Source organism: Balaenoptera borealis, assembly GCF_965194805.1.
Source record: "Balaenoptera borealis genome assembly, chromosome: 2".
NCBI lineage: Eukaryota > Metazoa > Chordata > Mammalia > Artiodactyla > Balaenopteridae > Balaenoptera > Balaenoptera borealis.
Window position 1 is genome coordinate 171,524,955 of NC_138867.1, and position 282,797 is coordinate 171,807,751.

General features: G+C 50.1%; 10 protein-coding genes and 3 pseudogenes across 37 annotated transcripts; 8 read left to right on the top strand and 5 right to left on the bottom strand.

Annotated features, from left to right (window-relative positions):
• Positions 1-1,063: 1,063 nt before the first annotated feature.
• Positions 1,064-5,964, top strand: LOC309624619 (olfactory receptor 7C1-like). The gene has a single exon (XM_082382909.1). It carries the CDS (start codon positions 4,222-4,224, stop codon positions 5,224-5,226), a length of 1,005 nt encoding a protein of 334 aa, XP_082239035.1. The 5' UTR covers positions 1,064-4,221; the 3' UTR covers positions 5,227-5,964.
• Positions 5,965-13,094: 7,130 nt separating this feature from the next.
• LOC309623516 (olfactory receptor 2G6-like) lies at positions 13,095-22,983 on the top strand (annotated as a pseudogene). The gene is made up of 2 exons: positions 13,095-13,102; positions 14,976-22,983. The product of its transcript is annotated as an olfactory receptor 2G6-like (transcript).
• Positions 22,984-38,463: 15,480 nt separating this feature from the next.
• On the top strand, positions 38,464-54,637 carry ATP13A1 (ATPase 13A1). Its single transcript, XM_082382874.1, has 26 exons — positions 38,464-38,871; positions 41,148-41,237; positions 41,333-41,523; positions 42,987-43,059; positions 43,249-43,404; positions 43,507-43,576; positions 43,655-43,761; positions 44,281-44,410; positions 44,535-44,590; positions 45,166-45,292; positions 45,372-45,509; positions 45,589-45,709; positions 46,060-46,217; positions 46,531-46,706; positions 46,781-46,891; positions 48,322-48,447; positions 49,306-49,414; positions 50,964-51,163; positions 51,244-51,340; positions 52,047-52,207; positions 52,279-52,393; positions 52,481-52,677; positions 53,526-53,668; positions 53,873-53,984; positions 54,070-54,213; positions 54,299-54,637. The coding sequence occupies exons 1-26, from the start codon at positions 38,479-38,481 to the stop codon at positions 54,407-54,409; spliced, it is 3,612 nt and encodes a 1,203-aa protein (XP_082239000.1). The 5' UTR covers positions 38,464-38,478; the 3' UTR covers positions 54,410-54,637.
• Positions 54,638-56,025: 1,388 nt separating this feature from the next.
• On the top strand, positions 56,026-65,638 carry GMIP (GEM interacting protein). 9 transcript variants are annotated; one of them, XM_082382869.1, is made up of 22 exons: positions 56,223-56,330; positions 56,624-56,750; positions 57,319-57,403; positions 57,865-57,940; positions 58,052-58,109; positions 58,410-58,535; positions 58,627-58,691; positions 58,778-58,906; positions 59,353-59,433; positions 59,517-59,687; positions 59,777-59,914; positions 60,273-60,460; positions 60,688-60,794; positions 60,869-60,958; positions 61,277-61,354; positions 61,423-61,577; positions 61,806-61,994; positions 62,103-62,240; positions 62,344-62,540; positions 62,871-63,258; positions 64,632-64,698; positions 64,832-65,638. In XM_082382869.1, exons 2-22 carry the CDS (start codon positions 56,741-56,743, stop codon positions 65,203-65,205), a joined length of 2,910 nt encoding a protein of 969 aa, XP_082238995.1. In that variant the 5' UTR covers positions 56,223-56,330; positions 56,624-56,740; the 3' UTR covers positions 65,206-65,638. The 9 variants fall into 9 exon arrangements, with proteins under 9 accessions (XP_082238991.1, XP_082238992.1, XP_082238993.1 ...); XM_082382865.1 differs by lacking the exon at positions 56,624-56,750 and having other exon boundaries at positions 56,026-56,330; positions 57,228-57,401; XM_082382866.1 differs by lacking the exon at positions 56,624-56,750 and having other exon boundaries at positions 56,026-56,330; positions 57,228-57,401; positions 58,799-58,906.
• Positions 65,639-66,415: 777 nt separating this feature from the next.
• Positions 66,416-71,623, top strand: LPAR2 (lysophosphatidic acid receptor 2). Of its 3 annotated transcripts, XM_082381057.1 has the most exons (4): positions 66,416-66,446; positions 66,559-66,652; positions 67,451-68,192; positions 68,889-71,623. In XM_082381057.1, exons 3-4 carry the CDS (start codon positions 67,451-67,453, stop codon positions 69,200-69,202), a joined length of 1,056 nt encoding a protein of 351 aa, XP_082237183.1. In that variant the 5' UTR covers positions 66,416-66,446; positions 66,559-66,652; the 3' UTR covers positions 69,203-71,623. The 3 variants fall into 3 exon arrangements, with proteins under 3 accessions (XP_082237183.1, XP_082237184.1, XP_082237185.1); XM_082381058.1 differs by lacking the exon at positions 66,416-66,446 and having other exon boundaries at positions 66,549-66,652; XM_082381059.1 differs by lacking the exons at positions 66,416-66,446; positions 66,559-66,652 and having other exon boundaries at positions 67,170-68,192.
• A 98-nt stretch (positions 71,624-71,721) lies between these two features.
• PBX4 (PBX homeobox 4) lies at positions 71,722-129,137 on the top strand. Its single transcript, XM_082381060.1, has 8 exons — positions 71,722-72,815; positions 102,439-102,512; positions 121,731-121,975; positions 122,251-122,441; positions 122,702-122,837; positions 125,713-125,794; positions 126,240-126,346; positions 128,833-129,137. The coding sequence occupies exons 1-8, from the start codon at positions 72,685-72,687 to the stop codon at positions 129,016-129,018; spliced, it is 1,152 nt and encodes a 383-aa protein (XP_082237186.1). The 5' UTR covers positions 71,722-72,684; the 3' UTR covers positions 129,019-129,137.
• Positions 80,908-82,506, bottom strand: LOC309623825 (signal transducer CD24 pseudogene; annotated as a pseudogene). Its single transcript has one exon. The product of its transcript is annotated as a signal transducer CD24 pseudogene (transcript).
• Positions 88,048-92,314, top strand: LOC309623822 (ubiquitin-like modifier-activating enzyme 5 pseudogene; annotated as a pseudogene). Its single transcript has one exon. The product of its transcript is annotated as a ubiquitin-like modifier-activating enzyme 5 pseudogene (transcript).
• Positions 129,138-144,060: 14,923 nt separating the features above from the next.
• CILP2 (cartilage intermediate layer protein 2) lies at positions 144,061-152,465 on the bottom strand. Its single transcript, XM_082381917.1, is given in 9 exon segments — positions 144,061-146,794; positions 147,043-147,200; positions 147,428-147,536; positions 147,904-148,101; positions 148,104-148,181; positions 149,258-149,413; positions 149,937-150,209; positions 151,089-151,187; positions 152,185-152,465. Coding segments are annotated over 9 exon segments (3,471 nt in total). The 5' UTR covers positions 152,249-152,465; the 3' UTR covers positions 144,061-144,458.
• A 409-nt stretch (positions 152,466-152,874) lies between these two features.
• Positions 152,875-161,700, bottom strand: YJEFN3 (YjeF N-terminal domain containing 3). The gene is made up of 6 exons (XM_082381909.1): positions 161,278-161,700; positions 157,145-157,253; positions 155,154-155,264; positions 154,804-154,917; positions 154,574-154,724; positions 152,875-153,138 (listed from the first exon to the last, which is right to left on the bottom strand). The coding sequence occupies exons 1-6, from the start codon at positions 161,391-161,393 to the stop codon at positions 152,933-152,935; spliced, it is 807 nt and encodes a 268-aa protein (XP_082238035.1). The 5' UTR covers positions 161,394-161,700; the 3' UTR covers positions 152,875-152,932.
• Positions 161,701-161,924: 224 nt separating this feature from the next.
• Positions 161,925-170,472, bottom strand: NDUFA13 (NADH:ubiquinone oxidoreductase subunit A13). 4 transcript variants are annotated; one of them, XM_082381914.1, is made up of 5 exons: positions 170,337-170,472; positions 164,234-164,312; positions 162,700-162,819; positions 162,335-162,404; positions 161,925-162,117 (listed from the first exon to the last, which is right to left on the bottom strand). In XM_082381914.1, the coding sequence occupies exons 2-5, from the start codon at positions 164,302-164,304 to the stop codon at positions 161,998-162,000; spliced, it is 381 nt and encodes a 126-aa protein (XP_082238040.1). In that variant the 5' UTR covers positions 164,305-164,312; positions 170,337-170,472; the 3' UTR covers positions 161,925-161,997. The 4 variants fall into 4 exon arrangements, with proteins under 4 accessions (XP_082238040.1, XP_082238039.1, XP_082238037.1 ...); XM_082381913.1 differs by having other exon boundaries at positions 170,333-170,471; XM_082381911.1 differs by lacking the exon at positions 170,337-170,472 and adding an exon at positions 170,107-170,256.
• A 184-nt stretch (positions 170,473-170,656) lies between these two features.
• Positions 170,657-172,334, top strand: TSSK6 (testis specific serine kinase 6). Its single transcript, XM_082381910.1, has one exon. The coding sequence runs from the start codon at positions 171,057-171,059 to the stop codon at positions 171,876-171,878; it is 822 nt and encodes a 273-aa protein (XP_082238036.1). The 5' UTR covers positions 170,657-171,056; the 3' UTR covers positions 171,879-172,334.
• Positions 172,335-177,407: 5,073 nt separating this feature from the next.
• GATAD2A (GATA zinc finger domain containing 2A) lies at positions 177,408-276,360 on the bottom strand. Of its 12 annotated transcripts, none has more exons than XM_082381904.1 (13): positions 276,034-276,360; positions 237,852-237,940; positions 213,960-214,228; positions 190,872-191,004; positions 190,638-190,769; positions 188,706-188,795; positions 187,545-187,676; positions 187,227-187,394; positions 184,888-185,167; positions 182,086-182,384; positions 181,230-181,412; positions 180,839-181,034; positions 177,408-178,381 (listed from the first exon to the last, which is right to left on the bottom strand). In XM_082381904.1, the coding sequence occupies exons 2-13, from the start codon at positions 237,864-237,866 to the stop codon at positions 178,251-178,253; spliced, it is 2,028 nt and encodes a 675-aa protein (XP_082238030.1). In that variant the 5' UTR covers positions 237,867-237,940; positions 276,034-276,360; the 3' UTR covers positions 177,408-178,250. The 12 variants fall into 12 exon arrangements, with proteins under 12 accessions (XP_082238030.1, XP_082238029.1, XP_082238034.1 ...); XM_082381903.1 differs by lacking the exon at positions 276,034-276,360 and adding an exon at positions 262,770-263,089; XM_082381908.1 differs by lacking the exon at positions 276,034-276,360 and adding an exon at positions 214,808-214,895.
• Between the last annotated feature and the right edge of the window lie 6,437 nt (positions 276,361-282,797).

The following is a 282,797-nucleotide window of genomic DNA, read 5'->3' on the forward strand; positions in this document are numbered from 1 at the left end:
CTGACTGCCATATTTCTCATGAGAAATCAACTGTTAATCTTACTAAGATTCCCTCTTATGTTATGAGTCACTTCTCTTTTGCTGCTTTCAAGATCCTCTCTTTGTCTTTAAGGTTTTTGACAGTTTGATTACAATGTGTCTCAGTATAGATCTCTTTGAGTTTATCCTGCTTGGAGTTTGTTGAGCTTCCTGAACATGTAGATTCATATCTTTTATCAAATGGGGAATTTTTAAATTTTTCAGTCATTATTTTTTCAAATATTTGTTCTACCCCTTTCCCTCCCCTATCATTTGGGGACTCCAATTATACATATGTTGCTATATTTGATGGATTTCATAGGTTTCTTAGGTTCTGTTCATTTTTCTCATTCTTTTTCCTTCTTGCTCCTCAGAATACATAATCTCCATTGACTTACCTTCAGGTACTAATACTTTCTTCCACTTGACCATATATGTTAATGAAGACTAGTAGTGAATTTCTCATTTCAGTTACAGCACTTTTAAACTTTAGAATTTCTATTAGGTTGCTTTCATAATTTTTATCTGTTTATATATGTTCTCTATTTGGTGAGACAGCCAGGTTTCCTTTAACTCTTTGTGCATGGCTTCCTTTAGTTCTGTAAGCATATTTAAGAAAGTTGATATTAAGTCTTTCTCTGGTAAGTACAAGGTCTGGGCCACCTCAAATTCAGGTTCTACTATTTTATTTTTCCTGTGAATGAACCATACATTCTTGTTTCTCTGCATGCATTATATTTTTTTCTTGTTATTCTTGAAAACTAAATATTTTGAATTTTAAATTGTCATAATTCTGGAAATCAGATTTTCCCCTCCTCATTGGGGTATGTTGTTACTGCTTATTGTGGATAGTATTTGTTTGTTTGCTTAATGACTTCTATAAACTAATTTTTTAAGATTGTATTTTTTGTCATGTGTGATCACTGAAGTCTCTGTTCTTTTATCTTATTGGTCAGCTAGTGGTAGAGAGATTTCCTTAAACTCTGGAATCAAAGACTAAAATTTCCCAATCTTTACTGTTTGGCTGTGTGTGTGTGTGTGTGTGTGTGTGTGTGTGTGTGTGGACATTCTTTTAATACTCAGCTGGGCATTTTATATCTCTTTGCTTTTGTCTTCACTTGTTGCTTGCCCAGAACCTTGAATATCAGTCAGAGGTGAGAGATCAGGGCTTTTTGATGTTTTCTGAGCAGGCTTTCTACCTTGGATATGTGCCAGGCCTTTTAAATTCCAAATAACACGTGAACACTTTTATAGTTATATATCCAAACCATCTCACTCCCCAGCATTTTCTCCCAGGCATTTCAGTGTACCTATCATTTGCCTCAACTCATATGTTTTGCCCCAGACACCAGCAGATAGTTCATCTGTCTTTAATTATGCTTGACAATTGCACTCCACATAGCTTCTTTCCCACCTTGAGAGAAGTTTCAAGTTAGGCAAAGTAAAGGTAAAGACTTTTTTTAGTCCTTCAAGGAGCCATAAGACAGGTCAAAACAAAAAACACATTTTTGCTGCTCCAGCAGTAGGAGTCCACACAGGGACTGTGGGTTGCCTTATTCGACACTGCCACTGTGCCAGGAAGGGGATGTTAGGGAAATAATAAGTTAAATTACCGAAACGCTTTCTAACCTGATTTCAGTCACATTTTTCTTGATTAAGGGTTCACTTCTTTTTATAAACCATCAGTTATTTTTCATATTCATGATAAAGTTGATACTGACAGTTTCCCCAGGATTTTCAGTGTTTTTGTGGAGTGTTGGGGCATTGGAGTTTCCTACTCCACTATTTTCTCTGACATCAGTCCCTAACTAGCTTGTAAGCCTTTTTTAAAGTATGCATGTACAGATATGCTCATGTACAAAAACTCTGAATCCTAACCTTAAAAAAGTTTCCTAATATACCATTAGCCTAACATGCAGTACTTATATTAATGTTTTAAACTGTACTTTCAGAAATCCTACTGAAAGATAAGCAAAAAGCCATAATGTGTGACAGGATTTCCAATGACACAGAACAGAGTGTCACCAAATAAAAATGTAAAATGATGTAATATATGATTATATAAGCAATGCAAATTGTGAATATTATAGATATTTGCACTGAAAATTAAACGTTGGGTATATAAACAATGTTTGGAATAGATAATACCAATGTATGAACTTATTAACTCCACATACATGGCATTAAAAAAACATAATTATTGACTTTCTATTTTTGCCTACATGTTAAATAATGAGGTTTGAGGGAATGTGTAGAGGAAAATAAAAGTGAGGCCATAAAAGCTAAAGGACTATATAGATCAATGGAACAGGATAGAAGGTCCAAAGATAAACCCATGCACATATGGTCTCCTTATCTTTGATAAAGGAGGCAAGAATATACAATGGAGAAAAGGCAGCCTCTTCAATAAGTGGTGCTGAGAAAACTGGATAGCTACATACGAAAGAATGAAATTAGAACACTTCCTAACACCATACACAAAAATAAACTCAAAATGGATTAAAGACCTAAATGTGAGGTCAGTCACTATAAAACTCTTAGAGGAAAACATAGGAAGAACACTCTATGATGTAAATTACAGCAAGATCCTTTTTGACCCACCTCCTAGAGAAATGGAAATAAAAAACAAAATAAACAAATGGGACCCAATGAAACTTAAAAGCTTTTGCACAGCAAAAGAAACCATAAACAAGATGAAAAGACAACCCTCAGAATAGGAGAAAATATTTGCAAATGAAACAACTGAAAAGAATTAATCTCCAAAATATACAAGAAGCTCATGCAGCTCAATATCAAAAAAAACAAACAACCCAATCCAAAAATGGGCAGAAGACCTAAACAGACATTTCTCCAAAGAAGATATACAGATTGCCAACAAAGACATGAAAGGATGCTCAACATCACTCATCATTAGAGAAATGCAAATCAAAACTACCATGAGGTATCACCTCACACCAGTCAGAATGGCCATGATCAAAAATCTACAAACAATAATAGCTGGAGAGGGTGTGGAGAAAGGGAACCCTCTTGCACTGTTGGTGAGTATGTAAATTGATACAGCCACTATGGAGAACAGTATGGAGGTTCCTTAAAAAACTATAAATAGAACTACCATATGACCCAGCAATCCCACTACTGGGCATATACCCTGAGAAAACCATAATTCAAAAAGAGTCATGTACCACAATGTTCATTGCAGCACTATTTACAATAGCCAGGACATGGAAGCAACCTAAGTGTCCATCAAGAGATGAATGGATAAAGAAGATGTGGCACATATATACAATGGAATATTACTCAGCCATAAAAAGAAACGAAATTGAGTTATTTGTAGTGTGATGGGTGGACCTAGAGTCTGTCATATACAGTGAAGTAAGTCAGAAAGAGAAAAACAAATACTGTATGCTAACACATATATATGGGATCTTAAAAAAAAAATGGTTCTGAAGAACCTAGGAGCAGGAGAGGAATAATGACGCAGATGCAGAGAATGGACTTGAGGACACAGGGAGGGGGAAGGGTAAGCTGGGACGAAGTGAGAGAGTACCATTGACATATATACACTACCAAATGTAAAATACATAGCTAGTGGGAAGCAGCTGCATAGCACAGGGAGATCAGCTCGGTGCTTTGCGACCACCTAGAGGGGTGGGATAGGGAGGGTGGGAGGGAGATGCAAGAGGGAGGGGATATGGGGATATATGTATACATATAGCTGATTCACTTTGTTATATAGCAGAACCTAACACAACATTGTAAAGCAGTTATACTCCAATAATGTTAAAAAAATAAAATAAGAAATAAAAGCTAAAGGACTAGAAGGCATAGATGCTCTAGACCAACACTAATTTTGACAATTAATCAAACATTAATGAACATGTGAAACTCCAGGTGATCTTGTTAAAATGTAGATTCTGATTCAGCAGGTCTGAGTGGGGCCTTGGATTCTGCATTCAAAGAAGCTCTTGAGTAATGTGACCTGCTGGTCTACATGCCACACTTTCAGTAGACAGGTTATAAAGCATATGACAACTTTGAAATTAAGACTACATTTCCAGATAGTAGTGACAGCAAAGAAAAGGATGGAAGCATTTCAAACTCCCCAACTAAAGGCAGTTAGAAAAAGGCAGTACTTTATTATTTCTTTCACCTGAATTTAAAGGTAACCACATTTCTGTGCTGCTTTTATTATGAGATAATTGAATGTTGCTTTTTTTGCTATATCCTGGCAGTTATTTCATCTACATGGAATCAGGAAATCAAACACATGCTTTGGAATTTCTCCTCTTGGGATTTTCAGCAAAGTCGGAGATTCAGTTCATTCTCTTTGGACTGTTCCTGTCCATGTACCTGGTGACATTCACTGGGAATCTGCTCATCATCCTGGCCATCGTCTCAGACTCTCACCTCCACACCCCCATGTACTTCTTTCTCTCCAACCTGTCCTTTGCTGACATCTGTTTCACCTCCACCACCATCCCAAAGATGCTGCTGAACCTCCAGACACAGAGCAAAGTCATAACATATAAAGCCTGCCTCAGCCAGATATTTTTTTTCATTGTGTTTGGGTGCCTGGACAATTTATTCCTGACCGTGATGGCCTATGATCGCTTTGTGGCCATCTGTCACCCCCTGCACTACACAGTCATCATGAATTCCCAGGTGTGTGGACTGCTGGCTCTGGGCTCCTGGTGCCTCAGTGTCATGGGTTCCTTAATTGAAACCTTGACCATTTTGAGGCTCTCCTTCTGCACAAATCTGGAAATCCCACACTTTTTTTGTGATCTTCCTGAAGTCCTGAAACTCACCTGTTCTGACACTCTCATCAATAACATAGTGGTGTATTTTGCAACTGGCCTTCTGGCCGTGATTCCTTTCAGTGGAATACTTTTCTCTTACTATCAAATTGTTTCCTCCATACTGAGGATTTCCTCAGCTGGGGGCAAGTTCAAAGCTTTTTCCACCTGTGGGGCTCACCTCTTAGTGGTTTTCTTGTTCTACGGCACAGGCCTTGGGGTCTACCTTAGTTCTGCAGGCACTTCATCCTCTAGGACAAGTCTGGTGGCCTCAGTGATGTACACCATGGTCACCCCCATGTTAAACCCTTTCATCTACAGTCTGAGGAACAGGGACATGAAGGGGGCTCTGGGGAGACTCCTCAGCAGGGCAACATCCCTCAGTGACAGGACTGTTGCAGGACTCCCATAAGTAGCAAGGATCAAACCTTGCAGGCATTTTTCATGGATCTTGGATGTATCCAAACATCAGTTTATTCTCTTCTAGTCCTGGAATCATTATATCTTACTGTATCTTGATTTTGACCACATTTAAAGACAGTGTACTATATTTCTAGGGTTGCCATGACAAAGTACCACAAACCAGGTGGCTTAAATAACCACCTTTATTGTCTTACAGTTCTAGAGACTAGAATTCTGAAATCAAGGAGTCAGCAGGGTCCATTCCTCCTAAGGGCTCTGATGAAAAATCTGTTCCATATCTAGCTTCTTTTGGTTTGCTGGTCATCTTTGGAATTCCTTAGCAAGTAAATCGCCACTTCAATCTCTGCATTTATCTTCATATGGTGTTCTCCCTGTGTGTGTGTGAGCGAGTGTGTGTGTGTTTGTGTTTGTATAGGTATGAGCGGCTATGTCCAAATTTCCCCTTTTTTTGAGAATGCCAGTCATATTAATTACAGACCTAATCTACTCCTCTATAGACCTTGTCTTAATTTGACTAATTATATCCACGACAATCCTATTTCCAAATAAGGGTAAATTCTGAGGTTCTAGATGTTAGGACATCAGAGTATGAATTTCTGGAGGACATAACTCATCTCATAAAGCACAGTTTTATCATGTTTAGCTTCAAATGTAAAGTATGGCCAACACACCAAATCCTGCCCTTTTTCTGGTTTTCTAAATAAAGTTTTATTGGAATAAAGCCACACCCATTTGTGTACATATTTTATATAGCTACTTTCATGCTACAACAGCATATTTGAGTAGTTGTCTGAAAAGCCTAATGTTTACTACCTGGCCCTTCACTGTAAAATTTGCTGGCCTCTGAATTAAACTATTGCTTTCACTTCAGTTTGGTAGCTAGACTTTTAAGCATCTCAGGACACCAACCAAATCCCCACAAACCATCATTATTGTTATTAATGTATGTGGTTAGAAGGGTTTTTATGAGATGCTAAATCAAACAAAATGTGATCCTTTTCCTAATAATCTAAGTAGTAATATCATAATGCCAAGAACTTTGTCTTCTCTTAATCTTCATATCTCCTCTGCCTAGGGAAAAAAAATCTTACATAGAAAGAAAGTACATTCAGTTCTTCTTGAGTGAGTAGGTCTAAACAAGTCTATGCAAATACTGACTAAAAACATGGAATTAGTAAAGCTAGTAAAGCTCTTAGGTATTGTGTGGTTAAACTTTACATTGATTATTAGTAATGCCATTATGTGAAAGCCTTGTTGCAAGATTATGAACTTGCCATCCTGCACATGTTAAGGCAAAGGCAATGTTATCAGCCCCAAGTGGACCTGTGTATGATGGGAAGGACTGGAACAATGGTCAACTTTTTATGCAACCTATTCAATTAGTGAAAATGATCCTTCTCTCCCTACCTGAAAAGGAAGAGTTATGGTAGAATCTAGTCTATTGTTGGAAAGTTCTCAACATTAAAGACCTTCCATTATTCTAAGTCTACAATATCCATGGTTGGTTTAGTTTTCTTGAAGGCACAGATAATGGCCTGTAATATTCTTTTTTTTTTTTTTCTGTATTGTCTTTGGTTTTGGTATCAGGGTTATGGCAGCCTCATAGAATGAACATGGGAGTGTTCCGTGCTCTTCAATTTTTTGGAGTTGTTTGTGAAGGATAGGTATTAGTTCTTTATGTGTTTGGTAGAATTCCCTTGGGAAGCTGTCCAGTCCTGGACTTTTGTTTGCTAGGAGTTTTTTGTTTGTTTGTTTTCTTTTGTTTTTTATTACAAATTCAATTTCACTTCTAGTGATTGATCTGTCCAAATTCTCTTATTTTTTCTTGACTCAGTCTTGACAGTTTGTATGGTTCTAGAAATTTGTCTATTTCTTCTAGGTTTTCTAATTTGTTGGCATGTAACTGTTCATAGTATTCTCTTATGACTTTTTTATTTCTGTGTTATTTGTTATTATTTCTCCTCTTTCATTTCTTATTTTGTTGATTGGGTGCACTTTCTTTTATTCTATGTGAGCCTGGATAAAGGTTTATCAGTGTTGTTTACCCTTTCAAAAAACCAATTACTGGTTTCATTAATCTTTTCTTTTTTATCTCTATTTTATTTATTTCCTCTCTGATCTTCATTATTTCCTTCCTTCTGATGACTTTGGGCTCTGTTCTTATTTCTGATTCTTTTTGGCAGTGGGTTGGATTGTTTATTTGAGGTTTTTCTGTTGTTGTTTTGTTTTTGTTTTTGTTTGTTTTGTTTTTGTTTGTTTTTGGTTTCTTGAGGAAGACCTGTATCATTATAAGCTTCCCTTTTAGAATTACTTTTGCTGCATCCCATAGATTTTGGAGTGTTGTGTTTCCATTTTTATTTTTCCATACTGTTTTGATTACTGTAACTTTGTAGTATAGTCTGAAATCAGGGAGCCTGATTCCTCCAGCTCCGTTTTTCTTTCTCAAGATTGTTTTGGCTTTTCAGGGTCTTTTGTGTTTCCATTACAAATTGTAAACCTTTTTGTTCTAATTCTGTGAAAAATGCCATTGATAATTTGATAGAGATTGCATTGAATCTGAGATTGCTTTGGATGGTATAGTCATTTTCACAATGTTGATTCTTCCAATCCAAGAACATGGTATATTTCTCCATCCGTTTATGTCATCTTTGATTTCTTTCATCAGTGTTTTATAATTTTCTGCATACAGGTCTTTTGCCTCCTTAGGTAGGTTTATTCCTAGGTATTTTATTCTTTTTGTTGCAATGGTAAATGAGATTGTTTCTTTAATCTCTCTTTTTGATCTTTCATTGTTAGCGTATAGGAGTGCAAGAGATTTCTGTGCATTAATTTTGTATACTGCAACTTTACCAAATTCACTGATGAGTTCTAGTAGTTTTCTGGTAGCATCTTTAGGATTTTCTATGTATAGTATCATGTCTTCTGCAAACAGTGACAGTTTTACTTCTTCTTTTCCAATGTGGATTCCTTTTATTTCTTTTTCTCCTTTTATTGCTGTGGCTAGGACTCCCAAAACTTTGTCAAATAAAAGGGGTGAGAATAGGCATCCTTGTATTGTTCCTGATCTTAGAGGAAATGATATTAGCTTTTCACCATTGAGTATGATGTTAGTTGTGGGTTTGTCATACATGGCCTTTGTAATGTTGAGGTATGTTCCCTCTATGCCCTGTTTCTGGAGAGTTTTTATCATAAATGGATGTTGAATTTACAAAAGCTTTTTCTGCATCTATTGAGATGATCATATGTTTTTTATTCTTCACTTTGTTAATGTGGTGTATCAAATTGCTTGATATATGACTATCAAAAAATCTTTGCATCCCTGAGATAAATTCCACTTGATCATGGTGTATGATCCTTTTAAAGTATTGTTGGTTTTGGTTTTGCTAGTATTTTTTTGAAGATTTTTGTACCTATTTTCATCAGTGATATTGGCCTGTGATTTTTGTGTGTTTGGTTTCTTTGTCTGGTTTCGTATTAGAGTGATGGTGGCCTCATTGAATGAGTTTGAAAGTGTTCCTTCCTCTGCAATTTTTTGGAATAGTTTTAGAAAGAGGTGCTTTCCATCCCCTCACTTTCAGTCTGTATGTGTCCCTAGATCTGAAGTGGGTCTCTTGTAGACAGCATATATATGGGTCTTGTTTTTGTATCCATTCAGCCAATCTATGCCTTTCGGTTGGAGTATTTAATCCATTTACCTTTAAGGTAATTATCGATATGTATGTCCTTATTGCCATTTTGTTAAATGTTTTGGATTTGTTTTTGTAGGTCTTTTTTCTTCCTTCCCTCTTTTATTCTCTTCTCTTGTGATTTGATGACTATCATTAGTGTTGTGTTTGGATTCTATTTTCTTTCTTGTTTGTATATCTATTATAGATTTTGAGGTTTTGATATAGTAGTCTATATATATACACATATATATAGTGCTGTATATATGTATGTAGTATGTATATATATGTGTATATATACATACATATATATGTTTTAAGTTGTTGACCTCAATTTCAAATGCATTTCAAATATCCTGCATTTGTACTCTCCTCCTCTCATGATTACTGGTTTAGATTTCATATTTGTGTGTGGATGACTTCCTACCTTTATTCTATGTTTGCCTTTACTGGAGAGATTTCCCATTTCATAATTTTCTTGTTTCTAGTTATGGCCTTTTCCTTTCCTCTTAGAGAAGTTCCTTTAGCATTTGTTGTAAAACTGATTTGGTGTTGCTGAATTCTTTAGCTTTTGCTTGTCTCTAAAACTTTTGATTTCTCTGTCAAATCTGAATGAGAGCCTTGCTGGGTAGAGTATTCTTGGTTGTAGGTTCTTCCCTTTCATCACTTTAAATATATCATGCCACTCCTTTCTGTCCTGCAGAGCTTCTGCTGAAAAATCAGTTGATAATTTTATGGGAATGCTCTTGTATGTCACTTGTTGCTTTTCCCTTGTTGCTTTTAATATTTTCACTTTTTGTCAATTTGATTGCTATGTGTCTCAGCATGTTCCTCCCTGGGTTAATCCTGTATGGGACTCTCTGTGCTTCCTGAACTTGGGTGACTGTTTCCTTTCCTATGTTAGGGAAGTTTTCAGCTATTATCTCTTCAAGTATTTTCTCAGACCCTATCTGTCTCTCTTCTTCTTCTGGGACCACTATAATGTGAATGTTGGTGTTTGACGTTGTCCCAGAAGTCTCTTAAACTGTCCTCATTTCTTTGCATTCTTTTTTCTTTATTCTGTTCCATGGCAGTGATTTCCACCACTCTGTCTTCCAGCTCACTTATCTGTCCTTCTGCCTCATTAATTCTGCTATCGATTCCTTCTAGTGTATTTTTCGTTTCAGTTCTTATATTCTTCATCTCTGATTGTTCTTTATGTTTTCTAACTCTTTATTAAAAACTTCTTGTAACTTGTCACTCTGTGCATCCATTCTTTTCCCAAGTTCTTGGATCATCTTTACGATCATTACTCTGACACTTTCTCAGGTAGATTGCTTATCTACATGTCACTTCGTTTTTCTTCAGAGTTTTATCTTGTTCCTTTGTCTGGAACATATTCCTCTGCTCTCTCATTTTGTCTAAATTTCTACTTGTATGTTTATGTATGTGGAAGGTTAGTTATGTTTCTCAACCTTGGAGAAGTGGTCCTCTGTAGGGGACGTCCTATATATCCAGCAGTACACTACCTTCTCATCGCCCAAGGGCCAGGGACCAACTGGTCCCAAGGTTGGTTCTGAACTGTTTGTGGACTCAGTTCCACAGGCTGCAGGACTGTAGTTTTCTTGTTTCTGGTATCTGTCCCCTGATGAGTGAGTCTGGTCTAGAGGCTTGTGCAGGCTTCCTGGTGGAAGTGGCTGGTGCCTGTCCACTGATAGTTGGAGCTGGTTCTTGGCCATCTGGTGGACAGGGCCATGTCAAGCAGCATGTCTAGAGGTGGCTGTGGGCTTAGGAAGTCTTTAGGCAGCCTGTCTGCTGATGGGTGGGGTTGTGTTCACACCCTTTTTTTGTTTGGCCTAAGGTGTCCCAGCATTGGAGCCTACAGACTGTTGGAGGGGCCAGGTCTTGGTGCCAAATACCAAAGATGTCTGCCTCCAGCCAGAATTCACATAGATGAATGCTCCCTGCTATGTCTACCACCAGCTTTTATGATGCCAGAGAGAGCCACAGCTGGCCCCCATCTCCCCAGGAGACCCTCCAATACCAAGTAGGTCTGCTCCAGGCTCCTATGAAGTCACTGCTTTTGCCCTGGGTCCTTGTGCATGTAAGACCTTGTGTGTGCCCTCCACGAGTGGAGTCCTGTGGAGCTTCAGCCATCAAGACCCACTGGCCTTCAAAAGCTAAATGCTCTGGGTGCTCCTCCTCCCATTGCCAGACACTCAGGCCGGGAGCCTGACATGGAGCTCAGAACCCTCACTCCTGCAATATAATTATTCTCCAGTTTGTTGGTTGCACACCTGTGGGGTTTGGGATTTGATTATATTGCAAATGTGCCCCTCCTACCATCTCATTGTGGTTTCTTCTTTGTCTTTGGATGTAGAATATCTTTTTTGGTAGGTTCTGGTCTTTTTTATTGATGGTTGTTCCACCATTAGTTGTGATTTTGGTGTTCTCGTGAGAGGAGGTGAGCTCAAGTTTCCTCTACTCCACCATCTTGTCTTGACCACCATGTAAATCTTCAATCTTCCATCCCAAGTGTTTCCATCTTCTTTTTCTTGTCCTGTCAGGAATACCTAGCCTCTTATTAGTTCTATAAACATATAGAATATTTGCAACATGTTGATAATTAAACCAGAGTTGGGATGTACATGCCAAAACTGCCCAGTTGTTTGTGTGGTCACTTCTAAAGAACTGTTCTGCTTCATCCTCGATCTGACTAGCAGCCAAGCTGCCAAAGGGCAAGAGCAATGACCCTGCCAGGACACTCAACCCCTGGCTGAGAAAATAGGTGTCGACCATATTTTTCTTGTTGATGTTTTAATCACTTTAACCCTGCTAGTCTTCTCACCTCCATCACCAATGAAGTCAACTTCTCATGGCTCACCAAAGATTCTTATTTAAAAGGCAATAATGGCAAATATTGTTCTCCCTACGCTACAGCAACTTCCATTGATATTGTTGAGGTAGCACCTTTACCTATGACTACTTTTCCCAAAGAGGCTGAATTATGTACTCTGATATGATTTTGTACTTCAGCCAAGGACAAAACTGCCAATGCCTATATTGATAGTACATAAGCTTTTGGAGTGGCTCATGACTTTGGAAAGTTTTAGAAGCAACGTGGCTCCTTACTTCCAGGGAAAATAAAATTTTAAATGGCCCCTATGTTCAGGAATTACTGGATGCAGCACTTCAAACTGACACTTCAGCTATTATTAATATTTCAGGTCATCCTAAACTTGACTCTCTGAAAGCTAGGGACATCACCTTGCTGACATTTCCACAAGGAATGCTGCCCTTTAAGGACCCAACAGCAGCCAAAACTCTCATGGTCCAAAGGGATATTTCTCTAAATTATAACTCAGAAAATCTCGCTAGAGAAGGCCAGCAATGATCCTCAGAAAAGGAAAAGCAAGATGGAAATTCAACAACTGTTGGTTTGATAAAAGAGAAAACTAGGTTTGGACCTAACACTCTAAAATTCTCATTCCTCACCCGTGTGCCTGCATTAAACCATAGGTTTATTGACAAGATAACAATGTTCATGAATCAATATTTGTGGGGAATTATTTAAAATCCTGCAAAAATGCCTAACTCAGTTGATCCACTTGTCCAAAGCTCAACCCAGGGAAGCTTGTTCATACTGTTTCCTGATTTTTTAAACAGATTAATTAACCATTTGCGGTCTGGCACATGAATTTCATACAACTTCCCCAGTCTTGTGCATATAAATATGTTTTAGTCATGGCCTGTTCAACACCGAACTGAAGACTTCCCTTGCAGACAGGTTACTCCCTCTTTTGTGGCTTAAAACCTTTAGGAAAAGATTGTCCCCACCTGGGAAACTCTTCTCTAACTGCATAAAGGTCAAAGAATCCTTTTTAGTGGTCAAGTACTTCAACACATCTGTGCTGTTTGGTCAGTTTTACAAAACTGTCACTGCACTTACCACCCTCATTCCTCTGGTTTACTTGAAGGCATGAAGTCCCAATTGGAAAAAATTGTAGAGGCCCTCCAAATAACCTGGCCAAAGGCATTGCTATAAATTCTTCTAAACATCACATCCACCCTCTTGGAACTCATAAATGCTCATTGTTTGAGATAGCCACAGGATACCCAACGCACTTGACTCTTGCCTCTTTTGACCCACAACTGATAAATGGAGAGGTACTACAATATTGTGAAGTCCTAATTTCTTCTACTAAAAGTAAGCATGTTTTGGTAAAGCGATCTTTTCACAGTGCACTCATGGAAGACAAAGATCTTAAGCCTCACACTTGCAACCTGGATATTTGGGGATTTTAGAAATGAAACCTCCAGAACAGGGGTGCCCAACTCCCGGGCCACAGACCAGTACCGGTCTGCAACCTGTTAGGAACCAGGCAAAAGAGCAGGGGGTGAGCGGCGGGTGGGTGAGCAAGCGAAGATTCATCTGACGTTCCCCATCACTCGCATTACCGCCTGAACCATCCCCCTGCCCCCGATCCGTCCGCGGAAAAATTGTCTTCCACGAAACAGTCCCTGGTGCCAAAAAAGTTGGGGACAGCTGCTCCAGAAGGACTATCTTCAAACTCACTTGTAAGGCCTCTATCAGGTACTGATAACCAACCTTTGTGTCACCAAATTTCAGGAAATAGACTCTTGTATTCACAAACACACCTAAAGAAAGCACAAAACTTTGACTCAAACTGACAGCCATCTGTTGACCTGAAAGTAAAGATTTCCCAGAACTGAAGCAGCTGACATCTGATGAGATAGCTTTCCCAAGATATATAGACCATGTCTGTTGGAAGTTCCTCTTTGATGATGACACAATGCTAAAGATGATCACCAATCTCTGTAATCTTAACTTAGGGACTTCACGTAATAAGTACTTCAGGTTCTCCTTCGTACAACTCCCTGTGATTCAGATGTGAACGTCAATAGGTTTCAAATCTGTGCAATTTCCATTTGATGTAGGACAGTACATCCAGGAATGTCCTTCTTTGCATTGAGGGATTAAAAGTCACTGGAACCAGAAAACCTGACTCTCAATCAGTGATGCTTTCAGAGAACAATCTTGATCAAAAGGGAGAAATTGTCAAAAAATAATAAAAGGAAATCTCACTTAAGATAGTCTGGATGTCAGACAGGGAAGTTTTCACACCTTATAACAATAACAGAGCCCAAAACGAAAAAGACTTCCTCTTCCTTCCTTCAAGAGCTCAGCCAATAAGAAACTGTCACAACTTACCCAATGAAAAGCTACTGTACTCTTAATTTTTCCAATGGACTCTGTTTACTAGAGCTATCTCAACTTCATTTGCCCCTATTTGAAACAGTTCTCCTCTCCATTTTTTGTTGGGGACATGCACATGTCTCGCCATGGTTGCAAATCTGGAAATGCAGTTTTTTCTTGATCTTGAATAACCCCATGTTTGCTAAAGAAACAACTAGTCATCTATTTGTTTTATGTCAACAGAATATAAAGCAAACTAGTATTTGTGAGGGAAACAAGAAAAAATTACCTTATTGGTGTCATGAAACCAATTGAAACTATATACAAAAATTTTATCATTGTGGCTGTGTCAGTTTGGTCCAACACTCACTGCTTATTTTAATATCACAGTCACTATTGTATCATCATATTCCATGCCAGGGGGAATTAATTTATCACATCAACTACCATATCTCAGTTTTCGTTTCATTTTTATTATCACTTGATTTTTTTCTCTCATTGTTCCTACACTAATCAAGAGTGTACCAATTAAGAGTGGATATCTAAGTGAAATAGAAACTGTAGGCTTCCTAGATAAATATTTAATTAATGGGATCAAGTGAAGCACCTAAAAGACCTTAATGTGCTTTTAGGCTACTTCCATCTAGTTTTTGCATTCTTTGTGGCTTTGGATTTACATTTAAATCATTTACATTATTTTATACATCAGGAAATTTGAGTTCTCATTGTTTGGAATTGTTAGAAAAACCTATGAATTAGTAGGGACTATTATGTAAAAATTGACTAATTTTTGTCCATCTGTTTTGGCAATATAGAGAAAATACTTGATTCTATTTCAGTTGCTATGAAATAAGCAGATGGTGAAAATAATGTCAGCTCAGGAGAAGACATTATCTTAGTTGACTTCTCAGAGTATCCCCAGGTTGAGTTCATCCTTTCTTTGTTTCTGGGTTCTACGTGATGACACTCACAGGCAATGCAGCCATCATCTTAACTTCCCTCCTGGATAGCAGGCGCCACACCCCAATGTACTTCTTCTTCCCAAACCTCTCAATTTTGGACATGTGTTTTACTAACTGCATTGTTCCTCAGATAATGGTAAGCTTATAGAGAAGTTAAGTTAAGAATATCAGCTACATAATCTGCATTGTTCAGTATTCTGTGGCTTTGGCTTTTGGCTCCATGGAGTGTGTGCTTTTTACTGTATTGGTTGTTGACCATTATGTTGTCATCTGCTGGTCCCTCCACTCTGCTACAATCATGCACCAACAGATCTGTCACCTTCTTGTAGCCATGTCCTTGTTTACAGGGCTTGCCAACTCTCCTTCAGGCTTCACTGTCCATTGTTTGGCCTCTATGTGACCACTGCTGTATGGATTATTTTCTTTTTGATGTCCTGGTCATTATCAAGCTCCTGTGGACACTGATCCAACTGAATTGAAGATGTTATGTTAATCACTCACTGATCACTCATTGAATATCCTTACTATTCTAGCCTGCATCATCATTACTTCCTATGCCTGAACAACCATATATGTGGTGGGCATGCCCTCTGCTGGCAAATAAATTATGGAACTTGTGCATCCCACCTGAGGGGCATCTTGCTGTTCCCTAGAACCATCATGTTCATGTATTTTCAGCCTAAAAGAGAGGAGAAAGGAGAAAAATAATACTTGCAGTAATAACAGCTGAAAATGTTCTAATTTGGTAAAAGATATGAATCTCCATATCTAAAGGGTCAATGGACTCTAATTAGGATAAACTAGGAAATCAAAGCCAGGACATATTATCATCAAACAGTCAAAATACAAAGACAAAAGCAGAATCTGAAGCAGCAAGTGAAAAACTAATTGTCACATATAATTGTTCATCAATAAGATTAGCAGCTTATTTCTCATTAGCAATGACAAAGGACAGGATGCACTGAAAAGCCTGATTTGAATGCCATATTTAAAGTACTAAGAGAAAAAAATATTTCAAACCGGGCTCTACATATAGTAAAACTATCTTTAAATATGAATGATAAAGATGTTCCAAAGATAAGCAAAAGTTGAGGGAGATAATCATTAGCAGATCTCACTGACAAGAAAAGCTAAAGGGAACCCTGCAAGCTGAAAAAAATGTCACTTGAGAACTACTCAGTGTCATATGAAGAATAAATGCTCGTAAAGGAAACTATGTAGATAAATATAAAAGCCAGTATGATTGTATTTAGGTTCATAGGTTCTCTTTTTTTCCTATATTATTTAAAAGTCAAATGAGTAAAACTTTAACATAAATCTATGTTAATAGACACAAGTATATAAAGGTAGAGTTGTGACAGTAAGAATATAAAAGATATATGTTTAATACATAGGTTTTTTTAAACATCTTTATTGGAGTATAATTGCTTTACAATGTTGTGTTAGTTTAGGCTGTATAACAAAGTGAATCAGCTATACGTATACATATATCCCCATATCCCCTTCCTCTTGCCTCTCCCTCCCACTCTCCTTTTCCCACCCCTCTAGGCGGTCACAAAGCACCGAGCTGATCTCCCTGTGCTATGCAGCTGCTTCCCACTAGCTAGCTATTTTACATTTGGCAGTATTACATAGTTTCTTATACTATAGAAACTATGTTGATACTAATTCAAACTAGATTATTCTAAGTTTAAGGTGTTAGTTTTGACCCTCAGGGTAGCCATTAAGAAAATAACTAAAATAAGTGAGAAGAGAATTAAATGGTACACTACCAAAATAAAAACAATTAATTTCCAATTAAAAGGCAGAGAGAGACAATAATTTTTTTAAAAAATGTAATTTAACTACATAGCATCTACAAGAAACACACTTTAGATCCAAGACACAAGTAGGATAAAAATGAGAGGATGGAAATAGATTCTATATAAATAGTAAACAAAAGAATGCTGAGGTGGCAATCCTAATCTCAGACAACGTAGAAACTCAGGTTAATTTCTTAAATAAGACAAACTAGGAGATTGTATATTGACAAAAGGACAAATCCATCAACAATAGTTTGTGGTATTTGGTAGCTTATTCAGGGGAACAGTTAAAATACCCACTGTACAGGGCTTCCCTGGTGGCACAGTGGCTAAGAATCCACCTGCCAATGCAGGGGACACGAGTTCGAGCCCTGGTCCGGGAAGATCCCACATGCCGCGGAGCAACTAAGCCCACGCGCCACAACTACTGAGCCTGCGCTCTAGAACCCATGAGCCACAACTACTAAAGCCCACGCACCTGGAGCCCGTGCTCCGTGACAAGAGAAGCCACCACAATGAGAAGCTCGCCCACCGCAATGAAGAGTAGCCCCCGCTCGCCACAACTATATAAAGCCCGAGTGCAGCAATCAAGACCCAACGCAGCCAAAAATAATATAATTAATTAATCAATTAATTATTTTTTAAAAATACCACTGTACAGAGTGTACAAAGAGTGGCTTGTGCAGGATCCAAATCATTTGGTGATTTGGCAGACATCTGTACCAAAAAGGGTAGTGCTAGAGTCGTTTACAATCTCCCAGAGAGGTTTGAAGTTGCCACTTGTGGAATCTACAGAGTTTGTTACAATATTTTCCTAGTATGTCACCAAGGGAAGTTCCAAGGTCATGTTTGTTTTCAACGCAAAGAGAATATTTTTCATTAATTGTCTTTATCTGGTCAAGGGCCGGTCCTTGAACTTCTACACAGGCGGTCTGGGCCCCAAATAACTCACCAGAAGAAAATAATGCAGTGATTATTTTTCAGTCTTGAATACCATAGCTTGTCATTCATCCATATTTTCTACTTTAGTCCACCAGGTGTTCAATCAGCAGGAATGAAGACCAGTTCTGGTTCTTTTGCTCTATCTAGATTTGATATAACCAACAGTCAGATTGATTAGTTAACCTGACCAGTGTTTAGTAAACAGGCATAAGGGAGGGTTTGGTTTGTGCTCAGCATGCTGAAAAAGTAAGGGTTAATAAGAGCAACACACAGTTTGAAAAAGAGTCTATAGTGGAGACCTAGAGAGTGAAGTAGGACAGTGAGAGACAAGTACTCTCCAGGCAGTTTTCTAATACATGATTGATAAATATGGGCAATGTGTTCATTATTCAGAAAATGCTTGTTTGTTTGTTTGTTTTTTAATATGTACACCATATTAGTCTACTAATGGAAAAGTTAATTTTTCTTCCAGATAACATATACAGTCACTTCATATATCAATAGTAGCAATGCAAATTCATTTGCCTGTGTGGCCCAGACATTTATTGGGACATCTATTAAAGGTCCATCCAATTCAGAAGAATTTAAATCAGGCTGACTTTCCAGTAAGGAAAGTAGGAGGTGTTGTAACAGGGAAGAACAACTCTGACTCCATATTAGATCTGTTCCTCTTTACTTTAAACTTTGTGCCTTGTTGCCTGTGCTTAGTCATGCTGGCTCTGCACTTTTTGAATGTTGCCTATAGCCTTAAGTATACAGGATAGTCTATTCTCAGGGCTCTAACCCTTAAGAGTCCATTCATACAGAGATAAAAAGTTGCAGAACAGAGAATAGCATTTGTCTTGTTGGGGGGTTACAGGAACATCGTGACCTGACTTACATGGACAGCTGCAAGAACAAAAGAGTTCAACACCAAGAAGTTTGCCACAACCACATTAGGCATAGCAGAACAACCCTGCCATCATTGCCAGCCTCCTGAAACTCTGACTCAGGCCATAAAGGCCAGATTCAATTCCATTCCAGGGACACCCACAGCTCTGGAGGAGCCACATAAAGGCAAAAGCCAGTAAACTCCCAATAGCCATCTTGAGCAGGAATAGTCCTATTCCAGGTCCTTGTGTCAGGGCAAGAGCTCTGCCACTTACCTGGCCTCATCCCAATTCCCCTCATAATCTTGGCCTGGGAAGGCTGAAGTGGCTGACTTGGGATAGTACCTCTTCTGAAGGGAGAACTAGAAAAAATTTCAACATGTACATGTAGCAACCATGCCCCATGTGGTCTCATGGCAGTGTTAGGGTACTCTTCTTGGGCCTCTAGCCATCTCCACAAAGGTGAACTTAGAAGAAATTTTAGGAAGCACATCCAGCAACTGAGTCCCATGAGGAGCCACAGCAGGGCCAAGCATTTGGAGAATTCACATTTCCTGATTTTAAAACTTATTACAAAGCTATAGTAATCAAAACAATGTGGTACTGGAATTTAAAAAGACATGTAGACCAACGGAATAGAATAGAGAGCTCAGAGATAAACTCTCACATATATGGTCAAGTGATTTTTAACAAGGGTGCCAAGGCCATTCAATAGTGAAAAGGACAGTCTTTTCAACAAATGGTGCTAGAAAATCTAGATCTTCACATGCAAAAGAATGAAGTTGAACCCTTACCTAACACCAAATATAAAAATTAACTCAAAATGGATCAAAGAACTAAACAGGAGACCTAAAATTATTAAGCTCTTAGAAGAAAACATAGTTGAAAATGTTCATGACATTATATTTAGCAATGATTTCTTGGATATGACACTAAAACATAAGCAACAAAAATTAAAATAGGTAAATTGGACTACATCAAAATTTTAAACTTTTGTGCATCAAAGAATATAATCAATGGAGTGAAAATGCAACCCACAGAAAGAGAGAAATATTTGCAAATCATATATTTGATGAGTTTAATATCCAGAATATATAAAGAACTCCTATAGCTCAACAACAAAAAAACCAAATAACTTGATTTAAATATTGACAAAAGACTTGAATAGACATTTCTCCAAAGATGATGTTACAAATGACCAACAACCATATAAAAAGAAGCTCAACATTACTAATCATTATGGAAATACAAATCAAAACCACAATGAGATATCACTGCACACCCACTAGGATGGCTGCTATCAAAAAAAAAAAAACAACAGAAAATAACAAGTGTTCGTGAGGAAACAGAGATATTGGAACGTTCCCGCACTGCTGGTAGGAAGGTAAAATAGTGCAGCCACTATGAAAAACAGTCTGGCAGTTTCTCAGAAAAATAAAAATATAATTACCATGTGAGCCAGCAATTTCCCTTTGTGTATATGGCCAAAAGAATTAAATACAAGATTTCAAAGAGATATCTGTACATCCACGTTCATAGCAGCATTGCTCAAAATAGCCAAAAAGGAGAAGCAACCCAAGCGATTGATGAATGAATTAACAAATGTGGTATAGCCATACAATGGAATATTATTCAGCCTTAAAAATTAATGAAATTCTGACACATGCTAAAACATGGGTGAAACTTAAAGACATTATATGTTATAGCAGGAAAAATAAGGCACAGACCAACATCAGAGAGACCTGAGACATCCAGTAGTAACCCACAGGGTCCTTTCTCAGTCTCACAGAACATATTTCATCTTCAGATCATGAATCACCAAAATTGTGTGAGATATCTTGGTCTCAGTGGAGCCACAGCCTCATCTGAGGAAGAGTTTGTAATGCCTTTCTGAGCACACCACCAAAGGCAGGTTGCATAACCGGTCTCAACAGTAGAAATCAAAGAACATAACTGAAACCAACTGCAAACCATCAATCTGTACGTTTTCTAAAACCAATACTGGTAAACTGCTAAGGCTGCACCCTCATGTTTTGCAGACCCTAGCACAGATCTATATCAATCACTAGCTAGCCACATTTCATTCCGTTTTTGCCAAGAGTCAGAACCAAGACACTGGTGTTTCAAAGATAAACCAGGGTTGAAACAGAGTACTTGAGATTAGACCTGTACTTACATGGGCCAAGCCTCTGACCATTAGTCAAGCATTCTGAATTACAAATCACTGTTATTATCCTTCCTTCTGAATCATTCAACATTTATAGAACAAAAGAAGTAGAAAGATATTACTAATTATTTGTATCTTGCAATGAAGGATAGATATTGCTTGAAAGAAACATTTCAGTTTACCAAATATTGCAACACAGACTTATTCATAACCAAGTACAAACATGACAACTCTTTTACCTCCTTCCATTATTAAATATGAACTTTATGAAAAGTATCGATAGACTGATGTAATGAAACAGTTAACTGATTATTAACAAAATCTGTTCTTTCTCTAGCCAATCAGCTTTCCTCAGAAGAACAGCCTGCGGGGGTTTTAATTCATACTCCCAATAAATTTGATCACTGATATCAGTTTAATAGTAAAATCAAATTTACCTTATTAATTATACCAGTATTACACCAAAATGTGGTTCACTATAAGTAAAGAGTCTTACAAAATAAATCAGTTAAATTACAGTAGTATTTTTTTCAGCCTTCTCAGCAAAATCAGTCTTTGTACATATGTTGTCATGGATCAGGGTATAAGTCACAGGTCAAGTCTCAGTTAATTATGGATTCCAGAGCTCTCATAGGCAGAACAATTGCCCTGTTTCATACACTTAACACTACTGAACTGTTTTTAAATTATTAGGATTATAAATTTTATGTTATGTGTATTTTAAAATAAATAAATAAATTTTTAAAAAACATTTTCAATTCCCCCTCCAGAGGAAGGGCACTGACTTGGGATGGGGAGAATGCCCTGAGAAGGTGCCCAGGGCCTGGCAGCATCCCACATGGGGCCCAGTTGTTGAAAAAGCACCCCCCCACCAAATCTTTCTGTCTCTCTCCAGAGGAGGCAACTATCCAGAGCCATCCAGGGAGCATCCTGTGCCAACATGGGACCCCACATGAGCACCATTCATCACGTTCACCTCACAGAAATGCCTTTCAATCCCCCTTTCATGGTGAGGACCAGCCAGTCACAGAAGTCTGGGGAGAAGGCCTTGGGCCTGACCAAAGTCCCAGGCAGATCTTAATTGTTAGATATGCCTCCCAAAAGATTTTCAAATCACTCTTGAAAGGTGGACTGTACAAAAGGATAAAGGCCAGGGACTTCCCTGGTGACGCAGTGGGTAAGAATCCGCCTGCCAATGCAGGGGACACAGGTTCGAGCCCTGGTCCGGGAAGATTCCACATGCTGCAGAGCAACGAAGCCCATGCACCACAACTACTGAGCCTGCGCTCTAGAGCCCACGTGCCACAACTACTGAAGCCTGCACGCCTAGAGCCCGTGCTCCGCAACAAGAGAAGCCACCGCAATGAGAAACCCGTGCACCGCAACAAAGAGTAGCCACCGCTCACCACGACTAGAGAAAGCCCACGCGCAGCAACGAAGACCCAACGCAGCCAAAAATAAATAAAATTAAATCTTAAAAAAAAAAAGGATAAAGGCCAGACCATACATGACAAGGGATCTCTGACTTACAAACTCTGCAGCAATTGGTCCAGAGAGTCAAGACTTGATTGATGACTGCAGCTTCCCTAATATTTGCCCCCCAAAAGCCAAATATGCCCCCCAACAAATCGCATAGGACACCTGCTTCTCATCAGCCACCCCTGGCTTCCTCAAACCAACAGCCTCCGATGGGCACACCTGAGTCTTCCCTTCTCCACAATAAAATTCTCCCTCTCCACTGCCTGCCTTTGAGTCTGCCAAATGCAGCTGACCCCCTGGCTCTAGCAAGCTCTGAATAAGCAGCCTCTGTTGTTCTCATTTGGGTGGTCTTTGATTACTTCCATACCCTCTAGAATGGGCACATCAGCACAGGCCAGGAGCCCAGGAATGTGCCCAGAGCCGAACCTTGGTTCCCCATGGGCCCTGGTCATTGGGAACACCTCCTGAAAAGTCTTCTACGTCTCTCTCCTGAGACCTGGACCAGCCCAAACCAGACACTGAGGCCCAAGGAGTGTCCCGTGGGGGCCCAGTCACCAGATAAACCTCTCAAAATATTTTGTCTCCTTCCACAGTGGGGATCAGCTCAAACCAGTGAGGGAAATCCAGGAGGGTGCCTCTGGCTCCAGCCGCAGCCCCACACAGGTCCTAGTGGTAGGAGGCAACCCCAAAAAATCTTCCTAAATCCCATTCTGAAGGAGGGACCTGGCCCTGCCCAGTCAGGAGGCAGGAAAGTGTCCTGAGCTTGGCCACCTATTGCTTGGGCACTGGGCATCAGAGGAACCTCCCAGAAACATTCAAAGTCTCCCTCCAGTGAAGGGACCTGGCTCAGGCCAGCTTGGGAGGTCCAGAGGGGGCATTCCTGGCCCAGCTATAGTCTCGTATAGGGCCCATCATTGGAAGTTCTCCCACAGAATATCCCTAAACCCCGTTCCTGTGGCAGGAACCAGCCTGGTTTGGACAGGGCAGCCAGGGAGGTTGTTTCCAGCACTGTTTCAGGCCTGCATTGTGCCCAATTTTAGGAGGTACTCCCCAACATCTTTCAAAGTTCCACTCTGGTTGCAGGGAACAGGCTAGGGCAGTCACGGAGGGGACCCAAGTCCCAAGCAGTCCTGGGTGGGCCCAGTTTGGGGGATGAGGTGGGGGAAGAGAGTGTAGGGGAAGTCAGGCAATTCCTGGCATCAAAGCATGAAATGTGCTGTATCCATCAAGCTAGGCCAAACCCCCCATGCTTCATGCAGGCCTGGGGAGTTGTCTTATGCAGCAGCTGCAGGAATGTCATGGACAACAAAAAATATGACACACGCCTGGTCCCTCTCCTGGCCTCCCTTGGAAATTTTGGGTGCAAATATTCACGCCAAGCAGCATCAGGACTCTAAGCCGGCGAGCATCTTAGCTCAGCCCAACAGGACCATTCACTGTCTAGACTGATACAGTGATCTCGCAGTGCTCTCCTCAGCCCCTCTCACAGTGGGACATGCTCTCGAGGTCCTGCTGCCACCTGTCAAGGTGGGGATCTCCTCTCACACACCACATAGCGGGGATTGGTGGGACCCTGAGAGCAAGAAAGACCCTCGGTGAGGGCGCCTGATGGATGGCCTGGAGCTCCCGGGGCTGTGAAGGGCAGTGCAGGTGACAACAGGATGATTCTCCTGCCCCAGGGAGGGCTGAGCACAAGAGACACAAAGGGTCAGGGATGACTAACTCACTGAAGCCACATCAGAGAGAGCAGAAGCAGGGATAGGGTGGTGGGAGGGGGTGCATGCGGCCCTCAGGCATAGCAGGAAGAGCAGCCCCAATGTCCACGTACTCTGGGGCATCCTAGGCCCTGCCCAGGAGAGCACAGAGTCACTGCATCCATTGGAGGCACCAAGCAGAGAGCATCCATCAGAGGCATCTATTATAGGGCACTGATTGTCTTGAAAGCCCCAAGGAGGGACATAACTGCCATCAACCCCCAGGAATGGGGGTGGTCAACGTATGACCTGGAGCCCATGGGGAATTTACTGCAGCCAAGCCTGGTGTGGCCTCTCAGGGCTATTGGAGAGAGACTTGAAAATGTTTTCAGGGGCACCTCCAGCAAGTGGGCGCCACAACATTCCTGTGGTGGTGGGGAAGGTGGGTAGCCTTAAAAATTCTAAAAAGCTGGGATGACCTCAGTAGTAGTGTTTGTTGCCTTGAAACGCAAAGCCCTGGGTGTTGGTGTGCACCCCATGAACAAGGAGCACTTCTTGCCATCTAGCATCTCTTTAATGGTGGCTGCTGAACCAGTTGAAGGGGGCCATGCAGCCCTGTAATTAGAGACCATATGATGCTGTCCAGGTCATATCAACTTCAAGAGAAACACACAATATGAGACCTGTGACTTAAGTCACAAGACTTGTGACTTAAGTCACAATTCAGGACTTAAATTACTGAGTAATTTCTATAGGACTGAGACTGATGACTATAACCCAGGAGACAGCCACTCAATAGCTCTGAGTAAACTGCTCCAAAGAGGTAGGGAAGGAGCCAGTATATATATATATACTGGATGGATGGCTACCATCACAAAGTACCACAAACTGGGACTTCCCTGGTGGCACAGTGGTTAAGACTCCATGTTCCCAATGCAGGGGGCCCAGGTTCGATCCCTGGTCAGGGAACTAGATCCCACATGCGTGCCACAACTAAGGAGCCCTCGCACCGCAACTAAAGGAGCCCACCTGCCACACTAAGGAGCCCATGTGCCGCAAGTAAGGAGCCGGCAAGCCGCAACTAGGGAGCTCTTGAGCCACCACTACAGGAGCCCACCTGCTGCAACTAAGGAGCCCATGTGCCACAACTAAGAGCTGGTGAGTGGCAACTAAGCAGCCGGCGAGCCGCAACTAAGGAGCCCACCTGCCACAACTAAGACTCAACACAACCAAATAAATATTTTTTTAATAAATAAATAAGGAGCCAAGCATATTTAAAAAAAAAAAACAGGGACTTCCTTCGTGGTGCAGTGGTTAAGAATCTGCCTGCCAATGCAGGGGACACAGGTTCGAGCCCTGGTCTGGGAAGATCCCACATGCCACGGAGCAACTAAGCCCGTGCGCCACAACTACTGAGCCTGCACTCTAGAGCCCGCGAGCCACAACTACTGAGCCCACATGCCACAGCTACTGAAGCCCGTGTGCCTAGAGCCCATGCCCCGCAACAAGAGAAGCCACCATAATGAGAAGCCCACTCACCACAACGAAGAGTCGCCCCTGCTCGCTGCAACTAGAGAAAGCCCGCGTGCAGCAACGAAGACCCAACGCAGCCAAAAATAAATAAATAAATAAATAAATTTATAAAAAGAAAAAAAAATTACCACAAACTGTGTGGCTTAAAAGAACAGAACTTTATTCTTTCACAGTTCTGGAGGCCAGAAGTCTGAAACCAAGCTGTCAACAGGGCTGTGCTCCCTACACAGACTCCGAGGGAAAATCCTTTCTTGTTTCTTCCAGCTTCTGGCATTCCTTGGCTTGTGGCTGCATCACTCTGCCTCCATCTTTACATGGCCTCATCCTCTTCTCTTCTCTGTGTATCTCTAATACTTGTCATTGGATTTAGGGCCTACCCTAAATCCAAGATGATCTCATCTCAAGATCCTTGTGTTAATTACATCTGCAAAGACCCTTTTTCCAAATAAGGTCACACTCACAGGTTCCAGGGATTAGGACTTGGACATATCTCCTAGTGGAAGTACGGGGAGAGCACCATTCAGCCCATTACAGGGTGCTTGGCAAAGTAATATATCCATTAAACCATGCCAGTTTACCTGATCAGCAAGCACATGCGTGAGGCAGAAGGGGAAAGGGGAGTTTGAATGCTGTCAATGGTTAGAAGAAAAAAATTACACCCTTTATTCCAGTAGAATTTGTAGAAACTAGTTCACAGTCACATTCTGAGGAGTAACGCCTTATTTCAAGTTAAGCACATGAAGATCAAGGCCTTTTTTGTGGAAATGTGCTAAGTTAAACAGTGCTCTCCAAACAAAGTTCTCCTTTCAGGTTAGAGCAAATCACAGTGCAGCTAAGCAACAATGAAACAAGCTCAGAGTCACATAGTGCAAAAAAAAAAAATACTGTGTTATTTCAGTTTAGAATAAATGAAGAAGAATCAATGCATTATTTGAGAAAATGTGCTGTATTAGACTTCTCTAGAGAAAGAAAACCAATAAGATGCATGCATGTAAAGATAGATCCATACCTATCTACATAGATGATAGAGAGATAGATAGACAGATAGATAGATAGACAGATAGATAGATACATACATACATACATACATACATACATACAGAGAGAGAGAGATTGACTGACGTTGAGGTATTGGTTCACATGATTGTGGAGGTTGACAGGTACAAAATCTGCAGGGCAGTCTGGCAGGCAGAAGACTCAGGGAAGAGTTGATGTTGTAGCTTGAGTCCAAAGGCAGTCTGGAGACAGAATTCCTTCTTCCCTGGGGGAGGTCAGTCTTTTTTCTCTTAAGTCCTTCAACTGATTGGATGCAGCCCACTCACATTATGGAGGATAGTCTACTTTACTTGAAGTCTACTGATCTAAATGTTAATTACATCTAAAAAATATCTTCACAGCAACGTCTAAACTAGTGTTTGACCAAATATCTAGGTACCGTAGCCTAGCCAGGTTGACCCATGAAATTATGCATCACACATGCTCTGAGTTATAAAGAGCTCACAAAACTAAAATATTATTTTGACTTAGAGACTTAGAACAAATGAAGATGAACCAATGTATTGTTTGTGAAAAGGAAGAGTCACACAATCATGCAAAACTAACATCAAATTAGAACAAATGAAAATGACCGTAATTGTAATTGTGAAAATGAACATGCAGCCACACTCAGAGGGTCGTGGAGAAGTCGCCTGGGCACAGCTGCAGTCCTACATGGACGCTGATAGTCAAAGGAGCCACCAAAAAATATTTCTAAGTCCCCCTCCAGTAGCAGCCACCAGCACAGGCCAGCCTGTGATAACCTGGGAAGGTGCCCTGGGCTTAGTGGCAGTCGAGGTGGGGCCCAATTGTTGGATAGGCTTCCCCAAAATTTTTCTAAGTCTCCCACTGGAGGCTAGGACTGGCCCAGGCTATGCAAGAAAGCCTGAGAAGGGAATCCTAGGCCTGGCCATAGTCTGGCATGGGGCCTGAATATGTGGAGAATCTCCCAGAAAGTTTTTTAAAGAGGGAAACTGGTGAAGGGCATTCTGGGTTCATCCCCAGCCCTGTGTCACACAAAAATTTTTCTAGGTCACCCTCCCAACCAGGGAGGCTCTAGGAGGGTATCCTGGGTCTGCCCACAGCTGAAACTAAGGACAATTATCATTCATAATAGCCAAAAGATGAAAACAGCCCAACTGTCCATCAACTAATGAATGGAAAAACTAAATGCAGTCCATCCATACAATGGAATATTATTCAGCCATAAAAAGGAATGAAGTACTGATTCATGCTACAATGTAAGTGAGCCTTGAAATCATTACACTAAGCAGTGATGGTTGCACACATCTATGAATGTACTAAAACCATCGATTCATCACTTTAAGTGGGGAATTTTATAGTATGTGAAATATGTCTTAATAAAGCTGTCATTTGAAAACAAGTTGGGTTTTCCAGTTTCTGCATGTAAGTTTGGAAGTCACGACTCTGTCCTAACAAATAAAAAGATAAACAGACTGAAACATCCATAACTCTTCTGGGATCTGGAAGGACAAACCACTACCCCCAAGACTGGGGAGACAAACAGGTGAATACAGGGAGTCACAGCTTATCAGAGCGGAGACTCATCAGCAGAAACTGCTGCCGGAACCAGTGCCAAAATAGGAAAACCTGAACTGTAACTGATGAGTTGCTGGAGGCTCAGTGTGGACAAGTGTGACAATTTAAAACTCCAAGGAGGGGCTTCCCTGGGGCTTCCCTGGTGGCGCAGTGGTTGAGAATCTGCCTGCTAATGCAGGGGACACAGGTTCGAGCCCTGGTCTGGGAAGATCCCACATGCCACGGAGCAACTGGGCCCGTGAGCCACAACTACTGAGCCTGCACGTCTGGAGCCTGTGCCTGTGCTCTGCAACAAGAGAGGCCACGATCGTGAGAGGCCCGCGCACCGCGATGAGGAGTGGCCCCCGCTCGCCGCAACTAGAGAAAGCCCTCGCACAGAAACGAAGACCCAACACAGCCAAAAATAAATAAATAAATAAATAAATAAAAACTCCAAGGAGACCCAGTCATAGCGGAGCCGCCACAATTTTTTGAGATTCACTTCCAGAAGCTTGACAGAAAATATCAGAAAAATCTCCTTGTGCTTCTGGCAGCGAGAAGGGAAAAGGGACCATCTGATAAATGACAGAGCACTCTGTTATTCTTCACAAAGCCTGCCATCAGGGGAAACTAGTTGACCAGAGCCTAACCTGCCGGGTTATTAGCAGTCCAGCTGACCTGGGGAAAGGGAAATACCCAGCTCCAGTCAGCTCTAGCCATTGTCTCCCGCCTAAGGGAGTTCACAGTCTAGGGGCTCAGGCTCACTAAAACACTGAGACCTACTCTCAGCTCTATGAATTACTTCCCCATCCCCCCACACCTCACCACCACATGACTGAAGCCCTATTTACCGTAGTCCCTTTTACCCAGTACATTATGTCTGGCTAAGAAAAAATTACAAGAGGGAATTCCCTGGTGGTCCAGTCGTTAAGACTCTGTGCTTCCACTGCAGGGGGTGCGGGTTTGATCTCTGGTCCGGGAACAAAGATCCCTCAGGCCTCACGGGCGCAGCCAAAAAGAAAATAAAAGAAAAGAAAAAATTACAAGATATACTAAAAAGCAAAAAACACAATTGGAAGAGAGAGAGCAAGTATCAGAACCAGACATGACAGGGATGTGGGAACTGTCAGACCAGGAATTTAAAACAGCTATGATAAATGCAGTAAGGGCTTTGATAGATAAAATAGTGTGGACAAAGAATGTCGCCTGCCATTTCAGTAAACAAAGGATGTTGAGGCCATCGAGGCTTCAGTCTCTGCAGCCATCTCCAACGGTGGGATTCAGGATGGAGAAAAACAGGATACTGGCCATAGATAGTTAAGGTGGCCATAGATAGTTAATTATTCAAAGGAATAATTTCAATAATCCCAGACTCTTGTATCTTCCCATATACAAAAGCACTAAATTCATTAACTTGAAATGTCTGCTTTTCTTTAATTAACAGTAATCTTTTTTAAATTAATAGACTTTATTTTTTTAGAGAGGTGTTAGATTTACAGAAACAAGAGTAATCTTTTGATGTTCCAACTACATGGGATTTTTTTTGCAAAAACTCCTACATATCCTGGCTCCTCCTTACCTCTTCAGAACAGTCCCTCAGAGCTTTCTGAAAGGTTGTCTCCTGGGCTTAAGTCCTTAGTATGTCTGCTGAATGAAACATAATTCTCAACTTTTAGGTTTTGCATTTTTTTTCAGTCGACAACAACATGCAAGATGGCCAATGCAAGCAGAGAGATGGAAATACTAAGATAGAACCAAAGATAAGTGCTAGAGATTGTTCACCTAAATAAAGAGGTAAACTGAGGCAAGTTCCAAAACATGAGTTTATTCAGGAATAGTTAGAGGAATTGCAATTCAGGACAAGCAAACTGTAGCAAGCTACAGGCAAGTCCATTCAGGGTTTGGGGCAGGTTGTATTTATGGGCAGGGAATGTAAAGAGAGGACAGTTCAGTTAGTCAGTTAAAATAAAAAACAGAGACCACCAGCCTTAGGAAGATTTCCTAAGCAGACAAAATCGATCCAGTCACACAAACAAAGCTCAATTCAGCCCACTTTGTGAGATCAACCTTGACATCTCCTGGGTCATCTCCCATTCACGCCTCTGACAAAACTTTCCAAAGTCAATATGAGACAACCTCTGATCAATCCTACATCATCTGAGAAAATTTCAATGCTATCATTTTCTGTAAATCAGGAATTTTACTGGAAATCAGTCTCTTAGTCCTTAAGTTTTGTCTTCCTGAGGGCATGTGTGTGAGATTCTCCACTTTATATCCTCTGGTTCTATTTTAGATTGGAATTCTTTCACAAGATCAATAACAATGTAACAGGGCTTCCCTGGTGGCACAGTGGTTAAGAATCCGCCTGCCAGTGCAGGGGACAGGGGTTCGAGCCCTGGTCCGGGATGATCCCACATGCCGCAGAGCAACTAAGCCCGTGTGCCACAGCTACTGATCCTGCGCTCTAGAGCCCACAAGCCACAGCTACTGAGCCCGTGCACCACAACTACTGAGCCTGTGCTCTAGAGCCCGTGCTCCACAACGAAGAGTAGCCCCTGCTCGCCGCAACTAGAGAAAGCCAGCGCGCAGCAATGAAGACCCAACGCAGCCAAAAATAAATAAAAAGAAAAAAAGCAGAAAAGGAGAATTTTCTCTCATACAAGGTAACTTATCCACTGCCTAGGCTATCAGCAGATTTCTCAGTAGAAACCTTGCAGGCCAGGATAAAACGGGATGATACGTTCAAAGCACTGAAAGAAAAACACTGCCACCAAGAATATTTTGCCCAGAAAAGTTGTCCTTCAAAAATGAAAGCTAAATAAGACTTCCCCAAACAAAGAAAAGCTGAAGGAGTTCAGAGCACTAGACCTTTCTAACCAAAAGTTCTGAAATGAGTTCTTCAAGCTGAAACAAAAGGATGCTAATTAGTAATATAAAAACATATGAAGGGCTTCCCTGGTGGCGCAGTGGTTGAGAATCTGCCTGCCAATGCAGGGGACACGGGTTCGAGCCCTGGTCTGGGAAGATCCCACATGCCGCGGAGCAACTAGGCCCGTGAGCCACAACTACTGAGCCTGCGTGTTTGGAGCTTGTGCTCCGCAACAAGAGAGGCCGCGATAGTGAGAGGCCCGTGCACCACGATGAAGAGTGGCCCCCGCTTGCCGCAACTAGAGAAAGCCCTTGCACAGAAACGAAGACCCAACACAGCCAAAAATAAATAATTAAATAATTTTTAAAAAAATAAAGGAATTCCTTTTAAAAAATATGAAAATGTAAAATACACTAGTAAAGGTAAGTATATAGTCATATTCAAATACTCTAAAACTGTAATGTGATGGTGTGTCAACCACTTAACCCTAATACGAAGGTTAAAGAAAAAAAGTACTAAGGGGCTTCCCTGGTGGCACAGTGGTTGAGAATCTGCCTGCCAATGCAGGGGACACGGGTTCGAGCCCTGGTCCGGGAGGATCCCACGTGCCGCGGAGCAACTGGGCCCGTGAGCCACAACTACTGAGCCTGCGCGTCTGGGGCCTGTGCTCCGCAACACGAGGGGCCGCGATGGTGAGAGGCCCACGCACCGCGATGAGGAGTGGCCCCCGCTTGCCGCAACTGGAGAAAGCCCTCACACAGAAACGAAGACCCAACACAGCCAAAAATATAAATTAATTAATTAATTAATTTTTTAAAAAAGTACTAAGAAATAGCTAGCTACTGCTACAATAAGTTATTAATGGATACACAATATAAAGAGATGTAAATTGTAACACCAAAAACATAAAATGGAGGAGAGTAAAGGGTAGATTTTTTGTTTGTGATCAAAGTTAAGTTGTTGTCAGCTTAAAATAGACTGTTACGTAAGATGTTTCAAGGAAGCCACAGGGTAAACATAAAACAAAACCTATAGTAGATACACACAAGATAAAGAGAAGGGAATCAAAGCACACTACTACAGAAAATCATCAATTCACAAAGGAAAACAGCAATAGAGGGGAAAAAACTACAAATAGCCAGAAACAATTATTAAGACAGCATTAGTCTATGGTCTGCCATAACTTGCATTTCCTGAATTGCAATTCCAATGGCTATTCCCAAATAAACTTGCTTTTGCTTATTAAAAAAAAAAATGGCATTAGTAAGGCCATATTGATGGCATCACCTATCAATAATTACTTTAAATACAAATGGATTAAATTCTCCAATCAAAAGACATAGAGTGGTAGTATGAATTAAAAAAAAAAAGATTCAAACTATATGCTTCCTACAAGAAACTCACTTTAGCTTTCAGAACACACATAGGCCCAAAGTGAAGGGATGAGACAACATATTCCATGCAAATGAAGACCAAAAGTGAGTAGGGGTAGCTACACTTATATCAGACAAAATAGCCTTTAAGTCAAATAATGTAACAAGAGACAAAGAAGGACATTATATAATGATAAAGGGGTCAATTTATCAAGAGGATATAACACCTGTAAATATATATGCACCCAACATTGGAGCACCTAAATATTAAATATCAAGTAAATACTAAATGTTTAATAAATATTAAAACAAATACTAACAGATCTGAAGGAAAAAATAGACAACAATTCAATAACAGTAGGGGACTTCAATACCCCCACTTTCACAATGGACAGATCATCCAGACAGAAAATCAATAAGGAAATACTGGACTTTGTGATATTGTGTTTTATAATAAGAAATGTAAATTTGGCCTTTGTCTTATTTCTGGCACAGAGCTCCTAAAATCCTTGGAATTTTCTAAGTTGTAAGAGCCATAAAGGTGTGTTAATATTCATTGAAAAACCCATTCAACCACACCTGAGTCTGTTAATGAGGTGACTTCTCCACCACACCTAAGGATGAGGGATGGTTGCCAGGGGAACCAACCATGTTATTGGAGGGTTGGAACTTTCAGTCCCATCCTCCTTGACCTCCAGGGAAGGGAGAGGAGCTGGAAGTTGAATTGATCACCAACAGCCAATGATTTAATGAATCATTCCTATGTAATGAAGCCTCCAATCAAAACCCAAAAGGACGGGTTTGGAGAGCTTCCAGGTTGGTGAACATTTGGAAGTGCTGAGAGAGTGGCAAACTGGGAGAGGGCACGGAAGCTCCAAGCCCTTTCCCCATAACTTATCTATGCATCTCTTCCCTCTGGCTGTTCCTTAGTTATATCCTTTTATAATAAGCTGGCAATCTACTAATTTAAATGTTTCTCTGAGTTCTGTGAGTCGCCCTAGAAAATTAACTGAACCTGAGGAGGGGAATCATAGGAACCTCTGATCTATAGCTGACCAATCAGAAGCACAGGTAACAAACTAGACTTCTGATTGGCATTTGAAGTGGGAGATGGGCAGCCTTATAAGACCAAGCCCTTATCCTGTGGGATCTGATGCTATCTCCAGGTAGATAGTGTCAGAACTGAGTTGAATTGTAGTACACACAGCTGGTGTCAGAAACACTTGGTGGTGGGGAAAAAACCTGCACATCAAAATTGGTTGCATAATCATGACTTGAATTATGCTATCAGCTAGGTACACCTGAGGCACTCACCCTGGCCCATATTACTCTTAGGGAGCCACACACACATTTCTCCAGCCAATGTTGTGGCTGGAGCAGCCCTTGGTTCTTATTATGACTGCAGGAAAAAACCATCAGGGAATTTGAGGAACAACATTTATTATTCACAGGTCCTGGAGCACAGCATACCCAGGGACTACACAGTGAGTTCAGAGGTAGAAAGAAAGAAAGAGAGAGAGAGAGAGAGAACAGACCTAGGACTCTGTCTTTATTAGGATCCAAGATTGGTGTATCTAGAGTTTTGTAGGCTCACGTTATTGGTTAACATAAAGCTTAAGAGGGACATTCCTTCTAAAAAAAAAAAATGGTTCTGAAGAACCTGGGGGCAGGCCGGAATAAAGATGCAGACATAGAGAATGGACTTGAGGACACGGGAGAGGGGGGGAATGGTAAGCTGGGACAAAGTGAGGGAGTGGCATGGACATATATGCACTACCAAACGTAAAATAGATAGCTAGTGGGAAGCAGCCACATAGCACAGGGAGATCAGCTCGGTGCTTTGTGTCCACCTAGAGGAGTGGGATAGGGAGGGTGGGAGGGAGACATAAGAGGGAGGAGATATGGGGATATATGTATATGTATAGCTAATTCACTTTGTTATACAGCAGAAACTAACACACCATTGTAAAGCAATTATACTCCAATAAAGACGTTAAAAAAAAAAAAAAAGAGGGACTTTCCTGGCTGTCCAGTGGTTAAGACTCTGCACTTCCACAGCAAGGGGCACAGATTCGATCCCTGGTTGGGTGAACTAAAATCCCGCATGCCGCACAGTGCAGCCAATAAATAAATAAAGCTTAAGAGCAGGAATTAGGGCATAGGAAGGGAGAAGCAGGATCACTCAAATGGTCAGTTATCCAGGTTACCCAGGGCTTTATGAAAGAGGGACCTTCATGGGTAGGGGGTGGCCTAATTCCTTATCTGACTATTTTGCTAGTAGTTGTGTCATACAGCTGCCAAGATGTTTATTCAAGATGGATGTTTTTTGAAATGGATGCCTTGACAATCAAAAGCTTAATGTCAGGCACTAATATAGCTATAAGTGCCTACATTTTTTAAAAATCTTAGATAAATGACCTAACTTTTCACCTCAAGGAATTAGAAAAAGAAGAACAAACTAAGTGCAAAGTCAGCAGAAGGAAGGAAATAACAAAGATCAGAGGAGAAATAAATGAAATAGAGATTAGAAAAACAACAGAAAAGAAAATGAGGACTTCCCTGGTGGTGCAGTGGTTAAGAATCTGCCTGCCAATGCAGGGGACACGGGTTCGAGCCCTGGTCGGGGAAGATCCCACATGCCGCGGAGCAACTAAGCCCGTGCGCCACAACTACTGAGCCTGTGCTCTAGAGCCCATGAGCCACAACTATTGAGCCTGTGAGCCACAACTACTGAGCCCGCATGCCACAACTACTGAAGCCTGTGCACCTAGAGCCCGTGTTCCGCAACAAGAGAAGCCACCGCAATGAGAAGTCTGTGCACCGCAACGAAGAGTCGCCTCCGCTTGCTGCAACTAGAGAAAGCCCGTGAGCAGCAACGAAGATCCAATGCAGCCAAAAATTAATTAATTAATTAATTTAAAAAAATAACTAGCATCTTAAAAAGAAAAATGAGCTGAGGATCTGAATAGACATTTTTGCAAAGTCATATAAATGGCCAACAGGTACATGAAAAGGTGTTCAACATTACTAATTATCAGGGAAATGCAAATCAAAACCATAATGAGTTATCACCTCACCCCTAGAATGGCTATTACCACAAAGACAAGAGCTATCAAAGGCTGGTGAGGATGTGAAGAAAACTGTGCACTACTGGTGGGAATGTAAACTGGTGCAGCCACTATGGAACACAGCATGGAGTTTCCTCAAAGAATTAAAAATAGAGCTACCATATGATCCAGCAATCATACTTCTGGCTATATATCCAAAGCAAAAGAAATCACTATCTCTAAGGAAATGAAATCAGTATCTCAAAGAGATATCTGCACTCCCATGTGCATTGCAGCATTATTCACAATAGGCAAGACATGGAAGCAACCAAAGTGTTCATTGACCAATATATGGATAAAGAAAATGTGAGATATATACATATTATAAATATATCTGTATATATTTATAAAACATATATATTACAAATACATATATCAGTTAAATGTGATATATACATACACATTATTCAGCCATAAAAAAAGAAGGAAATCCTGCCATTTGAGAAAACATGGATGGACCTTGAGGGTATTATAGTAACTGAAAGAGTCAGACAGAGAAAGACAAATACTGCATGATCCCATGATTTATATGTGGAACCTAAAAACATGGAACTCATAGAGAGTAGAATGGTGGTTGCCAGGACTGAGGGGTGGGGGAAATGGAGAGATGTTGGCCAAAGGGTACAAACTTCCAGATACAAGATGAATATGTCCTGGGGATGTAACATACAGCATGGTGACTATAGTTAACAATCCTGTACTGTATACTTGAAAGTTGCTAAGAGAGTAGATCTTAAATGTTCTCACCACATACACACACACACACAGGTAACTATGTGAGGTGATGGAGGTGTTAACTAACTTATTGTGGTAATCATTTTGCAATATATATGTGTATCAAATCATGTTGTACACCTTAACCTTACACAATGTTGTACGTCTATTATGTCTCAATAAAGCTGGAACACTTGAAAGAAAGGAAGAAAAAAAGAAACGTATGTCACCATGTTGCCATTTTAAAAACCTGTACGTGGACGTGTACAGCAACTTTATTCATAAGTGGCAAAACTTGGAAGCAACCAAGATGTCCTTGAGTAGGGGAATGGATAAACTGTGGTACCTCTGGATAATGGAATATTATTCAGTGCTAAGAAGAAATGAGCTATCAAGCCATGAAAAGACACTGAGGAACCTTAAATGCAGCACTAAGTGAAGAAGCCAGCCTGAAAAGGCTACATATTGCATGATTCCAACTATATGATATTCTGGAAAAGAAAACACTATGGAGATAGTTGTGACAAAAACTCATACAGCAAAACAATGACTCATTTTTTGAAATAAGACTGCTTTGGAATTCAAAATGTCACCAGGAAGGGGCAAATTAAATGGGACATTCTGTTTCTTTCCTAAACATGTAACTATTTGGAATCCAACTGTGATTTCACAACTTTATGCTTTAAAACCATTCTCCCTGAGCAAGGGAGCTTTAACTTACGATGATAAGTTAACACTGGAATGTGCTTCGGGAATGTTCAAAAATGATGAACATCTTGGGCACCGATAGCAGCATATAAGTTTATAGATGCAAAGACCTGATTGACAAATAGTTGGTCTACAAAACAAACCTGTTTTGGAGAGCCAGATACGAATTCCTACAAGTCAAAAAGCTTGTTGTTGCTAGTTAGTAAAACCCATGCTGAAAGGCTTTAGGTGGGAGGATATTTAGCTTTATGTCTTCACATTGGAATGACACCAATAATCAGAGTAGGGAGTCCCCTGGCAGTCCAGTGGTTAGGACTCTATGCCTGAGTTCAATTCCTGGTCCGGGAACTAAGATCCCTCAAGCCACAGGATGCGGCCAATAAATAAATAAATATTTTTTTAAAAAAGAGAATCAGAGTAATTGTGGGCCCGCTAAGAGCAGGGAATCAACTCAAAGTGATGTCATCTTTGTGTTAGTTTTATCACCACATAAAAGAGAAAGATGTTCTAGAGGTTGCAGTCCATTCAAAGAAGTATTTTTGGAAAAGAAAACTGAAAGTAAAAATATCCTACTGTGTAAAATGGGACAGAAAGAAATGTCACGTTATTTTTATTAAATATAGAATATTATCTAAGTCCTATTGCATTTATGTTCTCCTCTTGCAGTCTTACATGTATATACCTCAAGAATCTTAAGAATATGCAACAATATAACCTACAAATTTAATGTCCAGTAAAGAGTTTAAAAAGTAGTTCAAATATTGCTGTATCAGAGGCCAGAAACATTATAAATATATCATACACATTTTTCTCAAACATCTTGTTGGATGTGTTTTCTATTAGTAGTACTACTAAGTACTGAAATACTAATTGCCACTGTTAATTAGTCCTATTGTGGTTTTTGTTGAAACAATAGCATTTATGTAACAGGAAAGTAAATAATAAACAATAAGTAAATGAACACCAATTTTTCATATTCTAATGTTAAAGTAGTAACTTTGTGGGTGTGTAATTATTATCTATTACATGATGCCTCCTGTCAGGTGTGGCTGTGTCCTGTCTAGACTCTCGAAGCCCACCAGCCCCGAGCCCTACCCAGGCCCGGAGGTAGGGAAACCTCACCCCACCTCCACCCAACCCGCACGCGCACAAGACCCGCCCGCATGATAAATCCCGCCCCCTGAACACTGGTGCTTCTTTGGCCCCACCTCCGCAGTGTCCAGGCTCCGCCCCTCATGGCCCAGACAGTGCAGTCTCCGAGGAGGACTGGCCTCTTCCGATGTAGGTTGTCATGGTGGCGCCCAACCCGCCTTGCCTCGCCTTTTCCGGTCTCAGTCCTGCGTGGCAAAGCAGGCAGGCTGCCTTAGCCCTTTCAAGCCCTCTCTGTCATGGCGGCGCCCTGCCTCTCCTTCCGGCCACAGCCTATCATGGCGGTGCCCTGAGTAGCCACTTCCGGACCCAGACCCCTACATTGCCCTGGCTTTTCTCACTCCTGGCTGCCATGGCGGCGCCCAGAGTTTACCGGAAGTACTACATCGGAAGTGAGCCGTGGCCTCTGCCCTGAAGCGAGAGCGGCGCTGGGAAAGATGGCGGCGGCGGCGGTGGGCAATGCGGTGCCTTGCGGGGCTCGGCCTTGCGGGGCCCAGCCCGCCGGGCAGCCCAAGCCCAGGCCGCTGCCGCGCACTCTCCTTGCCGCCGGGCCGGCGCTCATAGAGAGCGGCGACGAGCTGGTCGCGGCCGTGTGGCCATACCGGCGGCTGCCGCTGCTGCGGCGCCTCACGGTGCTGCCGTTCGTGGGGCTGCTCTACCCAGCCTGGTTGGGTGCCGCGGCTGCCGGCTGCTGGGGCTGGGGCAGCAGCTGGACGCAGATCCCCGAGGCCGCGCTGCTTGTACTCGCCACCATCTGCCTCGCGCACGCGCTCACCGTCCTCTCGGGACATTGGTCCGTGCACGCGCACTGCGCGCTCACCTGCACCCCGGTAAGTGTGCGCACCCGAGACCGACCCTGGGCATGGTCCGGCCTCACCGCGGATCCCAGCTATTGAGATTGTGTCCGTCCCCAACCCAGCCGGGGGGCCTCCGCATCTGCTGGAGCCGGGTCCCTAGAGGCGCCCTCCACCCTTTTGCGCTAGCTAAATTCTGGCCCCGCTTCTGACTTGGCTGTGTAACCCTGGCGCAGGTTACTTCCCTTCTCTGGAATTCCTCTCTGGTGTGGTCATTTAGATTCGATAAGGTAATACCTGTAAAAAGCTTAGCGCAGGGCCCGGGATATGTCACCATTTACTAGCTCCCATACTAGCGAGTAGTCGGTTGTTTCTCCTGGAAACGGTCTTACCTTTGTTGTCTGTCTCCTACCTTGTTGTTCGTAGTGTGAGGTTAGACCTGTGGGATGGGTTTCCCTGTCTGTGGAGCTTGGTTTGAGAACTGAGCATCAGTCCTGCTGGCCAGGGCTCAGAGCCCCCCACCGCCACCCCATGACGACCAAAATGAGCTTGAAATGCAGTTAACTGCAGCGTTTAAGAGGAGCAGTGGGTGTTCGTGAGCAAGTGACTTAACTGCTTGGAGTCTCTTTATGTCTGTCTGCAGGGGTGATGGTAATGAGGACTGCCGTCAGAATACAACAGCGAGGTAGTGCATGTGACCCTTAGTCGTGAGATCTGGATGAGTGAGAGCTGCCCTGGGTTAGCAGTTGATATCAGTGACTGTGCCACTGCCCTCTGAGCCTGCCTCGGATGACACCAGCAGGTTTTGGAGCCATGGGCACTGAGGTCAGCCTCCCCTCTGATCCCACCACCCACCACAGGTTTGCTAAAAGAAGAGAAAAAGGGAACAGCACCCAGGGCTGCAGAAAGAAAAAGAGAAACCACACCACCACCACCCTCCCTCACCCCTCTTTGACCCTAAATGTGGACTGAATTCTTTTTCTCTTTTGAGAAAGTGAAATCTCTCTTATCCCAGGGGAGAGACTCAAACTTCTCAAACTTCTGGGATTGGTGGCTTCAAGTCAGTACAATGAAGGACCCCAGTGAAAGACAAAAGAATGGAGGGAAGTTGGGGGGTAACACCCCCAAACTTCCAGCTGCCTATTGGCCTGCAGCTAAAAAGTGTGACTATTAACTTTCTCTCCAGGGATGGAGAAGAAAGAAGAACTAAACAGCTGTGGGGTTAGGACAGACAGATCTGGGTTTGCATCAGAGATCTCAGACAGGGGTGCTTCTGCTCTCTGGGTTTCAGCTTCCCCTTGTGTAAAGTGAGAACTGTAACACCTACCTCAGGGTGCCATTGTAAGAGGAAACAGAGGAACTCTGCGAAGCACCTGGCGTGTGGCTGGCCGCATGTCGTGCTTTGCACTTTTCTACCATAGCGTTTCCTGCGGTCATAGTTCTGTCTCTTGTTGTTATTTTTGCCTGCTTTGGGGCCTGTGAACTTCTGGAGAGGCAGGGCCTTGTTTCTCAGAGTCACCGCCATGTCCCCCAACCCACCGCCCCCCCCCCCCAAAAAAAAACACATGGCAACACGGGTTCTGGTGGAGCAGAGGTGGGATGGATTCAGGGAGTGCCAACGCAGTTCCATTCAGCGCCTCCGTGTCTTAGGTGCTGGAGAAATAACAGAGAACAAAACAGACGAAACACACTGTTTTCATGGTGTTAGTGGGGGAGATGGAACTCAGCAGTCAATGGTAAAGAGAGAAAACCAGGATGAGGATTTTGTGAGGGATCTTTAGATGGAGCATCCAGGGGCAGCGTCCTGAGAAGGTGACATCTGAGCGCAGGCCTGAAGCCAGCGGTGTGACCATGCGTTCCAGGCAGAGAAAACAGCATGTGCCCTTAGCTGAGGCAAGGATGAGCCTCATCATCCCTTGTCACTCGAGGACACAGCGAGAATAGTAATGGGCACGGCGGGCAGAGGGGGAGCAGCGGGCCAGGTGGGCCGTAACAGGGCTTGGCTCGCGTGCACTGAGAGTGTACCTCATGCCGGGCAGCATTCTTCCTGCCTGAGTTCACCTTCGTCAGCAGAGCTCTGTGCGCTGGGCGCTGTTCATGACCCTGGCTTTATGATATGGGCAGGACCAGAGGCCCAGTGCAGTGCTGTCCCTTGTCCCAGTGACAGACTGGGGAGTGGCCAGTCAGCACCCAGAGCCCAGTGGCATGTTCCAGAGCATGTCCACAGAGCTGCGGCCCCCGTGACCTCCCCAGTGGAAGCCGTGGAGCTGGGGCTTGAGAAGGGCTCAGCGGCAGCACTTTGCCTGTCACAGGAGTTCGACCGCAGCAAAGCAACCTTCGTGAAGGTGGTGCCGACTCCCAACAACGGCTCCACTGAGCTCGTAGCCCTGCACCGTGATGAGGTAGGGACCATCTGCTCCAGCACGGGCTTGGATGGGATCCCCAGGCCCTGACATTCCCAGATCAGGGGCCTCTGCCACAGACACACCTCCCACAGGGCGAAGACGGCCAGGATGTGCTGTCCTTCGAATTCCAGAAGATCAAGTATTCCTACGATGCTCTGGAGAAGAAGCGTTTCCTCCCCGTGGCCTTTCCTGTGGGAAACCCGTTCTCATTCTACCAGAGCAACAGAGGGTTCCAGGAGGACTCGGAGATCCGTGCAGCCGAGAAGAAGTTTGGGAGCAACAAGTGAGTCCCAGCGTCCCCGTGCATCGCCCCTGCTGAGACAGGACTGGGCCTCTGCCTGTGGTCACCAGCCCGGGTCCCTATCCCAGCTAGTGGCTCCTTCCCCATTTGTATATGCCCTGTGGTTTGGAGGAATCCACCTTTTCAACAAAACATCCCAGGTGGACGTGGCAGGCGTCCTCTGAGAAACGTTTTCTAGTCTAGTCTCCCTCAAACTTGCCTGCTGATAGGAACCCCCTGGAGGGCCCACAGCTTGGAGCCTGGCCCAGGGCTGTTCATCCTTGTCTTGTGTTGGTAACTTGTGTTCTCTTCTTTATTTTGAATATTTTCTGTAAATGTAAATTCTTGTCATTCTTCTCATACATATCCCAGTACTTTATGAGTGGTGATAAAAAAAGATGGTGGTGAGCAGGATAGCTCTTGTTTGTACCAGGTAGAATGCAGATGCTCTGTCAGCACTTTCTCCTTCAACTTTCACCAAAACCACCAGTGTTGACAGGAGCTGGGAGGGGTCAGAGCTGGGCTTCAGAGCCCCCATCCTGGCCACGGTGATAATTGTCCTTGACTCAAAAACGCTCAGAATCTCTAGGAAATTATTTCTTGACCTAGTTGCTTTTCCAAAAATTACAAATACGTTACTGCAACCAGCGATCTAGTAGGAAGGTTTATAGGAAACATTTACCGATCCTCCCCTCCCCAACCCAGGTCAGCCATGGTGGCAGCCTGGGATGTCCACTTTCACACCATCCTCACTTATGCAAAGGTACCCTACACAGTCCAGGGTGGGGCTCAGTTTTTATTGCAATGCAGCCACTGTGCAGTTTCTTTTTCTCAAATCCCATGTCCTGGATATCACTCCAGATCTGCAGGGCAAAACAAGGATGGCCATAGTGGACCTGGCTAGTCCCATGGCCAGACAGGGCCACCACACAGAGTGCTGTAGAGCCCACCTTTCGGCCCTGCTTCTCAAATTCCAGGGCTTTGATTTAGGGAGTCTTTGGAACATCCCAGCTCAGGCTCCCCCTCTCCATAGTGGGGTGGAGCTCAGGCACTGTATTTCAGGCCCCAGGGGACTCCACAGCACCTAGCTGCCGGGCCTCCTATGTGCAGCTTCAGGGCTCCCGTCCCACGGTCAGCCATTCCTCTCCCCTTGCCTTGTCACCCACCCAGATGATAGGTTCTCGTCTTGCACCAGCCCCGCTCAGGGGGGCGGCTGCCTGAGGAGCCCAGTGCTGATTCAGAAGCTTCACCTGGGTTCTGCAGAGCAGAGGGCTGGGGGCAGTCCACGCACCTGCTTCAGTGCCACACGGTCGAGGAGAGCCGTAGTTGAGCATCCCAATGTCTGGAAGCTCACCAGGGCCCCTAGTTGCCCAGGGAGGCCTTCCGTGCCCGGAAGTGGAGGTGTCAGGGGCGGGGCCCCTGGGACTTCCCACCGGGAACAGGGCGTGGCATCTGGTCTCTTTCAGGGCCGAGATGGTGGTGCCTGACTTCTCAGAGCTGTTCAAGGAGAGAGCCACGGCGCCCTTCTTTGTGTTCCAGGTAAAGCAGCAGCTCTGGTCCTTCTCCCCACACTGTTCCTTGGGGCTTTCACGGTCCACCTCCAAACATGAAAACCTCTCCCTGTCCTCGTGGTCAGAGCCTGTGGGCGGAACGGCCCTCGTGTGCCATCCAGTCCTCCGGAGGCATTCTCCCTGCGTTCCCAGGAACAGACAGGCCCGTGTCCCATAGGTGTTCTGCGTGGGACTCTGGTGTCTGGATGAGTACTGGTACTACAGCGTCTTCACACTCTCCATGCTGGTGGCCTTCGAGGCCTCCCTGGTGCAGCAGCAGATGCGGAACATGTCAGAGATCCGGAAGATGGGCAACAAGCCCCACATGATCCAGGTATGGCCAGTAGCGTGACGGGTGGGTAGGAGGGTCCCTGTGGTCTTGGGGTGGGCGAGGCGTGGGTGCATCCCCAGAGCTGACTGAAGCCCCCCCTCCCAGGTCTACCGGAGCCGAAAGTGGAGGCCCGTTGCCAGCAATGAGATTGTTCCCGGGGACATCGTCTCAATCGGTGAGGCCCAGTCCTGCTCCTTCCCGGTGGGAGCCCAGGCCTCAGGCTCTGTCCAACCCTCCTGCCCCTGCCCTGCAGGCCGCTCCCCACAGGAGAACCTGGTGCCATGCGACGTGCTGCTGTTGCGGGGCCGCTGCATCGTGGACGAGGCCATGCTCACTGGGGAGTCGGTGCCCCAGATGAAGGTGCTGGGTCAGGAGTGGAGGGAGGGGGGTCCTCAGTCTACCCAGGCGCGTCACTGTCCCACCCATTGAGGAGGAAACGGGCCAGGGAAGGGCTGGTGGCTGGGCCAGGAGACTGGAGGAGGCATAGCATCTGGATGGAGATCCTGGGTTTCCTGGCAGGTCAGTGCCCTGGACTAAGGGGAGCCAGGTGGTGATGAGGAGAGGGAAGGAGATGAGAGGCCAGGAGCATCGGTGGGGTGCCAGGCCCCCTGGGATCTCAGGCTGAGGTGGGCTGAGAGAAGCCGGGAAGCTGTGAATCCGGGGTGAGGCCGGGTACAGGGTCACAGGGAGTCTATGCTGCACATGAAGGTGGAAAGAAGACAGCGTGGAGCCCCCGCCCCTGTGAGGTGCACCGGCTTGGCTGGGGAGCCCTGTGAGGGTCAGGCAGGCTCTTCCCAGCCCCAGGGTCCGGCTCTCCAGCCTGGGGATGGAGAAGGAGGCCAAGGTGGGACTAGCCATTGACTTTACTGTCGTCCCCAGGAACCCATCGAAGACCTCAGCCCCAACCGGGTACTGGACCTCCAGGCCGACTCCCGGCTCCACGTCATCTTCGGGGGCACCAAGGTGGTGCAGCACATCCCTCCCCAGAAAGCCACCACAGGCCTGAAGCGTAGGTGCCTCAGGGGTGTCTGTGGGTGTCCTAGCCCTGCCACCCCCAAACCCTCAAAGTCTGCTTGGCTCTGAGAGAGTCGGGATGAGCAGACATGAATGACGCTGGTTCTTTGTCTCCCCAGCGGTGGACAGTGGGTGTGTGGCCTACGTCCTGAGGACCGGATTCAACACATCCCAGGTGTGGCACCTTGCCCAGTTCTGAGGAGGGTGGTCCCTGGGGCGTATGGTGGACAGCTGAGATGGCAACTCTTTCAGACCCCAGAACATCCACCCCATAGGCTCACTCTGATACCAGGTACTGGGCTGGGGGCCAGAGTGCTAAGACAAGCCCCAGACTAGGCCTGCTTTCCCCGGCTGAGGTTCTGCCTCACAGGCAGTAGACTGATTTTGGTCCCGCACACTTGGGGATCACAGTTGGGCCATAAACTCTTCACTAAAGTGGCATGAGGATTCCTTGGTAGAGACGATGGTCAGATCTCCTTCCAGAAAATTCATCCCTCCACCCCAATCTCAGCCACTTCCTTCCCTGACCCCTAGTCTTCAGTCACTGGTCTCCGTAACTCTGTAGCTGTTGGCTGAGTTGCAGCCGCCCACATAGCTGTGCAGTTCCTGGAACAGCTGTGTTGTCAGCTGTGGCGCTCAGTCAGCCCAGGCAGGCACTCCCCAGCAGCAGAGAGAACCTGGGCCTGGTGCTTTTAGGCAGGAAAGGCCGCCACCCTCCCAGGAAAGATCTCTGTCCCTCCATCCCTCTAGGGCAAGCTGCTGCGCACGATCCTCTTTGGGGTCAAGAGGGTGACAGCGAACAACCTGGAGACCTTCATCTTCATCCTCTTCCTCCTGGTCTTTGCCATTGCGGCAGCCGCCTACGTATGGATCGAAGGTAAGCACCGTGACCACTCCCCACCATCTGCTGGACCCCGTGCCCATGGCCCCCAGGCTGGCAGGCCCTGTCTTCGCAGGTACCAAGGACCCCAGCCGGAACCGCTACAAGCTGTTTCTGGAATGCACGCTGATCCTCACTTCTGTCGTGCCCCCCGAGCTGCCCATTGAGCTGTCTCTGGCCGTCAACACTTCTCTCATTGCTCTGGCCAAGCTCTGTGAGTCTCTGGGGCAGGGACAGGGTGCCGAGTGGGCTGGGGCCCGGCAGCACCCCTGACACTGGCTCCCACCACCCAGACATGTACTGCACGGAGCCCTTCCGGATCCCCTTCGCCGGCAAGGTGGAGGTGTGCTGCTTTGACAAGACAGGGACCTTGACCAGCGACAGCCTGGTGGTGCGCGGTGTGGCCGGGCTCCGGTGAGCGTGGGGAGTCTGGATCGCAAGGCGCCCAGCCGGGAGCGTTCTGGGAGCTCAAGGGACAGACAGCTGCCCAGCCCAAGCCTTCGAAGTGAGGGTCTGTCACAGGCCCTACCACAGAGGTCCATTCTAGGGAGCCCCCAAGCATTCTTCAGTGTGAGTGACAGTGGCAGGGGGCTCAGCTTGGGCTCCAAGCAGCCACGTGACCTGTGGGGGCATTCATGAGATGCGTGCAGGTGTCGCAGGGACCAAGACAATACCCTGCAGCCCCCACTGTGACCGGCAATTCCCAGGGGGTCCCTCTACCCAGTCACCTCCACCCTGTAACCAGCTATTCTTCCTCCTTGCAGAGATGGGAAGGAGGTGACCCCTGTGTCCAACATCCCCATAGAAACACACCGGGCTCTGGCCTCATGCCATTCCCTCATGCAGCTGGATGATGGCACCCTTGTGGGTGACCCGCTTGAGAAAGCCATGCTGACGGCCGTTGACTGGACGCTGACCAAAGGTGAGGGGCTGGAGCCTCGGCCACACCGCCAGCTCTTACGTCCCCGGGCAGGCGGGGTGTACCTCTCAGGCACCTGTGTGTTCAACTCAGGCAGGTGGGTGGGCACAGGCTCACCTCTGACCTGGGGCAGGGTCCTCCATACCCAGATCTCCCAGCTCGGACCCCTCCCAGAGCCAGGAGTTCCTGCAGGCCCCGGGTCTGGAGGTGGGGGGAGGAAGGGGATGGAGGGAGGAAGGGCACGGAGGGGGCAGGTGGGGGCTTGGCTGCCTCTTTGGAGCGAAGGCCCTCAGGACTCGTACTTATTTGTTTCCAGATGAGAAAGTATTCCCCCGAAGTATTAAAACTCAGGGGCTGAAAATTCACCAGCGCTTTCATTTTGCCAGTGCCCTAAAGCGAATGTCCGTGCTCGCCTCCTATGAGAAGCTTGGCTCCACCGATCTCTGCTACATCGCGGCCGTGAAGGGGGCCCCTGAAACCCTGCACTCCATGGTGAGCCAGCCCCGGCCCAGGGTGGGGAGGGGGGTGCGGGGCGGTTGGTGACATCCCCCCTGCGTTCCCTGCAGTTTGCCCAGTGCCCACCTGACTACCACCACATCCACACGGAGATTTCCCGGGAAGGAGCCCGTGTCCTGGCGCTGGGGTATAAGGAGCTGGGGCACCTCACTCACCAGCAGGTAAGGGCCCAAGCCCCGCTCCTACCGGCCCCTTGTCCGCATCACCTTCTGTCCCCTGTGGCACCACCATGAACGGGCACGATTTCATCTTCCTCCTCCCTGGCCTCTACCTTTGGAGGCCCCAGGTGACACTCAGTCCTCAGTTTCTTCTCGTCCCCTGCATGCCCCATTCCCCACGGACCCCATCCCACCCCAGAACCCATGGCTGCTCCCTAGAGAGCACACCCAGGTCTCACCTCCTATCCTCACATCCACGGGTTCTCTCACACCCCTTTGGGGAACGCCCTGGGGCACCTTAGATTCCCTATCTCCAGCCCAGCTCCACCCCTGCCTTGCCCAACTGCATGATCCAGGCTGGTCACTGCATGATCTTGGGGTATCCCCAGCCCTCAGTCACACCCCACGTCCCATTGGCTGTAGGCTCTCCTCCCACCTCCAGTACCAACGCTGCTCCTTTACCTGCTTCCACCTTGGCCCTCATCCAAGTGGCTTTCGTCTGCTTGCACCCAGTGGCCATGAGACCCTTCCAGAAGGCACAGCAGGTCACACCTCTGTTCAGAGCCTCGTTCAAGGCCCGTTCCTGAGCCTCGTCACAGACCCTTCAGAGCCCCCCGGGTCTGTGCCACCCCACGACCCTCTCTGCCCCATTCCCCTGGCTTCACCTCTCTCGTGGTAATCAGTGCTCTGATTTCTGTGACTTTTTTTTTTTTTTTAAACTTTTGGGTTTATTTATTTATTTATTTATTTATGGCTGTGTTGGGTCTTCGCCTCTGCGCTAGGACTTTCTCCAGTTGCGGCAAGTGGGGGCCACTCTTCATCGCGGTGCGCGGGCCTCTCACTATCACGGCCTCTCTTGTTGCGGAGCACAGGCTCCAGACGTGCAGGCTCAGCAATTGTGGCTCACGGGCCCAGTTGCTCCGCGGCACATGGGATCCTCCCAGACCAGGGCTCGAACCCGTGTCCCCTGCATTGGCAGGCAGATTCTCAACCACTGCGCCACCAGGGAAGCCCCCTCTGTGACTTTCTTTATTACATGTCTCCTCCAGTAGAAGGCAAGTTCCATGAGGGCAGAGATTTTTTAGTTTCTGGTATGAGATAGGAAATGTGAGCTCTTGCTCAGTGGTTATCAAAGGAGAGTCCCAACTTTCCTGTTCTAGAAGATGAAATACGGGGGTTTTGTGTCATGCTGTTGTCCATGGTAGCGGGCAGTGGCACCGTTGGGGGGCCAGGGCCACCCAGCCACTGCTGAGCCCCTCTGCCACGAGGGCGCCTCTCACTCTCCCCACACCTCTCACCTTCTGACCCTCCAGTGTCCCTCCTGTAAGGATGGGGCCTTCTCTGACCTCCAACCCCCCCGACCCAAGTCAGAGCTTGGGAAATGGGGGAGGGGGAGAGACAGGTCATGAGGGCACTGCTGTCTCCATCCACAGGCCCGGGAGCTCAAGCGAGAGGCCCTGGAGTGCAACCTCAAGTTCGTCGGCTTCATTGTGGTCTCCTGCCCACTCAAGGCTGACTCCAAGGCCGTGATCCGCGAGATCCAGAACGCCTCCCATCGGGTACAGCCACTGGACCCCTCCCCACCAGGCCCCATGGGTGGGCAGTCTTGGCTACTCCTTACAGACAGGGGGATGTGACAGTAGAGGACAGTTCCATCCTCAGTGGGGCACTCAGCGGTGGGTATCTGGGTCTTGGAAGCAAAGGTTCCATGGCTTTTGGTTGAGCTCCACCATGGCTTGGACGCTCATGCTATCCCTCATGCCTGAGGATGCCCTGGGACTCAATCTGTGCCCACCCTTCTCACATCACTTTCTCAGGCCCCCAGCATCACTGGGAGATGAGGGCTATTCCCCCAACTCCGCCCCATCTTAGGAAAAAGCTGAGGCTGGGTTGGAGAATGTGGAGACAACACCCAGACAGGCTGTGTGTGTCCCAGTGGCTTTTCTCTGTCAGTCTTGGTGGTTTGTGTATTCTAGTTCAGGACTCAGTTTAGGGTGTGGGAGGCGAGCCTGGCAGTGTCAGAGGGTAGTGACATGATTAGCCCTCACCCGGCCTCAGCAGTCAAGGCCCATCTTGCCATCACCAGTCTCTAAGCCAGAAGGCTAGAGCTTGTGTCATACCACCCCCAATCTCCTGCCTGGAGCATCAACCAAGCCAAGAGGGTCCACACGAAGGGCTGGCTCTTAGTTTGTGTTGCAAATAAAGGCTATGGGTGTTCTCAGAAAGACGCACATACACATATCATTCGCAGAAAACTCTACCAGGTGAGGCAGGTTGAGGCTCCTGGAAGCCCAGTCCCCATTAGGGGGCCAAGCGCTTCCTCTTTGGCTGTCCTCAGAAGGGACTTGGCCCCCAGGTCTCCAGGCTGGAGTTCTGACCCACTGAGCCCTGCTCCACTGCCTCCGCCCTCTCCCCAGGTGGTCATGATCACAGGTGACAACCCGCTCACTGCCTGCCATGTGGCTCAGGAGCTGCACTTCATTGAAAAGGCTCACACGCTGATCCTGCAGCCTCCCACGGAGAGAGGTGAGGCCCCACGTGGTCGTGGGCTGGGGGGACCTTGAGTCCAAGAACAGCTCCCGCCTGGTGGCTCACCTCTGTGCCAGGCCTGAGTGAGCACGCCCAGCGTCATCCAGTACCCGTGACACAAGGCCTGCGGATCACAGCCCTGCCCCGTGCGCACGCTTGGGCTGTCTGCCCGGGGAGCTGCACACCCCACCTGCGCGGCAGCATGCAGGCGGTCACCGGCTCTGGGGCCAGCGGCACCTTACAATGTTAAGGCGGTTGGTTGTGGTCACACCAGCCCACGTTTCATAGCCTCCCACCCGCCTTGGGCCTGGCTGGCTGCCTGTGCATGGCGAGTGCTCCCCTCTTGAGCACCGGGACTGCTGGGGCTCGTGTTTGGTGTGGCCAGAACCCGGGGCAGAGGGCTTGGTTTGCATTCGTCAGACTCTTTGCCCCACACGGGAGGGCTCGCCGTTCCCACCCCACATAGGAGGAAGCCAACCAGGTCAGCTGTTGGGGCCCCTGCTCTATAGACAAGGAGACAGAGAAGTGAATCCATCCACCTGGATCGTTGGGAAACACGGTGACTAAGGATTTGAACTCAGATGTCCTGATTCCAGAACTCATGGTCTCTGGCCTCACCTGAGTAACCAAACTGGTTGCAAGTGGTGCCTCAGAATCAGAAAAATGGAGGGACGAATCCAGCCCCAGCACCTCTGGCTGGTGGGGTGGAGTCTGTCAGAGGCCGCAGGACAGCACCCGGTGCAGGGCCTGGCTTGGGAGCAACATGCACCAGTGATGTCACCGGGCTGCAGGCCAGAGGAGGGTGCCGGTATGGCCCGGCCGAGAGGGCTTCCGGAACCTCCCAGCCCTTCTCTCCGTCTGCGCTGTTGATCCCAGGTCTCTGTCCCAGTCCCAGGCACTGGCTCTTCCAGAGCCTGGGGATCGTAGGCAGGTGGCCCAGAGGTGGCTGCCAAGACTGTTGGTGAGCGAGTGAAGCTGCTCTAACAGAACAGCCGCAACAGGAGCCAGGTGGAGATTATTTTCCTTTCAGGCTCTGACAGCTCAGGGCCAGCTGTCCAGTGCTGAGAAGGCTGGTGGGCTGCCCTCAGCTGTCCTCGGTGCTCAGCATCCGCACCTAGACCAACCAGCTAGAAAGGGGAAGTGGGTAGCAAGCAGTGTCTGGCCTGAGGAAGTGATTCAGGGCGCCCTGGCCCTAGGAGAGCAGAGTTTCAGGCAGGCCCCCAGGGTTGGGGGTTCATTAGGTGAGGGGTTGGGGGGAGGGGGTGGCGCGTCTGAGGTCAGGCTGCCTGGGTTTGAATCTGGCCCATCACAGGATCTCAGGCCAGTGGCTTAGGCCCTGGGTTTTCAGATCCTTTGTATCGGAGGTTTCTGTGCATGGTCTCTGTGGGGTGCCTAGGGTCTGGGGTACAGGTTGGTATGGACCTGGGGTGGGGGCCAAGAAGGTGCTCCAGAGAGGAGAGACTAGGACTGCACACGTGGGGTCCAAGTGAGAGGGTCCACCTGAGCAGCTGAGCCCCATCCCTGACCCTGGGCACTGGCCCTGCAGGTCGGCCGTGTGAGTGGCATTCCATCGACGGCAGCATCACGCTGCCCCTGGCCCAGGGCTCCCCGAAGGCACTGGCCCTGGATCACGCACTGTGCCTCACGGGCGATGGCCTGGCCCACCTGCAGGCCGAGGACCCCCAGCTGCTGCTTCGCCTCATCCCACACGTGCAAGTGTTCGCCCGAGTGGCCCCCAAACAGAAGGTGGGTACGGGGTGGCGGAGGGCAGGCGGGGCCCTGGGAATGGCATGCAACCCTCACTCAGCCCGTCTTTCCCCAAACAGGAGTTTGTCATCACCAGCCTGAAGGAGCTGGGCTACGTGACCCTCATGTGTGGGGATGGCACCAACGACGTGGGTGCCCTGAAGCACGCTGATGTGGGTGAGTCCCTGGGTTTGGGGGCTGTTCTGCCAACACCGGCTTACCATCAGGGGCGCGCCACTGAGCAAGTTCTGTGAGGAAGCAGTAGTGAAGGGGCGGGGCAGGGACTGGTGGCATTGGGGATCTGAATGGCTCCAAGGCCAGGAAGAGATACAAGTGTCTGAGGAAAAGTGTGGCGGGCATCACCAAGAAGCTCTGGTGAGGGTCTAGGGTGGCTCCATGGGGCAGACACGACTTGGTTTTCTCAGGCCCCCCGGGCACTGTATGGGCTGCAAGGGCCAAGGCCAGAGGCCAGGGAGAGTTTATAGCCTCGGATCTGTGTCAACAGAATATAGATGTCAAGTTGATGTTTGAAGACCAATTTAACCTAGTTTCTTTCAGTGCTTTTCAGATATTCATTTGGTTTATCAACTACGATATTTATGACACATCATTTACCTCATTATGATTCTTGGCAATAAACTTCTTTGGAAATCAGTTAGTTTTGACCTACATAGCATTATATACTTTATTTGGGTATTGTATTTTTGTTGTCCTTAAGTAGTTTGTAGAAAGTAAGATAGATGCTCTCTGAGGCGCTCCTTGGGGTGAGTGATCAGGTAAAACGGGGAGGTTTGGCCCCGGGATTAGCTGCGCTGAGCAGACACTCCTTGCTCTGTGCCGGGGTGGCAGGCTCCCTCTGGCTTCTGACACACGCTCCCACCAGGTGTGGCCCTCCTGGCCAATGCCCCTGAACGGGTCATCGAGCGGCGGCGACGGCCCCGGGACAGCCCCGTCCTGAGCAACAGTGGAGTTAGGGCCACCTCCAGGGCAGCCAAGCAGAGGTCAGGGCTCCCACCCTCTGAGGAGCAGCTGGCCTCCCAGCGGGTGAGTCTCAGAAGGGGGGGCACCAGCACCCCCTTGTGGTCAGGTCTCACCCCTTGCTACCTGCCTCATAGGACCGCCTGAGTCAGGTGCTTCGGGACCTCGAGGACGAGAGCATGCCCATCGTGAAGCTGGGGGACGCCAGCATCGCTGCGCCCTTCACCTCCAAACTCTCCTCCATCCAGTGCAGTGAGTCCTGCTGCCGCGATCCTCCCCTACCCCATCCCTAGGCCCATCCTGCCTGGCACCCATGCCCACACCTGCCTTCCCCCGCAGTTTGCCACGTGATCAAGCAGGGCCGCTGCACGCTGGTGACCACGCTGCAGATGTTCAAGATCTTGGCGCTCAATGCCCTCATCCTGGCCTACAGCCAGAGTGTCCTATACTTGGAGGGTGTCAAGTTCAGTGACTTCCAGGCCACGCTGCAGGGGCTGCTCCTGGCTGGCTGTTTCCTCTTCATCTCCCGCTCCAAGGTGGGCCAGGACCCTGAGCAAAGCAGGGGCTCCCGCCCCAGCCCAAGAGTGCCGTCTGCTTCTCTAAGCCATGGTTCTTGCCCCAGAGGTGCCGGGAAGCTTCTCGGATTGATGACTGGCGACGCTTGGGCCAGCCAGGGCAGGCTCTTAAAGGCGCCACCACATGTCTGTTTTATCCTCACAGCAGCCCTTGGGATGGGAACCCTCATCCCCAAGTTACAGATGGGGATCAGGGGGCAGGGCGGGTGCCCACTGAGGCTCTTCAGAGTGCCGCCGCTCAGGCCCAGCACTGTCCACAGGCTGGGGTCTCAGGTGGGCCACACAATTGAGACAGATGGGAAAACGATCATCAAGACCACTCAGTATGCAGTGCTGAGAAAAACACCAAGTAGGTCACACAGGCTGTGGGGAATGGCCTCAGGGTCGGTCAGGGAGGTCTGTGTAATGCTGACATTCAGGCCAACGCATAAAGAACAAGAGAACCAGCGAAGAACTAGGCACAAAGGCCGCAGATGGTCATGGGCTGATGCAAGGAGGCCCTGCTGGCCAGAGGGGGTGGGAGGTGGTCTGGGTTGATCATACATGCCCCATGAGCAACAGGGAGGGCTTTAAGTTTATTCTAGAGCGGGGGTGGGGTGGATCTTAAGACCCCTATGGCTGGGCATTGAGTGAGGTGGGGGTGGCATCTGGACTGAGGGGATGGGGGGCAGACAGGGCTCTGGGGACTAGTGCTGACCTGTAACCCCCAGAATTTGGTGACCACACTCTGCACAAGGCCTGCCAGGAAGCAGGGTAGGTGGGTGACCCCAGGGCGAGCCTGGGCCCTGACCCCCACTCTGCCCCTGCAGCCCCTCAAGACCCTCTCCCGAGAGCGGCCCCTGCCCAACATCTTCAACTTATACACCATCCTCACTGTCATGCTGCAGTTCTGCGTGCACTTCATGAGTCTCGTCTACCTGTACGGCGAGGCCCAGGCCCGGAGCCCTGAGAAGTGAGTGCACTCCCAGCCTGGGGGTGGACAGGCTGCTCCCAGAGGAGGCGGCGTCCCTGCGGTTGGGGGGTGGCAGGAGAAACATGCAGACGTTGGCCTGGGGTGACCGGGGCCAGGCCAGCAGAGTCCACCAGGCGGAGTCCTGGTTCCGCGGGGGGGCAGCAGGAATCATGAAGGGGCCCTGACCCCCATGTGTCCCTGAAGGCAGGAGCAATTTGTGGATCTGTACAAAGAATTTGAGCCAAGCCTAGTCAACAGCACAGTGTACATCATGGCCATGGCCATGCAGATGGCCACCTTCGCCATTAACTACAAGGTGAGGCCCAGCCCCTGCCCGAGCACACCCTGCCCACCCTCTGGGCTGCCACGACACACAGCTGTCCATCTGCCTGTCCCCACAGGGCCCACCCTTCATGGAGAGCCTGCCTGAGAACAGGCCTCTGGTGTGGAGCCTGGCCGTGTCACTCCTGGCCATCGTGGGCCTGCTGCTTGGCTCCTCACCTGAGTTCAACAGCCAGTTTGGACTCGTGGACATCCCTGTGGAGGTGAGGGGCCCTGTAGACATGGTCCCAGGACTTGGCCTGGACCTGTCTGCAGGCACCTGACTCACCAGCACTCCCTGTCCCACAGTTCAAGCTGGTCATCGCCCAGGTCCTGCTCCTGGACTTCTGCTTGGCACTCCTGGTCGACCGCGTCCTGCAGTTCTTCCTGGGGACCCCAAAGCTGAAAGTGCCTTCCTGAGATGGCGGTGCTGGCACCTACTGCCCACTCTGCTGCCGCTGGGCAGGAGCCCCGCGAGGGCCCCAGGAGGGAACACTGCCCCCACGGTGAGGCTGACCTGGCCTTGCCCACCAAGACTGAGCTGGGACACCCCCACCCCACCCCCTACGGCTGTCTGAGGCCTGGCTGGCGGAACCAGCTCTGGGCCAGCGTCTTTGGTAAATAAAGCAGCATCAGTGATTTGAAGAAGCCTTGCCTCCATCTCTGCGCCACAGAAGGGGTCGCTGGGGGCTGGGTGGTCCCCAAGGAAGGTCCTGGCACCCTCCTCATGGGCTGTGTAAGGTTCTAACCTCCCTCTGCAACACATTCAGCACTTGGACAGGCCAAGCTCAGAACCCAGAGAGCTCTGCGTATTTCCTAGTTTTGCAAGCACCCCCATGTTTCTGTGGTCTCGCAGCTTCACGTTTTGACACCTCAGGCACTGAAGGGAGTTTTAAGATCGATGCCATTTTTCCCTTTTCAATAATATGCAAAATAACAGCATGCCTTCCTCTCATAGTGTCAGATATGAGGAAGTTCAATCCAAATCACTACGAACACTGACTCGGGTCACACTCGGGATTCTGCACCACACAGGTCATAGCCAGGGTCTGACGTGCAGCCTGGCTCTCATACTGTTACTGTCCTTCCTTTCAAAAGGTGCTCGCTCACTATAGCTCAGGAACTGTGGAATAGGTAGCATGAGAGCTAAGAGCCACAGTCAGAGATTTCTTGCCTTCTCAACAGCCAAAAACTAGAAAAAACTATTTCCAGTCAGAAATTACAGAGTGTGGGGTGTGGGTGCATTTTTATAACTTTGGCAAGTTGCATGTGACGACCTCAGGCCAGGGAACCCAGGCCGTGGCTTCTGGACAACTTCCCCCTCCCCACCGATGCTCGGTGAGGAGCTCTCTACCCTTTCCTGCCCTTGCCCCTTGGTCATCCTCAGCAGCCCAACCCTGACTGGCTTCCCATCAGGAGGAGTGTGGCCCACAGCCCAAGGAAGGCCCTGGGAGCCAAAGTGGGAAAGGGGCTGGGACCAGCTGTGAGCATCAGGTGGGCCCTGAACACTGGCCAAGGTTTCTGGAGGGGTGGGGGTGCCAGACCCCATCCAGCAGAGGGGCTGCTAGGGTCACATGGAATCCTTGAGGCAATTTGAGGCAACCAGAAGGGGAGCACTCTGGACTTGGGGTTTGCTGGGGATGATTCTTGCAGGGGCTCAGGGCGAGGGTCTCTGTGCCCTCCGTGCCTGAGAGAGGTGCTAAGGGCGCTCTGGCTCTGCTTTAACTGGGTCTTCAAGAGCCTGATCCAGCACTGAGCATTACTGGGTGTCCCCCAATTTTATCTCCAGCCCCAGCGTGTTAGGGGACTTCAGTTTCAAGTGGAATCAGGCAGGACATCATACCTCCAACCAGGGGGCTCCCATTGCCCCAGCCAGGTTGGGATGAGTTCAGAGGTCCAAGAGACCCCTGGGCAGGGGCGTCATTGGGTCGTAGAACGTGAAAGGTTTGGGACAGGCTCCTCAGGCCAGGCAGACTCTGTGGACTCACTGCAAGGGGAGTGTGCTGGGGTTTGGGGACCCCGCAAAGATGGGGAGGGGAACCCTGGCCGGGATGGAGTCATTTCGGCAGGTCACTCAGGAGGTCCTGGCCCAGCCGCATACCCAGCCGCTCAGGCAGGGGGAGTGGTCCGCGCTTCCCTCCCTGCCTAGAAGGTGTGGCCGACCAGCAGAGGCGTGGTTTGGGGCGGGGCCTCCGCGAGGCGGGGCGACGCGGAACCCGGGCAGCGGCGGCCGCGGCAGGAAATCGGGGCTGGGCCCCGCCGGCGCCGGCGCGCGATTCCATCCCAATCCCCGTCCCAGCCGAGCGATCCTAGGGCCGGACCATGGACTCAACAGAGCCGGGTAGGCGGTCCGGGATACGGGATCAGAGAGGGGCCTCCCCCGACAGTATCCTACTTCCTAAATCAATGAGGAGCCCCGCCTATCCCTCTCCGTCCAGAGAGCCGGGAGAGGAGTTTCTGAATGGGAAGGACACGGGGATGCTCCACTGTGGGAACCCCCAAGCTGAGGGGGGCCCGGGACACCAGTCCCTGATCCCCCCTCCCCCTTTGCATTCTTCACCCCGGATGCCTGGGGGAGGGGGCCCAGGAAGGGGAAGTGGCCGCTTCTGCTTCTGATATTTGTGATGGGGGCAGGGTGTCACGACCGCTGATGGAGAGGGCAACGCGGCAGGATCCCCACCCGGCTACTCCATTGCCCGGGGAGGGGAACATGCTGATCTGGGCGCCCTAGAAGTGGTGCCTGCGACAGAAATGTGGCAAGGTCCGACTTCGTTTCCGCCTGTCTTTGTGTCTCTGCTTTGCATATTGATTGTCATTTGGTCTTTATGCCTCTTGTGGTTTCAGGCTGCCTGTGTGTGTTTCTGTGGCAGGCCATGTGCCGTTCTGTCCCACGTGTATTTCCATCTGTCTGGGCTGAGGTCCATGTGGTTCCATTGTCAAGCCGGCTCTGTCCCGGGAGACAGTGTGGTTGTATCTAGGACGTCTGTTTTGTCGCTTTGCTTCTGGGCCCATGCATGTGTGGGTGTCTCTGCTCCTCTAAGCAGCTGTCTCTGTGTTGGGTTGTGCCTGAGTCCATCTGCCTGTCCCAAGTCGGGCCCCACCCAAGCCCACACTCCCTCCATCCCAGCTCAGACACCCACACCATCCTATACTCCCCATGGGAACAGAACTCTCTCTCTCTTCCCTTTCCCTCCCTCTCTCTCTTTCTCTCTCTCTCTCTCTCTCCCCCACCCCCCACCCCCCGGCCCCGACCCTCCAAACAACCTGCCAAAGTGCGGTGGGTGGAGGGAGGCTTCCGCTGGCCCATGTGTGATACTCCCCTCCCCAAGGGCTACCCTCAGCTCCTGAGAGCAGGAAGAGGTACAGTGATATCTTCCGGAGCCTGGACAACCTCGAGATCTCACTCGGGAACGTGTGAGTCTGTGCCTGAGTAACCCCAAATTCCACCAGGATCCCCCAAATCCCTAACCATTTAGGTGCCTGAAACCCCATTAGGAACCTGCAACTTCTGGATCCTCAAAACACCTGAATATACCAAAATTCAACCCTCCAAATCCACCTGAAATCGCCAAAGTGATACTAGGGCCCCCACGTATCGTTCTTGTGACCCTTGTGACCCCTTAAAACATTTGAGAGCTTTATAATCCCACTCTGAACCCCAAAGTTACCTGGGATCCTTCAAATTCTATCTCAAGTCCCATAAAAAAAAGCTCACCTACTTTCCCCCCTAAAGCCCCATCTCTCAGGACTCCCAGATACAATAGATGTCACAGAGGTGATATCTAGGACCATCCCCAAACTGCCTTGGGGCCCCCAGCACCCCTAGGTGGGACAGACTGGGTGGAGGGTGGCATCCTGACACCCTTACCTCCCAGGACCCTTGAGATGCTGGCTGGAGACCCTGTGCTTTCAGGAGACCCAGAACCTGACAAGACCCCCACAGCCACTTTGGTGAGGGATGGGACCAAGGGGACAGGGAGGAGGGGACCTCAGACGAGGGGGTCTGAGGAAGGTGGAGCCCCTGCCCTGCTTGTTCCTGAATGCTGTCTCCCTCCCCCTCAGACGAGTGAAACCAACCGTTGGAGTGGTCCCTCCCCAGAGGATCCTGCACCCCTTACAGGTAGGGGGGCTTTGAGGCCAGGGGAGTGGGGGGGGGGGGCAGAAAGGAGTCCTTCCATCATCAACTGCCTGTTCCATGCACCAGGGACACGGCAGTGCACACAACAGATCTGAACCCCTGTACTCAGGGAGCCCCCAGTCTGAGTGGAGAATCAGTGTAAAACAACCTGGACAAATGAAAACAAGGGGGTGTTTGCGGAAGCCATAGGGTGTAGAACAGGGTCCACTGGTCTGGTTTGAGGGCTCAGGGAAGGCTTCCACGGGAGGGTTCAGAGGTCAGAGGTCCAACCGTCTGCCCCAGGGGAGGAACTGGACTTGCGGCTCATTCGGACCAAGGGGGGTGTGGATGCAGCCCTGGAGTATGCTAAGACCTGGAGCCGCTACGCCAAGGAGCTGCTGGCCTGGACTGAGAAGAGAGCCAGCCATGGTGAGGACCCCTCCTACCGGGTCCCAGGCCCTGCCCAGACCCTGCAGCGCTCACACCCTGCCTGACTCAGACCCCTGCTGTCTGCCCCCAGAGCTGGAGTTTGCCAAAAACATCATGAAGATTGCTGAGGCTGGCAAGGTGTCCATCCACCAGCAGGTAGCCATGAGCACACCCCCCCCAGAGCCCAATCCCTCCAGAATCCCAGCCAGATACCCCTAGATCCTTAGCATCCTCCACACCAGACGGCCTCTCCCCACCCTCAGAGCCACATGCCACTGCAGTACATCTACACCCTGTTTCTGGAGCACGATCTCAGCCTGGGAGCCCTGGCCATGGAGACAGTGGCCCAGCAGAAAAGAGACTACTACCAGGTGAGGGGGCCCTTCATGCGTTATTCCATCCACAGCCACCTGGAGGAAGGCACCGTTACCATCAGCACCATTTGCTGATGAGGAAGCTGAGACCCAGGGATGCTGAGGAACTTGCCCAAGGTTACCCAGCAGAGATTCGAACCAGGCTTCCTGTGCTATTGCAAAACCGTGCTTTTGTTCTTCTGCGGGCCACGGGGCGAGGTGCCAAGTGTGCCCAGGAACAGAGCCTTGGCCTCTTTGCGTCCAGGCACAAAGGATGGAGGTGACCACTGAGACTCTTTCTGGAGACACCGGGCTGGGGGAGGGCAGAGGTCTTCTGGGTGAGAAGACCCAGGAGAGAGGGTGCAGACCCAGAAAAGGGTCCAGAGGGTGAAAGACATGTGACCCCAGTGAATGGAATGATCGAGTAGCCCTGAGGCAGCATCCGCATTCTCCATCCTTCCCAGCCCCTGGCTGCCAAACGGACTGAGATTGAGAAGTGGCGGAAGGAGTTTAAAGAGCAGTGGATGAAAGAACAGAAGCGGATGGTAAGGTCTAGGGTGGGGGGCTGGGGAAGCGGGCTGGGGGAGGAGATGAAGAAGCAGTGACCGCGTTCCTCCTCCGCCCACAGAACGAGGCGGTGCAGGCACTGCGGCGGGCCCAGCTCCAGTATGTGCAGCGCAGCGAGGACCTCCGGGTGCGCTCCCAGGCGTCCCCCGAAGACCCGGCCCCCCAGGCCCAGCCGGGACCCAACAAGCAGCAGGAGCGGCGGCGGCGCTCGCGAGAGGAGGCCCAGGCCAAGGTGGGGACTCGGCCCCGTGCCCCCCTGTGCTTCGGCGCCCCCGGTCCCATGATCTGTCCCACACACGCTCCCTGCGTTGGTCCCTCCAGGCGCAGGAGGCCGAGGCGCTGTACCAGGCCTGCGTCCGCGAGGCCAATGTGCGGCAGCAGGACCTGGAGGCCGCCAAGCAGCGGATCGTATCACACGTGCGCAAACTGGTGCTGCAGGGGGACGAAGTGCTGAGGCGGGTGAGACCCTAACCCGACGGCTGCCCACCACACTCATTCGCCCCGGCTGGGCGCCCCCTGCCCCTAAACCGCCTCCAGGGCACCAGGACCCGCTCCTTCTCGCTGGACAGCCAGTTCCCGCCCCCAGACCCTGACTGCACTTCCCCCTCGGCCCCCTCCCAGGGGGTCCTACCCCCAAGATGACCCACCCTGGTTCTAACCACACCCCCAACCCCAGCTGCACGCTCCTGTCCCTAAGCCGCCTCCCACTGCCCGGCCCCGCCCCCAAGCCTGGACCGAGCTGGTATCTCTCAGGGTCAGGCCACGCCCCAGGCTCCCAGTCCCAGCCCCTCTCTCACCCGAGGCCTCCGCCCCACAGGTGACCCTGGGATTGTTCGGGCTGCGAGGGGCTCAGGCAGAACGCGGCCCCCGCGCCTTCGCCGCCCTGGCCGAGTGCTGCGCGCCCTTTGAGCCGGGCCAGCGATACCAGGAGTTCGTGAGGGCGCTGCGGCCCGACGCCCCGCCGCCCCCGCCACCAGCCTTCTCTTTCCAGGAGTTCACGCACAGGTGGGTCCCCAGGAGCGGGGTCAGGTAGGAGCCAAGCAGGTGGGTGGGGTTGTCCCAGTCGTGGGAGACTTGGGAATTTGGGGTTACTGCACTGGGGGCCACGATGCTCATGGCCATAAGGGCTTGCAGACCCAAGTACTTGGAGTTGGGGCCTAAACGGGATGCCAGGGTGATGTCATTCCAGGCCAGTTTCCTGGTTATCAGAGCCCTCAAACCTCTCCTTTCAGTTCCCCTCTGGACACAAGAAAGAAGCTCTCTGGAGCCCCACCTCCACCGCTGGATGAGAGTGCAGCTGAGCCAGGCCCTTGGGAGGACACTGGCACAGGCTGGCAGGGTGAGTGCTGTGAAGGGCAGGCAGGAGTGGTGCTGGGGCAGGAGGCCCTACCTAACTGACCTGTCCCCTCCTAGGAACTCTGGGCCCCACTCTGGCCAGTGATGTGGACAGCATGGGTGGTGGCAGCGAGTCTCGGTCCCAGGACTCTCCCACTTCCAGCCCAGGTGGGACCATCCTTCAGCCCCTGGCCAGGCTCTGACCCTCATTCTCAAACCCATTCTTTGACCTCTGACCTACCCTGCAACCCTGACCTATTTTCTCAACCTCTGACCCTTTCTCTTGATCCAACTTCTGAACCACCCCCCAGGTTCTTCAACCCCTAACTCCTGACCTGTCTGACCCACCCCCTCCTGACCTCTGACCCTTTCCCCAAGGGCATCTGTGGGTGGTTTTGGAAGGCCGAAAACCAGGAATGTTTCCTTAGCCTTGGAGCCTCCCCATGACCTCTGTGACCCCCAACCTCTGTAACCCTCTGACTCCAGGCTCTGGCACGAGGCGGCTGGTGAAGGTCTCATCCACAGGCACCGAATCTTCAGATGACTTTGAGGAGCGAGACCCTGGTGAGGCTGGAAGCAGGTAGGGGTGGGGTGGGGGTGGACTAGGCACTCCTGACCCTGTCTCCCTGCAGACCTGGGAGATGGGCTGGAGAACGGGCCAGGCACCCCGTTCAAGAAGTGGACACTGTCCAATGCGGCCCAGACCCACCGGCTGCGGCGGCTGCGGGGCCCAGCCAAGTGCCGAGAGTGCGAGGCTTTCATGGTCAGCGGAACCGAGTGCGAGGAGGTGTGGCCTGGGCCGATGACCTAATGACCTCTGCTGAACCCCAGTGACCTCTCTGACCCCAGGCATCTCTCTGACCTGAGATTCCCTAAGACCTTCCCACCCCTGGGACCTGCCCTGATCTGATGATCTCCTATGAGCCCCCTGCCCCTGCTCCCTGAGGATCCCTATGACCTTCTTTTCCCCCACTGACCCCCGATGACCTCCCTGACCCTGTGACCTTTCCCTCAGTGCTTTCTGACCTGCCACAAGCGCTGCCTCGAGACTCTACTGATCCTTTGCGGACATAAGCGGCTCCCAGCCCGGACCCCCCTCTTTGGGGTCAACTTCCTGCAATTGCCCAGGGACTTCCCGGAGGAGGTGCCCCTTGTGATCACCAGATGCACCACCGAGATAGAACAGCGCGCCCTGAGTGTGCAGGTGCCGCCTTGACCCTTGACCCTTGACCATCCCTAAGAGTGAGTGACCCAGCCCTCTCAATGGCCAGATTGCAAGCCAGCTGTCCAACTTCCCACCCCTGCCCTTCAGGGCATTTATAGGGTCAGCGGGTCCCGGGTCCGCGTGGAACGGCTGTGCCAGGCTTTTGAGAACGGCCGAGCATTGGTTGACCTGTCAGGGAACTCGCCTCACGATGTCTCGAGTGTTCTCAAGCGATTCCTCCAGGAGGTGGGTGCTCAGCAGCTCAGGAGTCAGAGGCCGGGTGGGCTCAGACTGAGGACCCTCTGCAGCCCACCCACACCCATGTCCCCCCCTGCCATTCCACCCCCAGCTCACTGACCCCGTGGTCCCCTTCCACCTCTACGACGCCTTCATCTCTCTGGCTAAGACCCTGCATGCAGACCCTGGGCACGACCCTGGGACCCCCAGCCCCAGCCCTGAGGTTATCCGCTCGCTGAAGACCCTCTTGGTGCAGCTGCCTGACTCTAACTACAACACCCTGCGGCACCTGGTGGCCCATCTATTCAGGTGTGCACTGTCCTTGACCTTGACATGTGACTTCTGACCTGAGGCACGGATCCAGGACTCCTTCCTTGGACATGTGACCACTGACCCCTGACACTGACCTCTGACCTTTGAATGTGTTTTCTGAGCTCTGAAACTTAATACATGACTCCTGACTTTGGATGCTGACCCCTGACCCCCATCACCAGGCATGTGGCTCCTGGTCGTACACAATGACTGGGACCACTTACCCATGACTTGGGCAAGTCGCCACTAGCCTGGCTTGCAGATCCTACCCGATGACCAATAACCATACCCTCTGTGCCCTGACCCTTCTCCTCACACTGTCCCCAGGGTGGCTGCACAGTATGAGGAGAACAAGATGTCTGCCAACAACCTGGGCATTGTGTTTGGGCCGACACTGTTGCGGCTGCCGGACGGTCCAGGGGTAGCCAGCGCCGGCCCTGTCACCTGCCTGCTAGACTCCGTGCACCAGGCCCAGCTCATCGAGTTCCTCATTGTACACTATGAGCAGATCTTCGGGATTGATGACCTCCTCCTGGCCACTGAGCCCCTGCCCCGAGACCCCAGCCCACCCCCTACGACCCTCCCAACCAGCCCCCAGCCACCACACTCACAACCTGCCCTGGACGCCCTGCCCATATTCCTAGCCTCGGACCCCAACCCAGACACCATGCCCCTTAGTGCCCTGGAGAAGCATCCCGAGACCACGCCCACAGAGGTAGGAACCTGCTGGGCCCACAGACATGGGGAGAGCCTTCTCTCCATTTAATCCTCTCACTCTCTCTCCTGTCTTCCTTCCTTCCTTTCCCTTGAAAATTTTCTATTTCATTCCCTTTCTCCTTTCCTTATTTACCCTGCACTCATTCTGAAAGGAAAGGTAAGGAATGGAGTGGTGGGAAATAATGGAGTAACAACAGGGTAGAGCCTTGCAGAGATATTAATATGAGTACCATTCATTCCTTCAACAGAATATTTATTGAACACCTACTATGTGCCAAGCGTTGTTCTAGGCATTTTTCTAGCCATCAGTTAGCAAAATATTCAAAGATTCCATCCTCTTGGTTGCCTACCTTCTAGTGGGAAAGAAACCAACAATAAACAAGAAATATGAGACAAAGTCAGTTATACAGGATGTTACAAGGTGATGAATACTATAGAAAAAAGAAAGGGTAGGGTGAAGTAGGGGACATCAAGGGCACCAAGGTGAGAGGTGGTGGGCAGTTTGTAGCAGTAAACAGGATGCTGTGAGTGGGTCTCATGGAGAAGATGGGTTTGAGCAAAGACTGGAAGGATGTGAGGGGGGAGTAAGCCAGGTGGAGATCAGGGGAAGGGTGTTCCAGGCAAAGGGAACAGCCAGTACAAAGGCCCTGAGGTGGGACCATGCCTGGTGTGTTCAGGGCACAGCCCCATGCTGTAATGAATGAGTGAGGGGAAGGTGGAAGGAAGTGAGGCCAAAGAGGGGTGTGCAAACCTCCATTGACTGCACGCCTACAATGTAGGGGTGCTTGCATAGTAATTGCCCTAAGAGGTAAATACTGTTAATGAAAACCATTTACAGATGAGACTCTTAGGGGAGGCTTCCTGACCCTCAGATCCTGATACACTCACCATTCCCGAGAGCTAGGATCTCCCCTGCAGCACCCCAGAGCTGGGAAAGCTGCTGCTGGTGAGGTGTGGGACTCTGAGAACTGGAATACCTCAGAAAGTGCTCGGGACACAGAGAAAGAATTCCAACTGCTATTAGCATTTAGCTAAAGGATGAACTAAAAGATATTCAGGTAAGCTAAAAAGCAGGCCTGAAATTGCAGAAAGTAGAGCAGGATGAAGACCGGTAGTTCACGCATTCCTAATGCAGAGAAGGCTGTCACTTTCCGGGCTGGTCCTCTGTTGAACAAAGGCATTGCTGCCCTCACAGAGCCCACAGTTGAGATTAATGACACTGCTCTTCACAGGAGGACAAGCAGTACACTCTCAAGGGCATCATCTCTCCCCAGATACCAAAACTGCAAGGGAACTTTTGCATGTCTACGAGTCTCTCGAAGAACTGGCATTTTATTGCTGGAGGTCGCATTCTTGGGTTTCTTCTTGCAGATTCCAACTCTCCAGAGGGACCAGGAAGAGGAAGTAACCAAAGACACCAAAAATGAGGGAGAGGAAGGTGAGTGCGTTGTGGGGTAGCCCAGGGGTTCTGGGGTTGCCCCTGCCTTGGGGTAGCTTGGCTGAGTGATGACAATGGGGGGGTGTATCCAGAGGACTTAAAGGTGCTCAGCATTGACCACCCTATCCCACAGTGTCCAGCCAAGGCCCTGAGGACTCACCCCTGGGGACACAGTCCCGTGGCCACTTCAGCCGCCAGCCAGTGAAGTATCCCCGGGGGGGTGTACGGCCTGTCACCCACCAGCTGTCCTGCTTGGCCCTGGTGGCTTCCAAATTGTGCGAGGAGACCCCTGTCACATCAGTGCCCCAAGGGAGCTTGCGGAGGCCAAGACCCGGCCCTGCCGCCACCTCCCGTGAGGGCAGCCCTCTGCGCCGCACCCCACTGCCCAAGCATTTTGAGATCACGCAGGAGACGGCCCGGCTACTCTCCAAGCTGCACAACGAGTCTGTGCCCAAGGCCACCTGCTGCCCAGGCACCCAGCCTGAGGAAGCTGAGGACCATTTCTGACTATCCCAGCACTCTGACCAAGAAGCCCAGGACTGAGAAGATGGGCCCAACATCCCAGGAGTTCAATGTTGGGGCGTCTGGAGAGTTCCTATGGGGAAAGACTACATGGCCTAGGGGAGAACTAAAACCCCTTCAGCAGCAATGTACCAGGATCCCCCCCACCACTAGACACAGGTCAATGTCAAGCGACAGGGCCACTCAGGTTCAGAGGTCACTCAGGGTCAATACAGATCATGGGATCCTTGAGGTCCACCCTAGTCTCTGACCGGTGGGATAGGGGTGCTTTTTGCTACTTTGGTTGTTGCCACTCCCCCATCTCTGTCTGCCTCCTTAGCTGATCCCAAGTGACCAGATATATTGGAGGGTGTGGGCAACCCAGACTCAACATCCTGCCTGGGGTCTGGTGGCCTCTGAATAAACTGTGTCCTTTATACCCTTGAGTGTCTTTCTTTGCCAGGGAAGGGTGACAGGGGAGAGGTCGGTGAGGCAGCATCCTTTCGCCCCATTTTACCGACCAGGGAAACCAAAGCCCCCTTTCTTTCATCTCAGAACACCCCTGAGCACCTACATGCAGTAGAGGCTGGGTCTGGGCACCTGGCTGAGTCACACCGGGCCGGCCCTCCCGGAGCTCAGCGTGCGATCCGGTCCTGCACAATCAAACAAACATAACTAAGTGCAGATAACCGAGACAATGGGGCTGTGTGCTCTGGGCCGTGGGAGTCCAGGGCCGCCACAGGCGTGGGCCGGGCAGGGAACAGCGCTGCCGGGGGCGGGATTTCGAGAAACCTGAGTGCGGCCGGAGAGTCAGCTGGGGCCAGAGAGGTTGGCGGGGCAAGGGAGACCGGGGCGCGCGGTAGCTCTAGGCCTGCATAGCCGAGGAGGGGCTGGGGTCGCGGCGGTGGGAGCCGGGTCGGATCAGGGCGTGGCTTAGAACTCGGCGACGGATTGGACACGAGGGAGCGGGCGGGGTGGGGCCGGGGCAGGGGCGCAGACCCTGAGACCACCCGGAGGTGGGCCCGGGCGGCGCCAGGTCACGGCGGGAAATCTCGGGCAGCAAGTGACTCAGCCCCGCGAAGGCCCAAAACTGCGGCCGCGTGAGGTGTGCGGGGACTCGGGGTGGGGGTCCCGCGCCGGAAGTGGAGAGGGGCGACCGAGGAGACGCGAGGCGGAGAGGAAATAGGGGAGCTGCAGTTCCGGGCGACCCTGTCCCCGCCGCGGCAGCAGAAGAGAGGTTCCTCCAGGTGGTGGGGACCGGGCGGGGCGGGGCTCCCCCAGGTGGTGGGGGCGGGGCGCTGCGGCGGGGGCGGGGCGGCGGGACCCCGCCTCCAGCCCTCTCTTGGCCGCTCCCGCCAGGCGCACCCAGACGCTCTTCTGCTCCAGCCTTCGTCGCCCGGTCATGGGTCTTGGGCGCGAGGCCACCCTGTCTGCGGCGTGACGGGCGGCTCAGGTGAGACCCGCGAGGACGGGGGAGGGTGGGCGCGGGGCCTGGGGAGAGCGCGGCACGTGCTGCGGGGCCCGGGCGCCGCCCCCTCCTCTCCTACCTCTTCCTCTTCCTCCCCCAACCTGGGGGCCCCCAGAGGCCCGGCCTGCTGCCGCCTTCCTGACCGCCCCTTTTGTCCCACTAGGAACGGCCCGATGCCCCGCCTGCTTCGGGAGCGCTCGCGCCCAAAGCCCGCCGCCCAACTTACGGGGCTGCCTCATTGCCCCCAATCTAATTGCCCGAGTCACTTCCATGTCCCAACACCGACCTCCTGCAAGGTCCTAGCAGTGGCCCCACCCTGCGCACACACGCCCCCTTGGCTCCGCTCCCTGCACTGACCCCAACACCAAACTGACCCTCCCTTGCCTGCTTTCACAGCCCACACCCCTTTGTCCTGCCCTAACCGACCCACACACACACACACACACACACACACACAGATTGGTCACAGGTTGGCGCCGCGTGGGCAAATGAGTTTTGTTTTGATTCTTTAGGTTAAAAATAAAACCACCCAGTCGTTTGATTTGGGAGATACCTTTCTAAGAGTCTTATTAGTAATTAAGCAACAACTGCCCCACCCCACCCCCGAATTCACGGAGCGTGCTTTTCCAGGTCACCCTGGTCCCTACCACCACCACTTTGACCTCACGCATCTGAGTTTGAGACCCTTGCCCTTCCTGTCCTAACCCTCCCTCTGGCTGCTGCTTCCTCCTGTGTCCTTCCAACAAGGACCTTCTGTACTGACCTTTCCCTCTGTGCCCCCAGATGGTCACCATGGGCCAGTGCTACTACAATGAGACCATCGGCTTCTTCTACAATAACAGCGGCAAGGAGCTCAGCTCCCACTGGCGGCCCAAAGATGTGGTTGTGGTGGCCCTGGGGCTGACTGTCAGCGTGCTGGTGCTGCTGACCAACCTGCTGGTCATCGCGGCCATCGCCTCCAACCGTCGCTTCCACCAGCCCATTTACTACCTGCTTGGCAACCTGGCCGCAGCTGACCTCTTTGCCGGTGTAGCCTACCTCTTCCTCATGTTCCACACAGGCCCGCGCACAGCCCGGCTCTCACTTCAGGGCTGGTTCTTGCGGCAGGGCCTGTTGGACACGAGCCTGACGGCGTCCGTGGCCACACTTCTGGCCATCGCCGTGGAGCGGCACCGCAGTGTGATGGCCGTGCAGCTGCACAGCCGCCTGCCCCGAGGCCGGGTCATCATGCTCATCGTGGGCGTGTGGGTGGCCGCGCTGGGCCTGGGGCTGCTGCCTGCCCACTCCTGGCACTGCCTCTGTGCCCTGGACCGCTGCTCGCGCATGGCCCCCCTGCTCAGCCGCTCCTACCTGGCCGTCTGGGCCCTGTCCAGCCTGCTCGTCTTCCTGCTCATGGTGGCTGTCTACACTCGCATCTTCTTCTATGTGAGGCGGCGGGTGCAGCGCATGGCAGAGCATGTCAGCTGCCACCCCCACTACCGTGAAACCACGCTCAGCCTGGTCAAGACTGTTGTCATCATCCTGGGTGAGTGGCACCCTGCTTCCCAACTCCTGCAAGACTGATAGAGCATGATGGGAGGGGATGATTTGGGTGGGGAATGTTCTCCAAGGAGGTGCTACCTGAGCAGAGGCAAGGCAGGAGTTCCAAGCAGAGGGAACAGAAGGTGACAGCCCCAAACAGGACCAGCCCAGTGTCTCCAAAGAGGGGAGAAGGCACACGTGACTGGTCCGCAGGAAGAGAAGGTCAGCACCGCCTCAAAAGGCACAGACAGGAGTCATATTTTGTTCTGAGTTCCATGGGAAGCCCTTAAGAGTTCTTAGCCAGGAGTAATGAGGTCTGGCGGTTGAATGTAGAATGGTCTGAGCAGGGGAGGTGCACACACCACCCCCAAGAAACAAAGAGCAACTCTTCCTAATCGTTCCTTTTCCCCCACTGAGTAATCGGTCGGTCCCACAGTGACCTTTCCCCCAAAGAACAAATCTCCATGTAGAAATGTCCAGGGTCCTGTCCACTGTGTACCAGTTAGGAAAGGCTTCCCTCTGGCAGACAGTCAGAGAAAGGTTTCCCCTCTTAGCAGTGCTGCCCCATCATGCTGCAAAGGCAGCAAGACAGGCAGCTCTTCCCTACAAACTGCACAGCTGTCGCCCAAGCTCTGGAGACTACTCCAGTTCTGAGCCATTGCAACAGCTGGCCCTGCTCACATCAGGCTCCATCCCGCAGGGGCGTTTGTGGTCTGCTGGACACCGGGCCAGGTCGTGCTGCTCCTGGATGGTCTGGGCTGCAAGTCCTGCAACGTCCTGGCTGTGGAGAAATATTTCCTACTCTTAGCCGAGGCCAACTCGCTGGTCAACGCCGTGGTGTACTCATGCCGAGATGCTGAGATGCGCCGCACCTTCCGCCACCTCCTCTGCTGTCTGTGCCTTCGCCGGTCCACCCACGAGTCTGTTCGCTACACACCCTCCACCCAGACAGGCACTAGCACTCGCATCATGCTTCCTGAGAATGGCCATTCCCTGGTGGACTCCACCCTTTAGCTAACCTTGGACTTCAGCAGGGTACAGCAAATGCCAGAGCTCTGCCCCTGGCCACTTGTGGGTGCACCTGGCTCTACCCAATCTGCGGGCCAGACTTAAAGGCAGACCCTCAGTCTGGCTTGGCATGAAACCACTGCCAGCCCTACCCAGGCAGACAACTGTGCCTATCTCAGGGCCTATGGGTTGGGGTCATCTAAGCGCCTGGGAGAGAGTTGAATGGGGTGCAGGAATCTGGCTCTTCAGTCATCTCAGGTTGCGGGGCTTTTTAGCGGACACTTTTCTGTTTTTACTGCACGTGCCTGGCAAGCCCTGTGGACTGCTTCCTTGCCCATGGTGGCATGAGTAGTAAAGGTGGGAGAGATGAGGGCCCCCTCAGGCCACGCTGCCCAGTGCGACAGGGTAACAAGGATGGACCCTGGGTGCCCCATCTGCCTGAGGCTGATTGTTAAGGGGCACAGACTGAGGAGTGCTGAGCATGAGCTGGGAAAGGTTTATGGCCTCTTGCAGCCTCCAGTGGTCTTGCCTATCCCCATAAGAATTAAGGGGGTCTACAAGGAGGGTGTAATATAAGGAGTAAACCTTTCCGCTCTGAGGTCTCCAAAGCCTTTTCTGTTGTAAGCTTAATCTGTCTGTCCCTGTGTCCCAGAGTTGTCTACCTCAGCTCAGGCTGAGCTGGGATCCTGCAACATGGCATCTCCTGGGCCCTGTTCCCATTCCCCTTTGGTCTCTGCATGGCTATTGCTCCATCTCTCTTGTTGTTCCCTTTTGCTTCTGTCTCCTCCACCTCTTTCCCTGCCTTCATCTTGCCACCTGCCTCTCTGTCTCCATCCTCTGGAGCCCAGAGTAGTCTCTGGCCTGTGTGAGGCTTCTCTCACCTGCCTGCCCCTTTGTCTGAGTCCAGATTGTTAATAGTCAGGTGTGTCCATCCCACTGCCCACTCCATCACCTACATACACACCTGTGGGCTTGGGGTAGTGGGGTCCATGGACCAGAATGCAGGATTTTAGAGGTGCCATTTCTCAAGCTTCTCTGATGTGCCTGGCACACTGATAAGCATTTTAGGTGTATTATTTAATCACCACCTGCATCTTGTGGCATAGGTATTATATATATTTTCATGTGAGGACAGTGGCTCAGAGAGATTGAAATTTGGCCCATGGTTACATAGTTTCCAAAGGGCACAGAGATACATCGAGGGACTAGAGAGGCCCCTGAGGAAAGGACTTCGGATTTCCACAAAGTCCGGAGTTGGTCACAAGCTCAGCCTGGCTTTCCCCACTTCACCCTATGGTCTCAGATGTGCCAGACCCATGATGAGTCCCCTCTCAGATACACAGAGGCACTCTGCTAGACACGGAGTAAACCAGGATCTGGATTCTCTCTGCTTACATACCTAGCCAGAATTTGAACCCAGGCCTCCCATCAGAGGCTGAATTCTTAAACTACTAAAGCATGCATTGCCAAAGAACCAAAAACGTGTAGATCTTTCTACATTAAATGGGGCTGAGTTTCCCTTTGGGAAAACTCTCCCTGCCCTACAACAGCTCTGTGAGGAGGCAAGAACAAACTGGGGTGCTAAGTACTTCTCCAGGGTTCAAGGTAGGCAATGTGGCTCCTTGAGCCTGGGGCCTGAATCTCGGAAGTGATGACCTAGGCCAGCACCTTCAGCCACGTGGGTGGGTACATAGTCCTTGTCTCCAGGGGGCTCTAGGCCTTTTGGACAAAAGTATCACTTTGGGTGCCAAGGCAGCCAACCATTCCTATGGGGTGGGAACCCCTGATGGTCTCCAAAGGTAGCTCTGTTTAACCTGCTCTGAGCTGGCTGTTCTTGCATCAGCATCTTCCAGGTTCTAACCCACTCTTCTGGTCTCCTTTGGTATCTTGTCCCATCAGTTTTTCCCTCTCTGTAGGTCTCTCCTCTCCACCAGGTGACTTAAGATTTTTGTCTCAGATGGTCCCTGAAGCTCTCAACCTCTCCCCCCACCACTGTTCTCTGAAGGATGCCAAAGTTTCCCACTACTTTTCAGATCTCCTGTGTGGTGCTGCACTAGTGGCTGACCTTTTGTACAGGGTACCAGCTCTCCATGGTCCCCACATGTTCTAGTACTTCCTGTTACTGGGGCCAAGTGTCAGGTTTCCTTCATCAAGGAGCTTTCCAGGTTGTTCTTACACTAGCCTACATCATTCATTTCCATTCCCTTTGGAGTGCCCGAATCTAATCAGACCAGTCGGTGTTTGCATTTCCTCTCCAGCAGCAATGGGAAGAAGATGGGCCCTGTCCTGAAGGGTTCCCAGGAGGTTGAGGTCCCTTTATGAGCCTGGTCTGGAGTCTGTCCCCAGTGCAAACAGGCTCTAGGAGGTCCCATGACTTTGGAGAAGTGATTTATGTCCAAGAATAAATCCTTTTCTCTCTCACAAGAATCCTCTGATGGCAGGACTCCTAACAGCTAGAAACAAAGGCCTGTGAAGACTCGCTCTGATTTGGGGGTGCATCACAGGGTAGGTCCTCAGAAAGCATCCTTCACGTGCTAGCGGAATGCTGTAGAGCAAAAGAATGAATAAAGCAAGGTCACTCTTAAGCTGGACCTTGAAAGGTGAATAGAAGTGATTTCTGCAACTGAGAAAATCTCTCAGTTTTGACCTTCCAACCACCATCACCACACATACCCTTACCCCCTATGGAATATTAGAGGTGGGGGGAGGGGGAACCGGGAGGCCGGGAGCCCAAGTGACCCACCTGCTGGCACTGAGGCTGAGGGGAGCAGGCGTCTGGGGCTTCGGGCTTCTGGAGATGAATGGGGGTAGGGGTGTTGAGGGGTTCTGAGAGGCTAGGGAGGGTCTGAGAAGCAAGGGGTGGCTTGGAGGAAGAATGCAGTGCTCTGAGAAGTTAAGACTCTGAGATGTGTAGGTCCCTGAGGAGTGGGAGGCTCTGAGACATGGGAGCCTGTGAGGAAGAGTGGGGTCTCGGGGGGGATTGGCTCTGAGAAGTGAGGTCCCTGAGGAGTGGGGACTCTGAGGAGATGTGCGGGCTCTCTTAGAAGGGGGCGTTCTAAGGACGTGTGCGGTGTAAAGTGTCTCTGAGCAGGAATGGTTGAGGGAGGTGGAGATGTGGGAGGTGGGGTCTCTGAAGCAGAGCAAAGCCGGCCTTGCCCTCTCCGGCTGGAGGAGGGTGGGGGTAGAAAGCGCCGTTGCCTCAGCAACCCCCAACAGAGTCCTAGGCAGATAGGAGGGGCTGTTAGGGGCGTGCCCGTGGGCGAGGCACGGCGGCCCGCGCGGCGGCGGTTGGCTGACGGAGATAGTAGGGCGTGTCCCTGGGCGGGGCGCGGTCGCCTGGCTGGCGGCGGTTGGCCGTAGGCGGAGGGGGGCGGGGCCCGGGGGCGCGCGTGGTACGCCCACAGACGGCGGCAGTTGGCTACGACGTCCGCGTGAGCTCTCCAGGCTCGGCTGCTCCTTGGTTGAGCGCCTGCCAGGCCTCGCCGCTCATGGACGCCCCGCGCCGCCGCCCCCCTGCCCCGCGCCGCTCACCGCCCCGGCCCCCACCGGGCTCCGACACGGACGACGTCCTGCAGATCATGGCCATCACCGACCAGAGCCTAGACGAGGTGCAGGCCAGGTGCTGGCGCGGGCTCGGCGGGGGCCACCCAAAGTCGCTTCAGTGAAGGGGGCGGGCCGAGGGGCCAGGGCCGGGGCGGCTGGGGGCGTGAGGGGCGAGGAGGGTGCAGGGTGAGAGATGGGGTGGTGAGTCTGGGCGGAGAGGGAGAGGGCAGATGGGGGGGCGGGAGGTTTGAGGAGGACTGAAGGGGGGTTCTGAGGCCTAAGGGATGTTTGGAGTTAAAATGGAACGGATTGAAAGGGGGCTTATGGCGCTAAGCTGTGGGTGCTGGGTTTTAGGAGCTCATCTTGGGGTGAGAGGGATGGGTTTAAGGGGAGTTTGTGGATGGAGAGGTTTATGGTGAAAGGTGGTTTCAGGGTTTATGGATGTAAGGGGAAAGAGGAGTGTTGGGTGTAAGGGCTGAGAGATGGGTGCACACGGGATTTGTGAAGGATGGACAACTAAATGGATCAGTGGTATTTATGAGGATGGGAAGTTCTGGGGGCAGGTAATGGAGAATGAGTTGTGGGAAATGGGACTCGGGAATGAAGAGATGGTGTGATTTGATTCGGGAAGCATCCAGAAAAAAGGTTAGTGGGGGAGCTGGATGGGGACGGAGGACCCCCTTTTTTATTAATTTGGTGAATATTTATTAGGCACTATGTGCGGGGCACGGAGCTGGGTGCTGACATAGTCACTGATCTCAAGCGCATGGTTTGAGGGAGAGAAAGTAAGTAGCAAAACTAAGTATAAGTTGTGCTAAAAGCTGTAAGTAAAGAGTTGGCAAGCTGTGGGAAGCCAGGAGAGGGCACAGCACCTTCAGAGTCCCGAAGGTGGGAAAGGGCAGGAAGAATGCAGAGCCAGGGACTGAAAGTCCCCAGTACAGCAGAGAGAGTCTGGAACCAGGATCACATGCGGCCAAGTCTCAGGAAAGAGTTTGGATTTTATTTCAGTTGCAGTGGGAAAATCACAGTGGTTTTAAGACCACCTGTCCCACTTAACCTCCACCCACCACTTGTCAGTGAGCCAGGATTGGTAAAATGTGCTTCACAAGGCAGCCCATTGTGTTTGGGGCCTGCTTGAATTATTAGAAGGTAGCAAAGCACAGAATGACGTCCTTTTGGAGGATGAGGTCTTGTTGAATGGGACTTGTTTGGGGGTAAGGGATGGTCCCTGTGGATGGGACCAGGGTGTAGTGGTGTGGACTGTGCAGTGCCTAGAACCTTCTAGTGAGGAGGGGTTACAAAGCCAGGTGAACAGCAGCCCCAGGAAAGGAGGAGGCAAGTAAAAGGTGGACATGGCAGGCATTTATTCTTCAAACTTTCTTGCCTTTGCTTCTTGTGGAATGTCGACTCTTTCCACAGTTTCACGGCCTCTATCTGGAAAGTTAAGAGTGTCACACACACACAACCCCACTGTACACCACTGGAGCATTGTGCTAGGTGCTACAGAAACCAAGATGGCTAAGATGTTCTCTGCCTTTTCAGAGCTCATTCAGAAGGAAGGTGTGTGGGAGACTAACTCATAAACAGTCATCATAATAGCGGTGTGCTGAGTAGAGGTAATTCCTGGCACAAAAGAAGCTGGGACAGGAGAGGGTGCCCTTCTGTGATGCCTTCTTCGCTAAGCCAGTCTGAGAGCAAGGGCATTGTTGTACTTTCCTTTGTATTCCCAGGGCTGTGCACAATGCCTGGTACCTAGCGTTCAGTGAAATTTTGTGGCACTTAGATTCTGGAAGGATTGGTAGGAGCTAGGGAAGGGGAAAAATGGGCTCTTCACACCCAGGAACCACAGAAGCAGTGCTTTGGGTGCTTGTGGAGCTACCTGTGTTCCTTCTGTTCTAGGCCAGGAGCTGCTTAAGGAGCGAACTCTGCTCAGATGTGGCCTTCCTCAGGCATGTGTCACCCTGCACTGCCCCGAGGCTGCTACTTTTTTCTTGTAACAATCTCTTGAGATTCTAGACTCCCCTAGGTAGGCTTAGAATGGAATGCAGTCAGTCACCTCTTCTTGCTGTTCTCAAAGAGAGTCGTTTTTCTTTTAAGGCTAAGAAACTGAACAGGGGGTCATTACACTTGCCTTACAACATAGCTGTTAGGTAGCTGATTCCTGGTTTCTTCCTGAGGTAGAAAGATCCCTGGAGCTTTTATTTTGAGACTTTGGAAGCTTCACATCTGCCCCACTCCTTGTGTAGCCTTTAGATAAATTCAAGGCCCTAAAAGTCACCCAAGTCCAGACACCAGCCTTCAGTCCTCAAGTGGGCGGGCCACTTACTCCACCCTGCAGAAAACACAGCTTGGGTGGGTCTTTTCCTCACAGTAAACCTTGCTGCCTGGTAGATTATCAGCTTGGGCAGGGAAGCAGATTGTGTCTTTCCTGATCAGCCAACTGGGTGAGGCTTTTGGCTTCACTGGCCTTTGGCTTCACTTCAACTGGTGAGGTCTTTCTGACCCTGCCCCCTCTCTGAAACAGGAGAGAACGGTTTCATCTCTGTGCGCTGCCGACCCCTTAAGAGCCCCTGGAGTCAATTTAGCTCAACCGGCTAGCAAGAAAGAATTTTTCTTCTCAGATTTGAGGCCTTCTCAACCTGCTTTGTCACCATGTGTTTAAAGAAGGGAAGCACACCTACTCTCCTTAAACCTGGATTCTTTCTACGTTATTAGGAAGGCAGCTCCACATGCTTGTGTGTAATTCATTTTGTTATTATAGCTGAATAGTCTTCAAATAGTGAACTGTGTATTGTTTTTCCTTCTGGCTACACAGATAGTAGAGGGACACTGGGGAGTTTGGAATGCATTGTCTTGGTTGAAATTCAGCCCACGTCAGCTGGAAGTTTCCTGTGTGATAGATAACCAGTCTTCTTGAATGATCTTCTGACCTTCTTTGGTGACACCCTGAGCTTTTCCTAGAGAGGGACAGTTTTGTGTTTTCTGATTTGGATCTTTCACTGATCACGTTCTCATTCATTTCTTATATGGGACCGGGAAGGCAGGAAATTTTCTCTCGTTTGCCAAGGATTTTCTGAGTATGTCACTCTATCATGTGTAGCCTTAGTTTTTATAATAATAAATTTTACAACATGTTGAAGTTTACATAGATTTGTTTCCTTTGCTTCTTTTGAATACCTTTATGAAGGGTTTGTAAGGTTATCAGACTAGGGTTGAGGGCTTGTCTGTCAGGACTCTCAGGTTCCAAAGTTCTTCTCCCCTCCCAGAGTTGTTAACCAGTGTTTGAATCATTGGCCCCTTTGAAAATCTGGTGCAATCTCTGGGTCCCCTCCTAACCATGCCCCCTGACAGTGTGCTTGTGTACCACACCTTTGAGAATCTTCAGGCTTCAGGTGTCCTGGGGCCTGGAAGCTGCCCCTCGTCAGTGGTGGACTCACTTTTTTTGTCTAGTAGTGAGATTCCTAACAAGTCAGTGTGAAAACTCTGGAGCTGGGAAGGCTGAGGGGTGAGTTTTGGAAACCTGATTTTAAAAGAAAGCAGAATGGTCAACAGTGTCATCCTGGAGACCTGAGGTGCAGACCTGATGTTCTGGAAGAGGCAGCTGAAGAGGACTGGCCCTTCAAGTCATTCTGCATGTTGGAATGACAGGTGGGTTGTGCTGCCAGATTGGCAGATTTGGCTGTTGTGGTCAGTTCTTGACCTTTTGCTTGCAAGGGCATGAAGATGCTCTAGAGAGCTACACTGTCCAATGTGGTAGCCACTTGCCATGTGTCTCTGTAAATTAAAATGAATTAAAATAAACATTCAGGGGACTTCCCTGGTGGCGCAGTGGTTAAGAATCCGCCTGCCAATGCAGAGGACATGGGTTTGATCCCTGGTCCAGGAAGATCCCACATGCTGCAGAGCAACTAAGACTGTACGACACAACTACTGAGCCTGCGTTCTAGAGCCCACGAGCCACAACTACTGAAGCCCACATGCCCTAGAGCCTGCACGCCGCAATAACTGAGCCCACGCACCTCTACTGAAGCCCGTGCTCTCTAGGCCCATGTGCCTCAACTACTAAGCCCGTGTGCTGCAACTACTGAAGCCCGCACGCCTAGAGCCCGTGCTCCGCAGCTAAAGAAGTCACAGCAGTGAGAAGCCTGCTCACCACAACAAAGAGCAGCCCCTGTTCACCACAACTAGAGAAAGCCTGCGTGCAGCAACAAAGACCCAACGCAGCCAAAAATAAATAAATTAATTTAATTAAACATTCAGGGACTTCCCTATTGGTCCAGTGGGTAAGACTCTGCACTCCCAATGCAGGGGGCCCGGGTTCAATCCCTGGTCGGGGAACTAGATCCTGCATGCATGGCGCAACTAAGAAGTCCGCTTTCCGCAACTAAAGATCCTGCGTGCCGCAACGAAGATCCCGCATGCCGCAGCTAAGACGGGTCAAACTAAGACACAGCCTAAATAAATAAATAAATAAATAAATGTTTTTAAAAAATAAAATTAAATCAAACATTTCGTTCCTCAGTGACACTAGCTACCTCTCAAGTGCTCAGTAGCCATGTGTGGCTAGTGACTACCATATTAATGCAGATAGAGAACACTTCCATCATTGCAGAAAATTCTGGACAGCAGCGTTCTAGAGCAATGCTTCTCTTAGCTGGACCTGCAGCAGATCTCTGCAGAAGTCTTACTGCACAGGTTCTGATGTGGCAGGTCTCTGTGGGGCCCAGGAGTCCACATTTCTAACCGCTTCCCAAGGGTGCCAGAGGTCGGACTCTCAAGAGTGGAGATGACGCCTCATAGATTAACTGTGTGGTTTCCTTTACTCAGAACTACCTGTTAGATCTGTGGGAAAGAACTACAAGACAGAGCTGCCAAGTAAACTATGAAAAACCTAACAAACTTTTTATCTTAGGTATTGGCATATCCCAATGATCTGTACTGTTCTAGGGTGTGATGGCTTAGGAGTGAATATGATTTGAACCTAATACATTTTTAGAGGGTGTCAAATTCAGAACCAGGCAGATCCATCGCCTGACCCTAAACACGGTCCTAAAGTAAATTGCTTGAGGAAATTGGATCCCAAGGATTACAGGTGGGGAATTTTGAAGTGTGTCCATATTTCATTGGAGATCAAAGAAGCCTAACTAAAAGAATTGTGGGCTGACTCACACGATAACTTCTTTTTGAAAGGGCTATTTTATCTTGAAGATTATGAGTTTGGAGGAACTAAGGTGATTGGCAGTGGAAAGAATCAGAACATGTGAAATTCCTTAAAAATTTATTGACTTAAATAACTTTGTGTTACACATAATTAAAAAAAAACCCTTTAAAGAAAACAAAACAAAACAAAAAAGAGTGGAGATGATAGTGTGTCATTTATTTCAATTTTCATGAATCATTTTACCTAGTAGATGGTTAATCTGACAAATGGAAATTATTTTTGAGCCTAAGTTGTGTTTGTGGGCATAAGGGATTTTAAATTAATCACAAGGGTCACATATTAGCATTGTTTTGCCTACTTAATATAGAAAGAAAATTAGAAATGAACAAATAAAAATCAGAAAATAGTTGATTTTTTTTTTCTCGAGATGAAACATTTGATCTGGGGCCACAGGACCTTGTTGTTTCCGAATCTGTTTACATTTTCAGTCTAAGGAAATCAAGTTTTAGAAGTCCCAGGGTTGTTTCTATATTTCCTTTACATGGTCTATAAAACCATAGCTCAACTTCGCATTAGTTTGTAGAACTTGAGTGTAGTAGAAAATGACCATTGGGAAATGGTAATAAGGTTTTTAGGGCAAAAAAACTTTACATATAACGAATAAAAATATGATGGAGAATGGTCACTATTATACATGTGTTAAGAGTAAGCTATATGGCATATGCGGTGGTGAACCTGAAACTAAAAAGAGTATATTTAGAGGTTGGCCTTTGGGCAACATAATAGATACTGTAATTAGGGCCTCCATAGCTTTCCTTAGGAAGAAAAGATTTCTCTGAACTTTTTTTAAATTTGATTTTTACATGTATGACTTGTTAGGTATTTTCTACTAGTCAAAATTTGCCTGACTTTCTTCATTCCTCCAGTAGTTCTGCAGCCTTTTCCTGGAATATGGATTAAATTCCGAATATTAAAAGGAGATGATGACATAAGTTTGACTATCCTTAAAACTTACTCAAATGGCAAGGCATGTACTGTCAAGTGAATGGTGTGCCCCTCGTCTTGGTACCTCTGGGATACTAAATATGGAAACACAGACCTCTAGAAGTACGTACATTAATGCATGTCAGAGAGCATTGAGCTTTCAGCACGCCCATCAGAGAATGCAAGGGGTCAGAAGAGGAATTTATGGTTTGGAATTTCCTAAAGCCAGATAGCATTAGCATGAGAGGATCTATTAGTCCAAAGCCGGGAAGTAAAATTTCAGAGCTGAAATTTTCTTTTTCATCACCCTTAAGGAGGTTCTGTAGATACCAGTCAACTTGGTGCCTGGCAGTCTGTGTTCTTAGACTGCTTGCAGGCTTTAGCTCTGCTCCTGGGTTAACATGCTTAGCTTGGCTTTGTCTAGTGCCAAAGGAAAGTCTTGCTGTCCTTGGTGTGCTTTTCCTAAGAGTTGGATTTTGTTGGATTTTTTATTATTTTATTTTATTTTATTTTATTTTTTGCTGTATTGGGTCTTCATTGCTGCATGCGGGCTTTCTCTAGTTGCATTGAGCGGGGACTACTCTTCGTTGTGGTGCGTGGGCTTCTCATTGCAGTGGCTTCTCTCGCAGAGCACAGGCTTTAGGCACGTGGGCTTCAGTAGTTGTGGCACACGGGCTCAGTAGTTGTGGTTCACGGGCTTAGTTGCTCCGCAGCATGTGGGATCTTCCCAGAACAGGGATAGAACCCATCTCCCCTGCATTGGCAGGCGGATTCTTAACCACTGTGCCACCAGGGAAGTCCCGATTTTGTTGGTTTTAAAACAATTTCCTGAAGCTATCTAGGATCACAGCAAAATCCCTTTTGAAGTGGTTTTATCAATATGTAAAGCAATATGCAGAATGTTTCAGAAAAGTTTCATAAATGAGCAGGTATCACTCAGTCATTTAAGTGACAGTTACCGAGTGCCTCTGTCAGAATACAGTGGTTGATGACAATGACAACCATGATTTTTTTCTCTCATTTAAGCCTCCCAGTAACCCTAGGAAGTGGGTGGTTTCGCTGAGTTTCTAGATGAGGAGTTGGACCTGAGTAAGAACTTGCCTGAGGTTAGACAACTAGGGGGTGGTTGGATGGAGACTTGGCCTTGTTCTCTTGAACTCTGGTGCTGACCTGCTGCCCTCCCTGCTCTTGCCAGAGCTCCCACGGGCTCACTAGGACATGACATCACTTCCGGCTCAGAGGAGCTCGGAGGTGATCCAGTGCCGTGGCAGATTGGAAAGTTGGACTAAGGCTTCAGAAGATGTTTTTTAAAGTTCGTTCTCACTAATTTAATCTCATTTGCTCAGTAAACCTTCCTTTTGTGCCAGGTCTGGGGATGCAGCAGTGAGTCCCAAAAACTCACAGTTCAGGAGAGGCAGACGCTGGAGAGTGCAGTGCAGGGGCAACCGGAAAGAGGGTGATGAGGTATCAATCAGCCAGGGCAAGGGAGACTACCTGTCAGCAAGATGAGAGCTTGTGGAATGTGTACCATGGGACACTAGAATCCAGCTGAAGTCAGGCTTGGGGGGACAGAAGCACCCCCCCTAGGAGATGACTGTGACCTGGATGAGAGGCTTTGCCTAGGCCGAGAAGGCACGGCATTCCAGGCTGGGGCAAGCACGTGTGCAGGGAAGGCACGGAACAGGAAAGCATGCAGTGTGGTTCTATCAGGCATGAGTGGAGGGCACGGCCTTCAAGGGGGGACTCAGTGGGGTGACTGCCTGCTTTAGCTGCTATACAATCGAGCATGGCCTTGAACTCCTTGCCAAGCAAGGAGTGAGCATGGTGTTTTTTGTTTTGTTTTGTTTTGTTTTTTATTTACAGTTTGTGTTTAATGCAAATCAATTCCATAACAAGAGAAGTTACTATGAATCAAAGCATAAATACACAAACACAATATACAATCCAAAATAGATGTACAGCATTCAGGTATGAAACAAAAGAGAATGTTCATTCACACAGACAGTAGCTTGAGATCTGTTGGATATGGTTGTTCCAGTGTAGATTTCTAAAGATGGAAAAAAAATGACTTTGGTCATCAAGACTACTGTGGCCATATTAGATTTCGGAACATCTAAGCATCAGTGTGTGACCATGCGAACAAAAGACTTTAGGGAGTGTCTATTTTTAAAAAGGTTTCTGTGCATCAAGGCAGTTGTGAAAAGATCTACTTTCCAAAATCAAGCCCACTTTAGGCTTAGGACCAGGTTCTAACTATCTAAAAATATTGAATGATAACATAAAGTGTTCCAAATGTGGCTATTCCGATTCAGTTTAAAAAGAAGTATTTACAGAAAAGAGTATAAAAGTTTTTCTGAATTTAATGTAAGCAAGCTTCCAGTCTTCCCTTGCCAAATGTTTAGCTCCTTCACATATTTGCCTTTTTAGTTTCAAGATTTGTCAATCTTACCTTCAAAACATCATTTTTTAAATTGTAAAAAGTATTCGACATATGCAGAAATAAAAAGCATTTTGAAATTAGTTGAGATAAATGTAATTCTACTCTTTGTTATCTGTTTAGCTAAATGAATCTACTGCTCTTTTTGAATAAGAATAGTTGATAAGTATATAAGCAAAATGTACTCATTATGCTTGGATTTGGGGTAGATTCCAATCCATCATTGCCCTGATACATATCAATGACTATATAAAAATTCAAATGCAATGTCAAACCCAAACCCCAAGGGAAAGAGTTCAGTTCCCAAGAGAACAGCAATAGCTTAACATAAAATTTTCTCTAGAGTACATCAGCGTTAAATTAGTACTGCTGAAACAACACACTGAGGATTTACAGTAACACCTGGAAGTTCCTTCTAATGTACATATAAATAGAATCACAGAAGCTTTGTTTTACCTCATTGTTTTATGGCCTTATAAATTTAATGAACAAATGAAAACTGAATCTCTGTTCCACATCCCATTCTTTATCTCTAGGTAAGATAAAATCTATTCTCACTTTCAAGGTAGAGTTTTATGTGTCCATACTTCTTAAGCCACATTTAAGGAAATCACCTCTTAACTAATTTTGTATGTTGTCTCTCTTCATCTTGTACAGGAAACTCCAGCAGATTTAATATTGGCATTCATCATCTAGTCAAACCCTTCACATGCTCTTCAAACCAATCAAATTTGGGATCCTCAACAGTTTCTGTCAATAAAATAAGGTGTGGAACTAGCAGATTCATTCAATGAAGACCTGTTTTTTTTTCCCTTGTCACACTGGATGTCTGGATGCCATCTGAATTGGGTTTAGAGGATGGGGAAGTATAGATGTTTCTTGGCCTGAGTCTCTTAACAGTAGAGATGTAGAAGGGAGACCGAGATCACCAAGAGACTGGCTGTTGACTGCAGAGCACCGTCACTTGCCTTGGTGGTGGCATTCGCTGGATTGGGGGCAGCTGAGGTATGCTGGGAGGAATTACTTGAAGGTGTTACAACAGTTGTTTGATTTGAATAAATCTGCCTAGGTAAGAGCAGTGCCAGAAGCAGCAGCCCCAGTCCGAGCCTGGCCACCATCGCTCTGCCCATGTCTGCTCCGTCGGTGCGCAGCGCGTCTCACTGGATGCTGGGTGCGTGAAGGATCGCTGGCTCCGGGCGGGCGCAGGCAAGGTGAGCATGGTGTTTATTCTGTTCCTTGTTTAAGTACTTCTCAAAGTACTCCAGCCTTTCTAAAGTATTGGTCCTGGATCAGAAGAAAGTTCAATAGTCATTAGCTCCTCTCTACCATCCATTCTTCAGAAATGTCTTGAGACACTCATTTCTCTTTCAGATTGAGCCCTCCAGTGGTTTAAAGGCCCCTGCTCTTATTTCTCATTAAAGCAGCTTTCTCCTTTATTCATCACTTCCTCCTGCCCAAATCTAGTGTCTTTTTTGGTGTTGGTTTTTTGTGGGTTTTTTGTTTGTTTGTTTGTTTGTTTTTTGCCTCACCGTGTGGCTTGCGTGATCTTAGTTCCCCTACCAGGGATTGAACCCAGGCCCAGGTGGTGAAAGAGACAAGTCCTAACCACTGAACCGCCGGGGAATTCCCCAAATCTAGTGTCTTGGCCATCATCCTTTTTGATTGTCTCTCTTGTCATGTAGCACTATTAAACCCCTTAATATTTTCCCTTCATTCCTAGAGTGGATGAGTGCCCCCTGTGGGCTCGGCCCTAGAACCGAGACCAAGAAGAGGGGCCCCCAGCCGAGCCCTGTGCGCCTCTGGCTTCTGCTCCCTTCTTTGACTGTGGAACCTAGCAGTTCTCACCCTAGTTTTTGATTCTCCACTTGCCCCACTGAAGTCTAGAGACGTCAGAGCTCTGCCTTCAAACTCTTCGTTTCTACTCTGCTAGTGTCACATCTCTAGCCTCTACCTTTCCTTCAGTTCAGTTCAACAGATCTTTGCTCAGTTAGTGTGCCAAGTATGGTGCTGGCCTGGAATTTCTGAAATGAGTAAGTTGAGGCCCTCATCATGCCCGGGCCAGGCGTGGTAAATGCTTTAAACGGAAGAAAGGAGGGAGTAAGAAATCCAGGCTAGGACAGGCCAACCCATTAGAGTCTTGGACTAGACAGAGGAGTAGGACTTCCCCAAGTCCGGAGGAGGGAGAAGGTCAGCAGGACTCTGGTGAAGAGCCTCGAATGCCTTGCTAAGGGGTTTGAGTTTTTTGGAGCAGGCAGTGAGAAGCCATTTCACCTTTTGCCCAGGAGAGAGATTTTCATCTCTCTGTGGTTTTGAGTAAGAAATTTAACAGTAGTGTTGATTGTGACCAATCCATGGGCAAATTAGGAAATAAGGACATCGTAATGAGCTTTTCACAGGCTTAAATTTATTCCATTTAAAGGTTGCACTTTCATTCAAATCCTGCAGAGTTTTTCTTGTGTTGTATTAAATAATTTTCCTTGTTTCCTGGTGCCAAAACTACCTCCTGATCCAAGGCTTCATTTTGCTAAAATAACTGTAATAATTTCTATCGTTGAACTTGGGTATCAGTACGTATTCTCAACCCCCATTTACTTAGCTGTTTTTGTTTCATTGTTTGTAGGTTTGCTTTTAGAATGACTCTACAGATGACTGATGGTACCCACGACAGTTTGATTCTTCCCAGTTTTACTTTTACAAAGAAGCTTATTTTAAAATGCCAGGGCATCTGCCTCCTGGGCTGCATTCCTTTCTGGAGTTTGGCATCCTCTGTGAATTTCTAGGTTTTCCATCAAGATTTTATTTCCTCAGGGTAGGAAACATGTCTTCTAATTTTTGTTCTTTACCTAGGTCTGTCTCCAGGCGGTGCATAATATTGTTGACTGGATTTGTCAGCTAAAACAGTCCTTCTAGAAACGAGAATAATTAAGGGGATTTGATTTCATCTTTTGTTGAGGTATTAGAATCATTGTCGCTCTCAGGGAAGCTTTGTCAAGAAGTATCTTATTCTAAAGGATAAGATCTCTGAATATATCTCTAAATCAAATTCCTCAGTAATTTAAAATGATACCTTGCTCAGGAAATAAGTCAGACAGAAAAAGACAAATAGTGTATGTTTTCACTAATACGTGAAATCTAAAAAATGAAACAAGCAAACAAACAGAACAGAAATCTCTCACAGATACAGAGAACAAACTAGTGGTTGCCAGGGGGGAGAGGGCTGGGGGAGAGGCTAAATAGGTGAAGGGGGTTAAAAGGTACAAACTACTAGGTATAAAATAAGTAAGTTACAAGGATGTAATGTACAGCACAGGGAATATAGTCAATATTTTATAATAACTTTGTTTGGAGTATAAGCTATACAAATATTGAATTACTATGGTGTACACCTGAAACTAATGTAACATTGTAAGTCAACTATACTTGAGTAAAAAATAAGTAAATAAATAAATACCTCCAAAATAAATAAATATAATAAAATAATACCTTGTTCAGCAAAGCAGATTTTTCCATAATTTGGAAAAGTAAATTACAGCTAAAATTAGAAGCTATAAGTACACTGTTGGCAGAAGCCAGGATGTGACTTACGTTCTATTCATTCCCACATTCCTTTCTCCTTATACAGTGACCGGTATATACTAGTGCCTCAATAAATGTTTGTCCTATAAATATTGAATAAGTGGGGTTGGAGGATGATAAAGCTGTATGCTTTCATTTTCTGGCATGATTCTGTGTGACTCTCAATAGTTTTGTTACAGATTGGTTTTGTTTAGCATTGGTTTCAAAAGGATATTCGCAGATTTGTTTTTTAATTTAGATTATCCTCGGAAGTTTCTTTTATTTATTTAAAAGATTTGTGATTTCTCATTCATTGGAATTTTGCTTCTTCATAAACATTAACATTTTGTTTTGTTTTAATGCAGATACTTGGTTGCATAGAACACGTCACGTACTTGCTAAAGGTGCGAGCACAGACCTTCTTTTTCCCCCCACAGTCCCCATTCACTGCCTTACAATCTGTTCAGTTATCTCAGCTATCTGTTGCTATGTAACAAATTACCACAAACCTAACAGCTTAAAACAGTTAAAACTGATCTCAGTTTCCACAGGCAGGAATCTGGGCACAGCTGAGCTGGGTCCTCTGCTCGGGGGTCTCACAAGACTTTGGTCAAGGTGTTGGCTGATCTGTGTTCCTATCTGAAGCTCAGGGTCATCTTCCAGTCTCACAGGGTTGTTGGCAAAACTGTTGCTTGCAGTTGCAGGACTGAAGTTCTTGTTTTCTTGCTGGCTGTCAGCTGGGGGTCTGCTCTCAGCTCCAAGAGGCTGCCTGCAGTTCCCCATTACTGGCCCTCTCACAACATGGCAGCTGGCTTCAAGGCCAACAGGTGACGTTCCCCAGTCCACTAAGGTGGAGTCGTAATGTAACATAACCACGGGCGAGACTATATACCATCACTTTTGACACTTTGCAAGTCACAGATTCTGCCCAAACTCAAGGAGAGAGGATTATACTCAGTGGGGGTCACCTTAGGATGTGTCTGTCACAGAAATTAGTTCATCCCCTTTGATGAATGATGTGGTCTGTCGTACTTTATGTAATCACTGATGGTTTGCTGTCAGCTGCTTGATCACCTCTAGGCCAAGAACATGCTCAAAGGTTAGACATTTGTTTACTTTTCATAATAAACCACAAAAACATTCTGTGAAGTTACTTTGTATTCATTCAAAGGTGCTTTATACTGTATCTAAAGTAAGATGTTTTATAAGCAGGAAACTGACCTGGGAATAATCATTCCTAGAATCCCCTTTAAGAAGCAGAGCAGCCGGCTTCATTCTCTTTCCTTGTATTCTTTTTTTAATCTGTTTATTGATTATTTATTTTTGGTTGCATTGGGTCTTTGTTGCTGTGCGCGGGCTTTCTCTAGTTGCAGGGAGCGGGGGATACTCTTCGTTGCGGTGTGCGGGCTTCTCGTTGCAGTGGCTTCTCTTGTTGTGGAGCACGGGCTCTAGGTGTGCGGGCTTCAGTAGTTGTGGCATGCAGGCTCAGTAGTTGTGGCTCACGGACTCTAGAGCGCAGGCTCAGTAGTTGTGGCACACGGACTTATTTGCTCTGCGGCATGTGGGATCTTCCCGGACCAGGGCTTGAATCCATGTCCCCTGCATTGGCAGGCAGGTCCTTAACCACTGAGCCACCAGGGAAGCCCCTCTTTCCTTGTATTTTTAGAATTATATTTACAGAGGATAACAAGCTCTAACCGGAGGCCATTTTCATTAATGATAATAACTGCTTTTATGGAAGGAAAACATTTTGGCATAATATCCTGTGTGATCAATTACTGTGTACTGTATAAGAAAGACTAACGTTTGGGTTCAGCTTTACAGAGCACCAAATCTCATCCCCCATTAACATTTTCATATTTGGGATTCAGAAACGTGTATCTGAGTTCTGCACCCCAACCCTAGCCTTTTGAAAGGCATCCCACAGGGGCGCATGATGAGTTTGGAAGGCATTTGGAAATGAGGACATTCTCCCATAGATTAACAGTATAGTGAGTTGTGGCAGATGTTTAACCTTTCTCATGGTGTTAATCATATTTTACTTCCATCATGAAGTTACTGATTTTCAGGTATATTTTCTGTCCTTGATAGCATCTTTTAATAATGAATGCTTGGATGACAGGACTTAAAATAATAATAACAGTAAATGTTAAAATAACGGCATAGTACTCATCAAAGTTGTTCATCAACGGTGAACACACCGTTGAGATTGCAGTTATCCTCAGTCTCTCTCTTGCATTATCAAATCCCCTCCCTAGACTGGCTCTTGGACATATAGACATGTGCTAGTGTCTCGTATCTTTAAAAACGCACAAAGAAATGAAAACCTCCCTTGACTCTCCCTGTGTTGATTTGTACCTGGGATTTGTTTTAATCAGGTAAGAAGAAAGACAGAGACAACTTTGAAAGAAGAGTTTATCACTTGAAATTCCTGAGAGGAGGAGGCAGGCCCACATGGGGAAGCACCACACTGGGAAGTCCTTTGGGAGGCAGAAGAAGTAAGGGGACAGAATGGCCTGGAGCCTTTATTGTGATTTCCATGGGAAGGAAAGGGCGAGGCAGGGTAGACAGTTTGAGCAAGTTTAGGATTGGATAGTTTCAATAATTTCAGCAGGCTCTGGGCAATAGAGTTGGTCTCTTTTTATCTGGTACCTGGCCCTGGGGTGATTTAGGGCTGGGGGCATCTTTTTTTTTTTTCTTTTGGGCTGGGCTGGGTCTTAGTTGCGGCCCACAGGATCTTCTTCATTGTGGCATGTGAGATCTAGTTCCCTGACCAGGGATCGAACCCAGCCCCCCTGCATTGGGAGCATGGAGTCTTAACCATTGGACTACCAGGGAAGTCCCAGGGCTGGGGGCATCTTTTTTTTTTTTTTTTAATAAATTTATTTATCTATCTATTTATTTATTTATTTATTTTTGGCTGAGTTGGGTCTTTGTTGCTGCACACGGGCTTTCTCTAGTTGCGGCAAGCGGGGGCTACTCTTTGTTGTGGTGCACAGGATCTAGGCATGCAGGCTCAGTAGTTGTGGCGCACGGGCTTAGTTGCTCCATGGCATGTGGGCTCTTCCTGGACCAGGGCTCGAACCCGTGTCCTATGCATTGGCAGGTGGATTCTTAACCACTGTACCACCAGGGAAGCGGGGGGAGCATCTTGACTGGTGCTGAGAATTAGATAAAAGAGGTATTGGGAGTGTGGCCTTTGGATTTGAGTTTGCATATGAAAGGCACGCTCTCAGGCAAGTTGTTTGCTATATCTGGATTTAGTTAGCTCTGGGAAGGGCAGTCTCTCCCTGCCCCAGGATGTCAAAGCATCATAAAAGATAGAACATTTTAAACATGATTAATACACACTCTTTCTTTTAGCACTTGCTACATTTCTTTACTTTCTTTTGGGATCAAGTGTCAAAGAGTTTGTGTTTGCTACTTCCACTTCCTCTCCCTCCTCCACCCACCTTCTCCCAGCCTTCTCACTCTGCTGAGTCACCAGTGACCTCCATGTTGCTAAATCCAAGGTCTCTTCTCCCACTTCACCTCTCAGAAGCATTTCTCACAGATTACTCTTCTCTCTTTGAAACTCTTCTTGGTTCCTCCCCACTGGCAGGTTGGGTCCCAGTCTCTTCTGTAGGATTTTTCATCTGCTTGACCTCTACAAGTACAGATGCCTAAACCTGAGGCCTGGGCCGCTCTCTATCTACATTCTCCTATAGTGATTCCCTCAAGTCTTGTGGCTTAAAGTGCCATCTCTATGCCCAGGACTCCATCTTTATATTGTTTATCTCCAGCCTTGAGTCCACGTCCGTGTGCCAGCTGCCTACCTGATACCTCCTCTTGGGTAGCTCATAGGGATCTCAGGTGAAACCTGATCAAAGCACAACCCTCCTTTCCAGACCCTCCTCCCCCAAACCTGCTGCCCTCCAGTCTCCCCTGTTGAAGTTGATGATATTTCCATCCATCCAGTTGCTCAGACCTAAAGCTAGTAGTTATCCTTGCACCGCCTCTTTCCCTAAAACCCTACACCAGTTTATCAGGAGTTCCTGTTGATTCTGTTCCCCAAACCAAAGATCTATCTACTTTTTATGTCTACTACCATAACTCTAAACTAAGCCAACAGCATTTCTGGACTATTCCAGCTGTAACAGCCTCCAGATTGGTATCCTTGGTTCCATATTTGCCTTCCAGCCCAGTCTCCAGAGAGCAGCCACAGTGATCTTTTTAAAATGCAGTTTGGACTGAGAGGTCCGCGGGAGCGGCGGAGACGCCGCCTGATGGCATTGAAACAAATGGGAATTGTAAGCGACTATGAGAAAATCCGTACCTTTGCTGTAGCAGTAGTAGGTGTTGGTGGAGTTGGCAGTGTGACTGCTGAAATGCTGACAAGACGTGGCATTGGTAAATTGCTACTCTTTGACTATGACAAGATGAAACTGGCCAATATGAATAGACTTTTCTTCCAACCTCATCAAGCAGGATTAAGTAAAGTTCAAGCAGCAGAACATACTTTGAGGAACATTAATCCTGATGTTCTTTTCGAAGTACACAACTACAATATAACCACAGTAGAAAACTTTGAACGTTTCATGAATAGAATAAGTAATGGTGGATTAGAAGAAGGAAAACCTGTTGACCTAGTTCTTAGCTGCGTGGACAATTTTGAAGCTCGAGTGACAATAAATACAGCTTGTAATGAGCTTGGACAAACATGGATGGAGTCTGGGGTTAGTGAAAATGCAGTTTCAGGGCATATACAGCTCATAATTCCTGGAGAACCTGCTTGTTTTGCGTGTGCGCCACCGCTTGTAGTTGCTGCACATATTGATGAGAAGACTCTGAAACGAGAAGGTGTTTGTGCAGCCAGTCTTCCTACCGCTATGGGAGTGGTTGCTGGGATCTTGGTACAAAATGTGTTAAAGTTTCTGTTAAATTTTGGTACTGTTAGTTTTTACCTTGGATACAATGCAATGCAGGATTTTTTCTCTACTATGTCCATGAAGCCAAATCCTCAGTGTGATGACAGAAATTGTAGGAAGCAACAGGAAGAATATAAGAAAAAGGTAGCAGCACTGCCCACACAGGAGGTTGTTCAAGAAGAGGAAGAGATAATACATGACGACAATGAGTGGGGTATTGATTTGGCATCTGAGGTTTCAGAAGAGGAACTGAAAAATTCTTCAGGTCCAATTCGTGACTTACCTGAAGGAATTACAGTGGCATATACAGTTCCCCAAAAGCAAGAAGATTCTGTACCTGAAGTAACAGTGGAAGATTCTGGTGAAAGCTTGGAAGACCTCATGGCCAAGATGAAGAACATGTAAATAATGGACTGGCCTGTATTTTATTTCCTGTGTCTAAACCTGTTCCCTAGCGATTAAAAAAAAAATCATTTAAAACTGAGAAAACAGGGCAACATCAGTTGATGTATAATCTTCACTGAATTGTTATACTGTTTAAAAATACTGTGACTATTGCTTGTTGCTCCCCGCCCTTCAACTAAATCAGAAACTCTCCTAAAACTCATGTTTCATTCTAGTAAGAAAACTTCAAAGGATTATTGCAGGCAGTTATAAATCTTATTTAAAACTTAGCCATTGAACTGTTTTGGCCTTTTGGGAGGGGTGGGAAGAAAGGACCAATTTGATTTGCGTGAGGCCATGGACAACAGAATAGTGTGTGGTCAAATATAGGGAAAGGACAAGAGGTACAACCTATTGATTAGAGCCAGCAGACATCTATTCATTGTGTTTGGAATTGCTCTCTACAGGAAAACTGCCCACTACTACTAACTTGAGCAACAATGAATTTCAAATAGTAAACCTATAAAGTAAAAACATCCTTTCAAATGTTTCCTGATGAAACACATGCTGAAATACAGTCATTGGAAAAGTTTGTAAACCTCTGAATTATATATTCAAAACAAGACAGAGGCAAATAAGAGGAAGCTTTTCTTCATGGATAGACAGATAAAGATATTTTCAGGATGTACAAATTATATTTCTGCACTGACTAAGAAAAAGCATATCATCTGTGGAACATATATCTGAGTCAGTGTGCTTTATTGAGGAGCAAAAGATAAATTTAGGCTAAGATAATCTAAATTATACCCATCATATGGGCTACCTTCTAATACTTTATTTTATTTAAATTTGATTCCGTGGGTAATTAGATATTGGCAAAGGTTTGTCCTGGATAACAGACAATAAAAGAGGTCTAAATTGCCTCTGCAACGACTGACATGTATTTCTTCACAGGGAAGAGTATCATTTTCCCTGATTGTGACCACTAAATCATAATTTGATACACTGGTTTTCTCTGGATTTTGCATATAAATAATGAAGGCTTAGAGAGCCTTGTTTGAAATAAATTCCTGATGGTTAGGAAACTAATAAAGACACATGCATGTGTAACCATTATCTGTAGGCTGGTACTATGCTAGTCTCCTATTTTGATGACTTTTTTGCTCTGAAAAGATATAAATGTCTACATTCGATCTCTAGGAGGAAAATGTCATTAAAAAATTAAAAGTGCATTTCCCACTTGTAAAGTAAAATTCTAAAAATAATTTCAGAAAGCCCCAAATATCAAATATGTTTAATATATTAGCTTTGAGATTTTAGCATACTGCGATTCTTATGTTTAGAGTGATGTCAGGAAAGTATGGGGATAGTTTTTCTAGCCTTGAAACATATTTACGTTGCCTTAGTAGGTCATTTGTTGTTGTTTAAAATTTTAGTGTAGTCATCTGTAAAATAACTTTTCTAGTTCCTAGAGATTCTTTGAATTTCAAAAAAGAAATGCAGTCTTTCTAAATCCCATTCCTTTGGTATACTAATTTGCTACCTCTGGTACACTAATTTGGTAAGGCTTTACTTATAAGTTTATATAGTTTGATAAATAGCTAGAACCTACTATCCTTTTTTTAAAAAATTTTTATTGGAGTATAGTTGATTTACAATATGTGTTAGTTTCAGGTGTACACAAATTGAAACAGTTATACATATACATATTAGAACCTGCTATCTTCTAAAGACCTATTTTCTGTTCTTAATTTGGCACTGTACCCTGCTGGTGTTATATACTGTACCAAATCTTATCTAATTTTTTTGTCTTATATCTTCCATTAAAGTTATTATTTTAGCAGAAAAAAAATAAAATAAAATGCAGTTTGCTTAAGGATAGACAAATAGATCAATGGAATAGAATTGAAAGTGCAGAAATAAACCGACACATCTATGGTCAAGTAACTTTTGACAAGGGTGTCAAAACCATTCAATGGGGAAAGAAAAGTCTCTTCCACAAATGGTGCTGGTAAAACTGGATCTCCACATGCAAAAGAATGAAGTTGGACCCTTAGCTTACACCTTGTACAAAAATTAACTCAAATGGATGAAACATCTAAGTGTAAGAGCTAATCCTATAAAAAAAACTATTAGTTGAAAATATAGGCATATTAGTTGAAAATATAGGCATAAACATTTGTAACCCTGAATTACTCCATGGCTTCTTAGATATGACCCCTAAAGCACAAGCAACAAAAGAAAAAAATAGATAAATTTGATTTCATCAAAATGAAAAACTTTTGTGCTTCAAAGGACACTATAAAGAAGGTCAAAAGACAACTCACAGAATGGGAGAAAAGATTCGCAAATCATATATCTGATTAGTGTCTAGTATCCAGAATATGTAAGGAACTCTTTCTTACAACTTAACAATAAAAAAACAAATAGCCCAATTTAAAAATGAACAAAGGATTTGAACAGGCGTTTTTCTAAAGAAGAATGGCTTGCTGTACACTTGAAAGAAACACAACATTGTAAATCAACTATACTCCAATAAATATTAAAAAAAAAAAGACAAAAATACCCCAGAAAAAAAAATAAAAATAAAGAATAGCTGATAAACACATGAAAAGATGTGCAACATCATTAGCCATTAAACAAATGCAAATCAAAACCACAGTGAGATACCACCTCACACCCACAGGGGTGGCTATAATAAAAAAAGACAGTAGCAAGTGTTGACAAGGATGTGGAGAAATTGGACATGTCATAAGTTGCTGATGGAAATGTAAAATGGTGCAGCCACTTTGCAAAAGTTTGACATTTCCTTAAAAAGTTAAGCATAGAGTTAACATATGACCCAGCCTTTCTCCCTAGGCATATGCTCACACAAAAACTTGTACATGCATGTTCATAGCAGGATCATTCATAATAGCCAAAAGGTGGAAATAACCCAAATGTCCATCAACTGATGAATAGATAAAATATATTCAAACAGTGGAGTATTAGTTGACCATAAAAAGGAATGAAGCAATGACACACCACATCTTGGATGAACCATGAAAGCATGCTGTGTGAAAGAAGCCAGTCACAAAAGACCACATACTGTATGATTTCCATTTATATGAAATGTCCACACAAATCTGTAGAGGCAGGTTAGTGGTTGCTGAGTGGGAGGAGGGGGAAATGTGGAATGACTACTAATGAGAACAGGGTTTCTTCTTGGGGTGATGAAAATGTCCTGGAATTAGGTGGTGATAGCTGGCACGTCATGAGTTTACTAAAAGTGACTGAATTGTATGTATACTTAAGTGTGAACTTCATGGTGTGTGAATTACATCTCAAAGAAATCAGCGCTAATAAAAATGCAATACATGTCGCGTGAAAACCGCTCTGTAAAATCCTCCATTGCTTCCTGTATTAGTTTTCTATTACTATTGCCAACTGTGACAAATGACCGCAGACTTAGTGGCTTAAAAAATACAAATTTGTAATCTTCCATTTCTGTAGGTTCCAAGTCCAACATTGGGCTCTCATTGGGCTAAAATCAAGGCGTTAGCAGGGCATTCCTTCTGGAGGCTCTGAAGGAGAGTCCACTCCCTTGCCTTTTCCAGCCTGTCGAGGCCGCCTGCATTCCTTGGCTCGCAGTGCCTCCATCTTCAAAGCCCACAATGTAGTGTCTCTGACCCTATGTCGTTGCATCTCTTTCACTGACCACAGCTGGGAGAGTTTGTCCACTTTTAAGGACACATGATTAAATGTAAATCAACTATACTTCAATTTTTTTTTTTAAAGACACATGATTAGATTGGGCCCATCTGTATAATCCAAGTTAATCTTCCCACCTAAAAGTCCTTAACATTAATCATCTGCAGAGTTCTTTTTCCCTTGTAAGTGGTTCTGAGGATTAACATGTGGACATCTTTGGGGACCATTCCTCTGCCGACCACAGTTTCCATCACAGGTGAGCAAAAGCCAGAGTCATTCCCCTGACTACAAGGCTCTTCCAGTCAGCCCCACTTGCCTCTCCAACTTAACCGCATGGCTCTCTCCCTCACCCCTTATTCTACAGCATCCTGGTCTCTTAAAAAGCCCAGAGTGGGGGGCTTCCCTGGTGGCGCAGTGGTTGAGAATCTGCCTGCCAATGCAGGGGACACGGGTTCGAGCCCTGGTCTGGGAAGATCCCACATGCCGCAGAGCAACTGGGCCCGTGCGCCACAGCTACTGAGCCTGCGCATCTGGAGCCTGTGCTCCGCAACAAGAGAGGCCACGATAGTGAGAGGCCCGCGTGCCATGATGAAGAGTGGCCCCCGCTTGCCGCAACTAGAGGAAGCCCTCGCACAGAAACGAAGACACAACACAGACAAAATAAATAAATTAATAAATAATAATTAAAGGTGCTAATAATTTAAAAAAAAAAAAAAAAGCCCAGAATGGGGACTTCCTGGTGGTCCAGTAGTTACAACTCTGCACTTCCACTGCAGGGGGTGAGGGTTCAATCCCTGGTCAGGGAACTAAGATCCCACATGCTATGTGGCACGGCAAAAATAAATAAATAAATAAATAATAACCAAGGGTGTTCTCACCCAGGGCCTTTGCACTGGCTGCTTCCTCTGCCTAAATATTTACTCTCTTCAGATCTCTTCCTGCCTGACTTCTCCGTGTCATTCCGATCTCAGCTTTGATGTCACCTTAGAGACATGCAAACGCTAATAAGCCTTCTAGTTACCACTCTAGTTTAAGTCACCACAAGGCACCTGCCACTGCCAATGGTGTATATGTGTGTGTTTGCATGTGTGAGTATGGTGTCGTGTGGTGTCTCACTTTCTCCTTCCTGCTGTGTGGGTAGGGACCTCATCTGTGTCTCTGTGACACTAGAATGGTGTGTGGCACTTAGAAGCTGCTCAGTAACCACCTGCTAAGTTAATGGGGCTTTTTCTTCTTTTTTAAAAATATTTTTCTTTCTTTTTTTTTTTTTCACACACACACACTGTATTTTATTTTTACAAGAGATAAATAGACTGACACCAAGCGTTGTACATGGATGACCACAACAAAAGCAACAATGATTGCAATTACCAAACATGAAACACACTCATACTATGTCATAATATTGACATTCAGTCCAGTAATCCTCCACTGTAACAGCTCCTTTATTTTGCAGTGAAAATTGATTTGTATATTCTTTGCCTCTGAGTCCTTGTGGGATTTTTTTTTTTTTAATTCAGACAGAAAGTCACAAAAATTATACTTATCCTCATCAGTTCACTCAGTCCCATGTAATTCATTTTTTTTTCATCTTGATCTTTTGTTAGCACTTTTATGAGTTCATCAGTTTTTCATTAGAGTTCTGAAAATGCTTATTCATTCAGTTCAGCAGTACAGTCAGTTACCAGAAATCTGTACTTGTCAGAGTCTTTTCCATGAATTTCTTGAAGATGAAACCCTTTTATAGGAACATATTTGCAAAATCATCAGAGTACACCCAGAACTGTCTGTAAATGACAAAAGACTTAAAAATGACCACGGTTAAAGATTTGATGAAAGTTCATAATAATGCAGTTGACAAGAAAATTAGTTATTTCTGAGATACACATTTTAAAGTAATAACTAGGATTATTACTTATAACATTATACCAGAACATATAAGATTTTTAGAAATTTCATGTAATGTCTGAAACATTTATATTAACATATTTCCACACAAATAACCCAATGAAAGTTTAGTATTAGTTGTTTGTTTGTTTTTTTATACTGCAGGTTCTTATTAGGCATCAATTTTATACACATCAGTGTATACATGTCAATCCCAATCGCCCAATTCAGCACAACACCATACCCACCCCATCGCAGTTTTCCCCCCTTGGTGTCCATATGTCCGTTCTCTACATCTGTGTCTCAACCTCTGCCCTGCAAACTGGCTCATCTGTACCATTTTTCTAGGTTCCACATACATGCGTTAATATACGATATTTGTTTTTCTCTTTCTGACTTACTTCACTCTGTATGACAGTCTCTAGATCCATCCACGTCTCAACAAATGACTCAATTTCGTTCCTTTTTATGGCTGAGTAATATTCCATTGTATATATGTACCACATCTTCTTTATCCATTCGTCTGTTGATGGGCATTTAGGTTGCTTCCATGACCTGGCTATTGTAAATAGTGCTGCAATGAACATTCGGGTGCATGTGTCTTTTTGAATTACGGTTTTCTCTGGGTATATGCCCAGTAGTGGGATTGCTGGGTCATATGGTAATTCTATTTTTAGTTTTTTAAGGAACCTCCATATTGTTCTCCATAGTGGCTGTATCAATTTACATTCCCACCAACAGTGCAAGAGGGTTCCCTTTTCTCCACACCCTCTCCAGCATTTGTTGTTTGTAGATTTTCTGATGATGCCCATTCTAACTGGTGTGAGGTGATACCTCATTGTAGTTTTGATTTGCATTTCTCTAATGATTAGTGATGTTGAGCATCTTTTCATGTGCTTCGTGGCCGTCTGTATGTCTTCTTTGGAGAAATGTCTATTTAGGTCTTCTGCCCATTTTTGGATTGGGGTGTTTGTTTCTTTAATATTGAGCTGAATGAGCTGTTTATATATTTTGGAGATTAATCCTTTGTCCGTTGATTCATTTGCAAATATTTTCTCCCATTCTGAGGGTTGTCTTTTCGTCTTGTTTATGGTTTCCTTTGCTGTGCAAAAGCTTTGAAGATTCATTAGGTCCCATTTGTTTATTTTTGTTTTTATTTCCATTACTCTAGGAGGTGGATCAAAAAAGATCTTGCTGTGATTTATGTCAAAGAGTGTTCTTCCTATGTTTTCCTCTAAGAGTTTTATAGTGTCCAGTCTTACATTTAGGTCTCGAATTCATTTTGAGTTTATTTTTGTGTATGGTGTTAGGGAGTATTCTAATTTCATTCTTTTACATGTAGCTGTCCAGTTTTCCCAGCACCACTTATTGAAGAGACTGTCTTTTCTCCATTGTCTATCCTTGCCTCCTTTGTCATAGATTAGTTGAGCATAGGTGCGTGGGTTTATCTCTGGGCTTTCTATCTTGTTCCATTGATCTATGTTTCTGTTTTTGTGCCACTACCATATTGTCTTGATTACTGTAGCTTTGTAGTATAGTCTGAAGTCAGGGAGTCTGATTCCTCCAGCTCCGTTTTTTTCCCTCAAGACTGCTTTGGCTATTCGGGGTCTTTTGTGGCTCCATACAAATTTTAAGATGATTTGTTCTAGTTCCGTAAAAAATGCCATTGGTAATTTGATAGGGATTGCATTGAATCTGTAGATTGCTTTGGGTAGTATAGTCATTTTTCACAATGTTGATTCTTCCAATCCAAGAACATGGTATATCTCTCCATCTGTTGGTATCATCTTTAATTTCTTTCATCAGTGTCTTATAGTTTTCTGCATACAGGTCTTTTGTCTCGCTAGGTAGGTTTATTCCTAGGTATTTTATTCTTTTTGTTGCAATGGTAAATGGGAGTGTTTCCATAATTTCTCTTTCAGATTTTTCATCATTAGTGTATAGGAATGCAAGAGATTTCTGTGCATTCATTTTGTATCCTGCAACTTTACCATATTCATTAATTAGCTCTAGCAGTTTTCTGGTGGCAGTTTTAGGATTCTCTATGTATAATATCATGTCATCTGCAAACAGTGACAGTTTTACTTCTTCTTTTCCAATTTGTATTCCTTTTATTTCTTTTTCTTCTCTGATTGCCATGGCTAAGACTTCCAGAACTATGTTGAATAATAGTGGTGAGAGTGGACATCCTTGTCTCGTTCCTGATCTTAGAGGAAATGCTTTCAGTTTTTCACCATTGAGAATGATGTTTGCTGTGGGTTTGTCATATATGGCCTTTATTATGTTGAGGTAGGTTCCCTCTATGCCCACTTTCTGGAGAGTTTTTATCATAAATGGGTGTTGAATTTTGTCAAAAGCTTTTTCTGCATCTATTGAGATGATCATATGGTTTTTCTTCTTCAGTTTGTTAATATGGTGTATCACATTGATTGATTTGCATATATTGAAGAATCCTTGCATCCCTGGGATAAATCCCACTTGATCGTGATGTATGATCCTTTTAATGTGTTGTTGGATTCTGTTTGCTAGTATTTTGATGAGGATTTTTGCATCTATATTCATCAGTGATATCGGTCTGTAATTTTCTTTCTTTGTAGTGTCTTTGTCTGGTTTTGGTATCAGGGTGATGGTGGCCTCATAGAATGAGTTTGGGAGTGTTCCTTCCTCTGCAATTTTTGGAAGAGTTTGAGGAGGATAGGTGTTAGCTCTTTTCTAAATGTTTGATAGAATTCACCTGTGAAGCCATCTGGTCCTGGACTTTTGTTTGTTGGAAGATTTTTAATCACAGTTTCAATTTCATTGCTTGTGATTGGTCTGTTCATATTTTCTGTTTCTTCCTGGTTCAGTCTTGGAAGGTTATACCTTTCTAAGAATTTGTCCATTTCTTCCAGGTTGTCCATTTTATTGGCATAAAGTTGCTTGTAGTAGTCTCTTAGGATGCTTTGTATTTCTGCAGTGTCTGTTGTAACTTCTCCTTTTTCATTTCTGATTTTATTGATTTGAGTCCTCTCCCTCTTTTTCTTGATGAGTCTGGCTAATGGCTTATCAATTTTGTTTATCTTCTCAAAGAACCAACTTTTAGTTTTATTGATCTTTGCTATTGTTTTCTTTGTTTCTATTTCATTTATTTCTGCTCTGATCTTTATGATTTCTTTCCTTCTGCTAACTTTGGGTTTTGTTTGTTCTTCTTTCTCTAGTTTCTTTAGGTGTAAGGTTAGATTGTTTACTTGAGATTTTTCTTGTTTCTTTAAGTAGGCTTGTATAGCTATAAACTTCCCTCTTAGAACTGCTTTTGCTGCATCCCATAGGTTTTGGGTTGTCGTGTTTTCATTGTCATTTGTCTCTAGGTATTTTTTTATTTCTTCTTTGATTTCTTCAGTGATCTCTTGGTTATTTAGTAACGTACTGTTTAGCCTCCATGTGTTTGTCTTTTTTACGTTTTTTTCCCTGTAATTCATTTCTAATCTCATAGCATTGTGGTCAGAAAAGATGCTTGATATGATTTCAATTTTCTTAAATTTACTGAGGCTTGATTTGTGACCAAAGATGTGATCTATCCTGCAGAATGTTCTGTGCGCACTTGAGAAGAACGTGTAATCTGCTGTTTTTGGATGGAATGTCCTATAAATATCAATTAAATCTATCTGGTCTATTGTGTCATTTAAAGCTTCTGTTTCCTTATTTATTTTCATTTTGGATGATCTGTCCATTGGTGTAAGTGAGGTGTTCAAGTCCCCCACTATTATTGTGTTACTGTCAATTTCCTCTTTTATGGCTGTTAGCAGTTGCCTTATGTATTGAGGTGCTCCTATGTTGGGTGCATATATATTTATAATTGTTATATCTTCTTCTTGGATTGATCCCTTGATCATTATGTAGTGTCCTTCTTTGTCTCTTGTAACATTCTTTACTTTAAAGTCTATTTTATCTGATATGAGTATAGCTACTCCAGCTTTCTTTTGATTTCCATGTGCATGGAATATCTTTTTCCATCCCCTCACTGTCAGTCTGTGTGTGTCTCTAGGTCTGAAGTGGGTCTCTTGTAGACAGCATATATATGGGTCTTGTCTTTGTATCCATTCAGCAAGCCTGTGTCTTTTGGTTGGAGCATTTAATCCATTCACGTTTAAGGTAATTATTGATATGTATGTTCCTATGACCATTTTCTTAATTGTTTTGGGTTTGTTTTTGTAGGTCCTTTTCTTCTCTTGTGTTTCCCACTTAGAGAAGTTCCTTTAGCATTTGTTGTAGAGCTGGTTTGGTGGTGCTGAATTCTCTTAGCTTTTGCTTGTCTGTAAAGCTTTTGATTTCTCCATCCAATCTAAATGAGATCCTTGCCGGGTAGAGTAATCTTGGTTGTAGGTTCTTCCCTTTCATCACTTTAAGTATACCATGCCACTCCCTTCTGGCTTGCAGAGTTTCTGCTGAGAAATCAGCTGTTAACCTTATGGGAGTTCCCTTGTATGTTATTTGTCGTTTTTCCCTTGCTGCTTTCAGTAATTTTTCTTTGTCTTTAATTTTTGCCACTTTGATTACTATGTGTCTCGGCATGTTTCTCCTTGGGTTTATCCTGTATGGGACTCTCTGCGCTTCCTGGACTTGGGTGGCTATTTCCTTTCCCATGTTAGGGAAGTTTTCGATTATAATCTCTTCAAATATTTTCTCTGGCCCTTTCTCTCTCTCTTCTCCTTCTGGGACCCCTATAATGCGAATGTTGTTGCGTTTAATATTGTCCCAGAGGTCTCTTAGGCTGTCTTCATTTCTTTTCATTCTTTTTTCTTTAGTCTGTTCCGCAGCAGTGAATTCCACCATTCTGTCTTCCAGGTCACTTATCCATTCTTCTGCCTCAGTTATTCTGCTATTGATTCCTTCTAGTGTAGTTTTCATTTCAGTTATTGTATTGGTCATCTCTGTTTGTTTGTTCTTTAATTCTTCTAGGTCTTCGTTAATCATTTCTTGCATCTTCTCAATCTTTGCCTCCATTCTTATTCCGAGGTCCTGGATCATCTTCACTATCATTATTCTGAATTCTTTTTCTGGAAGGTTGCCTATCTCCACTTCATTTAGTTGTTTTTCTGGGGTTTTTTCTTGTTCCTTCATCTGATATATAGCCCTCTGCCTTTTCATCTTGTCTATCTTTCTGTAACTGTGGGTTTTGGTCCACAGGCTGCAGGATTGTAGTTTTTCTTGCTTCTGCTGTCTGCCCTCTGGTGGTTGAGGCTATCTAAGAGGCTTGATGGGAGGCTCTGGTGGTGGGTAGAGCTGACTGTTGCTGTGGCGGACAGAGCTCCGTAACACTTTAATCCACTTGACTGTTGATGGGTGGGGCTGGGTTCCCTCCCTGTTGGTTGTTTTGCCTGAGGCAACTCAACACTGGAGCCTACCTGGGCTCTTTGATGGGGTTAATGGCAGACTCTGGGAGGGCTCATGCCAAGGAGCACTTCCCAGAACCTCCGCTGCCAGTGTCCTTGTCCCCACAGTGAAACAGAGCCACCTCCCGCCTCTGCAGGAGACCCCCCCAACACCAGCAGGTAGGTCTGGTTCAGTCTCCCCCAGGGTCACTGCTCCTTCCCCTGGGTCCCGATGCGCACACTACTTTGTGTGCGCCCTCCAAGAGTGGGGTCTGTGATTCCCCCAGTACTGTCAAAGTCCTGCAATCAATTCCCACTAGGCTTCAAAGTCTGATTCTCTAGGAATTCCTCCTCCCGTTGCCGGACCCCCAGGTTGGGAAGCCTGACGTGGGGCTCAGAAGCTTCACTCCAGTGGGTGGACTTCTGTGGTATAAGTGTTCGCCAGTCTGTGAGTCACCCACCCAGCAGTTATGGGATTTGATTTTTCTCTGATTGCGCCCCTCCTACCATCTCACTGTGGCTTCTCCTCTGTCCTTGGACGTGGGGTATCCTCCTTGGTGAGTTCCAGTGTCTTCCTGTCGATGATTGTCCAGCAGCCAGTTGTGATTCTGGTGCTCTCACAAGAGGGAGTGAGAGCACGTCCTTCTACTCCGCCATCTTGGTTAATCTCCCGGAACCCTTCTAAAAATATTTTTTGTAATTATTTATGGCCACGTTGGGTCTTCGTTGCTGCACGTGGGCTTTCCCTAGTTGCGGCGAGTGGGGGCTACTCTTCATTGCAGTGCGTGGGCTTCTCATTGCAGTGGCTTCTCTTGTTGTGGAGCACGGGCTCTAGGCGCGCGGGCTTTAGTAGTTGTGGCACGCGGGCTCAGTAGTTGTGGCTCACGGGCTTAGTTGCTCCACGGCATGTGGGATCTTCCGGGACCAGGGCTCGAACCCATGTCCCCTGCATTGGCAGGCAGATTCTTAACCACTGCGCCACCAGGGAAGTCCTTGCTAAGTTAATGTTGCAGAACACTGGGATAGGATGGCTGGGGTTTCCGCTTATGCATTATGCACTAGAGCAATAGTGTGAACACTGCTTTCAAATTATTGGACCTTGAGGTTTCATAGTTCTTGATGAGTTATTTGCATTATTTAAATTTGCAGTGTTTAAAGGGAAATGTTTTGAATATTACTCTGTTTGAATTTGGTACAAATTGAATTCAGTTGAAATGCTATGGTTCTGTCCTTTCATAAGAGGGTTTTTCAACAGACCTGGCAGACTCAGTATAGAGGATCATTACTCTCATGCACAGAATGACTCTTCTCTTTCTCACCTGCTCCTCTGTCACCTCTTTCAGAAAGCATGCTCTGAATTGTCATCAGATGAAGCCTGCTCTCTTCAGTGTGCTCTGTGAGATCAAGGAAAAAACAGGTAGGCCGTTGAGAAGACACTTCTTCTGTGGCACCAGGACCACAACAACCTCGCACCTCTGGTCCTGGCTCAGCCCTAATGTGCATCGTGGGCCATCTTGCTCATCACATCCCTCTCTGGCAGCGATGGTTCAGTTGGTTCATTTGTGCTTTGTCAGAGCCCTGCTTTCTGGTGTATCACACTCATTTATTTTGCAGTTTGTAACTAGAGAAATACTGTTGCCAGTGAGTAACAAGCAGCTGCATTCTAGGTGCAAGACTTCAGAGGCACTGTGGCATTCAGTTGTTTTACAAAAGGATCTGAGATGACAGAATTAGGAAAGTAGAATCATAATTTTGTTTTGTTTGTTTTAAGCATCCAAAGTAATCCCCATGGAAGCTTCTGCCACTGCAAGTTCTTTTGTTAAAAGAAAAAAAAAAAAAGGAAAATCGTTTCATATTGAATTAATTTAGACTTGCAGAAAAGTTGAAAAACTAGTACAGAGAGGACTTCCCTGGTGGCGCAGTGGATAAGAATCCACCTGCCAATGCAGGGGACATGGGTTCGATCCCTGGTCTGGGAAGATCCCACATGCCGCGGAGCAACTAAGCCCATGTGCCACAACTACTGAGCTTGTGCTCTAGAGCCCACGAGCCACAACTACTGAAGCCCACGAGCCACAACTACTGAAGCCCTCACACCTAGAGCCCATGCTCCACAACAAGAGAAGCCACCGCAATGAGAAGCCCATGCACCATAATGAAGAGTAGCCCCCGCTCGCCACAACTAGAGAAAGCCCATGCGCAGCAACAAAGACCCAACACAGCCAAAAATTAATTAATTAATTAATTAATTTTCAAAAAAGAGGGAAGAAAAATTAGTACAGAGAGTATACCCTTCTCCCAGCTTTTTCTAATGGCAACACCTTCAGAACCATAGTGCAGTGATTAAACCAGGAAATTGATGTTGGTACAATGCTCTGTAACTGAGCAACAGGTCCTATTTGAATTTCCCCAGATTGTGTCCTAAATGCCCTTTTTCTGGTCCAGGATCCCACACTGCATTTAGTCATCGTGTCTCCTTAGTCACCACCAACCTGTGAAGTTTCCTCCATTGTTCCTCATCGTCCATGGCTTTCATACTTTTGCTGAGACCTGCTCAGTTATTTTATAGAGTCCCTCAGTGTGGTTCGTCTGTTGTTTCTTCATAATTAGACTGAGGTTGTGCACCTGTGGCAGGAATTGCACAGAAGCAACGTTGTCCTTCTCAGTGCATCGTGTCGGAGGTATGTGCTGTCAATAAGTCCTATCACTGATAGGACCGCTGACCTTGATCACTTGGTCAAGGTTAATAGCAATTTGAAGATGGTTTACAAGAGAAGCCACAAATATGGTGAAGACATCATTTAAACCAAAATCATCATTTAAACCAAATCAGAGAAAGATTGTCACTTGATTTCTTAGAATGAGTTGGTGTCTCTTTTTTTTTTTGGCTGCATTGGGTGTTTGTTGCTGTGCACGGGCTTTCTCTAGTTGCGGTGAGCGGGGGTACTCTTCATTACGGTGTGCGGGCTTCTCATTGCGGTGGCTTCTCTTGTTGTGGAGCACGGGCTCTAGGCGCGAGGGCTTCAGTAGTTGTGGCACGTGGGCTCAGTAGTTGTGGCTCGTGGGCTCTAGAGCACAGGCTCAGTAGTTGTGGCTCACGGGCTTAGTTGCCCTACAGCATGTGGGATCTTCCCAGACCAGGGATCAAACCCGTGTCCCCTGCATTGGCAGGTGGATTCTTAACCACTGCGCCACCAGGGAAGTCCAGAGTGAGTTGGTCTCTTGAGATCAATTATTTGAATGTTGTGTGTCAGTTTGGAGTATAGCACTTGAGTTATGCTGGGGCTCGTGGAAAGCACATATGTGGTACAAAAGTATGTTTCTTTCTCAACACGGTTTTGGCACAAGGTTGACGTGTACTTGACATGGACGGTGGCAGAGAGCAGTGAAAGGGTCTGAATTCCGCTTTACCTCTGGCTCCATGACCCTGGCATGTGACTGAAACTTTCTCTGTCCCCAGTCCTTCTCTGTGACTTGGGGACAGTGACAACACTTAGCTCACGGTTACTGAAGACTGTGTGAGTTCTTACGTGTAAGGCTATGGGTGTGGTGCCAGCTGCCAGTAGTTATCTGGTGACTGAAAAAGAAATTCAATTTTTTTTTTTATTGTATTTATTTATTTATTTTTGGCTGCGTTGGGTCTTCACTGCTGCACGTGGGCTTTTCTCTAGTTGCGGCGAGCGGGGGCTACTCTTCATTACGGTGCACGGGCTTCTCATTGCGATGGCTTCTCTTGTTGTGGAGCACGGGCTCTAGGCACGAGGGCTTCAGTAGTTGTGGCACGTGGGCTCAGTAGTTGTGGCTCATGGGCTCTAGAGCACAGGCTCAGTAGTTGTGGAGCACGGGCTTAGTTGCTCCATGGCATGTGGAATCTTCTCGGACCAGAGCTCGAACCTGTGTCCCCTGCATTGGCAGGCAGAGTCTTAACCACTGTGCCACCAGGGAAGCCCGAGAAATTCAATTTTAAACCTACATTTGTTTCACCCAAATGCTGTAAGGATGTGATATTTTCCCCCCACAGTTGAAATATTTTTTATTGTGATAAAATATACATAACATAAAATTTACCACTTTCCCATTTTTAAGTGTACAGTTCAGTGGCATTAAGTACATTTACATCATTGTGCAACCGTCACCACCATCCATCTCCAGAGCTTTTTCATCTTCCTAAACTGAAACTCCTTACTCATTAAACACTAACTCCCCATTCCCCACTCCTCTGGCCTCTGGTAACCACCATCCTACTCTCTGTCTTTATGAATTTGACTGCTGCTCTAAGTACCTCATATAAGTGGAATTATACAAGATTTGTCCATTTGTGACTGGCTTATTTCACTTAGCATAATGTTTTCAAGGTTCACCCATGTTGTAACATGTGTCAGAATTTGCTTCTTTTTTATGGCTGAATAATATTCCATCATATGGATAGACCACATTTTGTTTATCCATTCATTGTGGGACATTTGGTTGTTTCCGCCTCTTGGCTATTGTGAATAATGATGCTAATATCTGCACAAATATCTGTTTGAGACCTTGCTTTCAGTTATTTGGGGTATATACGCAGGAGTGGAATTGCTGGATCACATGGTAATTGTATATTTAAGAACTGCCATACTGTTTTCCACAGCAGCTACACCATTTTCCATTCTAACCAGCAGTGCACAAGGGTTCCAGTTTCTCCACATCTTCTTCAACACTTGTTATTTTCTGCATTTGTTTTGTTTTGTTTTGTTTTTATAATAGCCATCCTAGTGGGTGCGAAGTGGTATCCCATTGTAGTGGACATGATATTCTTTTACACTTGTTTGTATTTTAAAGACTCTTTGTTTGATGACAGCAGATTTTGGGAATCATATTAGTTCAAAGGAATATCTCATTGTGGATCTTCATGGTGTCAATCCTTAACCCAGGTAGAAGTCAACATTTTATCTGTTATCTTTACCACTACTTTCCTTTTTCATAAGAGCCAGCATGTGGTATATTTCTGTTCTAATTCTTTTACCCTCTATGCACTCTGTAACCCAAAAGCTTATATCCCATTTGGTTTACAAAGTCACTGTAGTTTGAGTGGTCTATGTTTGTTCTCACAGGTTTGTTTGTATGTGTTTAACTTTTTATTTTGAAACAATCACAGGTTCACAAAAATGTTCCAAGAACACGCAAATACATTTTCTCCCCGAACTATTGGAGAGTAAGTTGCTGCCACGATGCCCCGTGACCCCTGCACACTTGAGTGCGTTTACAACAGGGACAGTCTCCTTTTTACCCATAGGACAACTGTCACGGTCAGGAAGGGAATACTGATACCCCACCCACCATGGAATCCGCAGATCTCATTCAGGCTCTGTCAGTTGTCCCAATAATGTCCTTTATAGAAAAGGACAAAAAGGTCAAAATCTTGTTGTGTTTAGTTATCACATCTCTTCAGTCTTGTTTCATCTGTGACAAGCCCCTGTCTTTCCTTGACTTTCATGACCTTGACCATCTGGAAGATCACAGGCAAGTCCCTCCATCTGGGTTTATCTGGTGTTTCCTCATGATTAGATTTCTGCTACACATCCTCAAAATTAATCAACGCCTCTTCTCACACAGAGGCTGCTCAGTGGTGCCCACATTTGCTCTGTCCCCTATTGATGACTTTAACTTTGGTCACTCAAGTGAGATAGTGTCTGCCAGACTTCTCCTTTTTAAAGTTGCTCCTTTTCCCTTTGTAATAAGTATTCTGTAGGAGGTACTCTGAGACTATCCCTCATTAAATTTCCCTTTTATTCATTTTCGTATTTTGTGTCGGTATAGATTCATGGAGTCTTATTTTATCACAGTTACTATTATCACTCATTTCGACGCTCAAATTGTCCCAGGGTTGGCTAGTGTGAGACCCTTCAAGCTGGCTCATGTCCTTCTGACATGTCTCCATCAGCCTTTGAGCATTCCCTTCCTTGCTGCCATAACATGTTCCAGGCTCTTATTCTTCCCTCTCCTGCCGGGCCGGAATCAGCCATTTCTCCAGGAGCCCTGGCTCCACTTAGAGTAGATCTTGGTCCTGGGTATGCTTGTTACCATTGAGGCTGTACTGCTCTGGTCGCTCTCAGGGCACAGAGCTCAGGAGTATTTGTGGGGGATGCATATATACGTGTACACACACACATTCATGTCTATTTTTACTGTATCTGCATATATTGAAAACCATGAGCTCATTTCAGTATCTTTTTTTTTTTTTTGGCTGCACCGGGCAGCTTGTGGGATCTTATTAGTTCCCCGGCCAGTGATCGAACCCGGGCTCCGGCAGCGAAAGGGCTGAGTCCTAACCACTGGACTGCCAGGGAATTCCCTCATTTCATTGTCTTTAATTCTGGTTCAGCACCACAGAGTTCATTCTATTTCTCTCTCTCTCTCTAGATTGGTAACTCCTTTCTCTGACAATAAGAACCCTGCTCCCATCATCCTCAGTACTTTTACTTATTTAATCAGTCGTTCCCTCCCCCCGTCACGTGTATCCCATCCTCCTCCCTCACGTGCATCCCTTTTCACCACCTCAGCCCCTGACCCGGGTCCCCCACCAGCTCCCACAGGTTGCCCTCCTCTGCGGACGGCCCCTTGCCCTGTAGGTCCCACACTAAGCTCCTGCTCGGGTGCCTCTCACAGGCGTTTGAATGTCTAATGGCCCGTCTTGTCGGTTCCTTATTTAAATTATGGGGAGCAGATATTATGACTTCTAGTAAACAAGGTTGGGTTTTTTTGGGGTTTAAACAAGTTTGCCCTTAACCCCTCGCAGCACTCCCTTCAATCCTCTGTGTGAACCAGATAAGCAGCATTCCTACAACTGAACCGGAGAGTCCTGTGAGCTGGAAGAAACTGCCCACGGGGGACACGCCAGTGTGTGTCCATCCCCTGGAGACATTGGCTACAGTCACATGTTCCTCAGGACCGTTGAACTGTATGATGTTGATCACACCGTCTTAAAAATCTTCCAGTGTTGGGGCCTCTCTCTGAGGTGTGCTGTCCCCCTGCCAGCTCCCACCTGCCCCCAGGGGGAAGAAACAGCCCTTTGGGGGTGGTGGTTCCCCACTGCCCTCAGCAGTTGGCTCTGTCATCAGAGCTCCTTGGATGTGTGGGCCCTTGAGGTTGTTATTGACAACTTAGCTATGCAAAAGTAAGGAATTTAGTAGTAATAAAAAGCAGTTTTTCAAAGTAGTTTAATCAGCTGTTGTCTCAGGAAGCTGTAGTACTTGATGACCTTTTCCCCATTAGTGAGATGATGCTGGGACCGATGGGGAAACTGCTCCTTGAGAGCTGTGGGTGTGCGCTGTCTGGTCACTTCTCCTTTCGCTTCATCTGATTCCGTATGTCCACATGTGAACACAGCTGTCAGTCAGCTTCAAACTCAGCAGTTTCAGGAGGAAATGAAAGGCTTGAGACCTACTGCCATCAGGACAGGCTGAGGTGTCCGTTTTAGCCCACGCCGCTGCCCTGTCCCATCCTCCCAGGTGGCAAGGGCCACACTCAGGGCTTCTGACTCCACCCAGGCTGAATCCCAAGGCGACTGTAGGGCTCAGAGCATAGGCCATGCATCAGATCTGGGCATTTCTTTAGAAAATCATGCTTCCTTTCCACCGATTGGCTCAAACATCGGGGTGCCTGGTACATTTGGGGGCATGGCAGCACGGGGTTGGGGCAGCACCACTCAGCCTTGAAAAGCACTAGCCATCACAGTTGCCGAGAGCTGCCTAAATGTCAAGTTCAGTGTGGCCAGGTGTCTTTTCATATCAGTAGGAAGTGCAGTCCTGGAAGCACTGTGTTTCCAGCACATGGGCCGCAGGCCTTACAGTCTCCAGGATGGGCCACAAGGAAAGTAAATGAGATCTCAGTGCCGCCTCAGCTTCCCCCAACCCCATAACCAGGAATGACCAAGTCTTGGCCCAAAGAAAACTATTCAGGGTCCTGATCCTGCATCGGGTTCCCATGGGCCTCTGCCCGATGCGCTATCCTGCAGGCTGGGCCTCCTGGGGTGCCCACACTGGGAGATGGCACATTGGCTTCTTGATTTAACCCATGTTTCTCACATTTCCCTCTAGCTAATGTCTGCGACAGACCTTTAGGGTAAACACTAAACCTGCACAGAGTGTTTAAAGCCCAGTAGGTATTGATGGAGCATGGGCCACAGCCAGAGAGCTCCGCGAGTCCTGGCATCTTTACCCCAAACTTCCAGTGGCCCGGGACAGACATTTACTTCACTCCTGTTTTACAGATGAGCAGAGTGAAGCTCCGGAGAGAGGGTTGCACCCCAGTAACCCACAGCCAGGCTGCATGCTGCCCCTCCTCACCCTTTTCTGGCTCAGGGAGGGAACTCCGCACCCACAGGCCCCGGGCACTGTCTGTGCGTCTGCTGCTCTCACCGCACCCATGATGGCTCCTGGCCTCTGCAATCTGTCTCCTCTGGTGAGCGCAGGGTCTAGGACGAGCCGTGTCCTAGGACTGCCCTGGTACCTGACACAGTGTACACACCTTATATTTTTGTTGAATGAAGAACTGTTTCTGGTGACTGATACCTATTAAGTGAAATCCTTTTTATCCTGTACAGTTTACGGGGTTCAGGAAGACTGAGTGTCTGGGGCCTGACTTAGAACCCAGGGCTTATCATTCGTATCATCCTGAAAAGAAAGCCATCCTCCATGTAAACCGTTGTCGAATGTTCCTGGAAGCACTAACCCACAAGTTCCAGGAATTGCCTTCTGATGCCTCCTCCGGCCTGTGGGAAGGGCACGGGTGCATCTTCCAGGGTCGATACGCAGGCCCTCCACCTGTGCTCTCCTCTGTGTGGTGTCTGGGTGGTCCTGCCTGCCGCAGTCTCTGAAGGCCAAGGATACCCTAGGATTAGACCCCCCTCCCAAATCCTTCCCTTGAAACAGCCATCCTTCTTGGTATCTGGAGGAGCTGTCCTGAGGAGAACAAATAAACCCTTTTTTTTTTATTTTTATTTTTGGCTGTGTTGGGTCTTCGTTTCTGTGCGAGGGCTTTCTCTAGTTGCGGCGAGCGGGGGCCACTCTTCATCGCGGTGCGTGGGCCTCTCACTGTCGTGGCCTCTCTTGTTGCGGAGCACAGGCTCCAGCCGCACAGGCTCAGTAGCTGTGGTTCACGGGCCCAGTTGCTCCGCGGCATGTGGGATCTTCCCAGACCAGGGCTCGAACCCACGTCCCCTGCATTGGCAGGCAGATTCTCAACCACTGCGCCACCAGGGAAGCCCAAATAAACCCTTTTTAGAGAGCTTTGAATTTAGCTGGGAGGACCCAGTACTGACCCAGTCCCTTTCCTGAAACCCTTGGGGCTGGGTGCATTACAGAACTCAGAATTGTTTAGGTTTTAGGTATGTGGTGTTGACAAGAACTGAGGCAGAGCCTTGCATTCAGTGACTTAGCCTCAGAGCAGGAACGGTCGCACACACTGGTGTGGGTCAGGCTTTGCCTCCAAATTCGCTTGAAGGCCAACTTGCGTAAAGACCTTTGGATCTTGGATTGCAGATGGGCAGCCCCTTGAAGAGCTACCAAGCGTCTTGGGAAGTTCACACCGAGGGACCTGCTCCGTCTTCTCCAAGCCGTGACTGTCCCCTGTGCTGGCCTCAAGTACGCATCTGTGCCTCACTTTGGTCAGTCCTGGGTTCACTTTGTCTCTGAGGAGCGAGAAGTCCCAGCCCCACCAGCCTTGCTCTCCGGCCAAGGAGCACGGGCAGCTGCCGTGGAGGAAGTAGATGTAATAACTCTCACACAAAGGACTGCCCTCCTATTTCCTCACCACCGTTCCTGGGCCTGGCTGGGAGCTCTCAGGCATAAGTAATCCAGCAGTTTTTTTACCTCTGTTTCCGTGCCTCCTCCGCCACTCAGGTCTGTTACAATTGCAACATCTTGATCAGTAGCTTCAGTTTTCTGGTTGGGTCTGTCCAATGACTACGCTTCGGGCCAATGTGTGACTTCTTCCAGAATTCAGATCCCTTTTGTGTTTGGCTGGCCCTGGGGCTGAGACCCCTGTGCGGTATTTCGCTGTGACCGTGCAGGGGGCGGATCTCCTAGAGCTGGGGGGTTATTTTTCAGGTTGCTTGGAGTGTCCTTTCTCGGCTCCACAGTCTCCGGGTGACTCATGAATCAAGCCTCCGATTCTGATCAGCGTACATAGCTCCTCTGCAGCTATTGACTGTGGCCCATCCCACAGGGGTGATTTGCATTTGAATTAATTAAAATCAAGTATAATTAAATAAGGTGTTCTTCAGCCACACTAGCCACATCTCAAGTGCTCAGTAGCCACATGTAGCTAGTGGCTCCCATATTAGTGCAGATCTAGAACATTCCATCATTAGGAAAGTTCTATTGGACAGACAGGTGGATTAGTATAGACAAATAGACAAATCAAGGATTATGAAAAAAAATCTAATGTCCATGATGATGACTAGAGAAAAAAGATGTGGTCCATCTGTGCAATGGACTGTTGTTCAGCCATAAAAAGGAATGAAGTTTTCTGACACAAGCTACAACATGGATGAACCTTAAAAACTTTATGCTAGGGCTTCCCTGGTGGCGCAGTGGTTAAGAATCCGCCTGCCAATGCAGAGGACACGGGTTCAAGCCCTGGTCCAGGAAGATCCCACATGCCGCGGAGCAACTAAAACCGCGAGCCACAACTACTGAGCCTGTGTGCCACAACTACTGAAGCCCGTGTGCCTAGAGCCCGTGCTCCTCAGCAAGAGAAGCCACGGCAATGAGAAGCCTGTGCACAGCAACAAAGAGTAGCCGCCCACTCACCGCAACTAGAGAAAGCCCATGTGTAGCAACAAAGACCCAACGCAGCCAAAAATAAATAAATAAATAAATTTTTAAAAAGAAAAAAAAAAACTTTATGCTAACAATAAGGCCCTACTGTATAGCACAGGGAACTATATACAATATCTTGTAATAACCTATAATGCAAAAGAATCTGAAAAAGATATAGATACAGATATAGATAAACTGAATCACTTTGCTGTATACCTGAAACATTGTAAATCAGCTATAGTTCAATTAAAAAAAAAACAAACCTTTATTCTGAGTAAAAGAAGCCAGACACAAAAGTCCACAATAGTGTGTGTTTCCATTTATGTGAAATGTCCAGAAGAGGGAGAAAGAGATTAGCAGTTGCCAGGGGCTGGGGTGGGGAGTGGGGAGTGACTGCTAACATGGACGGGGTCTCTTTTTGAGGTAGTGAAAAAGTTAGGTGGTAGTTGCACAACCTGGTGAATGTACTGAAAACCACTGAGTTATTCACTGGAAATGGGTGAGTTGTATGTCACATGAATTATTTCTCAATAGAGCTGTTATAAAAACCAATCAAGGACTGAAGGATTTCAGTTGGGGGCCCATAGCTTAAGGCCTTAGTACACAGATTCTTGTGAAGCAGCACTTTCTTGCAGCATCTGTTACTCTATTCAGGTTTCTTCTTAGGGATTAACTATCCACTGAAATTATCCTATGTGTTACTTTCACGCAGCATCTGTTACCCGCAAAAGCACAGGCGTGCCTGCAGAGTGCCCCAACCCTGTTATGGGCTTGGCATACTGTAGCTAGCAGTAAACTTGGCGATGGTGTGAAAGTGACTAATCTCTCTTCACAGAAAATGCTCCTTTTTACTGTCACCTAGAACCTGCTTAACATCAGTCCCTGGGACAATCCCTCTTAGGGAAGTTAGGGCCTTGGCGGGCCTAAAAGTCTGATTTCCAGCCTGGGAATGGGTAGGACATGGTTGTGCGTGTTGCTGGTCTGGTCACCTCCCTGTGCAGGACTCGGCAAAATAAAAGTCGTACCTTTGGGTGACGGTAGCCCAGCTTCGGAAGCTTCTAGATATTGTTCAGTTGAAATTAAAGCATTTCTTTGGAAGAGAAATAAGATTGTTTAATGTAGACAGAAACCATCCATAAGTGCTTTTTTTCTTAGCTGTTACTCTTAAATGTTCCCAAAGCCTCACAGGAGAGCGTGGACTAATTTTCTAGACGTTTTACTTGGCTGCATTTTCTATTACAGCATTTCGCTGTCTTTTCCTTTTGCCCTGTTGCCACAGGAAAACAAACCTAGGCAAACTGCATGCCAGTTTTACTGAGCATCAGCAGGTCATACAGTAGTTTATGACAGAGTCGCAGGCCTTAAATTAACAAATGCAAAAGTATATTGAAATGAGAATTAATTTGCATATTTGCTTGAGGTTTCAGCACTTAGGTTGTGATGTATTTTAATTAAGGGTTAAGTAGAATTGATAGGAATTTGCATAGTGTTATACTCCCGCAGTCTGATGAATATCTAACGTGCATGTCAGCTGTGATTTCAGAAACCGACGAGAGTTTGCTAAAGGGATGTTCCTTGTAAAGTCCTGTGGGACCGAGAAAGTCCAATGACTTAAAACAAGGCTTCATCTAGAATGTTGCTTAAAGAACTGACCCGGGGGACGTTGTCTCAAAGGTAAATGCAGGCAGTTCTCCACACCAACAACAGGCTGTGTTCCAAGTTATCCCCCCGGAAACAAGCATTTAAAGGGCCTTTGACGATGCGGGTGGCCAGCTGGTCAGAATGCCATTGCTCAGCACCAACCCCACCTGGAGGCCAATTTAGGGGCAAGGGGGAAGGGGAGGGGGGAGTTGTCGGTGACATCGGTGATCCCCGGGTGACTCCAGTCACACAGGAATGCCCTTCAGCCTGCAAGTGGGTGACATCTCCCCTCTTTACCTTGCCCGTCTGTCCCTTCCCGGGCTCTGGTCCCATCCGCTCGACCAACACCTACAGGACAGAGCCTGCCCGTGTCTCACTCGAAGCAGTGCCTCTACAGGGTCCCCAGTAAGTCCAAGTGTGTGTGTGGTTTAGGGAGATGCCCCTTGTCAGGTTAAGGAGGGTTCTTTCTGTTCCTGGTTTGCTAAGGGTTTTTATCATTAATGGGTATTGTTTTAATCAGTTTGTTTCTTTTTGCATCTTTTGAGCTATAGTTTTTCTCCTTGTGGTTACTGTGATGCTCTACGTTGATAGGTTTTCATTTACATTCATTTACACTGATTTTCACTGGCATTGATGATTTTTACTGACAGATTTTGGAAGCACCTATGTTCAGAGATAAATCTTCTTGGTTATGATTCATATGTTTGTGCATGTACACGCACACAGATGCTGTTGACTTTGGGTTGCTGGTCATTTGTTTTGCCGTCTCGGCTCTGGTCATGAATGTGCTGGGCTGTGACTTCCCCATGAAGTCCCGCCTTCAGTTCTCCGTCGGGTGAGTGGGTGGCTTTTCCCGTGTCTCTTCTCCGAAACAGTTTGTTGCAGAAAGGGGCTCTCTCTTCCTTGAGGGCCTGGTAGCACTGGCCCATAAAATGTCCTGGTGGCCTTTGAGGAGAGGTTTCTCAGCACAAGTTCCTATTTCTGGGCCATGATTCTGTGAGGCCAGGCACATTCCAGGAACCAGAGCCAAGGCAGTGAACAAGACAGCAATGGTCCCTAGGGAAGAGGGTTGTTCCACACAGCCGTACAGAGACAGATGTGGCCCTCAGGGCCCTGGGTAGAGGTGGGGTGGGCGGGCGGGCAGGTGGGTCTCTGGGGGTATGTTTTGAACCAGGACCTAACTGATGGGACATCTCCACTTCCTTGTTGGGAAAGTGTCTCTGAGGCAAGGATGGCTTGGTGTCCAGGCCCAAGGGCAGCCAGGTTGGAGCTGAGTGGGTGAGGGGAGCAAGTGGCAACAGGGAATGCCAGGGAGCTTCTTGGAGTCAGATTCTGAAGGACGTGGGGGACTAGGGGCTCTTAGGGGAGTGGGGCCACCTCCCACTCCTGCTCTGGCCCTGCACCTTCAGTGTGTGTGTTCTCCAGGCCTCCTGCTGGGCATCCCACTGCCCTGGTCTCCCTCCCCTCTCTGCAGCTTCCTCATCCCACCCAGCCCCCTCCTCCACACACAGGCGCCACTGGCTGCCTTCATCAGTCTATCACCTCCATGGTCCCTTGGGTCCCCCTGGTGCTCGGAAACCACCCCCTCCTGTTCCCATGCTGTTGCCTTGGCTAAGGTGTTCACTCCTGGGCTGGGGAACCTGGGCTGCCTTCTCTGTGAGCTAAGCGCCCACAGTCTGGGTTCCTGCCACATTTGTGATGCCACCAAGCTGGCGTCCTCAGGGTTTGAGGGGCCTTGCGTCCTCACTAAATGGATCTTCCCATGAGAATAGATTGCTCTTCCTTTACAACCGGGTCCTGGCCCCCTCCTCCTCACTTAGCATCTCTGTGTCCACTCGATGGGAGCGCCTGCAGTGAGCCTTTTTCCTGCGCACAGGGCTTTCCCTCAGCATCTCATCTCTGGAACTCAGGACACCCTCACAGGCTCTTTCCAGGTGGCAGCACTGTCTCCGCCCCACGGCTGATGACTGTAGTGACGCACAGGGAGGCAGGCATCCTACAAATGTGTCAGGACGGTCACTTCTGGACTGTCCCACACCCAGAGCTCGCACCTGGGGCCCGGGCATCTGCGGGACGTACCCACAGCCTCCGGCAGTGACCCAGCCACAGTCTGCTCAGGCCACAGGGTTTTGGCTCACCACCGCCCAGTACCAGTGCGAAATACAAGCAAGATGAACTAGGAAAAGGAAAGGGAAAATGAAGCAGCATACAAAAGAATAAGCCCAGGACTTCCCTGGTGGTCCAGTGGTTAAGACTCTGTGCTCCCAACGCAGGGGGCCCGGGTTCGATCCCTGGTCAGGGAACTAGATCTCACATGCCACAACTAAGAGCCCGCATGCCGCAACTAAGACACGGAGCAGCCAAATAAAGAGCCCAAAAGTGTCATTAGATTCAACAGACATGAAATTACCCTGTCACATTGCTATAAAGGTTTCTATGTGCAACCTCTCTGTCTGTGTTGGCCTTTCCATAGACAGAGGGCAAACCAGACACCACCTTTCAAGGAGTCCTGATCTAGATTAGGACTGAACAAAACAAGCTAAAATCTCATCCTTCATACTGCACCCACAGAAGGAAAACTGTCAAGAGAAGGGGCAGGATCCAGAGGGGATTCCAAGGAAAGGGGGGACCTGAAGGCAGTGATTCGGAGGTGTGCTGACCTACCCGGACTTGCATGCGTGTAGGTTCTTCCTCAGACCCATGTTAGGCTCTGTGACACGCATACTGTGGAGCAGGGTTGCAGACCACAGTGTTGGTAAATAAAGTTTTATTGGAACACAGCTGCTCGTTGGTTTACTGTTTTCTGGGGCTGGTTCAGTTCCCAGTAAGGGCTCTTTTCCTGGCTTCCAGATTTCTCGCTGTGTCCTCACAAGGGGAATGGAATAAGGAAGAGATCTCTCTTCCTCTGCTTAGAAGACCACAGTCTTATGGATTAGGGCCCCACCCCTATGACCTCACTGGACTTTTTTTTTTTTTTGGCTGTGTTGGGTCTTTGTTGCTGTGCGCAGGCTCTCTCTCGTTGCAGCGAGCAGGGGCTACTCTTCCTTGCGGTGCGTGGGCTTCTCATTGCAGTGGCTTCTCTCGTTGTGGAGCATGGGCTGTAGGCACGCAGGCTTCAGTAGTTGCAGCTTGCGGGCTCTAGAGCACAGGCTCAGCAGTTGCGGCGCACGGGCTTAGTTACTCCATGGCACGTGGGATCTTCCCAGGCCTAGGATCGAACCCGTGTCCCCTGCATTGGCAGGCGGATTCTTAACCACTGAGCCACCAGGGAAGCCCCTCATTGGACTTTAATTACATCCTCACAGGCCCTATTCCACTTAGACATTGGGGGTTCCACGTGTGAATTTGTGGGGACACAATTCAGTCCATAGCAGTTCCATATTGTTTCTTAGAAAAAACATAATGTGTTGATATTCATAATTTTATTTTACTTCCGTGTTTGGTTTACTGGAGTCTTTTACCCACAGTAAATTGGGAACATAAGGAAATTTTGTGGTTTGCGGGGGAGTGCCTCTGTTTTAGATCCCACCACCTCTTCTGAGTGTCTCCAACTGACAGTGTCCCTGAGCGGAGCTCCTGGTCTCCAAAGCCTCCCGCCTGCCAGTCGAGGGCCCTGGGGGAGCTGAGGAGCACCCCTGGGGCCGGAAATGAGCTTGTTGTAATTAACGGTAACGAGTGTCTAATGACCATAATCAGGCAGGGACAGTGTGCTGGGAGACAGACGCGCGGTGCTGAGGGAGAGGCAGGGTCGCATGCGAGGGGCCGCTCGCTGACAGAAGGCAAAGGCGCTCGGCATGGCCGTGTCCACAGCTGGGACCGGTCCTGGTGACTAAGGCACAGGGTAACTTTTGTTAAGTTTTGCTTCTCCTCATACACATAAGTTCGCAAAAATATACAGCTTTAAAGAAACAAAGCTTGTAGCTCACGAATGCTGGTCATAACATACGCACTGTTAACACCACAGGGCCTGGGGTATGACAGGCATATTGTCTCCTTATTCATGGGCATTTGGGCGGTTTTGGTTTTTCACAGTTACGGGGTGGTCGTGTGTGTCTTGTAAATACAGCATCTACAGGGGTCAGTGTTCCTGTAGGGTAGATTCTCAGAACAGAGTTCTGATCAAGATCAAAGGATATGTGCTTTTTCTGTGTTAATCGGCACTTCAAACCTCCCCTCCAAAAAAGGCCACACCAACACATACCCCGTAAAGAGATATGAGAAAATGGTGTTCTTTTTGTAATTTGAGAGCTTTCATTTGAGGACAGTAAGTCCCGTGGTTTTTTGGTGTATTTTTTAAAATCTCCAGCACCTGGTTGGGTACCTGGCTTGTGATAGACTCTCAGATGCTTACTGTTGGATAAATAAAAGAACGAAAGGGGAGTTCCCTAGTGGCCTAGTGGTTAGGATTCGGCGCTTTCACTGCTGTGACCTGGGTTCAATCCCTGGTCGGGGAACTGAGATCCCACAAGCCACGTGGCACGGCCAGGAAAAAAGAATGAAAGACTGCCACATACCCTGAGCAGCCCAGAGTCACACATGCATGAACACACACAGGTGTGCACATGCCCCCACCACCGCATGTCCAGCCTGGACCACTCCTGCCCCTAATTGTAATGAGGGAAGCTGTGATGGGAGCTGTGGAGGTGGCCCCTCCAGCCCGGGAGTCAGGGTGTGCTGGGGGCCCTCTGGGGAGGGATGGGGGTGCTGTGTGTCCCTCTCGGGCCACTCCTGAGCCCCAGCCGCAACCACGGGTGCTCAGGGACGAGCTGCTGAGTAAGCCTGAGACGGTCGCAGAGCATCTGCTGTGCTGCAAAGGCCCATGAAGGGCCCGGCAGAGGGAAAGTTCATGAAGGTGGGTTTGGAAAGCTGTCACAAAAGGCCCTGAGTACGAGGTGTCAGAGTCTAGGCTTTAATTTAGGTGGATGCAGGCCCTGGTTGAAGTCTCTGAACAAAAGACTGGCATGATGAACACAGTGTTTGAAGGTAGTCGGCTTGCAGGTGTGCACAGTGGATCAAAGGGGAGGGGTTTCCTCACAGGTCACGGAGGGCAGGAGAGGGGTCAGCGCAGCAGGGTTCCAGCAGTGGCATTAAGGGAGGGGATGGATGGTGGGTTGATCATGGAGTCTGAATCAATAGGATTTGCAGACAGAGGGCCGGAGGGAGGAGGACGTCCATTATCTACTCTGGGTTAAGAACGGTTAAGAGGGTGTGGGCCTTTACAGGAATCAGGCAGCACAGGTCAACTCTGTCCAGGAGTGCCCAGCGTTTACATCTGGTGCTTCTTGAAGACCAAGTAAGGTTGTTAGAGAATTGGATCTCTGAACTGGAAGGCCAGCAACTGATAAAAGGGGCACTTTTCCTTTAGTTCTTTCAGAAAAAGCCACATTATAACCCAGTGGGACTGAGTTAAGTGACAAGGGTTCCTTTGGGTGAGTTGAGGGTCCCCAAACGTAAGGAGGTAAAGGTCCCTGCATGTGAAGAAAATTCCTGCAAGGATATCTCTTGAGAGCCTTCAATTTTCACTGGTGCATTTTTGACAGAAAAGGTTAACCTGTTACATAGGGAACAAGAAAGGGGCACGTGATTAATGAGAAAATATCCATATGATAGGATTAAACTCAATTTTTTTTTTAGGCTGCACCACGTAGCTTGCAGAATCTTAGTTCCCGGACCAGGGATTGAACCCGGGCCACAGCAGTGAAAGCACTGAGCCCTAACCACTGGACCGCCAGGGAATTCCCTAAACTCAATTTTTATTTGAGCACTTGAGTCAGTTAGTAGCTGATAGTATTGAGAGCCTGTTTCTAAGAAAACGCTTTAAACTTTGTTTTTCCAGAAAGTCAGAGCTAGATGGATTTCCTACATCACTACCTCCTTCTCCGTTCCCTGCCTCCCATCAGGAACCACCCCCCAATCTTTTTTCTTCTGTAGCCACAGATGTTTCTTCTATCACTGAAAAAGCAAAGAAAACACAGGTCCTGCAAGACCACCCTCCTCAGACCCGAGCTCGCTCTGTAACCCCTGCAGCAGCCTCTTCCCTGCACTGCCTGTCTCCCATGCTCCTCCGGAACTTGCTAGTCAGGCTGTACCCCACCACACCCTGCTTTTGCAGAGGTTAACAGCATTCCCCCAATGACCAAGCCCATGTTTTCACCCCTCTGTGACTACTTCTGGGTTTTCCTCCAACTACCTGATAACTCTTTCCGTCTCCTCCTTTGCCTGTTCTTGAAATGCTGGTTTTCTAGTATTCAGGGGCATGGCCTTCTCATAGGTGTAGCTGCAGGTACAGGTGGATATGTACGGATTTCCCACACACCACATGCCGATGACTCATGAATACCTGTTTCCCACCCAAACTGGTCAGCTCAGCCCCAGCTCCCAGGAAGCAGCTGCCTCGCAGCCACCTGGACATTCATGCTTAGCTGGGTCAGGGACCAGGCTGATGCCATTTTTTCACGTGCCTGCCTGCTGCTTTGTGTGCTGTGCTTGGGAAAAAAGTGGCACCTTCCAGGGCGAACGTGGGAGTGGTCACAGCCTCTTCCTTTCTCTCACGCCCACATCCGGTGGTCACGGACTCTGGGGCCTCGCCCTCTGGCCGCCCTGTAGCTGACCTGCATCCCCTCGGACAGCAGCAGCTCCCCCCCACTGCCTCCCCTGCCTGTCCACTGCCCGCCCAGTCCTGCCCTCGAGCACGTCACCCTCTCAGTCCAGCTGCGGTGGCTTCTCCATGTTGTAAAGCCAATCATCTTGTTTCTCTGCTTAGAGTCTCTCTGTGGGGGAATTCCCTGGTGGTGCAGTGGTTAAGAATCCTCCTGCCAATGCAGGGGACACGGGTTCGAGCCCTGGTCCGGGAAGATCCCACAGGCCGCCGAGCAACTAAGCCCGTGCGCCACAATGACTGAGCCTGCGCTCTAGAGCCTGCGAGCCACAACTACTGAAACCCGCACGCCTAGAGCCCGTGCTCTGCAACAAGAGAAGCCACTGCAATGAGAAGACCGCACACTGCAACGAAGAGTAGCCCCCACTGGCCGCAACTAGAGAAAGCCCGCTCACAGCAACGAAGACCCAATGCAGCCATAAGTAAATAAATAAATGTATTTTAAAAAAAAAGATCTCTCGGTGGGTTAGTTCATCTTCTCTGGCACCTCTGGATCAGTCTTTTCCTCTCTGACTTTATAGCAACAACCCTCCCCCCAACACACACACAGGAAACACAGACATAATAGACGTGTTACCAAACCAAAGTTCAGTCCCCTGAAAAGCAAAGTCACTCTCCTGACACCAGGTGGTGGTGAAGGAAAGTACAGCATTTACTGCAGGCCGCCAAGCAAGGGAGTGGGAGACAAGCCTCAGATCTACTCCACCTTGGTCTTTGAGTGAGGGTTTTTTGGGTTTTTTTTTTTAAGGGGAAGAACAGAGAAGCTGGAATTAATCATCATCTTGTGACATTTCATAATCGTAGTTTCGGGAGTCAGGATGTCTCTGGTTTACGATTCGCTGACCAGGTGGGTCCATGGCTTAGCAGTCTGTTAGCTCAACTTGCCCTGGAGACATAACCTGAGTTTGTACATTAATGATGATATCTATAATAGCAATTTTAGCATGTTAACGATGTTATCAACAACAGCAACTTTAGTCATCTGACTGATTGATTAGTGTTCAGTTAGCACAGGACTGAGGTCAAAGAGGACAAGAAAGGGAATAAAGTTTTAGATAGAGAAACTAGTCAAACTCCGTAAGGGAACTCGGTTTTGGGGGGCTCAGTTTCAGACACACAGCAGCACAACCTTGCCTGAAGCCAGGTTGCCACTAGCCTTTGTATCCCTGCCTGTGCTAGTGTGTGTGTCTGGAACGTGCCTCCTCTCCCATCTGAAGACAAGGTTCAGGGCTTCAGGCTTTCTAGCACCCAGTGCCACCCCGCCCCTGCCCTGCGGGCCCCCACACACACCCAACTGTGGGCTGTGAGCTGTGGTTGGTGTGCCCCCTGCATTCCCGCCACCCAGACTGGGCTCCTAAACACGGCACCTGGACCAGCGTCACAGGGGGTGACTCAATGTCTGTTATCAGATGATGTCTTTCTTTCCCCTCAAGGGTTCCGTGAAAAGTGTTCAGACACGAAGCCAGTGCTAACACTCTGTTGTGGTTGTTTTTATTCCGACAACAGACACTGATTCAGTCTCTCCTCTCTTACCCAGGGTTGAACATTCGTGGCATTCCGGAAGAGGGTCCCCCCGACGCTCAGCTCCTAAAGCTGGATAACATGCTGCTGGCCGAGGGCATGTGCAGGCCGGAGAAGCAAGGAAGAAGAGCACAGGCGGCGGCCGGCACAGCAACACCAGGTGGCTGTCCAAATGACAGTGGCCTTGAGCACTCTGACTACAGGGCCAAGCTGTCCCAGATCCGACAGATTTACCACTCTGAGCTAGAGAAACAGGAACAGGTGATCTTTCTGCATGGAAGAGTTTCTGTCACGTGAATGCGCATTTGTCAAAGCAAAACGTGGAGCACTAACTGCCTTCCTTTGGTGGCCCAGACCAGGGAGTCCACACGCTTGGTCTCACAGCAAAGGTGGCCGATTTTACCGGAAGCCTGTTGCCTTCACTTCTCAGTAGCCAGCCTGTGTGGCAGCCTCGGGGGGCAGGTGGCTGGTCCCACATGGAGCCCCGGGACAGCCTGCTGGGTAGTCACTGGCTGGCGTTTGTCTCCCCACCCCAGGCCTGCCGTGAGTTCAGCACGCGTGTCACCAGCCTTCTCCGGGAGCAGAGCAGGATGAGGCCTGTCTCGCCCAAGGAGGTCGAGCACGTGCTGGGCCTCCTGCACGGCAAGTTCAACAGCGTCCAGATGCAGCTGAAGCAGAGCGCCTGCGAGGCCGTGGTGACCCTGCGCTCGAGGTTCCTCGATGCCAGGTCAGGCCCTACCTACCCCCGGCCTATGACCCCAGGGTCAGCTCTTAGGAAGAGGAACCAAGTCAGTGCTGGCTTGGGTCTAAGTTCTGGGGGCCTCCAAGCCTGTGCAGGGGCTGTGGCCACAGCTGCAGGTGTAGCCCTCACACAGCCTCTTGGAAGGCGACTGAAGTGCTGACTGCTGCTGTTACAACCTCTAAGGAATCAGAGATGAGGATGAGGCCCCATGTACGATCCCCGGCTGAGGCTGTCTGTCTTCACAGGCGTAAGCGGCAGGATTTCAGCAGGCAAGCCACGGAAGTGCTGAATGAATATTTTTATTCCCATTTGAACTACCCTTACCCCAGTGAAGAAGCCGAAGAGGAGCTGGCCAGGAAGGGTGGCATCACAGTCTCCCAGGTGACAGTCCTTTCCTGCCACACCTCCCCGACCCAGAAGGGAGGGAAGGTTCAGCCCAGTGAGGAGGACACCCAGGGAAGTTGATGAAGTGTGTGGAGCGGGAGCTGGGTGTGCAGGCTCCGAGTCGGCCTGACTGGGCTCAGGTCCCGGGTCTGGGCTATGAACGTGGGCCTCAGGCCGGAAGCCATACCCACCAGGTGTGGGGACTCGCTGAGGCAACACCACAGAGTGTATCATGAGGTACTCTGGATTGCAGTCGTTAGGATTTAACAGTCTCCTATCAGAGGGATGTGCTGTGTTGCATAAGAGGGGTGGGGTATGAGCTTAGGAGAAGGAAAAGAACTTGGAGGAAAATTAGGACTTAAAGTGATAGACCAGCTCTTGTGCTTAAGTACCAATTCAGTTATCCTGGGATAAATTCAGGCGTGTGCATTGCCTTCTTGTTTCTCAAACAGTCCAGTGTGTGTGTCCGGGGGTACAAGACAGACGACATCTGGCTCCAGAGGGGGAATGGTGGTGCAGATCAGAGAAGGGACCTGGACAACCTTGGGCAGTCTTGGTAGTTGGGACCACCACTGTCCTCCCTGGAATTGGGGTAAGGTGGCGGGGCTAAAGACGAGAACCCAAGAAATATTTCCGAAGGTTTTAAAGTGAGAATGGTAAGTGCAGGCAGCCCACAAGCAAGGGGCAGGACCAGGCCACGCCCACGGGGCAGCGTGGGGGTCAGGGCATGGTACCCCGCCCCCGGCTGCAGGGAGGGCTGCTCCCGCTGTGCAGTTGGAGGGGCTGAGTTTCCAGCCCAGTCAGCCTGTGCCCTCAGTCACCACCCTCTGCTCTGGCCCCTGCCCTGTCCAGCAGCGACTTGGGGACGAGGGCACTCAGGAGCCCCGCAGGGTCACACAGGCAGCAAAGCCTCACAGGTGTCCTGGTCACATGAGACCTCACTCACCCTGGAACTGCTGCAGTGTCCTCAGCACCTTGGCTGGAGCTGAAGTGAGGGCTGCACCTCTGGGGCTTCGAGGCCCAAAAGAAGTGGGAGGCATGGCAGCTTGTTTGTCACCACGAGCAGTTGTCTGAAAACGGCCAGATTCACTTCAAGCCCTGGCACCCCCAGAGAGCAGATGGGTCTTGGGACTCAACTTTATCTCAGGAGAGGGTTCGTTGCAAACAAAAGTTTGAAAAGCACCAGCCGCATTCCAGTGACTCCGGCTCTGTGGCCGGGCCCTGAGACCCCCTCCCACCAGCAGCAGAATTCTGTGCTGGGAGCCCCTCCCCACTCTGGCGGGTCCTCCAGCTGGAAATGGCTGACAGCTGAGGGAGGGCTCCGAATTTGGGATACAGATGTCGTGTAGGCTGTGAGGTTCGCCTAAGGAGGAAGTAGCGGGGGAGGGAGAGCACCATTAGGGCAAAGGGTGTTGCAGATGAGGCAACAGACGTTTTCAGGACAGGATCAGCTGCAACTCCAGGGTGAGGAGGCCCGAGGGGGAAAGGGCGGGAGAGCTGAGCCCATGGACAGGGCGATGGGCAGGAACCCAGGCGGCTGCAGCTCTGTGAGCCAAAGAGGCCAGAGTGACTGGGCAGGAAGTGGCCAGTGGCTCCGAGCTACAGCTGGCGGAGAGGGCATCCCACTCCTGTACGAGGTGCCGGGACACACCCCGTGGAGAGGGTGGACCCTGGCCCGGGCCAGCTCCCCGGCAGCCGCCCTCCCTCACCCACACGGGAAGTTTGCTCTTTGTCCCTCTAAAATGCCAGTTGAATTCAACATGGAAAACTGCTCACTGCCATTCTTCTGCAAACTTAGTCCCACACAGATGTGTCGGCACATTCCTTGGAGGTTAAGTGGGAACCTAGTGCTTACCTGGTTTGGTTGAGAACAGGTCACCCTCACACCGAGGGCAGGAGAGTTGAGGAGCAGGGAGCACACGTGGGGCTTTGTCTTTTCATGGTTGACATCGAGAGGATTATGGAGGGACATTAAAGAAACAGATTTTTAGAGGAGAAAAGTCCTCCATCCACAGTCCTGCCACATAACTCAACTGTTTATTTCTTTTCATTAAAATACATACCTTTCACTGCAGGGCCAGGTGCCTTACTTTGGGATATGTCTCCATGCTCTTAGGACGGCACTGCCCAGGGTCTCACCCAGACAGTTCTGCCCCCAGGGGACATTTTCATTATCACAACTCTCGCGGGGAGGGGAGGACACTACTGGCATCTGGTGGGTGGAGGCCAGGGTTGCTGCTCAGCACCCTCAGTGCCCAGGACGCCCCCCGGAGAGTGGCCCACAGGCAGAAGCCCTGCCCTGGAGGTCTCCGTGCAGGTTTGGAGTCAGAGCTGGGCTCAGACCTCTAGGCCCTGGGCCGGCCCCTTGCTTACAGGATGCATGTGACTGCAGCTCCCTCCTAACTGGCTTTGGGGACTAAAAACAGGCCCTCAGCTCAGTGCTCAGCTCCTTCCCCTGCCCTGTCAGGTGGTCCTTATCCTTTGATAAGTTTTGGATTCGACTGTGTTCTTTGCTTAAATTGCATTCCCAGAAGTGTGGTTACTGATGCGTCTCCCGCGTCAGTATTCAGTCTGTTGCCTGCCGCCGCAGTGAGCAGACACTCTTCTCTCTGAGTGTGTCACACACATGCCTGTTTTCCTTCCAGCTCCCCCCTCTCCTATAAGCCACGCCAGGTCCAGGGTGTCACCAACACACTGCAGACCTTTCCCTGGGCCCACAGTTCTTTAGCGCCACTTTCTCAGTCCCGGCCTCTCACCCAGCCCCAGGGCCACGCGTTGTCACTCAGTGATGTTCCCCCCTGGCGGTCTGTCCACATCGTGTCTCATCGCTAGGTCAGCTTTTCCAGTGACTTCCATCTCTGCCTGTCCACAGGTCTCCAACTCGTTCGGCAACAAAAGAATCCGGTATAAAAAGAACATGGGGAAGTTTCAAGAAGAGGCTACCATTTACACAGGTAAGATGGCAGAGGACACCACCGACGTCAGGGGCCCGGGGAGCCAGCCCAGCTGCCCTTTGAGGCCCAGCTCCAGTCAGTAAGGCTGCCCAGCCCAGGGTCAGTCGCTCCCACGTGGCCGGGCCCACTGAGCTGCATCTGGGGAAGCAGACCGGTCCCTGTGTGTGCCTCTTTTCTCTATTTACACTGGGAGGGTTTCTGTTTCCATTAGTGATTATCCCAGTGAAGTCAACACATCCCGGCAGGCTGGGCAGGTGCTGTGGGGACAGAAAGTTCCTACCAAAAGTCTGGTTTCCCCAGCCACGCAGGGCTGCGGGAGGGGCAGGGAGCCGTAGGAGTCACCTTCACAGCCTCTTCCTGGCCGGGGGGCTGGTAGGTCCCACCTGAGGAGTCACTGTGACTCCCAGGGTGGGAACACTGGTCCTGACCCCTCCCGCCCCTCCAGGTTCCTCTGGTCCCTTTCCGATGACCAGCACCAGCGACACACTTATCACCCTGCAGACGCTGGCCTCCCTCCGGCCCGCCCCTGGGGAAGGCAGCCTTCTGGGCCAGGTGAGTCTCCAGCACAATCCCAAGGACACCTGTGGGCTCCCGGACTCAGTGATAGGACCGACGTGGAGCCCAGGTGTGTGGCGGGTCCTCGGAACCGGCCATCTCGACCGTGTCTCAGTCCATCATGGGGACGGATGCAGGCTGGCGGAGCCGCCTCAGGGAGCCCAGCTCTGTGGAGCCCCACTCGGCAAAGACCTTCACCCCTCACAGGACTCGATGGCTGCTGAGGGCTTTGCCTATTGGGAAGGAGCCCCCCCTCCCCGATGGTGTCTGTACCCATCAGGAGAAGGCAAGGGTGGGCAGACGAGGCCCTGACGGTCTGAAGGTACAGCCCCACTGGGCTCAGACCCTTCAACACGTTCATGCCGTGGCCTCACCATCCTGGCTGCCCCCTCGGCCGGTGCGAGCTGGGCCAGAGTGAAGATCTGGGAAGAAAATGAGCCATGGATCTCAGCTGTCTCGGGATGTGCCCTCGGGAACTTTCTCAGGGTTTGGGGCAACGTGCCAGGCCAGCCAGGGTCAGAGGGCATCATGCCTCTCGCAGTCCCTGGGGCCTCTCGGCCTCCCACTGACAGCCACAGGGGCCCGACCCCCCCCCCCCCCGCAGGGTTGTCCTGAAGAGGCTGCGCAGGTGCAGGTGTGACAAGGCCATGCGGCAGTGGGCAGGGCCTTACACAGCCCACCTGTTTCCTAAGGAGTTGACCCCCCCACCCATTTACCCCCAGCCCCTCTTAAAGGTTCAGGGAATGGATGCCTCCCGGGGCCGGGCGCTGTGCATCCCATCACTGTGGCAACCCCACAGCCCATAATGAGCACCTGAGCAGAGTAAGTACTCTGACACCACCAGGTGGCCAGACTTGTCCGGCTCTGCCCTTGCCCAGGGCTCAGCACCTTGAGCACAGTAGGGGTGAGCGTGTGAGAGGGAATCGGGGTGAGGGTTCTGTGCACTGTGACGTGGGCTCCTGTCAACCCCACATAGGAAGCAGGAAGGTTGGGGTTGTGGTGTGGACACCCACCTGTGCCACGGGCCCCTGCCCTGGGCAGGCACAGATGCTCTTCCAGAGAGCGGGTCTCAGGGGCTGAGGTCACCCCAGCTGGGAGCCATCTCCTCAGCCCTGAGCTGCCCTTTGGCTCCCAGTCCCACACTGGGCCCCAGCCTGTCACCTCCCAGGCCTGCAAGTGGACCCCTCCCCTCACCACTCATGTTCTCCTTCTGGGATCATAGGCCTGTGGGTGTCCATCCAAGGGCAGACAGAGTGTGTCCCCCAGAGGCCAGTATCCTTGTCCCAGTTTCTTTCAGACTGAGGGTGGGCGGAGCAACGCTGGCCTCTCAGTGTCCCTGTGTCACATGATGAGGCAGCCCTTGAAGGCATTCTCTTGATTTGTTTGCCCAACACTGTCCTCTGTGGCAGCTCCTTGGGACACATGGGAGGTAGTAGCTGAGGTGGGGGAGGGGGTAACGGGATGGGGGGGTGAGGAGCCGGATCTTGGGCCTTGTGGGGTCGGAAGGGGTAGAGGGTGCAGGCAGGAGGGTTCTGCCTGTTAAGGAAAGGTCAAGAATGAGGAAGGTGAATGGGACTTCCCTGGTGGCGCAGTGGTTAAGAATCCACCTGCCCGTGCAGGGGACACGGTTTCGAGCCCTGGTCCGGGAAGATCCCACATGCTGTGGAGCAACTAAGCCTGAGCACCACGACTACTGAGCCTGCGGTCTAGAGCCCGCGCGCCACAACTACTGAGCCCATGAGCCACAACTACTGAAGCCCGCGTGCCTAGAGCCCTGCTCCGCAACAAGAGAAGCCACCGCAGTGAGAAGCCCGCACGCCGCAACAGAGTAGCCCCCGCTCACCACAACTAGAGAAAGCGCACGCACAGCATCGAAGACCCAACGCAGCCAAATAAATAAAATAAATATATAATTAAAATAAAATAAAGAAGAATGAGGAAGGTGAAGGGGAGCTTGTGAGTTGCAGGCCCTGCTCTCGTGGGCTGCAAACCACTACCAACAGTAGTGGTTTCCATTGTGGGGGGCTCCTGTGGACAAACAAACATCCCAGGGTCACATGTGCCCGATATATCCCCGCCCTGCAGACAGAGCCCGCACGTCCACAGCCATGGGCCCTGCCCTCCTGACTCCCAGCCAGGCCCGCGTCCTGCTGGGTTCCTGAGCCTCTTCCTGCGCACCACATCTCACCACGATGTCTTGGGGACCACCGTCAGCTCTGGGCCTGCCTGGGTCTCCCTCACCCTCAGTGTGTGCCGCGGTGCCCCGTCAGTCCTTTGTCAGAGCCCGGCCGGTGGAGGCCAGTTCCTGCCAAGGAGGCACACTCATGTGCAAGGCCAGCTGTGACCCAGGACTGACCCCTCTGTCCCTGCCCCACCTCTTGGCTCCTCTCACGGTTCTCGGCATGTTCTAAGCCACCTCAGGGACGCGGGAGCCAGATGGGTCATCTGTCCCATGGCCCCCTTCTGACTCTCTGTCTTTTCAGGCCAGGGGCGGCTGGCAGGTGAGGCGAATGTCGACCACTTCACCTATTGGAGACCCCGGCAGTGTCACCTCAGACGCATCTAAGTGTTGGGATGAGCAGAAAAGAGGACAGTGTGACCTGCCTTGGTTCCCTGGAATTCATGTTACCTCAGAAAACCCAGAACTGACAGCAGACAGCGCTCCCTGAGCTGACGGCAGGCGACACCGGTACCATCTTTTGCTTGTCAGCTGGGGTTTGAAATGGGCTGAGACACTGCTCGTTCTGCCAGCTCTGTTTGGTTTTTTTAATAGTAATTTTATGGTTAAGGCTGAATTGTTTCTTCCAGGACTTGGCACAAATTCTCCCATTACAATTTTGGACTGATTTTAATTTCGATGTCGTTCACTCCCAGATTTGTTCCTGCCAATGGCTGACCACGCAGGTGCAGGGCTGCAGCTGCGCAGTTGGGCGGGTTGTGATTTTGTTTGCTCGTTTGTCCATCCGTGTGCCAACTCTCCCAGACACTGCCTTCCACACTCTCTTCTGCTGTGTCATTTCATGCGGAGTTTTTTTTGCTTTTTTGTTTTTTTAAATTTTTTTTAAATTTTTTTATTTATCTATGGCGGTGTTGGGTCTTCGTTTCTGTGCGAGGGCTTTCTCTAGTTGCGGCAAGTGGGGGCCACTCTTCATCGCGGTGCGCGGGCCTCTCATTATCGCGGCCTCTTTTGTTGCGGAGCACAGGCTCCAGACGCGCAGGCTCAGCAATTGTGGCTCACGGGCCTAGTCACTCCGCGGCATGTGGGATCTTCCCAGACCAGGGCCCGAACCCGTGTCCCCTGCATTGGCAGGCAGATTCTCAAGCACTGCGCCACCAGGGAAGCCCTCATGCGGTTTTGATTTAAGTCTGTTGTAAGCTCAGAATTTTACTGGGAATTGGTTTGGCACTTTTTCCCGTTAATACAAGTTCTACCATTTTCAGCTGAAATGTCGTTAAAGACGATAAACTTCCCAAGCACTTTCCTGCATCCGTGCTCTTGAAATCCTGCCGGCCCAAGGCTCGGCGCTCCGAGTGCCCCGGCTCCTGGATGTCCCTCGCTGTCTCCTCACCCAGTTCCTCCTCTGCTTCAGCCTTCGAGTGGGACCTTCCCTCTGTCTCCTCCTCTCTTCCCCTCACCGGGAATGAAGATGCTAGAGCTGGGCTGTTGGGAGAATTAAATGAACCTGGGCTCAGGACAGCTCAGGGCCCTGAGCAGATGCACCATATCTGCCCGTCAGTCAGGGTCACCGCGGCCCTAACCCCGCACTGTCAGCTGCCACCATGACCAGCATCTGAGCTTCTGTCCAGAGTGTTTCATCTCTGGACACAGAGTGGTCCGACTCCCATGCACCTCCACACCAGCTCCACCCAGATCCTGGCCAGCTGGATGCATCACCGTCCTCCCGGTTCTTGGGGCCCCCATGCCCGAGGGATCCCTCTGTCCTGTCTCCAACCCCCGCGGGTGCCACCACCGTGGCGCCGATACTCTAGTGAGGGTTGCAGACAGGAAACGAGGTGCGGGAGTGAGGGTCCACTGGGTCACAGCTATGCAGCACAGCGGGGTCCCGGCCTGCACCCCGAAAGACTGAGCACGGTGGTCTCCTGGGATCAGAGGACCTCTGCCCCCCACCCCTCTGGCTTCCATCCCCCCCGCACATCTGCCCATCCCAACCCATCACACCCACGGGCCTCTGGGCAGCAGACGGCTGCTCTCACCTGGCCTGTCACCACACTGCCCTCCACGTCTCCATTTCTGTTGCTTTCAAGAGCCAAGAAATGGATGTCTAAGGCGGGTGATACAACCTCAGCCAACCGTGTCCAGGTCCTGGCCCCTTTCTCCACTGGCACCCACTGCATGCTGGTCCTCAGGGTGACCTGCCAAGACGGTCCGCGGCAGTCTGGGTGTGTCCCTGCAGACGAGTCCCCACTTGGCACACCATGCTTCCCTCTACACGATGCATCTTGCAGTGGCCACTGCCTCTGTGTCTGGGAGGATCTTCCTGCAGTGAATGAACTGCCACGGCCGGAGCCCCTCAGCCCCAGTGCTGGATATTTTAGGTGGTTCCCATCTTTGCAGCCCTGTGCCCGCGACGCCCCTCAGCTCGAGTCTCTTTGGTGCTGCTCTGCGAGCCCGCCGTCAGCCTGGCTCTCTGCATAGTTGGCACTTCTTTTCTTCCCCTCACTGCCTTGCAAACCTTCAGGGTGGGTGGGGGACAGCCATCAGGACCTCCCCCTGCATCTGTGACCTTTCCACCGAGCCCTCCCAGCTGCTCTTCACCCTGTCCCTGCCAGCAGGAGCTGTTAGGATGCTGGACAACCTCAAACCCACAGCCCCGGGGGGGGTCTTGGTCAGTCGAGGCTGTTGTACAGCCCACCCAAAAGGCGACCCCGTCCCCATGAGCAGTCACTCCCCATTTCCCCTCCCCAGCCCCTGGCAACCACTCATCTGCTTTCTGTCTCTGTGGATTTGCCTGTTCCAGACATTTCATATACATAGGATCATACATGTGGCCTTTTGTGTCTGGCTTCTTTCACTCGGCATGTTTCCAAGGTTCACCATTTTATTTATAGCATGTGTCAGTGCTTCATTCCTTTTTACGGCCAACAACCCATTGGGGACGGTGCCTTGAGACAAGGCCTTAGGGAGGTGATTGAAGGAGCATGCAGAGGTGCAGGGTGGGCGCTGCCTAAGGTACCCACACCAGTGGGAGGGCAAGAGGTGCCGGCCCTTGGAAGGGGCCAGGCCAGGTGTGAGCAGGGGGCACCCCAGGGGGACTCGCATCTTCACGATCCGCTGCTGCATCGAGAACAGACTGCAGGAAAGGGGAGTCCGAGGGTCCTGCGACCTCCCAGGTGGTGGTCAAGTGCAGGCAGGGGTGGTTAGGGTCGGGGGGATGTGGGTGAAGGTAGACCTGCAGGACCTGCTGCTGAGTAGGAATGGGGTGGTCTGAGCCACAGAAGACTGGACGGGGACATCACAGAGGGAAGGTAGCTCAGCTCTGGACTGACAGGCTTGGGGTGTGCACGCAACTAGACATTGGAGTAGTGTTCAGGATAGAAATTTGGAAGTTGAGAGAGGCCAGAATATGGGACAAAAACCAAGACAGGATGTCATGGAAGCCAGAAGGACAGATTTCAGGAGCAGAAAGTGAAGCTCCACCAACATGGAAAAATGACTGCCAGACTGAGCAGCCTGGGTTCAGTGGAGCGATGGGGCCACCGATTAGTTCAAGAGACAATCAGCGACTCAGAGAATCAGAGAGCACAGTCAGCTCTCCAGGAGATTCGCGGCAAAGAGGTCGCCAGAGGCCGTGCGGAGAAACTGAGGCAGTGCCGCGGAGAGCTGCCGGGTAGGTCCTGTGGGAGCAACAGGGTGGGATGTGCCACGGCAGGTCGTGTGGACACTGGAGAGGAGGTGGAGAGCGCGGTCCCAAAGGAAATAGACAAGGCGCAATTTGCGGGTCCCAGGTGGCCCTGGAGCCTCCCGCTCACTTGCGCCCTCTCGTGGCTGTGGCGTGAATGCGGCTCGTGGTTGGCTTGGCCGCCAGCTTCCGGCTGAGTCTCTTGGAGGTTTTGTTTGCTTGTTTGTTTGGTTTTTTGGCGGCACTGCGCGGCATGTGGGATCTTAGTTCCCTAACCAGGGATCGAACCTGGGCCCCCTGCAGTGGAAGCGCCTAGTCTTAACCACTGGACCGCCAGGGAAGTCCCTCTTGGAGGGTTTTAATTTGAGGAAACTCCCTAGGTCAAATTCTGCACATAAAGTCACACTTTACCAGCATTTCATACTGCATTATTCAAAAAAATGCCTAAAATGTGGCCACACGACACTAATCGAGCTATAAGGGCTACGAGAGCGCAGAGGAGTCACCTGGCACCCCCTGAACCCACCCTGCTGGCGGGGTGGGTGCTGATGGCACCTCCATGCAACAGGTGGGGACACTGAGGCACAGAGGCCTCGTGACCTGTGCCCCAGGCTCCCATTTAGGAGAGAGACAGGCAGAGCCAAGGCTGTGAGCCCAAAGGCAGTTCTGGGGAGAGAGCTCATCAGTATGGCTGCTCAAGATGGCAATTTTCTAGACTCTATTAATATTAAAAATGCACACAGCCCTCTCCCTCATCAGTTTTCCTTCTAAGAATTTTTCTACAGGTACATGCAAATGAATGCAAAATGATGCATTTCCTGCCACATTTTTTGTAATTGCAAAAAAATGAAAATAAATGTCTGTCCATTGGGGACTGTTTAAATCACGCTGTTCAGCCCTGCAGTGGAATAGCATACAACAGTTCAAAAGACTGAAGTTGCTTTTCTCCACAATGCATTAATGTAAAAAGTAGGAAGGATGACCATTTGTGTCCATTTTTGAAATTGGGGGGTGGAGGTATCCAAGTATCTCTGGAAGGAGACACAGGTCACAGCCGTGGCCACTGGGGAAGGAAGCAAGGATCCGGTAGTTGACAGGGAAGCGATCTCTCATTTCTTTGTATACCCTTGGGCAGTCTGCATTTTAGAAATCCCTGAGGCTTGTGCAGGGAGAGCAGCAGGAGCCCTTGGAACACTGACCACTCCCCTCAGCCAGTCCTGCTCATTATTCTCCCCCCACACCCCGCTAATCTGTGGCTTGGAAGTTCATGATCAGGGCCCCACGGGAGGGGGATCTGGAGACCACCACACAGGGAGAAGAAGGTGGAGGTGGAATGAGAGGTCCAGCTGCTGTGTCCCATCACCGTCCACTAGAGGCCGCTGTGGCCCTGCAGCGAGTACAGAGCTGGAGGCTGGAGACCTACCTCTCTTGGGCTGGAGACCCAGGGACATAAGACCCCCTCACCTTGTAGCTGTGGGGTCCAAGGGCTGATCCTTTTGAAGGGCCGGGCTCAGGGCAGGAAACGAGACCTCCACCATTACTATTATACTCAGTGTGTTCCTTGCAATGTGTCTGACAACCCTCACCCCTGAGCTGGGCACCCTTCCTCTCATGACATTTGCATATGTGTTTGTTATTTGCATATAATATGCACGACTTGCTTTATTTGAATTAAAGATGTGTGGGATTTGCATAGCCTTTGCGTACCATTTGTGTAGCTTTTCAGAGATTTGTCTTGCTTTTGTGAGCCAGTTTGGTGGGAGACAGAGACTGGGGATCCGTGTCCTGGGCTGCCTCTGAGAGATGAGTAGGCACCTTCCCCAGGTTCCATGAAATCACATCTCCATCACCTGGTCAGGAACCCCAGGAAGGCACACTCTATCTGCTTAGAGCTCCACGGAGCCACTGAGGCAAAAGCCACTGTAACCTGGGTAGGGTTCCAAGCAGCTGGACACAAGACCAATTCAGAGTCTCGAGTCAAGGCGGCTACTCTGAGGGGTTTAGGCCAGAGATGGGTTTAAATGCAGGCTCTGGTTCATCAGGGCTGGGTCAGGCCTGGGAATCTGCATTTCCACCATCTCCCAGATAAGGCTGAAACTCTGGCCAGATGTCTGGGCGGAGGAGAGCCGCTAATATTCTCCCTGATTCACACTTTCTTTTTTTTTTTAAGTGTTTTAATGGTGTTGTTTTTTTTTTAACATCTTTATTGGAGTATAATTGCTTTACAGTGGTGTGTTAGTTTCTGCTTTATAACAAAGTGAATCAGCTATACATATACATATATCCCCATATCTCCTCCCTCTTGCGTCTCCCTCCCATCCTCCCTATTCCACCCCTCTAGGTGGTCACAAAGCACCAAGCTGATCTCCCTGTGCTATGCAGCTGCTTCCCACCAGCTATCTATTTTCCATTTGGTAGTGTGTATATATGTCCATGCCACTCTCTCACTTCGTCCCAGTTTACCCTTCCCCCTCCCCATGTCCTCAAGTCCATTCTCTACATCTGCGTCTTCATTCCTGTCCTGTCCCTAGGTTCTTCAGAACCTTTTTTTTTTTTTAAGCTTATCCACATATCTTAACCCCAGTCTTCCCACCAGAGAAAAATCAGTTCTAATATTCATCATGCTAATTAATTAGCAAAGTGTCTAGGATTGACTGGTGATTAAAAAAAAAAAAAAGACTGGCTTTAGGTTAGAGTTTTGCAAGTCGTGGCCCTATACCTGGAATGTGTGATCCTGAGTGGGGTAATGGCCCTGCCTGGGTGTGGGCCCTGCACACGACAGCACTCCCTCGGGGCCGGCTGAGACAGGGTGCTGCTGAGGTGTCAGATCCTTAGGTTCCTTATTTTGGAATAGCAATAAATTGGAAAGAGAATGTCGAATGCAATTAAAATGCACAACATGAGAGCTGTGAGTTTCAGTTTTATTTGGGGCCATACTGAGGACTATAGCCCTGGAGAGAGCCTCTCAGAGAGCTCTGAGAAACTGCTCCAAAGAGGTGGGAAGGAGGTCAGCATATATGTGATTTTGGAAAAAGGGATGTGCAATCAAGCACACATCTCAGTAGAAGGTTGCTGCTAGTCACAAGGAGCAGATGTCTCAGTTAATGATTTTAGTGCTTTTCGAAGTATGGGAAGATGCAAGAAATTTGGTTCATAAAAATTTTCTCCTGGGACTTCCCTGGTGGCAGTGGTTAAGAATCCGCCTGCCATTGCAGGGGGCACGGGTTCGAGCCCTGGTTCGGGAAGATCTCACATGCAGAGAAGCAACTAAGCCTGTGCGCCACAGCTGCTGAGCCCGCGCTCTAGAGCCCGCGAGCCACAACTACTGAATCCCGCACGCCTAGAGCCCGCGCTCTGCAACAAGAGGAGCCACCGCAACGAGAAGTCCCTGCTCACCACAGCTAGAGAAAGTCTGAAGAACGAATTAGTGCTATTCTTGCTAGCCTTCCTCAACTGAAGAACTGGGGAGATGTGTACAGGCAGAACTTGAACTTGTGCTCTGGCCGACCGGGCTGGCCCCTGGTGGGGTCCAGTCTCTCCAGACAGGTATCCCTGGTGTGAGGAGGCCCTGCATGTGCTGCCTTCCCTGAGCCTCAGCTTTCCCCGCTGTGAAGTGGAAACAGAAGTAGCTCCTGCCCCAGTAGGCTTGGTGGGAATCACGTGAACACTGAGGACCCAAAGCACCGAGCATGGTGTCCATGCTCTTGGAGAGTTTGGGGTTACCTTGTCCCCGTTCGGCCGAGGGGGACACTGAGACAGGAAGACAGGAGGGTGGTGGTTTGACCAAGGGCAGCCTAGCTCAGGCTGCCACAATTTCTGTGAAGGCCTGTGAGGGCCAGAGGGTAGATTTGAGGATGGACGGACCCCACCGTCTCCCTGCTTGTTCTTCACTGGGCCGCCAGGGGGCAATCTTACAACGTGAAGTGGATCCAGGCACTGGTTTCCCTTCCCTCTCAGACTCCAATTCCCTTTTTCTCCCCCTCCAGGCCCTACAAGGTGTGTCTTTGACGTCATTTCCCTCTTCACTGGCCCCCTGGCTACCCTTCCCATAAACATGTGCCCACCCCAGGGCTTTTGCACTGGCCGTTCCCTCTGCCGGAGCACCCTCTCTTCCCTTCTATGCCCGGCGAACTGCTCTACCCCTCCCCCAAACCCCAACCCTGTCCTCTGCTCCCAGCCTGACCCCCACAGACCCTCTCCCCAGGACCTGACCCCTCAGGGTCCCTGACTCACTACTGCCCCCTCCCCAGCTTTCTTCTCCCCCTAGCCGCCCCGTCCTCACCAGCCAGCCAGCGTCCAGGGGCTAGGGGCACCTCAGGAGCCAGGGCGTTTTGGCCTCTCCTCCTGGAACCGCGTTCTCTGGAACAGAGATGGGGCAACTCCAAAAAAAAAAAAAAAAAAAAGGGAATTCCCTGGCCCGGGTTGGGGAACTAAGATCCCCAAAGCATAATGGTGCGGCCAGAAAAAAAGAGGTGATGGGGCAGCTGTGGGCGTGGCTCCAGATAATCCCGCTCTGGGCCCATCACCCACCCACTCCACCCAATCGCCACCGGGGACAGGACGGGGGCTGGGCTATATGTCACCAGGGAGGATCTACCCCTCTCTGGTCCTCAATTTTTTTTTTTTTTTTTTTTCTATTTGGCCTCGCGGGTTGCGGGATCTTAGTTCCCCGACGAGGGATTGAACCCGTGCTCTTGGCAGTGAAAGCGCGGAGTCCTAACCACTGGACCGCCAGGGAACTCCCTCTGGTCCTGGCCGATGGGGATTTTCCGGACCAAAGCGAGTCCTGGGGAGGGTTGAGAGGTGAGGAGAGCTGTGGTCTGTGTGGAGGGGAGGTCTGCGATCCCACTCACCCCACGTTGGTCATTCGTCAAAGGCCCCCCGAAGCTCCTAGTTTAATTTCGCAGTGTCTCCTGGGGCAGGGTAGAACTGGGGGAGCGGGCAGCACTGGTTCTCAGTCCACCTGGACCCCACCCCTCATCTGAACCACCACCTCCCTGGAACCTCGGTGTGTCACCTGCATTCAGACCCTGACTCTGGCTCCACCCCTCATTTGGTCCCTCCCCATCCCTGGTTCCAGCCTGGGTTTGATACAAGAGGCTGGATTTTGTGCTTAGGGGTCTCCGTGGTGACCCAGCAAGAGTTCACCCAGAGCTCCTGCTCCTACTGACAGGGACCATCAGAGCCATGGAGGATTTGTGTGTAGGAGAAAGGCCAGAGCCTATGGGAAGCCGGGGACTCTCAGGCCCAAGGGTGTGGCTCAGGCTGCGGCTCCCCCTTTGGCCTCCAGGGGCCGCCCCAACCCAAAAGATAAGGCCACCAGGTCCCTATCCTGGTTCCATCAGGGGAATGGCTCCTACTTCCAGAATCTGCCCCTGCTACCCCAGGATGCCAAGTAAACCCTCTGAGCCTCAGTTTCGCCATCTGTAGAGCAATTATAGGAACAGCCTCACTGGGAGGGGTCAGTGAAGAGATGCAAATAAAGTGCTTCAGCATCCAGTAGGTGCTCAATGGATTTGTGGGCCACTTGCCCAGGCCGTGGCTCAGGAAGGCGGACAGAGAAATTAGTGCTAAAGCATGGCCACGGGGCAAGGAGCACATTCTGGGGTGAGACACTTGGATCTACTTAGGACACGCTGAATCCAAAGGGCATGGGGGAGGTCTTGAGGCCCAGGAGGGGGCTGCACCCACGGAGGGGGTGTGAGGTGTGGGGTGGTCAGGCTGCAGTGACCTCCCCTCCATGTGGCCAAAGGAGCCAGAGCTTCCTGTAGGAAACTGGTCCAGTCACAGGCTCCTGGCTGCCAGGTACGACAGCTGTAAAGGAGTGAGCTCCCTATTGTCAGGGGCATGCAAGCAAACAAATGGTCTCCAACAGCATCTGGGCCAGGGGACAAGACAAGAGGCCTGATTCTCCAAGGACACATTAGGAGGCAGGTCACAGCCTGACCACAGGAGACCGAGGGTGGCACCGCCCAGCGGCTGGACTCCCCAGTCAGAGACAGCAGGTTCCAAAGAGCTAGGGAACAAACATTCCTCAGCTCCAGGCGCTGGGCAGGCCACTCCTGCCTGGTGAGACGTAAGCTGGATCTGGCCGCGTGGACTGCGTGTTTTTCCTGTGGCTTCTTCAGCCACAGCCTGACCACAGCCTAGATTCCGTCGGGTCGGCCATTTCCAAGTGTTTGTGTTCAGCTGGGCCAGACATCGGACCTGTGGCCTTGGCCTCCCAGGAGGCCTGGAAAAGCACCACCAGCCTCCTACTCAGACATCCCTCTGCCTAGAGGCCGCTCATGAAAGCCACTCAGCAGCCAATGACAAGGGATGTGGGAGAGGGACAATCATGCTGAGGCCCAGGGGGAGCTTGTGTGTCCCGTGAGCAGGGGCCTCCCCCCCAGGCCAGGACCCCAGATGCAAAAACATGACCCTTGGCAAAGCTGATTTATTGGAGCCCCACTGCCCTGGCTTTCGAACTTTAGGGTCACCTTGGGACCAGGTCAGCAGACACAATTGCAAGTCAGAAGCCAGGGTTATGTGTGAACAGCCCTGCCTCCGTGTGGGACCCTGTGAAAGGTACCTCCCTCTCTCAGCCTTGCTTTCCTCGGCTGAAAACTAGAGATAATACCTGCCTTAAAATGTTGTTGACAAGATCCAACCCAATGCCTAGCAGGTGCTTCACAAACCTGAGGACTCTTCTATGCCTCCAGATTGGGTCTGGCTCTGCCTCCCCCATCTGACTGAAAGCCCCCTGAGGGGAGCGGCTGGGTCTTCAAGAGGAGGTAGTGAATTGCGGTTTGTCTAACTGTGTCCCTCCCCTGCTCAAAATCCTCACAGACAAAAGGTAAACTCTAAAACCAGCTTTCAAGACCTTTGGACATCTGATCTTGGTTTGGCAAACTCCTATTCTCTCTTCAAAGCCCATAGCAAATGCTCTCTCCTCCAGAAAGCCTTCCTTCGGCCCTTCTCTGGTTTTTTCCAGCCCCTGGCCCTCCTGCTGGCCTAAATCTGACCCCCACAGGCTGAGGTACCTGTGCCTGGCTCTGCCTCCCTCTTCAGAATGGGGCTCTGGAAAGGCCAGTCCAGGGCTGAGTCTGGGCATGATCAAGCATATCTGTACCCACAGGTCTGCATGTAGACATCACCTGAGAGCACATGTGTGCACATGCATGTGTGTGTGTGTGTGTGTGTGTGTGTGTGTGTCACTGTCCCTGTGCTGGGCCCCAGGAGGGGCAGCCAAGGCAAATCCCCCCAGACCACCCAAGACAGAGGCATCTTTACAAGGCAAGGAGCGTGGGCTGAGCAGGGCCCCTTTATGAGGGAGCCTGACTTGGCTGGGAGCTCATTTGTCTACCGACCCTCAGCCTGGAAGAACTGGGGGTGTGAGCAGCCGACCTCAGCCTCCTCCACCATGCCGGTGGTACCCTGCCTTATGACCCATCGTTAAAGCTCAAGCTCCATCTGGGGCAAAGGAGGGGCTGGGGCCCGGGGGAGGGCTGAGTCCTGAGTGGGCTCCCCCGATCGCCCTGATGGAGGCCCCGCCAGGCAGCCTTCGAGGACATACCTGAGGTTTGGCAGCCAGTCCCCAGGGCTGAGTCAGCAGGAAGGGATTCGGGACTTCCTAGGAAAAGCATCTGGGACTTCGAGGCGCCCCCAGCCCCCAGCCCACAGCCTCCCCAGGGCCACCGGATGGTGGGAGGTGCCACGTGCACCAGGCTGCGCCCGGTGTGCTTTGAGGGACTGAACTGCGGGGGTTTGTGGCGGGTCAGAATCAGCCCTGACTTGGGCGATCTGGGTGCCTGAAGGTTGAGTGTCCCCAAGTGCAGGGTGACAAAGGGCAGCTGTGGGTGTTGCTGCTCCACTGTACACAGGTGCTCTTGGCTGCCAGCGCCCTCGCAGGACCCTGCCTCGTAAGCCTGTGTGTCAGGGTTCATCCGCCCGGGCTGCTGTGAGGGTTGGCACAGTGACCAGCTAGGCTGTCACACCCAAAACAACTGGCAAATCCAGCTGTGTGCACTTTGGGGGGGGGGGCGGGGGGGATGACTGCATGTGGGGCTGCAATTAAGAGTGACAGTGTAGCTGAATGAGTGACAAGAAGGTGGCCTGGTGGTGTGGGAGGGAGTGTCTGGGGAGGACAGGGGCAGCGAGTGACCAGGACGGTGTGACCTCGGGACTGATGATAAGGACACTTGACTCCACGCGCCACAGCCGCTGTTTGGCACGGCGCCTGTGACCCTGGGTGCGGCGGTGGATGTTTCGCTGCATGCATCCCCAAATGTCCTTGTCTGTTGCTCCCCTGGTCCCTGGGGTCTCCTCCCTCCTGCCTGCCCAGATCCCCCACCCCAGGCCCTGGGGTCTGGCCTCAGCTCCTGCCCTGGGAGGGGTTGTGCAGGAGGACGTTGGCGTTCAGCTGGACTGTTCCTTCTCTGCTGGCCTCCTGCCTCTGTTTCCACCATTAAAATGCAAGCATTCCTCCCACCTGACTGAAGCCAGTTCTCCCTGCCAGGCTGGCTCCAGTCTTTGGGGTCTGCGACTGGGTCATACCCAACTCTGAGGGCTGATGAGGGAGACAGACGGGGCTGGGGAAGTGGTGGGTCATGCCAGGGACACGAGGCCCAAGTGGAGGCGCCAGCAGTGTTCAGCCAAAACAGGAGGCAGCTGGAGGGGAAGGGGCGCTGGGCTGCAGGTTTGGACCCTGAAGGTCTGCCACGTGGGAGGGGGCAGACCCAGTTCCATAAAAGAAACACTTTTCAACACGCTGAATGCCGCCCCAGGTCTAGAGGAGTCTTTGTTATGAGAAACTGTGTGATCTTTCCCAGCTCCAGCACCTTCTGTGGCTCCCCATCACCCACCGGAGACTCTCCAGCTCCTTGCTTGGCATTCAAGGCTCTGTACACCTCCCCTGTGTGTCTCCCTTCTCCATGCCCGCCTGAGGTTTCCCTCCTCAGCCTTCACATGTACCTTTCCAGCTGCCTGGTATGTCTTTCCAGCCTTGCCCACCTGGCAAACTCCTAGACACCCTTCAAGACCCACTGCCTATGTCCTTTTCTCTGAGAAACATTGCCCTTCCCTTCAGCCTATGGTGTCCCCATTTGCTGTGTGACCCTGGGCAAGTCCCTTCAGCTGTGAAATGGGGGGTATGTGTGTGAAAAACCACCCTCCCTAAAAGAATATTTTGAGGCCCAAGACAATAAATATACATTAAATGCTCTCAAAGTGAGTTAGGGCTTGGGGGACAGGGAGGGCTTGTATCCAGTCACTGCTCAATGCATGTTCATTTTTATCTTCCTCCTCTTGGATTCTACAGGTTTAAGACTCTCTCGTTTTAAGCACTGTTCCAAGATTTTTCTCCCACTCGCAATACTAGGAATTTTAAGAACCCCTGGTTCTAAAATTATAAGTCTAAAATGTCGTAGGCGGGACCAAGGGCCTCCTTGTGCCCTGAGCTGATGCCAGGGTGGCTGGAGCTGGGGTCTCTGGGGGGAGCTTTATGCCCCCCACACCCCAAGCTGACGGGGTGTGGTCTGGCAGCCCCAGTTTTAGGGGGAGAGCAATGGATTTACCAGGAGGCGGATAGCAAACATTCCAGGAGGGGGCGGGGGACTCCTGGCTCGGAGGCTAGAATGGGGTCACAAGGCAGCGTCAAGAAGCACAGGGCTGTCAGCTCAGAGCCATGGCTTCCTTCTCTTGGAGCCTCAGTTTCCTCATCTGAATATTGGGGCCAAGTGCTGCCCTCTTGAAGAGTTGTTAGCAGGGATGAGGAGGCACTGGGGCCCCAGCCACCGTCCTGTGCCAAGCATTTTCTTGGGCTCTGCCCTCTGCCTGGAACAGTCTCCCTGGCCCTCTTCCCTCTAGGAGCCCCTGCTCACTCCTGGCCCAGCCGCAGCAGCTGGGGAGGGGGCCTCAGGATGACACCCACCCACCCCTGCCCCGCCATAGGGAAGGGGGGCCAGCTGCCTGCCCCAAACTCAGCTGCCCCAGGCCTGGCAGTGGCCGCGGCCCCAACACTTTCTCAATGAAAGGTATTTGGCAGTGGCGTCTGACACCTCATCACACCCAGCCTGGAAGCCAGCTTCTCCTGCCAGCTGCAGGGGGAACCCCCCAACTCCTGCTGCTCCCCAGGACCCCGACAGGCAGGCCCAGAGTCTGCATTGCCTTGGGCGGGGGCCTACCCCTCTGAGCTTCCCTCTCAGCTGAGGGTGTAGACACAGTAAGTCTGGATAAATGCTTATGCCCCTGGCTCCCAGGGGCCTCAAAGCATCTCCCCTCTCTTGTCCATCACAGCCTATCCAAGGAGAGGCTGAGGTACTGGCACCGGGGCCTCCAAACCTTGTCTCCAAGCACAGCCCTGGGGCCCACCCTCAGAGACTGGGGCTGATACCCTCGGGTTTGCCAGATTCTCCCAGACCCTCCAGGCCCCTAAGTCTGGCCCCTGGGCAGGGGAAGATGTTCCCATGAAAGGCATGGCCTGAGCAAAAGTGTGAGTGAGGGCTGGAGAGGCTGGGGGTTGTCGGATGGAGAGTTCTCCAGATGGACAAGAGCCAGCGGGCCATGTGGGCTGAGCACTGACTCCACAGGTGTGTCGGGGTCTGTGTGAACCTCTCTCCCCGCCAAGGCCAGGCCCTCTCCGGGCCCCCATTGCTGGCACAGAGGTGACACCTCTAAATGCTAGACAGGCAAATGGTAAGAGGGGCTGGAGGGGCAGGGGTGGGCACGTGGGCGAGCGGGCGGGTGATAGAAGGGGAAGTGGGCGGTTGAGTGGGTGGGTGGGTGTGCAGAAGGCCTGAGCAGGCCCTAGAATAAGGGAATACCCCGCACTCCAACTCCCTGCCATCATCACCCTTTCCGGGGGCAATCAGCCAGGCACAGTGCTCCCCACTCCAGGCCCCCAGAAACGCCACATCGATGCCTTCCAGGGACCGACGTCTACAGGCCAAGGGAGTCTCACGCGTGTTCTTGAGGGGACTGCTGGGTCACCCAGGGAGCCCCCGCTCCTGCCGGGATTCACTCCAAGGCCCAAGCAGCCCTTTGCCTCTCCTTTTTGGGACCTCAATTTCTCTGTCTGGAAAGTGGGGGTGTGGTCAGAACAGCACCTGCCCCATGGGGTGTCAGGACAACTTGCCTGGCCACGCGCACACAGAGCGCAAGCAAGTGATGGTTCTGCACCTCCAGACTGAGAGTCCTGGTGAGGTCAGAGGGCTCAGGACCATGGCCTTGGGCAGCCAAATCACCATGTGGTCAAGGCATGGCCAGGCCTCAGCCGGGTGTGACCCAGGGCAGGGCAACTGTGGCCCCGGTGGAAGAAGTCCAGGGAAGCCTCAGTTCCTGCCTCCTGGGGCAAGCGGCCCTGCCAGGGCCTCTCCCTGCCCACAGTAGCCCCTGGGCATGTGGCCAGATAGGAGCCACTGACCACAGCCAAGCAAGGAGGATAAGGCCAGGGCAGCCGCTGCTACTGTGTTTTGCAGTCAGGGCTGCACAAGCCTGGGCTGCTCATGAGTCGGCTCTGCACACACATGTCGCAGATGCACTTCTGTGGGCATCGGTTGGGGCCCACGTGCCTGCCTGAGGAGTGTCCGGGGCTGCACGGGGGCCTGCAAGCCGCTTGCACACCCATGTCCGTATGTGCTTCAGGCCTGTTTCTGCCTGCCAAGGTGCACCTGGATCCAGCAGCCCCAGCCTCCATCCTTCTCTCCCCAAGACTGACACCAGGAGTTGGAAATGCAGCATCTTTAATTGAATCCCTGCCCCGACCCCCTGGGGAATCTCCAAGCACCAAACATATGAGAATTGTGCTCCCCAGCCCCAGAGCCAAGAAGCCTCTTCCCCAGACCTTCAATGGGCCATGTCCGGACCCCACACTCACACCTGTTATTATTTATTCAATAAATAACCCCAAGAACAAAACTCAGGGTAGAGGACCCAATAAAGCATCCAGCTCAGCACAGAAATCTGAAAGGGCAGATTATCTGAAATCAGGGTCAAAATATGAAATGAAATCAGAGCTGGCATGTGAGCTGGGAATGATCCCCTCTGGGCCTCAGTCGGTCACCAGCCCCGACCATCACCCCAGGATGCTGGCTTCCACAGTCAGGACAAACTCCATTTCACGTCACACAGCAACAATTATCTGCCTGCGTTTCCACCATTGGACCTGACTGAATTCTGGGCAGGGGAGGGAAGTACCCAGAAACCTGAAGAGACTTCCCAAGGACAGAGGAGTCTGGAGCAGGGCAGAGGAGTGAGGCTGGGGCCCAGGGTCACTGCTGGACCCTGCCACGGCGGGTGCGGAGGGGACCTGAGGCTCGTGCCTGTGCCCGGGCCACCTCGCCCATCTCCCTGCGGATGTCACCAAGAGCTGCCGATGGGGACTCCAGCAGCCTCTGGAAGAGGCTCGGCCGGCCCTCTGGTGTCTCCCGGCACTGAAAGGTGACGGCTGTGCCAGCATCGGCCTTCATCTCCCTGGAGAAGCCATCAGAGGAGCCATCGAAGCAGCGGCCGATGGCAATCTCCTTGGCCAGCCTTGGGCTTTGGTCAGTGACTGTATAGACACCATAGTTGTGACCCAGAGGGTCCAGCGGGGCCAGCATGGAGAAGGCAGCCAGGTCATCAGCGGGTGCAGCAGGGGGGTGCCGGGTCAAGTAATCCTGCAAGAGTCCGTTGACCTCCACGCGTCGGCAGCTGCCCTGGGGCATGATGGTCACCAGCGTCCTGTCCACCTGACTCTGGTCGAACAGCATCCCGCTGCACTTGAACTCCACGCAGGCGGCAGATGTGCTAGGGCGCTGGGGGTCTCGGACACTCCGGTCATCCCGCAGACCATAGAGCTGGCCCTGGGTCCGAGGGTGACTGCCCCCCGAATTGTGGGAGCGGACCATGTATTCCTGGGGACCCTGGATCTTCACCTTGAGGAAGCAGGCCCTGAACTCCTGCGGGTTGGGCCACCACGCCAGGAGATCTCCAGTCCAGGAGGCCGGCACGCCCTCGCGGAAGGGGACCACGTTATACTCGTATTTTTCCATCTCCACGCGAGCAAAGCGGAAGTGGCTGGCGGTCACCGGGGCCTCCTGGCACTCCCGCAGGTTGCGCCACGGGTACACGGGGCCGTTGGCCTCGGTGGGGTCGCCGGACCTGGGTTTGGCGAGGTTGATGCGGAAGCCATTGCGTTTGAGGGAGGGGTCATCGTGGTCGGTGCGGCGGTAACCCAGCTTGTCTAGGTAGGGCTGGGCCACGCCCACGGTGGCCGGGAGGGGGCGGGGCCGGGAGGGGGCGGGCTCCAGCTCCTCCCCGCCCAGGGTGGCCGTGACCAGGGCGGTGTAGGCGTCTGGCCGGTCAGCATCGCAGAAGGCGGGGAGGCAGGCCCCGTTGGGACCAGTGACGGCGCTGTCGAAGCGGCCCCAGGCGCGGGGGTTGGCCGAGAAGCCGGGGGCAGGCTCCAGGTTGACCAGCCTGACCACCACGCCCTCCACCTGCTCGCTGGGGGTGAACTTTTCGTTGGCGTAGGCGCGCACCTTCACCAAGCAGCGGCGGCGCTCAGGCACGTCCAGGTTGAACAGACGCCGCTCCCGGATCTCCACGTTGCCCACCAGGAAGACCCGCTCCTCCCGGCGGACCCGTGAGGCCGCCGACCTCTCACGCTGGAAGCCGCTCTCCTCTTCCCACAAGCCCGTGTCAGGGTTCAGCGACCACAGCTTCAGGGCCTCCACGTGGCCGGCCATTCGGATCTGGCTGGCGGCCACACGCACGGCCACCGGCCCGGTCTGCAGCTGCTCTGCGGAGCCGGCAGCACGCAGGTCCACCGAGAACATGCCGTAGGTGCGCAGTGGAGCCAACTCCCCGTCACCGTCCACAAATCGCAGGTCACTGGGGGCGGCGGCCGCCGAGGTGACATTTCGGGGGTCCACGAATGTCACCCGGGCCTCCACAGCCCCTGCGTAGGGTTCACCATCAGCTCTACGGAAGGCTCTCGGCGGGATGACCAGTTCGCCTAAGGGGGCTTCGTCCTCCATCTCCCCGAGGGATATCGTGTTGCTCTGGCTGGCATCTAAGATGACAGGGGCTTTCTTGCGCATGGCCTTGACCTCATGGTACACGCCCGCACCTCGAGGGTCAAAAGGCAGGACCCTGACAGTGTCCACGAACTGGCCACTGGGATCCACGAAAGTAATCACCGGCCGCTGAGTGGAAGGTGCCACCTCAATGGTGAAGTCACCCTGGTAGGATGTGAAGCCAATGGGCTCCCGGCCCAGGAGGATCCGAGCAAAGCGCAAGGGCTCCCTAGAGTCAGCGGCCACCACACGTCCCCGGATCAGCCCCCGAAGGGGCAGACATTTCCGGCAGCCACATTCAGCCACTATCTTGACTGGGAGGATGTAGCCAGAGCAGTGGATCTTCCTGCTCTCCAGGCGGTGCACTGAGCAGCAGCGGGAGCCTGCATCCCCACATCGGGGGCTCGAGCCTGCAGGGCTGGGGCAGAGGGTGTCAGGGCAAAGGCCCACGTCCAGGTAGATGGGGCCGCTGCCTGGCTGACCACAGTCGTCTGGAAGCTTGATCAGGTGTTCTCGGGGCTGGGGGTCACAGGCTGGCTGGCCTGGGGCTGTGGAGCAAGAAATCAGCCAGATCAGGGTAAGGGGGGGAACTCCATGGAGGCCAAGGTTGGGGGCCTAGATTGGGGTCAGAGGCTCAACCCGGGGGCTCAGTGGGAGCCTGGGATCCGACTAAGCAAGGTCAGAGATCAGTCTGAAGTTGGGCTTCCATTTAAAGTTGCGTTTTAGCTGGGGTTGGGGCTCAGTTTGGTGTCAGGGCTCGCTCAGGGTTGTGGGTAGGGTTGCTGAGGACGCTCACCAAGCACGGTGAGTTGGGCAGTGCCCGATCGCACGGCCCCAGCATCATTCCACGCTTTGCAGTGATAGGTGCCTGCCTGGTCTGGGTGAAGCCCATGCAGCTCCAGGTGGGTCCTGTACCTGTGCTTTCGCCTGTCCAGCAGGGTCCCGTTGTGGAACCTGGGTGGCGGGTGAGCAACACCATGAATGCCCTTGGCACGGGGGAGGGGCTGCATCCATCCCGCCCCACGTGGAGCACAGGGAGGTTGCAGAGCAGCTTCCTCTGGGTCTCTGAGGCACCACACAGGCACTTGTGAGGCACTCACAAGTCTCTGAGTCTTCATGGGAAGCCCATTCCAACCCCAAAGCTGGGCGCGAGACCCTTGAGCATGGGGCAAGGCACTCACCAGGAGTATTTCTTGGGCATGGGGGTGCCCAAGGCTTTGCAGCAGAAGGTCACATTCTGGCCAGCCTCTCGAACTCGGGACTCCGGGTGCTTCACCAGGTAGGGCTTCTCTGGGGGCAGAGGCAGCAAAGGTCAGGGCCCTGCCCCATCCCAGCTTCTCCCAATGACCCTTCCCAAGAGCAGGGCCCCATCCTTTCCCTTACAGTGATGCCCTGTTTCACTTGGGCCTTTTCTGATGACCCTCCCCTCACTCAGGTTCACCTCACATCTGCTGGAGACTGTGCCCTTAATGCTTAATCTTAATGCTTCCCTTTGCAACTCCACCTGTCACCTCACATCTTCTCCAATGACCGTTACACCTTATTTCTTGCCCCATTGGCCTCACTGTGCATCACATCATCCCAAGTGCTTGGTGTCACCCTGAATTTCCTCCCCAGTTCCTCAGCCCCCTCATCCCTCTTGCCACGAGGCACTTACCCAACTTATTAAGGACAACAGTGACCACAGCAGAGTTGGAGCTCTTGGCCTGGGCCTGGGCCATGCCTGCAGGGAAGCCATCCATTTGGGCACTGACATTGGCTCGGCTGCTGGCACAGACTCCAGGCACCCAGAAGGTTCCGTGGGCATGGCTAGTAGCCATGGTGCCAGGCCAGTCTCTCAAGGAGACCCTGGCTGTGGCAGCGGACGCCCAGATGGGGTGACCACCGAGCCCAGAAGGATGTGGTCAGGGCACCCACAGGTGTTGGGACCACACCCTGGGGGAGGGGGGACACAGGAGGCAGAGAAGACTCTTGACCCCTTCCTGGGGAGGGCTTTCCTCTCTATCAGTCACTCAGCAAAGGTACTCAGACACCCTCCCCACCTTGTTCCCCTCAGAGAGTCCTCAGCATGGACCTGCTTGGAGCAGCCCTTGGTGTGAAGGACATGGGGCTGAGTGGTCAGGGCTGGGCCAAGGGGAGGGACTTGGGGTCCTGGTGTGAAGGAGATGCCCTGGAGGAGGGGACAGGATAGGTGACTCTTACAGGGCAGAGAGGCTCCTTCTAGCATGAGGGGAAATGTTCAGGCAGGGGCTGGGGGCCCAGCGAGGGGATGGGTCTTGGGCCCAGAACATCTCCCTCCCGTCACAATCCTGTGGTTTCGCCATAAAATGGAAAATTCCACTGGAAACTTCAGGGCAGAGGCACGGAGAAGGCAGAGCCAAGCAGAGTAGGGTGGGGATCCCACCACCCCATTGGCCACTGTGCTCCCCCACCCTGCTGCGTGCTCTGCTGGGGCAGTCTCCAGACCATGTTTGTGGAGACCAGGCCTGATTGGAATTTCCAGTCGCCTCCTGGCTGGCCTGGTGTCTGGCCCAGGGAGGGCCTGGGCATCGTGTCTGCCAGGGTGTGAGCGCATGTCCGCGTGGGCATGGGGGACGGGCGTGGCCTGCGAATGCCACGCGTGTGTGCACCCCGAGTGCGTGAGCCAGCTTCTGCGTGTATCCACGTCCACCAGGACATCCGCACACTCCAACAGGCACACAGAGGAAGCGCCTCCTCAGATCTGCCCATGACTGGACACGACCCCCATGGCGTCCACCCGTCCAGATGTACACATTTACCAATGCTCTTCGGGGGCCCGGAAGGGAAGGAAAAGCCAGTCTCCACGTGGTCCAAGTTCTGGTCGTCCAGGCTCCGCCCCTACACTCAGGCTCTGCCTCCTCCCTCCAGGCGCCGCCCCATCAGGCTCCGCCCCAACTAGCCCCTCTAGGTACTTCCCTCAACCGGCCCCGCCCCTACACCCAGGCCCCGCCTCTAACCCCACTATCTCCTCCAGGCCCCGCCCCTCCTACCTGGACATGGAGGCCTCACACACTTCTGCGCCTCCAGGGGACGCCCAGGACACGCATCCGCAGCGGGGCTTGGGCAGCGGCGGCGGCGCAAGCGACGGCCTGGCCCACAGCTCCCCGAACAGGGACCCCACGGGCCCCACGCACCCCACGTGACCTCTGGAGAGAGGGCAGGGATGGGGGCGTCAGGTAGAACCTGGAATTCTGTTGACAGTGTGGGACTGGAGGGTGCTCCCGTCACGTGCATCCGAGTCAGAGAGAAGTCCTGCCCACTGCCTCAATCGGTGCTCCCCCAGGCGCACCAGTCGAATGTGCAGTTGAGGTACCTTCCCGCCCTCGCCAAGATAAGCCCTGCTGTTCTCCCTGCGTCTCACACACATCTGGGGCTCAAAACACACCTCCACAGAACGGCCCTAGTTCTAAGGCCTAGCAAAAGAGGGCAGTGAGAGGGAGCTATGTTCCTGGGGGCCCCTTCCTGACCCCCACCTGGGCCCCGGCCATTCTTAGCCTCTCCCTTCCAAAGCCCCTCTCCTATCCGGTCCGGCCCTCTCCTGCGGCCTTGCTCCTAAAAGACCCCGCCTCTTCCTAGCCACGCCCTGCACCCCCCACCCCCACAACACCATCCTTTCAGGCCTCATCCACCTATGGCCAGTCCCCGCCGCTCCCTTAGCCCCGCCCTCACCGAGCGGGCAGCGGAAGCGCACGTGGTAGTTGGAGCAGCGGCGGCCTCGGGGCTGCTCGCGGTTGAGGCACCAGAAACCTCGCGTGGGGTTCAAGTGTACGCGCTCGCCGACGTCTGACGGCAGGGCCCAGTCTGTGGTGCGCGCCTCCAGCGCCAGCGGCCGCGGGCACACTCGCGCCGGCCCGTAATAGAAGCGGATCGCAGCCAGGCTCTCGAAGTCACCGTCGCCTCCCGGGTGGTCGACGTTGAACCAGGACGTCCACTCGCTGGCCTCTGCGGGCACCGCACGCGCTGGGACCCGGGCCTCAGCCGGTCGGGCCCCATCAGTTCATGCAGAAGCCCGGGCTGCGGCCTGCCCACCCCCATCTGCGTGTTTAAGCCAGGTCCCCCTCCCCACAAAAGTGCATGGGCTAGCCCAGCCTGCCCAGATCCAGAGCCCTCGAGGGCAGAAGGAGCTGTAAAAGGATCAGGGGAGGTTGGATTGCGCTTGCACCGGCCCTAGTTCTGCTGCTCAGTATCTGAGCTGGCCCATGAGTGCATGCTGAGGTCTTGCCACTGTCTCACCAGCCCCCACTCAGAATTCAGAACCGTTGAGGTGTAAGGAGATATAAAGGCAGCAAGAGGAGCCAGGCCTGAGACCAGCTGTTCCACTGCCTAGCGGCCTCGCATCACTGCCAGCTGGGACCTTGCTCATTGCTCACTGAACCTATCAGGCAACCTCCGTTTCACGGAAGCCAGAGGTGGGAAGGGTCTGGTCTCTCACAGGTTAGCTTCTGTTTCCATCAACCCCCCAAGGGGCGCTCACTCCTTTCCTCATTCAAGAGCAAGTCAAATAGAACCTTCCTAGCTGGGAAGCTAGAGACTTGGGTTCCAGAACTCCTGTTTCCCTGACTGAACTGAGCTGGTTATCTCACCGCCCCGCCCCGCCCCGCCCCACCCTGGTTTCCTCCTGGACAAACAGCCTGGGCTCTCATCTCCCTGCTCCTAAAACTTAGACCTCTTGGGGCACCACTTCCAGGGGCTGCCATGCCCAGGGACCAGGACAGTCCTGGGCTCTTCACCCAGCTTGTATCCCCTCCTCACAAGACCCTACCAGCCAGAGCTCACACAGAGTCCACAGCAGAACGAGGACTCGGACCCAAGCTGGCTCACCTTCCCAGTCCTCCAGGGCTGGCGAGGGCTGGCCAGGGTGCAGCAATGAACCTTCAAGGCCCCACGCAGTCACCATGGGCTCCTCAGGGGTGGTGGTGCCTGTCGAAGGGGTGAGGGGTAGGGGGAAGGACCTCTGTGAACTCCTGGTATGCAAAGTGCTGCCACGATCGTCCCCATTTCACAGAGGAGAAGCCAGAATCCAGCTCTGGCTGATCCCGAGAATTGCAGCACCCCCTCCTCCAGGAAGCCTCCCCATGACCTCCCCACCCCCAGTCTCCCACAGCCCCATCCCTCACTCTGACACAGCCCCTTAGGTTGGGGAAGTCTGTGTCCACTCTGCTCCCCAGACCCAGTTCTCCCACTGTGCTCAGTGGCCATGAGTTCAGTTGGCTGTGCCCCTCCCTGATGTCATATTGATCTGAATTTTCTTTCATCCGTTTGCTGACTGGAAGTCCCTCCCTCAGTCTACCTTTCATCCCTGCACTTGGGGCCCAAGCTGCCAGTGGGAAGTCCTTGGAATCTAGCCTGTCTTCTCCGGCCACGAGTTGTCTGAGATAGCTGGGCTGGGCAGTGACTTCAGACAAGTCCCTTCCCTCTTGGAGTCTCAGTCTCCCCATCTGAGAAATGGGCCCAGTTCCCCACTCCACTGAGTGTTCCAGAAATGGGAATTTCTTTTCTGAGTGCTGTGTGTGTGTGTGTGGAAGAGGGAAGGAGTTAGGTGAGAGGGGACAGCTCTGGCCCCTTCATACTGAGGCCAAGACTGGATGATTCAGGGTCCAAATGCTGTGGCTGAGATGGGCACCCTGCAGTCCTGAGAATCCAGAGGAGCCTGAAGTTCATAGCCACACTCCCGGTGCCCCTATCGTCCCTTGGAGCAGGGAAGACAGTGGATGAGATCCCCTCCTGCCCCAGGTGGTCCCAGAGCTCCATCTCTTCGTTGCCCCCCTCACTCCACCCCCGAGGCTGGCAAAGGGAATGCAAGCCTGGGGAAGCAATTGGGTCCCTTGGTTCTGTCTCCAGGCTCCGGCTGCTTGCCACGCCCTCTGTCAGACGTTCGGCGCCTAGGGGGCTGATCTGGGGTCTGGGGGCGCCTCACCTCGGGTCCCCGCCAGGTGCGCGGCGGCGACACAGAGGCAGAGCAGTATCTGCAGTGACGCCATGGCCAGGTCCGAAAGTCGGAGGGAGGGTCCCAGCTCCGCTGTGCACTCGGGTCGGACTCCCGCGGGTCTGGCGGCCGCTGGGGCTGTGGATGTGGGAGGGACGCGACCGCAGGCCACGCCCCATCCAGGCCACTCCCCGTCCAAGCAACGCTCCCGGCCCGAGGTGACTGCGGTGCGCAGACAACCTCTTTGGGTCGCCCCCCCCCCGCCTCGGTGCGTCCGGCTGTATCTCCGCCCTCGGGCTGGCCTGCGTCCCCTCGTCGCCGGCTGGAAGTCCCCTCCTTAGCCCACCCTCTGTTCTCCACGTCGGGAAGTGCCTCCTGGAATCGAGCCTGAAGCTGTCCGAACCTTCAATATTTAAGCCGCCCTTTAGGCGGCTAGAAATCCTCCATCGGGTCTAACTTCGATTCTATTGGCTTTAGGCCACCCTGAGCAGCCTGGAAATCCCACCCTGAATCTACCCTCCACTCTTCTGGCTCATTTTCTCCGAGGCCAGCGGGAAGTCCCATTTACGTCTGCCCTCCATCCCTCCCGCCTTGGGGCCACCAGGGGACCGGTGGGAAGTTCCTCCCTGAGCTTCCCCACCCCCGCGCCGGACCCCGCGCACAGAGGAGGCCCAGGCGAGGTGGCGGTGGTACGTGTGTTTATTGGCGCGGGTCCAAGCCGCGTGGGCACGGGTGGCTGTCAAAGCGCCGCGATGCAGTCGGTGCCCGTGTACCCCGGTAGGCGCAGAGCGAACTTTCGGCGGACGTCGTCGGGCACGAACCTGCCAGCCACGAAGTGGTGGCGCCCGGAGAAGCGGCCGGCGCATTGCTTGGGCGCCGCCAGCGATACGAGCACGTCGGGTCGTAGCCCGTCCTCGGCGTCGCCGCCGGTCTCTGGGTCCCAGCCTGAGGGAGGAAGGATGGGAGGCGGGGATCAGGAGCTGGAAGGGGTGCTGGCTCTCAGACAAGAGACCTGCCGCCCCATCACCCACTTCCCCTTCCCCATCAGACACAGCCTCTGCTCTGACCCGTGAGTTTGGTCAGACCTGCCTCCCATAAAACTGAGCCTCTGTCCTCAGGCCAGTTTCTCCCCGCTCCTTGGAGATGTTTCCCTCCTCCTCTGACCAGAGCTTCTGCCCTCATACTTGTCTACCTCTGCTCCCATCCTGCTGCTCAATCTTCCTCCTCCATCTGACTCAGCCTCTGCCTTCAGACGACCTCATTTCTACCTGCTGCCCTTTCCCAATCAGACCTATGCGTCTGCCTTCTGACCCGGCGTCTGTCTCTATACCTCCCTCCCTATCAATCCTGAGCTCCCCTACTTAAACTAAAGTCTCTTTCCACCCAGACCTCCCAGATCCCCACTCTCTACTCAGGGGACAAACTTGCCACCATCCTCAGGCAAGCCTCCCCCATCAGACCTGTCTCTTTGCCCCAGGTTCTTGCCTCTGACAAGATGTGCCCCCCACCCCTCCCAACTTGAGCAGCCATCCTCCTCCCTCTGACTAGAGACTCTTCCCTCTGACCTGACATCCCTGCCTTCACCTTCAGACTAGATCTTGCCTTTTGACTTGGCAGGACCCTGCCCCCTCCCTCACTGGGTTGTAGCCTCTGTCATCCCTCAAATGAGCCTCCACCTTCAGACTAGGGGCCTTGCCTTCTCTCCTCCCTCTGACCTGTCTGGGGCCACTAACTAAAAGCCTCCTCCCTCTGACTTTAATCCTTCCTTCTCTGACCCTAGCCTCCACCCTCAGACTAGGGGCCACTAATAATCTCTCCTGACCTAACAGGGAGACCCTCTCTGTCCAAGGCTATCTGTTCAGACATGAGCTTGCAGTCTGTCCCCTCAGACCACCTCCTCCCTTAGACACCACCCCCAGCTCTGTGGCATCCTGCTGGTATGACCCCGGGGTCTTGTAATCCGGGTGATGTCCCCCTGAGTCTGGCCACCCCCACGGAGGGTCTGGCTGGCCAGCAGCTGTTTGTTTCGTTCTGCCCATTGCCTAATGGCTCCAACAGGCCTGGGGCGGTGGCCAGGATGAGCGGGGCCTTTGCCGAGTGAGCTCACGTCTGCCCCGGGTGACTGGGCCAGGGTGGGCAGCGGGCACACTGTTCTGGGTGTAGGGGGGAGGGGACCCAGGGTCACATGGACACCAGCCTGGGTATTCCCCATCCAAGGGATGGACATGACCCTCAGCCTCACCCAGAGTGCAGGATCCATCCATGCTGGGGAAACTGAGGCTCAGAGTGGGCAGACAGGCTGGGACCACCAGAAGCCAGGGTACAGGGGCCTCCACCCAAGCCCTCCAGGTCCTCATGCCCCCCGCTCCACCTGACATGCCTGAGGGAATGTCCAGGCTCACGAGGGGGATGGACAGTAGCTTGAGCGTGGCCAGCGCACGCATGCAGGGGCCCCCGACCTTGCCCGGCTCCACACCGGGGCCCAGCACGGCGTCCACCACCAGCCTGTAGGCGTCGTTGATGAGCCGGACCTGGAAGGGCAGGCAGGGTCAGGGGTCGATCTTGGGGCACTGTCCCCCACCAACCCCCTCAGTTGCCACCCGAGCTGACCTCCGTGGGCAGATAGGACAGGAAGGGGATGTCCATCTTCTCACACTGGGTAGTCAGGTCGCGGTGCAGCGGGTCCAGTGAGCGAGTGGGGTAGAAGATGGTTGGTTCGTACTCCTGCGGGGAGTGGGAAGGGGTCAGCGCTGGGGCCCTCCCAGGCTCCCCACTGGGCCTCTGCCCCCAGATCTGGGTACCAGGCAGCAGACACTGCCTGGCACAAGCACTGGGCATATTCTGTAACCTGACATGCCTCATCCTCCCCCTGGGACACTAATAAGAGGAGGAAGCAATTGTTTTTCAAGGATGGGTTGGGAGTGTGACCCTGGGAGGCCAAGGAAATCCTTGCTACTCACAAACACCCGCAGGTGCCGGGCACAGACCAGCCCCACTGCCCCATTCTGCTCCGGGCCGCACACGACTAGCACCGTCCTCTGCTTCCGGGAGTGGGCAGGCAAAGGGAACACCTGGCAGGGGCACAGCAAAGGCAAAGGCATGGCGTTCGGAACTTCTCCTTACTCCAGTGGGGAAACTGAGGCCTGGAGTAGAGGATGGGATAGGGCTTGGGCCTGGAGGCAAGAGGACAGGACAGGAGGAGAGGGGCCAGGGCCTCTGGGGGCCTCAGTTTCCTTGTTGGAGACCCAGAGTCCTTGCCTCAGGCTCTGCCAAGCCCAAGCAGAAAAACGTGCCTCCTGCCACGACCCGAGCCCAGAGTGCGGTTTGTTTATTCTCGGCCTGAGTTGCAGACATTCTTCCACCTTTTTCCACTGCAGTGGCTGCCCCTCCCCCCACTCATGTTTCCAGGCCTCCGTCCCTCCGTCCCTCCGTCCCTCCCAGAGGCCCCACAGCTGGGGGCAGTAGGGGAGGGGGGTATTTTTCCAACGCGCCATACCCTCTCTCTCTCCGTCCGTCCCTCTCCGTTGGCCTCTGTCTTCACCTCCCCGTCTTTCTCTCTGTATCTCTCAGACTCTCTACGTGTCTCTCCTCAGATGAGACGTGTCTCTCGTTTCTGTCTTCGCCTCTGTGTCTTTCTCTCGGTCTCTGTATCTCTCAGACTCTCCTCTGTGTCTCTGTGTATCTCCCTCTCTTTTAACGCAGAAGCTAAGAGTCTCAGCCCTACCCTGACTCTCTGCTTGGCCTCAGCTCACTCTCCTTCCCCAGCCTCTATCAAATGGGAGTAACAATGGCTCTGACAGGCTTGTGGGGTCTCTACCAGGCCCAGGGTGGCTCCAGGGGGCCCAACTATAACCTCCAACCACACAGAGGGAAAGTTATTTCCTTTTTGAGTCTCCTCCCCAGGGCCTCAGCAAGGTCCTGACCCAACCTGGTCCTACCTATGACCCCACCACGCCATGCCCAGAGCCCCAGACCCGCAACCAAGTCGGGGAGAGTGATAACGTCCAGCTGGCTAGGACCGAGGGGCCTCTGGACAAACACAGAGCTTTCAGTGCAAAAACTGAACGGTTGGTCATCAATGGCCAGGCGTGAGTTTACTACACTGAGTTTGCTTTTGTGGCTTTGATTTTTATTGTTCTCTTTTCCTCTGAGCATCTCACTCAGGATCTGTTTCACTTGGAACTAGCAACATTTAAGTTAAAAGACAATTGAGTCCACATAAAGAAAGATACTAAGTTTTTAAAAAAATATACAGTGGTAATAAGAAGAGGAGGAAGAAGGGGAGGAAGAGGAAAAGGGTTACCTGCTGGAGCCCTGACTCAATCAGGCACTTTTCTAAGGCATTTGTGTTTATTAATTGGTGTCAGTTTATTACCCTTTTTCAGAGGAGGAAACTGAGGCCCAGCGTGGTTTGGCAACATGACACAAAACACTGGACGGTAGTATCGTCATTGCTATTATTCTTGCATCTCTTGCAGGCACCTCGAGGCCTGGGGGTTTGCTCCAGAGCCAAACATAGCTCTACTTCCAACCCCCCAGGGCCCTGTGCAGACCCTTCCCCACCTCTGGGCCTCAGTTCCCCCACCTGTGGCTGGGAGTTGTTTGCGGGTGCTCAGACTTCAGGAACTGACGTCCCCTCTGCTCAAGACCCAGGAGGTGGCAGGGGCAGGCAGTCAAGGGCCCCAGACCTATCTCTGTGGTTGCCTCCACGTTTGTGGGGACCCCCGTCTCTGTCCTGACGCTCATCAACACCCTGGCCTGGGCCAGTGATGATCCTCTCTGGACCTCAGTTTCCCCATCTGAGTGATGGGCTGGGGGTGGCCCCAAGCAAAGAGGGGCTTCTTGAGGGCAGAAATGACCATCCTGGCCATGGGGGTCATGCAGCTAGGCCTCCACTCTGGTGGGCTGGCCATCTGGTTGGGGTCAAGGTTGAGAATCAGGGGTCAAGTACCTTGGTCACAGCCACGGCACTAGCGTGGCCGCACCACTCCACCAGCTGCTGCCGCCCGAAGCGATAATCTTCTAGCAGCTCCCGCTCCAGGGCAGCTGCCTCCGCTGTGCTGGGGGTCAGAGTGGGGAGAGATGCTCAGAGACACAGAGAGATGGAAAGACTTAGAGACAGAGACTCAGCTGGAGCCAGAAATGTGCCACCAATGTTCCAAGCCAGGCCCGGATGCCACCCCCACCCCGTCCCCAGAGCCGAAGACCCTTCCTCAGTTTCCTCATCCATCGCACACACCATTGAACGGAAATCTGGAAGGCAGTGGGACTTTTGAGCACAAGCCTGAGGCGCGGGAGCCCTCTGGTGGTAGAAGAAGTGCATGGCAGTGCATGTTGGTTCTATTGCCCCAAAGCATGGGATATAGAGCCTCACCCAGATGCCCCCAGCCCCCAAGGCAAGAGGAACGCAGAGGGGGGAATAGAGCATGAAGGACTTAGTTGTTGGGGGTGACGCGTGGATTTCAGGCAGTGAAAACCACTGAAAGGATTCTAGGACACTGGAGGTTAACTGGACTGGGGGTGCCTGGGGGAGGTGGGTTTTAAAGGCAGCAGAGCTTTGTTTTGTTTTGCTTTGTTTTTTTGGCCACGTTGGGTCTTTGTTGCTGCGCACGGGCTTTCTCTAGTTGCGGCGAGCAGGGGCTACTCTTCATTGCGGTGTGCAGGCTCCTCATTGCGGTGGCTTCTCTTGTTGCCGAGCACGGGCTCTAGGCGCAGGGGCTTCAGTAGTTGTGGCACACGGGCTTAGTTGCTCCGCAGCATGTGGAATCTTCCCGGACCAGGGCCCGAACCCGTGTGCCCTGCATTGGCAAGCAGATTCTTAACCACTGCGCCACCAGGGAAGTCCAAGGCAGCAGAGTTTGATGGCTCACATGGGGAGGTGGATGTGGCGCCTGCAGCTATGAGACTCAGTGGTGATCCCTCTTCAGGGACAGTGATAAAATTCAATAATTGTGGCCAGAGAAATGGAGCCAAAGTGCTTGAGGTGAAGCTCAGCCCCCAGCTCAGTGAGTGACTGAGGTCTGTCTCATCTCTCTGAGCCTTGCTTCCTCCTTTGCAAAAGAGAAGGCAGGACAGGCTAATTTTCTAGGTCCAGTGCAAAATGCAAATGTGGGGCCCCTTGATCAATAATTATTAAGAATTTTAAGATGGTGATGGCAGAGCATTAAACCAAGTGTTGGGCCCTTCTAAGAGCGGGGCCCAAGCTGGCCTTGGTCTGGGCTTGGTGGCTACAGAGAGGAAGAGCTGGCTGGCATTGAGGACTGGAAGACGTTCCTCACTCCAGAATCAGGGGCTGGAGCAGCTGGGCAGGGTCTATAGCCTGATGCCAGCTTCCCGTAGCCAGGACCCCTTCCAGCTGGGGAACGGCACTTGCCCCCAGCTCAGCACACGCTAGAGTGTAATGATAATAATAATAATTGTTATTATGATAATTATTATCATTATTATTATTATTGTAAAAGGACCAGGCCCAGAAGAGTTGGAAGAACATATAACAACTCAGATAAATAAAATGGTTTGCCCAGAGTCATGTAGGAAGCAAGTTGGAAAACTGAGCCTTCTACCCTTGGTGTCTGTCTCCAGAGCCACGGATAGAGTGTGAGCAAAGCAGAGGGAGACCTACAGATGGGCAGAGGTTTGTTGGGATGAATCCTGAGGTTCCTTTTTTTGATTCTGTGAGCAGGAGACCACAACCTTCTAGCCAATTGTGCAGTGTGACCAGGCCAGGCAGCAGGAGGGGTGGAGGTGGGAAGCAAGCATTGCTATGCAATGGGGAGTCAGGGAGGGCTTCCTGGAGGAGCTGGCCTGGAGTGCTGTGGGAGGTAATCCAGGTGGCAAGAACAGTGAGGGCCGAGGACCTGTGGTGGAAATGAACTTGGCAGGTTCAAGGGACAGAAGAGAGGCAGAGAGAGCGAGGCTGAGAAACTTGGTCAGAAAGATACTTCAGGGTCCCACACAGATGGGGAAGATGGAGGCTTAGGGCAAGGTGACATGCCTTGTCACCCCAGCGAGCAGAGCCAGATTCAACTCCCAGGTGTCTGCGGCTGATGCTGCAGGAGGTTGAAGGACCAGGTGGGGAAACAGAGCTCATGGTGGGGCCAGATGAAGAGCGCCACCAGGACAGGCCGGCCCAGCTCCCGGGAAAGAACGTCGAAGGCGCTTTAAGAATGTGGCAGGGCTTCCCTGGTGGCGCAGTTGTTAAGAATCCGCCTGCCAGTGCAGGGGACACGGGTTCGAGCCCTGGTCCGGGAAGATCCCACATGCCACGGAGCAACTAAGCCCGTGTGCCACAACTACTGAGCCTGAGCTCTAGAGCCCGCGAGCCACAACTACTGAAACCCGCACACCTAGAGCCCGTGCTCCACAATGAGAAGCCACCGCAATAAGAAGCCCACACACCTCCACGAAGAGTAGCCCCCGCTCAACCGCAACTAGAGAAAGCCTGTGAGCAGCAACAAAGACCCAGCACAGGCAGGCAGGCAGGTAGGCAGGCAGGCAGGCAGGAAGAATATGGCTCATTCCTCTATCTTCATCTTGTGACAGCTCTGTTGCCCCCGCAGGAGGGCTGGGGGAGGATCATCCATTCCTCCTCTTCTTTCTCTGTTCCAAAGCTTTGGCCTCTGGCCTCCACTTGGAACCTTATCTTCCTGCCTAACCAGTCACTGGAGAGATAACCGGGGCTCCACAGGCAGAGAGCAGTCCAGGCTTAGGAGCCTGAGGGTAGGGGCAGCAGCTGCTCTGGGCAGGGGAGGGGATAGGGCAGAACTGTTATGGGACTGGGGAGCGGTGCTCAGTTTATGAGGGTGCCTCTTGCTTCTCCCAACCTCAGCCCCCAGATGAGGGAGCTGTGAGGCCCCGCGATTTGCCCACCAGCCCCAGAAGGGGCAAAATGCTCCAGGAGGGGGCTTTTTAGAGATGAAGCTCTGAGGCTAGGGTGCCTGTGCCACACGCTCCCTGCTTTCTCAGCTCCATCTGCTTCTCTCCACCCTCGTGCCTCTGCCCACCAGCCCTTCATCATTGCTCACCTGGCTGCCGACTGCAGTCACATTCCCCCAAACTCAACACAAGCTGAGGGGGCTTTGAAAACTTGAACACCAGATTTCACCACCCCGTCTCAAACCTTCTTATGGGTCCCCAGTATTCAGAGAATATTCAAATTCCTCACCTTACTTACAGGCCCCCCACTATGTCTCCCATCTCAGCCTCCTCTCCCCGTGTTCCACTCCCACCCAACAGCACCCCATCACTCCTTAGTTGGCATCTGAGGGCCCCCCATCCCCCACACCAGGTGAAGTCACAGCTCCAGCTTCTAGAACATTTTCTTCCCCCTGCCTAGCATGTGCTGGGTCTCTCACTGAGTCTGGACATCAGCCAGTCGCTCCACAGTATCTGCCTTGAGAAGAGGGGCTGAGTGGACAGTGGGCAGGTAGCCACACAAAGGACTGTGGGGTCTGGTTTACAGTGAGGCCTACAGCCCTGCTTGGGGTCCCATGTCACAAGCGCTTAGAGAAGGACACAAGAGGATGACTTAGGACAAGGTGGAAGGCACAACCACAGCTGCCAGCTCCAGACCCCAAATTCATCAGCCCGCTGGCAAGTGGCCTATGTATTTAACAATCACTTTAGCCCTAGGGCAGCCAGTGGCTTCCCTCCCCAGGCTTCAGTTTTCTCCTCTGAACAAGGGGTTAGTAGCAGGTGCACCATCAAGGAGTGTGTGAGCATCTGAGGGGCTAAAAGAGCTCAGCTCTTCCTGGATGGGGGACAAGGGGCATGGGCTCCAGGGTCCCTGGGAAAGATGGAAAGGGGAGGCGGGCCCTGCTTAGGCTGTGGGTAACGGGGGAGCGACCAGTGGTGCTGATGAGTAATTCATGAGGGGCGGGCCTGCTGCAGATGCCGTTTCCCTGGCAACACAGCTTTGGAGGTGTTGGCAGCCGCAGGCTTAGTCTCTCCAGTGAAATGCGGGATGGGCCTGGGATTCTCCCCGCCCCCCATCCCGGCCATGCCTTTGCCTCTGACCTACAGCCCCTGGCCCCCCAGGCCCTCTTCCAGCCATGGCCCAGCCTCCCGTCCCTCTCCCCGGCTGACCTGAGGAAACACCGCTCCTCGGGCGCCTCCGCTAGGCCCGGGCCAGCTGCGCTGCTCATGGCGGAGGTGATCTGTGCGCACCGGCAGCCACCACCACCACAGCCTTTTAAGTGCATCCCTGGGCAGAGGGGGCGTCCTCTCTCCTCCCACCCACCGTGTGTCCGCCAATCAGGAGACGCCGCGAAGGCGCTGCGCACAGCCGTTGGTCGGTAGGTGCAAGCGGACTTAACCCCACTGCGCCAGCAATGCAGCTGCCTCAGAGGATGGCGGGAATCCCAGAGTTGCGAATATTGGCAGGAAAACAAAGTCTGGAGGGGCAGCGATGGGCCGGTTACCCCTGCTATGGGATCCTGGCCTGGGAGCGAGGGGACCCGCCTCTGCTGCGCCCCTCTCCATCCCGGTGCTCTCCTATGCAGGTCACCCACCCACCCCGTACCCAGGTGGAGAAGCCCCCCCATCTGAAGGGGTTGGCTGCTGACAAGCAGGGTTTCAACAAAGGTAGGAAAAAGTCCAGGCATATTTGGTAGCCGATGCTGAAGGGTGATCCAGGGGCCATCCCACTGGTATCTTCTGCTTAGTCCCTGCACCTCCTGTGACACCCCATAGCCCCCAACTCCCAATCACTCAGTCCCTAGGACACAGGCAGGCCAGTCTCCAGAGCGTTTATTCTCTCCTAGTGGGGAGGGAGTAGGGGTCCAGTGGTCTGAGGGGCACAGGCGCCTACGTGTACCACATGAAGCCATAGGTGGCACGGAGAATCTCCTCGTTCATGCGCAGCCCGTAGAGCTCGCCCATCGTGGGGGTCACCCAGCGCGTTGTGTGGAACACGGACTCGCCCACCTGCGGGGACAGAAGGGTATGGGTGGCGGCGCAGCTAACCCCTTAGGCCCATGCAGCCTGCTGGGACCCCACCAGGCCTGGCAGCCACTGTGCCTACACCCAAAACTGCCTTCCCCTTCCGGCACTGGGCACCCACTACCCCTCTGCCCCAGGTTTTCTGTGGGAGGCTGCATTTCTGCAGTGGCCTAGACCCCCACCCTCCCTGCTGAAGACCCACCTTCCAATCTGGCACATCCTTCATGATGATCGCCTCCTCCTCCAAGTTCTCCCGAAGCATCTGGAGAACCCTGCGGGGACAGGGTGGGAGGTGGGCGACAGGCCTGACCACCCTGAGGGGCCCCTGCCTAACAAACCTGCCAAACCTGTCCCTGCTCCACCTCCCCATCACCTCCTGCAGCTTTCAACCCTGCACATGCTGACTCCTCTTCTTTCCTTTCTTCCACTGGCAAACTCTTACTGTCCTCCTGCCCGGCCCCAATGCCCCCTCCTCCAGAAGCCCTTCCATTCTCCCTCTTGGGTCTCTGCTGCAAATCAAGTTTGGGGCCCTCTCCAAGGACGATGGCATCCCCTGGAGCCACGTACAAGGTCATGGCTGTCGGTCCCCATGTGTGTTCTGGCCTTATCCCACGCTGCAGGCTGCAGCACTCAGGCCTGTAACCTCCCGACCCTGGCCCCAGCGGCACACCTCCGGTCCTTCTCTGCCTGCAACAGAGGCATCAGTGCAATGCGGGCCTCGAAGTCCTCGATCTGCAGGCGCCTGTGAAATCCCAAAACCAACACTCAGATCAGACCATGGTGGGATGGGGGGCAGATGATGAGGCCCTTGGACATGCATTACCCTGGAAAGGGGTTTGGGGGAGAGGCAAGCAAGGGGGAAGGGCTTGGGCAGTGGGCTCTGCCCACCAGCAGCCTGAGACGGGGGATGGGGGGGTGCATGCAGTTGACACAGGCAGCGTCAGTCCACAAGACTGCTGGCTTCACACTTTCTTTTCTGTTCAAAACTTTTTTTTAAATCCTAAAAATAGCCCGGGCCTGATGATTGCAGTTAACTGTGGGGAACGTTCATCATCGGGTTCTGGACTTTACAAAATCACATCCCTTTCACCGCAAAATAACCGTGGGGGGGCAAGCATCATGGGCAGCTCCTTTCTTCTCCCTGATTTTTGGCATCTCCAAGCCACCAGCCCCACCTGTGCTGGGCGGCGTGGGGAGAGCGATGCCCAGTGATGTGGCCCAGGGGGTAGCCTCCAGCCCTGTCCCCTCATCACTAGGAATCTCACAGTAGCACAAGGAAGGGTCTGGGTGAACTTCAGCCCCCACCTCAACCCTCCCACCCCCTCCCCATCCCCCAGGACAGCAGCCCCGCTCCAGGCTGCTGCCCTCACCACAGTCACACACCGTGGTTACTACTGGGTCCCTCTGGGAGACTGGGCCTGGTCTTGCCTGTCCAGTGTGGCGGCCCCAGCGTCCAGCACCCACCAGGTGCTCCTGAGTTCACTCAACAATGTTGAGCGCCCTCCACGTGCTAGGCCTTCTCCAGCACCGCCTGTGCTGGGGGTGGGCAAGCTCAAGGTGGGTGCTAAGGACACAGGACACAGAGTGGGAGAGGGTGGAGGGGCCCAGATCGTTGGGAGCCAATGAGAAGGAGCCACGTGGTGGGGCGTTGGGCAAGCTCAGAGGCGGCCAGAGTCCCAACCAAGGCCGTTGCAGACCTGGGTCCCTCAGGCCCTGTACTGCTGGCCCGGCCACTGTCTTGCACGATCTGCTTTTTAAGCCTTTGTATCATCATTACCTGATCACCACCCACAAAAAGACAAAAACCCACTAAGAGAGTGCATCACGGGCCTGTCCCTCCACCTCCACCTCTGCTATGCTAACGTGGACCCTCGGGTACCCAGTGGTGGAGGTCAAGGGCACCCAGTGCACCTCCAGTGCATCTGGAGGCGAGCTTCTTGCTTACTAGTCAGTCATTCCTTGAGGGTAAAGCCCAGAAATGGACTTGCTGTGTCAGGGCCTGCACTCCCTGAGGCCTGAGGAGTTGACAAGGAGCCCCGAGGTACACCAAGTCCACAGGCACACGTCCCCACGCTCCCCTCCTCACCAGCGCAGGGCCTACCTGCGTTCGCGGTTCCATTTCATCATGCTCCAGTACCCAAAGAGCAAGGTCCCGATGCCCACGGCGAACATGCTGTAGCCTGCGGGGAGAGGGGGCGCTGCTCAGCACCTGCACGTGGGACAGGCCACCTTGTCCTTTCTTCTCCTGAAGCATAACCCGCTCGCTGTGCAGATACTCCAGTAACATGAATGAGGGAGAAGGCAAAAGCCCTCATGAACCCCCTGCCAGAGATGGCCAGTACCGTCTCTAATGCCTATTTGTTCAGACTACTTTTTTTTGTCTCTGTGGAAAGTCCACTGGCCCCCTCCCTTGGACACCCCTCCCCCGCAGCTGCAGCCCACTCTTTATCCCATTCACCCACTCTGCGGGCAGGGACACCAGGCTGCGAGGCTGCTACACCTCTGCCCCCACGCCAGGGTTCCTGGAAGGTACAGGCCTGGCAGAGACTATGAGAGGGCCTGAGGGCCTAAACGTTTACGGTTGGGTGGCCCTGGCCCCGCCACTGCCTAGAAGGCTGTTTGGTTCCCTTCAGCCAGCTGGTCCCCATGGGGAAGGATGGTGTCCACGCTGCGTCCCAGCTCCACGGAGGTTCTGGCTGCCTGGGCCACCTCCCTGTGTGTTGCCCACAGGGGGCTGGATGGGGCTGCCGGAGGCAGGTAGTGCCCTGCAGGGGCTGCCCAGCCACCCCCTGGGCTCCCAGGTGCTGCTTCCTCCCAGCCCGGTGGGGTGGAGCCCCTTCCCGGGACCCCAGGAGACAGAGGCCGAAATGAATATTTACTGAGAACCCGTGGGCACCTGTGCTGTAATTCTGACAGGCCATGAGCCTGCTGGGGTCTTCAGGGAGGTCTGGACGCTTGGGGCCTGGCTGGGGCTGGCTCGTCCTGCACCACCTCATCTTTCAAGCCTCAGTCTCTCCTCTGGACAGAACTCGTGGTTGCTGGGATGAATTGACAAGCTCAGCCAGACCAAGCTCCATTTAACACCCAGTAAAGGACCGGCAAATGGTGGGTAAAGCCACTTCCTGGGACTCGTGGGGGGACAAAGTGGGGGCTCTTTCTTCTTCAGCTCGTCTCCAGCACAAGGCTCCTCTGGCACCTCTGTTGGACCCAGAGATAATGAGAAACTGGCTCAATTTTTTAATCCCTTTAGTTCAACCTGTTAAAAACATGAGCTCAGGGTAAGGCACTTCCACATTATGGGGCACAAGGTAGCGAGGGCACCCTGGTTCCTGTGCTCAGAAGTAGGACCTCTCCTGAGAGGGCCGAGTGCCCAGGACCAGTCCCTAGTGCACCCATGGCTCTCCCACAGTGGCTGACCACCTGCGTTGGGCACTCAACGTTCTTTCCATTGGGTGGGAGTGTTTCATCAGAGCTGCCCGTTATTTGCAACAGCTGCAGAGAGGCCTGGGGCTGCTTCTTCCGACCCAGCCCCAGGGAAATGACTGAGAGACTGTCTTTGTGAGGACCTCTTGCCCTCAACATTGGGCACCCATGTGTGGGCCCATCTGTAAGATAAATTCCAAGACTAAGGTAAGGTGGCCTTTAAGATGATGCAGCTCTAATTCACCTATTCCTCATTGACAGTGGTGAGGCTGAGGCCCCAGGCCCTCAGGGGGTGTCTGTGCCTCCAGAGCTGCCAGTCTGGTGGGAGAGGTCAACGAGGGGCATGCCCAGAAGGGGGTGCGGGCCACATGTAAAGAAGACCTAAATGAATAGAAACGCATCCTGTGTTCATGGATCGGAACTTAACATTGTTCAGGTGGCAGCACTCTCCAAACTGAGATACAGATTCAGCTGTCCCCATCAGAATCCCAACCTTCCCGCCCCAGTCCCACAGAAATTGACAAGCAGATCGTGAAATTCATATGGAAATGCAAGGGACCAGAATAGCTGAAACCATTCTGAAAAAGAAGAACAAAGTTGGAGGACTCTTCAAACTTATCACGCAGCTGTGTGTACAAGACAGTGTGCCCTGGCATAAGGATAGACATGTACATTGATGGAACAGAGCTGAGAGTCCAGAAATAAACCCTCACATTTATGGTCAATTGATTTTGGACGAGGGTGCCAAGATAATTCAATGGGGAAAGAACAGTCTTTTCAGCAAATTGGACAACTGGATAGCCACATGCAAAAGAAGTGTGCTCCTTCCTCCCTCCATACACAAAAATTAACTCAAAATGGATCAAAGACCTCAATGTACTAAGAGCTAAAACATAAAACTCTTAGAAAACAGAGAAGTCATTCTCTGTGACCCTGGATAAGGCAATGGTTTCTTAGATATGACACCAGAAGCACAAGTGACAAAAGAAAAAATAGAATTGGACTTCGTTGAAATTTAAAACTTTTGTGCTGCAAATGACACCATCAATGAGCTGAAAAGACAACCCACAGACTGGAAGAAAGTATTTGCAGATCATATACCTGATAAGGGAATGGTATCCAAAATATATAAAGAACTCTTAAAACTCAATAATAAAATGATTAACCACCCAATTAAAAATGCATAAAGGATTTGAATGGAAATTTCTTCAAGGAAGCTATATAAATGGCCAATAAACACATGAAAAGATGTTCAACATTGTTAGTCCCTAGGGAAATGCAAATCAAAGCCACACTAGATACCACTTCACACCTACTAGGATGGCTAAAAATTTTTTAAATGGAAAGTAATTAGTGTTGTCCAGATGCAGAGAAATTCGAACTCCCGTACATTGCAGGTGGGAACGAAAATGGTACAGCCAATTTGGGAAGTCTGGCAGTTCCTCACAATGTTAAATGTTGAGTTACCATATGACCGAGCAATTCTACTCCACCTAAGAGAAAGGAAACATATGTTCACACAGAAACCTGTACAGGAATGTTCACAGCAGCACTGTTCGTAACAGCCAAAAGGTGGAGACAACTCAAATGTCCAACAAGTGGTAAATGGACACACAAAATGTGGTCCATCCGTACAAGAATATTATTCAGCCATAAAAAAGAATGAAGCACTGAAATACTACAACATAAGCATTAAAAACGTGCTGAGACAATCCCACTACTGGGCATATACCCAGAGAAAACCGTAATTCAAAAAGACACATGCACCCGAATGTTCATTGCAGCACTATTTACAATAGCCAGGTCATGGAAGCAACCTAAATGCCCATCAACAGACGAATGGATAAAGAAGTTGCGGTACATATATACAATGGAATATTACTCGCCATAAAAAGGAACGAAATTGAGTCATTTGTTGAGACGTGGATGGATCTAGAGACTGTCATACAGAGTGAAGTAAGTCAGAAAGAGAAAAACAAATATCGTATATTAACGCATGTATGTGGAACCTAGAAAAATGGTACAGATGAGCCGGTTTGCAGGGCAGAAGTTGAGACACAGATGTAGAGAACGGACATATGGACACCAAGGGGGGAAAACTGCGGTGGGGTGGGGATGGTGGTGTGCTGAATTGGGCGATTGGGATTGACATGTATACACTGATGTGTATAAAATTGATGCCTAATAAGAACCTGCAGTATAAAAAAACAAACAAAACAACTAATACTAAACTTTCATTGGGTTATTTGTATGGAAATATGTTAATATAAATGTTTCAGACATTAAAAAAAAAAAAAAAAGTGCTGAGAAGTCACACAAAAAGGACACAGAGTGAATGATGCCATTTATATGAGAGGCAAATCCATAGAGACAGAAAGCAGATTAGTGGTTGTCAGGGGCTGGGAGAGAATGTGGAGTGACTGCTAACGGGTAGAGCATTTCTTTTTGGGGTGATGAAAATGTTGTAAATTTAGATCATGGCGATGGTTGCACAACTGTGAATAGACTAAAAATTGGTGATCTGTACACATGAAATGGGTGAACTGTATGGTATGGCATGTGCATCTCAATAAAAATGTTAAAGATACCAGAAAAAAAGAAAGGGCCACTCGCTGGGTGCAGGTGGGAGTGGAGAGAGGAGAGCTGGGGGTGAGAGATAAAGGGAAAAGGTGGGGGTAGCAGTCACTTCGGTAGCAGCGTGGATTAAAGGCGGCCTGAGCCAGCTTGGCATGTTCTGGGATGTTGGCGCTGAGTGGGCCAGGCAGAGAAAAGGGGAGTGGGTGCCAGGCTTGGGGCCATGGTGCCTTGACAAGAGCAAGACTGATTGGGAGAGAGCAGCTGTGGATAAGGCTGGAGGACAGAGGATGAGGGCAGGGTGCAAGACAGACTGTAGGGCCTTTGCATTTACTGTTCCCTCTGCCTGGGGAAATCCTTTTCAGAGAGGTCCTTTCGCCCATTCTGGCTAAAGCAAGCCCCAGTTATCCTGGGCCTCGGCACTGACCACGATGGGAAATTATGGAGTGGTGTGTCTGTCTCCTCAGCTAAACAGTGAGCTCCTCAGGACATAGCCCAGCACCATGGATGCACTCAACAATCACTAAATGCAGGTACATAAACAAAGACCACATCCCAGAAAGGAGTGTGGTCTTATATTCCTCACCCCTCTGCAACCAGGAAAGACTGGGGTGGGTCTGTCTGTGCTGCAATGAAAGTTGGTGTCAAGGGCTGTGATGTGAGACCCAACCCCAATCGGTGGTATCTGAGGCACATGGGAGGCACTGCTGTATTATTAACTGGAAGAGGACCAGGATATGGGCCACATTTGTGACTTAAAAATGAAAGAGATGCTGACTGTGGGAAGCCCAGGGAGACCCAAGGGCTAGGATCCTTCTGCAGCCTGGTCTGCAGCCTGGTCACAGAACTATCCATGTATAAACAGACCTCACGCCACACACCCGAGGAGTGCACTGACCTGGGTGTTAAGAAGAGACTCAGATCACTTTATATTTGTTGAATCTAGGAATGAGTCTAGAGTCGAGTGCCCATGTGGTGCCAAATCTAGTCTGTAACCTGTTTTTGTACGTCCCTCGGGCTAAGAACACTTTTAGGTTTGCAAAGTTGTAAAAAAAAGCAGCAATAGTGGATAAAGACCATCTGGCAGAGAAAGCATGAAATATTTATCTGGCTCTTTACGGAAAAAGTTTGCCAACCTTTGTTCTGGATTACAAAAAAGCCAAGAAGGGGCGGGGGAAGACCTGAGTTTTCACCTGACAATAACTTTTCTACTGTTTGAATTATAACTTTTTTTTTTGAAACTATGCCCATGAATTTTTTTGCTTTTTAATTGAGGCATAATTTGCATAACATGCGCAGGGTTAAATGTAAAGTTCAATGACTTGGAGCAAAGTACTCATTCTTAACTCGTTTTACATTTTTTATATTTCTCTGTTATCCTTGGGTGCAGAGTATGGGCGCCTTTTACTTTCTCACTTACATTTTTTTGTGTTGAACCCAATAAAAAAATTTAAAACGTTACTTAGAACCCCTGACAATTTTAAGAACACATAATTCTGGGATAGCCTGAAGTTGGGGGAGGAACCACTGCACATAACGTCTTTTTTTTTTTTTTTTTCAGAACATCTTTTAAATTCTCTCGGTATTCCGGGTTTCGGCCCCAGCTTTGCTCTGGGTGGCCCTGTGGGGAGGTCGCATCCTCTCTCGGGCCTCAGTTTCCCCACCTGTGAAACTGAAACGTGGCGGAAGGCTCGCGGCGCGGGCTAAATTAACCTCAGTTTCATCAATTGTAAAATGGGAATAATTAACGGGACCGACCTCTTGGGCTGTTCCAAGGAGGCAAAGGGCTTAGTAAATGCTCGACAAACTGCAGCAGTTGTCGTTATTGTTAGTACTGAAGCTGTTGGGGATCCTGGAACTCCGCCTCCCGTCATATGGAGAGGGAAACTGAGGCTCGCTAGACTCCCCGGCATCCCGACCCCGCCGCGGCGCCCAAAAGGCCCAGACCCTGACACCCCGGCGCAGGGCGACACTGACCCGATAGTCCCCGACGGGGAAGGTTCCGCTTGTAGTCGATAGGGCCGTAGCCCCCCAGCGGTGGCATGTCCTGCTTCACCTTCGACGCCGCCATCCTTACAGGACCCTGCACTTCCCGTCGCGAGAGGAAGTTACGCAACGGCGACCAACGCCATGATGAGTGTGGCGGAAGCTGCCGCGCCGGTCTCGGACCCGGCTGCAAAACCTAGGGCGCTGGTGCACTTACCTACCCCAGTGCGTGGGAGAGCTCGGATAGCTGGGCCCGCGATCGACTGCACGCCCCCAGCTGCGGCCGTAGAGTCCTTATTTTCTCTTCTCCCACCTGGGGCGTGGCTCAGTCGGTGTCAAAGCCTGCAGCCCGTCCGGTCGCCAGAGTCCTTGCACCAAAGGACCACCCATTCACCTTCCCTCTGGGGCGATGTGCAGGCCAGTTAGAAACCTCAGGCTCCCGAGGGAGCCAGCTCTCTTCCCCATTTTCTCCCCCTCGGGGGGCCCTGTGGGCAGCCCAGGGCTCCACAGGGTCAGGGCTGAGTACACGAAGTTGGGGGACGGCTGCTACTCAGATTCGGACTCATGAGGAGCCGCCCCAATCCCAGGCACGGATTCCACTCCTGGTGGTGGTCGGGACGCCTTGCTAGTGTCCTCTCATCGGGAACTGGACCATTCAGAGTTATTATGAGTCACAAAGCCCTAGGGCCTTGGGGGGCACCACGGGGCGGGGCCTGGGCCCCCACCCCCCACCCCGAGGCGGGGTGACGCTCGCGGTCACTTCACAAGGCAGAAATTGTTACCTAGGCAATAAAGGGCACCGCGGCGGTGGGGGCCCGGGAGTGGGCACATGGGGGTGCGGGTGTGCAGGTGCCAAGCGCCATGGGTTAGGCCCGAGATCGGAGTCCGGCCGCCCACCGACAGCAGCCGCCTCCTGCTCCCCACGAGCCCCAGGCGCCACCATGTCGGGCGACAAACTTCTGAGCGAACTCGGCTATAAGCTGGGCCGCACGATAGGCGAGGGCAGTTACTCCAAGGTGAAGGTGGCCACGTCCAAGAAATACAAGGGCACGGTGGCCATCAAGGTGGTGGACCGGCGGCGCGCGCCGCCAGACTTCGTTAACAAGTTCCTGCCACGCGAGTTGTCCATCCTTCGGGGCGTGCGGCACCCGCACATCGTGCACGTCTTCGAGTTCATCGAGGTGTGCAACGGGAAGCTGTACATTGTGATGGAGGCGGCCGCCACCGACCTACTGCAGGCCGTGCAGCGAAACGGGCACATCCCCGGGGGGCAGGCGCGCGACCTCTTCGCGCAGATCGCCGGTGCTGTGCGCTACCTGCACGACCACCACCTGGTGCACCGCGACCTGAAGTGCGAAAACGTGCTGCTGAGCCCTGATGAACGCCGCGTCAAGCTCACCGACTTCGGCTTCGGCCGTCAGGCGCATGGCTACCCCGACCTGAGCACCACCTACTGCGGCTCGGCCGCCTACGCGTCGCCCGAGGTACTCCTCGGCATCCCCTACGACCCCAAGAAGTACGACGTATGGAGTCTGGGTGTCGTGCTCTACGTCATGGTCACCGGGTGCATGCCCTTCGACGACTCCGACATCGCCGGCCTGCCCCGGCGTCAGAAGCGCGGCGTTCTCTACCCCGATGGCCTCGAGCTGTCTGAGCGCTGCAAGGCCCTAATAGCCGACCTACTGCAGTTCAGCCCGTCGGCCAGGCCCTCCGCGAGCCAAGTAGCGCGCAACTGCTGGCTGCGTTCGGGGGACTCCGGCTAGAAGCCGGGGTTCCCACCATTCCCGCCGCCCCGAGCACTGCGCAAGCGCAGCGCACGCGCAAGAAGCGCGCTTCCGGAGTTCCGCGAAGCCGCCGCGCGCCCTTGCGCACGCGCCCTTTCCCCTTTCCCACTTCGACGCCGGAGGCGGCAGTCGTCCCCGTTTGGAATTCAGCGCGTCCGCCACGATCCCAAGAGCAGAAGGGCGCGTGCGCTTCCTCGGTTCCCCGAGAGAAGGCCCCGGGAAGGGGCTGGACGAGAGGAGAGGGAAACGTTGCCCCCGTGCGGAATGAGCGACCGCTACGCGGCGGGCAGTGGCTGCTTGGAGAAGCTGCTGGCGAGCGGACGCGCGCGGAGGGCCTCTGTCCACAGCCAGCCGCGCATGCCGGTGAGGGACGGCGCGCTCCAGGCGCTGCCCCCCTTGGAACTTGCAATAAACTCGCTCTTTCTCGCACCTGGCTCTAGCGACGGCCCCCTTTTACGGAGCTGGGGGGAGGGGATCGCTCCCCGGGAGAAGGCAGGCGCGGGCGTCCCATTTTAGAGAAAGGCTTGTGGAGGTTCTTGCTACAGGTCTGAAAAGGGAGTTGGAAAGACTCGAACCCAGACCTTTCGGGCTCCCCATCTTGGGCAGACTCGAAGGGGCTTTGGAGTCGTCCCCGGCGTCGTAATGGTCCTGGGAATGGAGGTGCTGGACTAGGGAGCAAGAACCCCAGCACCCTTCTGGTGTTTAAGGATGGAACAGCAAGGGGCGGGGGGCGCCTGTCCCTACAGAAACAGCATTTGCAAAAGAGGAAATTGATGCCCACACCGGTATCACTTGCCCAAGAACAGCCAGGATTTGCACCCAGATATGTCTGAAGTGGGGTGGGAAGGTGGTGGAAGCTCTCCCTAGTGAGGGTCCCTTCCTTGGTGAGGGTGAGAGCCTCGGGGGAGAGTCTAGGGTGGGGCATTTGTCTGACGGGTTCATTCTGTACTCTGTCATTCGTGCATTTTTTTGAGCGCCTGCTGTGTGTGCCAGGCTCTGGGACTCAGCCGAATGGCTTGGATTCATCCCTGCTGTCAGTGAAGGGAGCAAGTGAAAAGTAAAATAAAAGAATGGAGTGAAAATAAAATAATTGTAAGTTGTTGCTAAATGCCAGGTGGGGGTGAGCAAGGAGGGACTGAAGGGAACGACATTTGAGCTGAGCCGGGAAGGAATCAAACACTGGAAACAGCAAAAGCAGTGTTCCAAGAGTGTTCCCAAGACAAGATGGAGCTGGTGTGTTTGAGTAATGCTAGGAACTCCTGTAGCTGGAATGGAGGGGGAAAGGAGGTGGAGAGGTAAAAGGTGTGTGTCTGGTATCTGGAGAGAGACCCCACAGGGTCTGGGGGAGACTGGGGGTTATTTTGCCTGTGATGAGGTTACTAGGTTTGGTGACAGTGGCTGTTGTCATTTGGGGTGTATGGGAAACACCTCCCTAGGCCCTTATCCTACCTGCCTCCACCCGAGCCCCACAGTACCTGAGGAGGGTGGTCATTTATGGGTCTGACCATACCCCACCCCTGCTCCCTCACCCTCCATGGCTCTCAGGTGCCCTGGGGATTATGTGCCACCTCTCCCCTCACTCCAAATAGGCTGTGGCCCCAACCCCCTCATTTTGCAGAGGAAGAAACAGGCTAAGAAAGGGGAAATGACTTGCTCACTCAGAATAAAACCCACATCCTTTTCCCCTTGCCCCCAAAGTCCAGCCACACTACTCTCCTTTGTCCTCAACCTGCCTTGCTTGGTCTCACCTCCGAGGCTTTGCACAGGCTGCTCCCACTCCCTGCACCACTTTTCCCCTCCCTTCATGCAAGACTTGGCCTAAAAAGGTCACCTCCCATGCTACCCCATTCTTTCCCTCCTCACCCTTGTCTCAAGGTGTGATCCCAATGCCTGGGGCATGGCACATGCCTTTTTCTGTCCACTGGTTGATCTGTGTAAGCAATGGGCCTGGGGTCCTCCTGCCTCACGGCCACACCCACAACTCAGTTCAGAGGGGACAAGGTCTCAGGGACCAGGGCTGGTGTCCCATTTGTTAGGTGGAGAAGATGCATGAGACTTGCCCTCCGTCCACGGAGTAGCTTGTGCCTAATCCAGCAAAGACTCACTTGAAGGCTGGCTGTGGAACCCCGGAAGTGGGCTTCTCTCGGCCAGTGTCGGGGTGTGGGGCACCAGTCAGTATGTGTCACGGGTGGAGCAGGACGGGGTTGGGTTTAATTTCAGTCATGTCTTGTACCAGTTCTATGCCTTGCCCAGGCTAGTCATGGCCACTGGGGAGGCTGGAGGCAGAGATGCCCCAATAACAAGAAACAGCAAAATACATAAATAAATAAAAGCACCTAGGAAAACAGGGTGATGTTTACTGCACATTGGAATTCAACAAAGTGCTTACAAGTCTCATTTTTGTGAATAAAATTTTGAAACATTGTGTCAACATCTGAAAACAAATATTCACCAGAAATTGTTCATTTCGGAGGCAGCCGGGTGGCTCCCACCCTCTGTGCTTAGAATCTACACCTGCAACATCATGTCCTGCAGCAGACACCCAATGCCATGCCAATCCAGAAAAGCCCACCACTCTGGGATGGAGGCTGGTGATAACTAGGAGCCAGGCCAATGGGCAAAACCCACTGCATTCTCACTGCACTCCCCCAGCGCTGTGGGTAAACGGGCCACAAAGCCCCAGGTTCTGGTGGAAATGGAGGCCCAGAAGCAAGGCTGCGGAACCCAGTTGGGAGAAAACTAAATACCCATGACAAGTGAGGCCTGAAAGAAGCCCAAGGAGCAGGTGTCCTCTCCTTTGCTTCCCCGTTAACAAAGGGTCACCCTGCTGTCCCTTCCCAAGTTTCCAAGCTGCCCCAAAGCCGCGACAAAAACGTGGGATACCAGGGCTGAGGGGACGAAAAAAAAAATACAGCCAACACATCATCCATTTCTTTATTGTCCTTCAGATTCTAAAACTTCCTCATGACACAATGTATAGCCATTGATTCCAGCGTCTTTGTTTACTGGAACTTCTGTTCCGGTTTGGTGGGAGATTTTTTTTTAAACATTTATTATCAAAGACTTAGAGTCACAATAAATACAAGTGACAATCTCCTCCCCCCAACCAAAACAAACCACCTCCCAAATACCCTACACTAGTGTGACTATTATACTTTCTTTGTTAAGGATTATAAAACTTTAGCTGTCCTTTAAAAAAAAAAAAAAAAGCTCAGTCCAAGTTCTTTAGGCAAACGCCATGTGCAGCATAACTAGGCATCAAAGAAAAACCCTACGGCAGAGCAGCAAGGACTGTCTTTCCCATTATTTACACCCCTGTGATAATGTATTGTTTATATAGAAAACTCCTCCCCGTGTCTCTCCGCCCACAGGAGAGTGACTTGTGGGACACAGGAGCCACAGGATGCAGCAGGGGTGTACTGTCGCCTCTTTCATTCCCTCTGCACTGGAGTGAGCTTTTGCTTCCTGAAGATCTTATAGTACAGACAGGACCAGAGCCGCGCCCCGCCCCCCGCCCCCATGGGAAAGGCCACTCTTGACCTTGTCAAAGGTGTGGGTCCCAACAGTACACATGGGACACTGAGGACTGGAGTCCCCATGACATGGTCAGGATGGCCAGAGCCGTGGGCAGCTCCAAGTGGACGCACAGTTATCTGTGCGAGCATCCACGTGCACTCGGGCCCACACAGGCAGCCACTTCAGATGGGGAAGTGAGCTTGGTGAACCCCACACCCGAGTCCACAGAACAGCTGACGTTTTGAATAGTTTCCAGTTGCCATCGGGGGTTCCTGTCACAGATCCCCGGGCAGTTACAATTGTCATTTGGGACCGGGGGCTCCCACATTCTCTGGTTCTCCTGGGAACCAGATCCTCCTACAAACCTACAAACTGGGAACCTACAAACTCCCAGAACTGTAGCCAATTTTGAGGGGTGGGCTTTGGGGCTGGGAGAATACCCTTAATGTTACTATCCTTCCCGTATTCAGAGAGGTATTTAATGCCTTTTCTTGCAACATTATAAATTTCATCACAGAACCATGCACTTGAGGCTTATAGAAGTTACACTGCAAAGGGGAAATTAAAGGAAAAAAGGGGGGAGATAGAAGTTTTGAGACAGTAGAAATGAATAAAGATTAAGGCATCTCACCTTCTTGACCCCCTTTTAAAAAGCTACATTTATGTCACAGTATGTCCTACTATGGGAATGTTCCTGCAATGCTGAGCTGCAGGAGGCAGAGACAGGGTCAGGGCCCGGCCATCCCGTCCTCCGCCTGTGGCGGTCAGTTTGTACTGAACTCACAAGGCCTATTCAACAGCCTGGAGAAGTCTGGCCAGGTGAGGTGAGGAGAGGTGGTTCCTGAGCATAGTGGAGAGTGAGGTTCTGATGGGGACGGGGTTCGGGGCCAATGCAAGTGGCTCAGTTTGAGCCCTGGAGTCACAAACCCAGTCAACCCCCACGGGGGTGCAACAACCGTGGTGCATCCCCAGTGCAGAGGTGACCTTGGCCCAGATGCCTGAGTTGCTGCATAGGACTGAGGTCAGTTTGCAGGGGAGGCCAACGGGCACTCCTTCTGGGAGGATTTGGAAAATTTGGCCCATGTCATTGAAAAGAGAGAGCTAACAGCTCAGAGTAGTATAAGACAGGTATTTATTTGCCAGGCACACAGAAAAATGAGAGGAATAGAAATGCTTGCATACTCTTGATTTTTTGGTGTAAAAACACACCCTTCCCCGCTCCCCCACCCCTCCTGAAGGTCAATTTCCCCTTTCCCCCAAATCCCTGGATCTTGGAATGAAAGCCACCCTTCTCCTGCCCTCCCCTCCTCCTTCAGCCCATCTACATTATGTACTCAAAACAAAAATCAATGAGAAATTTAGGGTTTTACACAACAAAAAATTAGAACGCTTTGGAAAACTAGTTCTACGGCATGTCAAAAATGTCCTCTGAACACTGATAGTCACACAACATGGGAGGGGGCGGCGGCGGTTAAATGAGCCTTTATTAGAATGTTGCAGCAGTGTATTCGAAGAAGGTGGCCCTATAAAATAAGGATTTTAAATTAAGTCCCTAACTGCATGGATAGGAAAACCAGGGCTGGGGCTGAAGTGAGGAGCAGCATACCCCATCTACACACGCGTGTGCGCGTACGCGTGACACCCTCACACCTGCACAGAGCTGGCCCATGTGCAGCACACACACAACAGCTTCTGCCTTTCCTCATGGACCGATTTTTAAGGAGTGGGAGAAACCAAAACACAACACAACTAAAAGCAGACCTGATCCTTTGTAAGACATTTCTGTAGACTCTAGGGGGGTTTAAAAAAAAAAAAAAAAAAAAAAAAAGTCTGAAGGCAAACCCTGGCAGCATGGCCCTGCTTTAAGGGAAGGTTCTAAACTAGACCCAAACATAAACCCTGAAGTCTGGGGGGGTGCAGGGGCGCCTCCCCACCCAGACACACCTGACAGAAGCACAGGCCAGGGCTTCGGATGTTGTCCATCAACGTAAGTAGGAAAAGAAAAGGAAAGAATTTAATAAAATAAACCACCACAACAAAAACCACAACAGCCAGCCCCTCCCAACTTCCCGCTCAGGCTCTGGATGTTGCTGCTGATTCTCTCCTCCCTACTCTGTTGACGGTTCTCAGCTTCCAGGATCCCGGGCTCTCTGGCTGGGTCTGGGTTGCAGTTTGTTCTTCTGCTTAAGTGTGGAAGGTCGGGGGTCTCTGGGACGAGCAGCAGCAGAGGCCTTCTGCTGGAGCAAGGGCTGGGTGGTCAGAGGCCCACCCTCCAGGGCATGGGGGCCGTGCTTGGCAGGGAACCCTGGGTCTGCACGGTTTACATTAAACTCCATCATCGTGAGGTGATTAAAAAAAATCTGTCAACCTAGAGATTGCCATGAAGGAAGGCAGTCAAAGATTAGGAGGCTAAGACAGAGGGAAAAGCAAAAACAAAACAGAATGCTCCGCTCAACTTCAGAAGCCCCGGGCGCCACTGCCCGAGCATGTCACAGTGTCTAGGGTGAGCCGTCCATGTGCCCTTCGGGGGGCCGAAGGAGAGGGCGAGGAGCAGAACCAGCCCCCAAGGTCCACTTTTCTGCTGGTGTTGGGCAAACTAAAGGCAAAGAAAGGAAGAAAGCCCATGGGAAAGGTCCCCAGTAATAATCCTGGTCCACCTGTGAAGTGGTCCCCCCACGTCGATGAGACTTTGCAGCCAAGATCGGAACTCTCACTTCCGCAGCGCGGCCGGCGCTTACTCGCCCTCTCGGGGAGCAGGGTGTCTTCCCGGGTGGAAGGTGGTGGGGCCAGGTGGGAGGGAGGAGGGAGCCTGTTCTCCACTGGGCCCGGCTCACACTATTTCCACGTGGCCGACTGGGGGATGGAGCGTGGCGGGATCATGTCCAGGAGGTACTCCCGCTGGCGGTCCACAGCTGAGGAGGTCTTGTGCACCGCCAAGCTCGGGCTGACAAATGCAAGGGCCCCGCCTGCAACAGAACAGAGCAACAGGCCACAACAGCCCCAGTTAGGGGGAGGCACCTGGGAGGACCCCAGCCTCAGCTGGGCCCACTGAGCAAAGGTGGTTCAAATACCAGCCTTGAAGCTGAAGAGAATTTAATAACTCAATCGCTTTTACAAGCCTCTGCCATGGTAACCTTACACGTGGGGCAATAATCAGAGATTCTGTCATCTACCAGAACTATGAAAACTGAGCTGTTTACTGCAGTGCTATACAGAACACTGAAACACTGCAGACGACTGAACTGTGCAACCGGGCAATCCAGTATGAGGCAACACTACGCAGCCATTACAACTGATCCTGTCCTCAGGTTTTAATGACATGGTAACATTCTCTCATTAAAACATTAAGAGGGACACAGAATGCTAAATACAGCATGATCCCTCTGTAAGGCACTTCCTGTTTTTTATTATATATGTGCTGGCATTTCCACACGTGTGACATGTGAGTGAAGAGGTGGAGGGGGGTTGGGGAGGAGAATCCTGAAGTGCAGCATTTGTTCTCCTGGGGTTGACAATGGCCACTGCCATTATCTTCTCTTTTTGTTTTCTCCAAATTTCCACGATGAACAAGTACCACTTTTTTTGGGGGGTGGGGGTGGGGGGGTGTGCTGCACGGTTTGCAGGATCTTAGTTCCCCGACCAGGAACTGAACCCAGGCCCCAGCAGTGAAAGCGCCGAGTCCTAACCTTTGGACCGCCAGGGAATTCCCCAAGTATCACACACCCACACCCACCCTGCCCCCCACCGCCCCACCAGCCTCCAACCAGCACACTTAGGTTTTGGGCTGGCCTGCGGGAAAGGACTGCCCTGGAGTCTCAGCTGCAGCAGGGACCAGAGTCGCTGTGTTACTCAGAAGTATTTTTGGTGGGTTAATATATTTTGTGGAATAAATGTTCCAAAGTCAAATGCACCACAGAACCCTCCCTGTGCATCCAAGGCCAGCACTCCAGAAACCTGCTGCTAGGTCCCGCCCAGAAAGCCACCATCCAGAAACCCAGGGCAACCAGGAGTGCAAGCAGAACTCCTCTGAGAAATGCTCCTCTTAAGCCATGACACTTTCATATCTAATCCCACAAATCGTTGAACACAGCAACTATTTATTCCTTCATATTCTTTCAAACGTTACCCTTAATACGAAGTTTTCACATGGTACTATCACTGTGCATACACGCATACTCTCATATTTGACTTTTCCCACTTATCTCATGTACTTTCAAATTTCCCAGAAAAAGAACTTCTGACCAGTCTATGAGTTCTTAGCTGTAATCTTAAACATGCTGAACAAAAGTATCTCTGGTTTGTTTACAAATGCTCTCTGCTCTCCAGGAGGGCCAGATTCTTCTGCAGTTGGATGAACTCCCCCGAGCTCACTCTCCTCTAGAAGGCTCTGACATTTGGGCATATTTATAACTCATGGTCAGCTGTGTGCACAGCCGGCTTCTGTGTTTTGTTTCCACCAACAACCCAGACTTCCCAGTTCTGACTAGTGAGATGGATCTCATGATGGTGCCTCTTCTTCCTAGAGCAACCCCGGGGTGGGAGTGAGGAGGGAGATGGGACACTTGGTCCAATTAGACCTCTCACCCAACTCCTCCTCTCAGCTCTTTGTGCCTACATTTCACTGTCCAATTACTGACGGACACAAGACATATTTAACTTTCATCCTAAGGCCAGCACATAAATAATAAAAAACAGGACAAATGGTATGGGGGATGACCCAAGGACAACCCAGGGAAGGTGGGGCTGTGGCAGACTGGGGGATGACCACCTGAGGGTCTCCACCTCCCCTGGTTGTTCCTCAAATGCCATCTCCTCAGAGGCCTTTGTTGCCTACCTCAGTTGAAATCTCAGCCCCCGCCCAAGGGTCCCCCTCCTCCTGCCTGCTTTCTCATTCTGTTTTGCACTTTGTACCATCTGACCTGTCTAAGCCAGAGGGGGTGGGAAGAGGGTGCCCAGAGAGCAGGGAATGAAGGACACTGGGTGAGCAAGAAATGAACTCAGTGCGCCGCAAAAGGTATCAATACACTGTAACAGCAGAATCAGACATTCTCTATGGCAGGAAGGGAGAGGGGGTGAGTTGGCAAAATGAGCATCTATGCTCACAGGGTCCACTGACGGCACGGGGGTGGGGGGCACTGCCTGAACGGGTTCTGTCCCCCATTTTGGGTCAAGAGCTGAGAGTCTGGGTATAGAGGGTGGAGACAGCGAGGGTGATTAGTATTTATCCAGGGCTGCCACTTGTTCAGGGCATCCTATTTAGTGAACAGAAGAGATGAAGCTGAAGAGTCTGAGGCAGCAGGTCTGCAGGTTCAGGGCCCTTTTGTGCCATTACCTGTGCGTGTGCACGTCTTGGTTAAAAATAAGGAAGGGATGGACCCAACCCCAGCGAGGTTCCTACTCCGAGCCCCATAGGGTCTGCCCACCTGTACTCAGGGGCGCCTTCTTCCAGTTGGAGGTGGCATTGCCCTTGCCAGCGCTCACGGCTCTCTCGGAATGTCTGCCGGTCCTGCTAACGAGGGCTGTGGCCGAGGCTGCATTCTGCAGTTTGGGTGACTGGCTGAACGTGTGCAGGATGCCTCGGGGCGTTGTGGCCGAGCCCCGGGACAGCTGGCTGGAGGCCTACAGTGGAGAGAGGGTGCAACAGCTCGTGTGGGGAAGGGGACAGCAGAGGGCAAGATGCTCAGCGCAGCCGCTCCTTGCTCTGGCTGACCTCTTCCCACCCACACGGGATCCCTGAAGTCCAAAATCAGGAGACTAGGTAAGTTACACCAAGGCGGGAGGGTAGGAGGAAGGGAAAGAGAGAGAGACACACACAGACAGACACAGGCAGTGTGACAGTCGGCGACTGACGTGGTCACGGTCTGGGATGTGAGGGCTGGTTGGTGGTTCGGTGCAGGGGGCTCCCGGCACCGCAGTTCTGACCTGTAGCACAGCCCCGTTACTCCAGTCGCGGGCCTCTCCCGAGCGGAACGCCAACTTATGCCGGGGTTTTATGACCTACACAAACGGGGGTTGAAATCGAGGTCAGCACTGTCCAGAGTCTGGCCAAGGGTGACCTAGAGTGACCAAAGGGCAGCAGCTATGGCCACTTGAGGCCCAGTCCCCACAGGATAGGCATTTCCTGAGGGCAGCGCAGCCACCCACTACGTAGGGATCTTGAGAAGATGTGTTTATTAGTGAATTACAAATGACTTCCAAGGACACAAAAAATTGCCAACAGGGAGCTTTGGGTCTATAGGGGGTGGGAAAGCAAAGCATTATAAAAAAAAAAAAAAAAAGCAGCCAAAAAAACTTGATTTCAAACTTGCTTCTCTCCTTAATTTAGCTAGAACATTTCTTCCAAACGCCCCTTTTGTATCTCAATGTGGCTTTCAGAAAAGTCCTTTTAAACAAGAAGTGCTTGTCAGCCGGCACACTGCGAGTGAAAGCTACAAAATCTAAAGAAACTGCAAATTAGTATTTTCACCACCAAACACCACCATTAAATGCAATTTAGATGCACAAGTTAACAACCAGGCAGATGATCGCCGAGTGTGGGAGAGAATGTCTGAACATCCTGCCTGCTAGCGACAACTCCCTGCCAAGGGAACGAGGCCCCTCTCCTGGAAGGCGAGGCCACCCAGCCCATGCTCCCAGGCCACAGCTCTGGCTCCCATACCAGGACTCTCACCTGCTTCAGTGCAGGGTGTGGGGCGGCAGCAGGCTCGGCCTTGGCCTGCGCGGGGGCGGCGCCCTGCTGTAGGAGGCGCTGCTCGATCTCCTGCTCCTGCTGTAGCGCCTTCACAAAGGCGGCCTTCAGGCGGCTCGTATGCTCCACCTTGAGTGCCTTCTTCTGGTTGGACGCCATGCAGTTCTCGCACATGATGGCGCCGCCCTTCTCCTCCCGCCAGCGGCACGTGAAGTCCGTCTTGCACTGTGCACACATGTAGGGCTCCCGGGACAGCACAACGGCGGCTGACATCCTGCCCGCTGCAGGGAGAGATGGGTGTGCCGCACGTCAGAGGAACAGGAACACCACAGTAGGAGCCCGGACCACCCCCAGGTGGGATATGGATGAGGGCAGAGCAGGGGCAGCACCCTGGGCCATGTGGCCCAACTGGCATCAGGACACCAAAGCCTCAGTCAGTGTTCGTTAGGCAAACACATATTGGGTGCCAACTGTGTGCGGGCACTGGGCCAGCCTCGGGAGGCTTTGCTGGCAGAAGCAAAGTTGAAGCACTTTAGAAAACACTGTGAGTTAGGCACTCTTGATACCAACTCTCAAAGACATCAGTGCTGTCAGCTTGGCATCTCCCAGTCATCTTTCCTACCCACAGTGCAGACATTTCCAACCCTCCTGTACTGCGTCACCAGTGGAGAGGAGATGGTGACCACTCAAGGCCCCACCTTGTGGTGACCGGCACCCTTGCTAGTGGGTGAGTTAGCAGAGGACTAGTCATCTAGGCGAGTGCTTATGCCGACAGGCACTGTGCCTGGTGCCTTGTGGGTATCAGTGTGTCTAATTCTCACAACAAACTTCTGAGGGGCACCCCCCACCCCACTGTCCTGAGGAAGAAACTGAGGCCAAGGAGCTGAAGTGACCTGTGCACGGCTGGTCAGTGGCAGGGCCAGGACACATACCCGGCTGCCCTGGGAAATGGGAACTCGGTGGCTCCTTGATCAGCTACAGGAGGGGTGACTGGGGAAGCCACAAAAAGCACCTGCTGAGGTGTGGGGTCGATACTTTCTTCAATGTATATATGTTTGCCATCCAATGTGCAGTAAGGGGTACCTTTTGCACTCTGTTCCTATCTTTTCTGTGTCCAGCACTCCTGAGTTTAATTGCCTCTTGGCATTATGGACCATGATGCCGAGAGACCCTTAGCCTCCCCATCCCGCCTTGGGCCTGGCCGAGCTGCCCCTAACTGCTGAGGGGCTGTGCAGGATCTGACTCTAGGGGGGGTACCTGTCACTCCACGGAGCAGATGGGATGTTGCCTGCCCAAGCTGCCCAAGGCTCAGGGGTCTACACTGGGCCCCCAGTTCCAGCCCCCAGCCTACAGCTAACATGCTCTGGTAACAAAAGCACTTCTGCTTCCACACATCTAACCCCAGAGGATGGGGTACCTGCTTCCCAGGCAGCTGCGGCCTGCATGACCAGCGCCAGAACAGACACGCCAGCGCAGGGCTGCACTCAGTGTCCACCTGTGGCTCTGCGAAATGTCAAGAGACACCTCAAGCAGGACTCAGAGCCTCCTCCCACAGTTAGGTCCTGTTTTTTGACAACAGGAGAGGGTGACTGACCCCTGATGAGAACACGCGGAGACAGACTGGTCTGGGAGAGCGGGTGCCCAGCACAGGCAAGCGTACGACGGGCAGGCATCGCCTCCTGACTCAGGCCTCCTGCCTGCCGCACTGCACTGGCCTTATAGCAGCTTTTTTGCCAACTTAATCTCATCATAAAGGAGTCACTGAAGGGATCCAGACACATCCAGGCTGTGTCAGAGCCCACATCTCTCCCCACTGGGCCTGGCTCTGGTGCCCCACAGTCGCTCAGGTGGAGTCCACCTGGCCATCCTCTGCCCTGAAAAGGTTACAGCTCTGCCTCCTCCTCAGCTCTGAGCATCTGACGAGATCACGTGGGGCGGGGATTCAGGCTGGCTGCCTAATAAATGCCACCACGAACTCAATCTAAGGGCAGAAAGTCCTCAGTTCAGCATCTGCTGGAGGCTCCCAAAGGGCCAACCTGACCTCCCACCTTTCAGCAGAGGCTCCAGCAGAGGCTCCCAAAGGGCCAATCTGACCTCCCACCTTTCAGTATCGTTTTTGCTCACTACCTTATATATACTCTTTTATTCCTAAAACCTCCTAACATGCAGGTGTGCTTTCCAAACTACTTCCAAGGAGGGTAATACAATGAGCCTGGCCCGGGCATAGGTGTCCCTCTCCCACTTTGGGGACTAAGAGCACTCAAGGCTCTGCAAAGTTCCACCTTTGCCCAACTCTCAGAAGTGGCCCCATCAGAAAGAAGGCGCCTATCGTACGTTTAAGGAATTATCTAGGGCGGGAGGGAGAAATCAGGAGATTGGGACTGACATGTAAACACTACTATACATAAAACAGATAACTGACAAGGACCTACTGTATAGCACAGAGAACTCTACTCAATATTCTGTAATGACCTTTATGGGAATAGAATCTAAAAAAGAGTGGATATATGCATATGTATAACTGATTCACTTTGCTATACTCCTGAAACGAACACAACATTGTAAATCAACTATACTCCAATAAAAATTAAAAAAAAAAAGAAAGAAATTATCTAAACCTCACAGCAAGCAAATAACTAATGACAAGATGTCATCCACAATGTGCCCCACAGCTGTGGGTACACAGCAGACATGCCAACACGTGCTATGCATGGAAAACCAATTGCATGATGGAAACTTCAGCAGCAAGAGACAAAAACGGCCCCAGGCCCAGGGCCTCCTCACCTTGCGTCTCCAGCAGGTTCTGCACCACCTCCTCCAGGCCGACCAGGTAGATGAATTCGTTGTTGGCAGCGCTGGGTAAGAAGTTCATCTCAGGGGCGGGGGGCTTGGGTGGGGGGATTTCAAGCAGCGTCTTCTCCAGCTGTTTGCGCAGTGCAAGCTTGGCAGCTGCCTGTCGACTGGCTGGAGAATCAGCAGAGGTGACCACGGAGGTCACGCTGGTGGGGGTGGAGTTGGCCTGAGCAGAAGTGGCTGTCGTTCCTTTCAGCGATGCTGGGGAGGGCTTTTGGGAGACAATGACCTGGTCAGGGTGCTTGAGGCGCCCACTCTGAGGAGAGCCCAACCACGGCACCCACAGCCCAGGTCGGCACCATTAGCTACACTAAGTCCTTATAAAAGTAGCTCCAGGTCAGCACCATTAGCTATACTGACAAATCCTTATAAAAGTAACTCAGGACTTCCCTGGTGGCGCAGTGGTTAAGAATCCGCCTGCCAATGCAAGGGACACGGCTTCGAGCCCTGGTCCGGGAAGATCCCACATGCTGCGGAGCAACTAAGCCCATGAGCCACAACTACTGAAGCCCGCACACCTAGAGCCCGTGCTCCGCAACAAGAGAGAAGCCCCCACTCGCTGAAACTAGAGAAAGCCCGTGCGCAGCAACGAAGACCCAATGCAGCCAAAAATAAAAAAAAAAAATTTTAAGTAAAAAGTAACTCAGAGCTGCTTCACATCAACAAGCAACAGGAAAAGCGGCATTAAGCTAACTGCTCTATGAAATGACCAATCTTATAAATACACTTGTTGAGGTTTAGCTGATATCCAATTAACTTTAAAATCTGTAATTTGCTACACTTTGCCACCTGAGGACAGCCATGAAGCCATCACCATGACAGTGGGTAGCCCCTTGGCAACCGTCCCCCACCCAGGCAGCATGGCAACTGTCCTGTCACTATGGCCTGGTTCTCCTCCCAGCACAGGTCTGGGTGGCCTCCTTCCTCAAAAGGTTGCAAAGGTGGCTCACTGTGGCATCAATGGCATTTCCCTCATGAGCATCTTTGTGTGCCCCTGCACTTCACCTTTCCTGATCCTCACGGCTCCTGCATTACTTATCATCTTCTGGACCCCAGTGGCTGACCCTCCACCATCTCCTTGTTCCAGACCACTTGCCGCCCAACATTATCAAATGCTCTCCCCCCAAACTTGGAGCTGACCATGCCAGTGCCCTTAGCTTTGTGGCACTGAAGACCATTCTGGAAATTGAAGGAAAGCTGTGCACACCATCTCCAGAAAAATACACACACCTGACAACTTGTATGTAACACATCATGGGGCTCAGGGAGCCCAGGACGGTTGCCCAGACCCCACCCATGGGGTCTCCACAGCAGAGCAAAACTCCCCACCATAGAGGATGCCATCACAGCACCTTGGCCTGTCCACTCCAGCCTCTGACCAGCCAGTTCCTCCCTGTCCCTTTTGCAGGCTCCCCTGGCCCCACAGGGAGCACAGCCACAGGATCCACCACTGCCTGCCTGGTTCCCGTCCGCATGGCATGAGAACAGGGTATGGTACACGGTAGTAATTTGATCCGAGTTTATGGTGTGGATGAAACTGCCTGTCCAGGACGTCCCCATTTGGGTGGCAAGACTGTACTTGAACCTGACTTTAGAAGAGGCAGGGACGCTGTCCAGAGCCCTGCTGGCCATGATCTTATCTGAGAAAGGCGGGCAAGGATGCACCATGACAAAGGAGGAAGAGAAGCTAACTTGCACATCAACAAAAGCCCTTGCAAACCCAGTAATTTTATCTGTCAATGAGGATCATGCTTCGGCCTGCCTGCCCCTGGTCTCATGCTTCGGCCTGCCCACCCCTGGTCCCATCTTCCGCGCTCTGTTGGGTGGCGACAAACCCTCCCCATTTCAGAGGCTCTGTACAGAGGTGAAGGGATGCACGGCTAAGAATAGATGCACGGGTGCTGAAAGGACATTTGCAGACATTCTCCACACGTTTGTGCCTGTAGAGGGGGAGGGTGCGGAGCGCTCTGGTGCCCCACCCTGAGCCTTCCCGTATCTCAGCTCAGATCTCCACCCCTCCCACTCTCGGCAGCTATCCACCTCTGCTAGATGGCAGTTGGCAACATAAGACTACTGCCCATGACTTTCATGCCCCAACTAGCTCCAAGGAGCTACAGTACCACTCACTGTCTGTGGGGCTGGATTATCCAAGACCTCACCTGGCTCCAAGGAAGCAGGCAAGTCACGCCAAGCCACCCTGGAGACATGACTGGGTCCCAGGACTGTGGGCCATCAGAGGGGCAGCTGTGGGGCACACACATGACCCTCACCTGTGGGATGTTGACGAGCAGACTAGTGTTGGGGACGTTGGCGACGCGGATGAGGCCCTGCTGGATGATCCTCTGTCCCTGAATTTGCACACTGGGCACAGATGCCCGGGGAGCCAGGAGGAGCGGTGGTGGCCCCGTGCTGGAATGTTGTCTGATGTTGTGGATCTGCTGTCAGGGTGTGGTGGGGGGAGACAAGGCAATGAGAGGGACGACAGAGGGCGCCACAGGGAAAGAGCCCCCAACCTGAGAACTAGGAAGGCTCATTCTCGAGAGGTGGAGGGCTGCCTGGGGCTTCCCTTAAGCCCTCGCTCTGCTCACCTGGGCCCCCCTGACGAGTGGGGGCATGACGACCTGCGAGCTCGCCTGTGGCCCTAACTTCGAGGACGTCTGCTGCCCGCCACGGACCAGGGGTGGTGGGATGACACTGCCAGGCATCCGAGTTGAAGAGGTCTGTCAACAACACCAACCCTCAGATCTTACATGACTTTTTAAACAAACAGGTTTGCTGTTTTTGTAAAAGCACATACTCATTACCCAAAAAAAGGTGATGGGGGAGGAGAAAGGGCAAGCTGGGACGAAGTGAGAGAGTGGCACGGACATATATGCACTACCAAATGTAAAACAGATAGCTAGTGGGAAGCGGCCGCATAGCATAGGGAGATCAGCTTGGGGCTTTGTGACCACCTAGAGGGGTGCGATAGGGAGGGTGGGAGGGAGACGCAATAGGGAGGGGATATGGGGATATACGTATACGTATAGCTGATTCACTTCGTTATACAGCAGCAAGTAACACAGCATTGTAAAGCAATTATACTCCAATAAAGATGTTTAAAAAAAAAAGATTAAAAAAAATTTTTAATGTCCAAAAAAAAAAGGTGGTGGCAGAGAAAATAAAAGCTAAAATGCCTATTTATTCAAAACACAAAAGAACCAGGAACAGACTCTGACAAGAGCCACGCCAACCTGGGCTCACTCAGGCTCACTCAGGACTCGGGCCCTACCGCAGCAAGAGTCCAGCTAACTGGAACCAGTACCACCTGCCTGCTGGCCTGAGCTGGGGGCTCAGGCCTGTTTGAGGGGAGGTGGCCCCTGGCCTGACCTCTGTCCTATGGCTGGAAGTGGGAGATCTGCCCATCTCACCCCGTGGGCAGAGGAGGCTGTGAGCCGGGCTGGGACAATGCCCCGCTGGGCCCCCCAGCTGCCCTCAGAGAGTCAGGCTGAAGGGAGCCCAGTCTGCCTAGGACCTTGGTCCTCTCTCCAGTCTCTCTAGGGGTGGTCATGGGAGGGGTCCTCCGAGAGTCTGTGTGATTTGTTTATGATGTCAACAGGGGCCTGGGTTGGGTATGGGAACACAAGCATGCTTTATTTTTTGGGCTCCCACCAGAAGGCCTCATTCTAGTCTAATCAGAAGGAACGAGCGGCCTTTTGCAGAAACTGGATCAGGGCTGCTCAGGAGCATGATGCAGAGGGAACACTGACCTGAAGTGATGGCTTGCCGGAAGGAATGTTCTGGGTGCCCCGTACAAGCGGGGGAGGGGTGGTCACAGAGCTCCCAGTGGAGCCTGCGGGCTGCAAGAGAGCAGGACATGCAGGAGATGAAAGGGCCACCAACCCTGCTCCTCCCACACGTAATTCTGACAGAAGAGCATTGCTTTTCTTCCTCTTCAAAAGGCATCAGGCTCTCAAAGGTTCTGCTTCCCGCCTGCCACGTTCCTTGCAGCAGGAATTGACATGTTTGAAACAGATAAAGGGGATTTCCCTGGTGGTCCAGTGGTTAAGACTCCGGGCTCCCAATGCAGGGGGCCCGGGGTTTGATCCCTGGTCAGGAAACAAGATCCCGCATGCCGCACCTAAGAGCCCACATGCCACAACAAAGATCCCGCATGCCGCAACTAAGACCCACAACAGCCAGATAGATAGATAGACACGTGAATAAATAAACAAACAAATAAATACAATAAACAAAGGACAGATTTTCCAGCACCCTTTACTCCACCCCCCCGCCCCAGGGTGCTTGGCATCACTGTGGTTCAGGTGCCATCTCTGCCCTCCAGGGGACAAAAAAGGCTGGTGGTAGAGGCTGAGGTGAAGGACCCTGGGCTTAGACAGGTTAATCCCAACCCTGGTGAGAAAATGTTGGGTCCAGGCACTTTTTTTTTCTTTTTTCAAAAAAGATTTATTTATTTATTCTTGGCTGCATTGGGTCTTAGCTGCGGCACGCAGGATCTTCGTTGAGGCATGCGGGATCTTTCATTGCGGCGCGGGGGCTTCTCTCTAGTTGTGGCGTGTAGGTTTTCTCTTCTCTAGTTGTGGCACACGGGGTCCAGAGCGTGTGGGCTCTGTAGTCTGCAGCACGCAGGGTTGAGGCGTGCGAGCTCAGTAGTTGTGGTGCATGGGCCTAGCTGTCCCGCTGCATGAGGGATCTTAGTTCCCTGACCAGGGATCAAACCCACGTCTCCTGCATTGCAAGGAGGATTCTTCACCACTGGACCACTGGGGAAATCCCCAGGCACTTCTTAAAGTCACATATTCCACCAGAAAAGGGACACTGACAGACTTGGTTCACATCATCAATTCTTAAGCAATCAACAAGGAAACAAGTAATGAGCAGGCTCTGTCCATCAGGATATTAACAGACGCCAGGCTTGGTCCACTTGTTTACCAGGTGGGGGTGGGGGCTCAAGCAAATCCCCAAGTCTGACCAGAGAGCGTCCCCCTGTCCTGCTCCCTTAAGGGGACACATGTTCTACACACTGTACTGCCTGAAATGCATTTACTTTCTGGTTCACTAAGAGAGTGGTTAGAATATAAGGAAGGGTAGTTTTGTCACCGACCAGGAACCTTCCCAGAATGGGACACCAAAAAAGGACAAAACAAACTTGACCTTGCCTTACATGGTAAGGTGCATTTAGAAGCAGCACAAGGAGCCTGAGGCATCAGGGGAGGTTAACAGGAGAAGCTCTGGGGCCGGGCTATGGTGCACCCTGTGGCATTCAGCAATCTGTCCACAAAACCACAGCGGCCCCTGCTGGCCAGCACATTCATCCACAGGGCCGAAGGCCTTTCTGAAAAGGGGTCTGAGACAGAGCTGTGCTTCCAGCACCGTCAAAGATGCCTGCTCTCCATTTCCTTGATGGAGTCTACAGGGAATGAGGTTTACATACTCAGATCCAGAATATACTAGACCAAAACGTACTCTGATATACTCTAAGCTAAATCCAAAACATGAACTTGAGTCTGCAAATTTCCAGTTCAGACCCTGTCCCTACACCCCTGAGGAAACCTGACCCCTCATGACCAGTCTTTCTGGCTCCTGGGGCAGCGGTGGGCCAAGGAAATGACCATGGCTTTCTGTTCCTGGTTCTAAACGGCTCTCACTGACCACTGAGGAGGGAACAGATGCGCACGTACCTTCTGGGTGGTAGTTTCCTTTTGTATTTGACTCTGCCGCAACTTTTTCAATAAAACGAGTTTTGCTTCTTCTAATCTTAACTCTTCTTTTAGTTGCTTAATCATCCTTTCTCGTTCTTCAGGACTGCTTTTCTACAAGGGCAAGAGAACAAGGGTTGAGGGGGAGGGCTGGGGGCCGGCGAACACAGGCTGTTCCACTGCGAGATGGTTCCCCAGCATGGGGACAAGGCTCACCATAAGGGCCTCAGTGCTGGTCTCCTTCAAGGCATCCTCGGTCAGCCCATTCACCCTCGGGCTCGCAGGCTGCTCGTTGTCAGAGAGTACGATCACGTCGGGCGAAGGGGCTCTCCTCTCGGACTTCATGTCACTGTGGAACAGGAACAGTGGCAGGTTACTACCAGAGCGTCCCGACTGCGCTGGACAGCGTCCCCTAGAGCCCCGCCCCACACCCCGCAGATGCCTGGATTCAGACGCAGACACAGCAAGGTGGCAGCAAGCAGGGCTGCCTCACCAGACCTCCCCACCAACTGCCCACCCAGGCTGCCTTCTCTCACCACACTCACCACGGGGCACTCAAATCTGCCAGTTTGCGGCTGAGCCCTTCAAGAGCCGGGACTGTTCTTGGTAACCACTTCTGTGTCCCCCGGGCTGAGGACACCTACGTGTCTGAAGGTGACACAGTCATTTTGAAAAACACCATGGCTCCTATCTCTACCACGTAGCTCAGTACTGAATAAAAACACTGGGTCCTGAATCTTGGGCCTCTGGCTGGGGCTCCTACCTGCCCGTGTTGGAAGCCACCTGATGGGGCATCCAGCCCCCACGCAAATCAGCCTTTCTTTGCTAAACCCAGACTCGCTGACAGCCCTCACTCACGGACAGCCCACCTGCCCGTCCCCAGGAGACAGAAGGGCTGATGCACATGTTGTCGGCCTACATTCTAGCTCCCCAGCATGGGGTGTCACCACCTCACAAGGTGGCCAAGGCTGCCTGCTGGATAGTCCTTCCTGGGCTACACGTGGCCTCTTCACCCTGCCAGTGGCAATGTAGCGGTAGTGGCTGCATGTTTTGAAACCGACTGGAACATGGAACACATTTTCTCTCACAGATCTGGATACTTTCCACCCACCTGATCCGCTTACAAACTAGTTCCCAGCCACCTCTGCGCATTACCCTCTGCCCTCTTACGCCAACCCTACCGCCCAAGTCCCCTAGGACATACATGCACATCTAGTGATGCTGGACTTCTGCACTGGCATTGCTGACCCCACACATAAGGACCAACGGGTCCCACAGACGGTGCTTAGCCCTGAACCAAGCAGCTCTGTTTGCTGAGGGTGCAACGTAAACTTTCCCTTGAGATCTGGCCTCAGCATTTGTGTCGAAGGAATCAAATCCTTCTATCAGCAGGAAAACCAGCCAAGGACTGAATGTGTCCGCTAGGTGGCACTGTGACCCAAAGAACAAACTCGATGAAGTTAACTAAGAGTAACAGCTCAAAGTTGTCCCATTTCTTCCAGCTGAGCGGGGAGAGAGTTATAGATGGAGAACTGGTGTTTTAACAGCCCACTGAACTGCCCTTTCGATTCCCAGAGTGAGCTGTGTCTTCAGGGAAGGATGGGCACAGAGGACCAGACACTGCATTCCCTAACTCCCCTAGCCCCTCAACCCGCAGTGTGCTTCCCCAGGCCCCTCCTAATCCCACCTCCTAGAGCGGCATGGCTGCTGCACCTCAACAATCCCAGCCCCGATCCGATTTAACCAGCACAGCTGCTGGATGGTCTTCCAGACAAGAGACCAGGAGAGTGAACAAAAAAAGGCTTCCATTTCAAGGTACAGAATCCCCTCACTGTGGTTATCAGCCCACGTTCTCAAGTCCAGAAATTGGCTGGCTGTCTATAAAGTAACCCGGGATGTCTCACTAGGGCCTCATCAAACTAAAAACCAATGCAATTCGGGAACCACCACACTTTCAAGTCTCCGTGTCTCCCTGCTGACTGCCAACTCTGCCCAAGATCAACTTTAAAGATGACCTCGGGGGACTTCCCTGGTGGCACAGTGGTTAAGAATCCGCCTGCCAATGCAGGGAACACGGGTTCGAGCCCCAGTCCGGGAAGATTCCACATGCCGCGGAGCAACTAAGCACATGCGCCACAATGTAGCCCCCGCTTGCCGCAACTAGAGAAAGCCCGCACACAGCAACGAAGACCCAATGCAGCCAAAAATAAATAATTAAAAAAAGAAAAAGAAAAAAATGACCTCGCGGCTCCAATTCCGGGTTCTGTGGACACACACACAGGCACTAAGCAGACACAAGGCTCCAGCACAGGAGCTGCAGCCGCTGGTCCCAGCCCAGGTGGGTTCCCAGGCGGCTGGCTACACACGGGCAGAGGAGCAGCCCAGGCAGACCCACGTCTGGAGTTACAGACTACAGGCGTTTCCTGAGCAAGAGCGCTCTAAGACAACGGTAACTTACAGGGATTTATCACTTTTTATCATCTCAATGAGGATGTGCACGTCTTCCAAAGGTGAGATGTCTAATAAAGCTCAGACGTGCCTGAGGGAAGAGGGTAGGGTTAGGGACTGGGACCATGTGGAAGCTGAAGCTCCCTGAGATGGCCACTCTGACCACAGCACTCCCAGGTCCCATTTTGGACTGAGACTAATCAATAACTCGTCCAAGAGATGACATCACCTCCCATCAATGATCACTCAGCATCCCAGCAGCCAGCAGGGAGTGAACTTCCTGTATGCTAATCAGGCCACCAAAAAGTCATGTGACAAAGGCATTTCCCTCTTTGGTCATGTGACCCTTTAACTGTGCCTTCCAACGTGAAAACCATGGCAACAGCCAGTTCTAACCAGTTTGTGACACGCAGCCTTCATTTTGAGAAGTGAGGTAGGGTTCAGGTGCTGTCAGGAAATGGAGGCGCCAGCTCACCCTGGGGCTGCCGGGCTGCAGGCATTTCCTGTGTGGTGCCGGCCCGTTCGATTGTTACAGGGACCTGAGTCACCTCTTCCAAACACAGAAGGGTCACCAGCCCCACTAGTTTCCAAGATGAAAAACTTTCCTAAGTTCAATTTTAAAGCAAAGGTGCTTCAAGTCTCTCATTACTTTCCCAGAGGGTTCTTTTAATTCAGGAAAAAGAACACGCATTTGACAAAGGCTAAAAATTATTGTGGGCATTCTTTTTTTAAAACGTATTTTAAATTATAAAACCATTTAGGCCAGGAGAACAAAGCAGAGGAAATTTAGCCCAACATGCCAGGGGAACAGTTGTAGTGGCCAGGTGTACTGCCTCAATCCAGGGCAGCTGCCTGGGCACCAAGTTTATTTAGAAGCTATATGATTTCAGGGCAAATTCATTAAGCCTATCCTGCCCATCTTGGGAACCCTCATATAAAATATTATGATCAGGAGACTTCCCTGGTGGTCCAGTGGCTAAGACTCCACGCTCCCAATGCAGGGGGGCCGGGTTCAATCCCTGGTTAGGGAACTAGATCCCACATGCTGCAACTAAAGATCCCACATGCTGCAACTGAGACCTGGCGCAGCCAAATTTTAAAAAATTATGATCAGAAGAGATTTTACATGACCGACAAAAATCCCTGGAAGCAGGCCAGGCTGTTAGCAAAAATGGTCTCACTACCTCCTCCCCTGTATACCAGCCGTGGCTAAACAAACAAGAGTTCTGTTACCTGCCCAGAACTTTCATCAAGTTTCCTAAAGGGAAGGCAGGGATTGTAAACTTAACTCATGACAAGATCCCTCCATTCACAGCACCAGACTACCATCCCAGCTGCTAACCAATCAGCGGTCAGTGTGAGGTTAATATTTAAGTGTCTCACTGGCCTGTGCCAGGGGAAGCAGTCTCATCAAGGGAATGCAGCTCTGACCTTAGTTGTTCTCAATATGGGCCTGCCTGATGTCTGGGGAAGGCACACTTGATCCACACTCATTCATTTACTCACTCACTCCAATTTGCTGAAAGCCAACCTAAGAAGCAGGTGCTGTGTCAGGCAGTGGGGAGAAACCCCTGGATAAAAGCAGTTCCGTCCTTAGGGTCGACCAGGAGGGGCAGACGCAAAACCAGGAGGGGGAGGGGCAGGTGGGAGTGGACCACCACCTGCCTCAGCCCACTGAGCAGCAGAGCAGCTTCACCAAGGCACGTTACTACCCCAGACCTGCTTGATCAAAGCCTGCATTTTTATAAGATCCCTAAGATGCCTGCACACACTAGGGAAGTAGGGGACGAGGGTGGGCCAAATGAGGCCTGGGGACAACAAATTGCTCCTCAGGGCTAACCCAGGGGAGACAAGCAGGGCTGGTGGCCAACTACTCCCTGATAGAACCCTCCCTCTTCCCCTCATCTTTTGGGCCTGGCTGGGCAGGGAGAGGCAGGTGGTTGCTAACTGTTTGCTGGGTACGGCAGGTGCGGGGGAGGCTTTGCCAGACCCAGCGCCAGTTTCAGCAAACATTAGTCTTGGCCCCACCAGACCCTTCCCCAGGGCATTCCTCCCTCTAGAGCCCATTCACCCCTCCCAGGCCCACAGCCTCTCCAGCCCTCAGCCCCTGAACTCCAAGTTGCTGCTCACATGTACGTCCTGTCATGAGCTCCTCCCACCTTCCCCACCATCCCCTCCAAGGAATGTTCCTCTGTCATACTTCTCATCTCCCTTGTGAGGCCCAACTCACACTTCAAGATGCACTTCAAACCATCTGTGCCCTCAGAAAAGTCCCCGGCTGGCCAAGCCCCGCCCTGGGAGCGTGGTCAGCACTACCCCACTGTGCTCATGGGGCCCACCCCCGCAACAGCGTGCATGTCTCGGGCAGCCTTCTTCGCCCTGCCCCTAACTGTCCATCCTGGGGGCAGGGAGCTTAGGGCAAAACTCTGGGGGCTTCCACTCAAGGGCAGCACAAGCCTGAGCAGAGGCACTCCCCTGACAGAGACCAGCTCACTCACCCTCACCTCAGCAAACTATCCAAGAAAGTGCCTTGCCCTCCTACAAGGTGCCATTATGGCAGCCCCACGCTGGCTCAGTTCACCCTCCCACAGCCTCCCAGGGTGATGCTGTCATTGCGCATTTGATAGGCGGGTTCCCCCACCCAGGGCTGGGGCCGGAGATCACCACAGGCATAGCAGCCAGGGAGCCATGGTCCCACCTGGAGCCATCTCCACAACGCTGGGGCCCTACAGCTCCCGGTGAGGGCCAGGATGCTCCTAAGGTGGCCCGACAAGCAAAGGGCTCCCCACCTCCCCAGAGCCAGAGGGGCAGGACTCTCCTCCTAGTGCCATGCTGGGTGGTGGACAGGCCACAGGGCCTCCTCCCAGGGCAGGCACTGTGCACCAAGCCTACACACACTGAGGGGAGGGGGAGAGTCGCACCCTTACAAAACCTCTCACTTGGTTCTGCCCCTTGCAAGTGAGAAGCCCAGGGTAGGACACTTCCCTCTCTGTGCCCCCTACAAGGATGGGGACAGTAATTCCTGCCCCACTGGGTGGGGTTTGCTGCGTGAGGTGAGATCTCAGTGCCAAGGAGGCTCAGACGCCGTAGGAGGCCATCAGGGCAGTTCAGGCCCCAACCTCTCCTGAGGCAGTAAGGGGCTGCTTGCTGTGAAGGTGAACTCGGCACACAGCAGTCAATTGGGTAACACGTGAATATTCTCAAACCCGTTGAAGACAGAGATTGGGCCTGCTGTGTGGGTGCTCAGATGACACAGCTGGTGTGCACCTACCTCCTCCTCTTCCCTGCACCTGGCTCCAGGATGGGGTCTATGAGTTCACGAGGAATCTGCAATGCCTGTAGACTGACGGATCACCTTGCACATGTGAGCAGCTCTTTCCACACGCACACAGATGCTGCACTGGTAAAGGATGTGCAAACTCACTTAAAAGGATTTCTGAATTCTGTGTCATTATGTCTTGTCAAGCATTAGGCCCTGGAAGTCCAACTCCTAACCTATGAGTCCAGGACTCTGGTGGATGTTAAGGAGGAGTCCTAATACACCTGGTTGACAAAACACTGTACAGAGGACCACCGCACTACACCCTTACGAGCCCATCCATTCAGTCCTGAAGAGCACCGTGGAGGTAGCTCATTCCAAGTGATCCATGCCTCCCCATGCTCACATCCTCGTGTCTGGTCCTATCCCCGGGACCTGGGTTAGTTTTGTGGCTCACTCTCTGAGGCCAGGAGTGAGGAACATAGAGGAAGCAACGATGCAAGCTTTTGAAGCAAGGTCACAGCCTCAAAAGCTTGTGCTTGGGACTTCCCTGGTGGCACAGTGGTTAAGAATCCGCCTGCCAGTGCCGGGGACACGGGTTCAAGCCCTGGTCCGGGAAGGTCCCGCATGCCGCAGAGCAACTAAGCCCGTGCGCCACAACTACTGAGCCTATGCTCTAGAGCCCGCGAGCCACAACTGCTGAGCCCACACACCTAGAGCCTGTCCTCCGCAACAAGAGAAGCCACTGCAATGAGAAGCCTGCTCACCACAACGAAGAGTAGCCCCTGCTCACCGCAGCTAGAGAAAGCCAGCGCACAGCAATGAAGACCCAACGCAGCCAATAAATAAATAAATAAAAACTAATTAATTAAAAAATAATAATTAAAAAAAAAAAAAAAAAGCTTGTGCTTGGGCCCTTGGAACATATGCTCTGAGAGACCACCCCAGAGTAGGATGCCAAACTAGCTGCTTGGAAAGAGGGTCACAGAGACAGACACAGCGATGGGCCCAGCCATCCCACATGAGTAACCAAGACACTGGGGACACCCAATCCAGCTGACGTGGGACTACAAAGATGAGAACCCAAGAAGCTGCACCCAGCTGGAACCAGCAGACCTGACAGATGATGCTACACCAATACAGTTACTTTAAACCACTAAACTAATGGGGCCGGCAGCCCAGCTCTGCCCCCAGCGAGCTGGCCTACACCACTATAATGCCATGGCCTCCCTCAGACTCAACAAGGCCACCCACTCTAGACGCTACAGTACCCTGGGAGAGAGAAGGTGGGAAAGAAAAGGTTTACCCAAGTAACCATCCCTGCTGAACCTCAAATCCCCCCAAAAGGACCAGCAGTAGTTCTCTGCACACAGAGGCTGTCCGGGGCAGATGCAGACTTGGGAGGAGATTGGAGCATAGCTTTAGGACTGCCCAGCAGGAGCACAGAGCTGCCCAACAAAGAAAAGGGGGTGTATAGAAGGTCCCACAGGAGAGGAAGGGGCCATCCTCAGGTCTGGGAGCCACTACCGGCGGCTTCAGGCACCACTGGGAGTGGTGTCTGAGTCAACGCTGGAAAGCAATTCCATATACTTAATCCAATGAGCACTCCCATTCCAGAAATACTTCTAGAAAAGTCCTAAAGAAAGAAAAATAAGACGTTTATCACCAGTTCCCAGGTTAGTCCTACTACCTGGTAACATTTCATTGGCAGTTCCCAGTTGCATACTGAGCATCTCCGCAGACACACACCACTGGGATCTTTCACAGCCGTTTGGGCATGGGAGCTGCCCACTGGGACCCCATGACACCCCACCCTCCTTTCCCAAGGGGCTCCATCCATTCAGACACACCCGATGTGATCAGAAAGGGAACCGCTGCATGCAGACACAGGTGCGCCCCAAAGCCGAACACTTGCCTGCCCTTGAGGTTGGTGGGCACTGACGGGTGCCTGGTCCCTGCCGTGCCCCCCGGAGCCCACCTGCTTCCCGCCAGCCCCAGCCCCTCAGCTCCCTCGGCTCCCCTGCGCAACTCCCCCAATTCCCCCTCGACTCCCTTCTTGGCATCCATTACCACTTCTCCCAGCACTGTAACTTGACACCCTGTTGGCTGGGATGTCAAGACAAAAGCCCAGAGCCTGCTTTGTGGGGGCCAGGAAGTCAGAATACATTTTGCTTCTAGGCCACAGAGGCCATGGAGGTGAGCAGCTGGGATGGGATTTTTGAAACCCAGCCATAATTCTTCCTGGAGACTCCAGGTCCAGCTATCTCTCTGGGACTCCATTATGGCCCACCCTGCCATGGCAACAGGCGAACATCTCGGAAGAAAGGAAGAGAGCAAGTGTGACCAGGGTCTGGTCCCGAGAGCCCATCCCCCAACCAGGGCCCCCAGCACAGAGGCGGGCAGTCCCAGGGCAGAGGCAGCTGCAGTGGAAGAGCACTGTGCCATCAGCAAGGCCAGGAGGCATCCAGCCTGTCCTGCTGGGGATCCTTCTAGGAACACAGGAGCCCCTAGAAGTCACACAGCCTGGCTAGGGAGACCTAGAGGACCTCACTGGGACTGGAAGCAGGGATAGGGGCCAGTTTTGGGGGCATGCAGAGTCGATGGAGAAGCAAGCCAAGAATGGGCATAAGGGAGTGTTCCCTGGGCCAGCAGCTGGCAGTGGCCCCACAGAAAGACCCTGACATCAAATGGCAATGGGGCAGCCTGCAGAGCCAGTACCCACCCAAGGAGGTCACTGCAGCATGACCCTGCCAGCAGGCAACATGTTCCAGTCGGGTCACCACCAGGAAGGCTAAATCTGATTCAGCACGCTCTCTGCTCAGAAATTTGGGAAGGGGCACATATTAGAAATGACCACAGTCAGAACTGAAATGCTGACTTATGTCAGATTTGGGAAAATCACCCAGCACATCTGCTGACCCTTTTTGATGGCCATCCCTGTGCCAACGACCAAGATGCATGCTTCCATGTGATCGTCTCAACTGCTCAACTGTCACCCACATCACCCACATCCACAGGTGCGGAAAGAGTCTTAAGAGAGTGACTTCCTGAGGTCACACACCCATGGCCTGAGGATAACCTGGGCCCACAGCAGGCCCAGCCTCCTATGGACCCCTGGCAGGCCTGGTCAACTCTGGCACGCCAAGGTCTGCCAGGTGTACCCCACAGTGCACGGGGACCTGGGCCCCCTGTCCTAGTCAGACCAGCTGGGCACCCATAGCCTTCAGGGGGCTACATGGTATCCCAAAAAGGAGGTGCAGGGCAGGAAAGGGTAGGTCTCACATAACTGTCAACTGAGGCCTCTAACTCAGCTTATCAAATACCAGTTTTGGACTAGGTTAAAAAGGGGAAAATATTTTTATTTATACTTGAAGGATGCTGGATAGCCACCAGCATCTGCATGCCGAGTCCCCGAGGTGATAAAGAGATGACAGTGCGAGGACATGGATGTGGTCCTTGGACTTAACTGGGAAACAACTACACATGGACGGCTACTTGCTTGAGAAAGCTGGGTGGGGTTTCAGCACTCGGGCATCCAGGCTTCCAAAGGGCCTGGGCCTGGGGAGTGAAGGTAAAAGGAGTGTAGGACCCCTCTGCTGGTCACAGCACTATCGCTAGCATCGCCTCTTTCCTCTGTCACCGTACCCACATGCCAGGCCAACATTCCTCCAGGGAGAAACTCAGGAGCACGCTGCAGCACGGAGGGACTCCCTACACCAGATGAACCCAAACACACCTCCTGGGATGCCAGTTTCCTCACCAACTCACAGCAAGTCAGCTGTGTGCAGATGAAACCACACTCGAGAAACAGTTTTCCAGCTTGCAATGACCACAAACTCTTGTGATAAATGGAAAGTGCTCTATTTGCCTGGAACTTTCTTGCCCCCCCTTAAATATGTGTTTCAAACTGCTGAGTCCTGCCCCTCCACGCCCTGGCAAATCCCAGGGGATGTCCTCCCAGCATGGCTCGGGTGTCCCCCAACCCCCCACCTGACCTGCTCCAGCTGCTCTAAGCAAAGCAGCTGTGAGACTCCGCCCAGGTCAGCCATGAGGACTCTGGGGGGCTGGGCACTCGTCAGTGGCTCCTAGGACCTGGCCCAGTCACCAAACCTCAAAGAGCTTCAGTTTCTTCATCTGCAGAATGGGATGCCACTGACCATGAGAGGATGCTGTGAACCGTAAAGGGCACAGAAAGTGCATCTAGTCAACGGACGATGACCCCACCTCTCTTCCCCATCCTCAAAGAACGTAGTAACATGCACACTCAGGGCAGCCCCCATCACCTTTTCTGCTATAATTTAGCTCTGAACTGATTCATCTGGCCACCTGCCCGGCAATCCGAGGTCTCTGGGGACAAGATCCCAGGCTGAGGGCTTCTCTTCCTCCCACTGTCTGACCCCATCAGGCCACTAACCACTGTCCTGCCTGAGATGTGAGCTCAGAGTCCTGCCAGGCATCCTTGCTCGTGCCCACTGTGGACAGCCTGCCTGCGCTCCTCCCAGTGTGGTCCTCAGGACCCCTTCAGGGGCTCTGCCAGGCTGTTGTAACATCGAGATGACATTTGCCGTTTTCACCAAGTCAGGAGAGCTGCACCAAACTGTGCCAAGACTCACGGTGTCATCACGCTGTAGGCAACGCCCTGCACGAAGTACAAGCTATTGATTTTATTAAAACTCAAGCATTTGAGAACATGTCTTTTTAATATTCTGTGACAAGATAAAGCACTCCTGTTGCGTACAGAAGCAGAACAGACATGCAGGAAAAAAATCACACGTTTGAGCGTTCATGATGCTTGAAGGAAGGTCGGACAGACATGCTGTGGTTATTCAGACTTGGGTGTCTGGCACACACTTTCCCCAAAATGGTCAAAGCAAAGCCTGTTCACTTCAAGGAAAACAACCGATAATATGTCACTAATGATAATGTCTGAGCTTCCAACAAGCAAAATGTAGAATTTTGGGAAATTTGTGAGCCCAAGAGCTTCCCAACAGATCGGATAATTAACTAATCTGATTCCGCGATACTGTAAAATGAAATATATCAGTATTTGAAAGATCTCTGTAACTCAGTAAACTGATATTTTCTAATGTTCGATGGTATTACAAACTCAAACATGAGTAAAAGATCATTCAGGGAGAGAAAAAACAAATCTAGGCAGAAGAATCCAAAATAATTTGTGTAGATGCTCCACTCTCAAGGTGGAGAATGACTCCGCATCCCTTCCCTTAGGTGTGAGCTGACTTCCTTCCGAAGGGCACAGCATGGAAAGGGAGAAAGAAAGTAACTTTACAGTGAAGACACCTGACATACCCAGGTGATCAAGGTGTGACAAGTCACACTGATGGCACGTGCCCTGGACACATGTGTGATGAGAAAGGCACTTCCCCTCTGAGGTCCTCCTCTCCAAAACCCAGTCCAACCATGAGAAAAACACCAGACAAATTCCAACTGAGGGCCATTCTACAGAACACTTAACTCCAAACTGTCAAGGTTGTCAAAACCAAGAAAGTCTGAGACACTGTCTCAGCCCAGAGAAGCCTAAAAAGACATAACAACAAAATGTCATGTGGGATCCTGGAACAGAAAAGGTATGTAAAAAACAGGAAATCTGAATAGACAGTATAGACTTTGGTTAATAGTAATTACTTGTGACAAATGTTCCATAGTAATCTGTTAACAATGAGGGAGATTGGGAAAGGGTGTGCAGGAACGATCTTCGCAACTTTTCTGTAAATCTACAACAATCCTAAAATTTTTTTAAAAATTGTTCTGTTCAGGGACTTCCCTGGTGGCGCAGTGGTTAAGAAACTGCCCGCCAATGCAGGGGACACGGGTTCGAGCCCTGGTCCGGGAAGATCCGACATGCCGCGGAGTAACTAAGACGGCCACAACCACTGGGCCTGAGCTCTAGAGCCCGCCAGCCACAACTACTGAGCCCATGTGCCACAACTACTGAAGCCCGCATGCCTAGAGCCCGTGCTCCGCAACGAGAAGCCACCGCAGTGAGAAGCCCGCACACCGCAACCAAGAGTAGCCCCCACTCACCGCAACTAGAGAAAGCCCGCGTGCAGCAACGAAGACCCAATGCAGCCAAAGATAAATTAATTAATTAAAATAAATAAATAAAGTTAAAATGATACTTAAAAAAAATTGTTCTGTTCAAGGTGCAAGAGAGACTGACAGATTTTAATGTAACTGAGTACAAAAACTTCACTGATAATCGAGGTTTCAGAGTCTACAGTGCAACTAACCGTTAGGAATGGCCACTCTGTCTTTTGGTGTCGTATTAAAGGAAGAAACACACAATTATCCAAGACTAACCAAATACTCCTCCCTGCTCAAACTGCTTCTCTGTGTGAGGCTGGATTTTCTTCACATGCTTCATCCCTAACAACTTATCACAAGAGACTGGATGCAGAAGCAGATATGAGAATCCAGCTGTCTACTTATTAAAGAGATCTGCAAAACAGTTATTTTTTTTTATAAGCAATGTTCTTTATGCTAACATGTAATGGGTTTATTATCGTCATCTTTAAATAAATAAGTTATTTTCAGATTTTCTAACACAGTAAATGTCAACATATTTTCCACACGACCAAAGGTTCTCTGGGGTCCAGAGATGGAAAAGGGGCTGCACCAGTGCTTTCGGCAAAGGGTTTCCTGTCCCCATCACAGATGCCAGTCTGAGCAGAGATTCCCAAGTGCAGTCCTCCTGACATACTGCAACCACGTGGTTTTTTCATGCTGCCAAAATTGTGTTTTGAAAAGCAAATGTACTAAAAATTTAATAGGACTCACCACACATATACGCCGTAATTTCCCTATAAAACCTATTCAACTGTAAGACAACAAAATTTGGTAACCCTGTTCTTGTGGCCTTAAAAAGCGGCAACTGTACAGGCCCCACAGTTACCCAGTTCACAGAGAACTTGCCACTGCCCAGGGCAGCTTGGACACCCTGCATCTGCAGATGGGCAGGCCAAGCACAGACTTCCCGTAGAGGCAGGTCAGGCACCCCAGGCCCCCAACGCCAGGAAACTATCCTGCATCTCATGCCCCACTCCCCCCTTACGCCGCACTCCAGGCAAAGGCATCTCCTCCCTCCTCCAGCATGTCTACCTCTGTTCTCACATGGAGGCATCCAGCAAACTTCCAAGCTCCACCCACATCCAGAGCATCAACTCTCCCCGCTCCAGAGGGTGGTCCATGGGCTGCGTTTCCCAGCCCGACATCCGGCTCTGCTCCCACCGCCATGGGTCTTCTCAGGCCCTGAATCCAGGCAAACCCAATGGCTCCAGGGAGCTAGCTGGACGCCCGAGCACCCCTATGTCTGGGCCGTGAGCTCCCCAGTACATGCATGCCACCCAGACTGCTCTTTCCCACAATGCCCACAGATACCACGTGTGCCTGGATTGGTTGTTCCCTTTAAAGCACTGTTGTGTTAAAGCTGATTTTGAAAGCTGTCAAGGGCCTGCTTTAAGGAACTCTGCATGTCACCAGATCTCAGTGCCCCCTAAGACCTGAAGCTTTTGAATGTGATTACATCACAACTATTTTTAAGATTTAAGCTCTAAAAATAAGCACTCTTATGGCTTGGGATCCAAGGAAGGGGACACACAGTAACGTCTGGTATGTCTCCCATCTCTCCACCCATCAGACGCTCCACGCTCCCCACCTCCTTCGCACTTGCCCCCTCCCCCAGGCGGACCCATCCACAGAGCTGGATCAGCCACAGGGAACTCAGCTCCCCTCTCCCTCATTCTTGGACACCTGTGAGTCCCAAGTCTCCTTTCCATCAGCGCTGTGACAAACCTTACTGGACTATGCCTCACTTCAGAGGAGATGGTGGGCTCCAAGGGTGGGGTGAACTGTCCTGGGCTACACAGGGGTGTGAGTGAAATTGAGCCATCAGACCTCACATTCTTTTTTTAACCACCTGCTATCCCCTGCTCCTTTTCAGGCTCACAAGTTACAATTCGAGTGCTCATCTTCTTGAGGAAAAATCCCAGAAATCTCTTGCAATCAGGCCAGCTCTCCTTTTCCTCCAGGGTACATTCTGCTAACTGAGAAAATACTCCTCTCCTGGTATAAATCCTGCTTGCCCCACCTGGGGTCACACACAGTATGTGTGGAAAGTGCTAGGTATTCACTCCTGCTTCTACCTGTTCTACACACAGAGCTCTCTTCATCTTTCTTCTCCACCAGGTTAGGTGGCCATGAGGGACAGGATGGGATCCCTCAGACCAGCACACTCGCAGGCCCCACCCCCAGGGTTGGTTATGGTTCCGGTACACCTGCTCTCCTCATGTCGGAGAAACCGGCTGTAAGATAAAAAGCAATGCATATAAAAGCAGAGCCTCCATGGCAGAGGGCTGGCCAGAGACCCTCCTTCATGTACCCCTAATAGGTAGAATGTTTAAACCCACTACAGCAGTGAGGGCATAGCCTGTCAGCATGTGACAAAGCACCAACAGGAATACATGCCATAAGAGGATATCAGAAACTGCAATTGCAGAATTATAGTAAATAATTTCAAAATAAGGAAATGATCTGCTTAATCTGCCAATCTGCTTAACTCACACATGTGTGAAGAGAAGAGTTCCTGACTGCTAAACAAACAAGCGCTTACAGCTACTACCCTGATGACTGTACACGGTGGCTTGCTGGTTCCTGTCAGGGCAGCCACACACTAATATCCCCAGAAGGCTGGCACTATCCAGTGAGAAACCATCCCCTCCAAGGCCAGAGGAGGGCGCCGTAAAGGCAATGGGGAAGTGGCAAAACTGTGGAGCTCCTTACCTGTCACCAGGCTGGCTCACAATATGCCCCATGTGAGCTAGGTCACTCTAAGAGTTAGAAACAGGGCACCCAGAGTCTGTCACTCTGCCATCCAAAAATAATCTAATGATTTTCAGAAGTACAGGTGAACCCCTCAAAGTACAATTATTACAAACCTGGGATAAGATACGGCCCAGAATAAAGACAGGTAGACAGAGAAGAACCGGGATGAGGACCCGAGGGAAGGGGAGAGGCAGAGAATGAGGAGGAGATGGAGACAAGTCACAGAGGTTTGGAGAGGTGGCAGCTGAGGCAGGGGAATCCAGAACGAGGAACCGATTTCTGAAGGAACGTACCTCTCAGTTCAGCTCTTACGTGCTGAAATGCAAGCAGGCTATGGATTTCTAGTTGGAACTGATGGAGCTGCTCCCCAAGGCTGCTTGGCCCCTCCTGGAAGCCGCCCAGCCGCAGACAGAGAACTAACAAGTGAAAGGCCAGCCCACAACAGGTGCTGGGGAGGGGCTGGGCTCCCCAAGAGCCTCCCACAGAGTGCCAGAGCCCCACCCCCACCCCCCCCACCCCCCGTTGAGGGAAGTGATCGTCACACAGAAGGAACAGGCTCCTGGCTGCGGGACTTCCAAAGCTCTCACACATGGGGGAGGGGGGGGCGGGGTGTCGATCGCTGGCGACTATAGGAGGAGCCAGGGTGAGGGCCACAATCACACTCACTCAGGCTGTGAGAGAACCAGAGCCCTTTCCAGAGCCATCACGCCCACAGCTGTGTAACATTCCCCCGAATCACTCAAGGACGCACATTCCAGCAGACAGCTGGCTGGTGGGTCAGGCACAGCTGCAGTGGAGCATGGTGGGGAGAACAGGGTAGGAGGGGGGCTCATGTCTGCACATCACCGTGGAGGACCCCCACCCACCCCCACGCGGGAAGCTGGCGCAGCAACCATCGCTGGCCTCACCCTCTGTGGCGGAAGGGAGAGGGCTGATGGTCACACAAGCAGGCCAGGACCTGGACTCAGACCTCTCTGAAGACTCCATGGCTAAAACTGTAAAGCCTGACACCACCAAGTGAGTATTAAGTAGCTGGACCTCCACGCCTGTGAGAGTAAAACCACCCAGACATTTTGGGGGAAAGGCATGGCAGTTTCTTTAAAACAGCTCAATGCCCACCTACCCTGTGACCCCAGCAGTTTGACCTCAGGTATTTAGCAAGAGAAATGATGATCGATGTCCACGCAAAAGACTTCTACAGGAATGATCACAGCACCCCAAACTGGAGACTGCCCGGTATCTGTGGGCAGGTGAGTGGACGACTATGCACATCCACGCAGCAGCCCCTCAGCAAAATGCTGATACACACAACAGAGATGAATCCCAATCACGTGGAGTGAGAGAAGCCAGACCCCACCAAGCACATACTCTATGATTCCATTTCTAGGAAGTTTGAGAAGAGGCAAGACTGGTCGAGAGTGGGAGAATACACCCAGTCAGGGAGGGCAGGAAATGTATGGATGGCTCCAGGGCACTTTCTGGGGTGATAAGGTTCTGTATCTCGATAAGGCTTTGAACTACACAGGTGGATACATGTGTCAAAACCGCAGCAGGAGAGGCATACACGGCAGGCACCAGCAGTACTTCCTGGCAAGGCAATGCAACCCCAGGGATTACTGTATCCTTCTTCTCCCAAAGGCCTCTTGTAAAGCATGTCCACCCAAACAAGGACTCTATAACTTGTGGAGTCATCTTGGAAACGTTAAGTGATGCACATACCTCTTCCTGTGGACTCCATTTCTACACAGAACAGAACAAAACAAGGCCAGCCACACAATCCAACATTACAGATGACAGGCGGAAGCACTATCGTGTTACTTTCAGATTCATTTTCACTTTGGAAGAGGACTCGGGCGTTAACATGGGTGTGGATGACATGCCCCACACACCACACTCACCACTGTGGGTGGCCAAGCCCTGTCTTAATAGCAAATGATCTGCCATTGAGAATCCTAGCTTCTATACAGAGTGTCGCCCTCCACTACCAAAGTCCCAAAAGAAAGATGGGGCAGTAATTCTGTCATCAAGGATACCAGCTGCAACAAAGGTGCCCTGCTTTTGCAGCCTTGGTAAACAGAGGGTGTACTTCTGGTGCATTTTACAGTCTGTTAAACCTTGCAAGAAGGTAGAAAGCCAGAAAAACTAAAGCCAAGAACAGCTCTAATGGCTCAGGTGCTACTGCCAGCTCCCAGTAGGCCACAGGCCCCTCAGTAGGGATAAGAGCACACATCAGAGTCCTTCCCACCCACACCATGGGGCAGACCACTGGTCCAAGTAAAGCCCTGTCCCACAGCAAAAGAGACACACGATGCAAAGCAGGGAAGGAAGAGAAGGTGTCAGACAGCTGCCTGAAGCCCACGCACCCCAATGGAAGCCAGGGAGACACAGTCACCATGACACCTGCCCCACACATCCACACAAGACCCACGTGGCTGGCTGTCGAGCAGCAGAAATGGGGCTCCAAGTCTGCTCCTGCCCTGCCCGTGAGACCCTGGGAGCCCAGCCTTGTTTCCTCCCAGGTAAAATGAGGAAATAGAGATGGTCTGCTTAGGCAACCAGTGACTTCCATCCCTAGTGAGCCACACCCCTAAAGTCGAGGCTCCCCAACACCTCTGCATATTCTTTCATGATCAAGTATCCTAAAAAACAGCTAAGTCAGATCCTGTCCTATCACTTCTGTCCCCAGGGACGAGCATGGTACCTGCCACAGACAATCCAGGGAGAGTTGGCACCTCAGAAAAAGGCACACACAAACACATTTTCAGTGAAGTATGGGGGTGGCTAATCATGAAGTTCCCATCCCACACAGGCCCAGGGCAACCAAGGGACCCAGCCCTAACCTTTCAGGTGCAGAACCTCTGGAGAAGAAGCTCATGTTTTACTCAGTTAAATGTTCCTCTACCCAAGAGGCGAAAAACAAAGCTCTTTTCACCTGTGTGTGGCCCAGACTATTTTTGAAGATCAACAATTTGTGACAGAAAGAGAGTCTCCTCTATAGGAAAGTGCAGGAATGGAATCTATTTATCTCAGAAGCAAAACAGAGAACCCAAAACAGCTTCCTCTGCCTGTCCCAGCTCCAGCCTCTTCCAGCAGTCCAGACTTGGGGTAGGGGCATGCTCATGAGCTTTGAGTTGGCCTCACAAGACCAACAGGATCAACCTCCACCTCTGCGGGGTTTTGTTTTTCCATGAGCACATTTACGGATGCCAGAACGGAAACCCAACTATTTTAACCTCATTTATATTTTTTAACATCCATATTGAGGTATAATTTACATACCACAAAATTCATCCATTTTAAGAGTATAATTCAGTGATTTTTTAGTAAATTTAGAGTTGTGCAACCATCCCTACAATCCAATTTTAGAACACTTCCATCACCCCAAAACGTTCCCTTGTGCCTGTGATCTGTTAATCACTGCCCTCACCCACCCCCCACCCCTGCCTCAGACCACCATCTGAACGCTCTCTGTCTCTGTAAGTTTGCTTTTTTGGACACTTCCTGTAGATGAAATTATACAATACGTAGTCTCTGGGTCTGGTGTCTCCCCCTCGGCATGGTGAGTCTGAGCTTCATCCATGTTGCAGCACAAATTGGTAATTCGCTTTTTTAAAATTGCTGATTAGTAATCCACTGCATGGATATAGCACATTTTGTTTATCCGTGGCCATCTGGATTGTTTCCACCTTTTTGCCTATTGTGAATCATGCTGCTATGGACACCCATGTACCTGTCTTTGTGTGGACACGCTTTCATTTCTCTCAGGTACATTCCTTGGACAGACTGCTGGGTCATGTGGTAAGTTCATGCCTAACTTTCTAAGAAACTGACAAACCGTTTATGCCATTTTACATTCCCACCAGCAATGTATCAGGGTTCCAGTCTCTCCATGTCCTCGCCAACACTTGTTATTGTCCTTTTTTTTAAAAAAAAAAAAGAGCTTTTATTTATTTATTTGGCCGTGCTGTACGGCATGCGGGATCTTGGTTTCCCGACCAGGGATTGAACCCATGCCCTCTGCAGTGGAAGCGTGGAGTCTAAACCATTGGACCACCAGGGAAGTCCTCTGTCCGTCTTTTTTATTACAGCTACCCTTGAGACTTGTTTTATGGCCTAGCATATGGTCCACTCTGGAGAATGTTCCATGTGCACATGAGATGTATTCTGCAGTATTCTATAGATGCCCTTTAGCCAAAGAGATCAACGGTGTTCTTCAAGTCTTCTAGAATCTTGCCGATTTTCTGTTTAGTTGCTCTACCAATTATTGAGAGAGGAGTACTGAAATCTCTTAACTATAATTTATGAACTGTCTACTTCTCTTAGCAATCCTATCAGTTTATGCCTCAGATATTTTGGGATTCTGTTGTTAGGTACATATACATTTGTGACTGGTGTATCTTCCCATGTGCCGTTAAAAAATGTCCCTCTTTGGCTCTAGGAATATTTTTTTGTCTTAAAGTCAATTTTATCTGATATTAATACAGTCATTCTAGTTTTCTTATGGTTACTTGTGGTAATATCTTTCCTCATCCTTTTACCTAAGGATCTAATGGGTGTCTCTTATAGACAATATATAATTAGGCTGGATCTTGCCTTTTTTATCTGCTCTGACAATCTCTGCCTTTTGATTGGGGTGTTTAGACTACTCACATTAAATGCAATTATTGATCTGGTTGGATTTACATTTATCATTTAGCTGTTTGTTTTCTACATGTCTTCCTTCTTTTTTGTTCTTCTGTTCCTCATTGACTGCTTTCTTTTGTGTTACATATTTAATGTACCACAATTCTTCTGTTGATTTTTTTAAACTATATTTTAAAGTTATTTTCTTAATAGTTGCTCTAGGGATTCCAATAAGCATTTTATTAACATCACAGTCTACTTCAGATTAACACTAACCTGATCCCGGTAAAATGCAGAAACGTTACTCCAATACAGCTCCATTTCATTCCTCCTGTTTTGTACTGTTGTTGTCCCATATATCACGTGTCTATATATGTTATAAATACAACAGATTGTTGTATGCCTTTGGTCAATTGCCAAAGAGCTAAGGTTGTTTTTGTCAGTTCTATCCAGTGTTATGGTTAATGCTGCATATGATGTTATGTCTTTTAACGAAGAAGAAATTAGAAAAAAGTGTCTTTTCTATTAGCCCACATATTTACCATTTCCAGTGCTCTTTATTTCTTCCTGTGAATGTACGTTACCAACATGTCACTTCCTTTCAGCCTGAAGAACCAGCAGGTCTGCCAGCAACAAATCCTCAGTCTTTGTTTATCTGAAAATCTCTTTTTGCTTTCGTTTCCGAAGGACAGTTCTGATGCACTGAGAATTCTGGGTTGACAATTTTCTTCTTTGAGTACTTTGAATGCCATTCAGTTCCCTTTTGGTTTCCATTTGAATGTCTCAGGTGAGAAGTCAGCTGTTAATTATATTAATGCTTCCCCTATATGTGATGAGTTGTTTTTCTCTTGCTACTTTCAAGATTTTCCCTTTTTCTCTGGCTTGTAACAGTTTGACTCTGATGTGTCTAGGTATAGATCTCTTTGTATTTATGCTACTTGAGGTTTGTTGAGCTTCTTGGATAAGCTTCTGCTCAAATACACGTTTGGCCATTCTTTCTTCAAATTGTTTTTCTGTCTTGCCCCCAAACATGTCTGCAACCTTGAGCTAACACAGGCACTGTCCCTCCCCACTTGCCCATCTCCAAAACTGTCACTTTAACCAACAAGGCCACGGGTAGGGCTGCTGCCCACCACTCTAAATTGAGTGAGCCCCTTCTCACCCCTGCAGAGAAGCTGTTGGTCCTTACAGCCTGCACTGGCTAGGCAGAACTTCCCTACCAAGAGAGCTGGGGAGAGGGCATGAGAGAAGCCCCAGGTCAAATGCCACAGATTCTCACCATTTTTACCCAGGGTTCAGCAGTTTCTTAAGCACAAACATTTCGCAGACTATTGTGTGGTTCTGGTCAATTTCCAGAGTGTTGAAATGGCTGATTTTGGGGGGGTCAATTCTGTGCTGCTTCATAGTTGTTCTTTTGGGGAAAGGATTTGACAATTTCTCCTCATTCATTCACTGCTGGAAGCTGCCCTCCAGCCTTGATTTGTTTTGAAAATAAAACACACACACATTGGGAGACTAAGTCAGAAAAAATGCCAAAGAGAGATGAAGAGGGGAACTGCAGAGAAGGAGAGAACTGATCCTACCATTTTATCGATCTACACAGTCTAAATCTCCCCAATGTCGTTTAAAAAAAAAAAAAAAGTTGTATCTTGGTGATTTTAATTCACCAGCACTTCCTTAAAGAAAAAGGAAATTCTCTCTGCTAGAAGCCACCAGAAACCCCCCTCTAGCCTTCAATAGGCCTAAACTGGGTCATAAGAATAGCACAGCATGAAAGAAAGAAGCAGTTTTTAAAAAGATCCAAACAGAAATTCTAGAAAAATACTATACAGCAATGAAAAAAGAGTAACTATTCCTACATTCAACAACATAAGTAAATTTCACAAACATTATGTTGAATGAAAGCAAGCAAAGGGTACAGACTATATAATTCCAATTACTTAAAGTTCAAAAACAGGAAAAACTAATCTACGCTGTTTGAAGTCAAGAAAGTGGTTACTCGGAGGGTAGTGACAACAAGTGGGCATGAGGGCGCTAGTAACGTTCTATTTCTTGATTTGAGCTACAAGGATGTGCTCAGTTTGTGAAATGTACTAAGTGGCACATGTGTACTTTTCATTATGTATGCTATACCTCAATTAAATAAAATTCTCTATATGGAGGTTCCCAAGGGATGAGCCAGACGCTCTCAACGAGGATCCAAAGACTGCCTGTTGCTAACACAGAAACTATGGCCACTCACTCCAAAAAAGATTACAGTTTTAGAATGGCTCTGGGCTGGACTTGATCCTATTCTTCTGTCAAAATTCACAACTGTACTTCAACAAACTAGACAGAACATTCTATGTGAGCACTCAAGGAGACACTAGCTCTATATGTGATGTCATATTTTAAGTGAAGCTTGAAGACTGAAGGGTAGTTGTTACCAACACTTATTTCCCTCACCACATGCCATGCACCAGGGTCAATTCTGGGTACGCATCTGTCACCCAGAGATGCAGAGCAGAGATTATCACCCATTTTACAAATGAAGAAGCACGGGCCAGTATCACCTGCCCAAGGTCAGTCAGGGAGTGTGATCTGACCCCCACTCTGCCAAATCCGGGCTCCTTCCACAATCTCACACTGCTTCAGGGATGCCCTGGGGTCTCCCTAGTCCCACAGGAGGACCCCTGCCTGCTCTGTGTGCCTGGGTTAGTCTCTGTCTCTTGCTCTCTTACATTCTTTTATGCTCCTTCAACACTTAACCTCTCCCTCACAATTCACTGGCCTGCCCTACAGGGGAGCACAGTGATTATAGGAAAAAATGTAGACCAGGAGCCCAGGAACACAAGAGGGACCCAGTAAATCTCTACAAATGTGGGTTCCTCCTTCTCTTCACCCACCTGTGACACTCTGAAAGGAAAGGGAAGGGAAAGCAGACCCAAACTTAAAATTTTATTTCTAGAACTTTAGAAGAGGCCTCTGGTTTTAGAACAGGGACTGCAGAAAGCAGAGCCAGATAAAAAAGGCCTTTCTGGGTAGCAAGAACACAAAGCACACCACCCCAGACTAATACGCTTCCCCAGTAGGAGGGGGTTAGATTTTCCCATTTATCTCAAGGCGGTAAGAATTTTTAAAGCTGAGAAATACTGAGTCAGACAATCTCTGAAGTCCTTAGGACGCCAACAGTGTGGGGCCCAAATGAATTTAACACAAAGACGGCAGGTTGGGGTCCCCCTGTGGGGTCAGTCAACACAAGGAGGCAAAGAGCACCTAGGTTCTCCAGATCTGCACTTACTGCCCCTCACCCCACCCCGGGCAAACAGACATGGAAGGGAGTCTGCAGAGGAGGCACTGAGGGAGACAAGGGATGAACCACAGAGGGGCTGCAGGGCTTCTCAGGAGGCCACGGCCACCGGCTGCTGACTCATGGGACATCAGGGTGTGAAGGGAGGGGTAACAGCAGGAGCAGGAGCTAGGCCAGCAATTCTCTTTACGGGGAGAAAAGAGGGTTTCTTAGTGAAGACATGGGGTGGTACACTGAGTCTTATTTCTTTCAAGCTTTTTCCTTAAAAGCTGAGGATTAGGAAAGTTACTCTTGAAGCAATCAGTGTCGATGAAGGAGAACCCGAAAGAGCCCATTACAGGAGTCCCGAACACAGGGGCCCCTCCTCCCTGATGCACGGCCTAGGAGGAGTGGTGGCGCACGTGAGAGGGCTGGGCTCCCGACTCTGCCCCTAGCCAAGTGACCCAAGCAGGGTATAGCATCATCCCTGGCCTCCCATGCTCCAGATCTGAAAAGCAGGGAAGCTGGACCAAATGAAGAAGTTTTCCTATAAACTAGAAGAAGCACAGAGCTAGACAGCAGGTACAAGTTTAGTGAAGGCCTGCTATCAAGCAGGGGAGCCAACAGAGGCTACCATTCCCCCATCCTGTGAGACCCACGCCCCATGCTACAGATGTCTGGGCCCCAGGGCCCCAAGAGGGAGGTCCCTTGGCCAGGATGGTGGTGGAGGTGCCAGGGCTGGAGCCCACAGCCATCTCCATGATAAGCCACCGAAAGCTGCTTCCTGCAGGCCTGACGGCGGCTTCACCCCCACAGGCCTCCTCACGTCCAGGTCTGTCCCTGGTTCCTGGCCCCTCCTGCTCACCTGTGTGTGGTTCGCATGTCCACGGGCCCATCGCCCACCTGCCCTTCGCCTCTGCCCATGGCCATCGCCTCTGCGCCTCTCAGCAACCCTTGGGCTGGGCCTGCTCCTGGCTCAGGCGTCACTCTCATGTCTCCGTCAGCGTTTAACTCTGAAGCCAACACTCCTCTCTCCATTTTTATTTTCTTGCTCTCCACATCGTCCTCTGCTGGGTCCCGGTCAAGCGCTCGTTTCTGACTCCGTGTTCGGCATGCTTCTTCAGTCATTCTGAACTTTAGGGGATGGAAAAAACATGACATTTAAACTTGGCATAACGAAGTGGCTGCCTTCTCAGGAACTTTTCACAATGTCAGCATGGAGTGTTTTCCTCACCATGTGACAATGGCAGAAGTAGGTACAACAAATGAAGGGCCCACAAAGCGTGCCCAGGACATTTCTTCACTGACGTGGGGAAGGCGAGGGCAGGAGCAACAGAGCATCTGGGAAGCCAAGCTATGCATCGCCCCATCCAGGGCCAGAAACCTGCAGGGACCTGGACAGGAACAACGGAAGGTGGCTGCTTATCAGAAAGAAGGGGGGAATCTCTGCACTCCAGACTCAAGAGCAAATAGAGGAAACTGTTCTAGATCTGAATTCCCTGCCTATGGGATCCTGAGCACCTACATGGGATTGGAGGTATCTGGAATCCAGGAAGGAGGGACCATGCTGTCTCAGGAGCAGGGTCACAGCCCAACTCCAGCCCTGCACTGCACTGATGAGGGCTGACCCTTCTACTCCCGCTTCAGCGAGGGGCAGCCTTCTCACTCCCTGCTCACCTCAGGGGGGTGAGGAGTGGGGGGGTCACACTTAACCCTTTGACTGCCGACGAGGCGAACTTTGAGTGGGGTGAGGCCTGGCCCATCACCATGCCGGCACCCTGTACCTGCAGCATACACATATCTTGATTGAAAGAAGAAAAGAAAAGAAGAAAAAAAACAGCTGAGTCAGTTTTTGATCCCATGACATCACTGGGCTCCACATGACCCTTCCCAGGATTCAGTCTGAGAGACAAAGCACTTTCCAGAAAACCAGTCTGAACCGGTTCCAGACAACAAGCTGAAGTGTTGTTAACCCTCACAGAGACAGGAGGGAAGACCGCAGTGATGTCTGTTTACAGGGAGACTGCTGGCATTCCACAACCGAGTCTGGGACACGAGCACTCGCTCTTAAAGGGGCCGCTCAGAGCCCAGCCTTGATGTCCCAGCGGGGCAGGACATGGGAAACCAGACTTCAACAGTCAGTGTCTAAAAAGCCATGCAAGAGTTCATCACAGGACAAAAAAAGAATTTAGCTGCCAGGCTCCTGAACTCCTGAAGTACCAGTTCTCCACAGGACAGTCAATGCCCACATCTACCAACGTGGGGGCCCGGGGAGGAGCACACCGTATGAGCCCCTCAAAGAATCCCAATTCACACCTGCAGTGCGCCTACGATGAAGACCTCTTGGCTCTGTGTCCAAGCAGGCAGGGCACCCAGCACCTCAGTTTCCTCACCAGCAAACACCCTGGGAGGCCTGTCCTGGGTATGGCCAGGCAGAACCAGTCCCAAAGCAGCCCACCTTCTGGAGACTTGGTGGGGGTGGGGGGAGCACAGGGCATTGAAGGGGCCCCATCACTGTATGTGGGACACACTCCTGAGCTGACTCATTTGCAAGCTCCTTAAAGGAGCTGATTTCACAAATGAGCAACAGTGCAGGGCCCTGCCTTGGACTCAAACTGAAAGGAAGGAAAGTGACAGCTGCTTCGTGCTCCTGGCACAGGAGGCCGAGCGTCCGTCTGACACGTGTTAGGCCAGCGTGCCCCGGCCTGGACCCTCAGACATCTGCTCCCACGGGCAGTCCAAAAGGGTTGAATCAAGCAGGTTTCCCCGTGGCCATGTCACCCCCGCCCCTGGGGTGCTCCCCATTCCAGGCAGGGCTTGAGAAGTCTGAAGCTCAAGGGCACAGACTATCAACTTGGCCTCCATCTGCCTCCAACCCCTCCTGGCATCCCAGCCTGCACCTGCTGCCCACCCCGTGCCACCTCAGCCCTCAGCCACACTCCATCCCTCTGCTCTCACCCAGATCTCCCCATCCCCTCCTTCACCTGTAGAGGTCATCTCCTCACCACCCCAGAGGGAAGCAAGGGATGCCCCCATGTCCCTCTCAGCCTAAAGTTCTAGTTTCTGTCCTTCTCCAACATGCTTTCACCACAAATGCTGTCAGCCTGCTCACTGAGTCTGTCTGTCGTGTCTCCCCATGAGCTGCAGACAAGTCACTGCCCTGAACTGAATGTCAGTCACCCTCCCCTCCTCTCCCTCACTGTGGGAGGGATGGGTCACTTTCCTTTTGGGCACTGCCTAAACAACAGGAGCTGCTCGAACGTATGGGGAATTGGATGACAGGAGTGATTTCAGAGGCCACGTTGGATGGTGGGTACCTGCGCTCCCAGGATCAGAGAGGAGCCTATTGGGGGTAAAAGATGAAGGGAGTCCAGGACCTCAGGCAAGGAGGGCCCCCACTGGAGTCAAAGGAAATTCTGTCCCTAAGGGAGAAGCTCCCAGGCTGGCCTGGTGCCCACTGGGGGAGGGGAGGTCCTAAGTGAACAGGGAGAATGCACCCCCCAATCCTGCACTCAGAACCGCCCCCAATGCTTCCCCACTTCGCCTCTGCTCCAGCCCAGCCTGCAGGGCCCCCACCCCCAGCACAGCCTCCGGCCTTGTAAACCCCAGGCTCCAATCCATGAAGCTCATTTGAACGCCAGACCCTGCATGAAGTCCCTCCTTCCTCCCAACTGCCCACATGGATTGCGGTGGGAGGAGAGGCTGACGGAGGTCGCTGTGCATCAGGTCACCAGACCAGCGAGGTGGTGTCCCAGTGACCTCACTTCATTGTCACTGGTGAAGGACAAGCGGTCACAAGGGGCCAGAGTAGAGCCTCACACCCATGGGGCTGTTCCCACCAGTCCCAGAGACCATGCTAGGCCACAGTTCTGGTCGGGGTCCCCAGCAGAGGACCTGGGAGACCATCTGCTTGTGTTCTGTGTGCAGTGTCAGGGCAGCTCACTCAGAAGCTGAGGGGCTGGAACTCTGCCAACCCCAGGCACGCCCTGTGCCTCTGGCAGGCTGCTGAGTGGGGGAGGGGTGCAGCAGCCTTGCCCCCCTCCCCCACCACATAAAGGGTGAGCACAGCTGGAGGGGGCGGGGCCAGCCATGGGGGATGGAGCCTCAGGCTCTGACCTCCCCCTCCTTGGGTGGCGCCTCCTCCACTGGGAAGGCGGTTGCCTTAGTGCCCACATGGGGCCTGCCACCGGCCAATCCCGGACACCACCAAGCAATTGCTCCTGGGGAGGGCAGGTGTTAGTAAGGAGCGGCCTCTCCCTCCTCTCAGCAGGAAGGACCAGTGCCCCAACCTAGCAAATCAGGGCTGGCGGCCACCGCCCTGCAGGCACAGAGGCAGGGACAGCAAAAAAAAAAAAAAAAAAAAAAAAAAGTTGTCAGGAAGAAACCAGCCTTGAGGAATGAAGTGTGACCTAGGAATGAAGCATGACCGACAATTTCTGCAAAATGCAGTGAGGAGGTGCATTAGAATACTTTCTAAAGAGCAGGTGAAGAGGTTGGATTACCCCAACTGACAAATTAGGATCTGCTTCAAAACTCCTGGCGAGTGAGGGAGGGATAGCAGCCACAACGGCCTAAGTTCCACCACAGGCCCGGGGAGAACTGCTGGCCCACAGAGAGCAGTCCCCTCTAATCAAGGCAGGATCCAGTGCCGGCTGCTGTCTGCAGGGACAGATCCCAACAGCAGCAAGCCCACCGTAAAGATGCAGCCACCAAGGCTGCAAGGCTGCCTGAGGCACAGGCTGCTGCTACATGGGGAGCAGGGCTGGAACCCAGGTGGCCTCAGCCCCTCCTCACTCTCTCCAAACAACCTGGCTGGACAGGCAGGATGCAGCCCAAGTCTTCCTCAGGCCCAAGAAGGACAGGCTCCAGCCATACTAGAGGCTTCACAAGCACACAGCACAGACCAATCCCAGGATGAGTGGGCTACCAAGTCTCAGGTAGAATGCTGACACATGGCTTTGGGTTGGATGCGAATTTCAATTGCTTCTACCAAAAGATGCTTTCTTTTATTAAAATGTCACCTTCCGGGGCTTCCCTGGTGGCGCAGCGGTTGAGAATCTGCCTGCTAATGCAGGGGACACGGGTTCGAGCCCTGGTCTGGGAAGATCCCACATGCCACAGAGCAACTAGGCCTGTGAGCCACAACTACTGAGCCTGCGCGTCTGGAGCTTGTGCTCCACAACAAGAGAGGCCACGATAGTGAGAGGCCCGCGCACCGCGATGAAGAGTGGTCCCCGCTTGCCGCAACTAGAGAAAGCCCTAGCACGGAAACGAAGACCCAACATAGCAATCAATCAATCACTCAATAAATCTTAAAAAAAAAAAAAAAAAAGATGTGACTGCATATCAGCATCAATAGTAACTAAAATACAATCCCCATATTTAAAAAAAAAAAAAAAAAAAATGTCACCTTCCAACTGGTCTGAGGACCTCAGGTGGAAAATCTGTTCTAAGACAACTCCAAAAGGGTGAATTGTGCTGTGGCAGGAACCAGTATTTTTTTTTGGCTGTGTTGGGTCTTCGTTGCTGCACACGGGCTTTCTCTAGTTGCAGCGAGCGGGGGCTACTCTTCATTGCGGTACGCGGGTTTCTCACTGTAGTGGCTTCTCTTGTTGCGGAGCACGGGCTCTAGGAGCGCGGGCTTCCGTAGTTGCAGAACGCGGGCTCAGTAGTTGCAGCACGTGGGCCATAGAGTGCATGGGCTTCAGTAGTTGCAGCGTGTGGGCTCAGTAGTTGTGGCGCACAGGCTGTAGGGCATGTGGGCTTCAGTAGTTGTGGTGCACGGGCTCAGCAGTTGTGGCTCGCGGGCTCTAGAGCACAGGCTCAGTAGTTGTGGCGCATGGGCTTAGATGCTCCGCAGCATGTGGGATCTTCCCAGACCAGGGATCGAAGCCGTGTCCCCTGCATTGGCAGGCGGATTCTTAACTACTTCACCAGGGAAGTCCCAGGAACCAATTTTTTTTTTTTAATTTTTTTATTTATTATTTTTATTTTTGGCTGTGTTGGGTCTTCGTTTCTGTGTGAGGGCTTTCTCCAGTTGCGGCGAGTGGGGGCCACTCTTCATCGCGGTGCGCGGGCCTCTCACTATTGCGGCCTCTCTTGTTGCGGAGCAGAGGCTCAGACGCTCAGGCTCAGTAGTTGTGGCTCACGGGCCCAGTTGCTCCGCGGCATGTGGGATCTTCCCAGACCAGGGCTCGAACCCGTGTCCCCTGCATTGGCAGGCAGATTCTCAACCACTGCGCCACCAGGGAAGCCCGGAACCAATATTTTTAAACAGGACTCAGGAGACTAACACTGACCCTGCACAGGGGGCGGGGCGGTGGGGGGGTGTTGGTTGAGAGGGGGGATTAGATAGGCATAAGGCATAGAGCCATAACCCTGAGGTTATCATTAATACTCTGTACTAGGAAATGTTATTTATACCACACTACTACAAAATAACAGCAGGAACACTACTAGTAATACTCCTGTTTCAGGCATGAGAAAAGTGAGGCTTAGTAACATGTGTTTGGGAGAAGTGACAGAGCTGATGCTCTGAAAAGTAGATGATGTGGGGTGCTTTTTCCAGAGCCCAAAGAAGGGAGTGAGCTCGAGGAGGTGGCAAAAGGAGGGTGCTGAGTGTAGACTGACCTCAGGTGGAGCACAGAGGACAGCGGGTGTGTTGGATGGAGGGGGAGTGGGAGTGGGATCCAATTTGTTCTAAAGGATTTGGGGACAGACTGAGGCAGGGAGGTGGCAGAGGGAACAGTCAGGGGGGTTTTGTATCTCGTGGTTCAGGATGGAAAGGGGATAGAGCAGCAGGGAGACATGACCAATGCTGGGTGTACTTTAGAGGATTTGGACAACACAACATACCAACAGTTGGACACTAGGCGAGAGAGGGTTGCTTTGTTTTTTTTTGCCTGAGCAACTGGAAAAAGATGGATTTGATTTTCTGAGATGGGGAAGGAGCAGATCTGGGGGAAGAACGTTGGGAGTGGGATTGTTTGGCATGCAGAGAGGCTGAGGAGTGTCTGCTGACAGGCGGAGGCCCGCACACGCACATGAGATAGCCACTGTCCTCAGGGCGGCATGGAAAGAAGGGCCTGGGCCTGTGCAGCAACCGATGCAGTTGAGTTACGATGCAGTTGAGTTACGACAGGTTCCAAATGCCAACCTCACTAGCCACTGGCCAAGCTCCACACTCTCCACAGACCCTGGCTGACAGGCATACATCTTCCCTTCCAGACTAGAGACCTCACTCTGCTCTCTGCCTGAGCTACTTCCTGACACATATCTTTTGAGTGACAGTGGCAGGGCTAGAGCAGCTGTGTTCTGGAAGGAAATCACACCAAAAACACCAGCTCTTGAGTTTTAAATAATGTCAAACCTCGTTAAGGCCAAGTAGAAGGGATGCAATTTAACTTGGGAAACAGAAAGTTGATCCCAACAGCCAGCCCCCACCACTAGACACTGCAGAGAACACAGGATGGACCTCAGGGAGCAACTGGCCAGGGGAGCTTGTCACTCTCTGAGCCTCAGCTTCCCCATCCATACCTCATAGGTGCGCTATGTGAAGAGGCACAGAGTGACATTAGTAAAAACTTGAATGAGAAAATCAAGTTGCAGAATAATATGATACCATTCACAGTTTTAAAATGCTTACAACCTGCAGAAAAAAATACTGAAAGTTCACTAAAATCGAAACTGAAAGAAATTGGACTAAAATCCACAACACTCATCTCAGAAACTTTCACTGTCTGTATTAAGCATTTCTGGATTAAATTATTTCTCTTAACAGGACTATTTATCAGTTTCTTTGTATTCAAAGAAAACAAAGATAAAAAGGAGAGTTAGATAAAATAACACTCCCACCTACAAAGGTTGAGAACTGAAAGAACAAGTGGTATTGGGTGGGGGTGAGGGAAGAAGGCCCTGCACAGAGGGAGGACCCCCCGCCCCCCACCCCCCGGCCAGCCTGTTGAAACAGGCAGAACAAAGAACCCAAGATGAACCGTGACCTTCAGTGTACTGAAAGGGGATGCCGCTGCCACTTTCCCATTTGTTGTCGGCAGCTTAACAGTCCACCTTCTATATCACTTGCTACGGTGACTCCTGGGCTCTAAGCAGTAAACCCAAACCCCTTAGCTCATCCCCACAGCCCATCTTCTACCTGGGCCAGTAGCTGTCCCAAGTGGACATCAGGCCACAGCATCAGTGTGGGCTCATTCTGAGAGGGCCCACAGCCCACACTGTTCCTCACTAGGGCTGCCCACAGCAACAACGCCCATACAGCTTGACGGCTTCATCTCAATGTTAAACTCTTCCACGGCAGAAGATTTTTCCCATTCATCTCCATTTTCGGTGTGGAGCAAACAGTACGGGTTCAGAATGTGCTACTGAGTTAAACCTACATTTCTGTAAATTAGCCTCACAAAGTGTATGATTCCTGGGGTTGCCCTCCCTACAAGGCAAAATGTAGCAAGCAAGTCAAGTGCTTTCATTAAAAAGTCCTGGGACTTCCCTGGTGGCGCAGTTTAGAATCCGCCTGCCAATGCAGGGGACACAGGTTCGAGCCCTGGTCCGGGAAGATGGCACATGCCGTGGAGCAACTAAGCCTGTGCACCACAACTACAGAAGCCCGTGCGCCTAGAGCCTGTGCGCCTAGAGCCCGTGCTCCACAACGAGAAGCCACTGCAATCAGAAGCCCGCACACCACGACGAAGAGTATCCCCCACTCACTGCAACTAGAGAAAGCCCACACACAGCAACGAAGACCCAATGCAGCCAAAAACAAAAAACAAAAAAAACTCCTGCATTCTGACCTTCTGGGAGGCGAGTGTACTGAGATGGAGCCTCACAGGTTGAGGCCAAGGTGGGAACAGGAATCCAGGGAGATGGTCCAGGCAGAGGAACAGCATGGGCCAAGCCGCTGAGCTGGGAGAGTCTCAGGCAGAGGAAGGGAGGCCACAGTGAGCCTGTGCTAAAGGTTTCCTGAAAAACAGAACTAAGTCTTCCACACTGACTGAAGCTGGGTTCTGAACCCTTAGTTATCTGAAAACTTAAGACACTCCAGAATACAGGTGTTTTTCTCTCTTGTACATCATCAGAAGGGGCCCTGGCCCAGCTGCCTGGCTAGGAGCTCCTTGGACTTTCAAAGACCTGAACTGAGAAGATGAGAAGGACAGACTCTCCCTGCAGCAGTCCTGCGACCCAGGTGGGGACGGGCCACACCTATACATGTGGGGGCAGGGGGACAGGTGACATATACCCAGAGCCTCTGGGGGTAGAAGACCAGCCTGTCATCCCACAAGGTGGGGAAATCCAAGTCTAGTGGGTCTGGAACCCAGGTCCAACACTCTTCTTTCTACCTGGCATTCTTACAAGCTGCTCACTGTGGAACGTTCCACTATACACTCTAAAGCCCTTTTGTTAATCATGTTTAAATTGTTTGTTTTCACCTGGAGAGACAAGCACATGGTAGGGCTTAAATGACACTTGCCAGTGAGGAGGAGGACAGAACAGCTGTCCTCAAATGCCTCCACGGCAGCCTCACCTCAGAAAATTAAGACTTGCCCTGCCAGGGGCTGCGGAAGCACTCATGGGGAGGCCTGGGCAGGGAAGACCCCTGCAACCAAAAGGTACAAGCCCCCTGTCATCAGATGTCACTGCCACCCACAAGGTAACAGGCCATATGATGGCAGGGTCATGCCATCAATGTTCCTGGTGTATCCCTAGCTCCGGAAGAGTGCCAGCCACATAGTAGGTGCACTTCAAACATTTAATGAATGAACAAATGTAGGTTTTACAGAGAGGAGCTCAGGGACTGGGGGGTGGGGTGAGGGGTTGGTGAGCATGGGCTCCTTTTCACCACTGGGATTCTCAGATCTCAACCCAAGTTTAATGCTCCTCTGTTGTTAACAGAAATGTGGGGTCTTCTTTTACAGACAGAACACCTTACACTGACTGAGTATTTACCCCACACGGATCATCTCAGATGCAAGGTGCGTGCTATCGTCAGGCTCTGTTTTACAGGTAGGGAAACTGAGGCAGGTGAAGGTCACACAGCAAGTGGGTGGGACAGTGCTGGGAACTGAAGCCCATGCTCCTCCAGACAGTGCCCACTGAAACACCCTGTCAACTACCTAGAGTCAGGCGTGGTTTCCAAAGGACACAGGGAGCTCCTCACAAGCAGGAAGTTTCGCTCTGGCCCAATGGGGTCCAGACAAGATATTAAATGTTTACAACTTTATTGAGTGTTATGAGTGAGACCACACCTTTTGCTGTCTGCTTTCAGAGTACAGAAAGTTCTGCCGGAGCACAACATATGCATTCCCAAAACTTGCCACATGGTGCAAAATCATGCAATAAAAACACAGGGCTTGTAGGAACAATGGGGTTAGGGCACAATACCCTAAAACTTCATCAGCGACATAAAAAAAAGACAGGAACCTGATTTTTAAATGGCAGCACGTTAAACAGCTAAGAAATACACAAATGCTGCCTGAAGCCTTATGCCTCACCTGAGGGAAGATCTGGTGTTTGCTCTGACAGTGGGTGGGATGCAGTTTCTGAGTTACTGTGACATGCTGCAAGGAGGCTGTCTGACCCCAGAAGGGGATGCGTGTGGCCCAGAGGGGGCGTGATGCGCATCTGAGGTGTGTGCATTTTCCTTTAGGGTACCAGCAGGCACTCTTTTAGCTAGGAGCAGTTTTCCAGATTCCTATAGTACAGGAGTCAGCAAACTTTCTCTTAAAGGGACACAGTAAATATTTTCAGCTCTGCAGGTCATTCAGTCTCTGTCCTGATTACTCAAGCTCTGCAACTGTGACAGTTCATTCTCGAATGGGCACGGCTGTGTCCCAATCAAACATTATTTACCCAAACAGGCCAGCAGCCTGTGGGCCATAGCTTCCCAACCCCTAGACCTAGCATTTCTCCTGGACAAAATCGCACATAACGAAACAGTGTGCCCAATATATTAATAGTGTTGGAACAAACCTGCTTTTCCAAACAAGCCTCACAGCAGAACTGACTACAGAGAAAAATCGATTTCAAAAAAAGGACCTGAATGTGTAAATTCAATCCAAGCCCAGAACTCAAGGTTAACCCTTTTGACAAATCAGAAGAAATTTAGTTTCAAAAAGTGTCGAGTGCAGACTGCTTACTGCAGGGTCAGTCTGTCCCACTAGGTGGGTCTATTTTATACCATCCTAAAAGCCCTACACACTCTCAAGATAAATAGGTCCCTCGTAGAAGGAAATTACATGCTATAAACTCAACTGCTGCAGTGGATGAAACTTTAACCCAGTTACAGAAACAAGCAGTTCCTAAGCACACGTGCCTGAGCATCAGACCAAAGCTCTAAGGAAAAGCACAGGAGCTGAGAACGACCTGATTGCGGGGGCGGGGCGGGCAGGGGGCAGGGGTTAAGCCAGGAAGGAAAGTGTGAATCAAGCACACTAGGGCTGAGTCGCTGGAGACCTGGGGGTCCCTGGGAAGAGCCATAGGGCCAGGCTTCTCCAGGTAACCAGGAATCACCTTTGTCCTCAAGGGCTGGGGACAGGGGGGTCATCTGTGCTAGAGAAACCCTAAGAAGCGCACTCTACCTGGTTGGAGGGGTTGGGATCTGGGAGGACACAGGTTCACACCATACTGCCCCCAACTGTCCCACTCCAGTGCCATCAGAGCCATGCACCTTGCATCCTTAATGAACCTCGGTGCATTCTGCCTGCAACTGTAGCTCCACAGCTCAGCCCCAGCCTGGGGACACCAGGAGAGCCTCGGGAACAGCAGTTAGGCTCAGCCTCCACCTGGTCAGCACCTTGGTCCTTCAATTCTCCTGACCTTTATGCGAACGCTAGGCCTGACTGGTAGGCACATCACCTCACCCCCAGCCTCGTGGCGTCGTGTCCATCCCACACAGGAGCTCCCTGGACCTGGGGACTTGCTGCAAGTTTTCTGAGCCTTCTGCCTAGTGTTAAGAGAAGCCGACGCTGGCTCGCCAGATAAACAGCCACGTAACAAAAATAAAAGACTTGACCAACAAATTCTTCTGTCCTGCTGAAGGGGCTCACTTGCTCTTTCAAAGACTTCTCACAAGGTGGGCAATCTCACTGCTGGCCTCCAAAGGTGGCCAGTGGTGCCTAGGCTCTGGGTAGGCTGAGGCAATGAGAAGGGAGTAAAAGGGATGAGGAACACAGGGTGCTCCAGACTTGGGAGCATCTGACCCCACTTGATGGACACCCTACTGGCAGAGGAGGGACACAGGAAACCAGGGTGTCGGCAGACACCTCCCTGCTCCCCAAAATGCAGCACACCAGGCTAGTTGAACACCAAGCAACCTTGCGCCACACACACAAATACACACGTGTGTGTGTACCCACACTCATGCAAACACAAACACATGCGCCCACGTACACATGCACACCACACACACTCATACGTGTGCACAGTTTTCATCCCCTCCTCCCACCTCCAAACCTTCTCCAATTACCTTACAAAGGGTCTTCTCTATTCATTTATGAGCAAAAGAACAGCAGTTCTTATAGGTGATCAGTGTCCAACTATCTCAAGAAGAAGCAAAACCATTAAGTATGGAAATGAGATTAGACACAGGGTCCAGGATCACCAACTTCTAAAGCAAGTGAAGGAGCCCAGAGGGCCTTGCAAAGAGCCCTGCGGGGCCTTGTGCAGATCCCTGCACACCTCCGCCACATCAACCCACAATTCCTCCAAGACAAATAATTTCGCACCTGGGTGGAACAGCTGAGCATTTTAAAATCACTAGCACTGCAACCATGCTCATTTCTACTACTTTGTGCACACGGTAATTTAAGTTTCCAGAGAAGGCAAAGAACTGACTTTTGTCTACTGTCGTTTATCTGAGTGATGCCTGAACCCAGAAGGGAACTTCTGCAGCACCGAGGAGCCTGGTCAGTTACTAACGACCAGGGACACCCTCCTCCTAGTTCACAGCCCATCTGGCCCAGGATGTGGACGCCGACAGGCTCCAAATACTGATTCTGCGCTAGACGGCGACCTCCAAGGGGCCAGTGACCTGCAGGCACCACCTTTGTGGAGGGCAGGAAGAGCAGCTTGGGGGGTCCCCGCCCTCATGGGAGCAAAGACCCAGTAAGGGCTATGAGATATGTGTGTCAATCACCATTTTGTTACAAACCAACACTGGAAAAGAAATCCACCCTGCCGGTCCAGAGGAGGCGGCTAAGGATCTAGCTTCATTTGAGCTAGGCCCCAAGAGTAGAATCTGGAGTTGTAGAGATGGAAGAGGGAGAAAGAAATGGTAGCACAAAAGGTGAAGTGGCAGAAATACACAGGCGCATGAAAACCCATCTCCAAAGTAAGTAGATGAAACCAGAAAGGAGATCAAAGCTTTTAACAACTTTTTAAAATGGAATGAGGTTGCTTAGAAGGAAAAAACATTCTCCCATTACAGTGAGGCCACTTATATTCAGTGTGAGAGGCTAAACAGTGATGATCGGGCCTCCCACAGACTTCTCTGACTCTGGGTGCCCTGCAGGGGTGCAGGAACTGGGGGTGGGGTAGGGGCCCTGACCGGCCTGCCATCAGCCTGTGAGAGTGAAGAGAGCTGGAACATTTAATTAGGTCCTGAAGGACAGAGGAGGGGAGTGCTGAGACCTGTGAAATGGCACAGAGTATGCTCCAAAAAGACACATGCACGCACACAACTTAAATGAAGTGCCTCCAGTCACTCCATCAAACAAATCAATCTGAGCACTGGCACTCTCCGCAGGGAGCTCTCTGCCCTCAGCCCCCAGAGGTGCGCTCTACCTAACCCTTCAGGGAAGAGACACCATTTGCAAATTCAGCGCTCAGCTCAGACACAGAAGTCAAAGGGGAAGGTTAAGTTCAGGAGCATCTCGACCTCCTCCTAACAGGGCACTTCTATCATGCCAGGTGTGCCCAAACACCACACTCCATCTGAAATGCTAATGACCCATCTATAAGGCCATCACCACCCAGAGGAGTCATGCAAGATAAAGTCAGACCAAATCAGCCATCCTATCAAGTCACCTTCAGTCCTTGGTTCAAGAACCACCCAGATACGTAGGTATATAGATTGTTAAGACTGAAAAGAGTAAAAAAAAAAATTAAAAAATTAAAAAACCACACACACAGAACCTCAGGCTTTTACATTTACAAATAAACACACATTTACAATCTGATTATTTTTTTAAGGTGGAGGACATGTAAATACAGCCTCTGAAATAATGCTTTTTTGGAATATATTTAATAAAATTAACCTAGAAAGCAGAAACTTTAATGTACTCAAGTAGTAACCACCCAACATTTTAAAAATAAAACCTGAATGGTCTTCACATTCCTAAAGGAAAATCCCATGTAGACGTGCACTGTGGAGAAAGGCGCTTGGAAGCACCTCACCCCAGCACCGCTTCTGGGAACAGAGCAGGTTTTGGGACAAGTCATCTCCAGAAAAATCAGTGGTCACTGCCTTCAATGAGGCTCATGCCACATAAACAGCCAGCCCTCTGGTAGCATGCCCAGCCGCTCAAACTCACCTGGGGACATGCAGGGCCTGGCCTGGAACAGCCAAGTCCCCTGACCTCAACAACCATCCTCCCTCCCTGGAGTCATGGGGGAGGGGCGGCTAAAGAAAGCACAGATCCTGTTGGGGAAGATGGTGCAGGTAGGGAGGGTGTTTCTATCTTCCCCCAGACATCGACAATCTCCTAAAAACTTCTGAAAACAGGGAACACCACTAACCAGACAGGCCACGCAGATTCCACTGAGCTCTGTCTACCCCTCAGCCTCATGCCTTGGCCTCTGAGTGCCCCTTCCCAGGGACATGAGGTGAAAGCCTGTCTACACCTCCTAGTCAAAGCACACAGTAGGACAAAGTACACCTAAACTGATCGCGTTTTAAGAGGGGGGGAGAGAGACGGGTAGTGAGTGTTTTAAAACTGTTGATAGCACCCCCAGGCTCACCCCCACATGAGGACTTGGATTTTGTGTTTACACTCTCAGAAGTGCTCAGTAAGCACCCAACACTGCCCACCTGGAAGTGGCCCCACATGGGTGTCTGAGCCTCTGACAGCGGGGGCCTGTGCCCGAAGCCCAACCCCTGCAGCCCCGGAGAGAGAAACAAATGGTGCCAGAGAACGCGACACAGAAATAAAGGTGCCACCTGTGAAGGGAATCTGAAAAATATGAAATGTCCATAGGGAAATGGTGACCAGGAGTCCTCTGGCGTAGGACGTCACTGTGAGGGATGTCTGGTTGAGTTTCCCTCCCACGGGAAAGGACCAGTCCTCTGTCCCTCCCAGCTGCCTCCCAGGCTGAACCTCCTCGGCCCACAAAGGGTTATGCCTGCCATTTCCATGCCACCTGCAATGTGCCAATCGGGTGTCACATCAAAAATGGGAGGCCTTAACCCTTCCAGGGCTGACTCCCTCAGGGCCTGGCCAAGAACGCAGCCCTGACCACCAGCTTCATCGAGCTGGAAATGGCAGGAGGTTTTACACAGAAAATTCCAGGAAGGGCCAGAAAAGCCTTCTCCAGTCTTGGGAGGAAATGTGAGTGGAAAGTGAGAGAACCAAATGTGCATCTTTCATCGTTTTCAACAGGACACCCAGCAATGTGGTGACGCCACTGCCTGGAAGCGCTGCCTGGGCTCCTTTGTCAGCTCCTCCCCGCACACATCCTGCGGCAGCAGGGCCGGCGGCCGCCCCAAAAGGCTCAGAGCCAGCAGGGAAACCTACGTCTAGGACTAAATAAGTTTCTGGTCTCAATGAAGCCCATGGGTCTAAGAAACAGTTCCTACTGATGAACAGTTCTTGCAGCACTTCCTGCACAGCTGTGAGAGCTGGAACAGAAATCCTACTTCTCTTCTCCACCCTGTAAATGGAAATCTTCCCCTTGGGCAGGGGGTTGTTCTGGGTAGAGACACCTACAACAACCTCCAGGAAATAGCCAAGCTGACCTAGAGCATATCACATTAGTGGTCATTTTGTAAAACATGCTACTCAAGGTAAAAGCAAGGCCTCACCCCAGCCAAGGCCCTGCCAGCCTCTCTGACCTGTCTACTGCCGTCCCCGACACGTCCCCCCTACCCCTCGACCCTATTCTCTCAGCTCCAGCCACTCTGACATCCCAGCTGCTCCTCTGAAAACCAAGTTTACTCCCACCTCAGAGCTTTTGTACTTCCTGCTCCCCCTACCTGGAAGGTCCTCCCCCAGGTCTCTGTATACCACTCTCTTCTTCAGCCGAAACAGGAAAGTTACATGTATCTCCCCTCCACGTATGCACTTCGGTGGGTCTCTACCCCTTTCCCACTTCATCACCACTTGACATTCTATTTACTCATCTCTCCATTTACGTGTTTGTCCCCCCCCCACCCCATCCCCCACAAGAACAGAGAATATCTCTCTGTTCAGTGCTACCATCCCAGGGCCCAGGACAGAACAAGTGTTCAATACATATTTGTTAAACAGATGAGAAAAAGTACTTTCAGAACTTCCAGCTATGGCACTCCCCTTCCTGGTTACATAAGCCAAAAAGTCTTCATGTCAATAAAAAATATAATGATCAAAACCAAACAAAACCCTTACTGCATACCACATATGAAAATCAACTCAAAATGGGTCAAAGACCTAAATACTAAAAGCTAAACCTACAAAACTCTTAGAAGAAGAGTATATAAGGGTAAATCATGACCTTCGATTTGGCAAGAGATTCTTAGATATGACACCAAAAGCTCAATAACAACAAAAGAAAAAAGATAAATTAGACTTCATCAAAACTAAATTCTTTTGTGCAAAAGAGAGTGAAAAGATCAACAGAGCGGGAAAAACATTAGAAATCATATCGCTAATAAGGGTCTGGTGTCAGAATATATAAAGAACTCTTAAAACTTAGCAACAAACCCAATTCAACAAAACAGGCAAAAGACTTGAAAAGACATTTCTCCAAAGACAGACAAATGGCCAATAAGCACATGAAAAGATGTTCAGCATCATTAGTCATTAGGGAACTGCAAATCAAAACCACAATGAGATACCACCTCTCACCCACCAGGATGACTATTAAAAAAAAAAAAAAAGGAAAATAAGCGTTGTTGAGGATGTGGAGAAATTGGAACCACCACATATTGCTGGTGGGAATGTAAAATGGTAAAATGGTGCAGTAATGTGAGAAACAGTCTGGCAGTTCCTCAAAAAGTTAAATACAGAATTACCATATGACCCAACAATTCTACTTCTAGATATATACCCAAGAGATGGGCATTTATTCAAACAAAAACTTGTACATAAATGTTAAAAAGCAGCACTATTCACAACACCCAACAAGTAAGAACAACCCAAATGTTCATCAATCGGTGAATGGATAAACAAAATGTCGTATATCCATACAATGAAATATTTTTCAGCCATAAAAAGGAATACGGCTTCCCTGGTGGCGCCGTGGCTAAGAATCCGCCTGCCAATGCAGGGGACACGGGTTCGAGCCCTGGTCCCAGAAGATCCCACTAAGCCCGTGCACCGCAACTACTGAGCCTGTGCTCTAGAGCCCGCGAGCCACAACTACTGAGCCTGCATGACACAACTACTGAAGCCCACGCGCCTAGAGCCCGTGCTCCGCAACAAGAGAAGCCACTACAATGAGAAGTCCGCGCACCGCAACAAAGAGTAGCCCCCACTCGCCACAACTAGAGAAAGCCCGTGCACGGCAACGAAGACCCAACACAGCCAATAATAAATAAATAAAATAAATAAATTTATTTTAAAAAAGGAATAAATTTCTGATTCATATCACAATGCAGATGAACTATGAAAACATGCTAAGTGAGATAAGCCAGACACAAAAGGCCATATAGTATATGATTCCATTTATCTGAGATGCCCAGAGCCACGCGAATCTACAGAGACAGAAAGTATTGATAGATTAATGGTTGCTAGGGACTGGGGGGCACAGAGGTAGGGGAGTGCAGGAGTACAGGCTGATACGTACAAATTTCACTTTGGGGTGATGAAAATGTTCTACAACTACAGGTGATGGCTGCCCAATATTGTGACTGTATTAAATGCCAATGTACACTTTAAAATGTTTTAAATGGTGAATTTTATGTGAATTTTACTTTATTATTTTTTAAGGCAGGAAAACAAAAAAACAAAGTAATCTTAACCTCAAGAGTCACAACCCCTCTACGGCTGCTAAACTACTAAAACGCAAAAGCAGGTTTACTCTGACCCCCAAGAGCACCGAATAGGGTCCTCAAGGAAAGACTCCTTTGTGTAACAAGATCCAAACAATCGAAGAGCCATTGTCCACTGGGATGCAGTCCTTCCATGAGCAACAACCGTCAGCTTCTCACAGCAACCGAGGGGACCACAGCAAGCCCACGGTACAGATGGGCGTGTGACCACATGGGAGACAAATGGGACAATTTACCAACAGGGAGCCAACTCGGAGAGAGGGCAAGACCTCTGATGGCAGGGGTCACACGGGCCACCACCGCAGATCCGGATTCAAGTCAGGTCCGTCACAGGCTTCACACTGGGATTGTGCCAGACGCCTCAGTCTCATAGCCATTTCACTCACGCATTCACCCAAACACCTGCTTAGTTTCTACCAAGGAGCAGGAGCTAACTGGGCCCCAGGGACACCCTTGGGGTTTCAACAAAAGGCCTCCCACCCATAGCAGCATAGCCCCAGTAAGCCACTGGGGGGACACACACAGATGTGTGGGGTAGGCAGTGGACAGAGCAGGCTGAGACATGGGGCTGAGGTCCCTCGCACACTGGGAGTTGCAATAATCCCTAGATCACACGTAAGGATCAAATCTGCAAAGCAGTGCCTGTAATAAGACAAAGTCATCCTGAAGACCAGCTAACTACCTACCTTACCCCATCTTAACTGGCTATGGCTGCTATGGACAGACCACACCAATAGAGAGGGGAGACTGATTTCTAATGAATAATATATTAATTTATGTCAGAAAACAACATATGGGACATTACAGCATCAGGGTGTTGATGCACTGTGGTGATAAAATGCACTCTGGGTGCTGGGGGAGGTGGGCAGAGTGCTCCCAGAACAGAAGGTGCCATCAGCATCACACTACATTAGGTCAAAACCAGAGTGCCTGGTTCATCTCCGCACACCTCAGCTTCCTCACCTGTGAAATGAGAACAGTGCCCACTTCATCACTAACGTTCTTCAAGGGCTCCATGAAGGTACTTTAAGTGTTGTTATTACAGAAGATGAGAATGCTGTAACAAGAGGTTGTCCCGCTTGACAGGCTACTGGTCACAGCCCCTCACAGCAATTCCAGAATCTCTGCTGAAGGTTTTCTGCTTGAACTTTAACCACAAGCGGCCACCATCCTCACTTTTGTAAACGAGTGTTTCCCCTGCCCTGGGTGACATGAATCATAAAGCTCCCTGAGGGAATGCCTGGGTCAAACCCCATCTTCCAAACTTTTCATTACGGAAAATTGCAAACATACCCAAAGAAGCAGCGAGAATAGCACAAATTAACTGCTCATGCCCACCACCCAGGTTCCATGGTTGTCAGACGACCACCTTGGTCTTTCACACGCCTCACGCCCACTAGCCTCTAAGAAGCAAATGCCATACAACATGCATTTATGAACAGTGCAGTGTTTATCACTACACAAGGACAAAAAACCACAATCCCATGCTCACACCATCAACAATTAAACAATCATTCCTCAATCTTTGTTGAAGTCACGCTTGGCTGAAATCTATAGGTTCCCCCGCTGCTTTCTTTTTAATCATATGTTGAAGAAATCAGGCCATTTGTCCTGTTTCCCACAATTGGGTTTTGCCAGTTGGCATCCCTGTGGTATAATGTAACACAACCCCAATGTGCCAAAACTAGATTTTGAGGTCCAACCAAGCACACATCCCTCTGGAAGCATGTGCACCCTTCCTTGGGGGCTGGAAGCCACTGAGGTCCACTGTCTAGACCCACCATTTCATCAGATGCCTGCAAATGTATGAATTTATAATTCCATCGTTTCATATTAATTAGCCAGAATGTTAATAGCTACACGGTCCATTAGCCACATGTAGCTATTTAAAAAGATTTAAATCAAATAAAATTAAAACTTGACTTCCTCAATCACAATATTCCAGGTACCACACTGGACAGTGCGAGTAGAGGATTCTGGAAAATTCTGGCAGCACTGATCTATCTTCGAAGGAAACCAGCTCTTACCTACTTTTTTGTTCCTTGCAAATACAGTCCATAGAGTAGAGGCAGGATAAATGCTTGCTCCTTTCCTTCTATCATCTATCAATTTTCAAAATGAGTTGATTCCCTGACACCTTCCGAAGGGCACCAGTGAGTTTCTTCCTTTCCTTTGAGCACCAATAGGAACCCTGGATTTTTTAATACATTTGATGCTCCAACTCAGGGACTAACTCTCATTCACATTTACCTGCCCCACCCTTGGTGGGGTGGAGGGGGGGGATTCCTTCTGACACAACCCTGGTACCATCTTATACAACTGGGACATTCCCAATGCAGATTTAGAATTAAAACATTTTCACTTAAGTATTTTGATCTTTTATTTGCATATGTCTTTCATCCTAAAAATTTTGGTTCTTTTTTTTTTTTTTTTTTTTTTTGCGGGGGCAGGGTGCGGGTCATAGTTCCCCAACCAAGGATCAAACCCAGGCCCCCAGCAGTGGAAGCGTGGAGTCCTAACCACTGGACCACCAAGGAATTCCCAATTTTGGTTCTTAAAGACATCAATTACTTGTTTTCTCCTACAATATATAACAGTAAGACTATGGGCATTGTTGACCTGAAACCAAAAATATGATTCCTAAAAACAGTTAAAAATTTTTTTCTAATTTTTGCCTTTATGGCATATCTCGTATCTTACAATCAAACTACTATGATTTAGGGAATTCCCTGGTGGCCCAGTGGTTAGGACTCTGCAATCTCACTGCCGAGGGCCTGGGTTCGATCCCTGGTCAAGGAACTAAGATCCCGCGTGCCACATGGCATGGCACCAAAAAAAAAAAGGAAAAATAAAAATAAAAAATAAAATATAGGGCTTCCCTGGTGGCGCAGTGCTTAAGAATCCACCTGCCAATGCAGGGTACAAGGGTTCGAGGCCCTGATCCGGGAAGAACCCACATGCCACGGAGCAACTAAGCCCATGCTACTGAGCCTGTGCTCTAGAGCCCGTGTGCCACAACTACTGAGCCCGCATGCCACAACTACTGAGCCCGCATGCCACAACTACTGAAGCCTGTGTGCCTAGAGCCTGTGCTCCGCAACAAGAGAAGCCACCGCAATGAGAAGGCCGCGCACCTCAACGAAGAGTAGCCCCCACTCGCCACAACTAGAGAAAGCCACAACTCGCCACAACCAGAGAAAGCCTGCGTGCAGCAACGAAGACCCAACACAGCCAAAAATAAATAAAATAAATTTTTAAAAAATAATAAAATAAAATATAAACAAACACACATGTCTATATCCCACCCCCACCGTTCCTTATGAGGGATAAAAGTGAGTGCAGTATGCAGTACATCTCTTTATCCTTCACCTTATAATTTTTTCTACTCATTTCACCTTAGAAATCCCATCACCATGACAAGAAGACACCCCTCCTTCCTCTGCTCAGGGGCTTGGCTCCACCCCACTGGCGATCCAGCCCCATCAGTCCCAGCCCCAAATGACAAACATCTAAGTTATTTCCAGTTTGCTACTTCAGAATGTTGTAATGAACAGTCTTGTCACAATCCTTATTTTTGACAGTCTATCTTTGGCATACATTTCTAGAAGTGGACTTGCGGGAGCAAAGGGTAAGCAAATTCCCCTCCGAGGAGTTGTGAACCTCCAAAAGCAACATATGGTGCTGCCTGATTCCCACCAAGAGAATGGTGTACACCTTTCAGGACAAAGGGTCAAAATATCTTCGGGAAGCTCCAAAGAGCATTATTCTTAGTATCAGAAAAGACTGAGTATCTTTTATGCCTTGGTTAAGGGTCATCTGCATTTACTTTTCCTGTTTGTTTTTCTGTAAGTCACACCCATTTTGATCCTTAACACCAAGCACAAGGCCAGTCTCTCAGCACGAGAGCAGTATGTGTAGCTGCTGAACGAACAGGACCCGACAAGCAAAATTCAAGGGTGGACACCAATTCCATTAGCCCAAGCAGGCAGCCTGACCCTCAGTATTCACACCGACAGCCACATACACTGTGGGGGCATTGTGTGGGGGCTGTGTGTGTGCCTCAAGACTCCCCAGGACCCAGCTCTCCTCCTGCCTTGCTCTTCCTCTGTGCCCGGAGTCCTGGGCAGCAGGAATGGGGAGGCCTCAGCTGACTTCAGGCCATGGTTCAACTGAAAGTGGAACAATCAATCAATCTGCTGAGCTGACTTACACCCACGACAAAAAGTACACAAGCTGACATATTTATACATCTCTTAAAAATAACTGCTCAGGGAATTTCCTGGTGGTCCAGGGGTTAGGACTCTGTGCTCTCACTGCCAAGAGCCCAGGTTCGACCCCTGGTCAGGGAACTGAGATCCCACACCGCAGCCAAAAAAAAAATTGCTCAAGGGTGTTTTTGCCTGTTTGACATCGACCACCATCTGCCACAACCACTCACAGACCATCCTTTCCCGTCAAGCCCCTTCACTCACCGGGTACAGAGAGGCAGGGCCAGAGGGAACACCTGAGGGGGCTTCCAGAAATTCCCTCCGGAATCACCAAACTAACTGCTTTGTAATGCTCTGGCTGTGTCTTCCTTGTTGGCCCTGTGATAGGAAAGGAGCAGTTTTCTTTCATTCATTCATTCACTCAGCAAGTACTTACTGCTCAGGCTATGTACTTCCTAGTTAACAAAGGGCCCGGGAGAGGTGGGGTCACCCAGCTGAGGACTTCAGAGAACCCTAAGCCAGCCCGCTGCCTTCAGATAATGCCCTGGGCTATAGGACAAGGGATGATCACTCACCCCTCTGGGCTGCAGGTAAGACCTTGTCGAGACGTAAAGTACCACGATTTTTCAACACTAATGTCCAAAGAGAGCCTGTTGACAACCAAGCACCAAACCCACTTTCTAGGTGGCTGGCTCACTGCATGCTGCCACGAGCACCAGGTAACGAGCACTGTCAACACCGATGATCCTCAACTAGCCTAGGAAACCAGCACAGACTTTGAGTCATTTTTTGTCTCCAGAGAGCTCTGGGGGCCTGGGGCAGGGCTCGGGGGGAGGTAAAATGGTGCAGCCACAATAACAACAGTCTGGCAGTTCCTCAGAATATTGAAGACTCATGACCCAACAATTCCACTCCTAGGTATATATCCAAAGGAAGTGAAAACAAGTCCACACAAATTTGTGTACATAAATGTTCACAGCACTATTCATAATTACCAAAAGGTGGGAATAGCCCAAATCTATCCCAGATGAATGGATAAACAAAATGTGGTCTATCCATTCGATGGAATATACTCAGCCACAAAAATGGATGAAGCACTGACTCATGCTACAGAGTGGATGAACCCTGAAAACTTGCTGAGTATGAGAAGTTAGACACACAAGGTCATAGATATTATGTGATTCCATTGATATGAAATGCCCAGAACAGGCAAATCCACAGAGATAGAAAGTAGATTAGTGGTTGCCAGGGGCTGAGGAAGGGAGATTGGAGAGGGACTGCTAATGGGTGTGGGGTTTCTTTTGAAGGTGATGAAAGTGTTCTGGAACTAGATAGACATGATATTTGTACAACTCCTGAATATACAAAAACATCACTGAACTGTATACTATAAATGGGTGAATTATATGGTATGCAAATTATCTCAATTAAAAAAAAAATTTTTTTTAATACCAGTAAAGTTTGTTTTTGCTGGGTAAACATTCTGGAAATGTTTTCCTGACACCAGGACTACCTGACCATGCCCATACTATCATCTTGCTATATGCAGATAAGAGCTGAAACCTCACAAACCAACCCCCAACCCTTGTCACATACCTTGCTCAGCCCAGCAGCCAGTTCTTACCCTGTGCAGCTGTGGCACTGTTTGAAGGGCAAACACCCCTTGGAAAGTCACCAGCCAGCTGGCCTATAAGAGGAAGCAGCTAACCAACCCAAGAGGTCTCCAAGCTACCTCTGTGTTCTAAGATGTCTCTCAGTCCTACATTCTTCTCCAGGTAGGCAGCCCTGGCCCAAAACATCACTGGCCTGATAGTAACAGACAAAACCCCACCTGGGTTTTGGGCTCTGTCCTGCTGGGTCCCGAAAGCCCTGGACAGAGTCTCCACCTGAGAGCCCTAAGCAGTAGGGGATGGCTCAGTTTCCCCACAAGCATGGGGTGCAGTAAGGGCAAAGAGCTCCAAGCACTGGTGGTTAAGGATAAATTCTAACGGTTTCTGTCAGCATTGGGAAATCACAGGAATGGCCAGAGGGCAAAGGCCACTTGGCCAGGATTATCCTCTGCCCCTGATGCTCACAGAGGACAGTTCATCCTACTTGGGCCTGGCCTTTTCAAACGAGTGACCCCTGAGATGCAAGAGGAGAGCAAACGGCCATCCTGGAGGAGGCAGGGCCTGGGCAGCCCTGTGGAAATGGCCCAGTGTGCAATCCCAGAGGTACCTGTCTTCCTCCTTCTCCTCTAGGAGGTGGCCATCAGCTTCTAAAGCAGTGCTCTGTTTCAAATGTCCAAGGACCTTAATAAGGCCTATTGAGTAAGTCAGTGCCTGCGTTCCACAGATACTAGATACTACACACTCACCTGGCTTCTGGGCATGGGACGGTGGTCCTACCAGCCGGCCATGGTGGGAGCTATGTCAAAAGGCAACTTCCGTCAATGAGCTGGCCAACCTAAAGCAAAGAACAGAGGAAGAAACACTGAGTTTCCAAGGAAAATTTCTGGAACGTACAGACAGTTTTAAACATCTCCAATCCCGGGCTTCCCTGGTGGCACAGTGGTTGAGAATCCGCCTGCAAATGCAGGAGACATGGGTTCGAGCCCTGGTCCGGGAAGATCCCACATGCCGCAGAGCAACTAAGCCCGCACGCCACAACTACTGAAGCCCGTGTGCCTAGAGCCCATGCTCCACAACTACTGAGCCCACGTGCCACAACTACTGAAGCCCGCACACCTAGAGCCCCTGCCCCGCAACAAGAGAAGCCACCACAATGAGAAGCCCACGCACCGCAACGAAGAGTAGGCCCTGCTCACCACAACTAGAGAAAGCCTGCGCGCAGCAATGAAGACCCAACACAGCCATAAATAAATAAATAAATAAATAAATTTATTTAAAAAAAAAAAAAAAAAAAGTCTCCAATCCCTGGAATTACATAGCGAAATTCTAGATTTCAACCAGAGCTCTGTGTCTGCTACCTTCCAAGGGAGGGCAAGCTGAGGAAATCAAATTCTATCAGTCTCTGATGTATGACCCAATAAGGTGCACTAACCAATAAATACTAACATCTCAGACACTACAGATCTCATCTTTAGCAATATGGATGGAGACAAGAGGTGGTACACAACCACAAGCCAACATACTGAACACACAGAAAACAGTTCAAGGTTTTGATGATAATGGTAATGACATTAACAGCAGAAATAGAAATACTAGCATTTAATAGATGTTTAGTAGTGAGTTCCAGGTACTATGCTAAAATTCAGTATCTCTTTGAATCCCCAGGACAATCTTAGGGATAAGTTACACAATCACCCTCATTTTACACATAAGGGATCTGACATGTCTGATATTCAGGAACTTGCCCAGGGCCACCCAGGTCTCCCTCTCCGGAGGTGACCTCTCCCCTCCCCAGTGCCCACTCCCCAACACAGACCCCAAGGAAACCACCCACCATTACAGGCAGTGCAGAGTTTGCCCTCAAGAAGCTGAGGGCATGAGGCACCCAGGGACGGACAAACTTCATCTTCCACATGGAGGCGGCTTCACCGCCATAGGGCAACTAGAAGTTTCACCCAGGGATCAACTCCAAAGGTCTTACACTGCCCAGGGAGAAAGAGGCTGCCTGTTTAAAGATAGGAAAACTAAGCCTCAAGAATGTTTAGGAGCTCTCCCAAGGTCCCAGAGACAGCATGGCCCCAGAACTTCCCCTCCTTTGTGACATCAGATGTCCAGGGCTCTGGGCACAGAGATTGAACCCAGTGAACCAGCCAAATCTCAGACTCCCAGGCAGCTGTCAGTTGTAGCTTGCCAAATATTGTCAATATCACCTCTGTTGTCATTCTCTGCACCCACATGACTACCAGGAGCTTGCTCTGATATGAAAACTTTATTTTTAAGCTGGGTTCACAGCAATTCACAGCTCACGGATGGCGAGAAACACTCCCACAGGAGAACTTGCAAAATAAGCAAATATCAGTGAACTCTATGGAAAGACCTTTGGGAACCAAGGAGCACACAGCATCCTCCTCAGTGAGGGCCAGGGCTGCTACAGCCACCACCAGGGCTAGCTCCTAGGGAGAGGGGCCCTTTCTGCCACTCTTTTTGGCCCCATTCAGGCTGGGAAATGCAGTAGATGCCATGAATCTTAGTTCTCTCTCTCTCTCTCTCTCTCTCTCTTTTTTTATTTTTAAATATTTACTTAGTCAGTTAGGCTGCGTTGGGTCTCAGTTGCAGCACGTGGGATCTTCGTTGCAGCATGTTTAGCTGCGGCATGCGGGCTCTTAGTTGCAGCATGCATGTGGGATCTAATTCCCCGACCAGGGATCGAACCCAGGCCCCCTGCATTGGGAGCGCGGAGTCTTACCTACTGGACCACCAGGGAAGTTGCAATCCGAGTTCTTTTACCTCCCAAGCCAAGGCCTCTCTCTGCCATGGAGGGGGAAGCCTCAGAAAGTAGGGGTCCTGGGCTTTTCCAAGCACCTACTCTCTTCAGGATTAAGGTCAATATACAAAAGTCAGTGGTATTTCCACACAATGGCAACAAACAACCAAAACTCAAAGCTCTTTAAAAAAAAATCAGTTAATACTACCATAAACATGAAATACTTAAGGATAAATCTGATTTTTTTAAAAAATGTGCCAGACCTATAAGCTGAAACTACAATAAGATGTTGCTAAGAGAAATGAAAGAAAACCTAAATAAACAGAGAGATATGACTTTTCCATGGGCCAGAAGGTGCCAATTCTCCCCTAAATTGATTCATAGATTCAAAGCCCCAATCAAAAATTGCCAGCATGGGACTTCCCTGGTGGCGCAGTGGTTAAGACTCTGCCTGCCAATGCAGGGGACACGGGTTCGAGCCCTGGTCCGGGAAGATCCCACATGCCGCGGAGCAACTAAGCCCGTGTGCCACAACCACTGAGCCTGCGCTCTAGAGCCGCGAGCCACAACTGCTGAGCCCACGTGCCACAACTGCTGAGCCCACGTGCCACAAATACTGAAGCCCGCGGGCCTAGAGCCCATGCTCCACAACAAGAGAAGCCACCGCAACGAGAAGCCCGCGCACCACAACAAAGAGTAGCCCCTGCGCGCCGCAACTAGAGAAAGCCCGTGTGAAGCAACGATGACCCAACGCAGCCAAAAATTAAATAAATAAATAAATTTATTTATTAAGAAAAAAACTGCCAGCATGTTTTGCAGAAAAAAACAGGCTGATTCCAAAATTTATATGGAAATGCAAAGGACCTAGACTAGTGAAACACTGAAAAAGAGAAACAAATTTGGAAGACTTACCTAACCTGATTTCAAGACATACTGTATGTAAATTTACAGTAGCCAAGAGAGTATGATATGAACGTAAATACAGACAAGTAGAAAGATGAACAGAATACACCCATGCACATGTGGACAAATGATTTTCAACAAAGATCCAAGTACCCTAACTCCGTGAGACCACAAGACACACTGGATATTTTCCTGAAGGGTTAACCTGCGAGGAAGGTGACCTCAATCTGTTATCATAATGCATACAGTGCATCATGGGGCAGTATGCAACATACAAGAAGTTTTAAGGTCACTTCAGACTTTCACCCTCCACCACAGCTCATGGTAAATTCAGTCTTTAAAGATGCTCAGATTAAAATCTGGAGCTGCCTTTTTTTTTTTTTTTTTCTTTTTTGTGTGCACCATGAGGCATGTGGGATCTTAGTTCCCCGATCAGGGATCAAACCTGTGCCCCCTGCATTGGGAGCCAGAAGTCTTAACCACTGGACCGCCGGAAAGTCCCCTTTTTTTTTTTTTTGGCTGCAGCTGCCTTCTTGATAGGACTACCCATCATCCAGTCTGCCAGGAAATCCTATTGATTTTGCCGTCAAACACATCTGGGGTCCCACCACTTCTCACACCTCCACTTGCCACACTATCCTCCCTTAATACGACGGAGGTCTGCAAACTGGACCCCTGCTTTCACTCCTCAGCTCGAAACCTTCCAAAGGCCCTGCAATCACTCAGAGTGAAGCCCCATCCTCTCTTGACCCCAGAGACATGTCCACCCTCCTCCAGCCATGCTGGCCTCCAACACACCAGGCACCCTCCCACCCTGGGGTCCTTTAAGGTTTTCAACAAAATCCCCGATACTTTATAATTTTAACAATCGATTCTTCAATTTGCATCCCAAGTTGAAAATGACCTTTGAAAACATAACTACCATACAATAATCTCTAAATGTCAACAAATGCCCAGTCCATATTCAGCTTCACACAATTTCCCAAAAACGTCTGTACACAGCCTGTTCTAACAGTAGTTGCTAGCTTTTGTGCTAGCATTTGTGCTAGCTGCTCTCTGCCTCCATCACTCTCCCCCACCATGGCTGTCTCCTCCGTGTACCCCCAAATCACTGCTCAAATGTCTCCCTCAAAGCGGCCCACCCTGCTCACCCTGCCCTTTCTCTCCCACAGCCCTGGCCTCTCCTCAAATTCCACACAACACAGCTACTGTATCTATGGACTTTCTCACCCGGCAAGAACATAAATGCCACAAGGAAAGGGGTGTCTGCCTGGTGCCTGATGTCATTTCAAGCACCTCCAACAGTGTCCGGTGCTCAATAAATATTTATAGAATGAATGAGCAGAGATGGTTTAACATTGAGGGAGAAAGAACCAATCTGAGGAGTTCACACACCAACAACCCCTTGATACAATTAGAGCAAAATTCACGAAGGAGCAGAAACCAAGCAGAGACCACTTAGCAACATCAGGATTGGGAGCATTTCTCTAAAATAAACTGTAATCGCTTTTCACTGGTGTATCATTTGGGCTGCTGTGCCATCTACCCCACACCGGCTGGGTTTAGAGAGCTTTTACTGTTTTTATTTCCAACCCATATATTTAAAACAGTATCAAGTAACCCTTAAGTACACAATTACCAACTCATCAGAGACTCTTCCACTCCCTTGATAAATCATTATGGTTTGGCTTTGACCCTGCACCTGGGTACTCCACTTACATGCATACACACACAACACCCCGAATCTTCAACCTACCCAAACAACAATTTCCCAATCTGAGGGAGATCACACTTGGTAAGGAGGCAGAGATTGGTGATTTACATGAAATCAAGTCACTGCACTTTGGGCAACAGAAGTCCACTGTTGCCAATTCATCCTCTCCAGCTCAGGTAAGAGAGGTCCGCTCCCTTTTAACCTGAGGGGAGGAGCCCCCGGCCAGACACTGGCTGCTGTCTAGGGAGCTCCAGTTCCTTAGAGACGCTCCAGCTGCAATGCCCATGGCCAGCCCAGGGACAGCTCTCAGAGGCCATGGGCACCTGATGGGGAAGCCTGGGCTCTCCCAGGTGCCCCCCAGAGGGCCCCATCATCCCTTCCGAGGCCTGGCCCTATGGAAGCTGCACACCTCTGATCTCCTCCTACCACCGTCTGCACTCACCAAACACTTGTGCAGTCTCTAAAATTCTTCAATTGTATCTGCACCCAAATATTTACCACTCTGGCTCTAATCCAAGCCCGGGAACACGATATTAAGCCAAAAAACCTCCAAGATGAAACCCAGCAATAATACTATTCACCTTCTCCCACCCCTAGGTCCACAAAGTCCACTTGTTCCACACAAAATGAGCACCCCACCCAGACCCTCTGTGCCAACAGTCTTAGCGACTGTACTGCTAACTGCCAAGGAGAGGAAGTCCCCAGCTAGCTCTATGAGAAAGGGAGAAACTGAGGCAGGGCAATAGTGGATTATCTCAAGGAAGCCCAGAGGTCACACTGCTCCAACATGCGCTGGCTGGTTAGGGAAAGATTAACTTGGGTCAGAGTCAATTCCCTAATCCAGGGGTCGGCAAACTACTGCCTGGGCCTGTTCTGGCGAATGGTTTTCCTGGGACACAGCCACGCCCACTCAAGTTTGCACTGTCTCCAGCTGCTTTCATCTACAGGGCAGAGCTGAGTAGTAATGACAAAGACAGTAACCAAAAATACTGACTACCTGATCCTTGAAAGCAGGAGGGAACCATGGCCCTAACCGGCTCTGCTGAGCATTAAAGGGACAGAGATGACTCAGGCAGAGCAGCATGCCTGAGACAAGAAGTCAAGGCAGAGGCACAGCAAGGGGGTGCTTCAGCTCCACGTCAGCCCCAGGGGACCAAGCAGTACCTGCTCTCCCCAAGGCAAAGAGCCTCATTAACCCTATATCCCCACAGAGTGAGGGAGAGCATGACTTGGCAGACTAGAGAGGCAAAGAACCAACCCCCATGAGGGCCAAGGAGTCGACAGTGAGGCCAGCTGCACAAGCCTATCCTTGGCAACCAGAGCTGGCCGGTCTCCACTGTCAAGCCAAAGCATCCACCAGGGTAACAACCAGTATGTGCCCTCCAGACCCCTGGTCTGCCCCTGCCTCTCCTCCCTCAGCCACAGTAACCACGGCCTCACCAAGAGACAGACTGTCCACTCCCCACACTATGCCAATGCAGCTGTTCCTAAAGCTCCTTAAAACCCCCCAACACCTCACCACAGCCTTTAAGGCCCTGACTGTTTAGGCGCAGGTGACCCTATGAAGTCATCTGGTACGCACATAGTATGTGTACACACACCACGCTCCTGGCTCCAACCACACAGGCCTTGTTTCGATTCATCTTACCCACCATATCTGCCTTCCTCCACGACTGGGCCTTTGCACGTGCTGTTCTCACTGCCAGGAAAGTCCTTCCTTTCCCCCACTCACCTTTCAGACTCAAAACATGTGTTACTCAGGCACCCTCTCCCCCCTTCCATCCCCGAGGACTACAGCCCCATCACGTGGCACGGCTGATCTTGACATCTGACATCAAGCATCCCACTAGGTTCTCTCCCCCAAACGCTCTACACTCCACAAGAGAAAGGGCTCTTGCTCATCTCCTTATCCAAGGCCCAAGGAGGCATGGAGAAGAAATGACAAAATGGCATCCTCTGTGAGTTATAAATACTCAACCACTATGTTTTCACCACCAACTTCATGCAAAAACATAACAATATAAATATAACATCAGGAAGAAACAATATGGAGATAGGCAAGGCCACAGCGTCGCCACAGTCCCTGCGGAGCCCAGAGCTTCCTGGGGTGGGGGGGAGCTCTCCCCAACTCCCTCACATGGCTGTTTGGAGAAAGGCGCCTGGAGATTCCCATAGGCCTCAATGGCCTTGTGTCTGGAAGGGCTTCCCCTATCACCAATAAGAAGTGTGACCTACCCCAGCACCCATTCACCCACACCCTGCACTCCCCTCCCCCTTTCTATTGCCAAGATTCCATATCCCTCCCTAAAAAACCCACCGACAATCCTTCCAACAGAAGTCCCTGCCCTCTCGAAAACTTGACTCCAGCACGACCCTCCTTTCTTCTAAGCTTCCCTCCCTTTCACACTACCAGACCATCCTGATGATAATGAACAGAATCCTACTGATGAATCACACAGCCAGCTGCTCAGCCACAACCCTCCTGACAATTAAACAGTCCGTCCAGCCTGGGGCCAAATCCAACTGTGCCCCTGGGAGCCCACCTAGCCCCTTAGGACTCAAGACCATCCTGAGGACCAAGTGGCAGGCCCTGGCTCCAGGCAGGCTCTCAAAGAGAAGCAACTAGTTCTTACTTCGACTACTATGATTAATGTTGTTCCTCAAAATATTTTGACTCCTTATAACAAGGTTCCTTTCAGTGTTTCCACCCTCGCTCCCTAGCAGCTGCCCAGGCAGTCCACTCGGCAGTTCAACACTTCAGATAAACCCCCATACTTAAAATGCCCAGGGATCAGGAACTTCTCTGGTGGTCCAGGGTTAAGAATCCGCCTTCCAATGCAGGGAACGCGGGTTCGATCCCTGGTCAGGGAACTAAGATCCCACAGGCCACAGGGCAACTAAGCCCGCACGCCACAACTACTGAGCTCACGTGCCTCAACAACAGAGCCAGTGTGCCTCAAACTATAGAGCCAACGCACTCTGGAGCCAGCACACAACAACTAAAGAAAAGAAAACCTGCACGCCACCACTAGAGAGAAGCACGCGTGCCGCAACGAAAGATCCTGCATGCCTCATCAAAGATCCCGCATGCCGCAACTGACCCGACACAGCCAAAAATAATAATAAAAAATAAATAAAACAAAATAAATGAATAAAATAAAAAATAAAATAAAATTTTAAAAAGCCCAGGGATCAAATGTCCACATCTAGACAAGTCTGAGACTTTGGTAAGTGTCTGAAATGTCTAGCATTAGGGCATTACGATATTAAAGGATACCTTGAAGAAAGCGTCACAAGAACAAAAGAGGAAATAACTTTTGTGTTAGTAACGAGGATCTACGAACTAGAGTCTCCCCTTCTGTGCATACACACCAATATGTGCCATACTAAGGGAATTCTCTAACAAAGAGCCACAGAAAACCAAGAAACACCTTCAATCTCTGTGCTGAGCACTGGAGGAGAGAAGACCTCAAATGTTCCTGGACTGTCCCCCTAAATTCCTGCAGACTCCAGTTCTGTGTGACTCTACTGGGGAGGAAGTGCATCCAGGCCCCATGGCTCTAAGGACCAAAGAACACCCACGGAATCACGCTCCCAAGATGATGTTACAATGAGCCTTCTAGAACCACGTATATCTTTTTTTTTTTTAAAAAAAGTCCCTAGTATCTGGCATAAGGTAGACCATCAAAATGTGAGTGCCTCTGTTCATTTCTCCCTAAGCTAACTCTTGGAGGATAAAAATGCATGCTCTGGGCTTCCCTGGTGGTGCAGTGGTTAAGAATCTGCCTGCCGGGCTTCCCTGGTGGCGCAGTGCTTGGGAGTCCACCTGCCAATGCAGGGGACATGGGTTCGATCCCTGGTCCGGGAGGAACCCACATGCCGCGGAGCAACTAAGCCCGTGCACCACAGCCACTGAGCCTGAGCTCTAGAGCCCGCGAGCCACAACTGCTGAGCCTGTGCGCCACAACTAGTGCAGCCCACGTGCCTAGAGCCCGTGCTCCACAACAAGAGAAGCCACCGCAAGGAGAAGCCCGCATGCAGCAATGAAGACCCAATGCAGCCAAAGATAAATAAATAAATTTATTTATTTATTTTTAAAAATGCATGCATGCTCTCATAAGGATGCAGGATATTTCTGAATTCAGAAAGGCTCTGGGGTTTTTTCTTTTTTTTACTGTGCTAAAATATACATAACATAAAATTTACTGCCTTAAATCATTTTTTTGGTCTTAGTCATTTTTAAGTGTACAGTTCAGTGGCATTAAGTACATTCACACTGTTGTACAGCCATCACCATCACCCATCTCCAGAACTTTTTCACCTCGCAAAATGGAAACTCTGTCCCCATTAAACACTTAACTACCCATTTTTCCCTCCCTCCCATGCCCATCCATGCAACCACCATCCTACTTTCTGTCTCTATGAATTTGACTACTCTAGGTGCCTCATATAAATAGAATACATGCAGTATTTGTCCTTTTCTGTCTGGCGTATCTCACTCAGCACAATGTCTCTCTCTTTGAGGTAGAACAACAAATCATTTTAACCTTTTGAGGCCTTAGTGTGTACAGAAAAAGGCCCATGGGCCTCATACACCCACAGCCAAAAAGCATGGCTCTAGAACCCTGTTTCCCAGATCTCCCATGTCCCTGACATGTTCTACTATCAACCAGTCCTTCCCTCCACTCCCCAAATAAATTGCACAAAAAGATACTGGAAAGACTTAGAATAGTGAGATGAAAGCAGCATCTAATGTTATACCTCAGATGGACTTCAAGTATGCCAAGTCTCATCACCCCAGTTCTTGCCTCCCAGAGCACTCTGTCTCCCCAGGATACACCTATTCCAGGCCCATCATCTCACAGCCATGAACCAAGGGAGTCAAGAAATCCCTGTCAGATGAATGATAAAGATAACTAACTCGTCTTGGGCACAATCTTTTCCTATACGTGGAAGCCAGAGATATTACAGCACAACCCAAACCTATTCCTTGGAGCACCTGAGCCAGACTCAGAAACCCTTACGCAGGCCCACTGGTGGTGTGAGCCCTGAGGTCCAGACACGTCAAACTCAAGACAACAGAGACACAGACAACTAGCCCCAACAGTGCACTCAGCAATCAACGTCACTGAAGAGGAAAACACTGCATCCCCTCCTCAAGGTACCAAACCCACTTATCTTGTGAGGCTGACACAAAGCCAGGCCCAGGGGAGTCAGTCACCACACTGGCCAAGTCCATGGATGCTATGTGGGAAAACAGTGACACCAAATGACCCCACATGAGGTACTCAGCTCCAACAGGAGGAGGACATTTCATTCATTACCAATAATTTCAGATAGAAACGCCCATAGCACCTCAATTATCACTTTGGTTAACTGCTCCAGAATAAGGAGAAGGGCAAAAATGATTTTCTGGGGTTCCCCACCTAGTTTGGCTTGGGCAAGCAGGCAGTCTCCTTTCCAAACAGACATGTCCCTGTGTGACCTGTGACTGCAAAATATAGTGTCCTCCTGGGACGACTAACAAGGGGGAGGCTGAGGAGGTAACTGAGTCTCCAGGACCACTCGGAACAGAAAAATTTGAGAATGAGGATCACAAAAAGCCCCAACCGCAGAAGATCTCCATCATAGCAGGCGGCCTGAACAGGAGGTTCCCAAAGCAGTGGGCCTCATTGCCAAGAAGGCACCATCCAGGTGGCCTCCACGTCACACAGCATGTCAACCAGCTGTATCGGTATTTATTTTCATGTCAAGAAATAAAACCTCCAGCCATTCCATTCTTGTGGCAAGTTTTCTTGAGTTTGTTTTTAAAGAAGCAACACCTTATTTATCACACAATCTCCTGGAAAAGCAAGAATCCTTCTTTCACCAAGTGGAGGACTAGATGTCCTCCACTGCCTCTGAGGGGTCCCGGGCCCTGGCCACAGGCGCCATGTGCTGCCTCAACCCAGGTCCTGTGGCCGTGGGCCTGTGTGTGCTGAGAAAGCAGAAGCAAAGCCACCAGCTGAGCACCTTCTCCATGCCGTAAAGACAGCCCCCAACTCTGTGATGACACGGGCACCAACCTTGACCTGCATATTCATGGACAGGGCAAAGACCAGCACATCACCCCAAGTCTCTCTGAGAGCAACATGAAGGCCATAAGCTGAGCCCAGAGTTTATACTTCCTCACCGGCCATCTTCAAACAGGCGGTCTTGGTGAACAAGCAGCAATCTGGCGCAATCTGGTAACTAGGGCAGGTGCTCCCCACAAGTTTAAGAACCGGTATCTCACTTTCCAGAACTGGAATAGAGAAGGGAAAGCCTGTTCAAGAGCACCGAAGGAGCAGTGTTCTGTGCTGGCCCCATTGTATATAAATGAAGACCTACCTGGGCCTAAAGGAAAAAACTTCATGGTCTTGAAATCCAAACAAAATCTAAAAGTAGTTCACAAAGCTTATCCCTGTAAGGTCCAAGATAAGACTATTTTGGTCAGGAAACAGCAGGTAGGATGGCAGAAATATCACCAAAGAAATGTAAACCAGGGGGACTTCTCTGGTGGCGCAGTGGTTAAGAATCTGCCTGCCAATGCAGGGGACATGGGTTCGAGCCCTGGTCCGGGAAGATTCCACATGCCAAGGAGCAACTAAGTCCGTGTGCCACAACTACTGAGCCTGCGCCCTAGAGCCTGCAAGCCACAACTACTGAGCCTGAGTGCCACAACTACTGAAACCCGCGTGCCTAGAGCCCATGCTCCACAACAAGAGAAACCACTGCAATGAGAATCCCACACAACACAACCAAGAGTAGCCCTCGCTCGCCACAACTAGAGAAAGCCCGTGCGCAGCAACAAAGACCCAACGCAGCCAAAATTAAAATAAATTTATTTTTTTAAAAAAGAAATGTAAACTGGGCAGACCACACAGTCCAGGAGAGGACCTCCAGTTTTCACCTCTAAAACGCACTCCCCTACTCCCCCACCCCCTCACCCCTGCCCAGAAGGGCCCCTGTGGCACTTGGGCACTTCCTGGGAGGCAGGGCTACTGTCTGCTCACTACCAAGGAAAGCACCCACCAGCTGTCCCACTACTGCTGGACGGACCTGGAGCCTCAGTTGGCCTCTGCCACCTTGATCCTCATGAAGGGTCCCATCCTCCAGGCAGGCAACAGGAGACTGAGAACAAGTGACTGAGGTCTATGTAAGGTGGTACTTTCCAGAACACCAAAGGGTCTGTCTAGAACCAAGTCCAGAGCAGCTAGTGAGTACCCAGGCAGGCGGCAAGGTCAGCATTGTCCACACACAAACCTCCAGATGCCCCCTAGCTGAGTTTTGGACAGAAGGGTGGCCTTGGTAGAATTCTGGAAATCCAGTCTGATGCTGGGTCTTCAAATACAAAACAAGCTACAACCATCTGAGCAACCAAGCTTTCCTAAGAGGCAGAATTCAGTTTCTCTATCTGTCAGGAACCAGGTCAAACAGTCAAAACCATCTAGTAACTTCTGACACGTGGCTGGAGCCATCCAACAACCACATCACAGCACTGATGGCCGTGACTGAGGCCACGTGTTCAGCCCAGGAGTCCCGAGGCCTCATGGCAAGGTCCAGGCCAACAAGCCAGTTCCCAGCCCCAGACGCTTCATCATTGCCACAAACTCTGATGATGTATCACAACGATCACAAAAACTGCATGAATGATTAAAATGCTGCAAAGTTCCAAGGAAGAAACTACAACGATGGCAACATTTATCAGTAAATTGTGGCTTACACTACATAAGCCAATTAAGAACAAATTAAGAGGGACTTCCCTGGTGATTCAGTGGCTAAGACTCCATGCTCCCAATGCAGGGGGCCCAGGTTCGATCCCTGGTCAGGGAACTAGATACCACATGCCGCAACTAAGAGTTCGCATGCCCCAACTAAAAAAAGATCCTGCATGCCACGACGAAGATCCCACGTGCCTCAACTAAGACCCGGCGCAGCCAAATAAATAAATAAATATTAAAAATTTTTTTAAAAAAAGAACAAATTGAGAAATGACATGAACAGACACCACATCTTCCTGACAATGTACCCAACAATAAAAGTATGATCAGAGGAGGTCAGGAACATAGGGGCTCCTCAGGGAGGGTGTTTCAGAGAACCGTCAAACTGTCCTCACTGCCCCCAGCCCTTATAAGGTAAAATGAGCCCAAGATGGAAGAAGCAGAGCCTTCCCAAGGTCTCAGAGGAGGTAGGGAAGAGGGGAGGGTGGGCTACACCAGGCTCCTCTAGGCCATCAGAGCTTCCCAGCACCTTGCATAGACACTTCCCATCACTTTATCCTCACAGAAGGGCCACTGGGGAGAAGAGGTGCTGGGCAGACACAGGGCCTTGCTGGCTGGGAAGAGTTCTGCTTGACTCAGCCAAAGAGCCAGCATCTAGGGAGCAAGCAAGAAGGAAACCGTGCTAGAGAGTCAGACACATAGAGAAGCCTGCTCCTGGAAGAGAGAGGCAGCAAAGACCAAATCCCTGGCCTCTACCAAAGCTTTAGAAGAGTGAAAGGCCTGCTTCCTGGGGTGCAATGGCGAGGACACCAGAATTTTGAAATACGCTTTGTTTTGGCTTCTGCTGCGAGTTGGAGATTTCCTTGCTGGTAGAAGATTTTAGTACTAAACCTGATGTGCTATGAGGTACAATGCAAATGTCATGTGAATCTGACTTAAAATAAGAAGCCCAAAGAAACCTGTGGGCTGTGCCCTCAGTGGGACTTTGTCTGTACCTGAGACTCACCCCAGAGTGGGCCAGGGACCCCACAAAAGGCAGGACTCTGCCACATGAAGCCCATGACCAACATGGACTGAAATGTCTTTCCTCCATTTGTACACATACACACACGCACAAGCACATATAGAGCCATCACACACGTGCATAAGCACATGTGCACACGCACACACAAGGGTGCACACAAAACCAATATATATAGGACACCACATGGGCACACACGAGGCCAGCACACACTTTATCTTCCAGGCAAAGGTGTACTTCTAAGCTGTCAGTTGTTGAGAACGTAGACCACACATTCCAGAGAAACACTGTCCTAAGTAGGGTCAGGTTCCCAAGTAGCCCACAAAGTCCACCTCATTCCAATGTTCTCAAAGCACCGTCCTGCCAATACAACCCAACCCAAAGCAAGAAATCCCCTGGGAAGTCGCCTCGAATCCCAGGCCACCAGCCCTCCCAGACCAAAGGGGGCGATGAGGAGAGAGGAGGAGTAGTGCCACAGGGGCAAGGGTAGGGGTGTTCACTCACCTCACCTTTACTGGGCCAGCCTTGCAGGGACCCTCTGGCCTCCTCCAAGGCCTACCCCACTGCCATGCTCTGTCACCAGCCACCTCACACAGACCTAGGTCCTACCTAACCATCCAGCACCAAGATCCAGCCTGAGCCCCAGGCACTGCAGGTCTGTCCCCAAGACCCCAGTCACACTACTGCTAGAGTGGGGGCTCCACTGTCCCCCATGGTCCAGGACTCATCAGTGTTCATCGGAGTTTGGTGGCACAGAAAGGGGAGGGCCTGACTCTCCATTGAGAAAGCTACCACTGGGCACACAGATTCAAACTGCTACAGAAAAAAAAAGCTCACTGCTGACAAAGGCAGAACATCCAAAAAATCACCTTTAACACGTTGACAAGAGATTTTGTTACTAAAGGAGGAAAAGAAAAGTGCAACAATGGATAACGATTATTAAATTCTTTATGTGGTGCCAGGCGTGGTGCCAGTACTTTACATACCTGATTTTCATTTAATCCTCATAACCACAGAATGAGGTACTACCAACACTAACCACACTTCACACTGGGAGACTGTAACTGTCACCCACACTTCACATGGGGGACTGCCACTGATGCCCACACCTGACAAGTGAAAAAAACAGAGGCTAAGATAAGTCAAGGTGATTGGCCAGGGTCACAGGATTAAGAAGTTAAATGGGGATCCAGATGCAGGTCAGCCATCTCCCAGACCCAGGCTCAAATCTGAACCACCACACCTTCGAGGGCAGTCAGACTCTTAAGGCCATCCTAAGGCTGGATCCTTCCCAAGGCTACGGAAAAACTTCCTAAAGCAAAGATTAGCACACCCTCGATTCACTCTTACAACAGCACACTAACTTAACCCTTTACTGAATTGCTAGAAACCTCCTGGAGGAATGAGCCTTGTTGTGCAAACCCTCATTCCATGGACCATACAGCAAATTCAATAACTCGTGTGCATCTTCACCTTCTGCGAAAGGCACTAAAACCCTCAGAGGTTGACGAAGCACATATTTCTGAGCCCCTACCTGCCAGGGTACATACAAGCCAAGGGAAGGGGCTTAAAGGACTTGATCAACACTACCAGGGACTTCCCTGGTAGTCCAGTGGTTAAGACTCTGCACTTCCACTGTCGGGGGGACGGGTTTGATGCTGGTTGGAAATGAAGATCCCTCATGCCGCGGGGCGCAGCAAAAAATTAAGGGAAAAAAAAACCACTGCCAGCCTAGGTCATAAACTAGGACCTTTTCATCTTCTTTTCCATTGTGTGAGATGTACACACAAGACAACCACTCTTAGGACTCCACAGAGCGGACCAGGGGTCCTTGGCAAGGAACAGATGTGCAGAATTATCTTTTTTCCTTCCATCAGAAGAGCACAGCACTCACGCATGAGGTAGGGAACAGAGCAGACACAGACCAGTGGGAAGGAGACAGGTCCTCTGGCCACAGACACAGCAAGGAGAGTGCGAGGACAGCAAAAGACACATGGCCCAAGGGACACGGAGCTGGGGGACGGCCCAGGCCCCGTGGGAGCGCTTCCTAAGGTGGGTGGTGGCCAGGGCATGTGCTGGTCCTCCCAGCTCTGCATATGAGGCACCAGGCTGCTGCCCTCACCCAACTCACCTGATTCCTCACTCCCACCCATGACCTCAAAATCAGGACCCTGATGGTGTCTTGGTCATCATCAAGCAGATGTCACTATCAGACCCAAGTCATTTTTTTTCCAAGTGCCAGGTCCCCAAGGCCCCTTTCCTTCCTGTGTCCACAACCCCTCTCCCTACTCTCAAAACCAGTATTGTCATTGGGTAAGACACCCACCTGTCTTCTCCCCTGAACGCTGCAAGAAGAGTCAGGATTTGGAAACAGTTGAGCAATGCATGAAACAGGGAAATATTCTCAAACTAGGAAGCAGCAGCTGTTGGAAAAATTCATGTGGATGTTTCAGAGAAGTGTCTTAATCGCTCTAGGTCTGTTTGGAAAAGTGTCCAAAACCTCAAGCTAGAAAATTCTCAGAATCTAGAAAATGCTGATTACCGGGACTTCCCTGGTGGTCCAGTGGTTGACTTCGCCTTCCAATGCAGGGGGTGTGGGTTCGATCCCCAGTCGGAGCTAAGATCCCACGTGCCTCAAGGCCAAAAAACCAAAACATGAAACAGAAGCAATATTGTAACAGATCCAATACAGACTTTAAAAATGGTCCACATCGGGCTTCCCTGGTGGCGCAGTGGTTAAGAATCTGCCTGCCAATGCAGGGGACACGGGTTCGAGCCCTGGTCCGGGAAGATCCCACATGCCACGGAGCAACTAAGCCTGTGCGCCGCAACTACTGAGCCTGCGTGCCTAGAGCCCGTGCTCTGCAAGAGAAGCCACTGCAATGAGAAGCCCGCGCACCGCAACGAAGAGTAGCCCCCACTCACTGCAACTAGAGAAAGCCCGCGCGGAGCAACGAAGACCCAACGCAGCCAAAAATAAATAAATAAAATAAATGTATTTAAAAAAAAAAAAATGGTCCACATCAAAAAAAAAAAAGAAAATGCTGATTACCAACCAGCTCCTGGGGCACAGGAATCACATCAAGCCTCTTCCTGGTCCCTCTAATTGCTACAAAGCTCTTTTTCAGGCTAAGTTAAGGGCCATGTCCTTCTAATTTCCACCTATCCATCACTACTTCACTCTTGGGAACAGAGCAGAACTCGTATATACAAGACAGTCCCTCAGATATTTTATTCTTTTACCTGTTATTTATCACACTTTCATCTAACACAAAGCACTATTTGTTTGGGGAGGAAGAGACACAAGGACAAATCAAGTTCCGCACCCAGCCCCCAGAGCCAGCCGAGATCTGGCAGGGTCAAAGACACGTCCCTCCAGTTCATGAGGGTCCTGGGTCCTGATGGTCACACAGGACCGCCACACCTCAACCCACTATGTTCTCCTAGTGAAGCAGAAAGTGGCCATCCAGGGCCATAGGCTGCGCCCTGGGTCTCACCAATGCCCACCTTCTCCCAGGCAGTAAACATGATCTCAGACCACCCTTCTCTAGGGCCCAGCTCACCTCACCTTTGCTCATACTCAGCACCCCTAAAACCGAAGACCCACTATCTCGGGGCCTGAGACACCTGTACTGCATTTCACTCCATAGGCCACCAACTGGAGTAGCTTAGGCTCTTCTATGTCACTGGGTTAACTTTTTAAAATAACTTAAAAGAAAAATTAGCCAACCCTAGTTCATAGACTTAGAAGACTGGTTAAACTGATTCAAAGTGACCCTAATTTTTCTAAGCAATTTAAGTTACTTTCTCCCTTCTGCAATAAACCAAGGTAACGAAGTGGGCATGCTCCCACCATCTTAAACTTCACAGAAGGTGCATGTCTCTCATCTGCTCACCCAATGCTAATAAGTACCTTCCCCAGGTGGCGACCTGTCCACTTTTGCTGCCTTTTGTGTCAGGGTCACCTGATCTTAACTCTGGAAAGTAAGAGGAGCCCCTTCCATCCTCCCTGAGGGGGGTGAGTGGGTACCTGATGGCACCAACAGCAGGAAAGGCCAACTGTCCAATCCTGAGCTGAGATCCCAACTCACCAATGGGTCTCCTGAAACCCCTCGCCACCCCCCACCCAATCTTCTCTCTTCCAAGAACACGGTCAATCCCTCTAACCAGTTCTCCTATGAAATGGTTTAAAGACTACTTCAGCAGGCAGAATGGACTTCCCCACATATAAAGGATATGCAAAAAATAACCTCCCTCGAAGCTTTTTAGCAGCCAGCTTGTGCTGTCCTAGACTCATCCTACTCTGAGTGTTAAGGTCCTTCACTCTTGCCCCAGACTAGCACAGCTGACCATCAGAGCCTCGTACAGGATCTGATGTCTAGCTTTTCCGAATCTTGAAATGGACACCCAAAATGGATCACCCGAAAGATGACTAAATAATAAGTGCCATTACTTTTTATTAATAGATGGGAAAAAGCAGTTTAATGCTCTTAAAATTGAAAGCCATCAACCACTCAATTCCAGAACAGGAAACACAGCTAGAGTTTTTGTTTTGTTTTGAAGGCAGCCCTGAGACTCCAGAAGCAGCCCTGAGTTCTTCTTCCCTGTGTCCTGTCCCATCCTCACACCAGAGATACCATAATGACCTCAAAAAACAAAGCCCTGACGAAGGAAACCTGCCAATGGACCTACACTACATAGATAAAAGAGAAACCTAAAACAAAACAAAAAATTCTAAACTAACCAGGCCATAAAGAAATAAGGATAACAGAGATCAGACCAGGAAGCACTAGAATGGAACAGAGATCTATGTTCTCTCTTCTGCAAGTCAACCCAGGGCAAGCCACTCCTCCTCTCAGGCCTCAGTTTCCAGTATGTAACATCAAGGGCTGTCCTGTTCATCTGGCAGTCTGTATGCTGCCTGCTGGGTTCAGCAAAACAGCACACAGAAGCAAGCTAGTCCCAGGTGAATGTTACATTTGTCTGCTGCCCAAGGACCAAAAATAGTTACATTTCTAATGCTTTGCCTGACAAATATAAATGAGAGTAAGGCTACAATTACATTTCAATCCAGACTCAGTCCATTAATATCCTTAACCAAGAAAACTTCAAAAGCAAACTTCAAAAACTTCAAATGCCTACTACTGACACCTGAGGCTCCCACCACCTCCCCAGTCTTTGGCATCAGGAAATGTCACTTGTAAGGTTGAAACAAACAAAAAGCCTCAACAATAAAAACTTTAAAGGTTTGGGGAGAGAGGCAAGAGACAGATGACCAACATACAAACTGCTGAGAAGGTCAGCTAATCAAACAAAAGTGTTAAGGAAAATACTAATCAAACCCTCGAAATCTCCCCAGGTTCCGGTGGGTGTAAGAGAGTCCCAGGGAGGGATCTGACTCCAGAATCCTCTGAAAGAACTGCCTGCCATTGAAGGGGGTGGGCATTAGCCCTTTACATGCACAAGAATAATACAGGAGAGAAGAGAAAATGAGGTTCAGGTGTTGTCAATGATATGCAAGTCCTGAGAATATCACAGGTCTGGAGTGACTCAACCAATTCAATCAACACCTTCAAACCAAGGATTCAGTTTGCCATGCTCCTACTTTCCCCACACCACTGAGCAATTGGGAAAAAAATGTGTTTCCTCCGTGGATGAATGAAGATTGTAGCAGCAAAGTTTTCAGAACTGGCTGGCAGAGTGAGCCTGCCCAAAACACACAAGAAAGCTAAAAATATGCTGTCACTGCCACAAAAGTCCACCAAATGGAAACTCAAGTGACGAAGATACTGGCCTGAAACCTGCTCACCTCCAAGGTCATGGTGAGCAGCTGCCTCTAAGGTAAGAATGTGTTGAGTCAAGTTTAACAGCTACTGACTCAAAGGCTAATTGCACAGAACAACTGCGATTGTAGGAAATGTTATATTGGGATTATATGCAGATTTAAGACCACAAGGTTTTTTCACTTCCCTTCCGGATAACCTGACTGACCTTTTAGGTGAGATCTCCTTACAATAAGATCTGAAGACCTCCAAATTGTTAGGTTGTGGTGGAATTTTGTTATAAAGAAAATCTAGCTCCTCAATCTAAGTGTTTCATTGTGCGTGATGACTGAGATGTAAGACCCAGGGGGATCATCATGTAGTTGTCCTCTGGGCAGAGAAGGATTTTGTTTTTTGGTTGCTTTTTTTTTTTTTGGCCCCACCTCAAGACATGCGGGATCTTAGTTCCTCGACCAGGGATCGAACCCGTGCCCCCTGCAGTGGAAGCTAGGAGTCCTAACCACTAGACCGCCAGGGAATTTTCCCAGAGAAGGATTTCTGTCTCAGAGGTAAATGGAGGATCAAGGGCTAGGATACCCCTGACTACTTTCAAACATTTTGCAATTGCCCTTACAGCCATCCCATGAGATTAAGATACAGTCCCTGTCTATGGATGGGAAAGCTGAGGCCAGGTGGCCAGAAAACCTGCCCAATGCTGAAGAGTGGTAAGCTGTAGTCAGATCTGCCAAATTCCCAAACTGGCTAGAGAGCTGTAAGTGCGGAAGGAGGACAGGATTCGGGCCCAAACTCTCCTGTTTGCCACTGCAAGCACCATCAAGCAACCTACTTCTCATCCCTGACCAGAGTCCACTCAGTGATAAAGCCAGAGGTACAGGGGCGCCTCTGGGTTCTCAAAGGCAGGACCCCATGAGAATCTGCCTGGCAAACATCTTACAAATGGAAGGGCTGCCCCTGAAAATCAGAATGTGGGGTTCAGGAAGCTCAGGATCAGGAAAAGGGGCTGTGTCTCCTTTGCCCTGATGAGGCACCACCAACCTAGCCATTCTCTATCACCAGGGAGGCACTAAGGCTGGTGGGAAAAACATTCATAGTCTGAAATCGGAAAGGTTGGGGCCCAGTCCCAGCTGTAGAAAAATCAGCCAGGTGACTCTGGCAAGTATCACCCTCTGTAGGGACTTCACCTTCTTCCATCTGAAATGTGGGGACAAGGTTGTGGTTCCAAGGGGCAGAGACAGTGATGGTTTGTCCCACAAACATAGAGGTGCTCCACACATGAGAAGCAGAACAGTCATTAATGCTTTGGGGCTCTGCCTCATCTGCTCTAGTCATGATGGTACACTCACTGAACTCCAATTTATTGAGCAGGTACACATACTAGGTGCTGTGCTATGCCACTTGCATTTATTATCTCACTCCCAACTCAGCTATTTAAGGCAGACACTACTACCCCCTTTTTAGAAATGGGAAACAGAGGACAAGGTTCACCAAGGTCAAGTCACAAGGAAGTGGCCAGGTGGAGCTCACACCCAACCTAAGGCAAAGCCAGGGCTGACCCATGACACCACTACAGGGACCTGCTACCTGGGAACAGGCCCCCGGCCTCATCTGGCAAACAGCAGGCGGTACTGGGATGTGGAACAGCCTCCCTGGCACCAGGAGGATCTGGTTGGCCACTATAATGCAGCACTATTTATTAAAAGTGCACTCAAAGGCATTACCTCATTTAGGATGAATTAGGTTTGAAGGTTCAAACCAAAAGACCTGACTAGCAAGGCAGGTCAAGTGGTTTCAAGGCTAGAGATGGAGATGCAGAAGGAATGGCTGAAAGGTTCAAGTACCTCTGTGAAAATCAAGAGAGAGAAAGTGGGTACAGTGCACTGAAGCCACAAAGACCCTTTCCCACATACCCTGGAAGGTTTCGGAGGATTTCAAGTCACTTCCTACGGCTACCTGCAGGTATTCAATTAGAGTAAGTTTCTCTGTCTTCCAAAAGACTAACCTACATTCTCATCACACACAAAAAGAGGTCATAAATACAGCCTAGAAAGCAAGAGGAGGGGCAAGAAGCCCGTGGTCTAACATTCCTCTTGACTAAGAAGTCCTGGATCCTGTTTGCCAGAATCCACAAGTATGTAAGATCTGTCCCCAGCTGGTACTTTTGTTTCTCATAACACCAGTCTCACTACTTCCATCTCACTGCCACCACTTCAGGTCCCCTGTATTTTTTTACGTCAACCTTCTTAACACGTTGCCTTCCTAATTCAAGGTAAAGATGTAGCTTTTCACAGTTATCACATAAAGTAAGTTTCATTACCTGAAAGAAAAGCAATCTGAGGCCAGGCTGTCCAACTCACCTCCTAAAACAGTTCAAATAACTCAAGAGCATCCATTCTAACAAACAACCACACTGAGCAGGCTGCACGGTTCTGTAAGCCTCAATCTATGACACTGCCAACTCGTTCTTCTGGTTCTGCCGCACTTCCTAACCCAACAACTATTACAAGGAAATCCCAATGATACTCTATTACCCCAGGACGACTGCTCATGAAGACCTCACCTACTCACCTGTTTCATAATCCTCCTAGTTTTCTACAATGAGCGTAAATTAACTCAATCATCAGGGAGAAAAAAATAAGCCTAGGGAAAATAATCTTTTCCATTCCATTTGATGGCACAGAAACACCCCAAGTCCAAACAGGTAGTTCTCCAGGCAAGCATTTGAATTGCCTATGCTTTGAGAGGTTAGCATACCCACACCAAGAGTCCTTAACTGGATTCAGTGGTAAGGGCATTACATTTCTGTCTCTTGGAAACAGACACATTCAAGACACTGAAGGTCATTCTTGATTTTCTCCCAACAGAACACCAGAAAATGCCAACATTTCAGAATGGCTTCGCTACTCTCCCACTCATGTCCTTCAGGCACCATCTTCCAGTCTTCTGCTATCTAAGGCCCAATGCACCCTCATCACATGGGTCCCTGTATTATCCTCTTCAATGAGGTCCTACTGTTCTCAAGGTAAATTCCGGACCCCTCAGCCCTGGAGCCTGCACATTTGTCTCTCTCTGCTCCAACCACACTGATCTTCTTTCAGTCCCAAGCACTCTCTCTGCCAGAAATGCTCTCCCTTTTTCACTTTACCTATTTAGCTCCTACATGTCCTCTGATCCCAGCTGAAAAAAGACCCCCTCAAGTCTTGCTCACCAGGTCACAGCATCCTTCTCTCCTTGGCCCTTGTAAGTTTCCCCAAGTTTATGAGATTAGTTACAATTTCTCCCCCATTAATCTCACAGTAAACTCCACTGAGCAGGGATTCCTAGCATGGTGCCGGAGGCACAGTATGCACATTGATATTTATTGAATAAATCAATACAGAAATCACTACTCGCAATGCCACAGTCACAAAATAAGTGATGCAAAACAAGTGAGAAGAACTACTAAAGAGTTGAGAATTGGAGTCTTTAACATGTTTTATTACTTAAATTTAAAATGTTCCTTCTTTTTAAAAAAAATCATAAAACACAGGTATCAAAAAGTTAAGAAAAAAACCAAACAAACAAACTACTGCTAACCCTAATCTTGGTACAAATCCTCCCAGGACTTTTTTTTTTACCAAGAGCAGCATTATTTCTTTCCTCTCTATCAAAATATAAGATTGGAGGATCCGCCAAATGATACTGCATTAATAGAGATGACTTGACATTAAAAAAAAAAAAAAAATGATGTCATCTGAATGGAAATAACAATGCATCCAAATCATTAATACATTAATCCCATTCTCTACACCACATCCAAGATGAGAGGCAATCCTCTGCAAAACCCAGCTTCAGAATTTTAGGGGAGAAATAGAGGATGAAAGATGAAGGGTGGGGGAGTAATTCAGGCAAGGGTCTAGCAAATTACTCTCAAAATCCCCAACCTAAACTGCTTCCTCTAGAAAAGGACTAACTTTTCTGAGTTACAGGCTATGGAAGCAGGGCAAAGGGGGTGACTCTGTGGCTTGGTTCTTAAAAGCCAGCTGGTAACTCTGCTCTCCGAGGACAAAGCAGGGCTAGAAATGGTGTCACCAGGTCATCCCCCAACTCCAAGCAGAGGTGTACTGGAGCCTGGACAAATAAATGGCCTTGTGTTTTAGGAGCTACGAGAAAATACTCACATACTGAGCTTGCAAACAGGAGCATTCCTGGGCTCTGGTGCCCCACAGGGCAGGCGCAAGCCCAGCTCTGCCCCTCTACTAAGCAGTCTTGGGCAAGCAGCCTGACCTCCAGAAGCCCCAGTTTCCTCACCTGTAAAGTGGGGACTATACTCTCCCTTCCTCCGTCGGATTGTTAAGGGCACTGAAATATGTCTGTGCACTGAGCTTAGCACACAGTGGGCATTCAAATAGGGGCCGGTGTCATCTTTTAGCCTTCCTCCACAGCTTGCTGTCAGGTCTAACACGTTACTCAGCATACTGATCTGGTGCCAGCAAACACTGCACATAATCTAACTTAAAAGAAAACTTGTAACCACTACCAGAAAAAAAAAAAACATCAACAGGACAGTGGGTCCAAGACTAAAGCAACTGCACAGAAGGCTGTCTGTCCCTCAGTTTCTCTGCGCTACCACAGCCAGAAGGTGTCACTGTGTGAAATGGACATACGGAACCAGAGACTTAACCGGTACTGTGCACTCCAAGAAAACTGAAAGAAGTAAAAGGGTAAGGAAGAGAGGAAATTAAAGGCGCAAGTGACTCACTCGGACTTTGATCTAAAGAATCCAAAGCTCTAAAGATAAGGATGAACTACACACCTAAAGGCATAGGATCAGATACACAAAATTAAGCAGTCCCTGCAAAATTCCCAAGGCAGGGCAGAAACGTACACCCAACGTGTCATTGAGTTCCTAAGGGAGGGATCCCCATTCATTTCTGGGTCCCAGTGTTTGCGCACACACCAAGTGTCAATCACGCTCTACGCTAAGGCCCTGCCCATAAGCCCTTCCTTGTTGAAGTGATCAATTCCGATTCTTGGCAATAATCCCTTTAAAAGGCCAGCTGCTGCTGTCTAGTCACTGATGCCGACCCTTTCCAGGTGGGAAAAAAGAAATCAATACAGCCAGCGCCTAGATGGGGAGCCAAATTTAAAGTGTAAAGCCCTGTGAAACGCCGGAACCCACAGAGGGGGAAGGGTCCCGCGGCTCCCGGGGGTCAGGCAGGAAGGGCGCGAGCGGGGGGAGGGCCAGCCCTGCAGGCGTGGGCGCGCGGGGACTCTTATTCTGACATGGGATCCGCAGCCGCCGTCGCCGTCGCCGCGGGGTTCAGCGCCGCGGCCCGGCCAGCCCGCGACCCCCGCCCGGGACCCTCGCCCTGCGCGCCCACGTGCCACCGCCCCCCAGCCCGTCCCGGCCGCTGGGAAGCTGCGCCTCTCGGCCCGACCCCTCCCCCGACCCCAGAGGAAGCGCAGGAGGAAGAGGGGCGACGACGCGACTTTCCAGGACCCCCGCCCGGCCCGGCCCCCACGTGCCCGGGCGGCGTCGGAGCGCGGAACTTTCCAGGGCAGCGCAAAAAAGACGCTCCCAGAATAAAAGCAGTACTCGCTCGCTCTCACTTTTCCTTGCTCACACAGGGGTCCCTCACAGCCCCCCGACCCTCCGACCCTGCCCAACCCACACCGCCCCTGCCGCTCCAGTCTCCCTCGCACGACCTCGGCCCCGACCCCAGCCCCCGCCCCCCGCCAAGTTTGGTCCGGAACTTACCGGGCCGCGGGCCGACCGGGCCCTAGGACAGCGCGCGGGTTCAAGGGGCCGCGGGGCCGGGGTCGGGGTCGCCTGCGGGGCCGGGCGGCCGAGGGGCTGGGGGCGCCGGGCCGCGCGCGCTCGCTCCGCCTGTGGGGCCGCCCGGGCCCGCGGCGCTCGCTCCGCCGGTCCGCCCGCCCGCCCGCGCCGCCGGCCAGATAATGCGCCCCTCGGCCGCACACATGGAGCCCGGCGCCGGCGTCACCGCCCGGGACATGCGCACCAGGTCAGCGCGCCCGGCCCGCGGCCCCCAAAACACCGGGGAGCTCTTAAAGGCGACGCCGCCCGCCCGCGCCCGGCTGGGCGGGGCCAGTCGGTTGGGGCGGGGCCTGATAGTGGTGGGCAGGGTCAGGCAAACCGACACCGCCCCGGAAGCACCGCCCCTCCTGACCGCGCTCCACTGGACGCCTGGCCCCGCGCGCCGGTTTCCCACGAGGGCTCGGGCGGGCTCCTGCCGCAGGGGCAGGGGGGTCGTCGCCAGCTCACCCGCGGCAGAGCCGGGCGGGCCGCGCCCAGGGCTGACTCACGACGCGCTCACTGCTGACCTCGCTCCAACTGAGCCGCGAGACCTCAGGCAACTGCTTCTGAAAACCAAGGTTAGAATGCCACCCCCGCGGGGTCGTCACACAGAAGTTCCCCTCCAGGGGAGCGGCGAAACCGTAATTCTTCCAGCGCAGTAAAGAGAGTTCTACAAAGTAAGCTCCAGACCCACCCAGTTCAAAGACACTTCAGAGATGACTGCTCTCCCTCTCCAGTTACCTCCCAATCTGCCCCCGTGCCTCTAGGAGAAGGTGAAACCCCCCAAGAAAGCAAATCTGCACCCTTCCCTCTCCAGTGACTTGGAGGAAACACGGGAAGCAGTCTAACCTGAGAGAGGATGGGCTTTGGAGATGTTCAACTACATAAAACAAACACAGTTTTAATAGGGAAAATAAAATATCTAGTATCACAAGAAGCTCTCAATATCAAGATTAGGTTCTGAAGAATCACCAAAAAAGGCCCTTTCCATGTTCTTTTTACAGCGTTAAAACAAATAATTCATGATGAGACACCTAGATAACATATCCTAATACAAGTGAAACAAAAGTTTCACCAAACATACCTTGCAATGTACTGATATTTTCTATTTCATTTTTTAAAAATCAATGTAATTCCAACCCACAACTGGTCTTGACCCCAAATTTTAAAAACAATGTAGAATAAGTTTTACAAGTAAAATTTTCTGCTATGTGCCCCCACCCCAATAAGAAGTTAAAAAAATCCCATTTTAATTGTGTTGAGTTCCACACCTAATCGGCAACTTTTTGTTGTTGATTCCACCCCCAATCAATCCTACCCCCAAAATCTTCCAAGGGCTTAATGCCAACATCTGGCACAACTTCCCCAGGGCCAAAAGAGAAGCATTCCTTAAACTAAAAATGATACAAAGTACAAGTTGTTGACCCCCAAACACCTTCCCTGACCCAGATTTGTCAGCACTTTGCTTTGCTACAAAGAAATTCAAATGTTCAAATTCAAAAACCAAACAAAAACAGTTTATTCTCAAACAGGTGACGGTATAGGAATGCAGGAAACTCCCTAATCCCATATGCAAAGATAGTTTAAAGCAAATGATTTTCACTCTAATTCGGCAGCTGTTTATTTTGAGAACTGCTTTACTCCACGATTAATCAGATGATGTATATTAAAGCAATATAAGCAAAATATTACCTCACTGCTCCTCACCTGGGTCTTGATTAATGCCAACTTAATTAACTATAAACAGAGCAAAGTGTGGTCAGGTGGGAGACCCAAGACATGAGATTGACATAGGGATTCCAGAATCTGAGCTGGCAAACCCTGTACGAGTCACCAAGGTGACAACCATCCTGTTTTAAAAAAGGAGGCATGGGACTTCCCTGGTGGCGCAGTGGTTAAGAATCCGCCTGCCAATGCAGGGGACACGGGTTCGAGCCCTGGTCCGGGAGGATCCCACATGCTGCGGAGCAACTAAGCCCCTGCGCCACAACTACTGAGCCTGCGCTCTAGAGCCCACGCGCCACAACTACTGAAGCCCGCTCCCCTAGAGCCCATGCTCTGCAACAAGAGAAGCCACCGCAATGAGAAGCCTGCGCACCGCAACGAAGAGTAGCCCCCACTCTCCGCAACTAGAGAAAGCCTGCGCGTAGCAATGAAGACCCAACACAGCCAAAAATAAATAAATAAATTTATTTTTAAAAAAAATAAAGAGGGAGGCATCAGCTGTGACATATTAATGACACACCCCTATGGACTGAGGTGTGCACTGGTGACAGGTGGGCTGCTCCAGGGGACAGTGCCAACTTCTCCAGCTGGGAAAGGGTGAAATAGAGTTTATTTCTGTGATAGGAAGAGAGGACCAAGTGTGTAGATGGAAAAAGCGATAGTGAATCCAGACCTGTTTGGGGTCCCAGATGCTCAGGCGGGTGAATGCTGAGACTGCTTGGTCTAAAGACCTTGTGCCTATAGTACTGGACTAAACAGCAAATAGTTCAGCTGGGTGATTATGAAATATGATGCAATCACCTTCAGATGCCATTCTAAAACTGAAGAAACCCTAATTTAAGAGACAACTAGGGCTTCCCTGGTGGCGCAGTGGTTGAGAGTCTGCCTGCCAATGCAGGGGACACGGGTTCGAGCCCCGGTCTGGGAGGATCCCATATGCCGCGGAGCAGCTGGGCCGCAATTGCTGAGCCTGCGCGTCTGGAGCCTGTGCTCCGCAATGAGAGAGGCCGCGATAATGAGAGGCCCGCGCACCGCGATGAGGAGGGGCCCCCACTTGCCGCAACTAGAGAAAGCCCTCGCACAGAAACGAAGACCCAACACACCCATAAATAATAAATAAATAAATTTAAAAAAAAAAAGAGACAACTAGGGCTAGAACCATGTTTCTCCTGAAGTTTTTCCCCTCTGCCCTAAGAACAAGGCAGTCAATTAATAGTTATGGGTACCAGTTAACATGATACTCTAAAAACACTTCTGTTATGAAGTTAAACAAAAATTTCTGCCGAATTCACTTCATATCCTTCAGACCAGATCCTTGCTAATAATAGCCAAGCCTCCTTCCACCCTAACCACTGCAGAAATATTCTAATTATCTTTCTAATGTACTATTAGATAAACTTCCAAACACCATCTGACTTAATTCCTGTACAACAAAGGGACTGAAGAAAAGAAATGTGGGCCAAATTCCATGTTCGTGTCCTCTTTTATAAAGTAGAAATTGGTCAAAGGCTCAACAGTAGTGTGAAACCGACTGAAAAGGAGTAGCATCACCTACTAAATGTTTAAGGTACTGTACTTTTGGGGTTTTAATCAGAAAATGTCTTTAAAGTTCCTGGTGGACAAAATTTAAGATGTCTTACATGATAAACACTGATCAACAAGAACCGTCTAAGAGACCACTCATCACAAGGGTTTTGTAGGCTGGGGAGCCTGTAGGCACCAGCTCCAGAAGTTCACAGGCTGGTGGCACAGAAAGACATAGAATGCTTTCAGTGCAGAAAATGCATTCATAGAAAAGACAGGAATCACAAAGGAAGAGGCTGCTCCCCTCCCTGGAGAGGGGTCTGGGAGATCTTTATGGATGTGACATTTGAGCCAGCTCTTAATGGATGAACATCCCAGGCATCCAGAACAGCAGAAGCAAGGGCCAGAGCTGGCTACTCCTGGAGTGTGAGGGCTTTGGGGCAGACAGGGCTGCAAAGGGATGGATTCATTAACCTTTAAACTTTCTAGGTGGCTTTATCTCTCAGAACACCGAATGACTGTCGACCACTTACTTCAATTCATAAGCTAAGCCGATCTAGTTATGTAGACTTCAACCAATTTTTAGATTACTGCTATCAAACAGTGACACTAGGCTCCCTCTTGTTTTCTGAGAAGCTCTCCAAAGAATAAACAGGTTGTTCATTCAAAAGTGTACCAAGTTTCGGACTTCCCTGGTGGCACAGTGGTTAAGAATCCGCATGCCAATGCAGGGGACACGGGTTCGAGTGCTGGCCTGGGAAGATCCCACATGCCGCAGAGCAACTACGCCTGTGTGCCACAACTACTGAGCCTGCGCTCTAGAGCTCATGAGCCACAACTGCTGAAGCCCGTGCACCTAGAGCCCGTGCTCCTCAACAAGAGAAGCCACCACAGTGAGAAGCCCACGCACCACAACAAAGAGTAGCCCCCGCTCACCGCAGCTAGAGAAAGCCCGCGCACAGCAACAAAGACCCAATGCAGCCAAAAATTTAAAACATAAATAAATAAATAAATTTACAAAAGTGTACCAAGTTTAAAAAAGAAAGTACCTTTATGAAAAAGAGCACTACTTTCCACACTTTGCATTTTTAGTACTCTAAAGTCTAAAACTATTTTCACGGAGTTTAGGGACAATATAACCACAATCTCTAAGAGGATTATTTTAAAGTTTCTTATTTCACCCCAAATTCACTCTCAGATGGTGAGATTGCAAAGCAATTGGTTGGGAAAGGAAAGGAAAAGATTCATTTCTATGTGCATTTGATTTCCCTAGTACTTTGATATTTTTGGTACTTTTTTCAAGGACCAGAAAATAGTTAAAGGGACTATGCTTTATGAAAAATACAATACTCCCAACACATTACAGCTTCTACAACAAATGTCATTTTTTAAATCACAACACTTTTACACTAGATTAGGAGTTTGTGGGAGACAGATAAGCACCCATCTGCCCCATCCCTGTTGTGTATGCAGAAAAGCTCTCTGAAGCACAGCTCTCTAGAGATGAACCACTTTGTCAACATGTGTTTGTTTTGAGTATCATTTCTAACCACAATTCTGAACACTTAGTGTCGATGCAACATGGAGTTCAGGCTCCATCTGCAGTTAGTCTCTGTGTGGCCCTGACGATATCCCACTGTTACAGGGCTCTGAGCACAAATGCTTCCCTAAAGGGTTAAATACAAACTGCTCAGAAGTATCATTGTGAACCGGAAGTGTATCTCCCACTCTGTCTTCATCTGCATGTGTCACCAGTTGGCAAGAAGTATCTCTTTTGTGTCTATATATGGCTTACAAAAAAAAAAAAAATATGCACACCTAAGTTAGGTCAATTTTAAGTCTTTGAAAAGTTCGTAAGTGAACCATGTTTCCTATGAATTAAAGAATTAACAGGAAAAAAATCAGAAAACTACCAGAAAAAAAAATGCTATATGACAGTCTTAACTCTAGAGATCAACCTATTCAAACCTGCTTAACAAAGAAAGAGTATTAGTCACGTCAGTGGCCTGCTAATAAACATCCTTGGTTTAGATGTGAAGAAAAACATGTTTTAAAAACTTGGTATCCAGTTCACACCCCCCTCCCCAGTTATTAAATGGCAGATCTTCCGACCTAACATAGGAAAGAGGAAAACATTCCTCCCCAAAGTTTTCCTAATAGGATGAATACTCCCCTCCTCCACTGGTGCCCAGCATTTCACTATAGGAAATTCAGGAGGCGGGTCTTTCTAGTTTTCTCCTTCACAGCTTGATAACAAACACCATGTCCTCTTGCATGTTGACCTAGTCAGGCCTATAATTTTACCAACTCCTGGTTTGGGAGCAGTAAAATCTTTTTTTCAAATTTGGGTCAAAAATCACCCTTCAATAGAGATACTTTAAGAGGTTAAGTATAAAGTTTAAAGCTTTGTAAATATAAATATAAAGCCTAAACCTTGAAAATGTTATGCAAGTTAAAAAACTGTTCTGGGGACTTCCCTAGTGGCGCAGTGGTTAAGAATCCGCCTGCCAATACAGGGGACACGGGTTGGAGCCCTGGCCCGGGAAGATCCCACATGCCGCGGAGCAACTAAGCCCATGCACCACAACTACTGAGCCCCCGTGCTGCAACTACTGAAGCCCACGTGCCAAGAGCCCGTGCTCTGCAACAAGAGAAGCCACTGCAATGAGAAGCCTGTGCACTGCAACGAAGAGTAGCCCCCACTTGCCACAGAGAGCAAAGAGAAAGAAAGACTGTGCGCAGCAACAAAGACCCAACGCAGCCAAAAAAAGAAAAAAAACTGTTCTGCTGTATTAAGAGTTTTAGACCAGCTTAAATGACAATTCTCAAAGGAAAAAAATTCAGAAGCAGCCCCCATTATCTGTCCTCCTGAAACTCCATGTAGACTGCATACTATTATAAATAGAGTCTGCATGGTCTGATTTCACTGGCCATCATTGCTTTCTGATTGAAAATACTTATTCAGAGCTCAATTTAAATATTATTTTAGAGTTCAATCTTGAATCCTACTATGGCACATTTTATAAGACTCTCTACCTTTGAAGGTAACTTTGGGCTTTTCTTGCCAAAGGTGCTCAGTTCAAACTCTGATTTTTAGATGAGCATAACCTCCTCAGGTCAAGGGAACTCACCAGATTGTTTCTTTACCTCCAGGTCCCTGACAGTGCCCATGCTGTTCCTCTCCTGGGAATGAGTAGCCACCTAAAAAGTAGCTCTCCCGATCGCCCCTTCCTTTGCAGGCTCTCCTTCCGCAATCCAACTGCAGCATTTTGCTGCAGTTATCAGTTCATGAACTTGTTTTTTCCTAGTAGCATATGAGCTCCTGTGTCCAGCCAGGTGCCTGACCCTTACCAAGTTAAATGAACATTTCCATCACACTCAAAAGTAAGGCTTTTCCTACAACATACTATAGCCACATAGAGTGTAGGTTTGAGCCTTTTTCCTAGTTACCCTGTCATGCTTCAGGAGGCACTGCAAGTCCATATGGTACACCAAGGTGATGCGGTGGCAGCGGCAGCAGCAGCAGTGTAAGGCTATGATGAACTAAGGGAACCCACTGTCAAAAATCAGCCAATGCAGGAACCTCTAGATCATCAGCCCTCAGTCGTACGCAGCAGCCTGTGGCCCCAACATGGACTGGTTTGCTCTTGGGCAGTATTAACTGCCATAGATAGCTATCCAAACTTGGGTGCCAACCTCAAGAGGAATAGTCAGCCTTGGTATGATTCTGCTAACAACTACCTTTACTAGGCACGTACAACAATCCAGCTGCTTGCTTCGTGCTTACCATCCCCACCCAACAAATGAAGAAACTGAGGCTCAAAGAGGTTAGGCCACTTGCAGTTAGTTAGGCCACCTTCCTGAGGTCACAGAGCCAGCAAGTGGCAGAATCTGGCTTTCTGGCTCCAAAGTTTCTACTGCACACAGGGCACTTTTACAAAGCAACAAAGACAAATAACAGCAAACAATTCTTCAAGAGCACACTCTTGCAGAAGGATCTATCTACTGTCTGCTTCCTTTAGTTCTATACACGTCTCCAGAGCAGCCTTTTGCAGGCAAGCTCCTGCAGGGAACATTGTGATAATGCAATAGGAAACCATCCTGTTAACCACCCTGCCAGATAGTCCTGAGTTTGTGGGTACATTAGCTGAGCCCCTAGAACTGCTAGGTGCAGGTCCACTGGTGGCTCCCAGTTCTGACAAAACAGCTTACTGAGCAAAAAGTGATAACCTGAACATGTTTTCTACGCTCAAATTGGAGCCCAAGAACTCAGCCTGGAGTGTGGGGAACAGGAAATGAAGAGAGAGCAAGCATCCACTTCCCAAGGGCAACAGAGCCCAGAGGTGGGAGTCTGGTCACGTGCACAGTTGCATTGCTTGTCCACGCCCACTTCCGGTCTGGGCCTTCCTCTTCACCTCACGAGTCAGTACTTGGGTGAAGGGAAAGGAAAAGAAGACAGACTACCAGAAACTCTCCTTGTAATATGCTCTCTCTCCCCTGCTGGGCCCTGGGCCCTGAATGAGTATCCACCCTGGCTCTCTGGCTCCACCCCTCACAAATACACCTACTTAAGCAAAGCACCTGTCACATAATTGATCTATGTGGACTAACATCAAATCTGGGCCACAACATAGGAAGATCAAAATAGTGCTTCCCCAGTCCCAATACAAGAGGGAACCCTAGGGCAGAGGGAACTCTGTGCACCAAGAACCTACTAATACATGACTAAGCAGTCCACCTATTTGAAATCTCACTTTTCCTATGCCATAAACAACAGCCAAGCACTACCCTTGTCCGACTTTTTTTTTTTTTTTAAGATTTAAAACAAGGCGAGAAGGGCTTTAATAGCTGTTTATCTCTTTGCATAACATGCACTGCCATGAAGAAATGCCACAGGATTCCAAAAACACACTGCCACCAACTTCAAGAAAAGTAAAGCTGAAAATGCTCCTGGCAATAACCATTCCAGACTCTCTTTTGTTTCTCCAAGACTACAGCCACAGTCATCCTGGATCAACTAGTGCCAAAAGCCAACAATCAACCGGGAAAACACCATAATTTCTGCTTCCTTTCAGAGGGAGGAAACAGAAGCAAGGAGTCCAGTGAGGAAATTAGAAGGGTAGTAAGGTTTCACTTCCAAACCTCCAAGAAACTCCACCCCAAGCTCCCAACATCCAGGAATATGCCCAAAGAAGCCCTGAGATATTCTTTCATTCATTTGTTTACTTGTCTGTGACTGGGATGTTAAGATCCTTGAGGGCTGACTGCATCTGTCCCTGGGGGCCCAGCTCACTGCTAGGCCCCCAGCACCCAGCATGGTGTGCCTAGCACATCATTGGCACACATTTACTGCTGAATTATTTGCTGGCATAGGAAGTTATATGAGCCAGAAAATCTAACACTTTCTATTTTTCAATCCTATTTTAGTTGCATTAAACAACAAAAAAACAAAAAAACCCTACCTTACGGCCACACAGGAAAACTTGTGCCAAGTTAAGCCCTTACTTGAGTGTTTAAACGTCCCTTATAGGCCAGTTTGGAGGGATAAATTCATATTCAAACAATGCACCAGTGTAAACAAAGGCAGCCAGGCTGCAGAGAGGATAAAGCCAAACTTAATACTAGAAATTCAAAATAACAACATCCATTCATTTGCATGGAACGACTCCATACAGTAGTTATTTCCCAATTCCGAAAGAGGTCAGCTTCTTTCTTATCATCAAAATCCCACAGGGATTTAATGCCCCCAGTGCTGTCTCCAACAGGAAGGAAACCCTGACTTCCCCAGCTATTTCAGTTACATAAATCAACAGTTTATTGTCCAGAGTTAGAAGCTGGGCAGTGTTGGGACCCACATACCTTTTAGAGCTGCCCACCAACGGATAACCACGCTACATTACATCTAATAAATGTACCTAGATCAATATCGTTCCTAACTATCCAAGGGTTTTTATTGCTGTAAGGATCTTTCAATTCAAAAAAAAGTTTAAAAAACTTCCCGTTAGATAAAAGGGACTTGGTAGTGGCGCCACCATCCACCAGAGTGAAGTCTGTGGCACACAAGGGACATCATAATTTCAAAAGGGATAATAATCCCCTTAAAGTTGTTTACCCTATGTTTTATATTTTAAAAATAATAAACTTTGCTCCTTTCCCATATAATGGAATAAATGTCCTTAAAAGAATTAAGAGAAATTTAAGACTGGCAGATATTTCTTGGCTTCAATAGTAAATTCACTCTGTGTGTGGGGGGATGGGGGCAGAGGGAGGGAAAGGGGATATTTCAAGAGAGGGGGAAAAACCCTTTTCTTCAAACTTGGAAGCGGTGCAGTGGGGGCCTAGCTCAGATTTTTCACCCACTATTCACCCGCAACCCGGGTTTTAGCTATCAAGGGCAAGTGCCATCTGTCTCCACATGAATAAGTGAAAAAGGCTGGGCCCAACTCACCAGCCATGATTTTAAGGCTTTCACTAATTGCTAAGACAAAACCCTCTCAAAAATAAAAAAGTGTCCTGCCCACCCCAGCCTCCAACCCCAGAGTTTGAGTTAGCCTCTTCACAGCCCTCTGAATCCTTGGGAACTCAAGGTGAATTCTGATCTCCTCATGGGCACTAAGCCACACACTCAATGTACTATTATTGTGTGGCAATAAATGCCTTCGTACATCACTTTTCCAGTCTTTTGTCCCCAAATCTGATCCATTACCCTAAAAGAACGGTTCTTCTTCCAAGGTTCTAACGTGTAAGAAGAGATCACTCATCAGGTAACTGCTGCATATCACTCAGTCAAGCAGTCCCAAAGTATGGCCGTGATCCTTTATGGTTCACCTTCTTTTTCTTCCCACAATTCAAGCTTGTAATAATCTTCTATCTCGCCTGTGGTCTAATTATAGTAATACATCTTCATGGCCTTAACTCACAAATTACCCCATTTTACAGAGGGAGAAAGCAAGGCCAAGGCAAACACAAACCCCTGTCACACAGCAAATCCATCTCACATCTGCTATCTGAACACAGAAAAACGCTACTAGACCCAGGTGGCCAGTGGGTTTTGCAAGAGACACTCCGAGTTTCTTTCTCTTTGCTCCGCGGGCATATTTGGCCTTGGCAAAATGTCAAGTGCTTCCTGTCTGGGAGTCCAGACCAGAACCATAACCTCCTGAGCACAACAACCAACGTTTATTGCACACCAACCATGTGCTAGGCGCTGTGCTGGCTGCCTCCACTTCCCATTTGTAGGCGCCTTTACACACATTCACAGAGATGTGACCCCCTCAAATATTTAGTAACGTGCTGATCTTGTGCCATAACTTATCCAAGGCCACACAGCTAGGAAGGACAGACCCAGAATCTGAATCAGGTCCTTCTGACTTCAAAGCTCCCTCTTCCCTAACACCTCACCTTGCTGGTCCTATGGGCTTCATTTTCAAATAATAAACATGTGCCAGCACTTCTCTGCCCTGTCTCAGGACACCTTAAGCCCCGAGCTCCCCACCATATTTCCTCTTCCCCTCAGGGCAAGCTGACCAGGAAGAGGCAGTAGAGGAGCAACCAGGGCTGTAGCGGCTTCCTGCCTGGACTTGACTACCCCAGGAGCAGAGGGCCCAGGAAACTCTCCAAGCGCTTCTCCACAGAAGAAAATAGCTCGAGTTGAAACTTGTGTCCACATGGTCCACCGACAGATTTAGAACTCAAATTATAGCCTCGGCAGGAGTCTTCACAAAGGACTCAAATTAAGCAAGACCCAGATGGAAATGAACAGGAGAGAGACAGTCTTAAGTCAAACTGTAAAGTGAACTGCAGTTCTAGCAGAGTCAGAGGGAAGAACTGGTTGAAAGGCTAAACCAACCAAGTTCAGTCTATATTTCAGAACTCCACTTCAGGAACATTTTCCCCACATTTTTAGCCCGAGACTTGTGCATGGACACGAAGTGGTTACAAGTTACTCAGGTTTCAAACTGAGTTCATTCCTGTCCTTTGGACCATCTCTCAATGCCAGCATTCATCTACTTGGGCTCCAGAGAGCTCTGCGTTTGGCAAAACAGATAAAATTAGCTACTGGAGTGAACCTGGAATCCAGGGTGGGCCATTAAAAAAAAAAGGTACACATGAGATTTGTAAAAGCCACGTAAAAACTTCCTTTGAGCCAAGCTGAAGTCACCTAAAACTTAGAGAAATGAATTCAAATCCCCTGTTCCTTGCCTCCCTTCCACCCTTCCTGGGTCTAAGGTGACCCATTTCCTGCTTGTTGCTCTGCCTTTCAAACCCGAGTGGCCCACAAACTGAGGATCCACTGGAGATCAAGGGGTAAATCAGAGGGCCTAGGGAGAGAAAACACAGCTGGAAGACCTGAAAGAGCGTTTTTCTTCTCCTTTTTTTTTTTTCGGGGGGGTGAGTTATACTATGCAGAGGGAGGACTGAGGGATGGGACAGGAAGTGGGTCAGTCCCACAACTTGAAAGTGTGATAATGGGGTACAATGCTCCAGCCCTGTCCCTCCTGCTACACTGGCCTGACAACACTGTGGTGGCCCCATGACTCAAAAACAGAGTAACCAAGACTGTCCTCTGACAACAGCTCCTGCTCCCCCAAATCCAGCAGGTCTTAAAAGGATGAGAGAAAACAGCATTTTTTTGCCTGTCTCCCAATTTCCCTTCCAACCACAAATTCCTCCAGGTCCCTGGAAGCTGAGGTAAAAGTTCAGAGAATACCCCTAATCTGGCAAGAAAGAAGACTGAAGGTGGGAGGGGTATATTTCTGATCTCTCCTTCCAGAATAGAGAGAAGTGGGTACCACAAACAGAAATACGGGAACCCTGAAGTTGGGGGCTCAAAGGAAAAATGGGGGAAGAGTTTCTCCCTTAGCAAATCAGGAGGGAAACCTCAGGAAAGGGGGACTATCCTCAGGCAGGTGGAAGGGGAACCCCTGGGGATTCAGGGGGACCCTTTAAAGAAGTGAAGAAATCCACTGTGTCCTCCATCAGAGAGGAGGTATCTTGAAAGAGTGCAGGCACATTTCAGAGATGTGAGGAGCCTAATAGCAGTGGGACATCTCATATTAGGGGGAGAACCTCTGGAGAAGCCAGGGACCCCTCCAAACACTGCAGCATCCACAAATTAGTAGGAGTCCCCTCCAGAACGAAAACTTTTTTGGAAAAGTGGGGAACATTTCCTCAAGTAAATAAGGATCCAGTCAGACGTATGGGCATTTCAGAGTAGTGGGCCCCCTCAGTAAAATGGAGGTACTCATCAAAACGTAGCGGGTCCCATCAAAAGTGGGGTCAAATCAGAAAAGTGGGGAACACCTCCAACAAGGATCCTGACAGAAGCAGGAACACCCCAGATTAGTTGGGCGACACTTGGGAAAAGGAGGAGGTCACCCAAAGAAGTGGGGACAGAAAAGCAGGGAGAGCAACGCAGAAAGGTAGGAGGAAAGGAAGACCTGTGAAAAGCGGGGGACACCTTAAAAAGGCAAGGGCCAAAAAGGAACACAGAACAGTGGGACAACAGCTCAGAGAAGCAGGGATCTCCTCGCAGAGGTGGGGGTCCCCCAGAGAAGTGAGGGGAAAGGTGCCCTAAAAGCAGGGATGTCTCCCTGAGAGAAGTGGGGGTCCCTCAGGGAAGACGGGGGGGGTCCCAGAAACGCAGGGGGTCCCGCAAAAAGCAACCCCTCGGAGAAGCAGGGGTCCCCTTAGAGAAGTTGGGAGGGGTAGTCTCAAAGAGGCGGGGGCCCTCGGAGAAGGCGCCCCTCAGGGAGGCAGGCGGTCCCTCAAAGAGATGGGGCACCCTCAGGGAAGGGAGGCTCCTACCAGAGAGGCGGGGTCCCTTAGGGAAGCGGGTCTCCTCAGACAAGGGGGTCCACGCATGGAAGCGGCCCCCTCAGAGAAGCGGAAGCCCCAGAGAAGCCCGGGGCACCGGAAGCCGGGGACCCGCCACCAACGGCGCCCGCCCCTCACTCACCGAAGTTGCTCGGCGCCTCTGCGGGCGGCTGCTGGGCCCCGGGCGGCCTCGGGTGGCAGGGTCGTATCCAGTCCGCTTGGGTCCCGCGGCGGCAGCTCCCTCAGGTGGCGCCCGCGGCGGCGGAGTCGCGGCGACAGGACGACGGACGGTCGACGGACAGACTGAGCGGGTGGCGCGGAGCGCGTTCGGGCGGCGGGGGTGCGCGTGCGCGCGCCGGGGCGCTGACCCCGGGCGGGAGGAGCCGCCGCACAGCGCTCGAAGCCGCCGCTCGGTCTCGCCGCTCCGTCTCACACTGAAATTGCCCGCTTCGCAGCCCGGCTTCCCCGGTTGCTAGGCAGATTTCGCCTCGCACACTTCCGGGTTGAGGCGCGTCTCACTGAGTGGCGGCGCCGCAGGCCAATGAGATCCAGCCAGGGTTCCCGGGATCCGCGCCCCGAAGAGGGCGTGGCCAGACTCATGACGGACAGCACCCGGCGGCCAATGAGCGCGCTGGCCGGCTGGCCCTCGGGATCGCGCTGGGGGCCTGGGCGGGCCCAAGGAGGCGGGACGAGGTGACTGACAGGCGGCCTGCCAATGGGAGAGTGTAGCGGGCCTCAGGTCCAGTGAGGGTGCTTCGGGGGCGGGGCTTTAGCTTCAGGGTAGGAACACCGCGAGGGGTGGGGCATGAGGACGCGTCAATCCGTGGCCGGCTCGCTCGGACACTGGCGGGGGGTTACACCGGGCTGCCCGGCGGCCAACAACTGGATGGGCAGGGGGTTCCCCGCAGTGCTCAGCAGGGGCGCCCCACCCACAATGCACCGGAGGTGGCCTGGGCCCGGCGGGCGTGGGGCGGTTACGCCGGGCAGTGGGCGGGGCCGCATGAGGCGCGCTCTAAGGACACTGGGCGAGCTGTGGCGCGGCCTTGTTTCCGAAGGGTTTCGTTGGCCCTGGCCTCTCTTCTGACTAGAGTCACGGGTTCGACTCTCTTCTGAGAAGAATCTTGGGTTTCTTGCTTCCAGCCCCCGTTCTAAGGAAAACCTTGAGGAATCTTGCCCCTGACCCTTGTTCTGAGAAGAGTTTTAGCTATTCTTGCCCTGCCCACTTTTCTGAGAATTGCCAGGGAAAAAATGATTTTGTACATTCGGGACGCCCCCTCCTCGCCCCCGCCGCTCTCTGTTCAAAGAAGACTTGACGGGATTCTGGCCCCTGTCCGCTTTACTAAGGAGAATTTGGGGAGCTCAGGGTCCACTGCCTTTCCTGGAGAGTATTTAGAGAACATACCCTGCCTGTTTTCTGAGCGCTAGTGGGAGCCACTGGCCTTCTTCCTCCCTGATCTGAGGGGCAATGGGGGCTGCATGACCCCGGCCTATATTTCTTTTTTTTTTTTTAATTTTTACTTATTTATTTATTTATTTATGTTTTGGCCGCGTTGGGTCTTCCTCGCTGCGTGGGCTTTCTCTAGTTGCAGCGAGCAGGGGCTACTCTTCGTTTCGGTGCACGGGCTTCTCACTGCGGTGGCTTCTCTTGTTGCAGAGCACGGGCTCTAGGAGCGCGGGCTTCACAGGCTCAGTAGTTGTGGCTCGCGGGCTCTAGAGCGCAGGCTCAGTAGTTGTGGCGTGCGGGCTTAGTTGCTCTGCGGCATGTGGGATCTTCCCCCACCAGGGCTCCAACCCGTGTCCCCTGCATTGGCAGGCGGATTCTTAACCACTGCGCCACCAGGGAAGCCCTAGCCTTCATTTCTAAAGATAACTTGGGAAATTTCTAAGTTTCATGTCCCTCCTCCAACCAGAGGAGAAATTTGGGACTTAAAGCACCTCTCCTCTCTCCAGAGAGGAATTGCAGGAAACTGATGGCCCCTCACCCTTCTTAGTCAAGAACTGCCAGGGAGTTAAGCTCCCTGCACTTTTTCTACGCAGTGTTTGAGTGTTGCAGGAAGAGTTCCTCTTTTCCTAAGAACGGCAACCATTTGACTCCTGTGCCCCAGAAAAGTTACCCATTTAGCTCTCCTTTCTTGTTTTTGTTTTTTGTTTGTTTGTTTGTTTTGAGGAGAATTTTTCCAAGCATCTGTCCACTCTTTCCCAAGGGTCAAATCCGTGGCCCTTCCTAATTCTGTCCCCTGTCGGGCTCTTCAGTCCCACTTTTCTTCTCTGAGTGGGGCCCTTCCAAGAAGCAGTCCTGCTAGCCACCTGTCCCGAGACAAAACTAAGTAGTCACCAAACTCTGCTGTAGCATCCACCATGACCTACCAGGCATCAGAGGCCTTCACCTCTGTCTTCCCCCAGCTGGTCTGAACTCCTCCCATGATTTACCCCCGAAGAACCCAGTTATACCCTTCACAGGCAACCAGACATCCACTGAATTGAAGGGGTGAAGAAGGCAGCAATGAGAAAGAGCCACAACACTCTTGAGGATTCAATATGGCAAACTTTTATCTCCCCCCACTTTGTGCACAGAAGTGTGCAAGATGCTGAGATACCAGAATTATAGGATGGAACTTGTGAACCAAGATGAACACAATAAAGGGAAATAGGCCTATTAGACAAGGCAGACTGTTATACTAAAGAGATACCCAGAATATGTTGTAGGAATGTAGAGGAGGAAGTGATTAAATGAAATAATGTTTGTGGGCTTCCCTGGTGGTGCAGTGGTTAAGAACCCGCCTGCCAATGCAGGGGACACGGGTTAGAGCCCTGGTCCAGGAAGATCCCCCATGCCACGGAGCAACTAAGCCCATGTGCCACAACTACTGAGCCTGCGCTCTAGAGCCCACGAGCCACAACTATTGAGCCCGCGTGCCACAGCTACTGAAGCCCATGCGCCTAGAGCCCGTGCTCCACAACGAGAGAAGCCACCGCGATGAGAAGCCCGTGCACCACAACAAAGAGTAGCCCCCATTTGCCGCAACTAGAGAAAACCCGTGTGCAGCAACGAAGACCCGACGCAGCCAAAATTATAAATAAATAAATAAATAAATTTATTTTTTAAAAAACTGAGGTAATGGATGTGATGGTGCTTCATAAACGTTGAAGTGGTGTTCCCGTGTAGAAAGGATTATTGTTATTGTTACAAGTGGGCTGACATTCCTGGAAGAAAAGTAAAAAATAAATTCTGAGAGTCAGAGTGATGGGAGGTTGGCAGAGAGCCCTGTGGGGCCTGACTCCCTGAGTGAGCTCAGCCCGGACCCAAGTGGCAAGGCTCACGGAGTCCTTGGCTAGGGAAGGAAGACACTGGAAACATAAAGACACTGTGTTCCCAGAGTGCCTTGTTTGTACCTCTGTTGTAGCACTTACCACATCCTGCAAGTGTCTGAGGCAGTCTGGGTGGACAATAAACCCTTGGACTTTTGGTGAGTGGCAGAACTGGGGTCAAACACGTGCCTGCCACTCCCTAGCGAGGCCAGTTACTTTCCTTAGCCATATCAGGAGTGAGAACACCAGTCTTTAAAGGTTGCACTGCGGATTGTGAGCTCAAAGTGCCTTGCATGGTACCGGGTACACAGTAGGACTCAGGAGTTTTTTGTTTCATTCCAGTCACTAACTAGGTTGCTTTCTGAGAGCAAGAATCCAGCCTTATTCATTTAAGTAATCCCTCAGTGCTTTTATAGTTCTGAATTGAACTGGGATCAAAGAGCAGCTCGTTGTCCAACCCCTTCATTTTATACATGAGAAACTGAGGGGCCCAGAGGGCAACTGTGACTTGTTCACATCCTACTGCTACTTTATGGCTGGATCCTAAACTTGCATTGTCTTCATCTCACTTTTGGCCTCTGTGCAGGAAAGATGAGAAGGAAGGAGACCTGTGCCCTTGAGTCATGCAGAGCAGAGTCATGTAAGAACCCAAAATTCCCTGAGCCTTATGTCTCTCTCAGGCAAGCTGGGAGAAGGTTCTGGATACAGCTCTAATAGAGTCCCCAAACTCAAGAGCAAAGGGCAAGTGGGGTCCCTGACCAGGGTCAAGGCCACCTAAATTAACTTTATCAAAGGGAAATTGCAAATGAAGTGAGGTTATTTCAGAGCTACTCTATGTAATTTCCAGACTGATCCCTGGAAATGTCAGGACCTATAATTAGATCTCACTTTTTATTTTAAGAATGCACAGAATTTCTCTGATTCTCTGGAAAAAAGCATTGCCTGGAGGCAGAGATGTTGGATTAAGCGATGTCCATGAAGTCTGGAATCCTAAGCATAAACAAAAGTCCCATTTGGCTGGAAAATTGTATCCTTGAAGAATCAAAGGCAAATGGGCATTTGTCAGAGAAAGTGAAATGCCCCACCAAAATGGATGACAGGAGCACAGCTTCTGACATAAAAAAAAGAAAGAAACAAACAAACAAAAGGAAAGAAAAGCACGTGACCCATTCCAAGGATGGGCTTTCCTTTCCATGGTGGTAGCAGCGATTGCATCTTTCTGCATCAAGGCATGTCCCTTCCTGGGTCTGGGAAATCATGTGGGCAAACTGGCTAAGTGACATTCACATCCAAATAGGGAAATGGGAACTGAGCCAGGTGAATGCACAGGCAGCAAGGAAGGCAGGGCCTCAACAGTAGTTAGAAAAATGATGACTTGGTGGGTGCTAGTCTGCAGAGACATTCTCTTGGTGTTTTGGCTTTGGACAAGGAAGAGTGCCCACTGACAATGAAGAATGACAGCTTGTTAATACCAGTGGAAAGGATACTAAGCACAAATATTAAAGCCCACTAGTGTCACTCAATGATAGTTGAAGTTCAGGTACAAACAGTAAAGTGCCCCTCCATCATTGCCTCCTAAGATTCTTGGACTGCCTAATTCATTTGGGTTTGACAAGCACTATGAAGTTCACATATGTGAATTGCTAGTCTACTGAAATTTGCATCCTTTGTCAGGTCCATTGGAATCAGCCTTGGTTCTCCCAGGGAAAAGGTGGTAAAAAGTCAGTGCCGGGGGGGACGGATAAATTAGGAGTTTGGGATAAATTAGGAGTATGTTAATCCCAAACTCCTAATTTAACACTACTATATATAAAATAGATAAATAACAAGGACTTACTGTATAGCACAGGGAACTATACTCAATATTTTGTGGGGACTTCCCTGGCGGTCCAGTGGCTAAGACTCCACTCCCAATGCACAGGGCCCGGGTTCAATCCCTGGCCAGGGAACTAGATCCCACATGCCACAACTAAACATCCCACATGCCGCAACTAAGACCCAGTGCAGCCAAATAAATAAATAAATAAATATTTAAAAAATATATATATATATAGTAATAACTTTTAAGGGAAAAGAATCTGAAAAAAAATTGATATATATGTATGTATGACTGAATCACTTTGATCACTTTGCTGTATATCTGAAACTAACACAACATTGTAAATCAGCTATACTTCAATTAAAAAAAAAAAAGTCAGTGCCTGTTTCCAGAGAGAAATAAGACACCACCAAATCAGGAGGTTGGCCTATATGTCCTCATATAGCACCTGAATTATCCAGGGGTGGGGAGCAGGGTGTAGCTTTATTGGTGTTGGTTGGCTAGAAAATCTAGAATCGAGTCCAGATGGAGTTCAGGAGTCCTTTCAGCCAGATTTTTTTTATAGATCTCTAGGTCAAAAAGCTGGACTCTAGTAACAAATCTTACCCAGTTTGTACTGACACAATTAAGTGAAATTAGTGATAACCCTTTTCTGAGACAAAAAGTGTTATCTATACCTACATGCCTACAGCCTAGAAGACTTCTAAATCAAAACGGTGACTTCCCCAACCAGGAAGGAAAGCATTTCTGAATAGGAGAGAGTTCATCTTAGACACTCCGTATGCAGAAAGGAGGAGCTGAACGCAGACTTACTGCTGCCTTCAGAGAATTCACCTTGAGATTCTGTTGGATCTGAAGGCCTTTAGCATCCCAGACATGCATTTACACCTGAGCCTAAAACCCAGGTCAGGGCTTTCATTCTGCTGCATTTCATATCCTTCCCTCCATCTTTCTCTGCCTTGAGACAACGGCCCTGTGCCCAGGGACTTAAGTGACTCCAAGTGGCATGTGTGTCATGCCTGTGGTCACAGCCCACTGCTTTCATTCCCTCACCATTCTCTCCTCCTCGTCAGGCTGGTGTCTAATCCTGCCACTAAAATCTCTCTCTCAACTTAAGTTCTCTCTGAGAACTTAACGATTCCCATTCCAGGAACTCTTCTTGGTGTGTATTTTCTCTAACCTCTAGCATCTAGAAGACACTCCCTCCTCCTTGAAATATCTTCCATTGGCTTCCAGGGAACTTGACTTTTCTGGTCTCCTGTGCAGTCTCTGTGCAACTTCTACCTGGAAATTCTGCCAGGCTGCTCATCTCTTGCCACTCTTTGCCGTCTATGTGTCATCAGAGAGTAAATCCCTTTGTGGAGTGGGACTATATAAGAACTCTAAAATCTGTATTTCCAGTCTGCCAGAGTTCCTATCCAGGGTCTCCTTTGCCTCCAGATGGTTCCACGAAGATGTGACTCAAACCTGACCAAATATCGGACCAAATTTGGTAGCTCTCTCTTTGACCCATCTCCCATTCTTTAAACTAGCTGCTCTTTGTCATTTTCTTTCTTTCTTTTTTTTTTTTTCTTGCACCAATGTCACTTTCCCAGTGTTCCAGGATGAAAGCTCTTAAATCTTTGGAAGTTTTAACATCATTCTTCAAGCTCAAACTTAGTTGCTAAATGTCGTGATTTGCCCGCTCACTTTTCTATCTACTCTTTTCAATTTCCATTGCTACCACCCATGCCTGGACTATTATGTGCAAATTATCAGACTAATTTCTCTTAAATCAT

Bases quoted from the DNA above. Each gene is read 5' to 3' on its own strand.
- GATAD2A (XM_082381897.1), bottom strand. From the start codon at position 221,994: ATGCTGTTCCTCTGCCTGGACCATCTCCCTGGATTCCTGTTCCCACCT. The intron at 214,229-221,898 runs GTCAGAATGCAG...CATCCCCTAAAG, and splicing joins GTACACTCGCCTCCCAGAAG to TTCAGAATGACTGAAGAAGC. The intron at 181,035-181,229 runs GTGTGTGTCTCT...TCTCCACTGTAG, and splicing joins CACACTGCCTGTGTCTGTCT to GCCTCCAGCCAGCTGTCCCG.
- GMIP (XM_082382865.1), top strand. From the start codon at position 56,041: ATGGAGTCATTTCGGCAGGTCACTCAGGAGGTCCTGGCCCAGCCGCAT. The intron at 59,915-60,272 runs GTGAGACCCTAA...TCCGCCCCACAG, and splicing joins GGGACGAAGTGCTGAGGCGG to GTGACCCTGGGATTGTTCGG. The intron at 60,959-61,276 runs GTGGGACCATCC...CTCTGACTCCAG, and splicing joins CTCTCCCACTTCCAGCCCAG to GCTCTGGCACGAGGCGGCTG.
- ATP13A1 (XM_082382874.1), top strand. From the start codon at position 38,479: ATGGCGGCGGCGGCGGTGGGCAATGCGGTGCCTTGCGGGGCTCGGCCT. The intron at 48,448-49,305 runs GTACAGCCACTG...CCCTCTCCCCAG, and splicing joins TCCAGAACGCCTCCCATCGG to GTGGTCATGATCACAGGTGA. The intron at 53,985-54,069 runs GTGAGGCCCAGC...CTGTCCCCACAG, and splicing joins CCTTCGCCATTAACTACAAG to GGCCCACCCTTCATGGAGAG.
- LOC309624619 (XM_082382909.1), top strand. From the start codon at position 4,222: ATGTTGCTTTTTTTGCTATATCCTGGCAGTTATTTCATCTACATGGAA.
- PBX4 (XM_082381060.1), top strand. From the start codon at position 72,685: ATGGACGCCCCGCGCCGCCGCCCCCCTGCCCCGCGCCGCTCACCGCCC. The intron at 72,816-102,438 runs GTGCTGGCGCGG...CACCTCTTTCAG, and splicing joins CTAGACGAGGTGCAGGCCAG to AAAGCATGCTCTGAATTGTC. The intron at 125,795-126,239 runs GTAAGATGGCAG...CCGCCCCTCCAG, and splicing joins AGAGGCTACCATTTACACAG to GTTCCTCTGGTCCCTTTCCG.
- TSSK6 (XM_082381910.1), top strand. From the start codon at position 171,057: ATGTCGGGCGACAAACTTCTGAGCGAACTCGGCTATAAGCTGGGCCGC.
- NDUFA13 (XM_082381911.1), bottom strand. From the start codon at position 170,200: ATGGCGGCGTCGAAGGTGAAGCAGGACATGCCACCGCTGGGGGGCTAC. The intron at 162,820-164,233 runs GTAGGCCCTGCG...CCTCTGTTGCAG, and splicing joins AAATGGAACCGCGAACGCAG to GCAGAGAAGGACCGGAGGTG. The intron at 162,405-162,699 runs GTACGTGGCTCC...CTGTCCCCGCAG, and splicing joins GGACCGACAGCCATGACCTT to GGTTCTCCAGATGCTTCGGG.
- LPAR2 (XM_082381057.1), top strand. From the start codon at position 67,451: ATGGTCACCATGGGCCAGTGCTACTACAATGAGACCATCGGCTTCTTC. The intron at 68,193-68,888 runs GTGAGTGGCACC...TCCATCCCGCAG, and splicing joins GACTGTTGTCATCATCCTGG to GGGCGTTTGTGGTCTGCTGG.
- YJEFN3 (XM_082381909.1), bottom strand. From the start codon at position 161,393: ATGCACTTAAAAGGCTGTGGTGGTGGTGGCTGCCGGTGCGCACAGATC. The intron at 154,918-155,153 runs GTGAGTAGCAAG...CACTCCCCGCAG, and splicing joins CCCGGCACCTGCGGGTGTTT to GAGTACGAACCAACCATCTT. The intron at 154,725-154,803 runs GTCAGCTCGGGT...CTGCCCTTCCAG, and splicing joins TGTCCTATCTGCCCACGGAG to GTCCGGCTCATCAACGACGC.